Source organism: Gallinula chloropus (genome assembly GCF_964237585.1).
Source record: "Gallinula chloropus genome assembly, chromosome: 1".
Taxonomy (NCBI): domain Eukaryota; kingdom Metazoa; phylum Chordata; class Aves; order Gruiformes; family Rallidae; genus Gallinula; species Gallinula chloropus.
This window is the reverse complement of record NC_140085.1, coordinates 207727233-207988860: the sequence shown is the minus strand read 5'-3', so window position 1 is coordinate 207988860 and position 261628 is coordinate 207727233. Positions and strand designations below refer to the sequence as shown.

Here is a 261628-nt window from a genome sequence, read left to right as displayed (position 1 = left end):
CCGATGTCCCAAGCGGGGTTGAAACTCAGCTCCGGAAGGCAAAGCGGCAGGGTCGCGGGAAGTTTCGGAGCCGGGGTGGGGGGGGCGGGGTGGGGAGGGTGTTCCTTATCGCCCCCACCGCATTTTTTTTCCCTTCTTCACCCCGGCCGGCAGCCGCGGCACTCCTCGCTCTGCCCCTGCGCTGCCGCTGGCGGCCGGACCGCAGCTGGGTGTCGGGGGGAGAAGGGGAGGGGGGGCAGTTTCGGGGATGCTGCCGCGGGACCGGATAGTGCCGGGGCTCCGCTGCCGCCTCCGCAGCCGCCCGGGGCGCTCCGGGGGCGAACGGCGGCTCCCCGCGCCCGGGCTCGGCCCAAGTTTTTAAGAGCGCCGTGGAGAGAAGGGAGAGGTGGGCAGGAGGTGGCATGGGGGTAGGCGGGGGTGCTGATGTTAGGTACGTGTTCCCCCCTATCCCCCCCCCCCCCAAAAAAAAAGTTATTTAAAACCGCCAGGAGAGACACGGCAAAAGGCGGGGGGGGGGGGGGGGGAGAAGAGCATTTCTGTTTCTCCTAGTGATGCCAAGGATTGATGTTACTGTGGCTTTGCCGCGCTCAGATATAGCTGCATTAATTAGCAAAGGGACAGAGAGGTCTCCTGCCTTTGCAGAAGGATTGCCTGGGCAGAGCTCAAGGACCAGGCACAATGCAGAGGCTCACATGAGGGAGAGGACGGCTCCGGCAGCCCCTTGAGTTAAATGCAAAACCTGAAGACAAGACAGGCTCTTTTGGGGGCGGTGAGGAGAGGGTGAGGCATGGAGAACAGAAGAAGAAACTTAATATCTTGGGGGCTGGGGGAGAGATTGCATGGTGTGAATGATGATGTGCACCGCTGAGGTGGCGGGGCCCTGGAAGGTCACTGGTGGAGGCTGGAAAAAGAGCTCTGTGGAAGGAGAATTTTGCAAAGGGGTTAATTAAAAGTAATTGTCACTCTGTATATCCCCCTGCTCAGTGGGCATGCTGTAGAGGGGGCAGGTCTCCTTGCCCCCTCCCCACCACAGAAGCCAGCAGCCCAGTTCTGACTGGTGCAACCTTGCTGCATCCCTCCACTTGCTAATGTGGCTTTAAGACTTCAGAGGAGGGAAAGAGACTTCTAGTTTTCATGCCTAGTGGGGAAACTGCGGCAGGGAAAGGCTGTGTCCTGAATCCCCACAGACCCTTAGGGAACTGACACACTCCATGCCAGTGGTGCATTATCCACCTCCCTTTCATTTGACTCCATCAGTCTTTATTGCTGTTTGAAAGACTGGATGCAGAAGCTTCAGATCTGTGTCCCATTGCTCTAGTTCAATGCAAACCCACAGAAAGAAGAGTCACTGCACATCAGTCCCTTCATTTCAATGTGCAAGAGCAGATGAGCCCCCCCCCCCGCCGCCCCCCAAAGCAGGAAAGTCAGCACTCTCCAGCAAGTAGTTCCTTAGCATTTATCCTGTGTATCGGGTTTAAGGACACTGCTTTCACATGCACACTGGTTCTATCAGCGGGAGCAACTGCAGAATGACTTGGGAAAAACTGTGGAACTCACCATGTCAAAAATCATTATTCTTTATCAACTGTATCATGGCAGTACCCAGAGGCCCCGTTGAGGGCTCACGGTCCCATTGTGTCGGATACTGTATACACATGTAATAAGAGAGATGGTCTATGCCCAAAGAGCTTATGATCTTAACCCATGATGAAAGACAACAGGTGTATACTACAGACCCATGGGGGAAGGATAAGGGAACGGCAGCCTCGAGAATAAAAAGCAACAGGCCTGGCCAATGACAAGTGTTTGGTGTCAGAAGGAAGTTTTAAGGAGATTTGAAGGAGAACAATAAAGGAGCTTTATGGTTATTAACGGGAAGGTTTCTCCATGTGTAATGGCTAACTTGGAAGAGAACGTAAAATTGCTTGTTAGGAAATTGGACTGCTGGAAAGTGAAGGTTTGTGCTACTGGCAAAGCAGAGGGAATACTGCGGAGTGATGTGACTGAAGGGCCTGGTAGCTGGTATGATCTCAGTCAAGAAACAACTGGGGAAAAGGCTCCCAGCTTTAAAATTAACATTTCTAGTCCCAGTGAAGAGTATTACATGGACTTTTAATTTTTTCACTAGTCCAGGCTTCGGTATTTTTTATCTTGTACTTCACACCAGCATAGCTTATGAAAAATATCTGAAGTTAAAGACGAAAGGATCAGTATCATTATTTTTTAAAGGAATTTAAATGAAGGCCCACAGATTATTTGCTATAGGAAGTTTAGTGTTATAAAAGTGTTATCTAAGTTGAGGCTTTGATGTCTGAATTACTCATAAGTATCAAAGCCACACATGAATTATGCAGGACATCCCCAAAATTATACCCATCTGTGAGTAGGTGGTGTTCCAACCCTGTTTCACATAAAATCTATCTGTGATGTGTAATGTCAAACCCCTTACAGAAGTTTGGCTTTACTGATAGCTGGGGCTGTATTAAAATTCTACACTCCTATCCCCAAGACACTGAGGCAGGAACATCCCTAGCTCCCCTCTACTCGAGAGTCACACCCACTTCCCTTATACCCTCCTGGAATTAAAGACTGCATCTGCCACAGTGAGTCATCAAGAGCTTACTCATCAGCTTCATGCGGGATTTTAACTCCTGCGAGCAGAGCTGGTCAGAAAGATCCTGCATTTCTTGAAGAGTTCCTGGCACACATTCTCCTCACACGTACCACACTGATATGACAACTCTGGCAAGCTTTTGGTATGCTGACTTATTTTTTTTTAAACTTTTTCACCTGTACTCTGCCAACCAGTTCAGCTTTACACGGACTTGTCAAATATCAGGTTTTGAGTATCATTTAAAAAAACCCAAAACACAATCATCTTGCCACAAGAAAATATTTGGGGGGGGGGTTGAATTTTTTGTTTGAGGTTGGGGGTTTTTATTCCCCCAGATTGCATAATTTCACCAAAAGTACAGAATCCTATTCTGGAACTACAATATATCCAAGTCATTTATTTCTCAACCTTGCAGATGGAGAAGTGAATACGTGTTATTAAAAAGAGAGGTGCTGTGACTTTCCCCTGAAACACACGACATTTCCCATTGGCTCCATGTCTCGAGTCAGCAAACTTTAAAAGATGCTATTTTATAAATATAATAAAGTAATGCTATTTTCAGTTTTCTTTACAAATTAAAAAAATTTAGGGTACATTGAAGCATGACATACATCTGGATATGATAAGGGTATTAATGCATCTCACCTCACATGAGGCTGCTACAATGGAGACATCAAGATCTAAGCTACTTGTTCTTTGATGCAGAGAAATAGGAGCAATTTTAGGGCACAAATCATGACCTATTCTAGGTGTCTACTTTAGGATGACATGACTCATGCTCTAAAGATGCTTGATTCTTTCTCGTGTATGAAGGGAGCCTGTATTAGATGTAGACTTCTACATGACAGAGGTCTAGATAGGACTGGATGGATCCCACCTGCTGCGCTATACACGTGATTCAGCATTTCCCCAGAATGGCTGGTGAGGGCAGTAAACTATTAATATAGCTGCATAAATTAATCTCCCAAAGAAAACTCATGTCATTTCAGCAACGAAATATTACTGAAAGTCATGATTATGAAACATTAGATTCCCTAGAAATAAGTATGTGTGAAAACCTGTTAGCCATGTGAGTCAGGTTAACTGGATTAACGTAAGAAGTGTCTACAAGTTTAGAAAACTTGAGCTAGAGTAGTGAATTTGCTTTTTTCTTCAGAAACTGTAGAAAAAATAGCGCTATTTATGACCCAAACCAGTTCATAATCTATAGAAATCCCAGAAGACTACATGAAAGGGCCTGTTTCTTAGTTCACCCAATTTTCAGACCAGAGGAGTGTAAGACATGCAGTTTAGACATAGAACTCCAAGAAAGCACCAGCATTAGTGTCACCATACAATGCACAGCTACAGCGGGATGGCTGACACGTATTTAAGGCACCACAGTATTTTGCCACACGCAGGTATTAGTGAATCTACATTAAATAAGAATATGGCAGAATATGATCTTTGTTACTATCTAGGGAGGGAGCTATCAGGTTACATGTTTTAAGATATCTCAAGCACCAAAGTAATAATGCCATTATCGGCCAGATACAGTTGAGTGCATTGACACAGGTGTTGATACAGTCTTTTGGAATGCGTGTCCTTGTGGGTGATGCTTGAAGGTAGACACGGTGATGTGTGGAAGCTGCCAAATATGTTTAAAATTTCTCCCATGCACGTGTTTGTACACGGCATGTATCTGCTGGGTTTAGTAAGTAATGATGTTGCAAGCGCCTCTACTTCAAGAGCCAAAGGGCTGTTGGTTGGAAGGAGGTGAGGGGCAGAAATAAGAGATGCCATGTGCACAGGTGACCGCAAAGGCCTCCGCGTGGCAAGGGATGTTGGTGGCACAGCTCACAAGACTGCTCGCTGTGAGAACAGGTCTGCCACTGCCAACCCTTTGCCTTGTGCACCTTGCTGGCCCCAAGCGTATGTGGTGTCTCATCAAAGAGGTTTCTGCCTTGTCCATGCTCCCATACTGTTGGTGAGGATTTGCAGACTCAGCAGGGCCTGCCAGCAGGCTGCAGTGTGTCCCCGAGGTTCTTCCTTCCTTTGTAGATAGTTCACTATCTGAAAGATGAGGTGGCACCCCTACGCCAAGCAAGGCACATCCCCAGACCATCCACTGGATGCCACTTGCCAGTGCTAGATGGCAGCTGCAGCCAGTGGCCAGCCTTGTCACCTCCCTGGGGGCAGAGAGATGTCTGGGGGCAGGAGCTGGGTGCATGCTCCCACTTACCACTCTGCATGGGCTGCGGCAGGTGCAGCAGCCCCATGTGTCTATACGTCCTGACGGGAAGGAGATCCATGCCAGCGCCATGACGGCTCCACACCCGCGTTCCGGAAAAGCCTCGCTGGCTTTCCCAATGGAAGTGATTACCTCGCCATCTACGGCGTCGTGGCCACCCAGGACATTTCCTCCTGCGCTGCCCTGAGCCCAGGCGAAGGCCTCAGGCCCCTGGCTCTCGCCGCCTCCTGGAGGCTGCGCCGCGGGGTCTCCTGGCCGCCCGCAGCGGTAGCCGTCCCCGGGCGGCTCCCCGCGGGGCCGTGGCGCCGGAACCCCGCGGTGGCAGGAGCGGGGCAGGAGCGGGACTGGGCGAGGCGGGGGCCGAGGGCTGCGGGGCAAGGGCAGCCGCCCCGCCGCGCTTGTGCGGGGCTCTCTTGCCCTCTAGCGGGCAAAGCCAGCGGGGCGGCCCCACTGTGCCCCTCATGGCCTCCGCCGCCGCCCCGGCTCAGCGCTCCCTGTGAGACGCCGGAGCCCGGCGCATGCCGCGGAGCCCCCACTCCTGTACCAGGGGCAGCCCGGCCACCCCTCTCCGGCGAGAGGCCGGTGGCCGAGCCCAGCCCCAGGCTGTCGCGCCGCGGGGGTTGCGTGGCCTTGCTCGGGATCACAGCAAGAGGAGCCCGCGGCCAAGAGCTCCCGTCCAAGCTGCCACACCACCACTCAGGAGAGGGACCCAGCACCCCAACAACTAGCCTGAAGAACTGAAGAGCGAGTCTGCAGTGGGGCAGTTTGAGGCATCATTGGGCTCTGATGGTTACCACACCCACCAAAGATGACCCCCTCCGTTGGCCATGGTCACTGACCATGCTGACAGGCCCTGGGGGGAGCATGGGGTTACATGTCCCCAATGGCTGGGCAGACATCAGATGCCCACAGCTGCTGCTCCTGCTGAGGGAGGGACCAGCTGCAGAGGATGAGGGTGCCTCAGGCATGGCCCTGCCTTACTGGGACCTGGAGACAGCTCTGCAGTGAGCCCATGGCTGAGTGGGGATGGAAATGGAACTGGAGGCTGTGCTTTGGCAAGGGGGGAGACATCCATGCTCCTGTGGGGTGTTCTGGCATACCACAGGAAGACCAGTTAAGTTGTCCAGCTTGTGTTTACTTAAAGTTCTCCTTTATGGCTAATAAATTAGAAAATATTTCAGTATCGCCATCTCCATCCTTCCCAGATTTAAATCAGTAAAAACATTGTCATCTCCCACATTATTTTGTGCACTGTCTCCATCTAACAAAAGATCTTACACCATCACTAGGAATTCTTGCTTTACAAATGTTTTAGAATATTTCCATTTCTTTTTAAACCTGTCAGCAACTGACTTTCTTCCTGTAGTTGTCAGCTTGACTTTATAACCTTTCCCTGTTTTAAAAATAGTCTTTATATTTTTTCTCCCTCCCCATTTTAAAAATTATTTTCAGTATTATGTATTACATTTTTTCTCTGACTGCTGTTGTAACCACTGAACCACAACAGGCTTAAAAGTTACCCTTTTTATGAAATATGTCTTGTTAGGCATCTAACAGAATTCACAATTTGTTTTCTTCCTCTCTAAAGCTTTCCTCTTGTCACTCTGATTTATAATTTCCCATTTTTTGGGAAACCCTGATACCTCTGGGGTGACCGTCCCCTCTCTTTGTGGTTCCTTGAAGTGGGGTAACAATGAGAAAGTCCTCTGTTTGCCATTAGTGAATGTAGCTGGGTCACTTGGAATGTAGTCACTTGGAAACCTCCACCCTCTGCTACAGTTATTATAATCCTTTGTAATATTTTGCATGCCTGTGTCTGTTTCATTCGTTTAAATGCTATCCAATTACTTTGTTGATAACTAACATATTTTGCATGGTTTGGCCCGTTGATTTCCTTAATCATTCTCTTGCTATTTCACCAATAAGTCACCAGTATGTAACTGCACTCCGATTCAGTGATGTGAAGGGAAAGAAAAAGAATATAACTGTTTTCTTCAAGTAATTACCCTGGGTATGTACAAATGTTTTCCTTTTGACTGGCCAAGACAAAAGCATCTCTGACTAGAATCCCAGCCTGTTTCTCCTGAACTTCCTGCTTTTATGGCAAGACCAGAGATCCTTCCCTCTTGGATAGGGAGGCAGGGATCCGCTCTGGAGAAGACAGTAGCTGTGGGGAGCTGAGGGACAGTGAGATCACTAAGCCATTCCCCGTGGAGGACTGCCATCTTCTGTTTAAGCTATTGCTGTTTGCCCAATCTGCACTAGTTTATAAAGGAACTGGGTGAAAGTACGAGAATTAATGCTTTCCTTTTTTGAGAGGGTGGAAGGTCATGGAAAATGTACACTGTCTTTTGGGTTTGATCATTTTGACTGTCCAGTTAACCTAAGAATATAAAGACATGGTTGTAAGAGACCTGGGTACAGCTATTACCATTACTTTCTCTAGGACAGTGGGAAACACCATTTGGGGGTACACATGTACCTGGCCATTTGTGCAGTCAGTTTCCCATGTTCTCTGCCAGCAACCACAATTGTTGGATTAGGGATGTCAGAAGGTACTTGCCTGCATCCTGCCTTTCATACCTCTTGTCCCTGAATGTGCTCACCCCTGCTTTCACCCCACCTCCGCAGTCTCCTATGACAACAAATCTGGATGTTCATTACTGTAAAAAAGAATTTTTTCCCTATCAGTTTCAAACCAATCTCCCACTAGTTTAATTTAATACTTTCTAATCCTTGTGCTGTAACTGTTGAATAACAGGTGAATAACAGTCGCACATTCACCTCATGCATTCCCTTCATGGTTTTGTAAACCTTACTCTGCTCTCAGACTTCTCTTCTCTAAACTGAAGAGTTATGTCGCCTCTCATCAGGCACCCAGGAGGTGCAAGGGTCTTACTCTCCCTTGAGGAGACAATAAACATTATTAACATTACTGGAAACAGGTAAACAAACTCAAGGGATGATAGAAAATGGGCTGAGTGGGCTCATGCGATGTGTGAGGCGCAGCTCACATGAGACATATAACCAAAATAATCTCAGCCAGAAGAGTCCCAAGGACATGCTTTTATTTGCTCACTGTCAGGTCAGTTCTCTAGGAACTGGTCAAGGAACCTGTTTTATGTGCAGTATGTCAAATGTTTTGTGGAACCAGTCAATGCTAAATGCCTTAACAATATCTGCAATGTGACCATCATCAGAGATGACCGTCATCATCAGAGCAGTGGACCTTTCATATCTGGATCTTGCAGAGTACCAGGGAAGTATCCAGGTGTTGACCATTATATAGCTCTGCTGAATGTAGTTTTAACTTTAGCTTATTTCAAGTCTTGATTGCTTGGCTAACTGTGCTAATGCTGTGGATAACTAAAAATCTTTTAAGTTTGACCCCAGTAGAAAATTCAGTGGCAATCAAGATATTAACAGGGTGAAGTGTTAATCCTCAGACAACAGCAACATCACACACCATTAAATGACATTGGTTAGACTTTTATGTTTGATGGTGTTCACCATCTTCAGGCAGTCAGGGCTCTTTCATCTGTGGCCAGACTACAGTCCCACACCACCAACTGTTAGTGAATTACTACACTGACGAGGTGAAGGGGGAGAGAAGGGACTGAGCTGTACAAATCACCATCAGTGTATGTTGTGAGCCACCAAAAGTATTTTATACATTATCCCATGTGTTAGCAAAGAATTGGAAATGTCTGCAACCAAGCAGCTACTAAGGTGTTCAGATAAGGAGTTTTTCTCCTGCAGATCTTTGCCACACACAGCTGCAATCTAAGTTTGATGTTACACAGGGAGTTAACTAATGGTAACAGGGGTGTCTTCTAGGTTTAAAATATGTGAAAACCAGGTTTCCAAGGAGAGGAAAAAGAAACCAACAGCCGTGGGTTTCAGCCTGAGTACCAGGATGTATCTTTATCCCCACCCAGGACACCTCCCTAGGGAGGAGCTGAACAGAAGAGTCTCTACTGCTCTGCCCCCACCTCTCAAAATTCATCCTGCATTTCCACATCCTAGCCTTCATTTCTCAGAAAAATGGGACAAGGAGATTAAGAGCTCTTCACTGACAAGAGTTTGCTTCTCTGCCTTCATAGCTGCTCTTGATAAAAACCAGCTTTCCAACCCTGTTGTCTAGAGATTTTATCCAAGTCTGGGAACCTGAAATCCACCATAGGGATTCCAGTCCCCTCCAAGCAGCTGTTATAGCAAGAAAGCTTAGAAATTCACCAGAGGGTCTGAAAAACACATCAGTACTGGGAATCCACAACTAGGATTTCACACCAGAAATAGATGCTGTCTGAACTGCTTTGCTTTTTCTAGGCATTGCAGTGAAATCCCTGACAGGCAACGGGGGAAGGAGCCGTTCGGGGGTTCCTGTGCTTCCTCCGCTTTAAACGTTGCTCTGGGTTTGAGGAGGAGAATGGCAATTACTGTCAGGGCTTCTCAGGGACTGGTGTTATAGCACAACCCAGCACTGAGGACTCAGTTCTGCAGATACAGACAAATCTGCTCTGACTACCTTGCCCTTACTGCAGTAGCACTGCAGCCAACAGAACTACGCATGCAAATGTTGAGACATCAGGCAGACCTCTAATATTAGGTATCCTGCTTTTTTTTTAATGGGGGACAGGCTTGTGAAGAAACACATGGCAAAACCGAAGGAAAATTATCTTGCCAAGCCTGATGTTAAGCTATTTGTATAAATCTTGATATGAACAAGCAGAAGGAATTTGCTTGAACTTTCTGGAATTCATACCTTGTATTCCTGTAATCATCTGATCGTTCCAGCTCTGTATTTGGGAACCTGGTTCTGCTACCCTGCTGAGGACTGCTAAGGAGAGCTCTGATACACAGGGCTTGTAAGCTTGCTCCTTGTTTTAGAGTACGTGTTTTCTGGATGTGTCTTCCAGTGGGGTAATGGTGATGAGTCTGCAAACTCCGTTCCCCAAAAAACGGAGCAGATTCTCAGCATAGGTAAACTGTCACAGCACCACCCCATTGCTGGAGCTCTGACAACTAGTGTGACAGAAGATAAGCACATCGGGTCTTTGATTTCGTCAGGTAAAAAAACCCAACCAAACCCTCTTTCAGTCCTTCATTGCAGACCCCCAGAATTTATGGGCCCTTCTTGGCCACAGCTTCCATAATTATGGAAAACTGTGGAAGTCACCATAGAAGCATGGGTGAAAGCAAAGCCAAAGTACGCCAAGCACAGGGAAATGGGTAAAAAAATAAATAAATCTAAGAACTGCTGAGATATTTACAGAGTCAGTGAATTTCTGGAAAGGCAATTTGCAGTCCAGCTGCTCAAAACACTTGACTCTCAACTCTCAACTGTAAAGGCCTGAGTCCTTGGTAAATGCTCTTGAATAATCCTCTCTGTAGATCTGACTGTCACTGAGTTTTACCCGAATGCAGATTTTGATCCAGTAGTCCCCATATTTTATTTATAATTTGAGTCATATGCTGCTTTCATAATTTTCTGTCTAGTCATTTTAAAAATCTTTGTACAGTATTCAGACGGCAAGGGTGAATCTCGTAGCTATGACTGTACTTGCAATTTCCCTTGGGTGTAAGCAAAGTCTGTATAACCCAGAGTCTATCAAATATTTCAGATTTATTGCATTCCAAAGCTATTAAAAAGTCAAGGCATTAGAGTTGTCTATTAACAGTGAGAATGAAGATTATTTCTTAGCATTTCTGAAAGGTAAAAATAAATCTGTGAGACACAGGAACGCCACACTTGAAAAACAACAGCATACTGGTAATATGCTTGAAAAGAGTTGGTCATTTATAAGGATGTTTTACAAGTGGAGTGTCTCTTCAGGAACAGAGAACCAAATAACTTCCATTACTGAAATGATTTGAAATAATGCATTTTGTAGGGCCAAGGGCCAATATTAAAAAAACAGAGCCTAAATCGAGACTGAAATGTTAAGATTCTCAGAACTGCTCTTTGGTGTCTCTTTTTGGGCAATCACATTACAAAACTCTGAGGATGGCTTGTATGAGTGGTCAGTAAGTGAACTTCAGAAAGTAGATACAGAAAAGTAGGTCCATTAAGATCTCTTCAATGTCTTTTCACTATTTACTTACCTACATCCTAAGCAAGGATAGGGATTTCAGTGCCTGGTTTTAAGCTCTTGCTGTTTTAAATTCCTGGCCTCATCTTTCTGTAGTGAGATTAGACTTTCATTAATCTGCACGGTTTTTCCACAAGTGAAAATTTAAAATACTTGCTTTATGTCACTTCATACCTCCTTAGCCCTTCTGAAAATTATGTCAACCAAGTCTAAATCACTGAAAGGTTTCCTATTTCACAGGATATACAAGAATCACTAAAGGTTTCTTATTTCATCGGGTATACAGCTATGATCTTTGCTTTAGAGTATTCGGGTAGTCACTGGGGTAGTCCTGCCAGGTTATGGAGAACAGACATGAGCTGCCAAGAAGGCTGATAAGCATGGTACGTTTTTATTCATGGTACTTTCTTGTTCACATAATTCTTCTTAAGTAAACTGAGAAGGAAAACTGGTGCAAGCACTAAGACAGCAACAGGCATTTATGCAACATACACTGTGAGGCAAACTAATACTAAATTCTGCCTTGATTTGCCTTCCAGCCTGACCATACTAGCAGTTCCTTTTGAGTAGTCCTTAGACAAACTCCTTCGGAGTAGAAGGTTGTAAAACTATGGGGTTTTTTTGCATCTTTTGAACAGCATTTAAGCACAGAGATCAAAGTCTTTACTCCTTTCCTTATTAAAGGCAGAGCAATTTACCTCCTCTCCCCTCATTTTAGATGGACAGCATGGGCATAAAGTTCACAGCTATTGCATGTGCAGAGAGACACATCCTGACCACAGTGGAAAGCGGGTGCTTTTGATCCTCAGCACTTCAGCCACCCTTGGCAGCTGCAAATCCACATCCTACTTCTGTCCACTGGGCAAATATTAGGCAGCAACCTCAAACCCTCAAACCTCCTGGAGGGAAGCTCCACACAAGTTGCTCCAGTAGTCAGTGCTCAGTGGTTTAGAACTGCATGAGCTTAACCAATTTCCAGCCATACACCAAGGGGGAATATAAACAGCTCAACTCCAAGTCAGTTACACCTAAATCACAACAAAACATGAGTTCATGGTGAGCTGGAGAAGAATCGTTCCCAACACTGCACTCTTCCTTGAGTATATTCAGAAACACAGGCACCGCTGCTAGCCCTAATGCTGATGTTCAGAACAAATGTAACTCCTGAGAATTAATGTCCATTAGGCTGCGCTTGCAAAAAAAGACTGTTTCAGCTTCTCTGAGGACCAGACTGGGTGTCTATTGACACAAAAGAAGGGAAAAGCTAAAATTCCTATCTAATGAGAGATACACATCCCAGTTCACAAAAGAAACCATCAGTTTGCACTGACAGGCAAGGATTTCTCACATTGCAGAATGCTGTCTCATGCTCTTCTGAGGACATCTGTTCCCAGTCACCACAGCCTAGTTGGTTCCCATCAGTTCCAGCATTTCAATAGTACTAACTGCTGTCACATGGCAATTACTGTTGAGTCTGCAGAAATCCATCCAATCTCTTTCTGCTGACAGCACAAGCTGTAAGATTGCAATGTCATGTGAGCTGTTTTCCCATCTTGTCTTCTGGGGTTTGTTTCTTCCCTCTGATTTCTTACAGTTATTGAAAGGTTCTTACCCCTCTCTGCTTCCTTACCTTTTCAGGAAGGTGCAGTCAACTGAATTCAGTCATCTTTGATTCCATCTCTGGTTCTGCTCTCAGTATGGCATTATCTCATCAGCTTCACATTCCACCACAGCCTTGCCTTTCATCTTAGTCATGCTTTGGCGCAGATGTTTGATGACTGGAGCAAGAAGTAAATACTCATTCATTTACTGAGTCCACAAGCTCTTAATCACTGAGCATTTAGAGCAGAAATTCTAGTATTTGCCCTTAATAATGATACCCAGTGACCTTGCACTGCCTATTATGACATTTAATCTTGCCCCTACCCTTCTATTAAATGTTCATTTAATTCCTCTCATGTAACAATCTGATTCTCTTCCTTTTTCTTATCAAAGTTGTCATCCTCAAACAATGAGATTTCTTAAAGAGCTACATGCATAAAACAGAGCCTAAAATAGCACAGTACCCAGAGCAAGACCCTGTGCCATACCTGTTAAAGCTACCTTGAGCATGAAAGGCTCTGCACTGTAGTGCACATGTCCCCTGAAATGCCAGAGGGAGTTAATGTATCTTCCTCCCCATTCTGATGTGAACATTCTCAGATGTGGAGAGTTAGAGCTGCAGAAGAGCCAGGTGAACACTGGAATCACCCCATCCTGCTGCTGACGTGACATTCACAGAGGCCATCCCTCTGTGTGAAGAGCTCAGTAGGAATGCTCAAGACTCAGACTTTTTCTTTAATTAAGCTTTTCAAAGCCAAGTAAAATTTCCCAGGCCTTTTGGATTTTCTTTTTTCTATTTGTTTGACGATTCTCAGTGTTTGCTAGGTGGCAAAGTACCTTGAGGAAATACTTTATGGTACCCCAGTTCTTTGGAAAACTGCTTTTTTATTCTTGTTTACCCCTTTGCTAGTTTCAGTACAGCCAACATTCTTTAAGAGACAATAAATCAAAGAGAACCACAGCTTCAGATTTTGAATATATCAAAGTCAGTGGAAGTCCCTGGGAAAAACAAAATCTCTGCTTAAGCTTAAATTGTGTACACAACAGCTGGCAGCACCTTTTGACATTAAGAATCTCCACAGTAAAAATGCAACTAATGTGATCACAAAATAACAGGCTACATTAACATGTATCTGTAAATAAAATATGATCTATGTTACAGACTTGGTTAAGGGGGTTGGGAGAGGGAGGCTCAGAGAAGACTAATGTCAGCAACAGGAAAAGACTGCTTTTTGTTGGGCTTTGTTAGTTGTTTTTGAAGAGGCCTTTTATTGAGTCCTTTTGGACATGAAAACCTTGACCCAGAAGCCTTCCAGGCACAAACCTCAACCAGAATTCAGCAGAACTCACAGGATGACACCTGGTACACAGCACACAGTGGCAAGTGCTCATATATGCACATAAACAGCATCTACTTCTCTAGCAGTCATTTAGAGATCTGTAGGCAGAACTGCAGTGCTAGTTTATAAAAGCATACTGTAAGCTACAGGAAAATCTAAAAAGAGGACAGTGGTCTCAACTGAAGCTTTGGGTTGAGGTTCTAGCCTTCATTTCAGCTTGCACAACACGTAAAAGATACAGAGAAAGACAAACAGAATTCCTCTTTCTCTCTTCAACACAACACACTTGATCACAATGTTATCAGACATTTTTCAGGCTGCTAATTTGATGCCCACTGGCAGTCCTGCTTTTTCCTCTTCAAGTACATTTTAATGATATCTCATCTGAAATTCAAGTCTGGTAAATATAATAAATTTGATTGTTACTTAAGATTCCCTAGTTATTAAATTAGCTTCTTCTCAGAAAGAGTGCTGAATCTAGAGGAGAAAAAGCTGTAAATTACACCTGACAGCTTTAATGCTCCTATAACTATCTTAATAAAAGATGTTGTGATTCATCACAGATAATATGTCTTCCAAGGGAAAAAAAAAACCAAAACAAAAAAAGTGAGCTGAGAAAATAATGCTAACAGCTTTGCAAAACTACTTACAATTTAAAATAATTTGGGTGGCGGGGAGAATGTGGCTGAGTCTGAAGACTACAAAGTGTTCTAAAGTACATTACATTTTCTCTTGCAGAATCTCTGTTTTTGTGTAAAAACAATAACAGTAATTTCTGCTTTCATAACTGACTAGGTAATACCAAGTATGGAGCAACCAGGCAAGATACCCTTTGTAAGTAAACATCTCACCATTTTTCTGATTTGCTAGGATGAAAAATGAGGTTGGCAGTGAACCTTTTCTTTGTATTCATAAGCCTAACAGATAATAGTATTACCTATATGACAATGGGGTCATGTATTGTACAGTATCCATATTAAAGCTCCAGGATTCATAGGAGAAAGCAGGGTATATGACATTAATGTCACCTTAGAGGACTCAAAGAAACCAGTGGAAATGTAAAGTACAAATAATGGCATTCTTGTCCTTTAGACTAGAACTTGATCACCTGAACCAAGACCACTTCTGTTTATGGATCTAGGGGAAACAACTTTTTATATATGTCAATTAGACAGAAAGGTTGAGATTAACAAAAAATAAGCTGTATCTAGCATAACACTCCCCCCCCCCAAACAAAACATAATATTATAATCTTCGTAATTCAAGATGCAATTTAAGAAATTAAACTAAAGGCTAGACTCTGCCATCCAGAATTTCCCCATTCCGTTTTCATTGAGGAAGAAATCTTTAGAGATCCATTTTGTATCATTTGCACATCTATGTACAAATTGCACAGAATCACAGAAATTTAGGGCTGAAGTGATCTCAAGAGATCACTTTCTCAAACTACAGCACTGGGTCAGAATGAAATATGTAAAGAGCAGTCATAAGAGTTAGTTACTTATTTTGTCCAGAAAAATAAAATCCCATGAAGGGGATTTTGTAGCCCTTCTATGTAGCTTGTTCCATTGCTCCCCTATATCCATAATGAAAACAATTTTTCTAACCTGGACATTAAACTGATCCTCCTTGCTTTTCCTTAAATGGCCACTGAACAACTGATCACTATTCTTCTTAGGAAAGTCTTCTCCATACAGGGAGAAGTCAGCACTTCCCTCTATTTTCCGCTGCCTAGACTAAACTATATTACAGTTCTACTCCTGTTCTACTCCTGTCTTACACTGTTGCCCTTCACTGAATTCACTTCTATTTTTTAAAGTTTAATATCCAAACTGGATACAGTAAACCAGTTCAGGCCCATGGAAAACATCTCATCTAGGCTTCCTCTCCTGCAAAAGGTTGGACCAGATGATTTTGAGGTCCCTTCAACTTAAGATGTTCTATCATTTGTAGCAGAGTATTCAATCTTCCTTTCTCCTTGACAGTACATAACACACAGGAGAACTGGCTTTAGGTTATATGATTGCAGTTATGGACCTCATCTAGTTTCTGAGTTTATGCAGTCTTCCTGTCCCATCTAGATGAGCTTTTCTTCTGTTTTGCTTTTGTGCAGTTGATTCCTCCATCAATGTGAGAACCTGTGCTTACTGCACATGAGGACTTGAAACCATGTCTGCTACTGCTCCCAAATTCCTAAGCCTATATGAGATGCCATCTCAAATTGACTGCAAGCCACCAGTAACCACTTTTCCAATACAGTATTTTTTGATCAGTTTTGATCTAGGCTGTATTTCTTTAGATACTTACGAAAACCAACAGGGAACACAATCAGAAGCCTTACTAAAATCTGTGTAAGCAATTTTTCCTGCCTCATCTGTATCTACTAAGAAATATATTGAAGAATTAAATGTGTTTGGTTTCACATAGTGTATTCTTGACAGATGTATGTCAGCAAGTTGTTATCATCTTAGCATGTTCTAGGCCTTTAAAAACTGCTTATTTAATAACCTGTTCCAGAATCCAGGGTGGAAGTTAGTTACACTGCTTGGCTGCCTTGAGTTCTCTTCCCTCTTCTTCTAAAAGCTCTTATGTTTCCCCTTTTCAGTCTATTGTCTCCTCTGTCATCCATGATTTTTTTTACAGATATCTGAAATACCTGGAAATGACTCAGTGCTTATTTGACCTAGTTCCTGAATTTCTTCAGAAGGTAAACGCAGATGAATGTATCTTTCTTTCCCAAGTATCCTCTTTTTTTCTTAAAAAATATTTTGTTAAATATCCAGATAGCAGTAACCTTTCTTCTAAAGATTATCTGAAAAATGTTAGAAACTTTGTCTTGTCTGTATGATGGACATGTGGCCATCCAAATTAGCCAGGTATGTGGTACACTGGTTAATGAACAAGTTTACAGCTTTGAAAAAAGTAGGTTACTAAAGCAAATGCTAACTAATGAAAATGTTTAACTAATGAAAATGTTTAACATAACCCTTAAGGGGCAATTGCAACCTAGGAATTTATATTTTTTTTACTGTTAGGGTTTTTTTGTTAGTTTGGGGTCAAAATATGATTCTGATTGTGACAAGATGACACCGTTCCAAGAACAAGGAACAATTCTTTCCCAAGAATAATGGAACATAAAACCAGTTTTACGGGATGCTCAATGTTTGTCCTGGACAAGATATATCTAAGGCTAGAGGGAAAAAAATAAAAGATTATGAATAAGATGGGTTAAATTTTAGGCTATCAAGCGTATGCAGAAGTGCAAAAGGGAAGTTCTGGACTGAAGTCACAAAGTTTTGCCAGTGATTTCAAGTAGACTAAAATCTTAGATTGTCTCAGAGTCTTGGGGAATATAAGGGGCTTTTAAGTTGTGTCATTTCGATACCAAGGGACTAGAATAAGGTGTACTAAGGCATAAAATTAATGGTAGAGCTTCCCACCATGCTTTAGCCATTGTTTTCTTACATCTTCTTGTTACTTGCTTTTATTAGACCATAGTCTGTCCTGTCTTTTCAGAATGCAAGTTAAAACAAATTAGGAACAGTGGAGCTACAGTTAGGAAAATTTAAAAATTACATGGAAGGTAGATGAGGCAGTAGAGTAAGTAGCATAAGACAGACACTGACATCCTTGGATTTAAAATCAAACATGGACCTCAAAAGTTCAGTAATGCACACATTTTATTTTCTTTAATCTGCAATAATTAACCAGAAACCATCCAAATAACGCACTATTTTCAGAAAATATGTTACAAATAGCTTTTGCCTTCAGGGATTATTTCCAAAACTGTCATCACCTTGCTTTAAGATCTTAGATAGGTAATTTCAGACTACTGTGCTTCATGGTACCAAAAGAAGGCAATCAACTTCTTGAAACCATCAACAGATGCTGTAACACCTAGTTCCTGATGAGAAACCCTAACTCTTCAGAGTAGCAGAGCCCCTTGTTATTCTCCCTGCAGGGAGTCTGGTACCACCTAAACCACCAGTGGTAGCTGAGTTTCTGGTGATCAGCAAGTAAACCTATTTGCTGAATACACACTTAATGATTTAAAATAATCTGAGATTAAGAAGCAGAGTAGACTAAAAAGAGAAGAGACACAGATTGCATGGGTGTTAAGTCATTTAGATCCTAGTTAGTCTGTAACAGCAACTGCTAACCTACAATTTATTCAATACAAAAATGCCATACTTATCCTTCAAACTTGCCTTCCACTTTGTCCATGTGGATCTGGTAAGAGGATTGAGCTCTTTTGGGTGTCAGGATGTTATCAGGTGCAAGAGACAGCTGTCATGTGTAGGTTTGAGGTAAGATCCCACCATGGATGGTCCCTGGATTCCAGCAGGTGGCCTATAGTCCTCAGTTCTCCTCTGTTGCCACAGCTTCCTGGAGCTTCTCAGGGTTTATGAGACTCCAGGTTGACCTCGGGTCCTATGAGTGAAAATGGCAGTCTCTCCTGCTGCTGTGGAGAACAATAAACAGCTTGCTTTCATCAGTTGTCCTCTCCCTACTCATAGAGACCCACCCAGCTAAGCTTAGGGGCAGCCTAGCATGGTAAGCTTGGCACTCATAAGTGCCTTCAGCCACCACAGCAAGTAGCAGGTAGTCTGCAACACTGGACCAGATCTGCCTTTGTGAGCTCACTCTGAGGTCTCTCTGTAGCAGATGATCGGAGAGAGATCTGAACCAGCAGAGGATATGCATATTTTTCATACAAGGCAAGACACAAAAGAGTCATAAATGCCAGTGCTCCCAAATACAGATGTTCATAAGCCTAGTGGCAAGTTAGTAATTCGTTATGGTATCATAACTTCTCACATGCAACAGTAGTAAGACATTCTTCCTGCAGCTGCACCTCTGCATTAATGCACCTGTCATACAGGTGGCACCCCATCATTAAACCACGTCCAACTATCTTTGCTGCCAACCCCAACAGCGTATGTGCCCAGCAAGTTTGATATCTAGATCTGCAAGAGTTCCTTTTCAAAAATCTCTGCAGCAACAGTACACAGTAAATAAAACCCATACAGATATTTACCACTGAATCATCTCAGTTCCCCTTACAGCCAGGAAGAGTGAAATGGGTATTTCTTTAGTTGAGATTCATCTGAGCCATTTTAAACTTCTATCTTAGGGTGAGATGAATCATGACACAGAGATGCATACTTCTCCACACTGAGCATGCATAAAGCAATTAATTCAGGTGCAGACACTTCTATGTAGACACTTATTTTTAGCCAGACAAATCCTAGCCATGTCTTACATACCTTTGCTATTCTGCAGAAACCTCTGCTGTACATGGTTTCATCTCACCAGTCCCCTTTCCTCAGAAATTAAGTTACAGCTGATTTGTTGTAGATCTTGACTAATACTGTATGGGTACAGCTCTTGAGCTGCATCAAAGAGAGTGGGACTGAGTTCAAGGACCAGGGCCAGCACCATACAGGTGTCCTGGCTGTGCCCCAGGCTGCTTCAACTAAACTGCTCCAGTATAGACCAGATACAGAGGCCATACCTAAGCTGTGATAACATGAAGACCCATAAATGCCATTAATGCCATGTGAACAGGAGACCCCCTAAGCCTTGTGAACATGAGCCAGTCTCTGTATCATAGAATCACAAAATCATAGAATCATAGAATTGTAGGGGTTGGAAGGGACCTTGAGAGATCATCGGGTCCAACCCCCCTGCCAAAGCAGCTCCCCAGCTCATATTGCACAGACAGGCGTCCAGATGAGGCTGGAATATCTCCAGAGATGGAGACTCCACCACCCCCCTGGGCAGCCTATTCCAGTGCGGAACTTCCTGTGCTCCAACTTGCAGCCATTGCCCCTTGTCCTGTCTCCACAGACCACTGAAAAGGGGCTGCCCATTCCCCCTGCATCCCATACTTAAGATATTCATAAACATTAATAAGGTCCCCCCTTAGTCTTCTTTTCTCCAGGCTGAACTGTCCCAGCTCACTGATCCTTTCCTCATAGGGGAGATGTTCCAGGCCCTTAATCATCTTTGTAGCCTCCTCTGGACTCTCTCCAGGAGATCCCTGTCTTTTTTATACCAGCGAGCCCAGAACTGGACACAACACTCCAGGTGGGGCCTGACCAGGGCAGAGTAGAGAGGGAGGATCACCTCCTTTGACCTGCTGGCCACACTCCTCCTGATACACCCCAGGATCCCATTGGCTCTCTTAGCCACCAGGGCACACTGCTGGCTCTTGACTTTCTGCTCTTGGTATGGCTTATGCCTCCTTGAACACACACAATTCTGATACTGCTGAGTACCAACTCCCTCAGGTTCCCTCAAGACCATTCCCTTTTCTAGAGGAGGGCCCTGTAATGGACTGGATGCCCTCTCTGGGTGCTCTCTGCAAACATCTACTGCCTGAATGCTGCCATTTGGGGATCACTCCCCAAAGAGCAGCTTTAGCCATAGTTTCCTTGGGGATTTTTATTAGTGTCATTATTACAATGGCCTCGTGAGTGGCTCCAACAGTCCCTTTTGATGTAGCTACAGACTAAGGAACTCCTCACTAGCCAATACACCAAGACTGACTGCAATATTTACACAAATAGTATAGATACTTTTCAACTCTGTAAGAGCCAAATGCAGACATCAGTGGAAACAGAAAGACTCTGCTGACCACAATGAACTTCTTATTAGGACTTTCAACCTTTTTGTGAAAGGATTGCAGAACCTTTTATAGTGAAGGTATGTGTCTACCACACACTCATGCTACTAGCTTAGATCAGACCCAATACTAATTTTAGTTACTAAACACACATATTTGTAAAATAATCATGCCTTCCCCTGCTTATACAAAAATAGGTGCAATCAAAGATCATAAATGGTATTCTGAGGAAAAGAAGTAAACACTACTTAAAACAATTGAATATCTTACAGAAAACAGTAATTTAGAGTTTTAGAATTCCTTTCTTTTTCAGAGAAATAATTATACACACTTCACCATCTCCAGCAGTATTAAAGATGTTATAATTTAGGGTAACATTCATTAATAAATCATAGTAATACTACAAAGTGTTATTAATAGTAGCTTTAGACAGTGATCTGGGAAAAGAAACAAGAAAGGAGGCGTACGATGCTTCTTGTACTTCAACATCTCTAGAAAACATATATTTAGAAGATATTTTACAGGTTAAAATACCAGTAATTCTATATTTGTTTCTTTAGTAATACTCTGAAGTAATGTCTATGCCATCTTTATTGTATTTTTTGAACTACATAACAATAATTATTTAAAATTATATCAGACACATTGCATTTAAAAATACAGAGTCCCTAATAAATCCTTCTGGTTTTTCAAGTAACACAGATAAAATTAACTTTGCTAATCTTGACTTGTTTTATTGTACCCTCATGTACAATTTCTATCCCTCTGTCCTTTTAAGTACAAAATCTATACACTGGAAAGTGTTAGGCAACCTTAACTATAGTTATTGCTGCCAACTCTTCCTATAAAACTTAGGGTGAAATACTGGTATAATTAAAGCTCACACTGATGTCAGAGAACAAAAGAAATGAGAAGAAATGCCCTGAAATACAGTAAGGGCCCCTCAAGAAAATTTTATATTTACATAGGAAGTGCTAGCAATGAGATTTTAGGAAATCTAAAATTACTATAGTATAGACAAAATATATACATATGTGTATAAAGATATAGGTAGAAAGTCAAAACGATAGCATTTCGCTTAGATATGGGTCTATCTTTTTAATCAGCACCAGTCATACTACAGGAGAATGTTTGGAAGGGAGGAAAAATAAAGTGCAACTTATTCAGCTGGAGACACGAGGAAAACATTAACCACTAAAGCACATAACGTAATTCCATTACTTAAAATGTTTTCAGGGGATCATGAGACCTCTATTATTGTTGCAAAAGTGCCATGGGATCTTATCATTAAAAGATAAACTAGCAGTTGAACCACAGTTCTCATCTAATAGCAAGCAAGTCCCCAGTCTTCAAAGATTTATGTATACAGTTAGTTTCAAGCAGAAGGAGAAGCCCGGCTTCAGACCATGGAACTTTTCTAAATGCTTAACATCAGACATAATATATGTAACTGTTCACAGAACTGAGACCTAACTTGCAGAGCCATAATGAATATACTTGTCAAATTCAGAGAAACCCATCTTCCTTCACAAGAGAGTATCAGTTTTGACCTGCATTTGTTATTCACACAAAAGCAGCATTTCGACAGCCTGCGTACCATTTATTTTATGAATTAAATATTCATCACAAAAGGGTCACTGCTAACTTAGAAACTGTATTTTAAAATCTTTCCAATCATATTACTAGTATCTTCAATTCTCAAATGTATTTTTCAGAAGTAAGAATTTTGCTTTCATGTTTTGGTTTTTTTTTACCTTGACTTAAAAAAGTAATTCTTCTGAAATGTAAAGGAACTTGTTACATATGCCAGCAAGGTGTTTTTCAGTTAACTGCCTAGGAATAGTGTGGGAACACAGTCAGTGTGTTAGAAAGGTCAATATAAATTAATGCTATGACAGGTATTTGAGGACACCTATTTTTGATAAATTTTAATTCTTTTCCTTTTAAATGGACTCTATCATGATAAACTTTCAAGTAACTCTAGTAAGTTAAAAATACTTGAAGATAAGCTATATTTATGGCCTAGATCCTAAATGCAAAGATTGCTGTGAACTCTTTATTTATGAGCTGAATGGTGTTATCTAGCCACAAAGCATTCACATTTATTTTCAGTCTTACTAGTGGATGAACGTTGACTGTCTGGTAATTGGTTCCATTTCCATCATCTCCAAAGTCTGTAAAAATAACTGGACTTTCTGTAAACTAACAGCATGTTGTCATCCTATGGCTTCTTCATCAGAGGCAGGTATTTCAGCTTCCCCTGAAACTGATCACTCATGTGTTTGATGTTTTTGTCTCTTCTTCTGGCATACAGATACATACAAATTAGGGAAATATTCACAGTCAGGTCAGACAGGGCTCTGAGCAACCTGACCTAGTTGAGGATGTCCCTGCTTACCACAGGGGCATCGGACTAGATGATCTTTAAAGGTCCCTTCCAACCCAAACTATTGTATGATTCTACAATTCTATGAATAAGTCTCTGTAGCACATGAAGGAACTTTGAAAACCCCTGAAGTCAACTCTCAACCTTCACCATAAAAAACTTTGGTACAGGACCTTTAAGACTCTGGGTATAGATCAAGGTAGTTGGTCAACTATAACAACTGTCCAGAAGTATCCAATCACTCTGTAGTTTTAGGATTATTTTATCACATTTAACAAAACTGGTCTTCCTTGTGCTTATATTCTTACATGTTTCAGAGTGTTTTCCTTGTAACCATAGGCAGATTGCTCTCATGTCTGTTAAAGCAAAATGCAAGTGATATGCTTAAGACAACCAATGTAATTTTTGAAGGGGCTAAAGAAAAGCCTGACTTTATAAAAACTTCCATTTCAGTCTTCTGACTGGGCAGAATTTAATCTACGGGTTGGTTCTTCTACAAAACCAAGCAGCGATACTTCCTTTTCTCCTATGAGCTTGTCTGTTCAGTTCCTCCAGGAAAGTATCCAAAATACTGTTAGCACAGTACTTAGCACACTGAAGTCTTACTTTTGGTTGGAGCTTACTGTCAAATGTACACGTTAAGTCAGACCACCCCTGGTGCTATGTCCCGTGAAGTGGGGTCAGGTATATAAAAGGTGGCTTGCCAACCCCTCCCTCAATTCACAACTGGCTGGCTGGTTGTCACCTTCCCCAAACATTTATGCAGCATTTCAGGTCCCAAAAGGCAGACAAGCATGATGGGTGGCCCTCAGACTGGATGACTGAATCCATCTCTCAACTCTTACTCTATCTAAAGTAGTAAGACGGGGTTTAGCTTGAATGTAACAGGAGTTAATTTAAGCTGTTACAAGAGTAAATGAGTGCTGGCACTAAGCCTACTGTTCTCAAGGGGATTGGAGTTCTAGCAGAGTGAAGTGTTGGAACTTGGCCTAACACTCTTAAAAGACACTAAGACATGGAAGTGGACCTTCAGGCACGTGGAGCTGTAGGTTTACTTGGTATTTTTAGTTTTTCCTTTTGACTTTGTAACAGAACTCGGAAGAAATGAAGTTTCTGCCAAACAGAATTTCCTTGAGAATCACAGGAGTTGCAAGGGTTTTATTTCATAGTAGTGTGTTTGTCTTCTGATGTGACTTCACATTAGGCTCATTATGCCTAACAAGAAATGACTGCATTTCAGTATTGTTATGTAACAATTAAGTGGGATATTACATCTTACAGGAAAATGACATTCTTACACATCTAAGAAAATATTTTATTAGGCTTTTCATTTGCTTTTGCAAATTTTCGAGTTCTAAACACCCACAAACATACCAGCCTGGTTGTTGCAACACAGGTATGAACCACATTTGCACAGCAGTAGCTTTGCACTCCTGGACACTGCACACACGAGGTAAATTTACTGTAGGAAGCAAAGGGGTGGCTAAGGACACAACGTCCCCATCCGCATTGCGTGTTTGCATACATATGAGAATAGTTATCCACTCACATTGCAGTTGTATCTGTTCCAGTCAGGAATGTCATCTCAGGAAAGACAAATGACCTACTTACTTGTTCTTACTCAAAAGAAAAACTGAAAATGCCTGGCAGGGTGCTGAACTACACCTGCTTACCTGTGTTGTGGTATGTGCTCAACACCAAGGGGTCAGACATTCAGAACTCGAATCTCTCAGCCATCCTTTAAAATGTTCCTGCAATGTTTCCTGCATTCATATAGTGCTTGTTACTCACTGCCACAGAGAGGGAACGTCCCTGTGCAAAAATTCTGTGTCAAGACTGGAAGACTGGGATGGAAAATATTTTGTCTGTCTGGAGGGCAGTAGAAATAGGGGGCAGGAATTTGCTGCAAGTTTTACATCTCTACAGCACAAGTGGGATTTTTCAGTGTGTGTATAATGATAGAGGGATTTTGCTGCTATGTTTTACAGTATCTGGGGATTACAAAGGATCTTCCTATATGAGTGAGTTTCTAAGTCTCTGGGGATGCAAAAAAGACTTTGCAATGTACATTTGTCTGTGGAGACGTAAACCATTCACCCTGCATGTTGTGCTCTCGAGTGATTTTGCAATGTGCAGTCATTTGTGCCTCCCAGAAAAGGTGTCTTTGAAGGGTTTGTAACCTGCTAAGGACTCAGGTGGCACATTCCTGAAGATGTCCCAAACACTCCACAGAATGACACTCAGCAACATGTACTAATGGAAGGCTGGATAAATTCTGAGATGCCATCAGTTAGATGACCGAAATTACCATCTATGAAACTGAATTAATGATTATTAATTCAAGTCAGGGAAGGAGAGCGAACTAAAATTAGTTTAGTGGCACTGATGCATGGCCATCATTTGTCAGTGGATGAAGGGCAAAAATGTATTTCCATGTGTCAGAGCCTGTACTACAGCATTTGTAATATTGATATCACAGTACTAGCTGTTGCATCAGAAAGAGGTGAAAGATATGGTTTGCTAAAATTAACTTGAGTACTTTCTGAATGCCTTTAACTGAAGACCAAAACAATGGGAAATTGCACAAAGCAGTTCTCTGCCCAGTCTTTTCCCACGGTCACATGGTGAACCATTCTTAAAATATGGATACTGGCACTGCCAACCTACAAATGACACTTAGCTTCTTCTCTGCTTTACTTTGTGTGACCGTACCGTTAATTCCCAGATGGCCCAATGTTTGAATGTGACCGGCTAACTACGTTTGAGTGTGATCAACTAATTTTATCTAATCAAGGCCCAGACAGATTTGTTGAATCTATGGCAGTGGACAAAAAAAGCACCTTGAAGGACCCACAGTGAATAGCTGTCTTTGACACACATTATTACTGCTGGTCAAGGCAATCTGTAACAATTTTCTGTGATGACCTCTGCCATGAAAGTTTCTGTAAACAGTATCTACTGCCATCTGAATTTTATGAGAATCTCTCCTCTTGAAAAGGTCTCGTGCTTTTGTTGTTTCTCACCTGGAACATATGCAGAGCAACAGATCACACCTGAGGTCTCCCATACTTTGGGATGGCTGGTGCCAGGTTAGCCCTGCTAGTGCTCATCGGACCTGCCTCCCTCTGTCCACTGGGATTCCTGATGGGTTTCCAAACCCAGTGCTCTTCACCTACTCATCAGCGGCTTAAAGCTCTGGAAGAAGAGCTGCATAAGTGAATAGCCCTTGGGACTAGAGCACCGTTACACCTCTCGCCGCTTTTCACTCCCTACCGCACAGGTAAGAGCCTTCGGTGGTCCCTTCCCAGCACAAACAAAACGCCTGACCCTGGCCATCACCTCCTCTCTCCACAGGACCCCGCCAGCCGAGCCCGATCCTTGGCCAAGCCCTTTCCCCGTGCCGGGGCAGGGTCAGAGGCAGCTGCAGTCCCGGGGGGCCCGGCCGGGCCGCGCAGGGCCTCTGCCCGCCGCCAGGACGTTCCATTTAACTTGTTCTCAGCGAAGCGCTTGAAGCGGGGGCTCTGCCGCCTCCCCTCGCCCCTGAGGAGACTGTCCGGCCGGGAGCCGGGGGCGTTTCCAAGAGGGGAAGGCGCCGGTGACAGCTGGGAGACCCTACGTTACCTCTCAGCCAGGACCGTCCCCTCCGGTTTGCGGGTAGCTTCCCTCCCGCTCGCGGAGCGGGGCCGGCGCGCTGCGCTCTCGTAGGGAACGATCCCATCCCGACGGGACACAACTCCCACCACCCCCTCCCCGCCAGGCGGGCAGCGGGCTGCCCGACGGCTTCGGGCCCGGCCGGCGCGCATGCGCCCGGCGGCCCGCGGCGGCCGAGGGGCCGGTTCGATGTCGGCGGCGCCACGGCGGCTTCCGGGAAGATGGCGGCGTGGAGAGCGGCGTTAGTGGCTGGTGTCCGCGCTCCGCTGAGGGGGCGGCTGACTGGGCTGCGGCCCCCTCGGAGCCAGCGGCGCCCGCCCAGCTGGAGGGTGGCTGCCGCCGCTGCCCTGATCGGCGGAGGCTCGCTGGCAGCGTGTTACAGCGGGCGGCCGGGCGTGTTCTCGACGGTCCTGGCTCAGGTAAGGCGGCAGCATCCCCGCTCTGGCAGCCTCGTCTCTCCCCCACCCCGCGGGCAGGGCCGGACGGGCCGCGGGCAGGGCCGGGACCTGGCGCCGGAGGCGGGCGTGGGGCCCGGGGGCGGCCGTCGGCGGGCGTGGAGGAGCAGGGTCGGTGGTCGGACCTCGTCTGCCTCAACGCTGAGAGGCGGCGGGAATCTTCCTGGCTCAGGTCATCCAGCAGGTAATGCGCGTCCCCGGCCCCCCTGGCAGCCGCCGGCGTCGGCACAGTGTCACTAAAAGTAATCCTGCCTCGTCTCAGTGACGGGAACGTTGACATTGTCGTCAGGGGAAGAAGGCAGGGGGTTGCCTCAGTACCCAGCGCTACCCGGTCCGCCTGACAGCCCCGGTGGTGCAGCCTCATGAACTCTGTGGTTTGCACAAGCACACGGCCTGTACCGAGCTCCTTGCTGTGCGAGTGACTTTCAGCACTTCTCTTCCTTCCATGGCGTGTGGTCTTCGTATCAGGTGCTGGCAGACAGTCATGCACCTTTCTTCTCCTGAAAGAAGAGTATTTCACAAAAACAGTGCTGTTATAATCTCATACCTTGAAATGCATCACACGTGATGGGGTGATTTCCTCTTAGTATGTTCAAAATGTGAGCTATGGATGATAAAACGTTGCTTGCCCTAGAGTATCAGTGCATGCTCAGGAGGTTGTGTTTGAGGACAGTCGTTATTTACAAAATAATCTTCACAAGTTCCAGAATACAGTGATGCTTCCCAGCTTGATGATGCTCATGAAGGTAGTGAGATTTTTCCCATTCTTCCTTCAGAGAAGAAGTTACTGTCAACTAGAGTTGGTTGGTTCTTTCCAGACTGGAAGACCTAAATGGTTTTTTTAGGCTAGAGGGTTTAGGTGAGACAGATGAAAAAAAAACAGTCTATGCTTGCAGAACCATTCATCTACTTACACCTGGAAATTTTGGAAGTATTCAACAGTTTGTATGCTTCAATGTCTTGTCTCTTAATGGATACTGAGCAGACTGAACTGCAGGCAGATAAATAGCAACTTTTATTCTTCAACCAAGAGCAAAGAATGACAATTTGATTATTTTAAAAATTATATTGCTGTCTTAATTGTGAAGAATTTCTAACATGCACCTTCTCAGGAAACTTAATTTTGTTAAAAAAATAAGCATGTTGCTGAATAGATTAATTCTTAGTCCTTGGACAGCACACGTTAAAACTGACTTTCTATATACAGTTTCTAGTGAGAAGGTATCTGTTATTCCACTAGAAATCCTACTGGGAGTGTATCTCCTTGCTGTAAAAAGCCAACAGAATGTGGTTTCATGTTTACTTACGTGACATTCAGCAGCAGCAATCATAATGTTTAGGAACGTATGTCCTTGAGACCAGTTTTATGTATGTCTGTATATAATTCTTGCCTAAACAGACACGCATGTAGGTATATATAAGAAGTGTCCAATGCAGGAAGTAATCACTTCTAAAGGGTGTGGCATGAAGAAATCTAGATCCGGTGCTGATGTGTTCATAGAGCTTCCATGTAATGCATGGAGAATTCTATAAGTACACTTGTAATTCTCTGGGGGAACTCCAGTAGTCTACAGCTACATTAAATTCCTGGACTTTGCAAATGTTAAGTAGTTAATTCAATTTAAAATTTTAATTTTTCTAGTAAAATGACTGTTGGAGATGCTGTAGTAGGTATAAGTCCTCTGTATGTCTTGTGCTGCTGCAATTAACGTATTGAACATTTTAAAACTACCTAAAAATTGGCCATGCAGAGCATAACACTATGGCCAGTGAACTGAAAGTGGCCCTGGATTGTAAAAGCTATGAACAGAGTAATAGAGTCAAAACAGCATGTCCCGAGTCTTTTAAGCAGTTTGGATACTGCTTGTGGCTTCTTATTGACAGAAATAGGAAATCCTCAAAAGCAAAACAATGTTGAAAGAAGTGTATCACCCATATTTTATGTGTGAAGGTTGTTTTTTTCTGTCAGTTCAGAGCTTGTGCAGTCCTGGAGATGCTTTTCACATTTCCACAGTGGATAACTTTGCCTTCTAATCATTTTTTTTTTTCATTATAATTGATCTTAAGCAGCCTTGCTTGAGCAGGTGCTGGCAAGCAATTCTTAATTATTTCTTCATGTTGCAATTTGTTGTGTAGTAGAAAATTTTGCAGCATAGGTACGTGAAATACAGATTAAGGCAAGTATTCAAAATCAAACAGCATAGTTTTCATTGTCATTGTGGTAATAAAGGACTATCTAGTGAAATGTTTATTCTTCTATATCCTCAACAAGGTCTAGCATTTGCTCTTGAGATCGCAGTGAGGTTATGCTACAGTAATTCCTGGTTTTCCTTGGTAATACAGGCTTTACTGTCGAATCATAAGAATGAATTGCTGCAAAAAGGGTGGTGATTATTTGAAATATTTGACAGAGTGTATCTCCATGTTGTAAAGAGCCAACAGAATATGATTTTAATGATTAGTTATGTGATGCTTTTCAGCAGCATTGCATTATGTTTAAAACCCCCTGTTGTTAAGACCAATTTCATGTATGTCTGGAACTCTGGTGTAAGCATCATTTGAGCCACTGAGTAAGTTCTCATTCTTGTGCTAAGTGACATGTAACAGCCATTAATAGCTTTGCTTCTTCAAAAGAAGTACTTCCTGTTTGTTTAATTTAAGTAGCTGAAGTTGATAACCGTGTTTAGATTTTCAATTGGTCTCAATAAAACTTGTCTCTATCAAACTAGTCAGAATTTTTTCAGCCATACATTTTTCTAGAGAACTTCAGAGGTACAGTTTACTGTTAAAGCTGGAAAACAACACATCAGAGTAAAATTTATGAAAAGTCATTATTTTTTCTTTTTTATTCTAAAGATTTTCATAATTTTAAAATCAGAGACTGATACCTTTGTCACCTAGTTTCTTAAATCTTTCTTTAATTCCAGCCCTCGTGTGCTGCTGCTGCAGTGTATTTAATCCTGCCAGTTGATACTGGTTGTTGGCACTTCTCAGAGTGAATGAAATCCAGCCTGTCTACAAGTCTTTGCAGAACCAAAGGTCCTGCAGGGTCAGTTAAGCTGTTTTCCTTTTGTGAGTTGTATGGATAGTGTCTGGTTTATTTTGTAGTGGCTTATGTTTGGTTACTCTGTTCCAATATAATTGTTGTTTATTCTGGCAAGAAATTTTCAGGTTGTTTGTTTTTTTTTTAAATTTTTTTGGCCTGTTTTTTTTTTTTATCAGCATTTCACTGCCACTCATCTCTTCTGACAGCTTACATTAAGTGGGTAGTGTATTAACAATAAAACTTTCTATATTTAATGTAAGAGTACTTCAGATGCAATCTTTCATACTAACTGTCTCTTTAGAACTTCAGTAAGTGATTTATGAAGTTATTTTCATTCTCTGTATTCATTTGCTGACCTACTGTTAGGAAACGTGCAAGTAACATATATTGGAATAAGTCCTTAGTGCTGATTGTAAATCTCTACTGTATAATTTTTTACAGCAAAATTAACATGCCCTTTTCTAATTTTTTATAGGCACCAAGTTTTAGTTCTATCTGCACTTGTTATTTACCAGTGAAGCTACATTGACAATATCCTAGACTAGGTACAGCCTGTGCTGGGAAAAACTAGATAAGTTTTTAAAAATTAATATGATATATATATTGTATATATATATAGAAAAAATATACAATATATATATTATATATAGCAAGGTTATATAGTGAGGGTGTGTGTATGTGTAGAGGAAGGGAGAGCGTAAGAGCTTTTTTTCTACCCAGTGTAACTTAGAATGTGGATTTATGTTGAACTTCACTGAAAGTGTTTCTTCTGTTGTCCTGACCAACACAGCCAGGTCAAGAATGTACACACTGCACTCCACACTGCAGTGATACTATACAGGCTGCTTCTTTTCTGTAGTAGTGTAATTCACATGATGCAGTGGTACCTAATTTCTAGCCTTGACCAGACTCGTGGTATTGTCTCTGTCTCTTTGTTATCTCAGAGCTTGCAGTTGGTAATACTATTGTGGCATTATATGGCCTAAAGCTGTTGGAATTCTTTGGTTGAAGTCTGCTTTTTGTCACAAATCAGCTTTGTGGTCGGGTAGGTTACCTTTATCAGGGTCAATAATCAAGCATGATTGCCAAAGACTGCAAGTGGATTTGGAATGGCACTCATTGGGAGGCCGTAGCATGTTGTGAGAGGTAATGACTTCTGCCTCCCCACTCCAACTGAATTTGGAATTTGCCAAGGCACTGTCGCATCAGTCTTGTGTGTGTGCAAACTGCAAATGATAAGAAAACTCTGAGAAGCAGCAGGCTGCCAGGGGCAGCATCTCCTGCCCCTGCTGAGTTTTTTATCAATGTGTTTAGGCACTAGCTTCAGAAAGAATAATATAATTTGATTCACCCTTGAAAAGATGCCATCCCTGCAGAGCATCACATTTTGTGCTGAGTCTGAGTCACTGTTTTTGAAATGAGACTGACTGGAGCTGTTACTAGCACTTATATGAAGTTATATTTGTGCAAAGTCTTGTCTGTTTCCTGGGCAAATGAGGTTTTGTTTCAGCATTCATTTTCTTGGGTTGTGGGAGCATTAGTTGGTATTTAAACATTCGACACTGCTTACCCGAAATAGAGGAAAACACAACTTATATTTTTTTGCCTGTTCTTGTTCTGTAATTATTTTCTGTTACATGATTGTAATCTAATTGGTTCTCTTTATTTTACCTTCTCTACTACTGCTTGTGTTGCATCAGCAGTGTGGTACAATTCTTCCAGATTAGGAGAGACTCAATTCCTGTCATACTGAAAATACTGAGATAATGTGTATAACAATGGTAAAGAAGCCATTTATGCCTTCTTGGTTTGGTTTTTTTTTTTCTCATTTAAAAGTTATTTATTGAAACAATCCTCTTCTGGACTGTGTTAAATTTGTTTTTCACTTGAAACTGCACTACATGTTTTGCTGTTTTCCAATGTTAATGATTCTTAAGAGAAGCAAAGATAGCCACACATGGTAGTGGAGACTTTGTGTGTTGCAGTGATATGAAAACTGTTATTCCAAGAAACTAGAGTAAAATACTTCTAATGATTAAAACTATGGCTTAGATTAGTTTTCAGGGCTACGTGTGTAACTACCACAAAAATTTGTGTTGGAATTATCACTGTACACTATTTAAAGAACCCAGAATACTGTAAAGGATTCCTCAAACACCAGTTTGTTCAGGGAAGGCCCCGTTTGTTCAGACACAATGGAAAAGGCAAAAAAAATACTGGAGGACCTGCTTACAAATCCTGTGGAGATCTTGGTGCAACATAGTTCATAAGATAATCTAGGGAGAGTGCTTAAATATAAATTTTCAGTTTCTCAGGAGTTTAGTAGAAGTCTCTGTACTCCAAGACTTCAAAGCTGATAAAAATGGTTAAAGAAAGTTCTGAAACCTTATCTGTGTTTCTTGGTGACGCTTTGAGATGGGCACTTTGTGTTCAAAGACACGAGTGCTGCGGTACAGTGGTGTCAGACAAGTTCTGATGTATTGTGTATGGTTTTCAAGCAGGTGTAATTTCCAACCCGTTTCAGTGGGTGATTGGCAAAATAATGTCTCCTGTAAGCAGATTACCTGTTTAGTGTATTTTCACTGGGTTGGTAACTTCTGGCATACATATGCTTTCAAACCAAATGTATTCAGGTGCAGCATTTTGTTTAAATCACTTGAAGTAATTTTTTAAGAGCAGTGGCAGGAAGAGGTGTGTAGTTCTGGGATTTTGATGGGGTTTTTATATGCCCTTTGTATCCAGGACCACTTTGTGACTTAAATTATGCTTGCACTACTTTTAGCCCACACTTCCTCATTCAATATATTTCTGAATATCTTTCTGTCATAGATGATATTTAGGAAGGTAAACTGCACGTAATAGCTACACTGGAAGGACTTTTAGTCTTTGCAGATAAAGGGTATATATGTGGCATTTTAATTTGGTCACCAAATAGGAAAATACTTATGTCTCTGTAGGAGCCATTGTGTAATCTGTAAGTTATGTGTAAGTGCTTTAAATTGTGAGACAATGGCAGATCTTGTTAGAATGGAATTTTTGTGAGGGTTTCTTTGCAATCTGTTTAAAAGCCTGGTTCATGCTGAGAGAAGAACATTGGTATTAAGATGAGGTGTCTTGATAAATATAGAACACGGGATAAAATTGCATAAGGATTTGTAATGATGTATGGAATCGCCTGGAGGGAGGAATGTGGTTCTAAAATAAAACTAGAAAGAATATGTGCAGTCTAATCTGATAAATATACAGGAAGATTCTTGTGCTTACTCCATCATAAAAAGAAAAAAAATGCCCACTTTTCTTGGATCAAACATCCTAGTATAGATTTTGTCCCCTAAGTAATACTTTAAAGTGTTTATCTTCTGAGTCTTTATTCTATTAGAAATTGAGAGTGTAAATGTAGCAGCACTTACAATAGATTACTAGGATGCTTACAAAATAAAATTAAGTGTGTGTAAAATAAGTCTGCAGTATAATTTTTAAACAGGCTTTTGAAACTTCATGCAAATGTTTTTAATCTGCATCAAACGTGCTGCTCAGTGGTAGCTTGCAGGCCTCAGACAAGCCTCAGATTTTATTTCAGCTGGTGCAAACCTGACCACATGCTCGCAGCATTAACGCTTAAAATCTGTCCATTAAAAAAACCCATGTGAAATCATTAAAATTACCATTGTTGTTGTGGGTTGGACTGTTTTTAAGGAAGGATTATATTTTTTAATTGTTTTTAAAAAATATCTTCCCTGCTTTACCTTGTCCCTTCCATAAAACATTGTCCTGGCTTTTTTTTTTTTGCATTTTGTTTTGCTGCTGACCAGTGTTTTCTCTGTGCAACAGAACATGCTGTGCTGTGTGGAGTGGGCTGGGATGAAGTGTACAGAACTGGGCAGTGGTTACCTGCACAACCTCAGGTTTCTGTTCTGCTTGTAGCTCAGTTGGAAAGGTGTTAAAAGGATTTCTTGCTGCATTTTCAGGTTGGGTCCTTGAACCATCTGTAAGACAGTGCCTTTAAATCCCTCTGAGGAATCTGCAAAACTGACAGCCTTCGGGGAGGCCCAGTTTGATTCAGGAGGCTTTGAAGTCATGATGTCTCTTTACAGCAGTGCCCAGCACTGGAGAGGCTTGGTATTAAGGTGCAGTGAGCTGCAGGCTGTTGTTGGTGTGTGGTAGTGTCCATTTCCTGACTTTGTGGTTTACTTTATACCATATCTTTCCTGCTGTATTTACTGTCTTGATAAATATTATCAAAAAATGTTGTCTTAAGTCATGACAAGGTAGTCAACTCTGTAGGTAAATGCATTAAATGCTGCCTATTTTTGGTAAGGAAAGGTAGTCAATTTTTTATTATACGAGTGAGATGTCAATAATCTATAGCTACAAAAGAGGCAGCTTAACACAATTCATGCCTATGCCTAACTGGTATATTGCCTCAATATGTGCCTATTAAGTTTTTTCTTTACCATGCACCTAGAAGTAAACTGAAGTATTACAATATAATTAGTTGGTTCCATGGGTTTAAATGCCTTGATAACATTGTTACCTCCTAATTAATCTAGAATGATCGAGTTTCAGTTAATAGTCCCAAAGTATTATGAAAATAATATGTGCTCAAAAAAGCATTTTAAAAAATATTCCTCCAATTTTTAAGTGTCAGTGAATCTTCCCTGCAAGAACTTTTAGGAATTAGATTGTGAGCTCAGCCTACCCTGATCTTTTTTTCTTTTCCTTAAATATACTTCAGTCTTTATGAAACTGTGCCTCTTGTGTAGCCAACGAGGGTAACCTTAGCTACCTCTTGTTTAATTCTGTATTTCACTGTTATGGAAATACTGTATATATCAGGTATCCACCAAGCAGTCTAAATCAATAACTGAGATATTAAATATATCACAAACATCATTCTCAGCATTAGTGACATACAGGCACTGTCATGTTATGTCCCTAAAATAGAATGTGGTATAGAGAGTATGGAATCTGTAGGACCATGACGTTATAATTAGTTATAGACTTAAATATTACTTACGGATATACATTTATCTCAACTTTAAATATTTGTTATCCTTTTTGTTTTTTTCAATGTGAGCTATATCCTGAAGTTTTTTGTTTTGAAAAAGTTAACTTTTATTCCCTTCTCTGTGAACAGAGATACTTTGCACAGGTGTCTTCATTGATACTAAAACAACATGATGTCAAATGTAATCTTAGGGGTCGAGGTTAAAATTTAACTACCTTTCATCTGATTTATCACACTTGAATTCACTCTTGCTGTACGACTTCAGTGATTAAATAAGATCTAACTAGCATTCTTTATAGGCACTTTGATACATATGGACAGATGGGATGAGTTAAGCTGCATGGTTTTGTTGTTTCTAGCTACTGTTTTAATTGCAGTGTAATAAAAGGTTAGTGTTTAGTCTTTGTCTATTTATGTTAATGGCCAAACATAAATTAAGAAAATAGCTTTCCTGAAAATAAAAGAAAATACTCTCTTGAATAGAAAGAATTGTACAAAATAATCTGATTTTTAACAAAGATCACAGAGAAGAAACATCTATTTAGTAGGAATATGTGAGTTTTCCTCCAGTAAATACTCTAGATGTTTTCAAAGTAGATAGTCTATTTTTTCTTTATCTGCTTTCAGATAACTCAGAATCTACTCTAATTTGTGCCGTGGATATACTTCTGTAGGCTTCACTGTTAACAATAGCATTATTAGCTCTACTAATTCCATCTCCTGATTTTCTGCATTGGATATTTTTACATCACTAAATTTTGGTACAATTTAATGATGTCTAATTTTCTTTTTACTGTGGTTCTTACCATAAGGTTACTTAACGTAACAAGGCCTAATTCTGCTTGAATATTGTTCCAAAAATACACTAGCCAAAATAATTATCAAAGATAAATGACAGATAAGTCTGTGTGAAATGCTCATTCAAATTATGTGTTGTAGTAGGCTGTATCTCCTTACTTCTGAAGGTTTATGTTACACTGTGAACTGAAAGCCAAGAGAATGGAGTCTTGTCAGTTTTAAACACCAAACAGCATTTCAAGTAGTTCCTCAAGGTTTATGTCAGTTTCAGGGTAGGAGAAATTTCAAGAGTGATTGTCTTGCACTGATGGAGTCTATAAAAAGCAGTTATACCAGATGTAGCAAATAAATACTATCTTATCAGCACTGATACCTTCCCTGCTCCTTTGCCAAATCAGCAGAGAAATTCCTTTGTCTGCCTCCAAAAACTGCAGAGACTAACTCTGGCATCGATGGAAAATTTACAGGAAATTGTGGAAATTGATGCTTCTAGGAATCAGTTTTTTCCTTAATCTTTCTTTTTGAAAAAACAGGCATTTTCTTTCATCATGCCTATTATTGGAGATAGTGCCATATTACATTAATAATCTATTAAAAATTATAATGCAATATTAAAATAAAATACTTTGTACTGCATATAAGGGTATACATTTCTAATGTAAGTTTATACTTTATTAGTAGGTACATAATAGTAAACATATTTATGAAATATAGTTAAAATACAGGCTGTATGGATGCTGTAATAACAAATAAATATAATACTGTATTAATAGTAAAGTTACATAATTTATTTTAGAAGTTTCTAAAACTTCAGAAATTGTCAGATAAACCCAGAATTTAAGGGATGGATTCTGCCTGAAGTTCTATCAAAAGTTCCTTCTGGTGTCCCTGTAAGAGGCAGAGGTCTGTGTGCTGCTGAGCCAGGCTGGGCTTTGAACTTGACCACGGGCACACACTGGTGTGAAATCTTGCCAAGGAGAAAAGTGGGAAGTTCTGTGCTGTTGATGTATCACTCACTGGTGAAATGAAGTTGATAACTGTGTTATATTCCCTCACAAAGTTGCCAAAATTTACTTTATTTTCAGTACAGAGGTCTTAATGGATATGTATTGACCACATATTTGACGGTCTGCTTCTCCTTTTCTGAACTTTGAAAATGAGGACACCAGATCTTAATGCTGTAGCTGACAGAAGAACTGGTTTGTGACTGCAGTACATCTTCTGTACCAGTTTTGTCTAGGTTTGTTCTGCAACTGTAGACTTGTCTGGTAATTTGGTATTTTTTAAGGATATGGAAAATCAAAATGGTACTGAGCATGGAGACTGAGATACTGCTTTTTACCTTACCTTTATAACCTTAAGTTGTTTAAGTGGTCTCAGTAGTCTGGAATTGTCACAAAATGAAATGTTTTTCCCCTGCTCATTTACCTGAGAGAAAGGCATTAAGAGTGTGGCTCTTACTTGTCTTTACTTGCAGTGAGGTTGACTGATGAAACATCTGGTACCCATTTGTATTTTGATTTGATTTTATCATCTTAGGCATACAAGAATACATTAGTATCACTGCTCTATTGGGGAATAAGTAAAATATGTCAGGCTTCTGTTGAAGGTGTGAAACAGCAGCAATAAGCATTGCAATCTCCAGGAAAAAACAAAAACAAAACCAAACAATACAAAACATGCATCAATTTAATATTGGGGTTTCCCAGAGCAGTTTAGACACTTTAATATAAAATCAATGCTTTTTAGTAGGGAACAAATGAGGAGAATTGATACTTAATGTTCACATTAGATGGGCTTCTGGTTCTTAATGCAGAACTGTTTTTCAGGAGATCCTTCTCTGCTTAGGAGTAGCTTTTCTACTTCTTGCAGCATTGTGTCCACGGTGTGTCCATGGTAGAACATCCTGGGGAGTTGTTTGCTTGTTTTGTATTGGGTTTAGTTTTTGTTGGTTTGTTTTTGTTGTTTAAAGGGTTTTGGTACTAGCATGCATAGATCAGAGAAAACATGATTTCAGTGCTTTACACAAAATCTGGTTTGTCTTCCTGAAATATGTTTTTCTCTGAAATTTAGAGGAATTCTTTCTCTGGTTTTCAGTAGTGCAGTTAGCACAGCTACATAGGAAATGCAGACGTGTTTTAGGAAGATTGCAGTAAGAGAAATGTAGTTTTTCTTCCGATTCTACAGAAATTCTGTGGTTAGGCCAAGGATGTTTATAAGCACATGAGAAACAACTGAGTAATGGAAATAGAGCTAATTAAACAATATGCAGACTCCATGTGTGCTTAGTTGGGTGAGCTCCACAGATGCTTTTCTTGTGCTGTGACTTATTTTATCAGAAATTATTTTCTTCTACCCCTCCACCAGATTATTACTAGTGCATTCTGCTATTTGTTCTTTACTTAAGTGACAGTTTTTTAAGGTCTGTGAACCATTTTAGTTTAATGTGGATGTAGCGAGACCTCTCCATATGTAAGCTTCTCCTCAAAATCTTTAAAATATGTTTGGATTAATTTCTAATAGCTACAACTACCTGAAGGGAGGTTGTAGGGAGGTGGGCAATGGCCTCTTCAGCCAGGTGACAGGAGATAGGACAAGGGGAAATGGCATGAAGCTGTGCCAGGGCAGGGACAGATTGGATATTAGAAAAAAAATTTTTACTGAAAGAGTCGTCAGGGCCTGGAACAGGCTGCCCAGGGAGGGGGTTGAGTCACCTTCCTTGGATGTGTTCAAAAAAAGGGTAGATGAGGTACTCAGGGATATGGTTTGGCTTAGGATGGGAACGGTTGGACTTGATGATCTTCAAAGGTCTCTTCCAACCTTGTGATTCTGTGAACATACTCTTTTTTTGTTGTTGTACAGCCAAAATATGTATTTCAATTTGCCATTTAAAATAAATACATTTTTGTGTTATATCAGAGCTGGAGTTTGTTTTTATAGCTTGGTGGCTATTGCGTGTGTGCGTGTGTGTTATTGCTGCAGTATTTCTCCTGGGGAAAAATAATAGTTCATTTTTTCACATAGGGCTGTAGTTAGGCATTTCTGTAAAGAAATTTGTGCTTCTCTTGCTTGAGTTCTCTCCAGGAACTTTCTTGAAAACAGTACTAAAGACCTAAAAGTCATAAGTAACAGCAATTAGGCTGTGAGCTGTGAGAAGGATTCAACGTGGAAAACAAAAATGGCAAAAACTAAAGCAGGACTTCTGGGTTTGGGTTTTTAAAAATAATCCATTAAAAGCATTACATTTTCAACTTAAGTGAAGAACCACCATGGACAATAAACAGTGTAAAGTGTGTATAAGTACTTTTCCTAGAACACAGTGTTTTCCTTTATTCTGAATATGCCTGTTGTATGGAATGTTCCTACTCAGTCTCCCAGAAAAACACCGTAGGAAATTACTGACATACTTTTTTCCCAGCTGCTGTTAAATTTGGAAAACTGACAATGTCATATTGCCAAATGGTGTTGTGTTGTTGTTTAATTGTGATTTACTTCTGTACAGCCTCAAAAGTGGAAAATGTAAAGAAAAATTTGAAGATTTAGGTGCACCAGAAATGTTGTGTGTGTTAATGGAACAGGCTTTTTAAGAAATAAACACTGGATTCTTTGTGAACACCTCTGTAAAAAACAATGTGCTTTCACCGTTAATATGCCATCTGTCTACTGAACATGGGTACCTCATTTTATCACTTGTGATGAAGAGGTGCCTCAATAGTGGTTTGTAGTTGGATTGCTTGATGTAGAAGCCTTACAGTAGTATATAATGTTCCACTACAGATAGCTATTTCTTTGCGGAGTACACTTGTTCTTTGTGGCAGAGGTAGGAGATATCACTTCCAGTACTGCCGGGTGCTCTTAGTGACAACAGGGGACGATTATCCTGAGAGTCATCACATGGCTGAATCTTTTGGGAGAAGGATTTGTGAAACTGCAGTTGTGGGAGTAATGGGGCATCTTTCTTGCTTTTTCATCCCCTAATTGCTTGTTAGTTGGATCTTTGTGAAGGATCTTGGAGTCTTCCTTGCAGGACTCCTTCCTCACAGCAGATGCTGCAGGATGAAGTTTTGCAGGGGGTCCCAGGTCCTCTTTCCTTCATGTAGCCTGCGGGTTGGGTCACCATCCCTCCATCACTTCCAGGACCAGCAGACTCCGTGTGAGGGACTGCTCTGTACTGCCCCTTGCCAGTGAGAAGTGATGCTTGCTTCTACTCCCTCCACTGCTGAAGCAGAGGGACTGGCCTTGGCTCGGCATTGAATACAGAGTTAGAAAGTGGCAGGTAATGGGAGGCAGCCACAGTGGCTCTGGGCCAGGCTGTGTAGGGATTAAATTCTGGATGTAATGTTGATATAATGGAATCAGAGCCTTCTGTATGGTGCAGGAGAGTGTGTTTGATTGTGTATTACTTCAGTAAATTGGTGTCATGTACACCTGCTTCTGGCCATCAGAAATATCCAGCTGATCTGACTAGATGACCACAAGTGGATTTAAAAGTTGCTCACAGTTGATGTGTGTTACATTTCATGCATGCGGCCTTTGTTGTTATCCTGGAGGTTATATCTGGGCTGTTATTTCACTACTTCAGACCAGAGGATTGGCGATTTTCCCATCCTTGCAAGCTTCAGGGACACTTCAAGCCCATTTAGTGCCTCTGTACATGAGTTTGGCAAGAAAAAAAAGCTGATAGAGCCAACATCCCTTATTAGACCAGCTGCTTGTGACTGGGAAGATCACACAAGCTTTTGGTCACCAAGCTATGGAATGTGTCTTCTCTGTCAGTAAACTTGGAATAGACAGCTAACAATTTGCTGATGATGATCAGATTATGTTAAGGTATCCATGAGATGATAGTGATGGGCTTTCGTTTGTGGATAGTGTATTGGTCCTAGAGGTGATACTGTGCAAAGAGAGGAGTCAGAGAATAGTTTCAGGAGAATTTGAAGTTCACATGCTGGCAACAGTCATGCCTACATATCAGATAAATAATTTTTCATATTGAGGTACTTGCTGAATATGAAAAACTTCCTCTGCAGGCAGGTGATGAAAGCAGTTTTGCTTTTGCAGTGAAAACATCCTTTATTCAGTTTTGGTCCTGTAATCTTTCTATTTAATGTAATACTTTTATAGTGGGGGAAGCAGGTGAAGAGAAAGTTAGTCTGCTCATCCAGAGTGTGCTCTACTGTATTTCTGGAACTGGTATATGCACAAGGCACTGAGGAAAGCACCCCGTGTTATTGTAGGTGTCTCAAAAATGGTTATTTTATGCAATATATGCATAGATAATTTTAAATTATTCATAAAGTAAGTGTCCACGAGGTATCTGACATTCAAAGTCATTAAATTGCTGTTATGATTATTTATACACAATTTACCTAACACATAACCAACCTGCTAATGGTAACAAAGTGCTTTGACAAGAGGCTAAATTGAACTTCATCCAGTACTGAATAAGTGTTCGGTCAAGCCTTAAAAATGAACTGTTTGAAAGGGTGTTTTATTTAAGGACATAGGGATTCTTTTAATTGGTTTTGAACTTTCAGGCTTGAAACTTACGCATTATAGGGGCTAGAGGTTTTACAGTGAAAGCTGAGATAATTTCTTAGTATTATGAGCAACAATGTGACTTTAATAATTCCAAATGCTTTACTGGTTTTCATGATGAAACAAAGTGGCAGGATCAATGTGTATGTAGGCTTTGTATAACCTTGACTTGACAATCAAGAGTGGCAAGTGTCTTGATGTTTTCTTTGGTGGCATTTATTAAATCTCAAAACTCAAAAGAGAATCTTTACTGAAGTGCCAAGTTGCACTACTTACCACATTGAAAAACAAGCCTTTAATACTAGAAAAAGGGCTGTAAAACCTAATGACTGTTTTAATCTTGTGGAATTCCTAGTTGGTTATCCATTTCATATCCCATCTCCTTTCCTTATAGTTGAAGTTTGCTCTGTATGCCTTATTTTCTTGACCCTCAAGTTTTTCTGGATGGAAGGGGGGAAAGGATCACTTTCCACACAAAAGAACCTGGGAAAAATTGGTTTTTAAAAATAGGTGGGGAAGGGATAGAAATTTTCATTACATGGAAATAGTTTATTTTGGAAGTATAAACTTGGATTATCTTTGTATCTGTTGTTCTTATACAATGTCTTGTGTGTTGAGATAGTTGCTAATGACAGGGTTCACGTGCACTACAGCAAAACAGATAAAAGCTCATTACCTGAGCCATGAATCCTGGATTGAGTTTTATTGGGAGACCAAAATCTCCCCTCCTCCCCCCCCCCCCCCCCCCATTTTTTTGTGGGAGTGTAGTATTGCAATTTGTGTTTGGTTTTGGGTTGTTTTTTCTCTTTCTTCCTTATCAGTATGAGAATAGCTGTGTTCATAATGCCAGGTTTCGTATGGAGTATAAGCAGCCTTGTGTTACCAGTAACAAGGCTGCAACTGAGTGTAATGATGGTTGTGCTAAGAAGCCCTGGGCATCTGCCTTTGGGTATAGAAAGCCTCAGACTTTTCTGTACTAGTTAGCTGGCTGGAGAATTGGAAGAAGGTTTTTTTCAATTTTATTTTTTTCCACACTGAGAACAAACCAGGTGGTTGTCATCTACAACATAGGAATGTGTCTGTTTTGATGAGATTAGGCAGATTTCTACTGCTTCAGACAAGAATAGAGAGAAGTGATTTTTCATAATAAGCACAGTTTGAAGGTTGGGATATGAAGTATTTAGGTTCAAATCCATGATCTGGATAGAGCACAACACAAAGCTTAGTTTGTATTTTCCATATCACAGGTGTCTTATCAACCAATTTATTAGGTAGTGTAGGATTACTTTTTTTTTTTAAGTTGAATGACCAAAAAAAAATAATTCTCAGGTGTACAGAAACTGGGATCTTCTTTTCCTGCCAGTCCAGATACTTCAGGACTTATATTAAGTATATATAAGGCCAATTTATAAAAAGAAAAAATCTTTCCAGAAAATTGTCTTTTTTGTTTGTATGCTTTAAGTAAAAATACTTATATTCTTATGGTATTGTTTGTCATTTATAAAACTGAGGTGCTCCAGGCCTCTAATCATCTTTGTGGCCCTCCCCTGTACCCATTCCAATAGTTCCATGTCCTCCTTATGTTGGGGACTCCAGAACTGGACACAGTACTCCAGGTGGGGTCTCATGAGAGTGGAGTAGAAGGGCAGAATCACTTCCCTTGACCTGCTGGCCACTCTCCTTTTGCTGCAGCCCAGGATACAACTGGCCTTCTGGGCTGTGAGTGCGCATTGTCAAGTCATGTCGAGCTTCTCATCTACCAGCACCCCTAAGTCCTCTGCAGGGCTGTTCTCTACCACTTCATCTCCCAGCCTGTATTGATGATGGGGATTGTGCCTGAAAGACAGGCACAGAGTTGTGAAGCATGCAATTTCTCCTTTGATGTAACGATATATCAAATACAACTGAAGAAAAAACAAATCAGTTTTGCAGGAAAAGTATCGTGAACTTTTCTCTGTCCTCTCAGTTTACCAATAACTTCTTGAAGAAAGGCTCAGCTTTTTCTGAGACTGAGAGTCAAATTAATTGATATATGAGTCAAAATAGATGTTTTTCTGGAGTATTAAAAAGCTTCACACACAGATAACTTGGAATTCAAAGTACAGTTGGTTTAGTGTAACTCATGTAAGCATCTGTGTGAACTGTATCATTAATTTATCTGTTTTAAAACCGTATTAGATTAGACCTGGAAAGATAATGCAATAATTTACCAAGTGCTAAACTGGGTTTAAAATCCATCTTAATGGTATAGCCTGCAATATGTATCTCAGTTGTGTTAAAGATACTGAAGTTAAAAATAAAGGGGAGGAGGAAAGGCATATCTGTGGTGTCAGCGAGGCATGTGGTAAGCTGATGTATTAAGGGAAGGTAATGGATCTGCTTGGATTCCGGCCAGTGGTGCCGGACGCGGGCATTCTGCCGAGCCACATTCCGGGGCATTAAGTGCAATCCCTTCCCTGAGCATGCTGAGCCCTCTGCATAATTTGTCTTCCCCACGGTCTGTTCTGAGGACTGGGCATACAGCTTAGGGAGTTCCATTACCAGTACAGCTTCTTGGGAGTGGTTTTTTTCAAGTCAGGGCAGTGTTTGCCTTCTGAACACGGGTAGCTCCATTTGAATTTTCTGTGTGGGCACTATCTTTCAACTTGCTGGTACTTTGATTAGGGTATTAGAATCTTGTTTCTGCTCTGTATTTCTGGCTTTAAGCAAATCTTCTTAAGATGATGGCTTTCTAATCTACATTTTTTTAATTTATAAGTGCTGTTGGGGTTAGCATCCAAAATTATGGTGGTGGGATTGCCTTTTAACCTCTGAATGTCGGTAAGTGTTTCTTACACTACAGCTGTTTGCTACCTTACAGCAATGCTGGAGGAAAAAAACATATCCTCCATTTCTGTGAACACAAAGAGCAAGAACAGAAGAAAAGATTTCTTTGTGTGGAAGACACCTGTATATTTCAACAAGTAATCAAGCACTACAATAAACTTAATTTCTTAAAGGTGTTCAAGATAGAAGTTTACATCCTTCAACATTTGAAAAGCATCGTTCCTATTTTCTACCTTTTCCCATTTTCTTGGCCGCTGAAAAGCAAGAGGTGTGCAACTTCCTACTATGTCTTCTAGAGTAAAAACTTTGAAGGCATTCAGAAGTGTTTGCAGGGTTGGCCTCCTGCTCCTTCCTTGTGCTCAGAGGGCCAAGTTACCTTAGATCTCCTGATGACAAGCATACACCGTTTTGTGAAATTAATTCCTCCAAGGTTGTCTTTGCCTACTGGGGTTATTTGGCTACTTGGTTCACTGAATGACCAGAGCGAGCCCAAATGTTTAGACTGTGCTTGGTATGTTTGCATGCAACTCATTTATATAAAATAAATGTTGTAAAAGCTTTAACAAGGTGTTAATGTTTATGGTATCATCACTTTTAATACCAACTTCTTGTGCTAACAGCTATGATTACTTTTCCTTGTTACTGAAATGCTGGATTGTAATGAGAATTTTCAGATAAATATTTAATGTCAAACTGGGCTGAGATTAATCTAAAGATATTAATATGCCCAAGGTAACTGTGACCTGCACTTCGCTGCAAAGATGTGCCTTGAATATATAAAATGACCTGAATTTCTAGCATGAATGTTTATAGTCACTTTTTATAATCCTAATGGCCAAAATCTATATTTGAAATTACTTGTTTTTCTGACATGTTGATTGCAATTAATCCCTATTCAAAGATGTAGTATTACAAGCTAATCCTGGTAAATTAAACTGTTTAATTTTACCTTTCACTCCTGCCGCCACAGAAAACCTTCCTACACTTAAGTGCTGCATAACACTGTTTATAGTTCTGGATGCAAAGAACTGGAAACACTGGACAGTGGAAAGCATGTAGAAGGGGGGTGGCATTTTCCTTCTCAAGCATCGGGAACGTGGTGCGCTGACGTCTGTCCTTCTCCATTCCCACAGCCTTGCTCAAAAAGAAGCCAAGGTCCAAAAACATTCTTTTTAATGTGATGCTGTCATTTAACATTCTCCATGCTTCTGGAACAAAGTTATTTACGCATGTGACCTAAATAGCCATTCACAGCTGCTGCCAGCTAACACCCTGGTGATGCTTATAGCTCCTCACCCTAACGTTGGAGAGACTTCTTTTAATTATAGCTTTTTGATGAACTCTGAGTTTCTTTGTTAAAGCCCTTGTCTAACCTTGGTCACATTTCACACATTTAGGACAACTGACATTAATCCCAACTCTGTTAAATATGGAGAGCCATAAGCACTTGAGGCGACAGAATTTCTAAGAACAGATAGATTTAATTCAGTAAAACTAGTATGAAATTGTATAAAATATGCCTTGCACTAAGTAGTCTGTTGTACAGATAGAAGTCATGCTTCATTTTTGGCATAGTAGGCATGACAGTAGGCATCTTTTGTTATTGTAGTTGAACTAATTTGTGCCAGCTGTTTATGCTTTTCTAGTAACTTTTACTGAGCATTCCCAGGCATTTAGAGTACATTAATTTATCTAAAGGGAAATTAATGTGAAGGTAAACCAAAAGCACTCATGTGTTTGTTGGGAGAGAGTATAAAAAAAAAAGTAACACTAAGAAATAGCTTGTCATCTATTTCTTCACTTTGTTATCAATTAATTCCATAATCCTATCAAACTAAAGATAAGAAAATAAATATCTGAATCTTCTGTTGAGGCTCTTGTATAGGATAGAGTGGGAAAACAGCCCACTGGAATTTCTGACCTTCTGTTCTCCCCAGGTAAGGATTTTCGAATTCTTGTGGTTTACTATTATGTTGCCTTCCTCCTGCCTTTTAAGACCATCCTCAGCCACTTCCTTCCCTCTTTGAACTTCTAGTCATTCACTTTGATTTAAAACAAGCATTTATTTGAGGAAGACTGCAGAGCCTGTTCTGAAATGAAAAAATAACTATGAAAAGTGAGCTAGAGCCAATGGATTCGTGTTTTCCCCACAGAAAATAATATAGTTCAATATCATTTTGAAGAGCCAAAAGCCATGTTTCAAGTTGTCCATCCACAAATACCCAAAGCAAGTCACTTTCTAAAAATTCTTGCAACTAATTTATACAGGTATTGCTCTTGTGACCAAAATCTGGAGTTAGGAGATTTACAGGTTGGAAAGTGTACAGAACCATAAACATTTTATGATAGACTGAATAGTGACCACTTCTGTATCTTAGTAAATAGGTACAGAATGTTAACAATAAATAATGAAAATACACACAAAAAACTAATTAGAAAAGAGTGTTATTTTTTAAGAGTTACTTTGTGTTCACACTGAAAGTAATTATATACATTCTGTTTAGTTGCCTCCTGCAATGCGCTGGGGTTTTTTAGCTACCATATCAAAGATAGCTTGGGCTTCCATCAGTAGAAGCTTTAATGACTAGCTTGAAGCCATTTTCTTTTAAGGAATTAATATTTAGACATAACATTAGCTGTGGGGTTTAGAATAATTAATGAATAAAATTGCAGGGACTGTAATTTGCATTGCCTATTATCAACTTTTAAAGCTTTCTTTAAAGATTTTTGCTAATTAGAAAGCTAAATTGGTTCTATTTCATGAACAGGATACGTGAAAATTCTGCTATAATTTCTGTGTAGGCATTTGACCCTTCATTGAAATCAAGCCTGGATTAATAATTTAATCTTTTCACTGAGCAGATCCTCTAGAGGTTCAAAAAACCTCATTTGTTATTGTTTATTTTAAAACCTCCGAAACTTCATTTTATTTTGTGATTGGATTTGCTTGATTCTATAACAAATACACATTTCACCTTTTAGTGTGTGTTGGTGGAGAGAAGGGGAAGGAGGGAGAGATGGGCTGTTAGATGGGCTTTTGAGTTCAATTTTGTGCCAAAACCAGTTCCTCACAAGGGTGGAAAAAAGCCCTTTAATTGGGCCATCATGTGCTTGCATCATGGTTGGCACACTCCGTTGTTGTTCGAATTGGGCTCAGTTCATAGCATTCATACCTGAGTAAAACTAGAAGCACAACAGATAATGTAAGAATGCACATTGTACCCAACTTTCTGTAGTTTGGTATTCCTCCAAATTCGTAATTGTACTTAGGAAGTTCCCTTCTGGTCTTCCAAATCATTATAAAAAATGGACATTGCTAACTGATGTGGGAGTGGCATCCCAAAGCTTCTGTTCTCTGGTGTTAAATCTTTTGAAGTGGGAAAACTAATAGCTTAGAAAAACTTGGTTGAAGATTACTGCAAGAAAAATGCATTTAATAAATGGTTGTTTAATTGGCATGTGACCTGTACGGTTAGAGATGCCAGAGAACAAAACTACAGTGACAGAGCTGGGCTAAACTTTATTTAAATAATGCCTTCAGATGCTATTATACATACAGATTGCAATTGATGTAACTATCTTATCTAAAGTTTGGGTAGAGACCATAAGAATTGGTACTACGATTATCAGTAAATTGCTCAGGCCACTGCTCAACTGAGCTAATTGCCTTCCTTTCTATTCTTTCTTCTAATCAAAGAGGAAACAAGACTAGGTCCCAGCTTAGGAAGGGACAACATTATGTAGTAGGAGCTATCATGCTCACTGGTGTTTTGCCAGCAAAATGAGTTTTGTGCTACCTGTCTGAGATGCTTTTGGTTCTAAGCCTTGAATGCTGCTGGGTATGGCAGGGCTTTGAGTCATTATTTGGGGATACGTCTTCCCCATCACTAATGCTGTATTGACCATTGGAGTTTGCATCATTTGTAGAATACTTTTCATTTCTGTATATAAATTTAGTAAATTTCCAGGTTGTTGGCTTGTTGGGTTTTTAAAAATCTTTTAAATGCTGTCATACTCCTAAGGAAATGGTGAGATTTTACGGCGTCATTCGTGGGTTTACTTAAAGGATAAACTAAAAGTTCTTGCTTTTCTTGAATTACTGTGCCCATATGTGTCTGTACTCGAATCCTGCATCTGAAAAAGGATAAGGCTTGATGATTGCTAACATTTTATTAGCATTGCTATGCAATGTGATGGCATGTAGCAATTGTGAGAGAAGATACTGTTCTCTGACACTTTAATCCTGTGTTATGCCAGTCCATTCACAGTCCATTCACACAGTCTTCATTGCTTATCATTAATCCTCCATGTCATACTTTCTTCAAATCTGTTGCCTGTGATCATTCCTTACTTGGAGCCCATATTTAAATATACAGATTGTGGAATTTGTGAGTAGTGCAGTGCCCAGAGAGGATTGATACAGCACTCCTGGTTCCTCTTCATCTGGGTTTTTATCTTAAATCAGTTGATTGTTCTTTCAGACCGGACAGTCAAAATCTATAACTGAGTTTTTCATATAAATACACAAATAATTACAGGCTTTCCAGACATAATGTACAAACCTATTTATGAAAGTACCATGGTTCTTACCAGGTTTGTGTGTATTTAAAAAAAACAACAAACAAAACCCCAGAAAAATCCCCCACAAACCTACATTGTTTCTATGATCTCTTGTTCTACTTCACTCTCCTAGCAACAGTTTATGGATTTAATTGGAATCTGTGACTTCTGATTTTTCTAAGCCTGTTCTTCATTTGTGTAGAACCACTAGGAGGTGAAGAAAATGAAAATAATTTGTGCTGATGGTTAAATATGGAAGATTCAACACTTATTATATTGATATATGCATTGTATCATTAATAGTGTAATTCTGAGATGTTCCTTGATCAAGGAACCATGTTAGAAGTCAAGAAATTGTTTTCTCTGTAATATTGCTTTTATGAAAAGATTTTCATTGTACCACATGCCTTTTTCAGTACCTTTAAATAACTGTGTACGTTATTTAGATTACTGTAGATTATTTAGATTACTTAAAATACTAACATCTTAAAAATACTAATATATAGGTTTTTTCATTTTAATTAGGAGTAAAACTAGAATGCTTTAAATTGGTATGGCAGAAAGATGGATCAAGTTGGTGCTGCATATCAGTCTAAAGGACAAGCAGAAGCATTGATGCTGTCGTGTTCTGTGTTCTTGGGAGTTTCTTATGCAGAACATAGAATATCACATAGGGGTTGTACTTGTGTTGTCCTGGTGTGTGGATTGGATTTGTTTTATTGTTTGGGGTTTTTTAATGCAAGGGCTTTTACTCCTAGTTTTACTCTTAGGAAGCAGTTCCTGTCACTCATACCATTTCTTACTGCCAAGAAAGATCTGCACTTGATATGTAACTAAAAATGAGATGCAGAGATTTCAGAGGACTTAACCGAATTGCTTGCCACTGAAGGTGCATTTTATTTTGCCAATAACATTTTTAGGCATTCATAATTTTTGCAGATGTAATGAAATGCTCAGATAATTTAAAAATAAAAATGTTTCCCATTGTATATCCAGAGACCTGTTATTGGTAAAGTACCAATGGTAAATGCCGTTGGTAAGTTCAAAGCTGTGGATCAGACCAAAAAGTAAATGGTATAGATAATAAAATAATAGCAGTCTTGAGGTCTGTAATTCTTTCAGGGATTAGATACATGATATTTTGCTGGCATTAAGTTCAAAAACCTGTTCCTTTACTATTTGCAATTTGACTTCAGTCATGCATAGACTTGTTGACAGCTATTTACTCGAAGTCTACCTTTGCAAGAGACTAGTACCCTGCTGTGGCGCAATAAAGATATCAACATACCAGCTGCAAGAACTGTTTTTCAGCATTAGAAAATGGGAAAGACTTAACACTTTGAGCAGAAGCATGCAAATACACTTAATTTCTGCTCAGTTGCTCGGCTGCTCGATGATGCTGTTTTCATTAGATTGTGCTTTATCCCGTATTTATTAGATGTTGATATTCAAATTACTTTTCCAAGTTACCTACATTTTAAAAAGAAGTTTCTCCCTAACAACTCCCAGGCTATGTTTATAGCCTGTTGTGTATTAAACTCTCCTGTTAGTAACTTGAAAAGACTAGTTCTAGTTTTGTTGTCCATGGAAGTATTGGTGTGTTTGATACAGCACAACTCAGGTTGCATACCAAACAGTGCCATTCTGTAACAGACATTAGCAAAACTCTTGTGTTGTTGTCATCAAATAAATTGAAATCTTTGTTTATAAACTTTGGAAAGCTGTAGTGTCACCAGTAGGAGAAACAGGGCTTTTTTGGTGGTTTTGCTTGATTTTAGTGAGTGAGGTGTGTTTACTCTGAGCATTATGGAATTGTAGAAACAAATGCTAAGTTCTGCACCTACAAAGGAGGGATTCCTTGCAGCAATACTGTTTGAGGAGCAGCTCTATGGAAGGGGATCCAAACAGTGGACGGCAACCTGAACATAAGTTAGCAGTGTGTGCTGGCTGTGAAGAACACGGAGTATCCTGGGCCATATTAACAGTAGCTTACAGGAAGGAACTTAACTGCCTTAACTTGGCGTTCTTTAGACCATATCTAGAAAAACCCCTTCTGGTCTTGGACTCTCCAGTGCAGGAAAGGCATCAGCAAGTTGGAGTGAGTTCAGTCAGAGCCACCAAGATGGTTGGGGGCTGAAACACTTGCTCTGTGAAGAGAGGCTGATGCACCTGGGCTTCTTAAACCTGAAGAGGCAGTTTCAAGAGGACATGGTAGTATCATTCAGTGCCTGGGAGGTCATGGAGATAATAGTTTTTGCAATTGTGAATGGTGGAGAGGACAAGACATAGTGAGCATAAATTGAAATAAAAGAGGATCTAGCTGGATTGTTTTTCTTAAAAAAAGGATAAATGTAACAAGTATGGTAGAGGTGCACAGTGGGATTTTATGGCTTTTGTATTAATGCTAAATTTTTGGCCTATTTAATTCTGAGCTGTTTGATGTGGTAATTCTAACATTCTCTTTCTAAAATAAAAGTAGCATGTACTGGAAAAAGATAGGAATGTTTTGGGCTGCTGCTGCTGTAATTAGATGGTGTTCCCATTCCACAGTGCTTGGGTTAGAATGCTGTACAAATGTACAATCTAATAGTCGTGTTGGACTGTCGCTGGTCCTGTGGTTTTTGGGTTTGGTTTTTGCAACTTATCTCTCTTGATGCAGAGTAATAACATGTAGAATGCTGGAATCCACAGGTAGTCACTAGTTCAGTGTTAATGTTCCAGCTATTCAGAAAACAGATTTAGAAAAAGTTAGGAACACAGGCATGAAATCAAAATTGTAACAGAAAATATGTATAGGTAAAAACAATTCCTTTCAGGCACTTCCAGACTTGCAAAAGTGATGAAAAATATCATTAGATCTCAGTAAGTAACTTGGAGACATCAACTACCAAGGAGCCCTACCTTTATTTGTTGTGGAAAAATCATATAATACTTTATCTTTCATTTAATATAGAAACTTTATCCAGACTATTAGTGAAAACTTGGTGTTGTCTGAACTGTTCTTAACTTGCAGAGGCAGTATGATTTCCTCTGTTGTATCCTCAAACACATTTCTCAATTGGAATTTGGTACTACACGATAAGAGTCTCCTAAGGAAGCTCTTTCAACCTCTGATCATTGTTGCACTAGATGGTAGCTTTCTTTTCTTAAACTTGGAATGAAAAAAATAAGATGGTTTTCACAGTTGTTGTTGGTTACCTTAACAGAAGGCACCTGAACTTCTGTATAGACGTAATCTGATGATTGATAATTTTAAGAGAGTGATTAATATAGATAAAGTGTATCAGGGTTCTTTTATAATTTGTGCTTTGCTCACTGAGCTCACGTTTCTGATTTCACAGTTGAGAAGTGACCCTTTTCTTAAAAACATGAGAACAGCTATACAGGTTCAGCCAAGGAACGACAGAGGAGTTGGGCAAGTGAATATGGCACTTTTTCTAGTAATCTGGCCACTTGTGGTTTGGCAACCTGAAGAGAAACCATCTTTGGCTCAGGATTTACTGGCTTTCAGGGTTGGGTTGGTTGGGGTTTTTTCTTTCCAATGAACATCTCCAGATTTTACTTGAATGCAAAGATTTTTAGTGTCTAAAGTATAAAAATGGCAGCATTTAACAGCTGGTTATGTCATGAACTGTCTCCTACTGGTTTTGAGCATTTTGTATCCCAAGATAGTTACCTCTTGGTAATATTTTGGGTACAAGTCAAAATAGAGGCTAGAAACAGACTTTAATGTTTTATCCAAATTCTGTTGCAGTTGGGTACAGCACAAATAAATCTCAAGGGTATAATTAAGAAGTATAAAGTTAAATTAAAAGCTTCTTTGTCACAGTAATGTTATCTTTCATTATGAATCCTATTTGTAATGGCATTGTTAGTACAGAAATCTTTCAGAAATGTAGTGCAAGTAACAGAAATGTGCAACAGTGGATGTTTATGCAGCATTTCTTTCTGTTTACAAATATACTTGTTCGGTGCAGGTTGGTCAAGGGTAAATGATGTCATCAGTCATTTCATCCTGTCCTCACTGGTTTTCTTACAGCAAGAAGTAATGCAGATTGCCATTGCAAGAAAAGGTTGCTTCTTGTTTTCTTCACACAATGTAGAGAGAATGATGGATTTCTTGAGCTTGATCTGCATTATGATCCCAAAATTACAAACTATAATCAAGAGATGCAGAAGTAACATATCAACTGGCTCACTGGTGGCCCAGAATCCATAGGATGTTTATCACCACAGACTGGTTGGTCTTGCTGAGAACCTTCAGCAAAAGATGTACTGGGGAAATTTGAGTTGTCTTTAATTGCAATTAGCAAATGCAGAAACAGTGGCATTGGATTTAGGGAGTACTGTGTGCTGTGCTGAAAACCTTTTTCTCTATATGCATTAAAGGATCCTGTGTCCCTCTACGTTTTAGGCAGCAGTTGCCAGTTTTAGCTCCAGCCATGAATTTCAAAAGTGTAATAGCCAACATATTCTCATTTTAAAAGCAGGTAATAGCTTCCAGTTAGGCTCTATGCTGCCAGGATTCTGGTACTTTCTAAGCTGTAGCCTCTACTTGTAGGAAAGCAAAAATGATCACTATGTTGTCAGACAATAAAGGATATATTACAGATTTTAATCCTATTTTGAAAATGTGGCCCATGGTCTGCTGCCTTTGTGCATCCATGGGATCTCTTAGGACAGGGACAGCGATGAGCACGCTACACTGAGTGTAGTGATTTACTCTGAAGCTGTGCTGGGCATCAGCTAGTATATTCTTAAGGGTGACATAGAACTTGAGCTTTCTCTGTTGAGTATAATGTTCTTATGTCAATAATGGTTTCGTAATGTTGAATGAATGGTCTTTCTCTGTAAATTCTCTGAGCAGTTTTCTTATTTTAAGACATGGATGTTCTCTAATGTTAAAAGTGATGGTCTGATGCTAAGATTTCCTCATTCCCCCAGTTTTTCACCATCTATATTTTAAAAAAATATATTCATAGGGATCAGGCCACTACTGTGCTAGAACTTTATTGTATTAATGGAAAAAATCCCTGCCTTTAAACAGCTTTTCTTCTGAAAGAACTTACCTATCATTGTCTGTTGACGCATCAATAAACTCACCATTACTGCCATTACTTAAATACCTTAATCAAGCAATCTTAGTTCTTTTGCAGAATGCATTAATTGTTGGTTGGGTTTTTTTGTTTGTTTGGTTGGTTTGGTTTGTTTCTGCAGCTCATGCAGTCTCTTTTTATTTGATGAAACATCTTTTCTGTGTCCTGAAGCATGCTTCTTGCATCACTCCTGTTTCCCCTTTCAGTGGCACTCCTTGGCCTGGCATTTGCTGGTTATCAGTCACATTCCAAGGTGTAACTTGTGAAGGGAAGGAAATACACTCAAGCTTCCCTATCTAGAACTGTGCATGATTCTGTGCAATTTCTTCTTCTATTTTTTGGCTGGATGTTGGTGGTTTTTCGCTTTCTTTTGTCAGCAATATTCAAAACCAGGCTGATGGTCCCACCTTTTTGTTGAATGTCAAAGCTATGAGACTGCTGCTTCTATGCTGCAGTTTGTTTGTTGGTGAGTAAAACCTGAAGCTGTTCAAAACCAGATGCCTTGGGATGATTTGTTTCACCTAGGGGGTCTTTTACCCAGAAGTAGGGAAAGGAATCACAGCTCACTGGGAAGCAATCAGCTCCTGAGGTCTGTATGGCTGTGCTGCAGTAGCCCTGGCCAGTGTCAGAATACCATACTTGTGTGGATCCTGGTTAGTTGGTGGTGTACAAGTTTCACAACGTATCACATCTTCCATAATGTTTTTCATGCACTGATTAAATAGAGGAGTAAGCAACAATAAAAATTCTATCTGTATTAAATTTGTAAGTTAAAATCAGGCCTTGGGTCTGTTGTCTAGCAATTGGTATTATTAGTGACCAGGAGTGAAAATTCTTTCTATTCTTTCAGATCACTTACAATGTCTGTTTCTCTCCTCTTATTTCTGTGTGGGTTTATGAGTGACTTCCATCCTTCCTGGTTAATCTGCATTGAGTTTGTTTTCATTGGAATTCAGCTGTTAGAAGTCTTTTTATTGGTTAGTGTACAGTTAGCCTAATTTGTGGTGCACATTAGAAAACTAATGTGTCTCTAACTCCCTTGTCATTGTTTTTGCCAAAACTATCTGAGTTCAAGAACCTGGCTGAACTGGCATTGCTGGTACAGGTTGTGACCTGTGAGATTTCAGACATTTACATCTCTAGTCCCAGTCTTTAACCATGAATGCCACCCACTACCTACAGTTTCCCTTTTTCTGGTATCCTTCTTGTGCCATACAGTGTTTTCACAGAATCACAGAACATTAGGAGTTGGAAGGGACCTCCAACTATCATCTAGTCCAACCCCCCTGCCAGAGCAGGATCACCTAGACGAAATCACACAGGAACGCATCCAGGTGGGGTTTGAATGTCTCCAGAGAAGGAGGCTCCACAGCCTCTCTGGGTAGCTGTGTTTTTGGTTGCAGTTATGTGTGTTATTTATAATCTAAAACTATTGTGTTTAAAATTTTTTGTGGGAAAATGTGTATCAGTGTTCGTGTATTTGTCTACTAGTTTTCTACATACATAGAATCTTACTGTTCACTTATTCCTATGACTAGCAGTTAACTAATTTTCCCCTTGTATTTCCCTTGGGATCTGTCCTAACATTTCTGAAGATCTGTTCTCATATTTTGGCACATTTTATTCCTCAATTACTTCTAATTTTTCCACTTGTCTTCTCTTTCTAGTATTGTTTGGTCTGATTTACTGCTTTTCTTTATAGCTTTGGGAATTGTTATTGCCCTCATTAATTCTGTGCTCCAGCAGTTCCCACTCAACAATGACAATAGTTTAATCAAATTAGAGTGGATAATGTTAAAATAGATTCACTCCCAGTGTTAGAAGTCAAAGAAAGAAAATACAGTTTAGTGTCTTCATTTAATACTTTATGGCCCTTAAGTACTTTTAATCTGTTGTTACTGTGGTTGCTTTCCAGACCTTCATCTGTTGTGAACAGATGACTCAACAAAAGTAATGTTTCAAACATGTTTCCTTGCACATTTGCTATTTTAAGGCTATGTATCTTTGAAGGAAATGATACGTTAAGTCTGTAGTTTGGGGTGTAACATTTAGCAGTTTTGTAGCAGTTAAAATTGGTAAGTTGCCTGGTCCTACAGTGAAGTGGAGAAGACAATACAGATAAACCTATACAGGGACATCTCCGGGTTAGTGGTTCCTGTGGGGTTGTGTGTTTGCTGGAGCTTGGAGGTTGTGCTGTTGTGAGCTTGAAATAGTCTCGAATACATATTGTCTGGAGTAAGTAATTGCTGGTTCACTTGAACAAAAGAGTGAAAAAATTACCTAGTTTGCTTTTCTGTGTATGCCAAAGCAATATACTTAGAGTCCATTTAAAATGCAAATGAAGTTTTGCTAAATGTCAGTTATGAAGAAGTAGTATCAGTAAAATACAATACAGTAAAATACTCTACAATTTTTATTTCTAATAGAATTTTAATGCTTCGTTTCAAGGGGTAGTTAGAAGGCAAGTAGGTAATTTTAAGTATCAGTTTTTAAAATTTTCCATCATGGGGGAAAACATTTCCTTTCTATTAAAAAAGCTACCCAGAAAAACACTTCACACTGTGTACTTCGTGAGCGGCTTGTTTATACCAGTTATTTCCCAGTTAACGGAATGCTGGGTACAGCTGTTTATTGATTGCTCTCTGTGTAAGTGCTTGTGTTTGTGTCTGTACACACATGAAGAGAAAGGTAACTGTGATTTTTGTGACAGCAAAGGGGAATCATTACATGTTTCTTTACAGCTAACACGTGTGAAATTTTGAATGGAAATTGTGGTGCAGTTTATTCTCATAAGCAGTTCTGACCCCAGGATGAGCCCAGCCTCTTAGTTCCTGAAGTCCCATATGTACAGTATGTTACTAATTTTCACATGTATAAGCAATCATGTCAGATTTGAGAAAACAAAAGCTTCAAAAAGTCTCTCATACACTGTAAGAGGGAGAGGGGCTTACTCCCAGGTGAGGATCATGGCTTATCCAGCTGCCTGGGATGGTTCCAGCTGTGTGTGTATTCAGCCTTTAGGGTCTTGGTGACATAGTGCCCATAACACTGACGTTTATGTATAGTGATCAGCTCGTGTCCACAAAGCTTGATGTTTCAAGCTCCTTGTCCTGGGCAGGTAGCATTAGTCTTCTAGATTTATAGAGACCTTAACCAGTTACAGTGATGGTCTTTTCTAATATTACCTGTCTTAAATTGTTTCTGGACTGGGAGGCATTAAAGAGCAAAGTATATATTATTGCCATCTGAAACACCTTGTCATTTTTTACTTGCTTGTTGTTGGTAAGGCCTGAGAAAGCCATCTTCATGGCTCTTACAGATATTGTCACTTCACCTGTCTACACTCCCTTCCCACTCTGAAACCTGCATCATCTGGTTGTTTAGGCTTGTTACGCCTTTAGATTATACATGTCAAAACAGAGAAGCTTTAATATTTTTCTAGGTAAGAACAACATCAAAATAAATTGCTTTCTGATCTTCTTTTAGATGAGAGAAATAGATTGAGCTTTAGATGTGTTTTACAAGATTGAATCATTCTTGTAGCTCGTCTTTGTACCTTATCTGCTGGTTTCATTTTTTTTCTTAAATGAGTTCCAAAATTGAACTTGATTGTTGTGGTTTCATAACACCCATGTGAAGGCAACTTGGTATCCATACTCCTAGTCAGGATTTTACTTATTTAATTCTTACTGGCAAATAACCTTACATCTATAACGTTCAGTAAAGTATCTGTAATGAGCCCTGAATCAAAACGTCAGATTCTCGCCAGGAAACTTTTCAAAATGAAGAAGTGAATGGATCTAAAACTCAGAATCAGAGCAGGATAGTGTTTGTGCAGAATGAAATAGTACATCTGGACACAAGATGGAAAAAAGTGTTGTACTAGGTTAGGTGGAAGTCTCTTGGTGACACGATGGTGATGCCAAATTTCTGCTGAAGTGATGAAGCAAGTCCAGCACAGATTGTGGACAAGGGTCAGAGGCAGATGTTCTGGTGACTCTCTGTCCTCCTCCTTTATCTTAGAGAAGGAAAGTACGGATGCAAAAAAGCCAGGAAGCCGTTGACAAGATTTGGGGTTCTTTGGTTACGGGAAAGCTGTTGGAGGAACATGACTCTTTGATGGATGTATCCCAGGCAAATGCCTGAGGCAAATTGCTTCAGGGTTCTAAGACAGAAGGTTTGGTATGAGCTAAGAGCAAGGAATAAGTTGCAAGTTTGAGAGAAAGACATAGACATTTCTTTGCCTGGTCTTTGTACCCTGGAGGAGGAAATACAACAAATGAGGATCTATCTGTTAAGGATCAGAGGAGAGTAGGACACAAACTGCAGAAAGCAAGGGAAAATACAGCAGCAGTATGTAGGAAAGATTTACTTCGTGGGCAGACTTTCTCTTCTGTACTAAGCTTGTTGGAAATGTGATCACCTTCAATCATTTTTTCATCATCAGCTGGCAATATCTTTACCCACAGCCAAACTGTGTGAGCCTTCCCCATCCTGCTTCAGGCAAAATTGACTCTATTAGTGCACATCACTGGTGATAAAACAGTAATGAGTGGTGGAAAAGGAAGGAAAATAGCCTCCTGTAGCTGAAACATCTGTTTGCAGAGTGCCTGCCTGTGATCTTAATGAAAGGGCACCGTATCCATTTCAAAAGAAAGATCAGCAATATCCATAGGCCAAAGAAGGAGAGCTACTGCTTCAGGTTAATTTATCTTTTGTGTATGAGACACAGACTGGGGAGAGGGAAAGGGAATGGCAGCCAGAGTAGAACAATTTCAAAAGATCAGTAGATCTTTAAGAACCTATAAGCTAGGTAAGTCCTTTGGGACCTCAAATGCAAAACCGGTCAGTAGCAGGTAAGCATATCATACATAATTCAAGACACACATTGCTCAACCTCCATTTTAACTCATCATGGCTTTGTAGCTTTTGTTTTCCTAATCTTTCAGTCAGAAGACTGTTCCAGAATTTAATTTTGTTTGGGATGTCTAATTTTAAGCTGCCTTTATTTCAGGTCAGTGTGTTGTCCTCATATTAACATTTTTTGAAATTGGAATAATTCTTCTTAATAATTGATACCTTCCCTCACAACTTCATATTTTTATATGGAACAATTTTATCTATTTTAGTTTTGCTAGGTCAGACTAATGCATTTCTCTCTCAATGCATTCTTTGTTCTACTGATCATAGTCATGGCTCACCTATAACATTAGAAACTATGCTTTAGACCCTCAGGGTTTGACTTGAATTTGAATCTCTTTAGAAAGAATCATGACAGAATCATTTTCCCCAGTGATAAACTGGCAAACAAATTACAACAGTATTTGGGTGTAATATCTGCCATATTTTTTTCATGAAATAGCTGTGTGCCTGCAAAGGAATATGCTGATTGTAGACTAAATGTTGGTCATTGAGGACATTGTAGCAGCTTGACTAACAGTTGTTCCTGTCTGAAGGCAGTAAAAAGGTTGGTGTTAGATGTCTAAATGCTGCAGTGAAACACTTAGCTTAAACTGACATGAAAATTTTTGTTTCAATTTTAGGTTAGAAAAAATACAGTAAGATATGATGGAAAATGCAGAAGGTCTCTACAGGTATTAGCACTTTGAAAAGTGGAAGTGAAGTTCAGATCTCAGTATGCTCCTACCAGAATTGTCTGTATCTGAACGGCCCTGGTACCTGTCTGTTGGTTCCTAGTGCTGGAACTTCAGTGGGAAAAGTTGTGCAGGTTGGATTTACCTCCTCAGGTTATGATTTTGGAAGCAACTTCAATGAAAAAAGTCATGAAGGACATGTGAGACAGGTGAGACACATGACAAAACATAAGGAACTTTCTGTGTTTAGATTACTTCAGAGTAATGCAATATTTTTACAGTGTTTTTAACATTTCTCCTTGAAAAGTTATGGCTTGCAAATTCCCTTTCTTGAGATTTTTCCCAGTTGGTGCCTAGGTAGGAAATCTGAAAGGGAGGGATGAAGCTGTATTAGCTCATGTGGGGGCAGTGCTGCCAACATTTGCTACTTGAGTAAACCAGATTGCCTCCCAAGTCAAATAGCAGTCTTATCTTTGAGAAATGGTGCAAGATGGATTTAATACTGGAGGACTGGCAAGAATAAATGTCAAAGAGGGGAGAGGAGTGAAAAGTGAAAGTGCAGTCATCTTAATATTCACACACACACAAGCCCCCTGCCAAAAAGTTTGTCAGGCTGTTTTTATTTACCCACAAGGTAATGAAGAGATGAATAATTGCCTTCATGGGCTTATCAAGAATAAATAATGTCAAACTAGCTTAACTTCTGTGCAAAATTGATTGGAATAGTAATGCTGTTGATTAATTGTCAATGAATTGCTCTAAAAATGAAAAGGTGTACTGAGCAGGTTTTCTTTAAAGGACCTGCCTGGATTCTGGTGGTTCTTTCCTTTTTTTACCTAGTGAACTAAAAGACAAAATAGTGAATAACTGGAGTCATTCTGTAGATGACATAAAACTGGGAAGGGACCGTGCTAGAGGACAAGATCACATGTAGAGTGATCTTACACAACTAGAAAAATAATCTGCAAACCAGTAGCTAAAATTCAGTGGAGATGAGGAGACATTTATTCATGAGGAGAAATCCTTTAGGAAAGTATTTGCAGGGTTTTTTTTATTTGATAGCACTGTACTGTATTAAAAGGTAACCTTTCCATTGGGATGTACAGAGAGAAGTGTAGCCAGTGAGATGAGCAAAGTCATCCTCCTCCGAATTCAGCATTATTGGAGTCTGGTCCAACACTGTATTTTACTCGGGAAGCCACATTCAAGAAGACTTGGACCGCTTACAGTCTGAACAAAGGCATCACAGGTGATCAGAACTGTAGGAAGCCTGCTTTGAGGAAAGAGTCAGCAATTTGCATTTGTTTAACCTGGAAGAGGAGACAGGAGAATGTGGGTTTGTAGTATGGAAAAGGCTGTTGTAGGAGAAATAGAGGAATAATCTCTTGTGTCAGTGATGACCATGATAAGTAAAAAAGGTCAAAACTCAGCCAAGAAGGACTTAAAGGAGGTTTTAGAGAAATCTTTCCAAATGTTAGATTGATTAACTAATAAAGCAGCTTGCATGAGAAGGCTTTATGTTTTTTACCTTGTTAGGCTTTCAAGAGCTAAAGATGTGTAACTAGCTCCAACAGCTTCTGAGCATAAGGTGGAAATGCATTTATTGAAAAAATTGTTTCCTTAACCTGTTGTTGGGGTTTTTTTTGCCCCTAAACATTTCTGCCTGAATGCCTGGAACAGGTGTATTCAAGTTGAGGAAAGATAACATCAGCAGTTAGATTTACATGCCCCTCTGCTTGGATTCACCTTCTTTGAGAAAGAAAGTGAGGAAAAATTTTTATTCATTATAATAGGGGTGGGGGGAAATGCAAAACCCAAAAAACCCAGGGTTTTTTTTTCTCCAAACTGGAAAAAATCTTCTTTCAGAAAGATTCTTATTCCTGTCTGTCAAACTGATAAACTTTTCTCTTGATTCAAACACAATTCAAGAGATGCTGTATTTCAAAATATTTTTAACACTCTAGTAAGAAGTTGAATTCTAGCAGCTGTAACCTTCAGATTTGTCTTAGAGAATGTGTTTTCGTTTGTATAGTCACAGCTTTCAGACAGAAATCTGTGCCTCACCTTTCTCAGATTTGAATTGGAGAGGAATATCTTCAATGTGACTCTCAAGATGTTTTCAGCCTTCTAACGCTAACTTTGCTTTCTCCATTTCTTCAAGGGTGGTCATCTCTCTGCTTTTTTGCTGTAATCTGTATATACAGAAGGAGACCTGGGTAGCTTAATTAAAAATTCATTGCTGGTTTATGTTTGACAAGAAGCTAAACAATGCATTAGACTAAATTGTCCATTACGCTTTTATACAAGGCAGTGTAATTACATGAAAAATAGCCTTAACAGTAAGAATAAAATTTATCATAGGATAGTGCTAATGCATTTATATGCAATGAGAGTAGGTTTAATTATAGTACATTTAAGATTGGTATGCCAAGGGCAATAAACTTTACAACAACATTTGAGAGTTTAATAAGCATGAAACATCATAAGAACAATGTAGACTAAGCCTTCCTTGCATCCGAAAAGCTGAAACGCAAAGAAGTTTTTATTTATGGCCTCAGGTAAAAAAGTCTGTAGAAACAGATAAGTGATGACAAAGCTTTGATGTTAATAAACCCAAATGGAAGTCAAAAATCAAAGTGTGTAAAGGCTAGGTTATAAAAAGAAAGATGACAGAGTTATGCCCTGTAATTAGGTATAATTTGTGCTTTTGGCACAGCTATTTGTCCTGCATGAATGAGAGGTTGTCTTATGTTTTCTTGTCCCTGTATAACAGAATTGCAGTACGGGCACATCCCACTTCAAACCTCCCTAGATTTTTTTTCAAGAAGTATTTGAAAGCAGCATGCATACTGATCCCCTTCTGCACGAACACTGTAGTCTGTTTGCCTTTCCTAGTGCTTGAAGAAAATCCTAAGCTGAGTGTGTATAAAACACATCTAGAAACAAAGGAATAATTTTAGAAAAAAATTCAACCCAGTCACAAAATTTGTTTCTATCTTTGGTGTAAAGCACACATGTCATGCAAGTACATTGCATCAAATCTAGAAAAGTAATAATCCAATTAAATTATTTAATGAGTTGTTCTGTTTAGCAGCTGTATAATTGGCTGTCTCATCTATATTTGAAACTGTTGTAGAACAAATTGCTATTAATTAAATAATTTAATTTAATTGATTCCTGTCTTTGTTTTGTGGTATCTCCGCATGAGATACAGTTTTCAGCACTGAAACCTATTTTACAACTCTTCCTGTGAAAATTTAAAAGAAACCTTTTCTTCTTTCTTTCTGTGTTGCAAAGAAGCAGAAGCAGTCTATTGATTGAATGAAAATTGCAAATTTTGTTAATGCTTATATATCTGTGCAGAGATCCATTTTTAAACTTTCCTGTTTAGGAATAATTACCTGGTTTTCAGACATACTAAATTCTCTGTGACTTTATGGAGTTGCCACAAGGGTTGGTACTGATGTGTGATTTTAATCTCTCCAGTGTGAAGTTCACAACTCTCATTTGGTGGGACGTGAAATACCCTGCCAGAGCGCATCTCTGCATTGCACGTTGAAGGCTGTAAATCCACGATGTGCAGTGTGATAACTGACTGCTCCAGCAGTGCAAAGCCACTTGCTGAAGCTTATCTTTCTCTTTCATGTGAGAAAGCAGGAAGCAAAATGAAATGTGTATGATTCCTTTTTATTTTTAGCTAAATATATTTGTGCTTTGCTTTCAGTGGTTTTTATTTGCAATTTGAGTCTGATGTGGTCAGAACTTCCCAAGTGAGTGCTGCAGAGTGGTTGCATGTCAGTGTTCGCTGGTGGCATGAGGTGGCTTTTTGCTTCCTGTGGATATCCTGTCTTCTGGCACATCCTGGAAGGGGTGTGTGCTTCTACTGCAGTCCATTCATCTGCCCCTTGTTTTCCAGTTGTCTTTCCAGTTCATGAAGCTTTTTTTGTGAATTCTGCCTTGAAGGACAAACTCCCTGGTGCGGAAAAGGCTGTCAGAGGATTCAGACACTTTCCTTCTGTTTGGGTCAGGGGGCTGCCGTTTCCTTTCTGAGGGGGTTGTGCTCATTCAGCATCATTCATCCCAGCGTTACTCCTGACACTGTTCCATGCCTCTCTTCCTCCCAGCATCATACTCCACTCCATAACTGCTATGGGCTATATTGGGGAAAAGGATTTGACAACTCTGTAGCTTCTTCTGGGGTTAAAGGAATAATCTTGTTATAAAACCAGTTATGTAAGTATTTCATTTCAGAGGTCACATTTTGGTAAGCTAAAAAGGTTGGCTAAAACTTCTGGAAGCATATGAGGGCTAAAATTTAAATAATGTGTTTTTTTTTTTAAAAAGCAAATCCTCAGTATTATTTCAGCTTCTGCCCATACTGTCAGTACTTTAAACTATCTTCAGAAGATTTAAGTGAAAAGTAGTCATATTGTATGAATAGGATGCTGCTGAAGTAGCTTCAGTTCTTCAGTGAAGATTGGGTAGGATTCAGTAAATTCCAAACCTCCATGGGCTGTGATGAGAGCAGAACTTCCAATACAGGTTCAATAGATAAATTTTAAACTAGCTTTCCACATCAATATGGGATTTTTGGAGTATTAAGATTTTAAGAAAATGTAGAAACCCCTGTGTGCTGCGTGTATTCAACAAGTGCCAGAGATGCACATTCTTCTACCTTACCTGTATTTAAATGTGTTCTGATCATTATTGGGTTTACCTTGTCTCATAAATGTGATAGAGACACATGGATGAATATTTCTTATATAATCTCTGAAGTTAGAAAACGCTGATCTCCAGGAGGGTTCTGTAACTGTGGTTCATGCTGATCCACTCCTTAAAGACCTTTTGTTTTCCTCTTTTCCTCCCACTGTGATCCACTTTTAAATTCTATCTGTAGCTTTTAAGCTGCCGTTTTCTAACTGCAGTGGAATGAAAAGACGTGACCTGTACTTCTCCCATAAGTCAAGTGGTAGAGCCCTGCTCCACACAGCTTAGGTCATTGTCTTCTGCTAACACTGTGAGGTAAGCTTTCCCAGCCAGACTGGGTTAAATCTGCTGCTTGGGCCCCAGTATCTGCTCACAATTGTTGTTAATCTTGAAGTGCTGGCATTGGTTGAAAATTACTGCAGTTTTGGAACTGCTTGGCACTGTTTGCTCCTAACCAGATGAAAGCTCATGTTTAATTAGTAAAATCAATTCTGAATTTTTGTAAGACCAACCTATAGTCATAAAAGCATACCCTAGATTAGGTTCAGTCTTTCCTTTCTGTTTCTGATCATTTGCTTCCCCTTCCCCCCCAGTTAATTAAACTTTTCTCATGACTCTTGACTTTCCAGATTTGTCAAAATTGAGGTTCTTGCTTGTTCTAGACTATCCCCAGACAGGTTCAGTTTTCACCTGAGTCACACCAGTGTACACATCACCCACACCAGCATATGTGGGTGGGGGTGTGATGAGGGCAGTGCATGGACCTTCTTTGAGTTTCAGCAAAGCCATGACCCCTCCAGTTGTCTGCTGCCACCTTTGTGTCAAGATGGTCTGGTTTGCAGAAAGACAGCAGTGCATGGAGTGTGGCTTCTTAGGCAGGCACTGTGCTCCACAACTTTTCAGATTGAACACAGCAAATCTGTATGACTTTGGAGAAATGACATCATTTATTTGGGACTTCTGTGTAGTCCTACTGTAGAGAATTTGCCTGTTAGTGTTCCAAATTCATTATGTTGTGGGAGAAAAAATTGAAAATTCTTTTTTCTAAGTTTTCTGCCTGTTTGAGATGAATGAGTTTGTGAGATTTCTCTCTGACTTCAGTATATAAAATGAGCAGGTTTGCTTGATTTTCAGCAGAGATGTTTCAATTTGAAGCATAGTTAATTTTGAATTGAGTTGTTTTCTTTCAAAAATAAGGGTGTGGGGTGAGAATTGAGAAACATACTTTAATATGACTTCTGTTGTTTGGAAAAAATGCTACTATATACATCTGAAATGTTGGTATTTGACAGCTGTGAAACTGGTGTATATATACACAGTATAATAGTGATAGTACTCTATTAAAACTGATTCTTTCCATTGTCCCATTACTCTGAGTTGCTGCTACTTGTTGCGAACTAGGAAGATGCCTTAAGGTGAAAGGAGAATTTGGACTCTCTCTCTGTGTAGAGTTGTAGTTTTGCCTAGAAACTTGTTTAGTGTTGTTTTTTAAAAAAATAAATTGTAATATTAATCTAGGTGTGTAGTTAGAAATTTTTTTTAACCATGATTGGAAGATGTATATGTAGATTAAAACTAGAATAATGGATAAATTATCATTTTTCAAATATCCAAGTATAATTATGTTAGATTTATAGATGGGAGAATATTTTCTATGTGTTCTCTCACTAGAGTCTGTATCAGTTCTGGAGTTCTTTGTCTCTTTTTGGTGGTCTGGGTTTTTTGTGAGTCATTAATGTGATGGATGTCAAAGCCTTGCCTTTGTTTAAAGTGTAATAACATCTCTATTTGAGAATGTATGGGGATGTTATCATCTGGAAATGATGAAAGACAGATTTGTGTTCTTTAAAGGACTTTTGTTCCAAATGGTAATGACTTTTATTCTAAATGGGACTTGGAGAGTGCTGTTAGTTAGGTCAGTGGCTGCAATTGTCATAGCAAATCAGTTCCCTCCAAGATTGCTGTAAATCAGACCTGCTTAGGTCATCGTATCAAATGATGGGTACTGCTGTCCCGAGCCCAGCATAAGGAATTAAGTTACTCTGTTGTTTTAGGTCCAAGAACAGAAGGTGTGTACTTGAGGAGACTAGCAGGAGCTCCTGAAGTGTGATTGACTTACTAATTGTGACTTCGTAGTAATTTGTTTATTACTTCAGATAGCTGTGTAAAATCTAATGTCTACTGATTTAATTAAAATATTTGTTAGTATAATTTGATGTGGTTTTTCTTTTCACTTTATCTTTTCTGTAATGCTAGGTGTGCTTTGGCATGACAGTTTTAGTAGTAGAGAAAGGGCAGCTAAAGTTTGAGTAAGAATGCGTTTGATGCTTTTCAAGTTCTAGATATGGAGTTTCACAGTTGAGATACAGTTTAGTTTCTCTTAAGTGTGCTGACTTTAAAAAATACTTGTTATGATAGTTTAAAAAACTATCTAGTAAAGATAATGAATTTTGGGTTAAGTGAAGAATTCCTCACATTTTGCGTTGCAGTTGTAACAATTTTTAATAAAATTAGAGATTTGAAATGAAATCGTCCAAAGCCAAGATGTGATTCACTTCAGAACGTTTGTGCACTAAGGTGTTTGAGTATTATATTAATTTTTGCTGAGCTGTCCATAAACTCACACACACACTTAGGTGTCTGGATATACCTGCCCATGCTTCCACACACAAACCTGCTGAGAAAAAAGGCAAGAAGCTTCCCGTGGCATCTTTGCCTTGTCCCAGTAATGTGCCTGCCACGGAGGGAGCACCGACCTAATTGAGCAGAGATCGGTGCTACTGTCTTATTGCCTGTTTCTGCCTTTGCAGTTGAGAATGCTAACAAAAGGGCTAGGTTTTCTTTGTTTAAATAAAATCCTGTCCTGTTTTAGAAGCAAACTTTTGTATGAAAATTATACCATGTTTTTTTCAGTAGGCTATAACTTAGCTTTCTTGTGCTTTGATGTCAGTGTTTTTTCTCTTCTCAGACTGTGACCCTCAATGCAGTAAAAACATACTGATAATAGTCCCTTCAGAGAACCTTTCATTTGTTTTGGTTATGAGAAATTTTTTTCATTCTTTCAGAAAGAAACCACCTCTGTTCATCTCTGTCATTTCACCTATCCCTGTAATTCTGTAATTTTAATTTCCCGGTGTCTTTGGATAGAATCCTGGTGGTTTCTCCTGAGATTTTTGCATCTGAGGTTATGATATTTAGGTCTTTTTAAAATCACCTTTCAGAATTAGCGTTTTACTGAGTTCCTTGTATCTGCCAGTATTAAGTAGGCCATAAGTATTCTGTTCTGCTTTTAAAAACAATAACAAATTTTGTCTCTCTAAATGGAAGTGAGAACAGCAGTATATAATTGCTGTTGGTTTTAGCTCAAATTTCTGGAGTACACCACAAATAAAATCCTTGCTTTTCTGTGGCCACTGAAAGTGTTGAGGAAAAGGTAATGACCTTGATGATTTCTGACAAACAAATGAGGGTTACTTTTGGCAGCCAGCACTGTTGAATTTGAAGCTATGTTCCAAGCCTGCTTGTAAGTCTTCACAAATCCTATCACAATGGAAGCCATGGAGTAACAAAAATATTGTGAAACAAATGCCTCCTGGGTGGCTAATTATTGGCATTCTTTCCTTTTTACTCAAAGGGAAGCTCTGTATCTTCCCTGTAAAATGCTGTCTGACTCGAACAAGAATGCTTTGGGGTGGGGAGCTGGAGTCTCTTCAGCAGTTTATTTGTGAGGGATTTCTTATTTATGCTTTTATTTTATTGGAAAAAAAAATAGTTCTTAAAATGAACAGCATTAAATCCTTAATGTTACAAAGGACTGTTAATACCTTGGCTTTCTCTATTAAAATATCATGTAAACAATTATTGCATTATTTGTCCTGGTTCATGGATGTTGTTCCAGTTTGAAATAAATGTTGAATTCAGAAGAACAGTTAATACACAATCTTAATTTAACATATTTTGTTTAGATGAACTAATGGAGTGAGAGGGCTTTTCAATTTATTATACTTTCTTTTTAAAGTGAGTGCCAAAGCTTTTCTTCTGATTTGAAGTAAAGACTTATGATTATGTTACTATTTATCATGCACTGTAGAGGTTGCAATTATTTTCTTTCTCTGAGCATTCCTGTATCAGCTTGATTATTAAAAGCTTTAGGTGCTATAACGTTAATTAGAAAATGACAATGGTGTAATTGCATTTTCATCTTGGAAAAGTGGCAGTTCTCAGAGAAGAAAAGAATAAAAAGCCAATATATGTCTTCCTATGTCTGCCTGGAGGTGGTTCTTGTTGTAGAAGCCTTTTGATGAGTGTGCAGAATTAAAAGCCTCAAAGTTGAGGCAAATTTAGAAACATTATAGAAAACAAACTCTCTCTAGGAAGTCTACATCTGAGAGAAGAAAAATAAGTGTCCCCAATTTATGTTACTATATTGGCTATGCAAATCACTAAAGCCTTTTTCATGGAGTTATTTTTAATAGGCCATTGCTTTTATTAATTTCAGTCCTTTAGAGAATCTGGGGAAAGATTGCTGGAAATGTGAACAATAACTGTCTCTGGTGATACCTTCATGGCCTGACCTTCTGTTTTTGGCTTTCTTCAGTTGCGTTATGCTTCCTAGGAGATTAGAAATTCATTATTGTGCATCTGTTCTTCCTTCTTTGTGAAAGCTGTCAGTCCAATATTTTGATTAGGGTTATGATTTGGGGGACGAGGGGATTTATTGTTAAGGAAGAGAGAATCTATTTTCTTCTGAACATGCTGCAAACAGGTTTTGTTACAGGATTTTCCTGTCATCGTTTTCCAACCCTCTTTGGGGAACTAAAGCAATAAAGACCAAGATCCAGCATCTCTGGCGTTAGACATGGGAAGTTTGCCTGTATTTCATGTAGCTTTTTGTACGTCTTCTCAGTTTTCAGGGAGCTTTTAATTGTGTGACTTTTCTGAGTCCTAATGGTGAAGGGTAGGGTTTTTCACTGCATGGTAACAAGTGTTTTTCTTGGTCTCTGAATGTGCAACACTTGTCCTAAATCTGATTTAAACAGGGAAAAGAGGGGGAAAAAAACCCCCCACAAAAACCAAAACCTGAAACCCTCATGTGTTTTGTTAGAAAAACTTAGTGATACTTGTCTGATCACATCACTGGCTTCTTCAAAACTGCGCCAAGGGAAGAGAATTTGGTTGTAACTTCACAGAGTGAAATAGCTAACCTCATTAGCAGAAACCTCATAGAGCAACAGAAACCTAATGCAGACAGCTATGAAAAATCCTAGAATTTCTTATTTCCATATTTTTGGCATTAATGAAGAAAAATATTTATAATTTGGAAGTAATTGAATAGTTTAATCACGGAATATATAACCAAAAAAACCCCTCTTGAATTCAAACAGTAGTTTACACTATTTATTTTTAAATCCACAGTTTATTTACCATGAGTTCATTTTTAAAACTATTAGGATTATTTTTGTCTTCCCTTAGCACTGTGTATCTATGTATATATGTGTGTATCTATACATATATATCTCAAAATGAAAGCATCAGTGCTTCCTCAAATGTCTGTGTTGTGGCTAAGGCTGGTACTCAGTAGTCTGAGTACTACTTCAAAATCAGTCAGACTTGTCATTTTTTCATGCAGTAATAAAAATGAAGTAGACTGTCTGATCTGTAACAGGATAAATCCACTGACTTAATCTGAGGTTTTTTGATTTATATTAGCTTCACCTGGTTTTCTAAAGGAAAAAATCGAGCAGAGACTAAATAGCCAAAAGCGGAAGAAGGCAGGTGAGATATAATGAAAACATCTTACAGTCACTTTGAAGATTAAATATAAAAAAGCAGTAAGTCGAGACGGAAAATTGTGCTCCCTGACCTAACACTGGAATGCAGAATATGGGGAAAATGCAAAAATTGGCCTAGGAATTTCTCTGGGCTATGTCATTTAGAGAGACCGATCTGTGTATACACAGCGCATCATTTTTATACTTTTCAAATGTGGTAAAACAACTCGGCTGAGAAAGTAGGACTAAAGGACTTATGTTTTTCAAATTGTGCTTAATCCCCGTTTGCTTAAGTTCTGGTTAAACTAACTGAGCACAAATATGGTCTAAAGCTCAGCACAGATTTAAATGTTTTTTTGAAATGGAAAGAGATTTAAACAAGTTTTGCTGATCTGCTGTGATACTGAGTACTCACTCCTACCTGTATTCGTGAGTCCAATAAAAACACAGTTTGTTAGGTTAGAGGCATAGGGTCAAAGTAGTATGGCTTTAATGTCTTACGTTCTCTTTGCAATCTGTAGCAGTAGGCTGCCTTTGTAGGCAGAAATGGAAACCTGGCAAAGTGTGTGGTATTCCTATAAACTGCTGCCCTCGACACTTCTCAGCTAAATTGTCATCATCAAACATCAGTATTTACAGAGCTAAGTACAAAATATGTTACTGAGTGAACAATGGAAGAATTTAATATTCATTTTCACCCTCTTTGACATTTAGATCCTTCTCTGAAAGAAAGTGTAAGGAGCTGTGATTGCACACAAGCATTGGAATTGTTGGTGAAGGTTGAGCAAATGGTCCTACTGAATTGCTTGGAGAAATGGGATGAGGGCTAGGCATGTGGTTGGGAGCACATTCACAAGGATCTTGAAAAACTGAAATAATTTGAAATTCAGGTGAACCAGACTATTCCCTCAACTATCGAACTGATAAAATCAATCTAGTTAAAGGTGTCCCTGCTAACAGTGGGGGAGGTTGGACTAGATGACCTTTTAAGATCCTTTCTAACCCAACACATTCTGTGGTAAAATGACAACCTGTACTGGATGTTCCCCTCTCTCTCTCTCTGCATGTATATATTTATATGTAAAAAGCTGATCATATGTAGGAGTGTGTATGTGTGCACCCACTCATCCCCCACCCCATAAAAGTTCCAAACTGGATATATGAGGTTTTTCTTCAACTAATTAAAATTCACCCTTCTGAGTCCGTTACATTTCCTTCTTCCCCTCCCCACCCCCAAGTAGTTTCATACCTCTGTATCACCAAATGAAATGTATCTAGTTCAAGAAAGGGCAAGTGTTGAACCAGTGATGATTGCTTTGCAAAAGTAATGTAACTCCTAACAATATTAATAATTTGTGGAGTGTATCAGTTAGTTAGTTATTTACTTTTGACCTTTGGAAGTAAGAACTGGTGCTTACACTGGAGCAGCATGTCTTTTTAATAGTAGCATTTTCCAGACTCAATAGGAGCAAAAGCTCAGTTAGGAGCAAGACATTTAGACTATTTTAGTAGAAGTAACTGATTCAAGTGCATGGATATTGGAAATGTGGTAATTTCACTGCCTCTGAGTCCTGCTTGTAGCTGCTGTCAATCATTAAAATTTATAACGAATTTCACAGCTGCTGTTGATGAGTTAACTAAGGTAACAGCCTGTGTTAAGCTGTAATTGGACTCTCCCTGTCATCTTCACTTGCAACGCTTTGAATTCTGTTAAATTTTATTAAACTTGTGACACCCTGTGGCAGTGGTGAGCCATTGCATATTATGTACTGCTGAAAAAGGTGTATTTTGGAAACCTTTTTGGGGTAGAGCCTTCACTTTACAAAAATGGAGTGACTGCGGACTACTTTTGGTCTCCCAACACAGACACTCCCCTCAAAGGCAAGAGTAGGAGCCGTGTTTATTTTCAGGATCCTGCATTTTACAAAGAAAATTAGTTGCTGGACCAGGCAAACTCTTTGTGTTTTCACCTTTCTCATTTTGAAAGTGCCTTTTTATCGTTAATGGTTCTGTTTGTATGCACAGAGGTAGGCTGGAAAACAGCAAGGGCGGCAGATGTCACAGTGCCCCCACCACATCCTTGTCTCTGAATTGGAGAGATGTGGATTTGATGGGTGGACCATCCAGTGGATAAGAAACTGATTGACAGAACGTAGACAAAGGGTGGTGGTCAGTGGGTCTATGTCCAAGTGGCCACCGGTGACAAGCGGTGTCCCCCAGGGGTCTGTCTTGGGACCGGTGCTCTTTAACATCTTTATCAATGACATTGATGATGGAGCTGAGTGCACCCTCAGCACGTTTGCGGTTGACACCCTAAAAGGAAAGGAAGCCATCCAGAGGGATCTTGACAGGCTGGGCCTGGGTGAACCTAATGAGGTTCAACACTGCCAAGTGTCAGGTGTTGCACTTGGGCCGGAAGAATCCCAGACATAGATACAGACTGGGAGAAGAGCTTCTTGAGAGTAGCCCTGCTGAGAAGGACTTGGGGATTCTGGTAGATAAGAAACTTCACATGAGCCAGCAGTGTGCTCTTGCAGCTCGCAAGGCCAATGGCATCCTGGGCTCCATCAGAAGAGGGGTGGCAGCAGGGACAGGGAGGGGATTGTCCCTCTCTACTCTGCCCTCGTGAGGCCCCATCTGGAGTCCTGTGTCCAGGTCTGGGGCCCCCAATACAAGAAAGATGTAGAACTGTTGGAGAGGATTCAGAGGAGCCACAAAGATCAGAGGGCTGGAGCACCTCCCCTATGAGGAGAGGCTGAGGGAGCTGGGTTTGTTCAGCCTGGAGAAGAGAAGGCTGTGGGGGGACCTCATTGCAGCCTTCCAGTACCTGAAGGGAACATACAAATAGGAGGGGAATCAACTTTGTAAAAGGGTAGACAATGGCAGGACAAGGGGGAATGAATTAAAACTAGAGGAGGGAAGGTTTAGATTAGATATTGGGGGAAGTTTTTACGGAGAGAGTGGTGTGGTGCTGGAACAGGCTGCCCAGAGAGGTGGTGGATTCCCCGTCCCTGGAGTTGTTCAAGGCCAGGTTGGATGGGTCCCTGGGCAACCTTGTGTAGATCCAGGCCTGAGGTTGGTGGCCCTGCCTGTGGCAGGGGGGTTGGAGCTCTATGATCCTTGGGGTCCCTTCCAACCCAGACCATTCTATGATTCTATGTTTCTGAACTGTGGGGCCTTCGCTGAACTTTCTGTCTTTGTTTTGTCATAAACCACTGAAATTTTGTAAAGTAACTGTTAGCAGTAGTTATTGTATTATTACCCAATCAGGTAAGGTAGCTCAGGCAAGGAGTGTTGTATGGACTTTTAAATCACTGTACTTACAGTTCTCTTTGGGGATTTGTGAAAGAGATTGTTAGTCTCTTGTATCATGTAGGCACAGATGCTGGAGGATGGGTCTGAGTGGATGACTCTTACCACATCCTGAAAGTCCCCATAACATTGGTACCTCTCTGCTACCAAGAAGCATTTCACCACAAAGCCATGTTTTGTTGAAGCAAGTTAGTTTGTGAAAGCATTGTATCCTCATCTGCTGACACTTGTTTACGGGTAATGATTTTGCTTTGTATCACACAGAACAAAAATGGGAATGGGATGCACTTCTAGTGCCTCCATGGTTAAACGCTGGTGTTCTGATGCAACATAGCAAAATACTTGACCTTTTTTTGCCAGTAAATATGTTATTCAGATAGAGGACAGATAAAATGTGAAATTTATGTATCTTCATGTATATGTATATACACATACATGCATGATTTTAGGAGCTCAGGCAACTGTTGTGTCCCACCACTTGTATGAGGCAGCATAAAAGTTACTGGCCTTATGAAGTCATAGATGCTTGCATTTTCCAGGTAGCTTTCCAGTGGCTTTCCTGGTAGGGAAGGTTAGTAAACCTTTTTCTTCACAAGCCTGTTGCAGTTGTACACAAGCATCAGAATGTAGCAACTCACTCTGGAATTCTCTGTGCCAGGAGTCAGCCATAGGCTGATTTTTGTCTTCTGAAAATGTTCAGTGAAGATGAGATGGAGAGTACAGGCACTTTCAGGGAAGTGTCTTAGGTGCAGGAGACAGGAATGGTGCAGACCCAGATTAGGAGGTGGAAGGATAAAACCAGCTGCTGAGGGGGTAGCTTCGGGGTTGGTAAAGGGATTAGTGAAGGGGGAACTGAACAGCTGAAGGAATGGGCAATGGAGATGGAGTAGTAACTGGGGCTGGACAGTCTCTACCGAGTAAGGATTCTGGGAAGTCTGGTCTTGGTATGTTCCTTTGCTGTCTGTAAAATGAGATGTGGGGGTTTGCTCCCCTCACTCAGTCAAGGTAAGATCCTATTTAATCTACCAATTGCTCCTTCTGCTCAAATGGTGGAGGAATATGCTGTGGTGAGAAGTGTAGTTACAAAGTAAAGATGGTCCTATATAGCAGTACTTGGTGGTTTGGGTGTATTTTAGAATACTGAAACACTCTAAAATTGAAAGAACTTTTAGCATCCTATCACTACATTATAGATGCAAGAAGAAAGGGTAATGACTGAACTAGTAGTTACATTTTTGAGTCCTTGATTTTGTGGTTTTAGTGTTCAACAAAGTGGACTGTTTGAAAATAGTGCACTGGAAGGATAAAAGTTACAGTATAAAATGTGCTGAGTAAAAATGTGAAGTAGTCCAGATAAAAGAAATTGAGGGCAAAGCTTGAATTAATTCCATTTTGTTGGTTGGGTTTTTTTGAAATTAAAAAATGCTGAAGAGTTGAGTAGATGACAGTGCTAAACAAAGCATTCAGCACAAGTCATGATCTTAGCTGTCATTTTCCTGGAGGAAAATTGAGCAGTTCTAAATGTAAAAGGATAAAGTCCCCTTTAGAGTGCATCTGTACAGAGAGGGGGGGGGGGAAAAAACCCCAACAAACAAGCAAAAAACACCCAAAGAAGTAGCAAAGGTAGGTGTATTATATGAAAGATGGATCTAGTGGATGACACGTTGATTGAAAATTTGAACAATGAAATTGATAACAAAAGTGCAAAGACTGAAGTAGGGAGTAGAATTTATATTGAAAAAAAATAATAAAAAATAATGAGCTGAGTCTGAGTCGTATCATCTGTGAGAAGATGGGTAGGCATCCAAGAGTGGCTATCAGAGATTGAGACCGAGCTGTGGACTGGCTTAGTCAAGGGTAGTGGCCGAAGGGTAGTTTATGCATCACTGATATGCAGTGATATTTGAAGAGACAGTACACAAAGATCATTTAACTAAAAAAGAGTGGAGGGACATGGTGATTCGGTAGTGGTGGAGAAGTGTCCATCTTGCCTGTATTGGACAGACCTCACCAAGTGGGCTGGAGCAGTAGCCTGCTCACTCACTCCAGCTAACATTGCAGGCAGTACTGGGCAAGGCTTCTCAATCCCTCCATCTCTTCCCAGCTCCCCAACTTGACCTTTGCTTACACACGTAGCTTTTTATCACTTTGTACCTTGTCCACCTATCTTGCTTTGTCAAAAATGTTAATACATCATTGATATGAAAATAATTGTGTGGTGAAAACACTGTTTCGGAACAAAGGCCACTTGACATTAAGATACAATTAAGAATACCTTTTAGCTGGTTGTGTCTCTTTGCTGCGTTTGGGGATATATGATTTGTATCTCCAAAGAGTTCCCAGTCTATTAAACCCCACATTTCTCTTTCAAGAATACTTTGTTATGATAATTACAGTCTGTTTCTAGTTTGGCAGCTTAATGCTTTTTATTGCAGCATCACACTACAAGCCTGTATTTCCATGCATTAGCACACCGTGGTACACAAAAGACAGTATCAGCGTATGTATGTCCAGGTCTTGCATAAGAGAATCTAAATGTTCAAATCAAATGAGAATAGAGACTTCAGTTGTAAAATACTACACTTAAAAACCCTCTGTTCTGTTGTTAGTTGTGTTTGGACCCTACTCCTTCATTTGGTCCTTCCAGTTAAAGACCTGTGACCAACTCCCTTGGCTGTTGATTCTCCTTGTTCCTAAGGCAGACGTAGCAGGTTGGACCTGCTACACTGCAAGAAAACTTTTGGGAGCCTTGTGTTGCTTTTTCATCCCAATTGTAGATTGGTTTATATTTCTTAACTTTTGTCCAATGAGCAGTGGTTAACACAATTGATAACCAGGGTTTTTTTGTTGACAAGTACAAAAAAATGAGAGGATACCATCATTTTGCTTCCAAAACGTGTTTGCCTGTGGTAGTAGGTACTTCTGGGTGCATTAGCTGATGTTATAACGTTTCTCAGATCTGATGAAAAAGAAGGTTGAAGGGAGAGCAATTGCTCTGAATATAACCTTAAAATGTCAGTTATACAAATGAAGATAAAAGGGTAGTTGTTACCTGCAGGGCAGAGGGACACACAGTTGAAGTATTACTGGCCAGCTTTGAACAGAGAAGTAAGCAGTGAGTTACACCTACAGTTAACAGCCATGGATATGTGGAGGACTGTAAGTGTCATAACACCAGTGTTGGTATCAACATTGTTCTATGCACTGTATAGTAAAATTACAAATTTTAGTTTGAAAGCTCACTGTCTGGAAATATTTTGTAAGTTTTATTTGAAGGTCAAGACTGAAAGGTTCTGGTTTGAGGGGTTTTTTTTGTTTTGAGAAATGGTCTGCTGTCAGCTGGCTGTTTCTATTTTCATTTGCATCTGTTCTGCTGTGTATTAGTTAATGGTTATTTTGTGGTCTTCATGAAGTAATTTTTTGCAATCTGGTATGTACTCATATCGTAAATGCAAACTATGAATCTGTCCTGGGAGGCATTCACAGAGATTATTGTGGAGACAACGACAAGGATGGTTAATTCATGCAAGACCTTGTTCCGTTCCACAGACCACTCGAGATTTGCTACCGATAACGAGATAGGTAAGGGTGAAGAAGTCAGAAGAATGGGGTTTGGAAAACAAGCCTTCCATTATACAACCTTTCCCAAGTATATATAACTTTGGGTAAGTTGCAAGACTTCACTTATGTCCAGGATTGCTTTCCAATTAATCAGTATTGAGCAAGATTACAGGCACTGATTCTGCTATTGTATAGTACCAGGGATTAAGTAACCTCTAATGAAGATTTAAATACTGATAGCTGTGAAGCTCACAACAGGTGACCATTGTTAACTGATATTTTACTTTTTTCAGCTATCAAATTGGATTCATGCTTATGGCTTTAGATTAAGTACTGATTTTTTGTTTTAATTACTTTGTAAATAGCTGTTGGAGTTGAGCTTTTTGGAAAGCTTTTGTGAGTAAGATTAATAATCACATAAATATTTAAAATAGCTAGCTGGCTTATTTCTAGCATGCTTTCTTTTGCAGACGGCTTTTGAAAGCACTCTGTATTTAAAGCCCTAGCATGGATTTAGAATGGCTTTGAAATAGTTTTCAAGGTGGCAGAATAGGAGTGTGACATGACTACTTAATCTCTAGCTGGGGCCAAGGGTTCTTTTTACATAATCCCATCATTCTTACAATATGTTAATGCAATGGATGGAGTAACTGACCAACGGTTGCAAAAAGAATTGGCAATAAACCAATCCCCCATAATTCAGGACTGTAGCATACAAGAAGTTGGTTTTGAGGAGCATTGTTATTGGTGAATTTAAATGAATTTGTCCTTTTTTTTGTTTTTTCTTTTTAGTAATTATTTCCTTTTTTAATTACACATGAAAATTAAGATGACATTGTCTTAAAGGTGAAATGTATCTGTAGCATTCATGATCCTTCCACTAGTTTTTACAGCCTGGTAGCATAAACTGAACCATCAACAGGCTATAAAATCAGAGTGTATTTCTTTAAATAGTGCTACATCTGCTCCTCCATCATCTTTTCTATTGTAATTTTAATTTTAAGCTGAAATGTAAAGTATTTAATTTTGCTAATGTGTACATTGGCATTCTCTTTAGTTACATTTCATAAATGTTTGGTGTGGAAGTTTACACCAGGGTTTTTACCCTACCTCAATCTTGACTGACTTCTAATAAAGTTGGTTTTGACACATTATTTCTGTGAATTGTACCTTGAAAATTGTCTAAAGAAAAGAAATCCACCTGAACCTTAAAAATCAATTCTACAAAGGTGACTGAGTTTTTGCTGTTCCTTTAAAGATCAAACTTCCTGTAATAATTCCCATATAATCCCTGTGTAGTTAAATAGCACAGTAGTCATAATATGCTTGAAACGTATGCAAGGCGTCAGCCCAAAAGTTTAACTCTTAATTCCAGAGGGATCAAAGGACTTCACTGACACAATTTTATTTTAAAATAAAACATGATACAGACATAAATGTTAGTCTGAGTCAAAAGCTTTTATAGCATGCTTTGGGGGTACTTTATATTGTAGTTTTAAACCAGTTCTTGTCTCAGCCACAGAAAGAAATCTCACACACATTCGTCATCCTAAAACAAATGTTTCAGTTTGTTCACTGGTTGGTGGATCTGTGCTGGAGAACGATGGTTCTGAGAAAAGAGAGAGATGTGTGACACGTGGCTTCTTTCCCTCCATGCAAGAGTAAAGTGTGCGTGTTTGAAAACTTGCTTTGATGTCTTAAAAATACTCTCAACAGAGGGATCTTGTATGTTTTTAACTTGCCATGTAACTTACAATAATTTAGTAAGTTTCCTTTGAAAGTAACTTTGTTGCTATAGGGAACTGAAAATAAGGGCAGCTACAATATCCCATTAGTAATTTGAATGAATTATAAAGACAGCTCAATGGCTTTTTCTTACCGAAATTTGTCTTTAGAGAGCCAGTTGTGTGGGCTTACACAGTTGGCTTCTGGTCTTTAGATGACTCCTGCTAAGATGAACTAAATCACAAATCTACTTAAAGAATCTGACTTTAACCAGTGCCCTGTTTTGGTTCATTTTAAGTGAGATGCATTCAGAGGAAGTTTGCATCCACTTCTCACAGGCTGTTGTTCCAAAATGTCAAATTACAAAATAGCTTCTGCTGGGTTGAGGTACATTTTGCCCCAATTCTTAGAGATTTAAAATTTCTAGAAGTGTACTGTATTATTTAAATAGACACACTTTCTTTTTCAAGCTAATGCAGTGTCAAGTTTACACTTTAAATACTTCCTATCAAACTTTCAGAAAGGCAACTTTCAATGCTGACTGATTTGTTGGTGTGGAAATTCACCTTACTGTTGATGACAAGCAGAATATTTTTTCCTCAGTTTTACAGAAGAAAACATCACACATGCAGTGTGATTATTTGCCAGGTTGTGTAGTTCAGCACGTTTTTATTCTGCTAGAGCACAGCATATTATTCTTATAAATAGTGGTAGTGTGTAATAACAATTCCCAGGTACAAAATTATTTGCAGAGAAGGGAGGAAAGGATGTGAATGAATATAGTTTCAAAGAAAGAATTCCATGGGTTTTGATACATATAAGGAAACACAATGATGTCTTTCAGACACATAAATGTGATACTTATTTTTTTTTTTCAAGCTGGGTCTTTATTTCCCTGTTAATTTTCCTTTTTTAATGTGTTTGAAAAATAACTACTATTCTTCACTCGTATTTAACTTAGCTTCCTATATTTTTCAGAAGCAGGGTGTCCCTCAACTAATTTTTTTGTATTTTTCTTTTTTTCCTGCTTGCAGGAGATGAGTACATCAGGCTGATTTGGGGGAGGCACTATGCCTGTGAGGCATGCTGCTTCTCAGGCTCCTCTTCTCCCAAGCCCACTTCAGCACACTGCCCCTCTCGCCCACCGTTGGCAGTTACCCTCGCACTTCTGCCTGTCTTCCTTGCCTGTTTCCTGCTAGCTCAGGATTTGGAAAGCCTGAAGATAATTGGGCAAGAGGAGGGACTTTTTCACTTCTTACAGTATCTTTTACTAAAGGGATTAAAGCCTGGATCCTATGATTCTATGATCAGTCAATCCCTGCGAGGTTTTTCTTGGTTTATAAATAAAATGCAAACATTGAAAATTGCAATGCTTGTGAAGTCTGCTGTCCTGCCACAGCTGAAACCACTGCCACAAGAAAGTTGGGGTGAGGTTCGGTTAGTCAGCTAGACAAGCAGGTTTCCACATTTTTGCTGGGTCCATGGAGGTGTGTTGCTCAAAACCAAGCTCTTATTTGCAAGGAACGCCTTCTATACTGTGCCACTATGTATAAAGTCTAGTCTTACTTGAAGATTTTTAAAAAAATAATATTTTTCTTTTAATCTTTCTCTCTCTAGCTGCTTTTCTACTAGTAACTACCTGCTTCAGTTTGAACATAGTGAGTACCTTTCTATAGTATTATGTTGGAATTGGATGTATACTTGCTTTACAGTAAAATCAAGTAGGAATTTGAGATGTAATTCTTTGCAATTTTGGCTTGTGTACTTTGCCAACCCAGGAAACAACTGTTGAGTTGCTGTTTGAATGCTTGTAATGTGTCCTGGTTTTGATAGAGTTAGTTTTCTTCCTAGCTGCTGGTGTAGTGCTGTGTTTTGGATTGAGGATGAGAGCAGTGCTGATAACACACTGGTGTTTTAGTTGTTGCCAAGCAGTCAGGGGCTTTTCAGCTTCTCATATGGCCCCTGCAGTGAGTAGTTTGGGAGGGTGCACAGGCAGGGCAGCTGACCCCAGCTGGCCAAAAGGATATTCTGTACCCTATGACATCGTGCTCTGTATATAACTGGGAGGTTGTCTGGGAAGCAGCTCAGCTCAGAACTAAGCATTGGGTGTGGGTGGTGCATCACTTGTTTTGTATATTGTACTATTATTAATAATAATCATCATTATCATAATCATCTTCCTTTTCTGTCCTTACTGAGCTGTCTTTATCTCAACCCATGAGTTTTACCTTTTTTTTCTTGTCTTGTTAATTCTCTTCCCCATCCTACTGCACGAGTGAGTGAACAGCTGTGTGGTTGGTTGTTAAACTATGATAGTTTCCTTAAAAGGGAAATTGAGACACTTCAACTGTATATGCTCTGTTTAAAAACCTCGCAATGTGAGTTGAATTCTGAGATTCCAAAATATGACACAGATAATGTGTTCTGTAATAGGGAAGTTGAGACAAAACTTTAGAAAAACCCCAGAGAAGCCCTGCATTTAGAAGTCACATAACAGGATAGGTCCCTTCGTTTTCTAAGTGGGAAGATGGATAGAGCAAAGAAAAAACCAGCATAGTGCAGAGTCTGGGCATTGTAAAGGATTGTGCAGATTATGTGTAACATGAAACGGTTTCATTTGTATTCTCAGAGAAATCCAGAGGTAATCAAAACTTCTAACACAATGAGTTTTGTTAAATTTATTAGAAAAAAGAGTAAGAGTCCTTAAGACTGCTTTGAAGTTTTGCTCTCACATAGCATAGTGTCGTGATAGCCATCAGGTGTAATTGGGACAAAAGGGACTTTGATCTTCTTGTCTTTCCAGAGCAGACCACCTTTTGAGAGAGGAACTCGGCTCTTCTAGCTAACAGATGCTCGGAGAAGGGATTAGCTTCAAATTTATTTCCAGATCGTGCTTTCTTATTTCAGACTCTGTGCATTGTAACTACATTGTCGGGTTTGTAATTGAAGACTTAAGTCTAACTTTTATTCCTAACTCTTAACTTTTATTCCTAAAATAAAATTTATGGTTTTCTGCTTCGCTTGCACAACAGTTTAATAAAGAAACTCTTCTTAGAGAAGGATAATATATGACCGATGATGTAGCAGCATCTCTCCCATATAGAAAAGCTAAAATAGCTGTCTGACATGTTGTATGTCTGTTCTCAAAGCACTGTATGCAAAACTCAGCAAAACTGATTTTCACATTCTCAGCACTTGTGCCTGGGGTCGTGTCTATCACAACTGGTCTGCTGTTACCTTTCCTATCACAGAGTGAAATTGCCTTTGTTGAAATGGATGAGAAATGTTTGCTTTCCTTTTTGCTCCATTTATTCAAGTCATTACCTGCCAATGTCTTACAATATATACTCCACTGCATGAAGGGTTCCCAGAATTCATACCAATGAAAACTAGTGGCCTTAGGAGGAATTCCTGGCTTTGCACTACTCTGTGGGACTTGTTACTCCGTTCCATCAGCATCCTGCTCCTCAAAGTGAGGACCACAAACTCACACACCTGTACTCACCCTGATTTGTGGATGGGGTGGTAGCTGCCAGTGTGAAAAAAACTTCACTATGCATCTCAAATGACCCAGCTGCCACTTGTGCTGCACATGGGTCAGGTTGGGCCCTTCAGTACTATGTGGAGTTAATTGCGTTAATTACTCATTTAAACATTCTACCTTGATGCCAACAAGTTCTGAATATACAGCTCACTGTTTATGTTGAATGTCTTGCTCCCCAGCACTGCCATACGTTGTATGTGGATGCAGAGAGGTTTGTCATAGTACCTCTCTCTCTGAAAATGTCCCCTTCTGGTAGCTGATCTTTTTTCCCTCCTCATTATGTTTCCTTTATCCTCATCACTTCTTACAACATGCAGTGTGAGGGTTATCTGAAATTTGTTTTCAAGTGCTGATACCATTAGGGTTTGTAAAGTGTTGTTTACTCCTCCAGATAAAGTTCTTTGAAATAAAGCTTGAAAGTGATAGTGTCGTGGCTTGTAATGTGTTCAAATAGTGAAATGTCTATTACATTTTAAGTAGAGGTTTGTTGCAAAAGATGTGGTATAACACCATCTCTATCTTTCCAGCTGAAGAGTCAGAGCGCCTTTTCCACAGATAACACAGAAACACCATACCATTAATTTCTGTCTCCTATGACTCTGAAGAAAGTCTCCAAATAGAAACATAAGCAACGCTCTGCTTATCTTTCATTTTTCTAGATTTTTTGAAAGCATAAATCTGCAGGAATGATTGGTCTTTTAGTCATTTAAATGAAGTGCTGAATGCTGAAAATGTAAGTGTGGGTGATAACTATGTGGTTGCTGATCAAAGCAACTAGAGAGAGTGCAAGTCCTGTAATGACTCTAGTGGGTTTTTTTGTTACAAAGTCCCCAGGAGCCCTCGGCTCAATCCTACAAGGTAATTGTGCTTTGAACACAGAAACTCACCCTGTGTTGGACAATTTTTAGTTTTTCTTCAGATGCACCTAGTACTTCATGAAAAAGGTAGGCAAAGGATAAGCAAAGGCCTAGACTTTGTGATGGTGGAGGTCCTTTCCAATCTAAGTGCATGATTTTTTTTTCCTATTTCTCTCCACTGTTAATTTTTTCTTCTTTTTCTCGTTTTGCTAGAAATTTTTCAGAAACTAGAATGGAGGTGGCATTCCCCCCTCCCCCCCCCCCCAATATTACCTAACTGTCCTCCTTTGCCTCTTTTTGGTATTTCTAAGACTGAGATGTGTTTATGACACATTTTGCTAAACAAAGAAGGAGTTTCTCTCCAGTTTTTCACCCACTATAAAACAGTAATTTGCTATAGAAAGGAATTTAAACACAATGAGCATGTCAGTTTTGTCCCTTGGGACTTTGGAGAAAGGCACATTTTCTGCAGTATGCACAGTTAGGTTTTAAAATTTGAAAATATGTTGTTATTACAATTACAAAAGATGAGCTAAAAAGCAAAAAAAAAGATTATGCTCTTCATGATAATCATTATGGTGCATCCTAATACATGTTCTTCAGTGAAAGCACACTTATGTAGGGAGTATGCCTTGATGAAGTTGGGTGTACTTTCAGAGGTTTGGTAGAGGCAATGTCCTCCTAAGTGAGGTGTTTCAAAGCCAGCTTTCTGCTTTCACCAGCACCCTGTTTAAAACAGTTGATTCAGTAGCTGGACCTGAAAAATCCCTTAAGCCTGTCATATGTAACGAAATCAGAGTGTGAAACGCAGGGTGCAGCCCAGTGAGTGTCTGCAGTTTGCATGGTTTCTACTGCAGCAAAGACAGGAGTAAGTCCACTTGGACAATGAGGAGTGGTACTACCCTGTGTCAGTGGGTCTAGTCTCTCTTCCTTTCATTGCCCACATCCCTGGGGTGGAAGTACCCAGCAGGTTGCAATTGTCCCATCTTCAAGTTCAGAAGGACAATCATCATCCAAGTATTCTGCTGAGATGTGTTTTTACAGTGGTATAATGGGTCATGTTCATGCTTCCAGCTATGCAGTCAAAACTGAAGCATCTAGCATTTTAGCATCTTGCTTGGAATTGCAGCTGATGGCCAAGATGAAAAGTTGAATAGTGCAAGATAATGAAAATGAAGGCAGCTTTTTAGTCAGGGTATATTTATGATCAGGCAACTGATTTACAAAAGAGCAAATTACCTACTATTTCATTTTAAGCAAAATAATCACTGTGGCCAACATAAAATTCTTAACATATTCATTTTAGACTTTTAGAAAATATAGCATGTGACTTTTAGAAAATACAGTATGTGACCTTAAAAATCATAGTTTAAAAAAAAAAACAAACCCATACCAAAACTTTCAGAAAAATCAAAACTCTGTGGGTTATTTTCCAGATAATGTGTGTGGGAGCTAATGCGGGATTTTCTGGTGTTTTTCTATAACTTTGGGATTAGAAAACTAGAGGTCAACAGTAATTCCTGATACAATTCCTTTGTTTTTTGATCAAATTTAACTATAGTTGAGCAGTTCTTGCTTCTGGGATGCATCCTCAATTCATACTTCCATGGAGAAAAGCAACCCCTACTTTTTAATGTCAGAACAGCCTGGAATAAGCATTCTCATTTTCTCCCCTGCTCACAGAGCTACAGCTGCTGTGATTGCTGTGGCCCGATTGTCAGCTGTTGTCATTCTTTTTCCTGAGTTATGGCAAGAAACTGATAGCAACAAGGGTTTTTATTTTCCTTAACATAGATTTTCTGCCTTTCCCAGGCAGTTGGAGTTATTCATGTGAGCTGTGGCCTATGGATGATTATTCTTGCTGATGTCCATTCCCTGTCTCATTTTACACTATACCTGGTTAGGAAAGAGTGAAGTCAGACACTGATTCATCAGAGGATAAATCAAATTTTAGGTGTCCAGAGGCTTTAAGGGAGTGACACCCATCTTTCTCCACTGAAGCCAGTAAGAATCTAACCAAGTTGTCACTTTTTAGGCTGGATCTGGAATTTGCAGGATCATCCAGACAGTGATCTGTGACAGTGTTCTGGGGACTTTGAGCTAAGGACCTGTCCATCATCCCAGATCTACCTTGCTTAGTTATTGTTTGACATCTAAAGAGAAATCTAATCTAATCTCAAACTGACTCATGTCTCATTATTTGCTGCAGGGGCCAGAAATGACTGACTCTGCCTCCTTTCCTTACACTTCATTTTCTGAGAAGTGAGTTTTATTTGTCTTTCTCTTGTGAGGCTTCTGCCCCGATAGGCTTTCAACTCCTCTCTGGGAATTCTCGCACTTCCATTTAACACCACAAGTAATTTAAAAAGTGGCACTAACATAACACTTCAGTGCCCCTGCCAGAGGAAATGGTCTTTGCAGCTTGTAAACTGAGAGTGAAAAGGAGATGTTAACCAGTCACCTTCTCTGTTCAGTGGTCTTCTCTTTATAATAAGGTGGTTGAACTTCTGTTTGGAGATAACTTATGCTTGGTGGTTTCTGATAAAACATGGAAGTGTTGTCCCTTGTTTTCCTGTGTTTAAAACAACTAACCAAAACCTACTTGAAAGGAAAAAAAAACCCTTCATCTAATGCCAGTCCGTTGACAAGAATTGTAGTCAAATGGCTCAGATTCTGGAGCCTTGATGAATTTCTGGTAGAAGCTAGAAGTAATGAAGTAAAAACCTTAAAGTCAGGAGGAGTGGGGTGGGGTGGGTGGGTGTTCATTCTGTTTAAGCACAGACCACTATTTCAGATTTCTAGAAATAAAAAGCAGAGCACGTTTAATTTGTGAATTGATGATTATACTTCTGTGGCATTGCCATAGTGTGGGTAGAACTAGCATGTTGCCTGATACTGATGCTCCACTGCATGCTGTATTCAAAGCTAAATCATGTCAGCAAATCAGTACTGGTTTGTATTGGGTTTTACATTTAACTAGTATTTGTTCTTTTAAAATAATTTTCTTGTAATGCCACAGGAATGGCATCACAGGCATATCATTTATGGTTCCTTAAAACATGTTCTTAATAGTCTCAAGTGTAAAACTCCAGCAGCAATATTGTTTTATGAAAGAGGAATTAATGGCAGAGAACAGGGATTGGCTAGAAGAAATCACAGAAGCTTGCAAGATCTGTTAAAGCTTTCAACCAGGCTGATAGTGCAGAGAGTAGCAGGTGCTGTAGCCCTAGTAAAAGGTTCCCTGACTTGATAGCCTATAGAGTAGCACGTGCTTCAACTTTGTTATTTCAAAAGTGTGATTATATAGTGATGCTGGAGGCTTTCAGCCTCTAGGTGACTTCAGTTGACTTGCCTATTGAGGTAGAATGTGGTAGAGCATCATTTAAGCTATCAGCTATTACTCCACAAGCTTTGAAAAGGAAATAGTTTTTGTACTAATGCAGTGCAAAATTCTGCATTCAGCTTCCAGAGTTTAAAAATTCATAAGGACTTCTTTAGAGCAGGAGCAAATGTATGTAAAGACCAGGCTATAGGAGTCCTAGCAATTTATGTGATTTATCTGCCCTTCCCACACACCCACACTGAGTTGGTCAATGTTCTGAGTTGCTGTCACTGTGAGATGAGTGACTCCTTTAACGTTACATCAGTGGTATAATTAGGAAGGAAAATGAAATTATTTTAAATATTACTAAAAATTGTCTTACAACACACAGTGTTACTGTTTTAAATTCATGTAATCTGGAAACAGCTGATGGGTGTATGCTTAAATAGGTAGAGTTTCTGGATGTTTGGTGACCCTAGTTCCTACCTCCATCCTTGAGGGTTCACCAGAAGCAATCGTGAATCTCTCACAGATCCCAGACAGAATATCACTGACTATTCAAGTGTGAATGTGATTGAACTTCAGGTAAGTGTGATTTGAAGGGGCAAGTTTACATTTGGGAAAGTAAAAGGGGTTTTTTTTGTGGCAGGTTTTTTTTTCATGGCAGCTGTATGAAACTGCTCAGAAGTGTGGACTGTTCGAAGTAGTCCCAGCAGAGATGGATTATTGGAAAAATGCAAGTGAGGTGGGCAAAGCTGCCCAATAGATTGCAAAACCATATGATAAATTATACTGATCACATGCATATGGCCCCTATATAAGTAACGTATATTTGTGCACAGAGATTTATCCTCCCCACCACCTTTTTTTTTGTAGTAAAATTCAGAGCAGTGAATTAGGAACGATACAATCAGATATAAAAGGATTTAGAACTGTTTAGGTGACTGGGCCAACAGCTGGCAAATGTGGTTCACTGTGGAAAAATGTAAAATAATTAGTCTGGGAGCAAGAAACCAAAGGAAACACAGTGTGTGCTGCAATGGAACAATCATTCAGCACACTGACTAGGAAAAGGATTTGAAGGTTATTGTGGAAAAAATCATTGAAACCATGAGGCTTGTGCACAGCTGCAAGAAAGTCAGTTACTAGGTTGTATCAGAGGGATAAAATACAAAATAAGAGGCGATACGGTTACAGGAGTGTTAGGCTCCATCTGGAATACTGGATAAAGTATTGGTCACCACACCACACAAGGAAGATATTGTCTGGGAAAGAGTGCAAAAGCACTAACAAAGATAAATACTTTAACAAATAGGGAAGATGATCTAGTAAAACAGATCCTTTTCTCTATACAAGATTAAAAATTAGGAATAATCTTAAAAATGAAGGGACAGAAATGGGCAATTTAGAGCTGCATGGTATGCAGGAGATAAAAATTGCATAGACTTAGTGAGGAGAATTAAAGTGAATGACAAACAGTGATAAATCTGAGACTGAGTTTTTAAATTTGAAGACAGACATGTGAAGTTGTTTTCCCTTGCCTCCCCTCTTAAAGGTTCACGACTTGGATGACCACAGTTTTCAGACTTACTACAGCTTGTAATGGGGAGGGAGCACACGGTTTTTAAGTACATTGGGGAACACCCAAATTTTTCATTCTGTAAATTAGGAGTAATGTGTTCGTTCTGCCTGTGCTTTTCTGTATCTCAAAGTCCAGCAACTAGAAGTTAAGGCTGACTGCCTAGTGCCTCTGTAATGCCGCTTCAGGATAACAATGCACTCAGACAGTATGCTACAGGTTTGGAAAAGGGTTTTAGAGTGTTTGCTGTTTTGTCAACCCTGGTTCTTCCATAAAAAAATTGTGGGAGAGAAAGCCAAGAGTATTAAAGAACATGGTATTCAGAGTATATGCAAGTGCTAAAATTATAGTTAAAATGAGAAAATATGCTAAAGTAATTTAACTGTTTTAAGTCATAATACTCCCTTTTTTCAGGATTCAGCACTTGGCTTAGCTCTTTTTTTCTTTCTTTAATACCTTGTTAGCTGTTGCAGGAACCATAAGACAGTGTGTGAATAATATAAAGGATAATTCCACATACTTCAGTTTTGTGAAGAAAATTGCTCCACAGATTTGAGCTTAGCTATCAGCATTTTTGGATCTAAACCAAATTGAGTGAGTCGCTGGACTGATGTGTGAGAAAGCAATTTGTCAAACAGTGTAAATTGTTAATTTCTCCTGGTAGCCTTTTCCATTTTGATACCCTGCTTTGAAAATTTTGGAGTTGGTTGGTCCCAACTGCTGCTTTGCTGTCACATAGCTGCAACAATGATGACAGTTCTGCAACAGTCTGCATTCAATATGCTGTGGCTATTTCTCTCTCAAGACTTCTGTGGAGGTGCACAACAGAGTCCAGCACTCAGAAGGTGATGATGTGATTCTACTTTTTAGGTAGATATTTCTGAGACTGCAGTAGAATACCTCTGACGCAGCTGCCCATATTCCTTATACGTTATATATACATTAAGGTATATAACAATCAAGGGCCTGTGCTGGGACTGGTGCTGTTTAATATCTTTATTAATGATATTGACAGTGGGATTGAGTGCACCCTCAGCAGATTTGCTGATGACACCAAGCTGAGTGGTGAAGTTAATGTTCCGGAGGGATAGGATGCCATCCAGAGGGACCTGAGTAGGCTGGAGAAGTGGGCCCAGGTGAACAAAGCCAAGTGCAGGGTCCTTCACCTGGGTCAGGACAGTCCCTGTTATCCATACAGGTTACGAGATGATGTGCTTGAAAGTAGCCCTGAAGAAAAGGACTTGGGAGTACTTGTGGATGAGAAGCTGGACATGAGCCACCAATGTGCATCTGCAGCCCAGAAGACCAACTGCATCCTGGGCTGTATCAAAAGAAGTGTGGCCAGCAGATCAAGAGAGGCAGTTCTGCCCCTCTACTTGGCTCAGGTGAGACCTCACCTAGAGTACTGAGTCCAGCTTTGGAGCCCTCAACACAAGGAGCACATGGACCTGTTGGAGCACATCCAGAGGAGGGCCACAAAAAAGATCAAAGGGACAGAGTACCTCTCCTAAGAAGACAGGCTGAGAGAGTTGGGCTTGTTCAGCCTGGAGAAGTGAAGGCTCTGGGGGACCTTACAGCAGCGTTACAGTAACTGAAAAGTGCCTGTAAGAAAGCTGTGGAAGAACTCTTTCATGAGGGCGTGAAGCAGTAGGATGAGGGGTAATGGTTTTAAACTAGAAAAGGGGAGATTTAAGTTGGATATTAGGAAAAAATTCTTCAGTGTGAGGATGGTGGATCACTGGAACAGGTTGCCCAGAGAGGTAGTGGAGGCCCCATCCCTGGAGATACTCAAGGTCAGGCTTGCTGGGGCTCTGAGTGACCTGATCTAGTGAAGATGTCCCTGGTTACTGCAGGGAGGTTGGACTAGATGACCTCTAATGATCCCTTTCAACCTTACACTTTCTGTGATTCTATGATTACCAAGGGAGTGCAGGAGCTCAGAAGGGGAGTTATGAAGCCCAGAAGCTTTGTATACAGCAAAATGAAAGCAGTGCCAATGGCAGTAGTGCTTCTGCTGCTAACTGATGATTTAGTGAAAGGTGGAAGGTGTCTCAGTGAAGCAAGGCGCTGCATGCTGGATAGTGTCATACTTGTGTGAAAGGCAGCTGACCCTTTCTTTCCAGCTCCCACTGACTTCCAGCCCACCAAAGAGCCTGCTGTACACGTAGTGCTGACATGCAGCAGTGTGTGTGTGCACATGAACAGAGATCTTGTGGGGTCACGGAGCTGCTTCATTTTGTAGCTCTATGCTACAAGTCCCAGTGTGTATCAGTAAAACTCCGACTGGGTTCTGCTCTCACTGCTGGGGTTTGGCAGTGCCTTTTCACTCATTTCAGTTGGAGTGGAGTGGCACAGGCACAGACACCAATTTGCTTACAGCAAAGCAGATTTAGGTGGTTCCTGGCAGCATGCTGAAACAGAACATGAAGGACTTGAAAAATTAAATAGCAGCCTTGCTGTCTGCAGCATAAAGGTTTCTCTTCAGCTTTTCCCCATAGACTGTGGTTTCTAGACATACTTACTACTCTCAGTTTTATTTCCCTTTCTGCTTCCATCATCTAAGGCACTAATAAAAATATTGGTTAGAACAGGGCTAAGGGCATTTATATGATGTCTCCTAAACTGCCAGTGTTGTCCTTGAAGATAACCCAAGTAACGTTGCCTTTCTGTGCTTAATACTGACTGCTGACACAGACTTCATATATGTCATGAAGGTTCTTTGTGATGTTGTCATCTGTATCATAAGCAAGGTGTCATTTTTGCAGTACAAAGCTGATTTGGACATTCCTGTAGGCTGAGTGGTTTGCTTCCCAGTGTTGTTCCTCTAAAGTGTCAGGAAACCACTTTTAGTCATCTGTCCAGGAACTGTCAGCAGATTAATTTGTTGATGCAGAAATCTTGGTGCTGCATATATAAGACAGTCTCAGCAACCAGATCCTATTTCCAGTAGCTTCATATATGCAAATGTTTGATTTTAGGATTGAGGACAAAGTTAATATAAACTTAATTCCTATTATGTTTATTTCTCTCATTTTAGCAGCTTTTACAATATGGATTCCTAAATGCAGGTACAATCACTTTAAAGCATGTCATTAAAAACTGCTGAAGTTTACCATAAATTGGTACTGCAAGGAGATTCATGCTATTTTGCTCATCTGCATTTGTATACCTTCAGGTGTATAACTGAAGAACCTGATCTTTAAGTCCCTATGCTGAGGATCACTGCAATTGAGATATCAATTTTTTTTCTATTATTAATACCCCTTCTAATTAGTGCTTGAATTCCAGAACAAATGTAAACCAAATATGTCTTTGAAAAATGTTAATCTTTAATAATTAAATTAAAGAAAACCTGGTTTTCAACCACATTGCTTTTGACCCACTTTTGAGAGCAATGTCATTTCAGATTGTTTCCAAGAGAAGAGTGGAGTTCATAATCATTAGGCTGAGGACTGAAGAGCTTCAGATGCTACCTTAAAAACAGCTTGGCAATCATAAAACTGTTGTAGCTGGATCAACGAGATCAGTGAAGTGTGAGAAAATCGATCAGTTTTGAGTAAAACCATGTAGAGTTTAATTCAAAATGTGCAGCTGCAGTTTTGCAGAAAACAAAATATATAGTAGGCACAATGTTTTTATTCAGCCTAAAGTTAAAGCATTTTTTTCCAGCTATCAATTTACAGCTTAAGATAATGGATTTTGGCAGTGTGCAGAGCTATTAAGTAATGTTTATTAAAATGGATAAGAAAGTACTTAAGAGGTGGCCTGCAAAAGAGAATTTTTAAAGGACTGGTTAGTGGAATAAAGAAATAGCATTTTCTGCTATAAGTAAAGTTTTATGTCCCTGGATAGGTCGTTAATGAGAAAGATTGTGGTGATATCATCTTACTATTTAGTACAGTTTGTGAAGTGATATGGAAACTGTACTTACAGATTTATTTTTTTCACCTCTACTGTGAGGCTGAAAAACTTACGTGTGTTAAACCTGGAGAGAGAAATAATCAACTGCATTTAAGTTTGCCTCAGTCACAAAACTAGCATATAAATTGACATGGACTTGACATTCCCAGGGTCTATTATCCATTGTGCAGTTCTTCACAATAGGCAATGGATGTGTGAAACTCTATGCCAAAAGTCATTATAGTCACTAAAAGTTTGCATGGACTCAAGGAGATGTTGGGTAAGTGCCAGAAAGTGATATAACCAAGGGTTGTTAAATACATAGAAACCACATCCAGCTCAGGATGTCCCTGAGCTCAAAATAGATTAATACTGAGAGAGTATTTTTATTCTTTCCTAAGCATTTGCTTATGGCCAGTGCTTGAATTGATGCAGACACGTTGCTATTAGATTTTATGTACGATGTCTGACTCATGGAGATGCTCTAACCTTCCAACCACGGGCCACAAGGAAGGAGAAAGGATGTTCTTCTGACCCAGCTCAGTCATGTCTTCATTCTTCTGAGACTATTTCTGACCAAATTCAGAAATACATTTAGATGTTTTCTAAATACCTTCAAGACAGGGCTAGACATATGCACAAGTTCACCTCTGAGCATGAGCTTAAGCCTTGCAGTGTATGTGGATCTGTTTGTTTTTCTGAATAGAAGTGCTTTTGCAACTGGGATGGCTGCTAACAGGTCACAAAATTGAAATATCCCAACTGGGAAGTCAAGGCTGTGGAGCACTACAAAGCCTTGGACAAAGCAGTGCGAAGGCACCTTTTCTACAGTTAGAAGCAGGGTGTCTGTGGTACTACTTTAAGTCAATATTTTATGGTGGAATAAGCTGTAATGCAATACATACTCCAAAGATTCCCCCATTTAAAAAAAAAAAAATAAAACATCTCGAAGTTTACCAAGGAACTTTTATCTGGGTTGACTTTTTTTAAAACTATTTTAAAAGAGGAATAAAAATATTAAGACACAATGACATTCAAGCTAGTTTGTGCAACCCTGCATGTCAGTTTGCAGTAGGGAATATCCTGGGACCCTGTTCTTCACTGCAGATGTTCCCCAGAGCTCGCCTGATGAAATGCAAGGAGAGTTTGAGCTTGACTGAGCCCATGCCCTAGACACAGTGGAGACTTAAGAAATGCCCGTTTCTCCTTCATACTTTCTTTCAAAATGAAGGTGTTTCCTAAATACAGTGAGAGCAACCCTGTCAATAGTTTCTATCCATCTCATTACTGGGTTCAGTGCTACAAATCCCGAATGAATCTGGGTTTTGTGGATGATGTACTAGCTAGAAACAAACTCATCAATTTGTGCTTTCAAATAGTTAAATTATACTGGTGGTTAGTGAACCTTCCCCAGCAGAGCAGGGGAAAACTGACTTGCATCATTTTTAGTTACTACTGTAAATATTTACAAATAGACAATCTGTCTTTGAAAAATGTAGGCATGCCTGTGGTCTTAGGATGTCTGAGAAATTATTTCTATTAAAAGAAAAAAGGTTGGACAAATACAGCATTACTTTGACTCAATCTGCCTTTTACACAATTTTGTCCTTCTTGAATTAAATGCTGTAGTCAAACTGTTTCACAAAAGAAGTCTGAGATAATCTTAAAAACTTTGGAGAGGAGGAAAAGGGAGAATTGCATCAGATGGAGTTCTGGACCTCCCAGAGAAATGTAATGTTTGTACTAATAGCACAGCCTGCTTCCAAGAATACAGCAGCTTTGATAAATGAAGCAACACTGATAACCACCGAGGTCTTGAACAAGAAAATCAGCAGATGCTTTATGACCTGCTTAAATGGTACCACAACCTCTACAAAAGCCGGTTAAGTTGCAGCCAGGATGACTGAAAACAACTTTATCTCTGGTACAGAGGAATGTAGCACAGACAAATGGATGACCTACCAGGTACAGGTTTCTGCTAGATTCAGATGCTGCAAAGAAAACTGTAGTGCTGCGTTGTGACCTTGCAGTCTTGCTGAAGGTGCAGCAGTGATGGGCTTTGAAGGGAGGATTGAGAAAACATACTTGAACTTTCATTATAGTAGGAAAGTTCAAAATTAGAGGATGGAATTTATAAACACTAGTAAAAAATGAAGGGTCATTATAACTGCTGTAATCAGAAATACACTGGTTTTACACTCTGTAATGGCTCCAATTAAAATAAATATTTGTCAGAGTTACCTTATTCACAGTGGTTTATACTGAATTCATATCAACTCTCAGGATAACTGTTATTGAAAATACTGAATGTAAAAGGGATATTCTGAATGTCTCTGATGTAAATCTAATATCCTGGACAATATCTCTTTCATGCCCAGTTTAGAAGCATTAAGACACTTTCTCATTGCAAATTAAGCATGTGTATAAAATTAATGCATTTAATGAATTCAAGCTTCTGTTGCCTTCTGCTGGTGTTCTTAAGTTTGTCATGATCATTCTTACCAATTTTGTGTGTGATGCATTTTACAATCTATTGAAAACTTTAATTACACAAGTCTCTGATTAATAATGTGTGCTTAGTTCAGAATAGGTATGGTCATCTGGGTAAGCTGAATTCTAGATTTCTGAATTCTTGTTCCCAGAATTATGAATTTATTGTGAATGTTTTAGTTTTAGGAAAGAATGTTGATGGAAATGTTTAAGTAGTAAATGGGAGTACCAGAATTTAGATGAAACTTTTACCATGGTTTCTGTTTTTCTGAACAAGTGGCACAGCAGAACTGTCTTAGCTGTCTGTTGTCTTATAGCCTTTCCATGTGTAATCCCTGTGTCAAATTAAAATGCTTTAGAAGAAAAAATCCACATAGGTAGAAAGTTTAAAAAAATAAGCAACTCCACAAAAAATGTCTGGTCATTGGAAAATATAGTGTGTTTTAAGACATTCAGGTTTTACACGTTACATTGTCAAAAGATCAGCAACTCCTACAGAAAACAAATCATTTGTTTAAAACTGAAGTCAGCAGCTTTATGGAGAAATAAATATAATTTTACAACTTAATTACAGTATAAACATTTCTTGTGGTGGCAGTGACTTTGTTGTTATTGTTGTATTAATCTTACAGGACAAATGGATGTTTGTTTCAGGTCCCTCCTGGGACCTGCTAAATCCTCTGAGCATAACTTTGACCCCTCTTCTAAAGAGCTTAATTTGTGAGCCATTTTTCATCTATGTGACTAAACATTTAATACATTTTTTTTTTAATATGAAAAGAAAGGAAAGCTTTAAAGAGATCCTGTTTTCTTTGTCTTACATGTTGTTATTCTCTGATTAATTTACCACTGTGGAAGTTTTATCTAATGGTGTTAATTCACTGTATTTAAAAGTGAAGAATTTCACACTTCTCAGATGCTGTTGAATGCTTTGGGAGGGTTGATGGTGGTAGTACTTTTCTGCGGCAGCCTAATCAGTTAACTCCCCATCGCTTATGGCACCTTTTTAAGTACCAGGCTCTCTGAGAACTGAGAAAACATGTTGCAACATAGGTAATACTGGGGTTTAAAATCTCCTAGACTTTTTGTAGAGTAGAATCCCAGACTGGTTTGGGTTGGAAAGGACTTCAGAGATCATCTAGTTCCAACCCCCCTGCCAAGAACAGGGACACCCTCCACTAGCCCAGGTCGCCCAAAGCCCCATCCAACCTGGCCTTGAACACTGCCAGGGAGGGGGCAGCCACAGCTTCTCTGAACAACCTGTGCTAGTATCTCATCACCCTCATGGGGAAGAATTTCTTTCTAATATCTAAACTAAATGTCCCCTCCTTCAGTTTAAACCCATTCCCCCTTGTCCTATCACTGCAGGCCCTTGCAAACAGCTTTTTTGTAGGCCTCCTTAGGTACTGGAAGGTTGCTATAAAATCTTCATGGATACTTCTCCAGCCTGATCAAGCCAAACTCTCTCAATTTGTCTTCATAGGAGAGGTAGTCCAGCCCTCTGACCATCGTTGCAGCACTCCAGACTTGCTTCGTGTCCTTCTTGTACTGGGGACCCCAGAGCTGGACACACTATTCCAGGTGGGGCCTCATGAAAGGGGCAGAATGACCTTGTTCAACCTGCTTGTCATGCTTGTCTTTCATGCAGCCCAGGACACAACAGGTCAGTTTTCTGGGCTGCAGATGCACACTGCCAGCTCATGTTGAAACCCCCAAGTCCTTTCCCACAGGGCTGCTCTCAATCTGTTCTCCACCCAGCCTGTAGTTGTGCATGGGATTGTGCTGACCCATGTTCAGGACCTTGCCCTTGGCCTTGTTGAACTTTATAATGTTCACATGGGCCCACCTCTCAATCCTTTCAGAGTCCCTCTGGATGGCATCCCTTCCCTCCAGTGTGTTGACTGCACCACACAGGTTGGTGTTTGTGGCAAATTTGGCTTGAGGGCACGCTTGATCTCTCTATCCATGTCTGTGACAAAGATGTTGAACCTGAATGTCTTAAAACACACTATATTTTCCAATGACCAGACATTTTTTGTGGAGTTGCTTATTTTTTTAAACTTTCTACCTATGTGGATTTTTTCTTCTAAAGCATTTTAATTTAACACAGGGATTACACATAGAAAGGCTAGAAGAAGACAGCACCTCATCCCTCCCCAGGTGGAGCTCCAGCTGCTCACTGACATAGAGGGTGACACCACTTCCTTGTCTCCCTTGCCTGTCCTTCCTACAGAGCCTGTATCTTTCCATCCCAGTGCTCCAGTCCCACTGCATCTCCATGATGCCAGTAAGATCATAGCCCAGCAGGTGTGCACACATTGTTCCCCATGCTGCGTGTGTGGTGTGGTTTTGCATGGCTGGGTTCTGGTGGAGGCGGGGGCTGCAGGGGTGGCTTCTGCAAGAAGCAGCTAGAAGCTTCCCTAGGCCTGACAGAGCAAACACCAGCCAGCTCAAGGCCAGACTCGCTGCTGACCAAGGCTGAGCCCATCAGTGGTGGTCATAGCTCCTCTCTGAATCACATTTAGGAGAAAAAAACCTACACATCAAGGTTTCTTATATATTTGTTCTCAAAGGAATAATTTTTTTTTAGTCTTGCCTACTATTTAAAACACCCTTTAGTTTAAATAGTGACTTTTTTAAAAATTGTTTTCATTTCAGAGTATCTGTAGCAAGCGCTTGTGTAGTCGCATGCCCTCCTCTATTTTGTTGTGGTTTGGGTTTTTTAATTAAAAAACCACAGCAAATTATAGAATTCCCAATTCCTTTACCAGTAAATGTTTCTATGGAGCTTTGCTGTGTAAAGCCATCATAGCAGTGTACAGCTGGTATGTACACTGGTATTGATGCAGGGCGATACTGTTAAATACATGTCTGGATTAAAACAAGAGCCTTAAAGCACCACCTTGGAGATCTTGTGACAAAGGAGATCTCTCTTCCGATGAAGAACGAATTCAGGACTCCGTTCTCAGTTGAGCACCAGCCAACAGAACTTTCTTCCATGATTCACTGCATCTTTGAACTCCCTGGGTTTTCTTTATGTCAAAACCTTGAGAAAGGGAGATGCTGAAATTTGGATAAATTTGTAACAACTACAGGTTTCTTTTACTAAACAGAAGGATTTATGGAGACTGATGACTGCTAGCATACCTGGTGCTTGCATATTTAAGATTGTCATCTTTTTTTCATTCTCTGATAACATAAGAATTTTTAAGGCTTTCACAGGCATCCGTTTTCATTTGAATTGTACTTACTTTTCTGCACAGAAACAATGGTTAGTCTGAAAGGGTGAAATCACAGGATATTTCTGCTTTGGGGATGCTTCTCCTTGGTATTTGTAAGTCAACCGATTCTGCTGCTGCATGTTTGGTTTTGATCAATGATGTGTTAGCCTGGTTGGCAGCTGCACCTTTTGGTGTATTTCTTGAAATGCAATCCCAGTATTGTGATGAAAATTCCCTGGCAGGGCAAGGCCAAAGCACCTAGGTTAAAAATGAACATTTTCATATTTTAATGTGTAATTATATTTGTCGTGCCGCGTGTTTCAGTGATTGCTGAAATCTAAGGCCGTTCTACAGCTACTTTTATGGAAGGCACAGTGCATTTGGGCACTGGCTGAAACATGTTGGATGTGCTAAACAACAGTGCTTAAACAGGGTTGGTATTCTGAAACATGTTCCAAAAACATGAAGCGACAGTCTCCTCTGATGACAGGAAGACAGTTTCTTTCACAGGGTTTCACAGGCACATACATTGTCTGTAAAATACGTGTCAGTGTGATGCCTTTTCAGGAACGCTTTTGGCACACTGTTGCAAACGTAGGCTGTGCAGAGCTATTGGAAGTGTTTGTAACCATTGACGGGCACGTTGAAGTTGTTTTGGAAAGCTTACTAGACCAGTTCTGGTTTATTTCTGGTTTGGTTTTGGTTTTTTACTTTTCATGTTATCACTAAACTCCCTCCTATCTTACTGCCCCTTCCATCGCATTTACTACATGCTCAGCCCTTGCACAGATTGTGGTAGCACAATCCTTCTAGTTTCATTTATTCATACATGGACATGGGTATATTCAAATCAGCAGAACCATGATGGTGCTAACACAACATATCTGTTTAATTACAAAAAAAAAATCTTGAAAATGTAATGACTTTGGGTTTTTAATACGAAACTCTTTTCTGTCTTCTTACATACTGGTACACCAAATCTAGCTCCTTTAGCCTCATCTTTTAATCTCTTCAATTTTCTTTTGAATCTGTATTGCTTACTTTACCTACTGGAAAGTCATCTTCCCTTTCTGTCATCTTCTCTAAGTCTTGGTTTTGGACATACATTCACTCAGGTCAGTCGGCTACATCTACAGTTGGACAGTTTATTTCTCCTGTGAATTCTTACTTGAAGCAGTGAGTCCAGAATTCATTTGGCTTCCGATTGAGAGCAAAAACTTGTCTGGCATTCAGCTGCCTACTATTAAAGCCGTTAACTTTTTTTTCTGTTTGTACAGTTGTTCCAGGACCAAGCAGTATGACAGTAAAAAGCTTTTCAAGCTGTAAAGCATCAGGTAAATGGATAGTACCATGCAGTTGACATGAATTGGACCACAAAATACCCCACAGTTTGAAACTGTACTTCTTATACTCTGACATAGGGAGTCCCATTTAGAAGGGCATACAAGTAAACTGAACCACCATGTAATAAACACATTCTCTTGATGTAGTTCAAAACAGATCAAGTAGAGCTACTATCTGAGTTAACCAAAGTGAGAAGCTATTTGAAAAGTGCATGTGGCTTCCTTCCACAGCACAAGCACATGCAAGAGGTAAAATCCCATTAACATGAAAAGTCCTAAAGGTCTTCCAGCCCAAGGTAAGCAAAAAGTTCAGATGGCCTAGGGCCTCCCTTGGGCTCCTTCTAAGAAAGTGTGCAGACACTCCATACATCATTTGAATTGAGAAGGGGGAGGAAAAATAAAGCTACTATGGCATTTTGGAGCTTAACAGTTAAGCTCCAAAATATTGATTGTATATTTACACATAGCATCTTTGAAAAATATAGCTCTTCTTACCTTTAAAGACAAATGCATTCAAATCTTCACATTTTAACTGCACTTTAACGTGCAGCGATTGACTGAAAAAGATCAGTGAGAAGTTGGATGCAACACATTTTTTGCTTAAATCCACTGACTGTCAAATACAATAGCAGTGTGATGAGCTTTTCCTGGAAAGCTGTATGAACATGTTTCCTGGGCATGTTGCCTTTGGGGTGCCTATGTGGTCCCCCTGCCACTCTGTATGCATTTAGTACTTCTGCACCAGTGTGTTCGAGCGGTGTGTCAGCCTCGGTAGGGGAATGTGTAAGCAGGGCGGTGTGATAACTTGCAAGTTGAGGTGTAAATGTATGGTTTGTTAAATGAACTGGTTCTCTGGCTTGTTAGAGCTTGGGCACCTTATCTGCCTTCATTATATTCTGTTAGGGGAAATGTGTTAGTTTCTGACTTCTTTTTAAGTTTAACGAGCTCTGCGAAGGTTGAAATTTCTGGAATTGAATAGTGAAATCAAAAAAACCTCCTTGTAAACCGAGACTAGTTTCTGTATTATCCTTATATTTGAATTCATTCTCCTTTTGGTATGGATTCTAGTAACAGTGGAAGATTAGCTCTGTGTGGATCTGTTTAGTCTGAACTCTGAAATACAAAGAGTGGGAGAGAAAAACTGAACCCAAAAATGTCAGGGCTTGAGATGCAAATAAACTGTTCAGCTGCTGCTTCAAACATAACCCATCACTAATGAGTACTAGTGCAGCAGGATTGTCTGAGCAGCTATTCAAAAGAAAAAAGGGGAGTGGCACCTGTTAGTGCAAGAAAGGGCTTCATCTAATTTTGGAGTATTTATATACAGCAGTGTTAAGAGTTGCCAGGCACAAGGCTGTTGCGTTCTCATTCTCTGCTTGTCCTTCTTTTAGCAGTCTGGCCTCTATCTCAGAAGTAGCTCCTGAGAAGGTATTTTAATCTGTTGTCCATGTCATATTCAGGGATTTCAGGGCTGTTAGAGCTTTTTCTAACGCAGTTTTTTATTTAGTTTCACATGGCTAAACAGCCATTCAAATGCTTAGAACATATTTTTAAACAGAAATCAGTGCCTTTTTCCCTTCACATTTCTGTCTTGCTTTCTGTTCAGGCTGGCAGCATTGAAAAAAAGTAATACAGATCAGTTCACTTCCTAAGAACATTGTGCTTCTCATGTCTTTAACTTGATGCTGGGTTTTGGTAACTGGTGCATTTGATTGAGACTGCATAATAAACGGCTCACATTCTTTATTGTGAAAGTACCAGCTACTTTCTCACATACTTACACAAGCTTTCTTAAATATTACAATCTGGAGCTTTGTGTAAGTCACCTGTTTCTGTCCAGTGGATTTCTTGTCAGAACTCTTTTTATCTGTCAGTTATGGCATCATGTGAAACTTTCCAAGCTTGAGCTCCAAGCATCATCCTCTGTGCCTTCAGCGTGCATGCTGGGTGTGTTAACATGTGCCACGGGGGTTGAGGTTAAGTTACATTTTCTGTTATTTTGATCATTTCACATTGGATTGAGTTGAAATCGAGATGCAGTAATGACACAAGTTAACTGCAAAGTTTTCATCAGTCTTACAGAAATCTGATACAGAGTTGCTAAATCCATCTGTAGATCTAGTGTGAATTAATGGATCCAAAGCTAAGGCTCCTAGAGAGCCTGCTGGCACCAACTGGATTTTAATTACATCCCACAGATTGGTTTAGTTATCCTTGGAGCAGGTAAAATGAGTGGTGCAAGTTAACTCTTCCAGATCAGGGGAGAAAAGAAAAAGAACGTTGATCCTCTTAGAAGAGGAGGAAAAGAACAGTTTTATAGCGTAATTTGTTTGGGTTTTTTCCACGGGAAAGGGAAGGCAGAAGACATTGCATAGGTGATGGAGGAAAGAAAGCTAATGAAAGGATACAGAGAGGCAAAATGAGTAGATTATGTGGAAAGGAGTAGAGTGAACAAGGGAACAAGTTAAAATTCTGTTGGGAAAATTAGCTGGAAAATGTAGAGTATAAGCAGAAAAAAATTAAGATGGAAATCATACAAAAGGTGCAGGCACATCAAAACACCAAGTTCAGTGCAAACAGAGAAACTGTGCAAACAGAGAAAAAGTAAGATTAACAAAAGTGGAAGACATAATTTTAAATTAAAGGGGGAGAAAAGTGTATACGCTTATTTTGTCTTTTCTGATTCACATTCAGCTGCAAATACTTGAGTTTGTACACAAGTACTTACATTCTGAATGCATGCAGAATTTGATTAGCAGTCTTAACAAAATCACATGATCAGCAGTGTTATGAAAATCACAGGTAAGGGTTATCAAGGTTTTATTTATGTAACCTTTTATTTTTACTTAATTTGTTTTTGAAGTTCAAAGACAGGAGCTGTGTTTTACTTAAGTTCACTATTTTTCATAGGAAAAAAAAAATCAAAGGCAAAAGTTGAACACTATGAATTCTTTATTAGCATCCTAAATTAAGAGACTGATAATCAGATTAATTACGTCAATCTGAAAATTGATTGTAAGAAGTAGTGTTGCCCCTAGGCATTTCTCAGTGCAGAAGCCAAGAAGGAAGCCACAGTCTTTGGTGATGCTTGTAGATGCCAGTGGCAGGGCAGCCACTGATCACATGCCGTGTTGACTGCAAAGGAAAACACTTGCATCATTCTAGAGCCCTTTTTATGTCATTCAATTCTAATTTACCATCAACTCTAATAGCTTTAGCATGGACATTCTCAAATTGGCGTTGAAGGCCACTGAATTCCAAGCTAAAGCTGAAACTCCATTCTTCATTCACTCGGTTGTTGTGCGGGGCTGCTGTGGAGTGTGTGGGAACCAACACCAAGCGTTGGGAGCCCCGGCTGTACCCACACACAATAGAACAAGTTAAGGATGGAATTTCAGCTCGAGCCCTAACTTTAATGCAGCATAGCACTTTGCGGTTTGATTTCTTCTTATATGGCACTCTTAAAGACAAAAATGAGCCCAAGTCAATCTCAGAGTCATTTTAAATTATGCCTACAAGAATCTTGAGCAAGCAATAGTAACAGATTCTCAGTATATTTGAGTTTTTGTATCCTGCTTGCTTTGAGTTTGCACTGTTGGAAACTGCAGAGGTGTTAGATTACAGATACCCTAATATCCAAAGTCCAGCCTTAAATACAAAATTGTTTCCTGCAGTATAGTTGTCTTTACTGGGAACTCATTTTGTGGAATAGAATTAAAGAGGAAAACTGCTTTTTGCTCTGTACATGCATTTTTATGAGCGAAATAAGCTTTGACAGTGTTTTTAGAAATGTCAGGAATGTCAGATCTTTTTTATGTGAAGGACTCCTTGGATGACTCAGGAAAAAGTACTTGGAAATTAGTCAGGACTTAATTGAAGTGGGAAGGTTACTGAATTGTTGACAGAGAGGTTGCTCCCTAATGCATGCTTTCAATTGGCACTTTAAAAGAATATAAATCATAATGTTAAGTTATTGAATCAGCCTTTTCTTCAGAATATAATTTTTCTTCAGTCTTTGGTTAGGCATTTGGAATAGTGATTAGAATAGTTATTGACTCATTTATTCCTTCTCGGATCAAATGAGAGAGATGCTTCTCATCTTTTTTCAAAAATCCATAGGTCTCTACTTCTTCCCACGCATTTCCATCCTTCACCAAATCTCTTCAGTGGGTCCAGCAAAGAGTTTGGTAACTGTGCTCCAGAACACCTTCTGAAATGATTATTTTGATTTGGGGAATAACCATAGTGAAGTGTTACGCTTGTGTTGTTTGTTTAGGTTGTGAGAGTCATTTTATGTGGTGAAATGGAGAACTTGAGGCATTATGAGGGTCGTAGTTGGCAGAGTGGCTGAAAGTGTGATGACCAAAGTATGAGAAAGATGTCACTCAAAGTTTAATCAAATGCTGGCAGTGTGTAAGGAGGAAATCAAGAAGAGTACGAGTAAGATCACCAGTACTGATCTTTACAGGGCAAACATCCAGCTACATTCAATTTAATTAAAATTGCAGAAATAATTGTACTGAATATTTCTGTCAAATTGGAAGTTATATGGCTTACACCAGAAGAGTCACCACTTTTTTCATGTCAACTTGATTGTGAATTTCTAGTCTCTGATGCAGAATGTAGCAGGTTCAAGTCCTTAATTGAAGGACTTGATTAATTTGAACAGTATTATTGTTGGGTTTGCAAAAATGTTTTGAGAAAGGTGGCATTTAAAAGGCCTTAATTCATCACGATGTACTGTTTGAGTATGTGGCCACTGATGCTACCTGCCTTCATTCTGGACAGTAAAAATCTCAGTATTTCTTACATCCTTTCTGGTCTGGCCAAAGCATTTAACACCTCTATCTCCACCTCTTCTCTTCTGAGCTTCTGCTCTCTTGTTATGTTTGCCCAGATTTTCATTCTCTTGGGCAGTAAAATTGTGCCAACTCGTTTGGTGTGAAGGGAAGTGCACGTTTTGTGTGTTGTTCTGTCTCTCCCTACATCTTCTGAACTGTCTGTCCAGGCAGCTAACAAAAGTCACTGTAATTGCACTCCAGAAGTGCCATTCTCACCACTGCTTATAAAGGGAATCTGGATTAAGCACATTTAATGGAGGTGCTGGTGGTGTGGCTCTATGAAGCTACAGTGGAGAGCTCAGCTCAGTCATCTTGCTAATTTCCCTGTAGGCACTGGCAGGTTAATGTTAGGACCCCTGGACCTTTCTCTTCTCCAAATTGAAAAATCCAGTTCCCTCAGGTTCTAGTTGTTCTGTAGTTAAAATTATTTTAATGAAAACTTTCCATATTTTTTATCGATAGGGTTTGTGTAGGTTGCAGAGCCACTTGGGGAAATTTCAGTCTTTATTCTCATAACTGTTGAGTGAAGTAAAACTTATATTTTGAAATATATTGATAGGTTTTTTATTTTGTTTACATGTTTCTCTCACAGATCTTCACTGAGGCCTTTCTTGTACTCTGCAAATTAAACTCCAAAATAATGAGATAAGAGATAATTGCAAACATTTTGCTCTCATATTATACTTCCATACTCCTGACTGTTGCACAGTCTTTTTTTTCCCCTTTAATATTAACATGCTCTCAGTGCTTGTACCTTTTACTGAAGTATTTTAGCAAGTGGTTAATGCTAACACAAAGATGCAATGCATGGGATTATGTGGCATGTTGCAACCTCCTATATAATATTATCATGGAGTCATATCACAAAGTCATAGAATGCTTTGGGTTGGAAGGAACCTTTTAAGATCATCTAGTCCAGCTGCCCTGCAGTAAGCAGGAACATCTTCAACTACATCAGGGTGCTCAGAGCCCCATCCAACCTGACCTTGAATGTTTCCAGAGATTGGCAGATGAGAACCTTAACATGAGCCAGCAGTGGCTCTTGCAGCTCAGGCAGCCAATGGTATCCTGGGCTCCATCAGAAGAGGGGTGGCCAGCAGGGACAGGGAGGGGATTGTCCCTCTCTACTCTGCCCTCGTGAGGCCCCATCTGGAGTCCAGAGGTGGGGTCCCCAATACAAGAAAGATGTGAAACTGTTGGAGAGGGTACAGAGGAGGCCATGAGGTTGATCTGAAGGCTGGAGCACCTCCCCGATGAAGAGAGGCTGGCGGAGCTGCGCTTGTTCAGCCTGGAGAAGAGAAGGCTGTGGAGGAACCTCATTGCAGCCTTCCAGTACCTGAAGGGAACATACAAACAGGAGGGGAATCAACTTTTTAAAAGAGTAGACACTGGCAGGACAAGGGGGAATGGATTGAAGCTAAAGGAGGAAGGTTTATATTAGATATTAGGGGGAAGTTCTTTACAGAGAGAGCAGTGCGGTGCTGGAACAGGCTGCCTGGAGAGGTGGTGGATGCCCTGTCCTTGTGTAGCTCCAGGCCTGAGGTTGGTGGCCCTGCCTGTGGCAGGGGGTTGGAACTCATATGATCCTTGGGGTCCCTTCCAACCCAGACCATTCTATGATTCTATGATTGGGCATCTATAACCTCTTTGGTCAACCTGTTCCTGTGTTTCACCACCCTCATAGTGAAGAATTTCTTCATTATATGTATTCTAAATATACCCTCTTTTAGTTTAAAATCATTACCCCTTGTCCTTATGCAACTCGTAAAAGTCTGTCCCCATCTTTCTTATAAGCCTTCTTTAAGTATTGAAAAGCCACAATAAGGTCTCCTAGAAGCCTTCTCCAGGCTCAACAACCCCAACTCTCTCAGCCTTTCTTCACAGGAGAGGTGTTCCATGCCCCTGGTCATTTTTGTGGCCATACTCTGTCCACTTCAGCAGCTCCATGTATTCCTGGTACAGAGGACACAAGAGTTGGACGCAATACTCCAGGTAGGGTCTCACCAGGGCAGAGTAGAAGCGGAGAATCACCTCCTTCAACCTGCTGGCCACCCTTGATGGTAACAATTTTAGCTGGGCTCTGGCTATATGTTTTCCAGTTGTACCCATTGTCTTGAGACCCCCAAATCCTATGAATATATATGGTCCCCATACCCAGTGAGGGGCCATGATGGGTAGAGAGGAAGGAAACTTAATGACACAGAGTTGAAATGCTCCATCCTCTGATGTCTCACTGTCCACCTAACCGTTTTTTCACACTTTCTTCAATGGAGTGGGTATTGCCCACACCTTGAGGTCCACCCTCCTCGCTTTGCCAGAGTGCTTCACCTCAAAGGAGTTGATCATTACTCTCAGACCACACTGGGTCCCATTATTTGGAGCTGCCCATATCAATAGCAGTCCTCAGTCTCTCTTTTCTCCACCTCATAAGCCTGACACATTATTTTATCTTCAGAGCCCAGTCCAAGAGCTAGAAGCTATCATCCCAAAACAGCTTGTGCGTTCATTGTATCACTGGCTGGCTCCCCAGCTCTCTTTGACGCTTCTTTCCGGAGTCCCGGCATGTTGTCAGCTGGGTGGAGGAAACGTGACTGCTGGCACTTGACTGCAATTGTTCAAACTCTGCAGAGGAAACTGAATTAGCTGTCCTCATCCTGGAGGAATAGCAAGTTAAAACTGAAGTGTCAGAAGTCTTATTGCAGCTTTTAAGTGGTTCAGAGAGGCCCATTCACTTCTCACTTGCCCACTCCCTGGATGTGTGCACAACACACAGTGCCCCATTGCCTGCTATGCTATCTGCTTGTAGCTGTGCATGTTCCTGATTTTCATAACAACCTCCAGTGCTGCTGGGTGCCTGTTACCTTGTGTGTCTCTATAGCCAGTGCTGACTTCAGCAAAACCAAGGGAGGTGTTTCTGTTGGTCTCTCCCCTCCTCTATTCCCAACCTGTTTGCCTGTCTGTGTCCCACAGTCAGCACGGCAGACCCTGTGTTTTAACATCAGCTGGTAAGACCCTCACTGTACCTATAGCTGGTCTGAGTATAACTAGGAGCTGCTTATACTGCCCTGCCTCAGGAGTAACCCAGTTTGCAAAACACAGCATACACCAGCACTATACTGGACTGCTCAAATGCCACACAGTCCATAGGAGGGATCTGGAAACTGAAAACTGCATAAAGGAATAGTGGTCGTTTGCTGGAAGGTGTGATGGAGCACTTCAGCAGGCCATGCCCTAGGCTGTACCTGCTCATCTGCATCACACACCGAGTGATGCCACAGGCACTGACCTAGCTGCAGATCAATTTTGCTGTTTACAAATTTGATTCAAGTATGTTGGAGTTGGGATCTTGGTACTTGGCCTCGGATTTTCTTGATTTCCTTCAGTTTATGACATCTTTGAACGGTGCTAAAATCGAGTGATTCTGCTGATGGTAAAATTGTTCCAGAATTGATATTCAAATACACACAACGTGTTCTGAATTTTAGTGTCTTGTTTTCCTGTTGTCACTATCTCCAAAATCCTGAAATGCAAACATCTGTGTTTCACTGGGTCTGTGTCCTCTCCTGCTGCCAGTAAGTGCTGTTACTGCTCATCAGTGTTGTCAACTTGTATGATTTTGATCACGAGTGTCTGAATGTTTAGGGGTGACATCTTGTAAGCTTTTTGATTGCCTGACTAGAAATCCAGCAAATCTTTGGGTTTGATGATACGATCTGAGACTCTTGTTGGTGTTTTCATTGTTTTCCCCATTTTTCTAAACTTCTCTGAAAAGCATGTCCATGCGTAATCAAGATTGGTTATAGGAGTCTTTCTAATTGTAGAGTTGGTTTACAAATGCAACAACCTTTCTGCATGGATTTTTTTTCTCTGTTTCAGAAAGAAGATGGCATTAATGGGGAAAGGGATGAAAGACTGTTTCTTCGGAAGCATCGCTTCATGCATTTTGCATCATTGGAGTATGAAGGAGAATATTACATGACACCAAGAGATTTCTTGTATTCAGTAATGTTTGATGAAGTTGAACGTAAGTTGTTTTCTCTTCATTGAATTTGTGAAGGAAAAGCAAGTTGCAGGTCCCTTAAAGATGTAATTTGCAAATCACTGGGATAAGAGCCTTTATCTGACATAAATCAGAAGCAGCCAGTTTATAAAGGTTATGCATTAGATCCTCACAGGCACCACCACCATTTACACCAGTGAAGTGTGACTGATGATTTAGAAATCTGGTGACTTGATGATGACATTATGTCTCTGCATAATTTGCATTTCTGATCAGAGTGTAGTTCCTCAATTACTTACATGCCACAGAAAATAGTATGACTGTAATATAATAGTGTTCATACCATTCCTGGCCCCGTTATCTGTCTGTCTGCTTCACCAGTAAGTGCTCTGTGACCTTTTTTCTTAGAAGAGGCGGTGAAGGGAGTGACTTGAATGAGTGTAATAAAGCATTGAGCTCAGCTCTAGGTTCCTGTTTTCAAATCTCCTCTGGTTTATGCAGAACTGAGTTAAGAACAAATCAAAACTGTATGATTTTTTTTTTTAAAAGCACTATTAAAAACACACTTCTGAGGAGCAGGTAGGACTAGCACACATGTAAAAAGTCCATATGTCGTGATTCTCCTTTCTTTCTGGTTTTCTGACCTCATTAACTGCCCCATTCCTTAAGCTTCTTTTATCCATCTTTGTCTCATCTTCTGAAATTTCCATATTAGAGTGATTTTTAGAAACAATGTATGCTTTCTCTCAGAAAAAAATGGCTTTTACAGCTTTCCCTGGAATTTTTTCTTTAGAAAGGTAAAGTTCTCCAAGTTTCTGAGAGCATTACCATTCAGAGGGCAAATAATCTGTTAATACATGTGCTGAAGCAAGAGGGGGGAAATCTGAACTTTAACCATTGCTGCAGTCTGCACACACTGACTAGGGGACCCCAAAAATCTAGCAAAAGCCATAGATAGCCCAGGGTGCTCAGCTCAGCTAGGTGCAAACGCCCAAGTGACTTGGGGATATTGAGCAGGAGATACAGAGGGAATTCAAGGTGATGTGGAAAGGCTTGAGACCTGAACACACCGTGATTTGAGTTTGTAGGAAACTTGGGGCAGAACTGAGTTTGCTGAGCTGCACGTGATCAAAGAATAGGACACAAGACTGTAATGGAAGAAGTTTTCTTGTGTCTGCCAGAAATCTATAGGTGATAGGGATACACGGCTTTGCTGCTGACACACAATTTCTAATATTATACAAAGCTGAATATAAATCCTTAGAAGGACTTTATGACCTTGAGAGGCATGGAGACTCTCAGAATAACTTTTTATTTTTAATATATGGCTAATGGAAAGACTTTGTTCCCCTTCAAAACTTAGGTCAGTAAGTTAAAAACCTAGAAGGGATTTTCTTTTGAGTTTTCCAGCCTGGTACACTGCAAGACAGGGAATACTGAAATTTTCAGTTCTGAAGGTGTGGGTTTCAGACAGTTGTCTGTGAAAGCAAGGTTAGAGAAATACGTGTTTCTCAGTCTTAGCAGTTCATACATATTAATTGGTTACTCCAACTATAATAGTACACGTGCAGATTTTTAATTAAGTGATATGCTGGTAAGATTTATTTGTAATGCAGCCAAGTTAATTTCAGTTACTTTGCTAATACAACTAGGAAACAGCGTTAAGCAGAAAAAATAACAAGAAAAAAACACGTGAACAACAAAAAAAAATCTTTGCACTAACATGTATTTAGCATTTCAAATCGAGGTCAGACTTACAACAGTAGCAGCATGGACAGTTCATAGATGAATGTTAGTACTTGAATCTAATGCTCCTAAATATTTTTTGACCGTCATTGGTGTGGGTTCTTTGGCTAGTACCATAAACACAATGGTACACAGGTCATATCATTTGGGATTTTAGGTTTTCTTACAGACATGGTATTTGTTGGCAGAGAAATATGGTTATTTAAATATTTTAAAGGAAATGATTTGTTCATTGTGTTCAGAAGAGTTTCCTACGAGAAAAATAAACTGACCTATCTGTGCAATATGAGCTGGGGAGCTGCTTTGGCAGGGGGGTTGGACCTGATCGTCTCTTGAGGTCCCTTCCAACCCCTATGATTCTATGATCTATCTGAAGACTATGACTGAGTATATTGAGAGAAGAACAAGATAGTGAACCTCATAGCAAAGCAGCAATTATTTTTTGAAACTTTCTGCTTTTATCATAAAATTAATTCCCTTTCTCCCTGAACAGTGGTTTTAGAAAGGAAAACAGGCTTGTCACCACTAATTCTAAGAAGTCTCTGGCATACTGGGATGGAATTTTAAAATGTGATACTACATACAAATGATGAGTCTTATAATACTGAACTTAAAGCTGTCATGATTTGGGTAATCTCTACCTATTTTTTATTAATGTCTTTAAAAAAAACCCCAACCACCTTCAGAAAAACCTAAAGCATCCTGGCAATACCTGTTCATCTTATTAAACATTTGCTTACAAATGAATGGAGTTTGCCAATTGATCACTGTTTGTAAGAATATGGAAGGCTTAGCTTGCTCCATAGGCTGTTCTGAAGTTTTGTTTCTATTGTCTTTTTTTACATATATAATAGGCAGGTACATATGACCAGCCTCACGGGCAGTTTAGGTGTATACACCAAGAAGATTGATCACAACACTCTATGGTTATATTCCTATTCAGAGAGAAACACTTCCAGAGGGGCCAGAGGCTAGCAAAAGGAGAGGAGAAGCAGTTACAGGCTGGGAATAAGGGTCCTGGTCCAACAGTCTCAGGTTTTTTTTTACTCACAGATGATTTTCATTGGAGAATTACTTTGAAATTTCCTGTTTATTTTTAAACATAATTCAATTTAGAAGGAAGCAAGTGTGGTGTTGTGTAAAGCGGATGAGTAGTTGGGTTGGTGGTGCTAGATCAAAAATGCTGACATTAAAAAATACCGAAATATTTTAGCTATGTCCAGATTGTCAAGTGAATTCCTGTACACAGTTGGGTGGAATTTATTACTGAAGCAAAAATCTTAGGTGTGCCCTTTGACAAGGTTGCAAAACATGCAATAAATTATGATTTATTATAGAACACTTTCCCAGATAAGAAAACAGATGAACTGTAGCGCAAATATATCAACTGTCATCCAACCCAAGTGATCTTGAACCCTGCTTGATAGACCTTAGTTCACTAGTTCTGCCCATTTGCTTCCTGGTGCACGGGTTTCTCTATTACTCATTTTCTTTAAGGTAGGCCAAAAATTGTGAAATCTTGGCATTCCTATTGATTAAATCACACCTGCAAAGTTATTTACTGTCAGGGTGATAATGAAGGAAAATATTTACAGTTCTGCCGTCTAAGGAGAATGAGCTGATAACAAATGCAGTTTCCTGACAGACGTATTTTGTTCTGCATATTGACAAAGCAAAGAACCTTCTGAAGGAAAAAAGGCACCGTCGAAAAAAAACCTGCTTGCTTTTACATGGAGTGTTTCACACTGGATTACCTTGGCAAATATTTGCCTAATTCTATTACCGTTAGTTATTTTATAGAAGGAAGCAGCCACCTCTTTATAGCCAGTGGCAAACAGTAAATGAAATGGGGTAGTGTGGCACAGGATTTGAGCCTGTTACAAAACACCCACGGCAGTGTTTTGTACCAGTTCACCCAGCGCATCCTAAATGTGCTGTTGGGTTTGTTGGATTCTCGGCTGTTTGCCATGTAATCTTGCATTAAAACAATGCTACCACAGGGATGTGTGGCAAACCATTGTAAAACCAGCCAAGTTCTGGGTAATCCTTGGGTTGTTTGTGTAAAACATAGTATCTGATGCAATGATAGTTTGGTGGAAAAGTGGTTTTGTGACTCTCTTTTATCATGAAGTAAAAAGTCCTCGATGTCTAGTCATATCTAATAAAAATATATGAACTTGCTGCGTTGCATCAGAAATTCTAGCATTTTTAAAGATAGCAGGTATAAGAAGCATAAAGCTCAGCTGACTTACACTGCATTTTCATTGCAATGCACAAGCATTTTTAAAAGACCCTTCCAGCTTCATGTAAAACTTGTGTTTTAAACAGTTGTGGATTCATAGGCTCACACTCAAGATATACAGCTGATATTGTGCTAGAGCTTTTCCATGGAAATACCATCTCTGGTGTGCTGTTCTGGTAGAATATATGAGAAAAGCTGTATTCAATTTTGGAAAGGACTGCAGATACAAGAATCCTTCAGAAAATGAATATTCTGCAAGACATGTGGTGATCCTGGCTGGAGGCCAGGTGCTCACCAAAACTGCTCTGTCACTGCCCTCCTCAGCGGGGCAGGAGAGAGAAGATGCAACAAAAGGACAGGGAGAGATCACTCATCAGGCAAAACAGACTCAACTTGGGGATATTTATTTATTGACAATCAAAGCAGAGTAGGATAATGAGAAAATAAACCCAAATTGTAGAACAGTTTCCCTCACCCTTCCCTTCTTCCCAGGGTCAACTTCCCCGCTGGTTTCCCTCCTTCCTCCCCCTGAACAGCACAGAGGGATGGGGAACGGGGGAAGTTTTTTGAGTTGGGTAAATTTTCTATGAAAATGTGGTTGGTGCAAGATTGTGGTGTGTTTGCAGGTTTGGTAAGATATGTGGCTTCTGGCTTCAAGTTGCCACAGCACTGGCATGGTCACAGCTGTGCATGAGGAAAGGATACAGTGTGAGACTGTGATGGCTAGAAAAATTGAGTTCTCCACTGTCCTTAGGCCAGACAGTAGATGGGCACTTCAGAATGAGCTGTCAGTCGTTTGTTTTATTTTTTTTTTCTGGATTTTGAGTTTCTGTTTCTAGTGGAGTTCAGATGCATATACCCCAGTGTCTTCCTTTTGACCTCAGTTTCGTGTCTGATAACTAATCAGACTGATTTGTTTGCTCTCGTTTTTCAGAAAAAAACTTGTTAGGTTCAGAGAAACAGAGGAAGAGATGCTGTGATTAGAATCATAGAATGTGTTAGATTGGAAGGGACCTTTAAAGGTCATCTAGTCCAACCCCCCTGCAGTAAGCGGGGACATCTTCACTAGATCAAACTGCTCAGAGCTTCATCAAGCCTGACCTTGAATGTCTTCAGGGCCTCCTCCAAGCTACCTGTTCCAGTGTCTCACCACCCTCATACTGAAAAACTTCCTAATGTCTAATCTAAACCAACCCTGCTCTAGTTTAAAACCATTACCTGTCGTCCTATCACTCCATGCCCTTATAAACAGTCCTTCCCCAGCTTTCCTGTAGGCCACTTCAGGTACTGGAAGGCCTCTACCAGGTCTCCTCGGAGCCTTCTTCAGGCTGAACAAGCCTTATTCTCTCAGCCTGTCTTCATAGGAGAGGTGCTCCAGCCCTCTGAGCATCCCTGTGGCCCTCCTCTGGACCTGCTCCAAGAAGTCCATGTCCTTCTTGTGCTGAGGACTCTGGCTGGATACAGTATTCCAGATGGGATCTCACAAGAGCAGAGTAGAGGGGCAGAATCACCTCTCTGGCTCTGCAGGTTAGCGCAGAGGTTTTAGGTGAGAGCTGGCTTCCAGCGCTGCAGCAGTGAGGAAGGTGGGGGAACAAGAGGAGGGGCTGAGCAGTGAAGTTTGGAGGAAAAAAAGCAATGGTCAAAATTACTTAAGAAGCTGCACAGAGGGAATGTGTCCTTTTTTCCCCCTGTTCCATTTCCATGTTACAAGACAGCGCCAAAGGTACCAAGGATACATTCCTTGTAAAGTCAACCAGAAAAATGTATTTTTAATCCTTTAAGTTATACTAAGATTGTATTAATTACATATGCATTTTTGTGGTTATGTCAGCATGAGACAACAGTACGGTTATAATAAGCTTGTGGCTTTGCTGTGATTAATTCTTATTTTTTTCCTTTATGGAATTGCTGACTAACTGGAGAATGAGGCAGAATCAGAGTTCTTATCTCAATTGAGTTCAATGTTTACTGAACAGGTAAAAACTTTGGCAAGATGTGACGTTTTGAAAATACATTCCTAGCTATTTAGCTTTGTTAAGGAGAAGATTTATTGCAGCTTCTCAATAAATGAAAGCAATTTTTAAAAACTCAACGTAAAAATAGTGTCAATAATAAAACTGGTGAGGCTTCAGCACAGTTGCAAGCAAGAGGCGAGTGGTCTCAACACACATCTTGAAGGATTTAGTTATTTAAAGTGTGAAAGTTATTGGTTATTTAATGGCATCTGAATGGAAAACAGATTCCTTGAAACGAATGAAAATATATTGTCCACATACAGAATGCTTGTAGTACAAGTAATGGAAAGATCTCGTTATTAATAACAGGAGTCTGCTTGTTGTATAAACATCGGCTGCCTTAGAAGTTCAGAAGTCTTGCAACAGTTTCTGCTTTAGTCAAGTACTCCCGTTCTGTGACATGCTACTGTGATATTTAAAATACTTAACTGAGAAGTCACTTTTTTTTATACCTGTGAGCAGATTTCAAGAACTTGTACAACCACTCTTGGTCTCTAAATGTTTTTCCTATTTGTAAAGATTTCTTCTTTTTGTGGAACACCACGCACTATTTCAGCTACAGTTACGCTGTCATCATCCCACAGAAAATATCTCTGGGATTCTTTCTGCTGTGGGTTCTGAATACTTTTTGTCAGATTACTTCAGCATTATTTTTTTTAATAAATTCAGTGGAATTTAATCAGTTCTGAAGCATCCTGTTTAACTGACAATTAAGTCTTTACAGATGTAGCGTGAAAATCAGACTCAGTGAATTTTTATCACTCTTAAATGTATTTTAATTTCTTGCAACATATGTCCTTAACACGGACAGGTATTGGTTTATAGCGAAGAAGTACAATCTGTTTTTAAAATTCCTTGGGTTGCATTCACATGCTTAGAACTGATGGGGATCTGTTGGACCCTCTGTGAGTGACAGCAGGTGCCAAGAGAGCAGGTCAGGCTCCTGCCAAAATCTAGGATGCATTTTAGCCTCACGTTTTCAGTTGTTTGTAACTCTTTCGATGCTGATGGTTCTGAGCTTTTTCTTAGGCCACCACTGATTTTTTATTACATTAGTCTCATGATTTAAATGTTTATACAGACTGATTTTTTCCGCTGCATGCTCTGATAAGAAATTCAGAGACTCACAGAACTGTAGGGGTTGGAAGGGACCTCCAGAGATCATCGAGTCCAACCCCCTTGGCAAAGCATGTTCCTTAGGACAGGTCACACAAATAGGTGCTAAATGTTACATTATGGCATTTTTTTAAAAAAATCTAAGGTAGAACCACGAAGTGTCAGTCACTTGCCTTCGAAGCAATAATAGGAGGCAAGGTGTGGAGCCTGCTTTGGTAGACAAGAGGAGCTGTCCTTCCTTGCTGAATGGCTGGGGTCTCCAGGGAGACCTTTGAGAAGTCCCATTGCTCCCTGTTAGGAAAACACTGCCGTCATTTTCCTAAGGGAGAAACTACCTGGGTTATGCTCTTTTTCACTCCCCAGCCCTGCATTTGCAGTGGGTTACAGCACAGATTGCACTCAGTAGCGTTTCTCATCTACTGTGAAACAAAAGCAAATACCAAGCTCCAAGATGGTTTTCCATATGTAAAACACACGTTTCTGTTGTTAGAGCCACCTGCTTACATGGCAGTGTCTTCTCTTGGCCTTATCTGCTTCATCACTAAGAGAATACAGGCAAGAACCAACTCTTAGTTATCAAATCAGTCTTCCAACGTTGTCCAATCCATCAGAGAGCTCTGATCCTCACACCACAATCCATAATGCTGGTGAGCACCTGGTCATTCTGCTGGCTACGTCTTTAGTTAAATATCTTTCCTCACAGACCTGGAAAAGGCTTGTGCACCTGAAAGCATAAGGATTTTTCAGCCATAACTAATGAAAGATGTGATGTTTTCCAACAAATCCTGCCGTGGTTCTTACCAGATGGAAGGTAGTTCAGCATTGTTGCTAGATCCAAATGTGCCCTAATTGACCATTGTTGGTTTTTCTAGTTAGCTTACCAGTATATAGGCAATGCCTGTGTCTTTGGACTTTGTTCACCAAGAGCTTAACAAAAATTAAAAAATAGGCTCCTTGTCTGGGATTTGAATATAAAACACCGTTGGACTTTATCCAAATTAGTTCAGTTGTCTTTCAGAAGAGCTGACATTTGAAGTATGAGACAGCTCATTTTCCCAAGTCCTACCCTTCTTTTCAAGCTTTGAATTCGCATCCTTTGTGCCAATACCTCTGGAATTACTGGGACAGTGGAGTCTTGCTGCTTCTTTGGAATAGGCAAGTGGTAAGTCAGTCACGTATCCTACTGGATAAACTGCCAGTTCCAGAAAACAGATTACTTCTGTCTTTTTTTATTTTGTTTTGGTTTGTTGGGGGTCATGTTCTTTTATTGTTTTGTTTTTGTTTTGGTTTTCCTGGAGAAGAGTGAGGTGTGTTTGTTCATAACTGTGGACTGGATCCAAACAGTTGTGAGCCTGCCAGGGCAGATTCTTATAATAGAGAATACTAAAATTAGGCATCTTATCTCAAGTGGATGGACACCTGCTTTTCCATTGGGACTGTATTTATTTACTGTGCCTGACAACTTCTGAGCAGTCACCCACACCCAGCCATAGCAGTTATGATTGATGACAATCTCAATGTGAGCTGGCAGTGTGTGCTAGCAGCTCAGAAGGCCAACTGTGTCCTAAGCTGCATCAAGAACAGCGTGGCCAGCAGGTCGAGGGAGGTGATTCTGCCCCTTGGCTCTGCTCTCATCAGACCCCACCTGGAGTTGTGCGTCCAGCTCTGGGATCCCCAGTACGGGAAAGACATAGAGCTGTTGGAGTGAGTCCAGAGGATGCCTCAAAGAGGATCAAGGGGCTATAGTACCTCTCCTATGAAGAGAGGCAGCAAGAGTTGGGCTTGTTCAGTCTGGAAAAAAGAAGGCTCCAGGGAGACCTAATTACGGCCTAGCAATAATTAAAGGTATCCTACAGGAAAGTGGGATCAAGGCTGTTCATCAGGGAGTGAAGTGATAGGACAAGGGGCAATGGCATCAAGCTGAAAGAGGGGAGATTTAGATTAGACGTTAAGAAGAATTTCTTTATTATGAAGGTGGTGAGGCACTGGAACATGTTGCCCAGAGGTTCCCCTCCCTGGCAGTGTTCAAGGCCAGGTTGGATGAGACTTTGGGCAACCTGGCCTAGTGGAGGGTGTCCCTGCCCGTGTCAGGAGGTTGGAACTAGATGATCTTTGAGGTCACTTTCCTTCCAAAGCATTATATGATTCTATGATTATTTCTTCTCCATGGATTTTTTGCTGACAGAGAATGTGAGAGCTCACTTCTGTTTTGCTGTCACTTTCTTACGAGAAAATGTAAAGCTTAATGTTTAAAAATTTCATCTGCTTCTCTGGCTTTGTTCAAATTGGCAAAAGACAGCAACTATTTAGCAGAAAACAGCAACGTTTTGTGTGATGTGTATGGTGGTAAAGGCAGTCTCTGCTGTTGAGAACCTGAGGGGTTTTTAAACCAGTCTGGCAAATTTAGAAGAACAGTGGGCAACATAAAATGACTTTACTCTTTCACTAAAAGAAAGCCATCTATTGCTTGCTTGTCATTTGCACCCACATTGAGAATTGTAAGAAGTCTACGTAAAATTGGATTGAGATTTCAATTCAGTCTCTTCCCTCCACAGCTACAGTAAGTGCTCTTTTCAGGACAGTCGCTATTCTTTATATCTGTTACTGCTGCAGGGAGAAACAAGGATATCTGCTTAGTTACACCATTGTAAGAACACTTGTATTTATTACCACAGCTCACCTAAGTTAACGTGTAATACTTGTAAAGTGCTTTTTAACATTTCTATCCTCTATGAGTGTGACAAGTAATGGTTTACCACTATTTTTTATCATCTTGTGGTTAAGTATGTCAAAATTTCTCATATAAAGTCTAAAAGTCAGCTTTAGCAGTTTAAAAATGTAAAATACAGACCTTTTATAAATTTTTCATGCTCAATTTAAAATCATTTGTAGCCACTGCTTATATTGGAAAATGGTGACACAGCATCTCCTCTGTTGCTTGAAAACTCTTCTGATATCCAGCCTAAAATTAATGACTATTTAAGCCCACTTGCTCTTGTGCCAACCTTTCCCATTACCTAAAATAGTTTGGGGTTTTTTTCTTTTTGAATCTTAACCCCATGATGCGTTATAGATAATTATATTACCACTCAGTGCTGGTCTTGTTAGGTTAAACAAACCCAAGCTTATTTTTATCTCCTCTGGCTGGGTGAGGCCATCCATTCCACAGCTTCATGTAGGTAGCTTTATTCCATACTTCTCTGAATGTGATTTCTTCCTGTAAAGCCAGCTCCATTCCCTGCCTCACAGCACAATCCCCTAGCAATCGCTGTAGCCTAAGGCATGGAACAAGGATGGAAGTCAGGAGCTTTTAAAATTAATACTGGTGCTGAAACATCATTCAGATGTTTGTCAAACTGCAGCTTCAGTCAAAGAGAAAAATGGTACAAAGCAATGCTCACTGCACCGAAACACTTGAAGTTGTTAAGCCTGTGCTTTACTCCTGGTTGTTACTTGCAGAAGAACAGCTTCCAGCACCATAGGTGCTTTGGTCCATGTGTCTGCTAGGAGGGTAGTACAGTAGAGCAAATTATTATCTCTGTTCATAGGTGAAGAAAGTTTTAATGTAGTCATAAAATTATGATTATGACCCCATTAAAAAAAATAATATATATATATATATATGGCAAAGAGCATTCTTCTTTGCACATTAAGGACTTGATATTCCTGGGTAATGTACAGTATGAGTATGGCATGAAGGAGACAATGCAAGGGTAATTAGAGGCAGTGGACACAGCAGCCAGGCATACTGAAAGCTGCTACAAGCTAAATTTGAAAATGTTAGTAGGAATTTTGATGTACCACTAGTGTACAGGTTATCTTTGCTTCTCTTAGTCTCCAGAGTTGACCCCTTCAGAGCAGAGGAGGTGTTCCAGTTGGTACAAAAGACTTTCTTTTCTACTGGTAGGGAAAACTGATGGACATCATGTCAGTAATTTATTATCAAATGCACTATTGGCATCATTAATTTTTTTCTTACTTGCAAATTAACCAAACCATTGTGGCCACTGCAGTGAGACATGATTAACATCTGGTTTTAAGCTTTTCTATGATTTCTCATTACTTTAGTTCTCTCTGATCTTTAGGGGAGTTCTCAGACTTTTCATGGTCCTGCTCTTCTTTCCATTACCACCTTATCTTCTGAATAAAGATTACGTTTCAAATTAAGTTTATGTAACTTTCTTCATTCTGGTTCTCTCAGAAACCAAAACTAGATTACTCCACTAGTCTTTTGGTGTGGCAAAAATAGAATAAGCCTTTCTTAGCTTAAAATACAGGAGCATTCTGTTATCACTTACATATGCTTGGAGCCCTTGCTGTAGGAAAACTTCCCAAACATCTGTTAATTGCTATGTGACAGATGTTAATGATGTATAAACAAGTCAAACTCAGCAGGGATTGTTACTGGTTTGCTCAGAGCTTCTGTATGCACTAATAACAGAATGAGCTAATCTTAGAAGGAGAAAGAAAGTCCTGGCTAATTTAAAGGTAAAAGCAAGAATGATGTGGGCCATCAACTGAAGGAAAGCAAGGCAGCCACTGAAAGGAACTCTGATTAAGCATGAGAAGGAAGGAAGAAAGAAAAGCTACAGATTGCAATAATGACTGAACCTTGAGAGTTATGGAAATAGCAAAGCAGGACTGTGCAAGATCAGTAAAATGCCCAAAGAGTCTTCTGTAGGAAAATTCCCAAACATGGTCATTAGAATGTCCTTATCTTCTCACGGTGGCAATTGGAAAAAGTAATGTCATCACTGGGGTCATCTGCATTAAAATGGCCTTCCTAAAATTTTAATGTAAGAGTGCACTACAGAGCCTTATAAAGGGAAACAATTCCTTCTGGAAATTCTGACATGACAGGATCAGCTTAATTCAGCTCTGAATAGCAATTCTCTTTATTGCTAGTCATCCCTGTAATCTCCAGGAATCTAAAATATCTGAAGTGCTAGAGTACTCCACCTATGCCAAAAGTCTCTTCCCTAAAATAGCACCACTTCCTTTTTTTTTTTTTTTTTTTTTTTTTTTTTTACTTTCTGATGATTCACTAATCACTAATGGACATTTGCAGCAGTTGTTACAATTCTGCTGGAAAAGGAAGTGATGCATTAGGTTCCACAATAGATACCTGATAATTCATTCTTTCAACAAAACTAATAGCAAATATTTCTTTGGTGAGTGTTCATTTGCCCTTTTATTTCAATGGATGATGTCAGGAGAGTTTGGGAGGATGAGGAATAGATGGTTAATATTACCAATGCAAAAATACAGGTTATTTTGAGTAAAACCATAGAATATTAGTAAGTAGATCCAAAACAATCTTGTGTACTTTCTTTTAGCTAGATTTGTCATGTATTTTAGACATTGCACTTACCAACTATCTACAGAGGTGGCAATTCATTTATTAAAGTATTCCAAATTTCTAGTGGAGAGGGTGATTTCATCCTTTTTTTTTCCTCTCTTATACAAATTTATTTGTTGTTTCTTCAAGAAATGTCTGCAGCAGAGGTGAATAGGAGCTGGAGCTGTAACTAGCCCAGGTCACCCTGTGCAGTAATTGAACACCATCTAGTGGGTGTTCACTTAATCCTTTCATTCCTAAGCAAAATTTATATTCATTATAATTTACAATTTAACTGTTCTGTAAACTCAATAGCAATGCCCTCAGACATCTAATCCTTGTAAATTGCATGTTCCTGAATGGGTCTTTTGTTCTGTAAGATAAGTATAATAAGGTTCTGATAGGTTTTTTTTTTTGGGGGGGTTGTCATTTATCATACTCCAGACAGCAAAACAAAATGTCCCAAGACTGGTTAAACACAGAGCTCTCATTAATGAAAGCAGCAACATAGAATTGTTTCATTTCAATAAAATGCCCAAAATTCACTGTCAAATCCAGTACGTAATGCTCTCATGTCATGACAAATAAGGCCAAAAAGGTGTCTCTTCTTCATAGGTCATCGATGAGAATTGAAGCCAGGATACAGTCTTCAACTGCCTAAGAGGGTTGTTGCCTTTAATACAAGCAAGGGTGGAAAACACTAAAGTTCCATATGAAAGCTACTAACTAGTGCTTGTATTTGGTGTTAGTATAGGTTACACAAACACTGATATTCTCCTATTGTGAAATTGATCTGGTGACTGAATTAAATTAGAGAGGTGTTCATAGCCCATCTAGAAACAAGTGTCTGCAAGCCTATCCAAAACCCAGCCGGACATGGTATTGGGCATCCTTCCCTGATGACCCTGCTTTGACCTTTTTCCAGTTGTCACCATGAGAAGATAAGGACATTCTAATTATCACCATGGTTTCCAGAGCTCCTTTCCAACTTCAGCTTTTCCATTGATGAAGCAATTTTCCTTAACTGTGGAGGAGCCTCACTTCATGGGTCTTCCCACAAGCTTCTCCATCTTTCACAATCACCCAAAAGGTGCTGTTCCACAGAATCACAGAACATTAGGAGTTGGAAGGGACCTCGAAAGATCATCTAGTCCAACCCCCCTGCCAGAGCAGGATCACCTAGACTACATCACACAGGAACGCATCCAGGTGGGTTTTGAATGTCTCCAGAGAAGGAGACTCCGCAACCTCTCTGGGCAGCCTGTCCCGGTGCTCCATCACCCTCACAGGGAAAAAGTTCCTCCTTACATTCACATGGAACTTCCTATGCTCCAGCTTGCACCTGTTGCCCCTTGTCCTATCGCTGGCCATCACTGAGAAGAGCCTGGCTCTGTCCTCCTGACTCTCACCCTTTATATATTTATAGACATTAATAGGGTGACCCTTCAGTCTCCTCCAAGCTAAAGAGGCCCAGCTCCCTCAGCTTCCCTCATAAGGAAGGTGTTCCACTCCCTTAATCATCTTGGTGGCCCTGTGCTGGGCTCTTTCAAGGAGTTCTATGTGCTTCGTTTTGTGTTTGTTCTATATTCCCTGGAATTGTTGTTACTGGTTGGAAATAAGAATAACAAGATATTGAAAAAGATTTGTTTGGTTTAAGGCAGCCCTAAAGGAGTAAGATTTGAGATATTTGATGGAAGGACAAGGCCTTAGGCGAATGAAACAGGAGCAATGGTTGCCATCATTAGAATAGTGACACAATAGAAATTGGGCATCTTGCTGATGAGATTTCCACATTTCACAGTAGCAGTGCAGGAGGACATCAGCCATCTCACTCTTTTAATATCTTTTTTTTTCCTTACAAAGGTCTGAGTAGGGATTGCTGGGATATGATGAAAGAAAGTTCCCCTAACTCATATTTCTAGCAAAATTCCATTGTCCTTTTCCAATCAGCTGTCACCTTTTGGAACATTTTTCTGCATTATTTCTAAGAACTTTTACTGCATGTTGCTGTGGTGGAAGGAAATGAATCATTAAAAGAAAAATACTGTTTTAACAAAAAAGAAAGCATTAATGATGGTGTAAATAATTTTGATATGTGATAGGGTGAAACAGGAAAAAAAGTAAGCTACTATATAAACTGGATCTAAATAGCTTTTCATATTTACTGGACTCTTGAGAACCCTTCAATTTATGTGAAATGTCAGTGCTCCCAGTTACTTACCCACTGCAGTAATTTAAATTGCCTTGATGCACTAATATGTCATCTATTTACTGCTTGGACACAAGTGCTATAAATGCCCTACATCTGAACAGAATTATGGTAACAGAACTGCATTTTTCATGCTGACACCAGGAATAATTTCAATTTTTTTCCACTAAATATTTCCAGTTTTAATTTTTAAATTATCAAGTTACTGCTTTTTTTGGGTTTTTTTCTACTCAGAAGAAGCAGTATCAACAGTACCCTGAACTTTGTATTTGGGAAAGTTTAAGAAAAGGCAAACTATTTTCATAGCAGCTGAATGAACACCACTATTGTCTTTTGAACCCCAGTCATAGAATCATGGAGTCATTTAAGTTGCAAAAGACTTTTAAGGTCGTTGAGTCCTGCTTTTAACCCAGCACTGCCAAGGCCACCACTACACCATGTCCCTCGGCACCACATCTACACATCTTTTAAATACCTCCAGGGATGGTGACTCAACCACTTCCCTGGGCAGCCTGTTGCAGTGCTTGACAACGCTTTCATTGAAGGAATTATTCCTAATATCCGATCTAAGCCTCCCCTGGCACAATTTGAAGCCATTTCCCAGACGACAGTTTAGTGTTAATACTATCTTCTGAATGTGTGAACATGCTTTTGTGTGCACATAAACTGATGAGATAATGTGTGAGCAAAAGTCTGCTGGGAGCAATAGGACAAAGTAGGTGACCCACATGGTTGTTTCTGGCCTTGTTATCTGTAATTCTTGCACGTCGGAGTGTTCGTTACATGTCAAAGTGCAGTAAATAAACCACACAGTTACTTCGTGTAATTTGACATGGTTTAATGTGATTTGCAGTTCCTGGTTAGGGGATAAATTGCATCAAAGCAAGAAGGTGACAAAGATAGTCCTCTCTGACACATGCCCTCTTTCTCTGTATTCCAGGCTCAGTAACGTAGCTTTAAGCTAGTGACAAATTCCCACACAAAGGATGAATTCTTCGTCTGGACCTCAGTTCAATTTGCCAGCAACTGAATCCAATTTGTAATAATTAACAGTCTTTAATGTTCCTGTGCTTACTCTTTAGCTGTATTATATTTTTTTTTTATGTTTTCTAAGATGCATGTGAAAAGTGACGGTTTGTCACTGTAGGGAAGATCTCCAGATAGGTGGAAGAATACAAATCAGAAAGGAAGGGGTTGACTGAGATACAATAGCAGTAGTTGCTACAGTGGTGATGATGGCTGTATACTGAGCACAGAACCTTAAATCAAGTCTTACACAGTGAGGTAAGAGTGTCTGGTGCTGTTAAGGTATTGACCTTTTCTTTCATTTTTATAGTGGGACAATTGATTAGGACACATTTTCATTCTGAATCCAAATTAATCTCTGGTTACAATTAAGATGCAATTTGCTCAAGTTGTGCATGCAGTTAACACTTTTAACTGTGTCATTTCAGTGTTGTTTTTCTTATCCTGCTTTATTTGTTCTTCTCATTTTTGTTATGCTTATCTTCTTTAGCTGTAAAGTAGATTACAGAGCCTTTGGGCCAGAGATCATGACTTTTAACACTGTCTAGTAGAGGAACAGAATTAAACGTTAGTGCTACGGGGTGATCATTGTAGTTTATCTTCACCTGTTGCTAATACTTTATCCTAGCAAGTGCTCCAACACTACAATATTAAAAAAACTAGTCTTTGTTAGCAATGGGAGATGACAACATAAAGCATAGCAATGCTACAGAAATCATCTCCTCTTTATTTCAGGGTAGGATCAAAGTTCATTAATTGAGTCTTCTTGAAGCCTCAGTCTAGCTTATGCTGTTCTTTTTGCTAGATGAGACTGACTAACATCTCACACTTAACAGTAGGAGGTTTTCTTGAGCTGAGGCTCTTCCTGCCTGCTCTTTGTGGAAGGTCCATGCTTTTGTCCAAATTCAGGAGACACCATCCATCCCAAAGGTCTGAACTGCATAAGGTTTTCTGTAGGTTGGCAGGAGTCATTCTCCACCCTCCTGGTCTCAGAAACATGTCTTATGGATACAGCTCCTTCCAGGTAATCTTAATTGTCCTGTATAGTATTTTATTGCTCCAATTACACAGCCACTCTGCCTCTTGAACTGTAGTACACTTTGCCCTTGGATCTGATTAAGTTCTTAATAAAACAGAGGTTAAATGCCCTTAGCACTGCTAACATTGGGCTGATAGGTAGGAGGTTGGAAAAAAAACATTGCAGATGTCACAGATAGGAAAAGCAGTCCGGGGGGTGTGCAGACTGGTTGTGTGCAGAATCATGGAATCATGGACTGTGTTAGGGTGGAAGGGACCTTTGAAGGTCATCTAGTCCAACCTCCCTGCAGTAAGCAGGGACACATTTAACTAGATCAGGTTGCTCAGAGCTTCATCCAGCCTGACCTTGAATATCTCCAGGGATGGGGCCTCCACCACCTCTCTGGGCAACCAGGATTCATCTACTCAGTTTAGACAAGGAGAAGCTGAATGTCGGGTCACAGTGAGTGATTGTAGTATCTTTTTAAAGGTAATGGAAGGAAACAGGTAAGTCCAGGGCCTGTATTAGACCCCCTATCTGAATCAGGAATTAATCGCTCTTTTGCTGTGCCTGTTTCTCTGCTTTGACTATGAAGGGATCCGGGGTCGTTAGTCAGGATGAGGTTTGTAGTCAGAGATAACATCTTTTATTAGACCAGCTGCTGTAAGTTGGAAAATTTAGACGAGCTTTTGGGCATATGAGCTCTTCTTCAGATCTGAAATAGGAGCAACAGATTTCAAAGTTAATTATAAACCCTTTTTTACGTACATCCTTACACCATCATAGTTACAGCGAAGCACCATAGAGATCACTAACTCAGATTTAGGCATCCAATTTTTAGACATCTAAATGAAGCCAGAGGAACCAAGCATGAGGTGCTTATTTGGGAGTTTGGGGAGTTGTGTTTCACATGACGCATTTTTCCTCTGGCTGCTGCCCGCTGTCCTGAGCTCAGAACCACCCCAGAGTGCTGGCGGCCTCTCCTGCCGGGGAGATGCTCATGTACCATTGCACACTCTGCTTTGACTTCCCTGCTGCCTGTGTGTTACACGTGAAGTCTTAACTCACCTCTTATGCTCCTTTTGCAGCCAAGGGCTGCTGTTACACAGCTGATAGACTTTTGGGGTGTTTTGGAAGAAATCACTTTCTGCATGCTGTGCATCATTGCAGTGCAGGTCCTGTGGTAGGCTGGGAAGTTTGAACTTGTTCTCAAGTCACTTGGTTTCCCTGCTCTCCCTGCTATCCCTACAGACTGCTGCTGCCATCCCAAGACAGGACTCAGCTGCTCACGTGCACCGTACCAGAGTCTGCTTTTGCCCTGATACCTGTGGTTATTCTGGAAGTTCTGGCACCGCTGGTGACTTGGTGCCACAGTCTCTGTAACGGGTTTTGAAAACTGGCTTATCGTAATTTTTCAGTCTGTTTGAGTTCCCTAAAAGACTGTGTCATCCTTTGATGTTTTCTCCCTGCATCAGCATCCCACCCTTTTTACCCCGGGCTGCCTTGCTCTCAGAGAAACCTTCCGGTATTGACTGGCTCGGATGCAACTGCTCTTCTGAAGTGGAGATTTGCCAGCGCTGGCTTCGGCCCAGCGCTGTATATTTCTCATTTCCTCAGAGGAACGATTGCTCTAAATAAAGAAGGACAGATGCAAAGCTTGTTTTATAAAGCATTTCAGAAGCTTCTATTATTGCAAATTGCCTTTTCCACTGGGCATACTTTGATTTTAATTCAGGTGATTCAATTCGCTAATTCATGTGATTGAAATTCCTTTTATCAATTATCTTTCAATGGAGCAATACACTGGTTCAGTAAAAGCTTTCTAGCTGAAGTGGATTCTTAATTCATTTAAATGGCATGCTCATTTATTATTCAGATATCTGTTTGCCAGGAACTATCATAGGAATCTGACCACTTGGTTTGTCATGCATTCAAAAAAGCCTTAATTTTTTTTTTTTGCTATCCTTGATTTATCTCCAATATCACCAGTATTTCCAAAGGGGGCCCTAAAGAACTAATTACTGGCTTAAATTTTTGCCCTTTACATTATTGGTTTCATTAGCAGTAAGTACTTTATAAATGCATGGAAGAGCTTTAGAGAGCTGAGAACATAAATAAAGCGAGTAAACAAAGGACACCTTGTTGAGTTAAGGTGCTTGTCTGGTATCATAAAAAATATCTGTGAGAAAGCTGGGAATGAAATACAAGCTATTGAATTTCAGTGAACTTCTATTTTAGGCTAATTTAAGCAAAAATGTTAACAGGATCTCCCCAAGGAAATCACCATACGCAATTCTTATCTAAGCCAGCTCGCTGGGGCGCAGGGGCAGGATTCTCAGAGCCCAGCTTGCCTGAAAGCTGGCAGCTGTCTCAGATGGAGAAACCCGAATTCTTGTCCCATGGCAGGCAAGGCTGCAGGGTGGGCTCGGCTGGAAAGGTTGCAGCATGAGCTGCGCACAGTGGCTTTGGTTTTTAAAACACCCCAGTCCTCAGATTACAACTGTGCTGAAATCCCATCCAGCTTGAAAGGTTCGTTTCACTCATGGTTTTGTGGAACCGGAGTTTGTTTGAATTGTGACATACTTAACGCTATTCTCTTCTTAATTTTTCATAGAAAAACAAATGGTTTCCTAGCACCCCAGTCTGACTTTGAACTTGCCAAGCCTCAGCAAAGGACTAATGATTGCCATCTAAAAAACAGGGAAGCTTAGCTTATTTTTTTACTTGTTTATTGCTGCATCCATCTGAAATAGAGCTAAAGAGAGATCTCAGTCAAACCATCTCAGTGACTTTGCTGATAAAAGGGACAGGAGTTTGTTGTCCTCCTGGGGAAAGATACCTATTTTATACTGTTCCCATTTCTCCACAGAGAAAAGATTGAGTGAAAAATTAATTTTAATTTCCGTATTACAAAAATAGAGCAGTGTCACAGACTTGTAAAATTATGCTTTCTTGCAGATAGTAGTAACTTCTCTACTTTTGTTTTGGCACTTGGTTGTTGTTATTATACTGGCTGATCTTTGTGATTTTGTTCATTCTTTGCCTCTAAATGTCTTTTGTCAGATCTAAGCCTTTCCTTAGCTGTACAGGTGTAAAGGGGTGTTACTGAGTGCAAGTGAGTACTTGTTTAATTCAGCCCTTTCCTAATGCTAATCCTAACATTGATGTCAGGTCCATTCTACACCTTAGTGTTAAAAACTGATAGATGATGGAAACACTTCTATTGTAAGAAATGTGTGTGACAAAATACCCAGATTTGCCGAGGGCAAATTAAGGCTGACGTAGACGCTCTTGGCAGTGTTTTCTTAATTACAGTTGTCAGCTAACTTTCTTGGCTAACCTCACAGAATTTGTGTGATTCTAAGTAGACTTGGTATTCATTCAACTTTAAAAGCTAAAATGGCTTTTTATCCATGAAAGGTCTGTCTGTACCTCATTGTTGTTTCATGGATCCGCTATAGATGGTGAAAAATTAGATGATAACATCTGTAAAGCAGGTAGAGACCTTTGAAAATACTTGCTGTCCTTCAAGCCAGAATTCCATCACAGTCTTGGCAAGACTGTAGGAAAAGTTGTTTCTTCTTATTCATTCAAGTTCAAAACAATTAAAAATACAATTTTCTTTTTCTGATACCAAAGGAAGACAGTCACTACTATGAATAAGTTTCCTAATGTATCATTAATTTACCTATTAGTAAGAATCTATCAAGGTAAGCGAATACATCTATGGAAAAATGCATTGTACAGATCTTTTTACTTGATACACGAAATAGTTGCTAATAAGTATAACCATTGCCTGTATTCCTCAGAGAGAAGCTTAGATTCTGATATATCTGTAGTCATGTCAGAAATGACAGCACCAAGATTTAATTGGTAGAAAGGAAAAGGCGCTTTTTTTTTGTATCCAAACTGGCTAAGAAAACTATTCATACCTTCACAGTGCGTTTTCTGCAAAGAGCAGTTAACCACCTTCTCCTAATTAGTGTAGACAAGGCCTTGTAAGACCTGGTTCCTGTATTTGATATGGTAGTATGAGCTATTTGCAGAGCTTTCCTCATAGGTGTTTAAAGGGATCTCATTGTTCGGAAGTTAATAAACGGACAGTAATCACCAAGAGCTAAATTGGTATTTGAGGAATATTATGAGTGCTACAATAAAGTAGCTGATGTTCCCAAGTGAAAACTTGAGTCTTCACAGATGATTTTATGTGGTGGTGGTACCCATAGAATATTACCACATTTAATTCTTAGAAAATATTACAATAATAATTGGAGAAAATTATTCTACAGTTTAAATTATTATGCTGTTGTGAGATTTTATTCTAATACTTTACACAAGCAGCAATATGAAAAACAACACAAGTGTCCCAAACGTCAGGTTGTTTCAAAAAAATTCCTGGCCTCCCCATGCACATGCTTCCTGACATCTGTATGCCATTTCCATTTGACTAGGTTATTAAATCTTTTGATTTTGAAGCCCACATGAAAAGAGACCATTAAAAGGCTCCGCATTTATTACTCTACTGTATTTACTACTTAGAAAAGTAGAAACGTCTTTGCTTATCTCTCAATCTGTCCCTTTACCTCCTGCCTTTTTTTCCTCTTTTATAGCAGCGGCTGCCCCTTGTGCAGTCAGCCGTGGTAGGGAGCGACTCTTACCCACCTCACTCAGGCCCTCGCCACATCAGGAAGTGTCCTCTTCCTCTTCTGCTGCTCAGCAAAGGCTTCCTCTCCTCCACTAAGATTCCCCGGTCAGGGTAGCCTGAGCACCTCTGTACTGCTGTTGTTACTGTCATTTGATCTCTGAAACAGGTCAGGCAGCATGTAAACATCTTAATACGTCCTCTGGAGGGTGGCCATAGCTGAATGCAAGAGGGCAGGTGTTGATGCCTCCTGCCGCAGCCGTTTGCGTCAGCTCTAGGCGGGTGCAGTTGTGACTGTGGGCTGATAGAATCACAGAATGCTTTGGGTTGGAAGGGACCTCAAAGACCATCTAGTTCCAACCCCCTGCCATGGGCAGGGACACTCTCCACTAGGCCAGGTTGCCCAAATCCCCATCCAACCTGGGCCTTGAACACTGCCAGGGAGGGGGCAGCCACAGCTTCTCTGGGCAGCCTGTGCCATGGCATCACCGCCCTCAGAGTAAATAATTTCTTCCTAACATCTAACCTAAACTCTTTCAGCTTGATGCCATTGTTCCTTGTCCTGACACTACACTTCCAGGTGAACAACCCCTTTCCCACTTTCCTGTTAGGACACCTTTAAGTATTGGTAGGCTGCAATTATGTCTCCCCAGAGCCTTCTCTTCTTCAGGCTGAACAAGCCCAACTCTCACAGCCTGTTTTCATAGGAGAGGTGCTCCAGCCCCTTGATCATCTTCTTGGCTCTCCTCTGAACCCTTGCCAACAATTCTATGTCTTTCCTGTACTGGGGACCCCAGAGCTGGATGCAGTACTCCAGGTGGGGTCTCACGAGAACAGAGCAGAGGGGCAGAATCACCTCCCTCGACCTGCTGGCTATTCTGTTCCTGATGCAGCCCAGGACACAACTGACCTTCAAGAGTCCACATCTCTGCTACAGATTTTCTTTCTTAATTCTTACCATGGTAGGGTAGTTCTTACTGAGCACGTGTTTGCTAAAACCAGGTAGCTGAAGTGTTTCAGAGTTACTGTGCTGAATACAACATGGAGAGAAACACAGACTTAACCACAAGCTTGGCCATCTAGTGTCTCAGCTGTAGATCCCAGTGCTTTCTCTTTACCTTGTATCAGTTATTCATGCCTTTGCTTTTCCAGCATGCAGAGTTCAGCTTGTCTCCATCATCCTCCTCAGTACTGGCAAAAAGCTGCTGCCCAGTATGCTGCTGCTGTAGCAGATGCTGCCCCGGATGTGAATGCTCTTGGGATCACCAGGAGAAAGGAATAAGGGGAGTCACTGTTAACCAAACAAAAGTTGCCTGGCTTCAAAACAGACAGCCATGGAGAGCACTCACAGTGAAAATCTCTGCGGGGTGGTTTTCCCTCTTTCCTTTCAGATGCTGTTTTTCACAGACCTACAGCCTGACTCATTCCCTCTTGCAAGACGTCTCACCATGTGCATCTCCCAGAGCTGAAAGAGCTGCTGTAGTTTAATTCCTCATTGAAATGTGCTGTACAGAGGCGGTGACATTTCAAAGCTGAGATCTGAATCACTTAATTTGCTAAATAGCCATTCATTAAAATGCTCTGCAGCAGTGAGCAGTGTTGAGCTGTGGTGTTGCATCTCAGGACTCAGCCTTGATGGATGTGGGGATATTTACTCCATCTCTCAGGCTGTTACTTGTCTTGACTCCTTTTATCTCAAGTGAAGCAAAATAGAGGATTTCATACTTCCTTTGAGCTAGAAGGTATCTCTCTGTCCATGGAGCTTTATATCTCAGTGTATATGTGTGTAAATGTACATTCACGCACTGCACAAAAAGGTATTCATCCCCAGGAACAGGTGGTGCTGGCAACACCTGTTGCTGGGGTCACTCAACACTCCAGTATTAAAACCCTAATTTTAGTTGCTTATAACTTTTGTCAAACTTAAACATTTGGGTTGCAATGTTATGTGCCAGGTGTCTGCCTTAGGCAGATTTGGGGCAGGGGGGTGGGGAGAGGAATTTATCAGCAAAATTGTTACTGCCAGTTCAGGGAGAAGAGGCCAGGGCACTGGTTTGCCTGTGCTGAAAAAATGAACTATGGCTGGTTGAAATGTTCCAGCAGCTTCCCTTGTCCAAAGCCAAAAGTTGCCAGTGGAAACACACCCCACACCCACCCCACCCTACCCCCACCCCCCAGAGCTGGGCATATCTTTTGCCAGCATTATGAAAATTTGCTGTTCTACTGAGGATGCTCCTCTGCCTGCCTAAGTTCGGGCTCTGTGAAAATGGTTGGTAGAAGTTTGTTGACAGCAGCTCACCCGGCTGCCGTTTCCAAACAGTGATGCTGAGCTGGTGACCCCTTGGATGCAAGATGCCCATGAAGCAGCTGAGCAAAGCAAGCTGCTGCATGCAGGGGTACTGCTCCTCACAGCAAATGCCACCAAGCTCGCCTCATGCTTACACAGCGGGAATAAGGAGGAGGGAATGGCTGGCTGGTATCCAGAGGAGCTGGTGGTGAAGGAAGGGAGCAGTGGGCTGAGTGGTGAGAGTGAAGGACACAGGGGTGTAAGAACTGCATGGGGAGAAATGCTGAGGAGACAGACTGGTGTGATAGGGCGGGTAAGACTGGGAAAGGATGAAGCTCAGCTCCTGCCAGTCCCTGACCATGGGATTTCTGTGGTCCCTGTCTAACCAGCTGAAATGTTCCACTGCAGCTCCTCAGGCGGGTGTTCGACACAGGACTACAACCCATACTGGTGTCAGTGGCTCCCCAATCAAGTTTTTAGACTTGACCCTATTATAAATACTTAGGAGTTTGGGTGGTTTCGTGGTTTCATGCAAACTCCTGCTGTTTCAGGAGGCAGAGCTGTTCAATTTACTTCTGCTTACTTCTCAGAGTTTTAATTCTTTCTTAGAATTTCTTAGCTCTTGCATACTCAACTTGCACTTGAAGGGTTATTACGTGTGTGTGCAAACCTCTTTATAAATACTCGATTTGTTTCTTACTGTGTAATCTTGCTTTGGAATCTGTACTACATTTGTAGCTCACAGTATGCAAAATCACACCAGTAAATCAGTCATAGATACCAGAGTGGTCCATGGTTTCATCTAGGTTGCAAGAACATTTGAACAGACCGCTTATATTATTTTTAAATGTTGTCCTTTCTTGATCGTTGTGGGAATTGGAAACAAACTGCCTCCTGCAAAATACTCTGTTTCATATTAGCATTTTCCCATAAAAATCTGCAGAAATGCCACAGAACCTGATCAAAGTTTGAAGTCGCTTTGTTATTGAATGATGATCATTTTTTTATTATAGGTAAAGCCTCAGCCAAGAAACTGACAAAAAAGGTAAGCAAAATGTTCCTTTCCTTCTTCAAAAGAACTTGCATCCTTTCTATTACTCAACTGAACGGATTTCTCTCTCAAATTGGCTTTATGTTTCCTTGTTTGTGTCTTAAAGGAAGTGGATGCTGCACTGCTGTGTGTTGCCAAAGCTAAACCAGGACCGACCTTTTTTAGAGAGCTCGGGGATAAAGGTAATGAGCACTTTTGATCCTGAAAAATACATCTTGCTTTTGATCTCATTATATGGTGTGAAATGAGTGCATTTGTAAAGAAGGCTTCATGGATTTGACTTCATCCTCATCTAGCCAGTAGCTGCCTCCTTGGCAAATCTCAGTTATGCAAGAGAGAGTAAAGAGGGAAGGAGGACAGGGCATTCTGAGGAGCAGGAGGAGACAGACATGAAAGAAATTGGAAAGCCTACTTGGAGAAGAGAGAGAAAGGGGCTAAAGGATGATTTCTGCACAAAATGGGCTTTTAAGACTTGTTGTTAATAAGCTTCTGTTTCGCTATATAACTTCAATGCCTGGAGACCAAGAGTAAAAATAGAATTTGTATCCAGTTATGTAAAGTGGCATCCCTGATTCCAAGGGCAGTTGAGCTTATTTCTCCCTGTTCAGGAGCTCAGTGGCCCTTCACAGCACTGATGCGCTTTGGTTTCTTTTCACCCAGCATTTCCACTTTGTATCAGGCTACATAAAGAGAAAACTCTGAGAGCTGGAATATTGTTTGTATAACGACAGGGAATTAAAGAACACCAAATAAGCACATCATTAGCATAAATTAATTGAAGGGAGAAAACAAACAAAAGGACCAAGGAAACCAAATAGATGAGCAATTAACCATTGACTGAAATCGCCAAACTAATGAGAAAGGCCAACAGCATCTATTCACAAACTTTCTGTGTCGTAGAGTTCATCCTGAATCCCTTCTCCCGTGGACATTTCTGGAAAATAAAGCTGCCTTTGCGCTGCTGCAGTTCCTTGGCAGGCGCAAGCCATGCTCAGTCCATGCACAGCAGATCTGCAGGCATGGCTGGCAGCTTGTGCCAAGAGAGCAGCCCTCCATCCCAGCATTTCTTCTGCCCTTTGGCCTCATGGTCTCTTCTGACCACCGTTCATTTCTTGCACCCTTGGGCAGACAGAGGGGTCTTCAGCTGGGTGTCATGCTTGTCAGTCCACTCCTGCAAGCCCCAGCATATTCCAGCAGCTCTGAAACATCTCTGAACAGGTTGGACATTTTTTTTCTAATCCCAGGGAAGGCTGGATTTTGTATTGGATAGTCATTCCCTGCCTTTTCAATTTCCTAATCATCATGTGCTTTCCCAGGACTGAATTTAAAGGATTCTGAGTCTTTAATTCTCAGATACTTTTTCTCTGTCCTTGTGTCTTTAGACCCTTTGTTTTTCTACTGGTTGGCACTTGATCCCCAAAGCACTCTGCCTGGGAAAACCAGGAATCCGCCAACAGAAAGTGAAAACAGCAAGTCAGCACAGCCTCCTTTTATTGCACCTCTTCCAGCTGACTGCTTGGCAGAAAGTGGGCTTGGTGATACGCTCAGCCTGACATTCTGGTCAAGGCATTGACTTCCACTTGCTTAGGACTGTAGGTCTGTATTCTCTGTCCTTCGGAGGTCAGGGAGGAGTTTGGGATGATGCAGGAACATTCAGTGTAGTCATCCTTTTGCCTCCACAGCACATGGAGTTTTTACAGTTTTCAGTCACGATGCGTCTTTAGTGACTTTGATGCTTTTGCTTTGAGATGCATTATTATTACATTTTAAAATTTAAATATTTATGTATTAAATGCTGCTCTTACAAATACCAGCATAATGAATCTACACCTGTTCCACTGTTTAGCTGAGATTATTTTAACTACCTTAAATTGTTACTTGAATGTCAAGTAGAGGGAAAACTCTCATCAGTTCAGCTTCTAAAATGTAATGCTAGGGAATTCTGCCTTCTAGTGGGCAGTTTTAAAATCCGTATCATATTTTGTGGCTATGCTTTAAGATTTATTCAGCAATAAGAATATTGTACTGTCAGCATTTGCTATAAAGTTTGAGGATAGAGGTTTCCAGGGAGGGATGGGGAGGTTCATTTAGTGGTGGAACATGACAGCATTTTGCCAATGCTAACTGCAAATACTTGGCAACAAGTATGCTGAGTCATTCAACAGCATGTGAAGCCTTTATCTTTTTAATTTTTTCTTGGATGTGAATGTTGGGGTTTTTTTTAAATTTGTTGCATTGCATCTTTTCCTTTTAGTAGCTTTGTAATTATTGCTGTAGAAATATAAATATTACCAAATTATTTCATTTACTTTATGGATAAGGTAAATTTGCCATTCACTAAAAGTAGTAAAATGGCAATGAAACTAAAAGCAGAATTTTTATGGAAACAAGTCCACAAGTTAAAAAAAAAACTTATCTCATATTATTTTAATATAGTCTGCCAGAAAGTGTAAGGCAGGCTGTGGATTTATATAAGGCACCCAGAAAAGTTTTGAAGAACAATCAAGAAATGTTTTTACACATTTTTGATGTTTACCTTTTTACCTATTTCATTATAGCAAACTTTCAATGAGCTTACAATCAGCTTACAATAAGAAGATGAAAACAGAGTCTGTGTCTTGCCTCTGCCATTCTTTGCAAGGTTCTTCTTTCCAGTCCTCTGCAGTTCGAGTGAACAGAGCGATTGTGCTTCTTCCTTGAGCCAATAAGCAGAATGTTACCTTTAAATTGGTCTTTTCTTTACATCCTACCATCTCCATATACATTTTACAGATTCTCTGCAGACTTTTATAAGGTACAATGTTCCCTGTCTTCCCATATAACTAAAACTCTCCAGGCACTCAGAATTTATATCTCAATTATTATGACAAACATAATCTGCCATGTTAATATCCTTTCAAATGCTTTGATAAAGATGTTTTTCTTACATGGCTCCTTTGAGTGTGTCATCTCTTCTTTTGTATCCCAACACTGGGCCCTCCTTGTTCTGTTTTATCCAGCATAAGCTGCTTGTCTTCACCTTCCAGGTCTTCCCTAGACTATCCCAGTGCAGCACATCTCAAGACAGCCAAGAGGCAGACTCCCGCTTCTCCTTGGCCAGTGATGCTGCCCTTCGTCGCTTGCTGGTTGAATTTTCAGACAGGGGATCTTTGTGCTGATACCATTGCAGTCCACGACTGGGAGGTGTTTTCTATACAGACTTGAGAAGTTACCTCCTTGTCTTCCTTTATTTTCTTCCTTTAAACATTCTTTTGCTGTATCACGCACAAAGCAGAGTTAGGGAGCAGGAATCTTGATCACTGTTCATCACACTGTTTGCTTGATTTCTCTTCCTCATCTATTTGCTTCTATCCATTTTTTTATCTTGTCTTATGCTAAGGTGTAGAAGCTAAAGAAAATTAGAGTAGGAGTTCTTTCTCTGGTTTTGAACTTATAGAAATCCTGGACACTTTGTGTAGGAACACAATTCCAAGTTTTACAGCAATGCAAATAATAATTTACATTCTTGCAATGGCAGTAACCTAAAACTTGTAAACAAAACTAAATCTTTGAAATTAAACGGTTATGGGTTTTTTATTTCTAGTGTATTGTATATCTCTATGGTGCTTGATAGATAATCCGGTGTATGAGGAAAGCTGAGATATGGAACCAGAGTGAGTTGGCAGCAGGATCAGCATTAGACCTGTCTTTAGCTAAGACTCGTTCTTGGATTTTTCAGACTCTCACATTCAGCAATTTAATATTTCTAAACTCTGGTACTTAAAACTTAAAGTGTTAAGTCACTATCTGAGGTCAAATACAAATGCTATTGGCTCTGGATAGTAATTTATCAGAAGTTAATTGTTTATCACTGAAGCTTAAGTGGATTCCTTATCTATCAATTAACTAAGTATAAATTATAAAAAATAGTTTATCTTTGCACAGATAGGCATGTTTGAACTTCATTATTTTAAGCAGCTTCAGCATTATACAATGTTTAGCTCACAAGTTAAAAGTAGCTCAGTTATTTTGAAAAGTGATTTATAAAAAAAGCCCTTTGCATTTTTTTCTCCAAACATTATTGCAGGGCAGATGGTTCAGATTCTGTTGTTTAACCACCCTCGTTATGCGCTCTCTATCTTTAGCTCGTACGCTCTATTTCGACACTATCGCATCTTTGTGTTTGTTCAGGCTTTTCACTTAAGGCGGCATTTCAAAGGAAAACACTGGAATTTTCCTTCAAAAGGGGGGGGGGGGGAAATACTTTCACCTTGTAGAAAGGACATGTTCCTATTTAAAAAAGAAAAGAAAAGGCAAAAAAAAAAAGCAAGAGCGGCTTCTTGGCACTGGGCCCAGCAGTACTATCAGCACAATCTAGCAGCTTGGCAGCTTTGCGTGTTGCCATGTTCCCCTTGAGAATTAGAGGGAAGCTATTCTTCGCCTTCACGAGCCTGCCAAAGGATGGAGGACTTTGATCCTTCGGGGTAACGTTAGAGTTGTTCTCCTCCCAGGTACTAAATGTGACAAAGCACATTTAATTTATTTGCCTTTTATATAAACATTGAATGTTTTCAGTGAGAATCCAAAGATTTAGTGTAGGCCTTTTACTAATACCAACTAAACCTTACGCTCTTGATTAGACGTGAATGTTGATGAATCTCTGGATAGGGAATTTTACCTTCAGAGCACTAAAAACAGAAGTAAAACCTTTATTAAATAATAACGTGGTTTACTTTAATAACCTACTTGAGATGGTGTTAAACTACATTTTTTATATTTATAAGATTTGATCTTTGGAGTTTTGCTGTTAAGTTTTGTGGGGGTTTTTTTGCAAGTCATTCTTTAACTCTTTTGTTTCAGGGTTGATATCTTATGCAGAGTACCTATTTTTGCTGACAATCCTTACAAGTAAGTACAGTATATTTAAAATACATATGCCTAAGTCCTCCATTACTAACAGCTTTCCAGGAACTTTGTCTGATATTTTTTAACTTCCAAATTTCTGTATAATAGTAAAATGTAAAAAACCATTGTATACAGAGTGATAAGGCATTAATATAAATGAATGTAACTTTAGTGGATGGCAACTTAATTCCATAGTGTCTTCATTGGTCCACAGCAGTTCTTTGAAGATCACGATAATCCCTGCACCATGGGATAGGTAAAGTCTTTGAAGAGACTTCGAGAAAGTAGAGACGTTGGTCACAGGACCACATAATACGGGGAAGTTCAGTAATTTGCCTTCTGGATAGGAGTTTTAGTCATTCTGGACAATGAGACATTAACACTGTAGCTCATGCAGTGGTGTAAAATGCTGTTGTGGTGTCTAAAAAATTGTTGCCTGTTATTCATGTGTTCAGCTGTGCAGTGGATAATATACATTAACAGCAGACTTAAGCTTTTTTATTATTTTTTAATCCTTTTTTGTTTTCTTCTGTCCCTTTAGACTTTATTTCTACCAGGCATTTTGCATGTATTTCTGTTCCCTCCTTCTCCTCCTTCCTTTTTCTCTGTCAGACATTTTTTTAAGAATTGTTTTCATGTGGGACTTGTTTTATCTGCAAACAACATGCTTTGTGCCGTGCCCACCACTTCCCTGTGCTTTCCTTATGTAGTGTAGGTGATGCTGGAGATTATCCCTATTTGAGATGTGTGCAAGGAGTAGTACACAGTGAGACCCATAGACTAGGAACAACATCCGTATGCATGTCCATCTAATAGTTCACGTGCAGCCTTGTTTGGCTGACTTACACTGGTGTAACAAGGGACAAACCCAGGCATGTCAGGTCTCTTGGTGTCAGTGGGTGGGGAAAAGAAGGAAGGAAGCATTCGTTCTTGTGCCAGTGGACTGTGAATGCTCATCACTTCCATGGCTGCAAGGAGTATAGCAGGGGCTTAACCAAATGGACAAGTTTCCCTTGCTTTTGAGATACACTCTGTCACAGTGTAGCAAGAACAAGTAGTGCTGGTCTCCAGAGTCCAGTCTTCACAGTCAATAACCCTCGGTACACACCTCTCACACAGTTTAGGTAGAACTTTTACAACTCATGTGATTTCTCAGCAGAACTGCATTACTTCCTACCAGGAACTTCAACTATAACATAGCATTACATAGTATATATAGATTAGTATGACCTATTTACCATACAAATATGCTGTTTCACCAGTAGTGACGGTGCTACATGCAATTTGCACGTGACTTTACACCATTGTTCCTGTGTTTTAAAATCAGAAATGAGTCTAGCCCAGTTAGAAAGATAATCTAAAAATACTTGCTGTAACTCAAAGAAGAGGATTTTTTTTCTAAAAGCACAGCCACATTATAACTTCAGAAGAATACCTTAGTTAAAGTTGCAGAAATAAGTGCCAGAGATTATATTTCTTTAAAAATCTGTGGCAGCCAAAAGTAAATTCATGCTGATTTATTGGCTGAAACAATTAGAAAATTGAAGCAGTATCAGAGCAAGTTGTTCCACTTCTCCAGACAATCAGGTAACATTATTTTTCACAGAATTTATATAGGAATTTATTGAACTGCAAAAACAAAGGCACCTTTTGATGCAGGATAAAAATGCAGTGCTAATGTCCCTGCTTTGGTTACACAGAGCGTTATCATACCCATCAGTTTGAAAGCAAATGTCAGCAAGCGTTAGTTCCTCTGTCTTTGCCTGACAAGTATCCTATGTCAGTCAGCCCTCAGTTATACAACCTGTCTCTCTTGCTGGTGAGAATTTATGCAAACTTTCTCAAAGCAACCATTAATATTTAAATTACTTCCTAAGTCACCAGCAGAGCAATGGTGAAATGGGGAAAGAGTCACCAGGTTTCCAGAGTCCCAGTTCCAGGACAGGGCTGACCAGGTCATGATTCCTATCATACAAGAGCACTATCTGTAACACCACTGGACTTGAAAATGTAGTTTTGCAGCAAAGGCCTTATTTTGTCCCCTGTGTTGCCCTTTGCTGTGTGCCTTGTTTTATTGTTATCTTTTCTCTTCCAGTGCTGTACATTTTTCCTATTTCCCATGTTCAATTTTCAGCAATTGGTTACTGGAAATGCTGGTGAAGGAGCCCAGGAACTGAAATTGTCACCTTGACTCAAAGCTTCGCTTCAGTTAGCCAGTCACACAAGTTGAGAGCCCGGTCAGTGTAGGGACGGTTGCAGGGGAACCCAAGACTAACCTGCACTCACTGCTAAGATGAAGCTCTTCTGTTCAGATTTTGGAATTCTGCCTGATTCTAATTAAATACAAATATATCTGAGGTAGTCTTTGAACTATGCTTATTTTACGAACACATACCTTAGGGGTTACATCATATCAGATAAGTATGTCATCTCTGAACAGTATAAGCAGCTTTAGGTCCTATATTTTCAGTAACAGCTCTCTTATCTGAAAATTGCAATGCAGATGGTATGAATTACTATTATATACATCAATTACTTTTATTCTCTAAATATGTTATAGGATAGACTCTTCTTGCTTTTGTACTAGTAACACAAATCTAGTGTGACTCATTTCCATGGAAAGGAAGCCAGGTTTGATTATTATGACACAGTTGCTGGGGAAGGGCTCTGCTATGCAGATTGCAGTGGTATTTATAAAATATCCCTGCATCACAAGGTTGCTCCACAGAGAGCATTAGTCGGCTGCTGAAGATGTAGTTATTTCCAAAATGTAATAATAGTACTCACTGTAACCATCTTGTTATCTCATTAAAAGAAACAGAATATTTCTTTAATTTGTTCCCTTTGCAGAAATATTCTCAAAAAAAAAAAAAAGGAAGCAAGCTTTGCAGGATGGTGCTGGAATAATATGTTTCCAAAAGAAAAACTCTGAAGGCATTGGAGTTTTTTAGAGATACTGCTTCACTGCCCTCATGAGTCCAACATTGTTCTTGGAAACACGAATATATTCTGGAGACGATTAGTCCGTGGCTTTCACGTTAATGCCTGACTTGACTGGGTTGTGGAATTAATTCACCTGCTCCAGAAATCACTGGGTTACGTTCTTGCTACTGCAGTGAACTGTAACTACATCTCAGCAGCATGCTGCTCCTGTGTGGGCTTGCTAATGAGCAAGGCCACCTCCGGTAAGCAAAGTAAGATCAGGAAATTGTGGGAAGGAGCTCAAAACACACTGTGTTTTTATAGTGCCTGCAAGACTCAGAACTCATTATGGGTTTTTGTGTTGAAAAGAAACATCCACTCAGTGAAGGAAATACAGGGTCAAATTGTATAATATTCCCCAAAAAAAATCAGCTTGATGGGAGTCATACAAAACATACTTTTGTCCAAAAAGGCCAGAAAGAGTGGTTTATTACTTCTCAGTAACATTTGAGTACATTGTTTAGGGAGGGAGGAGAAGGGAAGGAAAAGAAAGCCTGGGGCTACCACAGCGGGAACCGAGAGAGCTGGCCATGGTTGCAAGATCAGGCGGTTTGCTGGGGAATATGCGGGAAGACTCTGGATACTGGGGTACAGTCATGCACACCAGAAGTACCTGAGGGGTACACTACCTCTTTCACGCGGTTTGGGAATAATTGCTACTTTCTCAAGGCACTTTCTAGGTCTTCTCACTTGAGCTCTAATAAACAAGGCAGAGCTAGACTTCAGAAGTGGCATGGGCATATGGAGACATCTGTAGAGAAGATACAGGACCAGGACAATAAGACATTTTCACAGTCATAGGGATCAGATGGACATTCGTGGCTCTACTTAGGCACCACTGGCATTTCTTGCTGTGCCATCACATTAATTACCCCTTGAAATGGTAGTAAAAAGGCGTTTTAAAAGTTTACTTATACTGGAGGAATTACATATGGTTTACTGGAAATAGCATGTACGTGCATAACAGTGGAGAGCTGAACCATAGGCAATATTCCTTGTGCATTAAATATTTAAGTATTAATGTGTGTGTGTGTGTTTACAATAAAGATCTTTGGCAACTCTTTGCAGAACCCCAGACTGGATTTCAGATTGCCTTTAAAATGTTGGATACAGATGGCAATGAACAAGTTGAAAAGAAAGAATTCTTTAAGGTAATTCTATTTATATGTATATTAATTGCAAAGCATTTAAATAGTTCCATGGGTTATAATTGCTAAGTGAAGATTCATTAAAATCTTCAAGCCTATTTTTCAGTCCAATCTGTGATCACACACTTACTAAAATACTGTGTGTGAAAAGAGCATGTACCAAAGCATTGCTATAGAAGCACTTCTTATATTTGAACCCCCTTCTATAAATGTTGCCTTTGACTTGCCTCTCAAAATCTGCTACGGAGAAGGTAGGTGTTGGTGTACGTCCCTTAATCCCATTAGGCAATTCAAATAATCATCTGCAAAAGTCTTTTATTTTCTAAATATTTTGAATAGTTGTGTTAATTCACTGTCATCTCTTGGCTTTTATTAATTTTGTTTGCTGTTGCACAGATTTTTTACCAATTCAGTTTGGAGAGTAGCAGCAGTTTTTCCCATATTTTGTATAAAGCATGGGCAGAAAGGAAGATGCTTAAAAAGTGAAGAAAGTCTTGCTCTGATTTTTTAAAGAAGAATAAGCTTAATTATATAGCTTATTCAACTTTTAAGTATTTAACAGGAGACGGTTAACAAAATACTTCTTGTCCAAAGTTGATTTGGACTAACTGGACTAACTAATTGGAAATTACATCATTTTTAATAGGCTCCCTCAGCTTAATTCATAGAATCATAGAATGGCATGGGTTGGAAGGGACCCCAAGGATCATAGAGCTCCAGGTAGGGCCACCAACCTCCAGGCTTGGATCTACACAAGGTTGCCCAGGGCCCCATCCAACCTGGCCTTGAACACTTTCAGGGATGAATCGTTCATTCCTGTCGGAGGTGACTAGAGAAACAAGCTGAAATGGCTACTACAATACAAATTCCTTTCAGTCACTAGGATAAATATGATTGTTAATGCAACAACTCTAGAGAACCACAGAATCTTCTAAAGATGCACCTGTTGATACAGAAATTACAAAAAAAAATATTTACATGTACTTCCATAGCCTTAAACTCTGAATTACTGATACAATATCTGTTGGCATTTTTTTGCACAGGTAGCAGTTTTTTCAGTGAATTGTCTTTTAGGAAGATTAGAATTGATCAATTGTATTTGAATATATTTTAAAAACTACTTTTTGATTTGGTAGCCCTATTTGAAAACAATACTTGAAATGAGATCGTTCCCCAGGATAACATCCCCAGCAGCCCCTTCCCTGAGCCTGCAGGCGCCTGCAGCAACATTTGTTGCTACACAACATCTTTGAAACTTGAACAGTTTGCTCTGTTAAACTGTTAATTATTCTCTGATTAAAAATAAATCAAATGCTAACCAAAACCTTTATTTTTAACCTACTAAACTTGGTCCCACCCTAGTGAATTGTTATCAGAGCAGCAGTGCCCCCGTCACCAAAATATGTCTGTGTTGGCTGTATTGTTCATGTACAGAACAGTGTGATACAGGGGAAAGTAAGTCCTTAAGCACAAATGAACATGTTCAGCCTATAGTGCCTCTGCACCAAAACGCTGTGGTAGCAGTGCTTCCTTTAAATACCTGTGGTGTCAGCTAAGCAAATGAGAGCACAAGTCTCTTTGGCAGGTGTACAGTATGTCATATATTTAATATCCATTTCAGGTAATTCTAATTGAATCAGCCTGTATGAACAACAGAAAGTCATCAAAAGTAGAGGTGAAAACATTATATAAATCATTAAAAATAATGTGATTCCTATAGAGGCAATCAAATTAAAGGAAATTATTCTAGTCAGACTGTTACTTTGCATTTCCTTTATGGGCTGTTTTGATAAATTAATACAGAGTGGTAAAATAAACCCAGACAAATTGCAGTGTCAGCTCTTAAGAATCATTAAATTCAAAGCAGTCTCACAGAATGCAACCTATTCAAAAGATGAGTTCTCCCACATGACTGTTTATTTAAAATTAAAAGTGGTGACTATTTTAAAGCAAAAGTAGATTTTTATAGGTTGGGGTTAAAAATAAAACCTTTGCTTTGTAAGAATATGGAAAAATGGGTGTGCATTAGTCTCTGTACACTCTAGTTCTGTGTGCATCATAAAAAGCTTCTGTGTATCTAATAAATGAGGAGATTGTGTGGCTACTCTGCCACCTCTCTTGTCCCGCTTGGCTTCTCAGGAAAATATGTCTATTAGTTGTTTCAATATAGTTAGTTCAATATGTCAAAGTAGTTGTTTCAATTGTCAACTTCTATTAGTTGACAGTAATATCAGGAAACATATGTAAGGAAAAGGTACTGGAAAACAGTAGCAAAGAAACAGTGATTAGGAAGCAGTTATTCTAAACAGAATGTGATTAGAAAAAAAATTTCAGTGTTACTTCCTTCTCTTGCTTTTTCATCTCCACTGATTAGACATCTGTGTAGGTCTCTATCATCTTTGACAGGTCTTGGAGAACAGGAGAGGTGCCTGAGGACTGGAGGATAGCCAATGTCACTTCGGTCTTTAAAAAGGGCAGGAAGGAGGATCCCAGCAACTATAGGCCAGTCAGCCTCACATCTGTCCCTGGAAAGGTGATGGAACAGCTTGTTCTGGATGCCATCACCAAGCAATTAGAAGAGAAGAAGGTCATGAGGAGTAGTCAGCAGGGATTCACCAAGGGGAGATTGTGCTCTACCAATCTTACAGCCTTCTATGATCTCATCACTGGCTGGGTGGATGGAGGGAGAGCAGTGGATGTCATCTACCTTGACTTCAGCAAAGCTTTCGATACTGTCTCCCATGACATCCTGATAGCAAAGCTGAGAAAGCATGGGATAGATGAATGGACAGTGAGGTGGGTTGAGAACTGGCTGTCAGACTGAGCTCAGAGGGTGGTGATCAGTGGAGCAGAGTCTGACTGGAGACCTCTGACTAGCGGTGTTCCCCAGGGCTCGGTGTTGGGTCCAGTCCTGTTTAATATCTTCATTGACGACCTTGATGAGGGAATAGCATCCACCCTCAGCAAGTACCCAATGATACAAAGCTGGGAGGAGTGACTGACATACAGGAACACTGCGCTGCCATCCAGAGAGACCTGGACAGGCTGGAGAGCTGGGCAGGGAGAAACCGGATGAAAGCAAGTGTAAAGTCTTGCACCTGGGAAGGAACAACCATTTGTTTCAGTACAGGCTGGAGGCTGATCTACTGGAGAAGAGCTCTATGGAGAAGGACCTGGGGGTCCTGGTTGATGACAGGTTGGCCATGAGCCAGCAGTGTGCCCTGGTGGCTAAGAGAGCCAATGGGATCCTGGGGTGTATCAGGAGGAGTGTGGCCAGCAGGTCGAAGGAGGTGATCCTCCCCCTCTACTCTGCCCTGGTCAGACCCCACCTGGAGTATTGTGTCCAGTTCTGGGCTCCCTGGTATAAAAAAGCCAGGCATCTCCTGAAGAGAGTCCAGAGAAGAGCTACAAAGATGATTAAGGGCCTGGAGCATCTCCTGTATGAGGAAAGGCTGAGTGAGCTGGGACTGTTCAGCCTAGAGAAAAGAAGACTAAGGGGGGACCTTATTAATGTTTATCAATATCTTAAGTATGGGATGCAGGGGGAAATGACCAGCCCCTTTTCAGTGGTCTGTGGAGACAGGACAAGGGGCAGTGGCTGCAAGTTGGAGCATAGGAAGTTCCACACCAATATGCAGAAGAACTTTTACCCAGTGAGGGTGCCAGAGCCCTGGGACAGGCTGCCCAGGGGGGTTGTGGAGTCTCCATCTCTGGAGATATTCCAGCCCCATCTGGACACCTGTCTGTGCAATATGAGCTGGGGAGCTGCTTTGGCACGGGGGTTGGACCTGATGATCTCTTGAGGTCCCTTCCAACCCCTATGATTCTGTGATTCTACATTGTCAATCTAGACTGTAAATTCTTTCAGTTAAGAACTTTGCCTTTTAGTTTGCAAAATGTCCATCATTCTTAGAATTACATATATCTCAACTCTCACATGTTACTGGATAAAGAGACACTGGATGTCTCAAGAATCGTTCAGGAAAGGGAGAAGGGTGACAAGCAGGCTCTACCCAAGACCTTAGTGCCTGCAGCACATGATGGAGATGGGCTCGTCAGACCTCAGTGGCTCAGACACTGAAGCAGTGTGAGATGCAGGGGTTCCCAGTAGATTCACTAACATAAATAAATGTTCAGGAAAGATCTTGAACACAATTCCATGTTTTGAAGGAGAGAGTTTATCTTGTCCTCCAAACTCTTTCCATTTCTACACATTTTGCTCCTTTCCATTAGGAGTTAAAAGTCTGTCCTTTCCTAAGGACAGACTCTTGTTCTCTCTCTGTCCAACTTCTTTGTATTCAATCCAGCCCATTTCTAATTTCTGCTTTATCCATGTTTCAGTGGTAAACAGTCATAGTGTAAGAGACATTTCAGTATGAGGGCCCAGAATCACAGCAATCTCTGTTTTGAAGTGGGCATCCACAAGGATTTGTTGCTTTGCCCTGCAACTTCAGGATGAAGATGTGGTAGAAACAGCATGTTCACAGTCGTTAGTTGCCATCTTTTAATTAGCCCCTGCTAGAGCGCAAAGAATTATTTCTAAGTCACATTATCTGCAGCTTGGTGAGGACAGTAAGATGCTTGTGTGAGCTCTGCACTTATAAGACATTCACACAAGACTTGGTGAGGGGGATTTCCAGACATGTGCATGTAATAACCCATGCACATTAATCTGAGACCTCCCATCAAGAATTAAGGCTACCAGAGATCCCAAAATCCCCAGCAAATGAGGAATTTCCCTAACTCCATCCTGATGAAAGATTTCTAACTAAAATTAATGACAGTTAAAACTATCTTGAATGGAAGTGGGTAGTTCTGACAGCACATGCTGGAGCAATCTGATTTAGACTTTCTAAATAGATTGTCTCGGTGCACTTGTCCTGGACAGCAGATATCACAAAAAAACCCTTTGTAGAGGTTCATATAGTGCTGAATGAACCAGCACCCAACCCAACTGTCAGCAGTTGTGGTGGTTTGGTACAGAACTCCTCTGCTCTCCTAGAACACCCACCAGCACTGACTCCTGTTAAACAACTGGAAAATGCAAAATCACCTTATTTTTTTTCCTTTTTTTAAAGGCTGACACAGCCTTCGTGCCAGCTCTTGTCTTCTTCAATAAAGATTACTTCTTACTATGTCTTTAGTAAAAAGGCATCAGTTGTTCATAATAGGTCTCATTATCTTTGAATTAGTATTTCCCAGTGATGACCAGATGCAAATATTAAATAAAGACAAATGTTATGTGGAGCAGTTGAGTATTAGAGCCCATTTCTCGAGGGCAGAATTCTTCTCCCTCTGTGAGGAGGTGCTGCACTGTGCTGGAAAAAATTCTGCAAACTATTGGAATTAGTTTCAAGCACAGTGTTAAGAAACAATAAACTAAATTTTCCAGAACACTTGTGAAAAAAAAAATAAAAATTATACTGTGTGTCTGCACTCTTTAGTAGTCTCTGCAGATTGTTTTTTTAAGAGTCATTTAAAAATAAAATCCAAAAGAAAAAATTATGTTTTTTCTTGCTTGGAAAGTATTTGCTGTTGTATTTCTTTTGTGTGAGGAAAAGATGGATTTTTCTCAGGTGAGAAAGTGTTTTTATCCAGAGTTTTATATTGCTGTTTTGCTATGAAGAAATTCATAATGCTACTCCATTGCTTTGTAAGTGATCAAAACTAAAAAGAATGTGGAAAAAACTTGGAAGAACTAGCACTGTTTAATTGCCTTGTTGTACAGTGTTTATTTTGATAAATACTATCAAAGCATGCCATTCAAAAAATAATAAGAAGAAAGAACTAACCCAAGGAACTGAAAAAAATGGGGCTATTGAAAAACAGTCAAAATTTGAAAGCCAAGGGGAGACCTTTGGCAAGACAAACAGCAGATTTCTTCCTTCTCACTAATTGTCAGCCCACATTCTGTCTCTGAACAACATAACAGACAAAGCAAAATAAAATAAGGCCCCAAGAAGAGATCTGAACACCCCACAAAATATAGCTAGGCAAACTCTGGTCATGGATATGTTTTTTTCCAGAGTTTTAATGGACAAGGTGAGGAATTACTCAAAAACATTTAGGCAGCAGATCAGCAGCTTTGAAAACCCTGAGTTTTAAAAGTGCCTTTCCTAAAGTCTCCAGATGCAGAGTAAATGGTGTAAGTCTGTACCTATGCCTGAAATGTAATAAATCCCTTGTTCTTTCATTTCTGCTGTCCTTTTGAGGAGTCATGCAAATGTTTGTGAAAGGTAGGTGTACCTTGTGCTGTGTTAAATCACTCATTCTTATGGCCATGTTGACCTCCCCACCTAAAATACAGTCAAAGAAACACATGAGAAGCTGTGAGTTACTGCACTTTCTATATTGCCTTGACACTCTACTTGGGACAGTGAAAGTTATGTTTTTAAATAGGAGTCATCTCAGTGCTTCTAAAAATCTTCCTAGCTAACTAAAACATTCAAGATTTATTTCTGTGTGAGGTGGAGGGGAAAATCAAACCACGTTCTGCTTAATGCCAGTTCTGAAAATGCATTTGCTTATTTAATTGTTACTTGCATAGTACCTCATTTGAACAGGTATGTTTTTCGTGTCTAGATCATGTCTGTAGCAGAACTATGTAAAGCTGTCTAGGAGGACAGCATGAAAATCACAGGATAATTTTTCCTTCCCAAATAATACCTTGATACTATACCCCTGAGTTTCAGAATCTTAGGAGTGAATGCTAAGCTTCTAGTGCAAGAAAATCTCTAAAAAAGAGTTAGCACTCTACACTACAAGAGATAGATTCATATACTGTGCTTGGCTATATTGACTGCAGTAGATAAGACATTCCTGGGCAAAAATGAGTCTGAATAGCAAAATAACCTGAAGCCTGCAAATATTTTCATGTGACTAGAGAACCCTGCAGGAACATAGTGACTTCATCATTCAGAAAAGGTGAAATTAAGGCAAGTATCTGAAAAAGGAGACTCTTGTAAGACCAAATTTGTAACTTCCTTGTGTTTTGTTTTTTCTTTTCATGTTCTAACAAATGCAGCTACAGAGAATCATTGGGAAGGAAGATGATTTGAAAATGGTCGGAGACGAAACAGTATTTCGGGTATGACATAAAGTTACATTTTTCTTTACAAAAGCATTGCCCTATTTCCCATGAACTTGTAATTTTTTTCCAGAGTTTTTAGATAAGTTTATAAGCATTCCTCTTAGTGTCTCAGTTAAAGGAAAGTGGATGATTTTTCAACTGCTGTCTAACTGGAGAAGAAAAATGTCACTTCTGAGTCTCTGATGAAAAGTGTGCAGTTCCATTGGTTACTTTCTGTAAGCCTCTGTTTCAAAGTAACATTGTATGTATGAAAAAAATGGAAAAAAACTGCCATATGAAAAAAGATGGCTTTCTAAACAGAAATTGATAACTTAAATTTACCTAAGAGCGGTGCTGCAGTAATATCAGCTTATTCTGGGTTGGTTTGAAATGTGGTTACTGTCACTGAGATGACAAAAGCAAGGATTACTTTAGTTAGGTCCACATCCAGGAAGAAATGACCTAGATGCAGACCAGAAGAAAGAATTTTAGTATATTATCATAGACTCTGGTTTGGCTTGGAAGGGACCTCAAAGCCCATCCAGTTCCACCCCCCTGCCATGGACAGGGACACCCTCTACTAGCCCAGGTTGCCCAAAGCCCCATCCAACCTGGCCTTGAACACTGCCAGGGAGGGGACAGCTACAGCTTCTCTGAGCAATGATCTTCCAGCCTGGTTAGAAGTTTCACTTGGTTGCAGACCATTAGCAAATGGCAAATACATCTCATCAACAAAAGGGACAGGTAAATTCTTGCTCTCTTCTGGCTGTTTTCCCCTGAATCCTGCCACTGCAGCCCACCTTCTTCCCCAGGTGGAGTCTTAGCCACCTTGTCTCTTCTTCAGCCTGTAGTAAAAACAAAGACAAGATATTCTGTAGCCTGATGAGATTGAATGAGACTGAAAGCAGAGAGGAGGAAATCCTGGGCATACCAAAAACACTTTAGAAGCTGATGAACCAGGGGAAGGAGTGGGAGATTATAGATGGATGATCTCCATCTACTAGTATAAGGTGCTGTCTGTATGAGCAGCACTACTTTTGTTGCATGCTTAAATTAGAAGGATATTTTTCACACTACAAACTTGCTTCCAGTGATAAACTGAAAATGGGTAATTAAGCATAGGGCAGCGGCTGCTCTTGTTGGAAGCATTCAGTAAGAAATCTATACAAAGCTCTGCTTTATAAACCTATTGTACATCAGCTCATGGTCCATCTCATGCTTTTTCACCTTTAATATTTGCTAGGCACAAACAAAAACTGTCTCCTGATGCATAAAGGTTTTGCTCCCTCAATATGCTTCCAGAGTTCAGTTAAAAATTGTTTGACTGACTAAAACTATCTCCTTTTTTGAATCTTTTCATCAATCACCAGATTAAAATAGCTGGGATTAATAGGATTGTCTGCTCCTCAAAACCAATTTCAATTGAGACTTAACTACCATGACAGTGAAAGAAAAAAGGATCTTTATTCTGCATGAATGCACAGATATAGTATAAAATTTCCAGAGAAACTTTGATACAGTTGGACAGATGTAGTTATAAACACATAAGCTTACTGGGAGCTAATTAAATACCTGAGTCTGAATGTCTCTATTTTGCTTCAAATTTGGTCTTCAGAATTCTTCATTGAGGAAAATCTGAAGTTATTGTAACCAGAAAATATTATTTAATACGGTTTCTTAGCAGATTATAAATGGAATTATAGTCTGTTCAAAAGAAGAATTAAATAGCTTTGAGGAGTACAGCTAACTTGAAATTTTTCTGGTCTCTATATTTCTTACTTGACAAAGCCCAAATTATGTGAATATGTTAAATCCTCTAATGTGCAACAGAAATGTGTGTTAGACCATATCATAAAGGATGATGAGTGCTTGCAGGAATCTTGTCCAAGGCTAATATTAATATTCCTCCCCAAAAAGATGGTGTTATTAATCTGGTCACCTCTCAGTTCAGATGGCATAATGCACATTTTTGCTTGACCTGTCTGTCTTCTTCAAGATAAATGCACGCATTTTGGTTCAGCAGATTGACACTGAGTTCTGCTGAAAAGCTGTGAGATACTTTCAGTCAAGGAGCACTGCAGTGTTCCTGCATGCTTTAAAGGAAGCTCTCCAGGCAGGTAAAACCTGCAAAGAACCAAGCTGTGTGGATTCAAAATGTTAAGATACTAAAAAGCTGCAGGGTCATTGTTTTACCTCACAGAGAAGGAAATTATTTCATTCTTCCACGTGATCTGATGACATTATAGCTTCAAGAGAGACAAAGAAACGTGTTTCTTTACATGTTTCTGGGTACCTGCTCTGCAAGGACATTGAATTTGGTTTGGGTAGCGTAAGCCTCCCACAAAGAATTAATCCAGAAACCCATTGTGGTCATAGCAGCATTGCTTTGCACTGCACAGATGTGTGAGACAAGGCTAACAGCTTAGTCTTTGATATTTAACCTCCTCTGAAGCACTTCAGATTCTATAGCTAGAGAAGCCAGGTAATGTTGTGGGTTCCTGGCAGGCCAGGGAAGGCACACAATTTGGCTTTGCACTAACAGTTCTAGTCCTTGATTCAAAAGAGTCTGGTCCTAATCTCTGAAGGCTACCTAGTGCCTTAGCTTGTAAAATTAACTGGGATAAACTGGAAATAGTGCACGTGAACATGCTTAGTTGGCCTTTTGTGATAACTGAAACTTGGGATGGCAGCCTAAGCATGGACTGCCGAGGGACACAGTTGGACAGAGGGGCAGGGGAACTGGTCCCAGGCCATCTGGATCAGTTTTAGTGCCGGGAGCAAGGAGTTTTACACATGCTGAGAATGCTGTGCTCTGCCTTTGAGGCCAAGTCCACAGCAATAAAAAGAATGTGCTTCACTGACAGTCCTACCTCCTGAGGAGAGTCCTCATTTTGGATGCTCTACTTTTGGTGAGAATTAATATTTTTAAAACACAGCATGAGAGGGGGGCAGGGCCTGAATTCTTGTGAGGGACTGTCCCAAAATGTGTAGAGAAGCTGCTGTTCCCAGCTGCCAGCAGTGCATCAGCCAGCCAGCCTCAGGCTTCACAGTACAACAGTGCCGTTCCCTGGCTGCTTGACACAGCAGGATCCGGTCTCTCTGAACCTGTTGGCAACAAGACTAATTTGAACCTGTTCCTATTTTTGGAGTAAAGCATCTCCTACATTTTCTGCTCCCAGATTAGCTTTAGCCCACTTGGCTGGAAACCATTTTTATCCTGTACCTCCTTATGAACTGATGCAGAACTGTGGGTGACACACTGAAAGCTGAGGAAATCCATGAAGCTACATGTCCTTCCTTGCTAAAGGTGCTGACAGTACAGCATAGCGATTCCATGGCATTAGTTACCATAAAAGAACGACTGATCCTCGGCTAATAGGACTGCTGGTTGTTTATTGCTAGAAAATTCTCCATGGGGTTTCTTCTCAGGTACTCTCTGTTATACCTTCTGTAGAAAACAACCATGCCCTTTACCGTGTCTGTGTCAGACACGATGTATTCTTGAATCCTACTTCTTAAGACAGTGCCTTGCAAAACATTAAAAACTTTATTATGGATTTGCATGCTTAAAGCTGATTCATCATAAAATGATATATGTTCATTCTGGCGTCCATTTGAGGCTGCCTGGGCTTTGCCAAAAAAGACTACCTTTGGAGATCTAGATCTCCCAGTCCCACTAGCTTATCTGTTCGCAGTTCTTTTGACTGGCTGTATCTGGCAGGATTAATTTCATGAGGGATACACCTTTTAAACCATCTTCCCAGAACTGAGTTGTAGGAGACTTTAAAAATGACAGAAAGCTGGATGTTCATGAGCAGTGTCTGAGGCTAGGCTGCTTAGATTGAAATCTAGATTGCCTCCAAGGATAGAAGCCTGGCATGATGTATTGACTGATCTAACAGCTGAAAAACAAAGAGCATTTCAGAGAAGTGGACTCAGAAAAATTTGCAAAGATTTAGTCTTCCCTTTGGGAAGATTTGAGACATCACTAGGGAACAGAAACTAAGATAAGTTCCTCTTGATCCTCCTCTATTTTCTGCCCCTATTCTTCACCTATTCACTGTCCTCCTATCGTAACTAAAAAAAAAAAAAAAATCCAAAATATGTATTATTTTTCTAATTTCCATTGAAAAAGGCATTGCATGGCAAATGCCATCTCACAGGAAGCAAGAATGAGAGCAAGGAACATATTACAGATTTTAATCATGATGAATGCTTTCCAGTCATGCCTCAGGCAAATTCTGCAATGAAAGGTGGTAAGAAATCTAGAGACAGTAAGTCTATTAACATTTCAGATGAGTTTGGAAAATCAGTTAGGTACATTATTTGGAAAATCCTGTCTCACTGCATGATAAGTTTCTTCTCAGAGGCACTTGTTGCTACTTGCTGCGGTATCAAGTCCTAAATGTCAGAAGCTCGATGGGGAGCTGCAGGATTAGGTAGGTCTGTGCCCATGACTCAGTGTTTGCAGCATCAGGCTTCTGTGTTAACAGTGTGTGTAATAAGGAATAAATGTTGTGTTATCTGATCTTGCTTAAAAAGGAATAATTGCATAATTCAGCAGTTCGTGGTGGTTTTGAAAAGTGTACGAGGTGTTAATATTACTCTAGGAAAATAAGCCTGGGTTTGTAATATCTACACAGACTTGTGTGGCATCAGAGCTTGGTCTTGGGGATTCCTTGTGATTCAGTGGGCCCTGGAACATGTCTGAATTCCCCAGCTGAGATACGTGGTCCCTGCCCCATCCTGTGCTTGTATCAAGATGAGACTCAGACCATCCCCATCCTTTCTTCACTCTGCGCCTCAGCTTTCTGTAAAGCACACATCCCCAAACATGCTGTGGTGCCCACTTCCAGGGCTGAAGCTACCAAATATACCAGGATACAAACTTTCACTCCAATAGTAGCTCTGCAACTAAAAGTTACCAGTCTTGAACCTTTTTATGGCTCCAGGATTACGTTACCATTTCATTCTCATTGCTGAGAGAGACATTCCAAATCTAAGTTATTCTTTTACCTGAGCTCAGGTGGGTGAGGTGGTGTAAATATTAATAGAGCTCTCATTATCTTCTAACAAAGATTTGCCATGTCGGTGCTAATTTATACAGTTCAGCAGCAAATGCTCCTAATGATTCTGTGGACAAAAAGGAATTATGTACTAACATGTACTTTAATAGCAGTAACCCTAGCAAAAGCAGAGGTTTTTTATTTTACCCTTAAGCTGTAGTCTCTGTGGTCTCCTATTGCATATTCTGTTCAAAAAATGTACTGTTTTGTAGCTTTAAAATACATTTAACTCTCACTAACATAGGGTCTGGACATCTGCCAATTCCACTTCGGAATTTTCAACCGATAAAGAGGGTAGCCCAACAAGTAGGTGCATATTTGTTATAAATCCAGGGATAGGCTTTGTCATCTTAGATAAGATGAGATAGGATTGTTTGTATGTCTTCTTCTAGCTTGTAACTACAGAAACATGAATGAAAGAAAAAACTTTCTATCACTGACTTAATTTTTAAAAGGCTGTATTAGACCTTGGGTTTCAGTTTGTTCTCATACAGCACTGATTTTAATATGGAGTAATAAAATTGGAAGCATTAGATTGCACAGTCATGAGTTCACTTTTTAAAATTACATCAGCAAATTCATTTCTTGCATTTTTCAATTCCCTCTTAAACGTGTAAGCAAAAGCCACAAAAAGCAGATCAGATTCTCACTGCAGTGAAAAATATGTGGATTCTTCTGTGTTTCTTTGTAGAAAGCTCTGCATCCTGACATAAATAGTTTGGGTTTGAATTTCAAATAAGCATGCATGAATGTTTGACTTCTGACTTTTGAAAAAGCATATACCAATGTTTATGCATCAGTCTTCACAGTAATCTGAAGTATTGAAACCTTAGAAGGATGGATCTTGTGGGTATTTAAATATTCTTTGCCTGCAGTTAAATGATAAAAGTTTGATAAGTACAGTTTGCATATAGCTTGAGAAGTTGTGTTTTTTCCTCAGTTCACTCATACGTAACTCGTATCGCCGGCATTTAGAGAATTGTACCTTGCAATAGGAATGAGGAATGTTCCCTCTTTAACTGTGAAATAACTGTGTCACATATGCAATAAGCATGAAACACACAGTGGACTAATGGGACTTGTTATTGACGATGCTGAAAGCTAAATAACCATTAGTATTAAATCTTATGAATAGACTCTTGTCTTTCATCTTACCTCTTCAACCAGATAAAAGACACAGAGGCTATTTAGATGTCATAAGAATAGTTTGTTGAAATCCCTATGGACTTACCCAAAAAAAAAAAAATCAACCCTCTCTTCTTGTTGCTTAGTGTTTTGTTGTGTTCAAAGAAATGCCAGTGTGCTAGTGCTGAAAGAAGAATAGAAAACCAGCATTATGTGTGGTTTTAGGCTTGTTAAAGGTGAAATAATGTGCATCCTTTCCCTGCAAAAATCTCTTCATCAGATTTTTAAAAAATATACAGAAAAATCACTAACATTGGAAATAAGCCTTGTAAGACTGTAGTGTAATCAAGCACCATGAATGTTTGAATGTTTCTATTTTTGTTTCTTAGACTGCCATCAATGTTTTTAAATTGTTCTAACAAATCAGAAATACCTGACTCAAAACTTTCTGACAAAGTTGTCAACTTTATTTAGAGCCTCCGTTCACCTAAGCATGAATGTTTGTAAAGATTTAACTAGCAACCTGCTCAGTTCTAATAACAAAATGCATCAAAGGTTGTTGTAGATTGTACTCATCTTTCACACAGACTGTTTAGAAGCAGAACATGCAATAATGCACTGCTACTGGTTGATGTGGAAGAATTACTCAGCTCTGAGATCCTGTGTAATAGCTTTGGGAACAGTAACTAAATTGCAAGTATCTCTTGTGAAAGTCTAATTCAAATAAATGTTTCTAGATGTGTGGTGAATAGATATTAATAAACATACAATGCATTTAACAATTAATCATAGAGTTTTTTGTTTTATAGGGAGCAGAACTGGAAAGCTCTGATGTTAATACCATGTTGCTGGTACATTTCTTTGGGAAAGAAGGAAAGAACAAGCTTCGCTATTCTCAGTTTTTCAGGTACATTTTTAGCCAGCCAAGCCTAACAGCAACCACCCTACTCCTACCCCTCTACTTTGCACCAACACTGGCATTAATCTGACCTCACACTGAGCTGATTCAGAAAGTTAAGCAGGTAATTCAGCAGGAGATTATTCCTGATTTTGCATGATTACATTTCTGGTTTATCTCCTGGAGTCTGCTGTCTGTAGGAGGAGCTGAGCACCATGATAACTCCAGAGCAGCAATGGGCCTGGAGGCTGTGAGGGTTGAGAATGCCATTCTTGGCAGCTGCATGGTGGCATACCTTGTCAGTATGATTCTTTGCATATTTTTCTTGATCAAATCACAAAAAAGTGACTGCTAATCAATTCAAAAAGCTTTTCTGAGCTGAGACTCTCCCCTCCCTGTTACAACTGTCATGGTAGGCTACAGGCAACTTCTCTGCTTGCTTCAAATTCCAGCTTCTGTTGAAGCGTTACTTGTGCCTTTGTCTTTACCCTTTGAACTAGTCTTGCAGTGGGACTATGCAGATACTTCCTGGCACTTAGATGAGAATTGATCCTGATGGTAAACACCACATCAGGCTGAGACTGCAGTGGAATACCAAGTGGCCATTATTCCTGGAAACATAGTGCTGTAAGCTTTGCAAAATCAGAAGTTAATAGAAAGTTTTAAGACTGGTGTAGGCAGTTTTATGTGTCACATACATGTCAGAAAGATGGTGTAATCCTTGTCTGCATCAGAGCATGAAGTTCTGCCGTGTTTTTCAACTTGAAAACCCAACCAGGTATTAGCTGTTAGTCTTTTGATTGGATGAGATTCTTTCTTCCAATGTGTATTTCAGTCAGTAATGATGACCATCACCTACAAAACTTCATAGCTTAAGTGGTTAAAACTCTCTGTTACTTGGGAGATCAATTTCTCCCATTAGTATGAACTCCAGACACATCTTGCTATGCGAACTTGAGTTCAGAATCCAAATGCACAGTCTGTCGTTGAGATAAATGGAAGTTAAGTGCCTAAATACCTGTGTGAATCTTGACAGGTCTGCTAGCACATCAAGCAAAGATTGTCTACGTCTGTATTACCTTTTGTACAAAAATAACCAGTCATTTACAGACTGCAAAAATAAATTAGGATAATGTGTTTTATTTCAATTTATGTTCAGAAGCAGAGATTCTGTATCAGCCTTCTTAAAAATGAATGTTGTTGCAATCAGGAGAGGTTTCAGGAAAGCCAAAACAGAAAAAGAAGGGTGGACATTTTTCTAACTCTAAGAACTTTTCAGCTCCACTGGCTCTGGCACACACCAGTCTTCAAATAAACAACCTTTCCCTTTTGAAGACCTTGACTCAATAGCAATCTAAGTGAGTAAAGTAAGTTTAAGATACCTCCAGCTCCCTTTTCTATAAATACCATAGATCGTCTCAATGAAACAAAAGGCAGAGAGCACCAGTAAAAGGTTGTGTTTGCATATACAGTGTAAACTGAAAAGCTTCAGGTTTTAGATAAAATCCTACACTGACCCAACGAGGCATGACATTGATGAAACTATGTACCTAGCACATTCAGAACGGGCAGGTTAAAGACCTTTGCCTACCACACAGATAGAGGCCTGTAATCAAAATCAAACTCCCACATCTTGCTCTTAAAATTTGTGGGATAAGTGTAAGGTTTAATGCAGGTAATTTTTCAACAGTGGCAGTTATGTTTCGTAGGGCTGGAATGTGCCTCTTTATCACTGCATAGACACTCCATCTCAGTTGCAACATGACAGTGAAGTTTGTTTAACATGCAGAAAGGTGAATAAAAGGATCACTGTCTTTTTAACCTGTGTGAAGATATCACCTTTCACATGATTTTATTTGCAAGTAAATCAAGCACATCATTTCTAGGTTCCTATTGTTCAGAGAAAATGTGATTTCTATCTGATGGCCTCTCATAACATTTTACCTTACGCGGGAAGCTATTGTTGGCTGTTTGATCAAAGTGCCACGCTGTTTTTACAAGAGATGACTGATGAGCTGTACAGACATAGATCATTGTCAAAAGCAGAAAATAATGATGATAAATGCTTTTATCATTTTCCAAGTTCTTGCCTAGAAAGCTTTTCCATTGATCAGTGTAGTAGCTAGTAGAAAGTAGGGGTGATTAGGTTTGATTAGGACACACTAAAACTTGTCACATTAGTTAAATACACAGATCTTGCTCTGCTGTAGAGACCTTGAAACTAAAAATAAATTAAAACAACCCAAGGCAGGAATTTTTTTTGGTGACATTTCACTGGACTTACATGGGAATTCAGAAAGCTGAGACTAGTGTTCTCACCTCATTACCTACATATATTTTCCTCATGCTTCCTCCTTTTCAGGAGGGAAAAAAAAGGATTAAAAAATCCTTTTGTAAGTGTGCAACCATCTGTATCCACACATACACCAGCCACGTCCAACCCTTTTAGCCTGCAGTCCAAACATTTAGAAAATGTCAGACAGCCACAGTCAATATATCAGGGCCATCAATTTGCCCTGTTCCCCTTCCTTTGCATTCAGATGGCTCACAGAAAATGGAAACTGTCTACATCTCTGGAGGCAACATGGAGCCGATGTAAGCCTTGTGACTCCCTTCCCACTGCCCCAGACACAGGAGGCACACTGAGTGTAGGGAGCGAAGATGGTTAAGCATGCTGTGCTGCCTCTTTCTCCAGCTGCTGCATGATCCTTGGGAAATCATAGGTAGGTGATACACACAGGACAACCTCAGGCTGCTTTTTACCAGGTGTAAAGAATGAGACCATGAAATAGAATATTTGATCACTTTCCAGCCTTTCTTGGGCTGCTGGGAGTGTGGAAGTAATGAAATAACCCTGTCCTTGGTGTTTGGTGACACCAGTGAAGCTCTTTTCTCACTATCCTCCAGAATACAGTCAAAACAGCAACCAAAGCTGCTCCTTTTCATTCTCTGCTGAGCAGCAGCGTTGGGACTCCTGCTTTGTTCAGCAGCTTCTCCTGGGACCGCTTAGAAGGTGTGGAAGCAGACCAGGATCCATGCCATCCTACACTCTTCCTATATTAACAAGGTGGTTTTGGAGATCTTAAGGTAGAAGTCAAGGAACACATGTCCAGCACCACTGTGATACATGATTTCTTGCCAGCTGTATTGTTCTTAACTTAAGGACAATATGATAATTCATAACTTGAAAAGCAACAGCTCCTTTCTTTGGCAATAGTTAGGAAATTTAAATTAAATTATTCTGGAGTATGTTTACATACATCACTAGTAAAGGTGTTGCCTCCTAGCCAGATTCAGATGGAATCATTATCCTGCTGGATCAGTTTAAGAAAATATAAAGCCTAAAGTCATGTAACAAAATTGGGTGGATGTAATCTTCTCAGAAGATCTGAACAAGTTTCTGTTTCAGATGACCACCACTCAGTTTCACACCTCAACAGCAAAGTCTAATACCAGGACCCATCTTAGAGAATGTCAGATTTCAAACCTGAAGCCTGAAGTTCTTTGGGATTCCAGGCTTTTTGTTCTTTTGCATTGGGGTTCCCCTGGTTTTTAAGACATAAGTAATTTTTGATCTTCCAAAAATATTTCACTTGTGCTTTAATTTCCAGGTATATTGTATTTTTATTCTGACTAGAAGACTGTTCTGATTTCTAGGTATAGCAAGTATTTCTTCTTGATAACCCCACTGGGGTTTTTTCCCTGAAAAAAGTCCCTTCCGGCTTTTGTTTAAGTATATCTAGTCCCAAATAAAAGATGAGACAGAAATTCACTCCCTAAACAGTTTACAGCTGCTATTTTTTTTATATAATCTGTCCCCAAGCGAACTTCAATCTCTCACATTCTCTTTAAAGGGGGGGAACAGACAAAAAAAGTGCAGGGAGTTTGGAGAGGATATTAAGAAAACTTTCTGAGTGTTGTATTCTTTCCCTGGGATGACTTACAGAAAAGTGTTTCCCAGGATGGTGAAACACTGGGCATCTTTTAATCATGTAAGGAAAGTGAACTTTTCAGATCCAGTTTCAGGCATTTTCTGACCTGATCTGTTGCTTCCAAATTTCTCATCAGTTAATGGAATTTTGCACCAGAAATACTCTTTAATCATAACTTCTTTTTTATTTTCTGCTGTAGCTTGAAGGTGACAAATTGTATTGCCATCACAAGACGTGCCTTTTCCCTACCTGTCTTGTTTCTTTCCTTTGGTATTTTGAGTGCCTCAGTATGTGTCACTTCAAACCTTCCATATACAAGACTCATGGTCGAGGCTGAACCACACCACGAGTGCTGACGTTTTTCTGGTGCTGTTCTGTGTTTGTGCCAACATATGGGTGCAGAATCTCTTTCAGGCAGCATCGTCAGCCAGGAGTGCTTTTGATGTGATGATTGCTTGTACTTTTTTCAGAGACTTTCATCTAGGGATTTGGAAATAGAGTATGATTGCCTTCTTATTTGTCTCTATACTTACACCTGTATCTGTGTATCTATGTATATAGGGCCCTAACACACTTAGAGATTATGTCTCAAGCAACCAGGATCAGACAGGGAATTGGAGACAAGAACAAAATCTGACTTCGTAATTGCCTATTCCTATCATAACTGGATCTGAGTATTTCCCAAGTACTTAGTAAAGATGTTGAGAAGAATCTTTGTTTCTTTCTTTCCTATATACTATATTTGTTTCTGCAGAATGCTTGTAAATGAAAGTGGGTAGTTTGGGTTGGAAACCCTGAGGACAGTAAATCAAAGGGGGGGTTGCCTGTAATTCTGAAAGTAGTGAGGTCGATGAACTGTCTTATTGCTTGCAAAACTGAATCTGCAAGTGTACATCTAAGTGTTCTCTAAAGGTTAATGGTTAAGCCCTTATTGGATCTTCTATATTTTGTTTTGAAAGTCCGATTGCAAAAAGGCAACTGTGTGGCAGGTTTGCAACAGTCTTTTGGTGCAGACAGGGTTACCAAGTCTTCAGAAGTATCCAAAGAGGACCTGAAGCCGAGTGTGGATGCTGGGGTGGCATATCCACCACTATCATCAAGTTCATTTCCTATAAATCAGTGTGACAAGAACTGGCCAGTTCTTTATTAGTGTTAAAGTTCTGCACAGACTTTCTGTTCATGTCAAGATGTATGGGAAGGAAAACTTTCCCTAAACTTTCCTTCTGTGTTTTATTCTACTTCTTTGGGTGCCATAAGAAATACAATGCTGGCACATCATTGCAACACCTCAGGTTGGAGGGAGAATAGCTGCATTCCTGAGGTCTCCCCATTTTCACTACTATTAAAGCTGAGTTGCCAAAAAGTCTTGAAAGATGCCCTTTTTTATAGTAGAGTACATTACAAAATGAGGGATAAACCCTGATAAGGTTTCTGGATGCTGTTGCAATGCAGTAACAAATTTGGCCATTGGTCTTTCATGTGAGTGTTTTAGAGAACATGGATAAAACAGGCTTAAAGTACTGTCTGTTCCCAGCTTTTTCCCCATCATATAAATTTATTGTTTGCCTTTCCTTCTTGTTATTTGGAAACTTATGGCTTGCTTTTATTTTAAAGCTGCAACAGCAGCTTGAAAATTACACTCCCAATGTACTTTTGAATTGTAGAGCATATCTACCATAAGAATCCTGGCCCTGTAGTTAAATTCTGGCTCCCTGTCCAAGCTTCCACTGGCTTTGGGAGTTTTATTCCTGTGCTTGTATTTTCCTGATATCTGGAGAAATTTTTGGGGAATTTTCATCTGAAACTCATGGCCCTGGGATCCAGAAGATACAAAAGCGAGTATCCCTGGTGGTGTCTTGGCATTTAAGTATTAAGTTTTACTTCCTAACCAGAAAGTTATTTTTAATAACTTTTAATAACTTTCTCTTGGATTAAAAAAAAAAAAGAAAACTCATTAGGATTTTTAATTCTCACATCTGGGAATAAGAGTGACCTAGAATGCTGATGTGATGATTCATAGTATTTTAATTTTTGTAATATGGGAGATCTTAAATTGCTCATTTCAGCTGCTGGCCCAAGTAGCATTTAGTTCAGCAGGAAAGCTTCCCACTCTGGCTTGCCAGGAGCAAGCCCACAAGTTGAAATTAAATTTCTGTCAATTTTTTTGTACCTAAAGAAGTAATACCTGCTCCCCTCCCTAATCTATGTGGTGCAGCAAGATATGTGGCTGTTGTGTCATGGGGAGGATGCAGTGTCACTGCCCCAAAGCAACCAGGGAGGGCAGGGACAGGCAGTGGAAAACCCACAGTGGGGCTGGGGAAACACACCACTGCCTTTGCTGTCTGACTGGAAAAGGGTGCAGAAGCAAGAACACATCCAAAATGCCACAGCCAAACCCTTTGCTTTCCTCTTTCTTTGGCTTCACTGGACCTTTGAGCTGGGTGATGCGTGTAGCTGGCTGGGGCACCCGCTCCTTCCTCAGTGTGTAGAAACGGTCGGTCTCAGCTGTCCTGCCGTTGCTGGGTATGGCTAGAGGGCAGGACACTGAGGGCTTCCTGCTCAAGGACACATGGTACTTAGAAGAGATGGAAGAATATGTCATCACTGTGGCTACAGACCAGTAAAGCAAAGGACTGAAAGTTAAGTCCCCAAGACAAATAACTCGTACCTTCAGTAACAGACCTTAAGTCTGTTGCAAAATGTGTCCACCTTTCATTGGTTAAACGCCAGGAAAACAAAACACATGGTGGCTTGTTCCCTACATCCATGTTCTAGGCATCTATCTGTAAGTGACCTCATTTTCAGCAGCCTCTCCTCCCCTAGACCAGACGTTACATGGGTTGAAAATGATGAAGGTGCAGCTACCAGCCTGCATGGTCTCAGCTGTGACCTCCAGGCAAGCACAAGCTGCACACCCCAGATACCAACCTCCCTGCTCTTGATGGCCACTCCTGAAATGCAGAAAAGTGGCCCTAGTCAGTTTCTGCTGGACTGAGCTCATGCCTGGTCCTTGCTGTCCTCCACCCCTGCAGCTTGACCTGGGCTAGCCAGAGCCAGCTGTCACCTCCTGTGTTCCAAGGACAGGAGCTGTATCTGAGAGTCGAAGAGTGGTTTGCAAGCTGTGCAAGAAAGCTCTCGCTGGTCTGTAAGGTGGGGAGGGGGGAGGTGCTTCCCCTTCACAAGAAGGTCCTTTGGTATTTCATCCCCTTGTGAGAGGGAGAGTCAGGGGGCTTGAAAGTGAGCCAGGTTTTAAGGTGGACTGTGGAGGATTATATCTCAGTGTTTGCCTGTGCTGTGGAAGCATTGTAACCTTCTTCACTGGACCAGAAAAACGCTGATATAATATGTGAGAGTTTATCATACCCCTCCTCAGTATTGCCCTAAAAACGCCAGCCAGAAACTTCAAATGGGTTCCACTGTCAGGCTTTCATGTACCTGTCCTAAGCCAGGCAGGACTTGTCGGCCCAGCTCTGATTGTTAGAGGAAAAAACACAAGAGAGAGCTTGACGCTGCAACAGCAGTCCTCAGCCAACCCCTTATAGACTTCACAGAGCTTCCAGCTACTAATTGTCCGAGTGATCTCATTAAAGAACTAAAGATAACTGTGTGGGCTAAAATGCTGTAATTTCAGGGGAAAGAGCTCAAATCCAGTGAGGCCATGCAAACATGGGTGAGCAAATGAGCCTCTGCTGATCTTTGCTGCATAGACCCTTAGCTGTCCTCTTCTCCAACTAATTGCTTTGTCACCATACAGGAGGATTTCGTTCTCTCCTGACAGTAATTCTTGTAACTCAATAAAGCAGGGCTCTTCTGAAGCACTAAAGGGATTCTGGCAAGTATCCCTGTGTTTTTAGCCTTTATTTATATTTTAAAATTACCACTTGGGTTTGGATCACCCCATATCTCAAGCAGAAATTAGGAAATGGATCTCATGGTGTTGTCTTTGCTTTCTCAAAGTTCCTATCAAGCTGGAAGAAATTGTAATGGCCTCATAGACCAACCTGGGGAAACAGAAAGCTACAGCTCTGTCCACAGTTCTACCTCTGCACTTGCAGCTCATTACTTGTTCCTCGTGCTACTTTTTTTTTTCTTCCTCCTAGAAGACAGGCTGTCTCCAAAAAGCCTTGATGTCCACCTCTCCTTTTTCAGGCAGCTCTCTCTTTAGCTTCCCAAACACCTGCAACATCATTTTCTGTGCTCTTCCGAGCTCCATACATGTCAGTTGTAATCCCCTCTGATCTACCCTCCAGTGAGCACACAGCTGATTTGTCAAGCCCTGCTCTGCAGTTAGAATCTTTGAGGCTTTTAGCCATCTTTTCCTGCAGTGAGTTTCCTCATTTCTTCCACCTTTGTGATCTTTCTAGGCACTCTCCAACCTTGTTATCCTCTCTTATTAACAGGAAATGTCATAAATGATGTGTCAGGCCTTTAGTTACCACGTCCTTTTCAATTTGGTCATCATAATACTGCCACACCAATCATGTTGTCTCATTATCTGCACGGTTTCAAAGCATTCTTAAAAACCCTGTGCCATGGGTGAGTTCTCTCAGGAGCAGCAACCTGCAACTGCAGACTTAGAGAGCACTCTGCTGGTGTCATTACTGAAATGCAGCCGGGGGGGAAGAACTTGCTAACACAGGTAAAATTAAACCAGTGAGGATTTAAAGACCAATGGTGGTGGTATCTGTGATGAAGAGTTAGTGTCAGCTGCTTTCTGTAGCGAAGATAGTAGCAGTGATGCAAATACAAACTGTTGGATAATATCTGTTTTCACTTAGATTCATGGAAAATCTGCAAACAGAAGTCCAAGAAATGGAGTTCATAAAATTTTCAAAGGGTCTGAATGTCATGAGGAAAGAAGACTTTGCAGAGTGGCTCCTGTACTTCACCGATGAGGAAAACAATGAAATTTACTGGCAGAATGTGAAAGACAGAATTGAGGCAGGAGAGGTTGGTACCTAAAGCATGCTTTGCTTCCCTTCCTCTTTCCTATGTACAGGTCTTCATTTGAATGTAAATCTCTCATTACTGGAGCCTTTGGATTTCATGCAAATAAGAACAATGATAATTTGCTAACTGAGAAATGCAAATATTGACAATGAGTAAGCAGTCACACCTAAACACTAGGGCCCACCAGCTTTAGTTAAATATATTTACTGGTGTTTGAGTGTATTCTTCATTATATATCATCTGCTTTATGTGATACTCTAGAATATCAGTTTGGAAGAATTCAAGACTTTTTGCAAGTTTACAAACAACCTGGAAGATTTTTCTATTGCCATGCAGATGTTTACTGTAGCCAATCGTCCTGTTAAACGGGGTAAGTGCTGCACACCTTTTTTTTAAAGAAAAAAATGCATTTTTGTTATGGAATTAATGTAAATAAGCTTTCCCAAAATATCCCAAAGTAGCACCACGAAGTCCAAAAATAGTATGCTGCTCATTACTCTGAATTCATTTTATTTCACGAAGAAATAATGATACAGTTTTTTGCTTGGTAACTTCCAATGTGCTATCATATGCTGAACTGCTCTCAGCAGACTAAACCATAGAATACTTTGGGTTGGAGGAGACCTTTAAAGATCATTGAGTTCGACACCTCCCTGACCCCACTGCCATGGGCAGGGACATCTTTCATTAGTTGCCCAAAGCCCCATCCAACCTGGCTGTGAATGCTGCCAGGGAGGGGGCAGCCACAGCTTTCCTGGGCAGCCTGTGCCAGGGCCTCACCACCCTCATAAGGAGGAATTCCCTCTTAATGTCTAATCGAAATCTACCTTTCTTTAGTTTGAAACCATTTCACTTTGTCCTGTTGCTACAGGCCTTACTGTAAAGTCTCTCCATGTTTTCCCCGTGCTAGCTGCTATGAAGAAAATCATCCCAGCCAAAACCAGAATAGTGGCCTAGAACTGGACACAGTACTCCAGGTGTGAGCCTCCAGGTGAAAGCCCCCAGGTGGGCTCTCAGCAGAGCAGAGCAGAGCAGGGGGGGCAGAACCACTTCACCCTTCATTTGATGCAGCCCAGTTGGCACCTGGGGCTGCAAGCACACATTGCTGGCTTATACCCAATGTTTCATCCACCAGTATCCCCAGGTCCGTCTCTGGAAGGCTGCTCTCAGTCCAGTCTAAACTCTAGATTAGGAAAGTTTTATTGGAACAATGCATTATTTAGTAGCAGTTCATGGTAACAAAGCTTTTTCCTCACCTGAAACTAGTTTTCTGAGGAAACCAAACAATAGAAATCTCTTCTTTTGGAGGGTCTTTAATATCTTGCTGTGTTTTACTTACGTCTCCATACTGCCTTCTCCTTGGGCATAATATGTTATGCAATCATCGTTACAGAAAACAAACAATATTGTAAAGTGGGGTTTGAAATGAAGATTTGGGGGAGGGAAATTGCAGGTTTCCCATTTAGCAGAAATAGATGCAGCGCAACAGAAGTTTCATGGACTTACAAGTGCATTTTGTTGTAATCCTGAGGTTGTTATTTGTGATACTTGAAAGACAGCTCTCATAAGTTACTTGAAAATACTAACATAAAGAAGTTCCTAAGGAAATTTGATCAGACATTAACATTCTCTGAAATAAATATTTGCTAGACTAGTGTGACAAAGCCACGAGAGATGTGAAAAGATAGGAAGAGAATTCAGTATTCGAGAGAGAGAAATGTTCAGATGGGGTTTGAACCAGAGAAGGCCAGAAGTGATGAGGGGCTTTGCAGTTTGTGACTTCCATCACTAGCTAGTCCAGCCATCAGGAAGAGTATCCACAGTCTCTCTGGGCAGCTGTTCTAGAGCTTAACCACTGTCATCATGGAGACTTCTGTGTCAAACCCTTGCTACAACTTAGATTGATGAGTCCTACCTCCATGCACCTTTGAGAAAAATATGGCACTCTCTTCTCTACAACCCCTTTTAGGTAGTTGAAGGCTGCAGAAAGATCTCTTGGTTATCCTTCTGTTCTCCCCAGCTCCCTCACCTGTTCTTCCATCATGTGGTTCAGTTCCCAGCTGGCTTTGTGGCCCTCCTGTCTGGTTTGACAGCATCTTTCTTCTGTGGGGGAGACAGAATTTATTTGCACAACATTTAAAGTGGAAAGAAGATGAATGGTGAAATAACAGCTCGCAGGGCCAATGGTATCCTGGGCTCCATCAGTAGAGGGGTGGCCAGCAGGGACAGGGAGGGGATTGTCCCTCTCTACTCTGCCTTCATGAGGCCCCATCTGGAGTCCTGTGTCCAGATCTGGGGCCCCCAATACAAGAAAGATGTAGAACTGTTGGAGAGGATTCAGAGGAGCCACAAAGATGCTCAGAGGGCTGGAGCACCTCCCCTATGAGGAGAGGCTGAGGGAGCTGGGTTTGTTCAGCCTGGAGAAGAGAAAGCTGCGGGGGGACCTCATTGCAGCCTTCCAGTCCCTGAAGGCAGCTTATAAGCAGGAGGGGATTCGACTTTTTAAAAGGGTAGACAATGGCAGGACAAGGGGAAATGGATTAAAACTAAAGGAGGGAAGGTTTAGATTAGATATTAGGGGGAAGATTTTTACAGAAAGAGTGGTGAGGTGCTGGAACAGGCTGCCCAGAGAAGTAGTGGATGCCCCGTCCCTGGAAGTGTTCAAGGCCAGGTTGGATGGGGCCCTGGGAAGCCTTGTGTAGATCCAGGCCTGGAGGTTGGTGTCCCTGCCTGTGGCAGGGAGGTTGGAGCTCTATGATCCTTGGGGTCCCTTCCAACCCAGACCATTCTATGATTCTGTGATAACAGTTGTAAGTGAGAGATGAGAGTTTAGAATCATAGAATCATCCCTTTTAGCTCACTTCTCTATTAAGTATCACATTTTTAAGTGCCAAAGGATGATGAGGCCAACAGTTGTTGTTGACTCTGGTGAAGTTTCCTTGTAAAAACTCGTTCCTAACCAACAGGCAAGTGTGTCTCTGTTTATGCACTGAACCGTAAGGTGATTGAAAACTGTTGTCTTCAGAGGTAACTCACAGGGGTTACACGTACATGTCTGACCTTTTTCTGAGTCTCACTAAGTTCCTTGCCTTGCTGTTTCCCTGCATGTACATAAGTGTATTCACACACATGAATATATATCCTTTAGTCCTTCCTTTTATTTTTGACTTTTTTCTTCTAAATTAGCAGCTCACCCTTTCTCCCTGGTACAAGGTGGCCCTTCTTGGTTTGAAGATTATTGTGCTCCACTGTTTCAGAAGATCTTTCATCTTCTGTTGCAAAAAGTGCAATACCATCTCTGGTTTTACATTTAGCTTCAGGAGCTGAAACAGATAACATCTTTTTAAAGACAAGATTATGACTTTACTATAAGCATCCCATATTTCATGTCCTTTTAAAATCATGGTATATTCTCTTACGGAAGGTTTTTCAACTTAATTATATTAAAATCAACTGTAAATTAATCAACTGCATTTATACAGGAATTGTTCAAAGAGGCAAAGACGAGAGTTAAGTCATGAGTGCTCTATCCTCTAGTAAGCTTCAGAACTAATCATATTTATAATGCTATTTAAGAGCAGCACTTTTATGAAAGCAGAATCACAGAATCATAGAATTGTAGGGGCTGGAAGGGACCTCGAGAGATCATCAGGTCCAACCCCCCTGCCAAAGCAGCTCCCCAGCTCATATTGCACAGACAGGCGTCCAGACGGGTCTTGAATATCTCCAGAGATGGAGACTCCACCACCTCCCTGGGCAGCCTGTCCCAGGGCTCTGGCACCCTCACTGGGGAAAAGTTCTTCCCCATGTTGGTGTGGAACTTCCTGTGCTCCAACTTGCAGCCTTTGCCCTTTGTCCTGTCTCCACAGACCACTGAAAAGGGGCTGCCCATTCCCCCTGCATCCCATACTTAAGATACTGATAAACATTAATAATGTCCCCCCTTAGTCTTCTCTTCTCTAGGCTGAACAGCCCCAGCTTATTCAGCCACCTCACTGTTGCTCTTCTTTCTTACTTAGTTGGACAGCTTGCTCTGATAATCTACAATATTGCTGTATTTCAATAACTCGCAGTCCCTCCTGGAAATTCACACTTCTATAATGCCATAAAAAATGCACACAATTCATGTGCTGTGATTGCACTTGCTATAATAAACAATAATTTCACTCATACTAGCCGCTGGTTTATGGCAACCCCATAAAAATGGCAGCATTTCCTCATCTTCCTGGAGTCAAAACTCCAAGTTCTTTACACCACAAGACCAAAATGGGGTGTTGCTGTAATGCACACAGAAGTCTAAAGAGAGAAGGCCAAACACCTGAAGAGGAAAGTAGGTCTCCAGAGAGGTGTGACAGCTTTTTCTGCCATAAATCCTCGTAAACTCTTCCATCATAATTTAGGAGAAGGTAGCCTAGTTCTTTAAAAAACCAGAACTACAGGTATATTAAAGCCATGTGCTGTGAGCAGTGTGTTGTGTATTTGATCGTCTGTGTTTCTTCTACAGAGCTGCTGTGGGGATTGTTGGTTGAGGTGGAGCGTATCATAAAATGCTGTTCTTTGAGGAGAAGGGTTTTCTTTCTGAATGAATTGGCATGAAACTGGTTTGAGATAAAATGAGAGTATTTTTTAATGAGACTGTGGTGAGGCAAGCATTTAACCATCCACAGGCACTGGCATCAGCCAGAAGTATGGAAGTTTTTAGCATGCAGTTATTTCTAGCAAAAGTTACCACTCTCATTGGTGCTGAAGAAGTGCATTTCAGAAGTTTATCATACAATTAATAGTGTTATGAAAGATGAAGCAGCCTCAAGAATGCATGAACCAAGTCCTCTTAATAGTTTACTAGTCCACCCATCCCAAATTCTCCAGTTGGGATAGCCATGAGACACTGTAAATTGTCCAGGATCCTGCTATTTATGCGCTTTCCAATTTCTTTACAAGTTCACAGTCACCTGTGATGTAATATTATGTCTTTACTAGCTGAGTTCAAGAGAGCAGTGAAGGTGGCAACAGGACAGGAGCTCTCAGATAATGTTTTGGATACAATCTTCAAGATTTTTGATCTCGATGGAGATGACTGCCTCAGCCACGGCGAGTTTCTTGGAGTCCTGAGGAACCGAATTCATCGAGGTTTGAGGGTAACAAGCTAATTTCATGATTTTTAAATACCACAGAGGATTGCTACAACTATCTTGTTATTGCTGGTAGAAACATAAGTAGAGATAGTGAGTAAGTTGTATTTCAAACTGAAGATCCCCTGCTGCCTATGAATCTGAAAGGAGCGCTGCCACTGGGAACTTCTTATTGTGCCTGTGAACTTCAGGAGCAACAGCATTGCATTACATATTATATGTAGACAGTCTGTGAATAAGGGTCTTTTTTCTGTAAATGCTAAACATACTTAAACTCTATTAACAGGTGCCACAACAGCAAGGCATTCAAGGTTACTGGAAGTGTGTGAAAAGAGAAAGCATTAAAGGAGCCAAAGAAGTGTGGAAGCAAACTGGGAAAAGTCCTTTCTAAAGCAGCCCGTTGTTCTTTTGCTATGAATGTTGTTATTTAGGGGGGTTTGTCTGTTCTGTTTGCATAACAGCTGAATCAAAAACACTTTTTTTTTTTTTTTACTATAGTTAAACTTTAATTAACCCAGTTTCCAATGCAATAATTTTATGTCATTCTCGTGCAATCAGTTTCATTTACAGAACTGTTATCGCTTTTGACCTCCATACGGAAATACGCCAGGGAATAGTGTTGTTTACTCCTCTGTGGAGTCTGACCCTGTGCTGTAGCATACAGGATACACAGGATTTAATAGTGGCCATTGTCAGGAATGTCACAGCAATAGCATCACCTGTTGGAAGAGCGGACATCATCCCAGTTAGCCACAGCAGTTCTCTCTCCCTGGCAAGGATAGAGGTTCAAAAGGCGAAGCCACTTGCACACCCCATGCAAATCAAAAAGGAAAAACCACATCGCTCGCACCCTCAGTGCTGGGAACTGTTCATGTGCCAGCTCCTACCTGGATGATTCCACACTGGATCCTGTGTGGATGTCTGGTTTGTCTACCTTCACGAAGATAATATTCAACTGGAAATATGACACTGTTGATACAGGCTTTAAATGTTTTACATTGATCCATGAATGTGCATTGAGTCTCTCAGACGTCTTCAACAAATAGTATAAATGAGAAGGAAGAATCCTCATTCTGTCATAATCAGGGATAGCTACAATTTGGGTCGTAACTATCTTGCTTTAATTGTATTTCAGAAGGTGAATGTGTAGCAAATAGTTGCTTTATCTTTCTGAAGTTGTGGCAGGGAATACTGCAGTATCTCAGGAATTCAAGGTTGTAGTACACAAGTGTTGGGGTAATAAGTCATGCAATGAAAAAGTATATAAAAATGTTTATTGCTCCAAAATGCAAAATTAGATGCAAGGTCTTGAACAGTAAACCAAGGAACAGATCAAAATTAACATTTAGCTATTCTAGATGAACATTTTTTAGCTATAACATAGTGTGCATCTGTGTATACGCAGGTGTGCATGGTATATGTTTTTCATTTCTTACAACCTTAGGAGCCAGTAGTCCCAGGTCCACATCAGTCTTCCTGGTTGGCTGCTATATGCAGGAGATAGACTTATCTGTAAAGCGCTCAAGGTTCTTCCTCTTTCCCTGTCCCAGTTGCCTGACTTCTCTTGGCTGCGGTGAAAGTGTAACCTTCCAAGGCAGGTGCATGGAAGCACAGAATGGTTTGGGTTCATGATAACTGTCTTGGAAGGTGGAGTGGGGAAGTGTCTCAAGAAAAACAACCACAAAGCCTCACTGCTCTGTGAGGAAGAAGCCATCCATTTTAAGCGTAGCACTGGCTGTGTTATTCTCTAAGTTGTGTATAAACTCAACAGGGGGTGTTTTTTTGTAATTTCTTTGGGGTTTAGTTGGAAGAAGCCTTGAGAAGAGGGGAACCTTCTGTGACAGATACCAGAGCAGATACTTCATTCAGATCAGGAGCATGAGAGGCTGCATTAGGAGATCATAAAGATGCCACCTAGGGAGTACTGAGATGACAGAGGATGTATGTGGTTTGTCAGTAGCCATCAGGCAGGACTGTGCTGAGCAGCAGTCCTCCTGCCTGAGCCTCGGCATGGTGGTCTCTCCTAGGGAAACAGAGTGAGTAGTTAGCAAAGCAGCAGTGTGCACCTGCCTGCTGTGGTTCCCTCCAGGGTCCTCACTTGTCTTAACAAGAAAATGCTCATATTCCTGGCATCTGTGGACGTGCACCCAGAGTCACCCACCAGAACCCACTAGCACACCTCTGTGGGCATCCTGAGACTGCCTGGAAGACCAGGCACCAGTGACCACGAAGGATCCTTTTATTTCCCCAGGAAACCATGAGAATGAAATCAAATGTAGTATATGCCTGGCCCCCCGCCCCCACTGCCTCAGAGAGAACTGATGCACTGCTCTGGGGGCAGCAGGAGCGGAGTTACCTGCTTTACTTAGTGCGTTTGGAAGTTGCTTGTGTCTGCTGGTGGTGGGAGCCATGAGAAAGAGCTGGCTTTGGGAGCGGGGGTGGGCAGCAGGACTGGCATCAAAGTACCACAGCCATTTTTGCATCACCAGCTAGTGGAGGACACAATCGAACGGGACACATCTGTACCACGGGGTGAGTGTGTGTTCACCCAAAGTGTGCTTTGTGCCAGCTCTGGCTTTAAGGCAAGGCTGCCTCGTGCCGCTGCTGCTAATATTTTGGCAAATCATTTTTACTTTGGAGTGGAGATTATTCTTTAACATTTTATTCTGTGGTTTCTTAATAGGTTTAAGGTGTTCTTTATTGCTTTTGTGCTGTTTTTTACTAATTACGTGCTTCCTACAGGCTCTGTAGTTTTCTTTTGGGAAAATGAGTTTGTTTAGCTTTAGTTATCTAGAAGTTTAATTCCTCGTTGCTTGTGTGTGTGTCTTGAGTTCGTGCAATCAGCAGTACCTGCTTTTGGCAGCGAGTTGCTGAAATGGGATTTCATGTTTTATTTTTTAGCAAACGCTTTGGAGTCGAGTTCAGAGGAAAAAGAAAGCAGATATGCTTATTTTTAGATGGACTTTGAGTCTTTAGTAAAAAAGAAATGATTGATTAAGAATTGAAATGCAGTTGCAAAACATTTTCAGAAGGAGTTACCCCCAAAGAACAGGCAGGAAGGAACGTCTTTGAAGGCCAGGGAGCACTTGTCCGTCAGGCTTGAAGAATCAGACTCTGTGTTTAATCTGTAGTCTGGTTTTGTTTCTCTTAACTAAAAGGCTTTATGAAACAGTCTTAAAATAATTTCTTATATTAAATGTCCTAGATTGACAGAGCTGGTTTTGTGTTTAGATTGGCCTTGTCTTTTAAGGAATCCATGGTGGTTTTAGATGTTTTATTTATTTTTAGTAACCTTATGGTATTTGCAACCTGTCTGTCAGCATTACCTAACACAATGTAGTTAAAAGTTTATAGCAGCTGCCAATCAGTCAGTTAGGACTTTTTTAATGTTTGGAACTCTTCCTCTGAACAGAAACATACAGAAAAGCTAAATAAAGTTTCATTTTAAAAAAATCTCCAGTGTTGCATCTGAATGTTATGTGGATGAATATGTTGCACGTTGCAGCAGTCTCAGAAATCGATTCAGAATGCCAGACAGGAGTGAGTACGCAGCATTTACAGCGTGTAACTTATGTCCAGATTTTTAGCTGTATTCCCATAACAGCACTCGTAAAAAGCAACATGTAAAATACTGACAGTGTTTGGCTTGTTTAAGGTAATTGTTAAAGAACATTTATTCTTCATGTGTAAAAGAAGCAAAGGCAAAAATGTGGAACTGAGGGAAACTCATCGGTTGTTTCTGGAAATGGATTTCAGTGCCTCAGTTTATGCAAACCTCCGAAAGAGAAGCTGCCTCTGCAGTCACACCGAGCTGAGGGGTTTAACAAAGCATGCAGCCACGAGGAGCATGTATTCTGCATAGAACATCTGAAAAAGAATGTTTTATTGCTGTAACAAAAGCCAATCTCCGATTTCCTCCAACTCCTCCAGTGAATTTGTTTTCTTTGGGGTTCAGACAGGTTACCGCTGGTCGAGCCTGGAGATGCGCCAGCGCCTGAGCTGAACTCAGGTGTCATCAGGGTGTGTTGGCTTGTCTGCTGAACCAGGTATTACTAAAAGGGTGAACAGTATGTTCATTCCCAGTGTCAGGCTTTCAGAGGAGGATACACAAGGTTTTCGTAATTTCAGGAATTATAGATGTTTTGTCTCTGTACTCTGTAGTGTCTCAGAGCTCGTGGAATTTTGAGTGTAGATATCAGACCATGTCTTGGCTCTGAAGAGTTTACAGATTACACTGGATTTACCTAGAAAGCAGAGATGCGATAGGTGAGATAAACCAGCCAGGGTTGTGGTTTCACAGCACTTCACATATCCAGTGCATTTCATGAAAGGTGGTCGCTGTCCAATAAAGAGCTAGAATGGGAACAAACCCAGGCACTTAGAGCAAGTGTTTTAAAATTGAGTCATATTGACCATACTTTGGCTTAAGCATAGAATTGGATGAATACAGAATGCATCGATACATCAGATTTTTAAAATCGTTTTCTTCTCATGCAAGAGTTCCCATGGGAAAACACTATAATGTCTCATGCCTTCAGATTTAACCTTTCCTATGAATCAGTCACAGCTGGGTCAGGAAACCACTGCAGAAAAAAACATCAGTCCTTCTGAACAGAAAGTAAGTGTCCAAATTATGTCGTGGTCATTATTAGTGAGATCCAAGTCAACCAAGCAACAGCTCTCGTGATACAGCTGGTGTCAAGGGAAGCTTGAAGATGAAAGTGGTGGATGTAGACACACTGTTAACCCCAGCTGACCACAGGAACTCCTCTGAGAGAAACTGGAGATGTCACCCAACAAGAAGGGGAAAGCCCTGCTCAGCACAGGAAACATGAGGCTTGAAAGTGCACAAAATTTCAGCAAACAAGTGCACATCTCTTCACTTTCCTGCTATTTGATGGCTTCCTGCTGGCTTTGTTGATTAAACAATCCCTAGTTGGTTCAATAATATAAAAATCATGCGACATATGTGGAGACAGATTTCCCATTAGGCTGGTATTGGCTTAGTTAATAATGTTTTCAGTTCATTAACTGGAGTGCCCAAGCTCAGAGCTCTGCTCACCATCCTCTGAGCCACGTAGCTGCTCCCGCATACCAGCTTCCATCGGGAAGACACTTCACAGCACACCTACCCATGTGATTTTGGAAATAACACCTTGTGCCCTGCTTTTTCACACCCACATTTCCAATGTGAACCCTGTTCTTTCCTCTCCTGGCCCTGTTCAGGGTGTCCTGGCTCTCCACGCTGAGCCGATGGCAAAAGTACTGCAGAAGGCAGCAGGTTCTGGGGACACAAAGGCTGCACCCCAAAACGTAGGGTGCATATTGGCCCTATTTCAGACACGCAGAGTTGAAAATTTGGGAGGATGGGATACTCTGTAGTGAACATAGAGACTTTGGTGAGTTATTTTGTAGACATTTGTCATTATTTTATCTCATGATTTGGACTCCTGCTCTGGAACACTCCCTGGAGGACTCGTCTTTCTCCATTGATGAGCTTCGCTGCGCTAAACTTGTAGGCTGTGAATGCTGCCTTTCTTCCTTGTCTTTAACAGTCCCTGACTTCAGGTACTTGCATTTGGATGGTGGTTTTGGTTAAATTAGTGCTGGTTTATGTGGAGGGTGAAAACTCTTAGAAAGAAGCTGGTTTAAAACCTTTACAAGTTTGGGCATTAAGGAAGTAAATTTTGAAATTGGACCCACCCAGCGAGCAATTTCCTGGAGAAAGGAAGAGCTACAGGACTGTCACACTGCAGTACTGCATGCCTCGGGGCCACTGCTTCAGGGAAAAACTGTCAGTTTTAATATTACCCCATGGAGCAACTAGTAGCTCTAAATCACACCCCTCCCTAAACCCTACTGTTCTTAAGACTTGTGAAAATAGTGGTTTAAATCCTCTGTTTTGGGGTTTTTTTTAAGATAATGTGGTGTCTTTCTGTGCTTTAATCTCCTTTGAAATGGATGATATTAGAATGAGTGAACATTACTAGAAGCAGTGTGTGCCTCTCACAAATAATGCACAGCACTCCTCGAGCAGCAGTGGCCAAGTCAGCACGGATGATTACCTTCACTGTTGAAAAGAAAGGCTACCAAAACGTGATGCTCTGACCCTCACCTTTAGAAAAGGGGATTTCAAGAGAAAAGGAGACTAAATGGTAGGTCCTAAAGTTAAAAGAATTAAAGTTTTTTTAAATGCTATTAGAAGAAATGATCATTTAGGAGATGCGTCTGTCAGAAGGACACTAGGAGAGCAAGGGATAAATCAATATGGCTGAAAATAAATTTTTCAGGATGCTGTTTGAGCAAAAGCATGTCTTCACAATCTAGGAACTGGATCTAACACAAACAAGGGCAACTAATCACACACAGTTGGTGTATACAAGATTACATGAGCTGTACTGGAATGTGAAGAGTAAGTACTTAACACAATGTCAGTTTGGTTTATGTGTAGATCAGAAACATGAAGCCTCCAAAAATTAATTGGACTGATATAATCATGAGCAATTAGTAAGATACCTAATGAGACATGGTAACATTTTGCATTGGTTTCCATCTAAACAGCTGTTGGGATGCTTCTGCCCAGGGATTGTTCATTCCTGAAATTTAAGATGAGCTACTCTGAGAGGGAGAAATACAGGAGCAAAATGGAGATTAAATTTTTGCGGGTTATGATGTCTAGAAAGTACAGAGAGAAGTTGTGAGAAGCTGGAGCTTGCACTAAGACACCTCGCCCTGAGCAGAGCAAATGTTTGTAGCTGTACTTTATTGAATTTAAAAGTTGAAAGGGATGATACAGTCATTTACAGTGCCATATATTTTGCCACCTGTTCCTGCCAACCTGCACCAGCTATTGCAGATAAACCAACAATAATCTGGAAGTCTGTGTGATATACCCAAACTGGTGCTGAAGCTACAAGGGGAGAAGTTTCACTTCTCTCCTGCAGTCCTTTCTGTGGCTAAAGCGGGTGGGCAGCCAGCAATGGCCGTGTGACATGTGGAAAAGGACTGGGGACACCGTTTTTTTTAGCTCTTTGACAGTTCCAGGATCAGATGTGAGTGAGGTGAGCAGCCATTCCTGTGACATGGCATTCTGAGATGCTGTTTGGCGCCCCAGTGTCATCACATGTCCCTCCCCACATCCGAGGCAGCAGAGTTTGCACAAGCTGCAGTGCAGGGGTTTGAAGCCAAACAGGCACGCAGTGATTTCTAGCAGAGCTTCCTTCCACCCTGCTTGGCTTCTGTTCAAGGAGCTGCTTTCTGCTCAAGAGGTCCTTGTAGAGGAGTCCCAGATGGCTTTGAGAAGTGGAAGCTGTTAGTTCCTGCCAGCTGTGCCAAGGGGCTCCTCATGCAGCCTAACTCCTCGGCCGGGGACTGTCTGGGACACGTAGTTCTTCTGGCACTTCGTAACTTTGACATTGTCCTTGGGTAATTCAGTTTCACTTCAGTTTCTGTCAGCATGGAAACGTTGCACAGAAGTGTTGCTGGACAATAGCTGGTCAAAAATCACCTGTCCTGTCCTAGGTTTATGCAGCTGTCACTGGCTCTCAGTCGTGCTTAACTGACCCACAACAGAAGTACAGGCCAGGTCATGGTGTCCAGCTTTGCCAGCTTCACTCTGCTTCCAAACCACATGTGGTGGCTGTTCCTGCAGCTCGGTACAACACACACATGGCCCCACTGATACTCTCGTGGGTGAAGCTGGAGTCAGCATCTGCAAGGAAGACTGGGAGAGGGATGGTCATGTTAGATCACCTCACGCCTTCCCTAGCAGGGCAAATCGTTTGCAAGTTAAGCCTGTGAGCACAGCCATGATTCTTGGTCTCCACGTGAGGAACTGTGCGTGTTGTGGAGGGTGGTGGGGTTTTGTCAGGGAAGCTGGTGGGAGTGGGGAGGAGCGGAGGGTCGGTGCACAGTAACACCCAGCCACACGCAGCACATTTGGTAAAAGCTGTTTGTAGCTTTACTTCCCAGCTCTGGCACCCTTCCCTTTAGATTGCAAGTGTGAGAGTACACTGCCTAGTCCCTGGAGACACCACTAAGAAAGTCACACAGTGATTAAATGATTAAAAGCACACACAACTGTACAACTAATTATCATTCTTAATACTTGTGGATTGCACCCAATAATACTGCGTTTCAGTCTTCTCCCCACTGCTGAGTGTCTCCTGGTGGGTGGTCCCCCTGTTATTCTTACCTTTCCCCACTTTTTTTTCTGGTTTGCTTGTGTTGCCCTCCCACACACCCACTGGCAGGGAGGTGACACACGTACAACCTTTGCCGTTGCCAAATGCCACCAGAGTTCCCATTCTGCCTCCTCCTCACCAAGGTGTGGTGATGCCCACAGTGCTCCACAGGGTTTGGTACCTGGTGCAGATTGTAGGTGCTGTGAAGTTCCTCACTTCCAACAGTGGCCAGTTAGGCTTAAGGTCTTAGAACACACATGTGTTCCTTTTATAAACCCTGTTGCCACACACGAGGCTTTTGGCAGGCTAATGCAAGGATTTATATCCCACTGATCACGCTCCTCCTTCAATATGTGCCCAAGCCACCATCCCACTGTTGAAGATCCATCCCATTTCCAAGACAAAAATGGGCACCATTCCTCTGGTGCCCTCCTGACAGGAGACTGCTGTATTCCCCATGAGAAAGCAGTTAACGCCTTACAAAAAGCCTCTAGCTGCTGGTTCACTGTTACCAGCAGCTGTGCTTGGTAAAATAAACAGCCAGAGACACTGTTCAGTTGAAGACCTCAGAGGTTTTTTCTGTTAGGTTGGCAGTCCCTTTTGCCTCTCCTGGGTGGTTATTGTTGTTGCTGCATCAGATAACAAATTGCTCTGTATGGGACTGAAAATGCGCCCCTCCACCTCCATCTCCCTGAGTTCAGCTGTGAGCATTTCAACATCAAATGAACTTTGGACTGTTAAATGTCCAAGGTGCCCATACCTTCTGTAGTGTAACCATGGGGTTTGCCAGGTGGTCAGTATGCCAGATGAGTTTTGTTGAGCAGGCAGTACTGAAGAGACACACTCAACGTATGCCAGAGTAACAGATTTCTGACATTCCATATTTCTGACATTCCCAATTTCATCCCATATATTACAGAACCAATACCAGGCTCAGTGTCCCAAACTAACCTGCAGCATATCTAGGTTGATATAACTGCATCCCTCTGGTATTACTCTGGTTGCAAAGGTACCATGCAGACTCCATGCAACTTTGCCTGCCCTGTAGTGTGCTCTGATTCAAAAATCTAATTTATTGATTCTGTTTTGCTCATCCCACAGCCCTCTAAAGCTAAAATCAGTCACTTCTAAAAGGACAAATGTTCATTACTTGGATCCCAAGCATTTAAATCTGTTACCATTGTCTTGAGTTACATCTCCATTGACATCTTGAGGGAAAGCAAAGGCAGCAGCTGTTGCACGGTTTTGCCCTTAAGCAAATGGAATTAAGATTAGAGAAGCTGGAATACTTTAACAATATCCCTGATGTACTAACCAGCACATCAGCCCAAGATATTCCTAGTTCACACGGAGTCCAAACTATTCTGTCTTTGTTAGTAGAAGGTAAGTGACCAGCCCCCATAACCAGGACGCCATCCATGTAACCAGTCACTCCTCCCATGCCTTCCAGCTCTATTGTCCTCTGGCTGTTTCAATTAGAAATGGGCTGGGCAAAGATGTTCCATCAGCTCTCTCCCTCTCCTGTAATCCCTTTCTTTATCAGCCCTTGCATTACTACCTGCAAATTTGTAACCATCTTCCTTACCATCCTGATAATGTAAGTGCTCCCATGTCCTAGCATACCCATACACTTAGAGCTGATTCCAAACCAATCGAGAACAAGTGCCCAATTCTGCTCCTGGGACAAAGTAATGCCAGGCACAAGTATAAATTGGGAGAGGATTTGCCTTGAGAGCAACCCTGCAGAAAGGGGTCTGGGGGTGCTGGCTCAGCATGAGCCAGCAGTGTCCTGGCAGCCTAGAGGGCAACCTCTCCTCTCCCCCCAACACCCAGCACATCTCCCTGCTTCACAGTTCCTCTGCATGTCTCAGCATCTGAGGTGGCTGCTTCCTCCCCCCGCACCAGCACCCGGACACACACACTCATGCACACTGCCACACATTTCACGTTCGCCTGGAGCATCCCCTCTCTACTGCTGTTAGCTCATGGTCTTCTGAATCCCTGAGCACCCATCTTAGCGTTCTTTCCATCACCTCGCCGGCAGGCAAGGCCATAATAAGGCCCGTGCCTTCCGCCAAAGCAACGCTATCGTCATCACCACCCTCACCTCTCCGTACTCCAAAGGACTACGCGGTTCCCAAAGCGCTGGCTCTGCCCACCCACACCGGGCAGCCCCCCTCGCTGTTTTTTTCCAAGCCTTCTCCTGTCGCAGCCCTCTCCCCGTGCCGCACTGCTGGGCTGTTTCAAGCCTGACCCCTCGCCCCGAGGGATTTCATCTTTCCAGCCGCTCCCGGGCCCGGGAGCTCCCGGCCCCGCGGGGATCGGCCTGGCTCAGCCGCGGGCGGCCCCGCCGGCCCCTCCGCCCGCCGCCAGGTGTCGCCGGAGCCCCGCGGGAGCCGCCGCGCTGCCGCCTGAGAGCTGGGCAAGGGCCCCAGCAGCAGTTCCCCTGGGTTTCGGAAAGAAAGGGGGATTCGGCCCCGCCACGGGCCGTGCCAGCCCCGGGATCCCAGGTCATAGCGGTGCCGTGGTAAGGCGGGAAATTTCATGCATTAAGAACGCCCACGCTCGGGGGATGCCTCCCCCGGCGGGCGATGCCTCTCAGGAAGGCGGTGGTGCTGCCCGCGGCGTTCACTGAAGTTCGGGAAGCAACACAGTAACTTATGCATTAACGAGCAGTGCTGGCTGCAGCAAGACATCCGAGCCCTGTAAGCACACGGACTCGGGCAGGCAGAGGAGGCAACAGCCCCGCACGGACCCGGGTTTGGCTTCCCGGACCCGTCCCGGCGCCTTTGTGCCCAGGATAGGCGTCACCCGCCCGCTCAAGACGGCGAAAAGAACAACGCTGAGGCGTAACCGGCCCAGAAACGGCCCCACCGGTGAAGGGTGAAACCTCCACGGCCGACCTCTCTTGTGAGAGGCGGATCCGCTCCCTTCCCTCTGAGACGAGCGAGAGGTGGCGGGAGGAGACTGCGGAGGACGGTGGGACACTGAGGCGTTTCGGCGCCCGCGGGAAGGAGGCGGCGATGGACGCCGGGGCCGCCCCTCTCCCGCCCACTGCGGCCCGCCCAGGACCGGTCTGCCCGCCCGCCCGCTCGGGGCCGGCTCCGCAGCGGCGGCCGTAGCTGCAGCCGCTGCCGCCGCTCGTTGCAGCGCCGGCGCCGATGCCTCCTGCGGCGGCCCGGCAGGGAAGATGGCGCCGTCCCACGTCCTCAAGTGTTGCCAGAAGGTGTTGGCTTGGGTGCCCGTGGTCTTCATCGCCCTGGTCGTGGCCTGGTCTTACTACGCCTACGTGGTGGAGCTGTGTGTGTGTGAGTGGACGGGGAGGGTCGCGGGCGCTGCTAGCCGGGCGGGGAGGACCCCTCAGCACCCGGCTGCTCCGGCGGCCTCCGGCGGGGGTTTCCTTTCCCTTGGCCTGCCTCGGGCTTTCCTTCAGGCGGGCGAGAGGAGACCCCCAGCGCCAGGCTGCGGGGCTGGGCTTACCTGTTGTTCCCTCGCCTCAGGTGCCCTCCCAGGGCCGCGGGCGAAGACGGCAGGAGCCTGCCCTCAGACGCCTCATGGCGGCGGGGACCCGCCGCGGGGTCGCGTATAGAGAAGCGAGGGGTGAGGAAGAGGCGGCCCGGGTGTGGAGGGTCCGGGGCGCTTCGTTTGGGGACAGGCCCCTCAGGGAGGCCGTGAGGGGCAGAGACCCGGGGAGGGGGTTGTCAGAGCCCTCGTGGCATCTCTGCCCCTCATGTCTCCCCGGGAGAAGTTTCCCCTGTCTGTTTTTCCATTGTTCGTCCAGCTTTCTGATAATATCAAATAACTCCTTGACCGCCTTATGGGTGTATTTATTCCCCCCCTTCTAGTAACGTCCGGTGTCATTGAAGCGTAACGAGTCTGAAAACATCCCGCTTAAGCGGGCAAAGGGAAAGGATTTAGGGCTTACGCGGGGTTTTCTCAGGCCGCATCAAGGTTTTCTGGTCGAGGGCTCAGCGTTATGTAAATCTGACTTGCAGGCGGTGTCGGTCAGGATGATATTTAGTCTTATCTGTCTCCAGGAGGAAACTTCAGATCAGGAGGCTGTTGGCTTTCTCCAGGCAGGCAGGGTAGACAGAGCAGCACAGTGATGCACAGTATTTGGCAGGCTTGGTAAAACTTGGAAGGAGTGTAAGAAAACTAAGGAACGTGTCACTGAGTAGTGGGGAGATGAAAAATAGGGGGGGGGGGGGAAATAAAACAAGCCTCAAAGTGTGAAGAGCTATTTTAAGCTAGGTATAGTCTACTAGTGTCTGTAGGTCCTTGCACTGCTTGCTCTTTGTGTAGAATACGTGCTAGCTAGAAATAAAATGCTCCCACGTAGTTTGTATCTGGGCAAACTTGTAAAGATGTCTCTCCATGACAAATAATCAGTTACTCCTTTTTTTTCTACAGGACTTGAATTTTGTGTAACTTTTCTGAATGCCCGTGGCGTTTCACAGCCCTTTGTCTTAGCCTTACGTTTGTGAACTGGAACTTGAACCACAGACAAAAAGTTATTTGGACTTCAAGTAGTATAAGTATAGTTGTAAAATAACACTTACTGAGATACGTGAAATGTTGATGTGTAAGAGTTGAAAATGTGCCACTGTATTCAAACTTGCCAGATTGCTGTGGTTTAGTAGTCTGTTTGTGTGAGTAAATAGTATTTGTTTGGGGGGGAAAATTGTGCTTAAAACTATAAACACTTGGAACCAAATTTTAGGCAGTATTTAATACTGGAGGCCTGGGACATGGGTATTGGTTTCATTAGTCCCAAGAGGGGCTGTGCAAAGTTATAAACTCACGTTTTACAGGTGTGACATGAAGGTTTTCTGTACCTGTTGCAGTCTGACTGGTATGTCAAAAAGCAGATTAGGGTTATGAGTTTCTTCTCTTAGGCAAACACAAAAGCCCCAGAGATTAAGAGATTTACCCAGGGTGGCACAAGTAGTCTCTGGTTGATTCAGAAACAGAATATCGACCTCCCAAATCTCAGCTCCCAAGTCTCACCTTGGTGGGATTGGATGCTGACAAATACTTTCTCGTTCACAAGGCATAGAGAAACCACAGAGAGCCCTTATGAGTTCATTAGGTTTTAATTTCTGTGAAAATTATTGAAAGGATTGGCTCCTGTTTATGTGAGAGCTTTTGCATTTATAAATCTGGGTTCTAGACATCTGGCACTTTTTGCTCACAAATGAGCTCTATTCTTAATGTCTGTACATACAGACTCTTAAGTCTGTACAGACTCTTAAGTCTACATACAGGCTCTTTCTTTTATAAGAAAATTACTGATTTTTATTGCTGTGACTGAATTTTACAGTTAAGTGTCAAAATCATACTTGAGACTAAGGATTTGTGTTTGTCTGTGAGTTTCTGTTGTGCGTTTTGGGGTTTGTTGTGGGTTTGTTGGTTTTTCTTAACATGTTGAATTCTGTTTACACTCCTGATAGAAGGTTATCTCATCAAGGGAGATGAAAAGGGTTTTGTGTTTGGATTTTTTTTTTTTTTGTGGTTTGTTGTGTTGTGTTTTCTGTGCTTTCCTCTTGCTTTGCTATTGAGTTCAAACCAGCATAGAAAATACAAGATTTTCTTTTTCTCTTGGCAGGTATGTTTACTTTCTCCCATTGCTCCTGCACTAGCAGGATCTGGTAGTGCAAACTCTGTGCTGTGAAGAACAAGGACGTACCTTTAGCGCAGTGGTAATGAATGAGGTGACACAGGTCTCTGCGGATGGGTACATGCGGTGGGCGCAGGAGCAGGGCTCAGGCACATGGCTTGTGGCACTTCTGTGGCTTTGGCAAAGGGCACAGACTGCAGCTGATATGTGCCTGGGCAAAGGAAAGGCAGATTAAGGAAGGGAAGCCCTAGAAAAAGGGGAGACACAATGGAAAACTTCAAGTAAATACTGAGTATAAAATTTAAATTTAAATCCCGCAGGCACCAGTGTTTTCTCAAAAGTTATTCTTAAACATTGGGTAATGTTTAAGATGTGACGTTAACAAGGAAACAGGAAGAGAGAAACCCTTCATTCCCCCAACTATTTGTTCCTGTTGTTTGGGGTTTTTTTTCCTCTTTGTAGTCCCTGCTCAAATCTTAAAGGCTAAACATGTATTCAGTTAGTAGATCATGTAGGAAGCCAAGCTGGATGTAGTGTAACAAAGTATTTCTTATAAAGAAGAAGTTGGGGCTGCTTCTTTCATCACATCACCCTTTTCCTTTCAGTTTTCCTTCTCTGTGGTTCTTTCCCCACCCTCTGCTGGGCTGCTCACGTGTTGCTCAATGTCTTGCTTTTGGTGCCTGATGAACTCAGTATTATTCACTGCTCATAAGTACTTGGTTATGCCTCCTCTGTAACCCTAAATTACATTACTTACATACTGGCTGTGAACACTGAGGAGGGCTGGTGTGGGTAAGATGAAAGGCGATTCATGAGCTAGTCTGTTGTTTTCCTCCCGTGGAAACTGCCAGCATTGTTGTATCTCTCTGAAGCACTGATGCTGTATGCTGGTGAACACTGGCTTATTGAAAACACCACTGCTGTGTAGGTGTGAGCTGTCAGGTAAATCAGCTGTTAAGCTAATTGTGACAGTGAAAACAGCCGTCTCTCACCAACTGTCCATTTGAGGGAATATCTGAGGAGCAGAAAGCAAGTATGTGAACTTGTGTAACTGAAGGAACCACAAAAGACTTGAGACAACATCTTGTTCATATTTTCTTTAATGTTTTGAAATAGAAAAATGTGAATGAACACTTTTTTTACTAGATTCTTTTTTCTTTTCACACATAACTTGCCCAGAGTTCTGTTTGCAAGAAAACACACCTAGAAATATGTAAGGCATGCTCCAAAATAGCTTTTCATTAGTTTAAAAAAATTTAGTGTGTTTGTTCTTGTTATCAAAGCATGTTTTGCTTTTAACATTGCTTTTGTAAACAATGGCTGCATTGTGCTGTCAGTGAGTTGAACTGACTGTGTGTGCTCACTGCATCCCTCAGAAGCTCAGAAAGAGTGGAGTGCTTCTCTTGTGGCTTGTTTTCACTTATGGCTGGCTTGTAACTTATTACCTATCCTAAATGTTTTTGTAAGGTGATGGGCTGCAATACAGACTGGCTAGAGGATGGTGAAAAGATGCTGTTTTGACATGTAGTGGGAGTTAGTGGGTGAAGCCAGCCTGTTTCCTACAGGCAACCCTTTTGCTAAAACACGAGCAGGATCTGGTAACACAGTCTGCACTGGGGAAAAGAGAGAGTACTTAACTCTGCCAGAGTTGTCTGCAGATCATAACTAAGGTGTATTGTCTGATTTTATATTAAAAAAAAAATCTTACTCCTGTTAGGGTTTGACTTCTATAGCAAGAGCTACATGTTCTGAAAAGTGCAGTCCTGGCTCTTCTGAGCTGAAGGTAGTAAGGAGAATGGCTTGGTTTATGATTCAATTAGTTTTGTAAATGTGTGAGCATGTTCATGCCTCACACTCTGCAAAGTATGGAAAAATGTGATGTGGAAAGCTGTTGCAGTAACTAGTTTTGTGTTCTTTTCATAGCATCTGCTTGCAGAATGGTTACCTTTTTTTTAATAGTGTTATGTCTCATGTATCTAAAATCCTGAAGTTTGCCATTTAGAACACATAACTTCATGCTAATGGTTCAAATTGAACTCCTTGCTGTTCCAGGAAACCACAGCAGCTCTTTGTCAGGAGGGAGATGGCTGTGATTTCCCCAAAGCACAGTCCGCATGAGGAGCACATGGTGATCTGTTGTAATGATCCCATTTGAAGTGTATTGCATAAACAGAGAGAGGGTAATTCCATCTGCCTCCTCCAGAAGAAATCTCTGCTGAAAATTCTAATGCAGCAGCTATCAAGCGGTGGCAGGGCAGTATTAACAGCAGTGTGTCAGGAACTTCTGATTTCAACTACAGAAAAAGCTGCAGTATCAGCACAGAAGCACAACGTTTGCATGTTAAGCATGCAAAAAGCATTCTCCTAGGAAAAGAGGGTTACCTTTCAAGAAAAGGAACAGCAAATTAAACAGGCTAGATCATTAGTAACAGTTAACTCTGTTTTATGTGCCTCATGCGTGTCAAAGTAAGGAAGTTCAACGCAACTAAGTACATCCAAAGTGGTTCAAGTGTCTCAGCTCAGGCATGCATATTATCATCTTAAATGAGAACTTTTTCTGTTGTTATAAATAAGTAGAATTCCTGTTGAGGTGCTCAGACTGGATACAAATGTATTGGAAAACTAGACACTCAGCTTGAGTAGAAAGATTATCTTATATGGTGCTTTGCTCTGTATTGGTTGTGTTAGTTTATAAGGATGGGTGGGCCTGTGCCCTTTATATGGCATGAAATCTGCTCTCTTGGCAGTCCTCTAATGAAAAAATTGTTACAGGAACAACACAACTAGTCAGCCTAGTTTATTGGGGAGTTGTCTTGTGTCTGTCCTTCCTGCTCTTCTGCTAGTGGAAGGACTTTGTCCCTCTTCTCCCTCCCAGCCCTCTCTCTGCAGTGCCTCCCCCAGACCTCTGTCATCTGTTTTCCCCAGTATCTGCTAAACCATTCTTGACAGCTCTGTGGCAGTTGGCACCCTTCCTTGATCTTAGTTGCCATTTGGTCAAGTGGCCAGTTGGGTGTTGCTTAGCTTGCCTGGGGTAAATAGGAAATGAGCAGCTGTTCCTAACAGGGTGTGTGGGCTTGTCTCTTCTGCCTGTGCAACAGCTTTGGTGAAACTTACTGGCATATACTTTTGAAGCTCTGCCAGGCTTTAAAACTTGGCTGAAACTGGTCCATGGGCAGGATGGCTTTGGGGTAGGGGAGGGAAGATGATTATGGAAAGCAGGGGCCTGAGCACAAGTTTCAGACCTGAAGTAGAAGCTCTGCATGGAGTGTTACCCTCTTGTAGTTGTGGTTTTTCATTGCCATAGCACTTCCTGATCACCTTTCAGATGTGGACGTCTAAAGCTTTTGTTCTTGGTTTGAAAGGGCTTGGACAGGATGAGTATTTAAGATTATGAAATATAACTTATTTCAAATTTTTCTACTATTTTTTTTCCTTTGGTAACAACACTTGGAGCTTTCTATACACCTTTAGAACAATGAACTAAAAATTCACTTTCACTTTTAATCAGGGTGTCTGCATTACTTCATCACACTCTAGTCTCCCGGTTTTCCTAAAAGACACTGAATAAAAGGACCAGAATTTCAAGTGTACCTTTTCAGGAGGCATTACTCTGAGTTCATTGACCCTCTGAGTACTGTGAACTTCAGGTTCTGCTGTCTGTTGAGATTTCAGTAACTATAACTTTGTGCTATAGCAGCTTGTATTTTTATGGGTTAATGTAGATGTGCTTTCCATAATTAAAGAATGTACAGTGTAACAAAGATGAGTATCTGAACTGAGCCCTCGTACACCTGCAGCAGGCATCACACTTGGATGGCACTGTACCTTCTTTTAGTTTTGGAAATGGAAACTGCCTGTGGTAGAAAATGGGAGCAGGAGAAATCCTAGTTGTCTGTCTGAAATTGTGTCTTTAAGTCCTAAGGGTTTGTGAGTTTCATTTTTGAACCACTCAACACATCAGTCCAACTCTTTTTATTCTGTCCTACGACTGGTAAGAGTTCATGTGGGTTTAACGTGTACTGTTCAATCAGTGCCAAACATCAAGTTCCTCCTCTGCAGCATGTCAAGCATCTGCTTTTTCCTTTCTTCCAAAGAGCAACTGTCTCAGTTGTTCCTTATTTGTGTTCCCTTTTGATTATTAAAATTAGCTTACTGTCCTACAAGATTTTTTTCAGAGAGACCTGGATCAGCATCCTTTCCCCTGCAGTTTCTGCAGCGCGGTCTCTGGAGCTATATATGGTGCAGCATTGTCTTAAACCGTTTTAATCGTATGATTTACAGAGAGATCCAGCGAGGGTTCTAGGCAGGGCTTTTTGTTTGTGCTATTTCAGTTGTGTGCCCTGATGGGTCTTTGTCTCCAGAATGGGAATTTATTATGTATTTGTTTTAAGTGTTGAGCAGGGACACAGATGGGGATTTTTTTTTTTTCCCCCTTTTTTGGGGGGGGGAGGGAGCAAAAAAATTTAGAGCTAGAAATACTGATTCATCTGGAATGAGGCAAATTGCCACTGCAGAGAATGAAACAAAATTTAGATTAAATCAGAGTAACCTTTAGAGGAACAGGCATGATTTAAAGCAACCTAAACAGTTATTTTATAGGCTAGCTGGCAGTTATATGTGGTAGACTTAAAAATTTACATGAAGTGCCCCAGCTACTGCCTTGTCATAATGTGAATGCAGAGAACTGTTACTGTATCATTTTACTTGACAAGTAGTTACTGCTTTGGATTTCTCAAGTCTCGATTAAAACAAACAAACAAAACCCCCAAAACCCAAACAACAACAACAACCACAAAACCCAAACAAAAACCCCAGAGAAGTGATGTGTATTTCCTCAGTGTTGGGGAAGGCTGTCACATCTGTGTGTTTGTGACCTGCAGAGTTCCACCAGCATTGCAGAGGAGCCCAAAACAGACCAAACTTTGTTTCTGTTCTGTTTTAAAGTCCTGTGTAACCTGGAGGTCTTTTTTATAGTACACAGTAAAGAATGCAAGTTGTGCATAGGGTTTTTGTGGGGATCTTTTCTCTCTGTGTGTTTTTATCAGTTTAAGCAACTGTTCCTTAAGTTATATACAATTATTAAAAATAAAACATGTGAGAAAAGCTTGACTTCAGACTAGTGATTATATACAGAGATACTACTTGCTGTGTTGCAGGGTATACGCCCATGGAGATAAAACTAAAGCAGCAGCTGGTATAGAGGGTAGGCACAAACTTTTTTAATAATTCATAACTTAGACAATTTATTAATTTAGACAAAGGGAAGCTTAAAGACCATTCAGCACTAGATTCTGTAGGTTTTCTCTGATGTGGGGGTTTTTTTCCACTGATGTTCTCAAATTTGTAAAGCTCCTATGTTTCTCCCTTCTTCCCACATTTCAGAGCCACTTGGGAAACTCTATTGCCAAGGAACTGTTAGGAGTGGAAATGGGAAACTGCGAGCAGAAACAACAGTCGGGGGAGCTGTTAGGGACATAGAGGGCATCCTGAGCTACAGTGTCATGCCTCAGCTGCCTGGTTTTGTTACAGTCTCCTTTCCTACTGTGTGACACTGCTCTCCTCTTGCTTCTTGATTTCTCTGGACTTTTAGTCAAGGGGCTGCACCTCCTGATCGCATCCTGGTTTATGTTTCCGTGTGGCTTCTCAGGAGGCCACAGGGCTAGGGTCTGAGTCACCTCACACTTAGTTGCAGAAGTAATCACTTTTCTGATCTAACTTCCCATAACACTTGGTGGTTCCCGAGTTATTTGTTAAACCAGTAGCAATAATTCCTTGTTCTCCACAAACACTATTTCCCACCAGTGGACCACTTTCCAGTGCTTCACCTACGAATGTAAATATTCTTGCAACTGTATAATGATATGCAATATCTTAGGAAGACGATGGCAAAAGTTACTTATTCTTAGTAGATGTATGCATACATCAAACTCTACTCATTTCTTGCTAGGCAGTTTGCCAGTCCTGCTGTGCTACACGCAGTGCTTTGCCATGGAGCCCTAACGCATCTCCGAAGTGCAGTAGGCAGCACTGTTTCTTACCTTGGCAGGCATTGCATTAGGATTTATAGTATTTCAGCTGACCTTTTTACAGAGTCCTGAGTTAATGCTTTCCAAGAATATGTGATAAATAGTCAGCAGGCAGGTAAGCTCTGAGAATTTTATTTATTTGCTGGGAGCAATGTTTACTGCATGAGAGCTATACGGATGAGAGGCTGTGCTCTTTTGTATGCTTCACTCTGTTTACCCTGGAGTACTTTCTCAATTTTAGTACAGATGATCTGGAGTATCAAAAAATCCCTTTGCAGTGGTTCATGCAGTCTTTGTGGTGTCGCTCTTTCATGTTCTTAAGTGGTAGTTAAATGAGGCCTGATGCAACAAAAATATGTCTTTCTGAGCTTGTCCTCTAGCCAAAACTTTGTCCTGTTATCCCTGATGTTTTTTCCCCTCTGCAGCACCTGGTTCTTCTGTTACATTCCTGGGAAGTTGCTGGTTGTTTCTTCCTTTTTGCAAAGAAACAGTAGAGGAAGTAGGTTTTGCTACAGTCAAGGTTTGTCCTGAGATATTTCAGTCCAAGTAAGGTTTAATGAGTGACATTCTGTTTTGCAAGAACAAGCAGCAAAAAGGTGGCATCAAAAGATGGCAGCATTTGTTATTAACCAACTTGATGAGCCATATATGAACAGATTCTCTACATCACTGTGAAAAGTCTTTGAACCTTTATTTATTCCTTAAATATTTTAACAGTAAAAATAATAAAATGTTAAATTCTTATTAATATTTACAAGTCCAGTGCAGCGATGAAATGAGTTCCCCACCATTGAAACTTTCCCACAACTGAAAGACATGTTTTTAAATCTCATGTTTTTCAAAACAAAACTTCCTTATAGGGTGCTCTTCAAAAGCCAGGTTTATTAATATCCTGATGGGTGTTCATGCAAATTACATTACTGTCTGCTATCTTGTTAATGTGTTGCTGTCAGATCTCATCATAGGTAGTTCCATATTTAATCTCAGGTGGCAAATACTGATCATACCTGACCAATGCTACCAAAAATTTGAGTTTAAAACTTCATTTGAGGAATCCAGTGACCTAATCCATGAGAGGCCAGCTTGCTGGGCAGTTTGATTTCTCCCATTACCCAATGAAATGCTTTGTAGTGACATTTACAAGGAGATTCTTATCCACAGAGCTTTGCAGTGAGATTTTATCCTAGTATTTGAATAAACACCCATTGTAAGCAGGGCCAGTAAGTAAGGAGACAGCTGATTATGGAAGAGTCCGAAGCCAACTTCAGAGAAAGCTGCCTAATTAACAAAGTGGATCCAACTGGGTGTTGGTTCATGTCTGCAGGTCTGCCTTCCTGGCATCGTACCTCTCAGCTGTGTGGAACAGTTAAATAACGACTGTCACTGTCTTTTCATGAGTCTAGAGTAGAAGTAAATGGATTTGCTGGTAGCTATTAAGACACTCAGCTTTGAGTGACCTTAATATTCAAGGCAGGTATTGACTGGCATTTACAGCCCATATACTTGTGAAGAATGTTATTTTCTTGAAAAGAAATTGTAACTCCTTAATCACCTGGAAAAAAAAATCTGTTATAACGATGTTGGGTTGGGTGTGGATTTTTGTTTTGTTTGGGATTTTGCTGTAAATATATTGGTGGTTTCTAGTATTTCCTGCAGAACACCTAATCTCCTGTATGCCATCTCTGTACAACACATGATACTAGCACTCTGCAAACATCAGCTGATTATCCTGTTTGCCTCTCCTGTCTCTTGCAAGTGTCTTGTCTTTGTAGAGCCTTAACTACATAACTACTGGAGTTCCTCCTAACACAAAAGGCCCTTTCACAAATCCACATACTTGAGTGTAGTGTTCATATGGGCTTGATTTGGCCAGCTGGAGTGTAAATACCTCACCTTCCAATGTAAATGTAATTAATTAGTGGTGTGGACATAAGCTAGGGTCCACTAAGATGCTGCTGAGTTTCCACGCCTTTCTGCTGATTCTGTGTTCTCCCATTCCCTGTGTGCCAAAGGGAACACAGCTCATTGACTTGTCCAAGTAAGAGCTTTCTTTGTCTTTCAAGAAGAAACCAGGCTTTCTTTCGTTTGTGTTTGATAGCTTAAAGGCAATATTGGAAACAGCTTATGTGCAGCAGTTCCAAGCTACTGAGTGATAAAGCTGTTATTGTTACGATAAAGGAGAATTTTTGGGAAAGATCTCCATGAAGGAAGTCCAGTGATTCAAGTAAGCAGCTGAGGAAGGTGTACAGAATTAATGCTTGTGTTTAAAATCCATCAAAATGCAAATAGAATGAGTAGTGGTGATAGTGATTAAATAGCTGAAGAAAATCAAGTTGCATTAGGCTTCTCTGAGCAATTATGGTAAATTGAAAGTGAATGGTGCTTCTCAGGGAATAGGGCTTTTCAGGGACACTGAACCTGGTACATTGCTGCAGCTGAATGCTCACTTCATGTGCATAGAAAGCCTTTAGCTATCGGGGCTGATGCATTTCTTCATACATTGTGGGTTTTGGTCTGGACACAAGTGTGGGACTGTGAGATTAGGGCCTGGCAACACATCCTCCTGCATGCTAACCAAATGTAACTCTTAGTTTTGAAATAACTCAAAATGTCGAGGCACCTCAGTGAGAAGACCGTTAATAGACCTTTGGCATAACTTTGAGGAATATTTTGCATAGGCGGAGGCAAGGAGTCATCTGTAGGATTGTGTGGGTCGCAGAAGTCAGCTGCCTTCATAGCTGTGTTTTGGAACTGTGGAAGTGGTAGCAGAGAATGTACTGTTCCCAGAATATATGGCAGGATTTTTTCAGTTGTTATAGCTTAATTCGTCACTAAATGCAACTCAGTACCCAGGGAGCATCTTGCATTGATTATGCTGCTTTTTTGCTGTAGCCCTGTTTGTATTTATACATGTACACTCTGTATTGAGGCTGAAAAGACCTTGGCTAAATAAAAAAACTCCTTTGTTACTGTGGCAAGATAATGTTTTCTGAGCAGCAAGCCCCTAGATGCTCTAAAAGACTCACTATAATCGTGTTAATATTATCCTAACCATACAACAAATCGTAACGATGATTGGTAACATAATAAAGGTCTGCAGTGCAGCTTGAACTGCCCTATTTGAAACACTACTGTGTTTTGTGATAAAGTTTCTTTGAATCCTGCAGCAGTGGGCATGGCAATAGTGATCTTAGAACATTTGGTGGCTGCAAACAACAGAACATTCCCCTTGCAATAAGGTGTCTCTTCCCTCTATGCATTTTCTTCCTCCTTCCTCCTCTCACCCCAGATTTCTCCCTCCACATGCTCCCTGCAGTGCCTTTGGAGGCATCATCTTATGATCATTTGAAGCAGCAGCAAAGCAGCTCACTGGCGTGATGTTGCTGTGCACAGTGTGTATGAGGAGTTTGGGCTCTGGCTTGTGTGCTTGTGCAGCTGTGCTGCTTTAAGGCAGTGGCCCTGGCAAGGTTTCTCTTCCCTTTCCTGACTGTATAACCCAGGACAGCAAGAGGCTGTTCACTGCCATTTTACCCTTCATCACTGCAATTCCTTGCTGTTTGTGGTTAATCAAATTTGCCTTCATTGGTAGCTGAAGTGTCTCACTTTTGCTGTGTCTGTCTGCCACAGAGGACTGGGTAGGTGGTTGAGAAGAGTGACGTCATGCACCCCTGCAGCAAGACTTGTCCACCACATGTCATGCCTCTGAGACAAATGTTGTGTTAGACCTGCACCCATGCTGCAGACCAGCCCCAGGCAGTGCTGCTGCTGGGGCCTGCAATGCAGCATGTGTGCTGCTTTGTGATGGTGTAGCATGGAGGCCTGTGGAGCCACCTCTCTGAAGATGTTACTTTCTGAATGCCTTAGCAGTGCACTATGGGGAAACCTGTGTATGGGACGACTAGAGAGCTGGGGTTAAAAAAAAAAAAATCAATCTAGCACCATGTGAAGATAAAACAGTTCTGGGTTTGTGGGGTTCAAATTTCTGCAGGGGACGTTCATTTCAGCTGGTGCCAAGTCATATGTGCAAATCCTGGGCCCCCATAGCCTTTCGGCAGGGACCTGGCAGCATCTTCCTGCGTTGGCTTTTGGCTACATGATGCTGTCAACTCAGTCGTCTTGAGTCATTTGTCTAAAAACAACTCCCTGCTGCTTCTGGAGGAAAGCACCTAGTGGTGCCTGCCAGTCAGGAAATAAGAAATAGCTCCATGGGGAAAGGTCACAGTTACGTCATTCAGGGAACAGTGGAGAGGTGCTCTGTGGTCTTTGTGCTCTGGCACTGCCCTGTGACAGAAATCAAGTATTTGGTCGAGGGAATTCACTCCTTTGTCTGTCCCACTTGTGTCAGTAAGCAATGCTTCTGCCATATTCCTATGAGTGATTAAGGTCTGCATTTGCAAACAGGAATTATGTTACCACAAATCTAAGTTACACATTCAATTAAATGTCATTCCTGAACAACTGAAAACACTGGGATAATGTCAGCAGTGCTTGCCTTTGCAGATAGGGTAATGCCCGTGGGGAGTTCCTGTTGAGTTTCAGTACTGGTGACTCCTGATATATATATATATATGTGTGTGTGTGTATATATATATTAACCCTTTTCCTTAAAAACTGAGAAAAGTTCTGGCTGTACAGAAGGTGAAGGGATGCAATTGCACGTTTATCACGATTTCTTCCCACCCATGAAAAATGTCAGCCAAAATGTGAATGTTACTCCTGAGATTTGTGGAAAGGGTGTAATACCCAAAGTATGACTCCTGCTAGGAGCCATCGTGGGAGGGGACGGGGGAAATAAACACAGCACATCAGCAACAAGATCGGTTCCTTTTTCTATACTTCTACATTAGTTACAGTTGAATTTCTTGCTTTGCAAGGAGCATATCTGGCTTTGATTGCAATATGTCTTTTATGGGCACTCTTTTCTCAGAACAGAGAGATGGGGTTTTTCCCTATTATGCAGTGATTGCTACACTTTGTAGCAACCCTGAAAGTAAGTCTGAAACTGAAAGCAAACTAGCTCCCTAAACACGCTTGCTCTTTCAAGATGTTCTGGGGGGGTTCCTGGAAGTAGCTTAAAAAAATTCTCTAAATCTTACTGGAATGTGCATCACTGTCAGTTCATACTCCAAGAAGAATGCCTCCAGCAAATGACACTTTTCCTCCAGTCTCATTTGTTATACAACTAGTGATGTCCCTGTGTCTGCAGGATTGTTTCCTGTGATAATCTGTAGACTTCCACCTCTTTCATGCTTGTGACATAGGTGAGACAAGGATAACAATGTAATGAAGAGTATCTAGAAAGAGGTGTAGCAAACAGCCGGGATCAGGAAGGAAAAGGTGTCTCTGCTGCCAGGGGTGATACTAGGTGTCTAAATCAAAACTAAGACAACTTTTTCCTTTGCTGGTGCCAAATCTGGAAATTCTGTTTGGCCTCTAAACTGACCAAGTTAAGGAATAGATTTGTATCCAGCTGGTACTGGGCTGGATAGCAGAGCCTATGGGGCCTGCATGCACCTGCACAAGCTAGAGCAGCGTGAAGTTCCGTGTAAACCCATTTACCTCTCTTCACAGCCCGACTTTACTGAGTTCCTTCCTTAGTCGGGCTGATTTTAGAAACCCTGAGGTAGCCACAGGAGAGCTCTGCACTGTATTCAGACAGGACTTCCTCACTTTGGCTTGCTTGGTGCTGTAATGCTGAGACACTGAATCCTTTTACATTATGAGACCATTGTGGAAACTCGCTGTGCGTGAGCATGCGAGTGCATGCTTCTGAGTGTTTTATAATGAAATGAACCACAGATTTCACTGCCTAGTCATATTTTTATCTTTCCCTAGCAGTATCTTGCTAGAACTTTGCAAATCATCTTGAGAAACCAGAAACTTAAACCAGTCCTAAGAATACTTCTGCTCTTATTTTTCCTTTACTAGCTGAGAAACAGACCGAAAACAAGGATATATTTTAAAATCCTCAAAAGAACAGACTTTTTACAATGCTTCTGTCCCTGAAATATGGACAGGTTTGTGTTGACTGCAGTGCTGAAGGCACTTAGCTTGTGCTGATGCATTTAATTTAGTGCATGATGCTGTTGCATCCTGAGGTTAACATATAAATCGTATGCAGTGCTTATTTTGTTCAAAAAAAAGTACCAGTAAGCAAAAAGGCATCACTGATTTTTTTTTTTTTCCCTGTCCCACCCCCCCAAACAAGAAACTGTGCTTGAGAAATGTTTAAAGAGAGAATTGTATTAGTTGAGCAGAAGCCCATGGCAGTATCTGCCCAGTTTAGAGGCAACAGAGGAGAAAATGATGGAGAGCTAAGCCTGTACTGCAGGCCAGGGCTGGTGGGCCACAATGGTAATGTCTTGTTCTGGGGTCGGTTTGTTTTTCTTCTTGAACCAGAGTTCAAAAGCTAGAATTGATTTCTTGATGGTATAAAGCTGCTTGTTATGTTGCCAGCCTGGCAAATACTTAAAGGTCTGTTTTATGTAAAGATTGAACATTAACTTATTTAAAATAAGGCTTCACTTTGTAGTATAAAGATCCTGTAAAACTGTTCGTTTGCCATTTGCTGAGTGAATTTGGCCGTGTGGGAGGATTGCTGTTCATTTATCTCACAGTAACAACAATGAAAGGGATAGAAACAGAAACACTTAACCTGCCTGTACGTCTGAGGCAGAACTGCCCATCTTTTATCTCATTTGAGGGTGATTAAAAAAAAATAAATCACAAGTGTTTCAGTGGTGGCTTTTACCTCAAACTGCAGAAGTTTGGCAAAGTAAAATTGTTCTGCATGGTCTAATCACTGCATTCTGACCTAAGGGACTGAGGTGCGAAAGAAAATTATCTTCCTGTGAAGCTTTAATTAATTTTTATGAAGTTTACTTAGGGATCTTTATTATGAAGTCTCACAGATTATATAATCTTAAGCCTTTTTTTTTCCCTGTTTTTAAAGACTGTCCATTATTTTGAGTCTTCAAACATTAGATTCATTTTACAATTTTGTAAGAGATTAGAAATGAGGCTACAGATTATAGAATGCTTTAACCAGAATTCCTTAGCAAATAAAAAATGATCTTGTAGTTTTATAGATAATGATGTTCTCCTGTCCCACTAGAGGATAATTAAGATTTTTTTAAATATATTTCTTATCTAAGGAAATACATGTTTGTCCAGCTGTGTGCAAGGTTTTTACTTAAGATATAAGAAGCAAAAGACAAAGCTTAATCTAAAGTATTTTTTAGTATTTTGTTGAGCAAACCCCCTACTCAGCAAGCTTGTTTTAATTTTCACCTTTTAAATGACTTTTCCTTCTCCTTGTGCTGTTGAAAAAACTTTAACTGGAAAATAATGCCTTAGTAAAATTTCAAGCAAAACCACTCATAGGTAATACGGCTTTGGTAGCATGCAGTGGAGGGGTACTGAGGCTGTATCGTGCCACAGCTGGACCTGTTCTTTCTATATACTTACTGTGCAGGTAATCATGTGCTTCAGGTCTGTGTTTCTTTGTGGACTGTCCCTGTTTGAGACAGAAACACGGGAGGATGATGTGAAGGATGCATAACTGATATGAAATGAAGCTGTTCTTTAGGACTGACCTCCTCTAGTTTGAAGCCAACATTGTTCTATTCTGAATGGTAATTTCTTCCTTCTTTAGGTGGAACGAACTAGAGCTTGTATATTCTTAGAGGCTTCTGTGAACCAGATGGAGGGGGATGAGTGGATATGGGGGGGGAAAGGGGAAACAAACCCAAAAAGCATACCTGAACAAAAAGGGGTCATCTATACATGGAGATATCGCCTTGTTATGTCTCCTTTTGTCTGTAGAAGAGACAGTACATTATATAGTTGCAGACCCTTTTACTATAGATACCTGCAGTCAGGTGAGATGCATGCCACCCCTGGCACCAAAAGAACCCTTCAGAAGGAAGTCTGCAATGCAGACTGAAGCCCTGCAGATTTCAGACTGGTGTGCACCAGGAAATAACTCTTTTGAACTGGTACACAGAGTACTGGCTGTAGAAATGTCAGAGAGGAAACAATCTGAAGTGAGGTGAACTGCAGTAGGCAGGGTGTGCTTTGTAACCTTTGTTGTTCATGCTGATGATGAGAAGCTTAAATTTGCTGTATAAAATGAAGAGTTGGGAAAAGATCCTTTCCTCACTGAATTTCAGGAATTCAGTGTCTAAGGAAGAGATCCAGCAAGGGCAGTGGTAGTAACAAAGTGACCCAGTAAGTGCACTAGCTCTTTGTTCAGCATCTTACCTGAACTGATGAATGAAGTGTGAAGGTTTTGGAGAGGCCTGAGGGCAGGAGGATGAAGCAGTATACAAGGTAGATTTGAACAATAGAACTTGCTGTTGGGATGAGAGGAGGCAAGAATGTGGGAGAAAAGGAATTGGAGAGGTTTTTAACTATGCCTGAGGAATTGAGGGCAGGGGTAGAAAGTCAAAAATAGCATGTGACAGCAAGAGAGAAATGGTAGGAAGAAATAAGAGAGGGAAGTGGTTTATGTCTAAGTTTCACAGGGACTTCTGTAAGAACTTCTTTTACTTAATTTTCTGCTTTCCAATGGTACACCTGTTGGCCTAATTTTTGACATGCCTCAGAAAACTTTGCTAGGAGCATATCTGAAGGTGGAACATGCATAAATTATTATCTAATTAGTGCCTGTGAAAAGGAGTGTGCTAAGGAAGAGTGCAGAGAATTGGATCTCTTCAGCTCTTCCACTGACTTGCCAAGCCTCAAGGGCTGGCAGGAGGAATACCAACTCCTTTTTTACCCCAGAGAGGGGTAAGGAGGATCTACTAACATCTAAATTACATTTTGAAAGAAGTCACCTGTTTCATGTATTTCACTTCTAGCCAAACTTTTGGTTCAATATGGATTTACTTAACATATATCTTTTTTTTTCTCTTCCAGTTACTATTTCTTCAACTGCAGAAAAAGGTAATTTTTTTTTTTTAAGATATGAATAGTTTTATTGCAGGGATTTTAATATATACAGAATTTAAATATACTGCTTGATGTGTAAGCTATGTGTAGTGAGTAGATTAGTGCTAAGAAACAAGGTAAATACAAGGTTGACTCTTAGCTTCTAGCATCACAAGCTTGGGATGATGACAAGACCTGTGTGCAATGCAACTGTGATTTAAGTTTACAAATATTTTTTAATGGGTACCTTCTAAGAACAGAAAAAGAAAAGAGAAGGAACTGCAGCAGATCCACAGTGTTCTGTTTATTCCTGAACACACCCTGTGCCCTGGAAGACTTCTGATTGAGGAGGAGTTGTTCTACTGCTTGATATTTTCCAGACAGCTTAACAAACTCCTCAGAACATCATTCTTTATGACTGGTTAGAGCTGCACAAAACACAGCTGTTCCAAAGGTGGCTACACATTATAATTTTAAATTTCCAGGTCAAGTGGTTAAGGCTTTGTTTTGACAAACTTGACTGAAGTCTTCATGTCGGCTTTGGCAAGTATATGCCACAGTGAGTAGTACTTACAGAGATACAAACTGACCAAAAGAATTCTGGCATACTTGCTCTGCTGCTTTTTCAATGGTGAACAAAACACTCTGCACTGGTGAGACCCTACCTGGAGTAATGTGTGCAACTCTGGAGCCCTCAGCACAGGAGAGACATGGACCTCTTGGAGCAAGTCCAGAGGAGAGCCACAAGTGAAAAGGATGAAAGGATTGATTCAATTCCAGAAGTTCAAAACACACTATTTTTAAAACAAAAACTTCTTCTTTCTCTTTTCTTTTTTTTTCCTCCCTTTTTTAAAGAAATACTAATGATGGGATATTTTTTTGGAAGTTCATTTCAGTTTATGGAGAGGACATGAGTGGTAGGTTAAGCATAGACTGGCGTTTTGACTCTCCATGGAGAATTGTCTTCAGAGTGTGAGACCACTCCTCAGAGGGTCTCATCTCATAAATGCTTTTGCAGAAGAGCACAGAATTTGGAGCTAATATAGCAATTTTCTTCCCAACCTCCTGTTGGGATAAAAACACTGTGAAAGAAAGGAACTTTTATGGAATCTGTCCTCTTGTCTTCTAATGAAAAGGTAAGAGTGGAAAAACCTTCAGAATAATCTGTTCAAGATGAGAGCTGTGTTTTACTCTGGATTTTTACATCATATTGCACATCTGGGCTTCACCTAGACTTCACACATCTGCAGATTGTTGCTGTGCTTTACTGTTCACCTGTATAGGGATCAGTATTCAGTTCTAGTTTCTTCCAGAAAAGCAAGATCTGTGCCTTAGTTAAAGAAGTCTGACAGAGCAGTGATGTTGGTGTTGCCAGATCTCTGGCTTTGCTACAAATGTGGTAGTTGTCTGACTGTAGCAGGTGCTCCTAAATCTACCAGAGAAGAAGCATGCTTGTTTAATTTATGAGACTGACAGAATCTTTTGAACCTGCCTGCTAGGCTTATAATAGCTGTCACGTGTAGGCTTTTTGCACCTTCAGTTCTGGAGCATGCTACAGGCATCCTACATGCATGGATTTCTTTACCATGGAGGTAAGATCAACCGTGGAGATTGATCTTAAAATGAGATTCAAAGTCTCTTTTTCATTTGAAATGAAAGCTAACTCTCAGTAGCCAGGAAATGCCAGAAGAATCAAAAGGCCCAAGTACCAGTAACATTGCTGTGTAAATCAATAACATGCAGCTTGGCAAATGTATTTTGCTCCATTTTTCAGTGTACTATGTTCAAATCCTTTTATTCCAGTGCTTAATTGCAATTTTTGATTAAATTAGTGGCAGTTTCTTCACCCCATTAAGGCTAATTGTTTCTTTGTAATTTCATATTCTTGTCTAGATTTATAACTGCTAGGATGGGGGAATTAAGTCGACTCTGAATCTCTCTTAACGATATAATGTACTTCTGTTATATATCATTACCTTTTTGTAATCTGACTCTGTCTTGGAAGTAGTGTTAAAGATGTTAAGGGCAAATCCTTAGGATGGCTTAGCATATTTTAGGGGGGTGCTAAGATCGTGTCTTAAGACATTGTTCTCCTGAGGGCATAAATTACGGTTTAATACGCATCAGTGCCTTTAAAGAAGAAACAGCTTCACTTGATCACAGCATGGCACTAAGAATCCTGAAATCCCTGAGCTTAGCCAGGGCTTCCTTCTGACTCTGAGTCTGGCTAATCTGGCAAATATTGGGGTTTGAGTTCTTTCACACATTTTCCATCTAGCTCATAATTACAGGAACACAAGCTGAATAGTAATGAGGCTGGTTTATATTTGTACTGGAAATTCATGCCAGATGTAGTACTTCAGGGAGTAGTCTGCAGAGGAGATACTGCTACCCTGTGGGTAGAGGGCCTGCTAAAGTAAAGCCAAGCCCTCACAAATGGTAACCCCCCTCCCTCTCATTTCTTGGGGAGCACTGGCAGGACAGATACATGTAATTGTGGTGGGAATGGCAGCACAGGAATGGAATAAGAAGCAAGAATTCATTCAGTGAGGGGCCGGTATGGCCTGCCAATTCCAGGCTTTTTCTCCTCTAGACAGGGTGGTGCCCACTGGCACAGCTGTGAGTTTTACTCTTCCAGGCCCTGGTCTGGCTGCTGAGGACAGGCCCTAGGCTTTTAAAGATGGTGGCACATTGGAAGATCTTGGTTATTGCAACAGCTCAAGAGACCTTCAACAGCTACCTTTTTCTAGTAAATACTGGTGGCACAGGCACAGATCTGTACCCTTGCTGCCATCAGCCTTGCTGCCTGTTACTCTGTGTTCTTGGGGCATTTAGACTTCGAGGTTCTGCTGTTTGAAGTATTTCGCACACAATCTTTCAAAAGAATTTGAATTCTAGGAGTGATTCTTACAGACTGAATGGAACTGTTTACTGTCAAAGTTAGTTTTGCTGTGCCTTGCCCTTCCCTGTATCTCATTTCCTCTTTCCTTCTATTCAGCTCCTCTTTTCCTCCAAAGCTCTGATCTGTGCAGCTGATTCCACTGCAGTGTTCTGGTCATTTCTCTGCTTTTTCCAAACTATTTTCTCCTGGTTTAATTGCTCAACCACGTTCTGTTTGAATGCATATAGTATGTTTTTAATAAAACACAAATTTGTAATTACACAGTGCTTAGTACAGTGATACACAAGTTCTTTCCTATCAGGATGACAATTTCAGGATGGCTTTAGAAAAAGGTTTTGCTTTCTTGCATTTTCAGTCAGCTCCACAGCTGAAAATTTTCCAAATCTGTCTGTAAGGCTGGTGGAGTCTGAGGCAGAGGTAAAAAGCATAATTCCCTGAAAGCTCAGATACTGTTTGCTTGGATTTTTTACTGCAACGAGCAAGGAAAATCCTGAAAGATGATGAATTAAGACCGTGTCTTCTGTGACTCTGCACATGTGTTTTCTAAGCTTTTGGAAGTTCCCCGAAGTTTTGAGCCTGTTCTGTCATCCATGAAGTGTGTCACATGGCTTCTTAAAGGACTCTCTTTACATGCATGGGAAAGTAGGTCAGGTTTCCTTCCTCCTGCAGCTGAAGGTAATAGAAGTGAAGATCCTGTAAATATTTGGGATATCTTCTTTTCTAAAACTTGCTGGTTTGGCATGACCAATCTGTTTCCTCTTGACAAGTGGTAAGAACAGACTGTTAGAGGAAACACAACTGGAAGATGCTTCCTGACCCATAAGATTTGGATCTCTGGCCTTCAAGACAACCATATCACACAGACCCATTCATGAATTGATTGAGCTCCATACTAAAGCCACCTACATTTTGTTGCCACTGTGACTATAATAGCAGGATAGTCATGAGATGATCTGAAAGAAGATAACCAGACAGTTTTTAACTCACAGACAGCTCTGCTCTTAAAATGCAGTACTTTCCAAACCCTTGGTTTAGTGTTTTTACAGTGATTGATGACCAGTGTCTTCTACAATGGCACAGTACTGTGCTGTTTCAATTACAAGTAGAAATTAAATTGAATTCTGTAGGCCAGTTATGAAGTACTTTACTATAATCTAGATGGGAATTGTAGCATCTTCTTTATAAAGGTTATTCACAAGCCACAGGTAAAGTTCAGTTCTGGTTTGTTGTGGGGGTTTGGGGTTGCTGGTTTTTTCTCTTCAATGTCAGTTCCAGATTCATACACAAAACCTTATTATTTCCTTGAGGAATAGCAATCATCACATTTGGTGATTTTATTTATTTTTATTTTCTTTTGAGAGAGCAGTTCTAGAATGCTAAGTCTACCCAGGGAACAGGGTTTAATACAGCTTAATTTATCAGGTGATACCCAGTGTTGTAGTTTAGCCCTTACTGAAGATCAGAGATTTTATTTCATGTTCTTTTTGGCTATATTCACCAAAGTCTTATTTATATTTTATTGCAGTTGTCTACCTTGTGGTTTTTCATCTGTCATTTGTCATGTTTGTGTGGTCCTATTGGAAGACAATTTTCACATCTCCTGCATCCCCCTCTAACGAGGTAAATATAACATTAGAAAAATGTCATGCCTTTTTTATAAATAGCCCAACTGTTTTTAGTGATGAAACTTGTTTGCAGTACTGCATGATTCACCTTTTGCTTCTCAGTATCTAAAATAGAACTGCATGACAGTGTATCATTAATGAAAATTATCAAATTACTCTTAAAATACTGTATACTTTGTGTAATGACATTTCCTTAAATGAAATGTGTGTTTAATCCATCACAGGTTTGTCAGTTACGTACAGTGCTTTGCTATGAAGTAGCTTGCTTGAAACCTGGAGTTTTTAGAACTGGTAAATCAAATACAGTGACAACTGTCTTGTATTTCCATTTTAGGCACTTCTGACCTTTATTTGGGTAGGAAAAAGTGGTAATGCAATGTATACCCATAACCTGGAGGACTGAATCACTATTAAGGGTTAAGGTTTACTGACAACTGAAGAGTAAATACTTGTAGAGCTTTTACAGAATGGTAGAAGAATGTGTGATGACTGTAAGAAATTTTGTTTTGAAAAAGAACAATATTAATTGCAATAAGCCTGAGATGGATTGCTTTGTGTTTTATCTCCTCTCAGGTGTGTGTATGTAAGGATTAAATACTGGCACCAAATTTAAAATGCTCCCCTTTCTTGGTTTTATAAAGCTTTTAAATTGGCTGAACTGTTTGAGGTTTTGGTTGCTCTGTGGGGGCTGAATTTTTATTCTATTTTTGGCAAGACTGACTTTCAGTGCTAATGTCAACCTCAAACATTTTTGAAGAGAGTTAAAACCATGCTTCTAAGGAAAAGCAAACACTGTTCTGCAGTGCTTAATTATGGCTTAGAGATCAGTGTCTTAGAAAGCTACAGGATATAAAGCAAAAAGAGCTAAAGACTATCCTGCTGTTTAGCAAAGCAGAAAGAGCAGTACTGGATTGTTAAACTGAAAAATTCAAAAGGATTTGTCTTCAGGGTGGTTTGTTTCAGCGTTATCTGGGATGGTTCTGCAGCAAAACTATAAAGTTAAAGAGTTTAGCTAATTAAAATGTGGTTGGAACCTTGTCATTCCAGGTTTTGTAAAGCTCTATGAACTAGAGCTTTTCATAAAGCTAATGCCTGGTAACTTTTACTGTCTGCTTGGATTCTTCAGTAATAGAAAACTACTACTGACAGTGCTTTTCCTGTAGTTCCACTAATGCTGTGGCAAGCTTTTCATATTCACTGAGTGAAAGGGATGGTTTGGGCATATGGCACATAATTAATATTTCCTGTATCAAGTGTGGGGGTAGATCAGATTTAAAACTATTTTCTAATGCAGCTAGCTTTAAAAAGAAAAAAAGATTTTAAAAAAATGCACCCACAAAAACCAAGCACACCAGAAAACACACCACCACTTTTCTCTCTCTGGGTAAATCCCTTCTGTTCATGTACCAGTGGGTTTATTTAAGCTGGACTTATTTAAAAACAAACCTGACTTCAGAATCTCCCCATTGTATGAGGGTGTAATGTATATACGTTTAGTCATTCAAATTAGCCATTCTTGCAAAACAAATAGCATCCTGTGATCTTACTATTGAACTAAAAAAAGGTTCTGCAGCTGCTGTTGTTTTAGTGTAATCCCTGTACATTTGTCATAAGAACAAACAATGAACATTATACAAGATCCAGAGAGGAAGGAAACAAAGGGACTCTTTCTGTTTTCAATAAGAACTGCTGGAACCTCATTGGAAATTCTGTTAGCTGTGTGGTAACAGACAACTTTTGATGTCTTTGAACATATCCTGCCATTGTCCAAAGAGACTGTGGTCTCACAGCCCTATTAATTTCTGAAATTAGAACCACAACTATTCTGAAAACCAAAATCCTATCTAGGATTTTTGGAGTAATATTATGACATTACTTGAACAAATTAAAAAGCATTTTAAATCTTGTGATTTAATTCCTTTTCTGTGCACTAATGGTTTGCTGTAGAAATGTCACCTAGAAGTAGTATTTCACATTGAATTCAACCTCTGCTTGGCCACACATCTTGGAGACAGGCATCTGGGCACCTAGCAGACTCACAAGGGCAGTCGGGAGGAAAGCGTATGGCACGGTTGTTTGCTGGCGTGATCCTTCATATCTGTCTTTCACTTTTGATGTAACTCCAGTTTTCATATTTGAGTAAATATCAAGCTTAGAGGGGGATATTAAAAAATGAGATCAAACTCAGTGATGGCTGAAACCTTAAACTTTAATTTCACCCTTCGCACAGATTGATCATAGTTTCTGATTATTTAAAATGGGATTACATTTCATGTTTCACCCTTGAGTGGTGAGTAGGCTCAATAACTGGGGAGGTACTGTCTGTAACAGGAGACTTAACTAGATTCTGTGAGATAGGAAGCAGCTTATTTGCATTCTGGGTTAGGAAATAACACAGAGAAATTGCAGCAATGTCTTACTGCTTCCCCTTTCTGTAAGCGGAGTCTCTTCATTGTTGCTTGCCAACTGTCTGTAATCCAAAAGAGGAAAAAGTACAGGTTGAGAGTAAAATGTAAGCTAATCATATATGTGTTCTTGGTAGGAAAATATGGGCATATTAAACCACCCTAAGCCAATTTTTGTTCCAGTTGCACACGCAGCGTTTTCCACTCACGACCATGAATACTTTGTCTATGTGTGCTTATAAAAAGGGCTCTTGTAGTCCATGAGGGAAGCTCACAGCTTAAAAGTGCTTTGGAACAGAAAAATACCAAAGGAAATAGTGAGCACAGCCCCTACTCTGCAGGGGCTTGTCAGCACACTGGGGTTCATGGTGCTTAATGGGAAAGCTCATCATTTCAGTGGATACCAAGCATTTCATAAGTGAGGAAAAGCTCTTCAGGTTCTTCTGGCAAAGCTTTACATTTCCATGAGGCTTCAACAGGAATGCTTTCCATGCTTTACTTGGACTTGTAATTCTCTCTGAAACTGTACACAAGCTTTGCTGAAGTTACTTTTGATACTGCACATGGATTTTTAGGCTATTGCTGACTACTCCCAAGTAAAAATTCCAGTTAAACTTTCAACTTCTGTGCTGAATCCATAATGCTGCCCCCCCCCCCCCCCTTCTCTCTTCCCCCTCTGGCTTGTACCTTTCTTCAAGTCAGAGAGGAAGTGGGATAAGAAAACTTTAATGCCCTGTAGTAGCAAAGGACTGTTGCACCTTCCTTTTGTTCACAGATCACTTAAATTTACACTCACCAGAAAAATAAGGAAAAGATTGTGCCTTCTTTTAAAACTACACTGATTCTCTGGCTTCCTTTGTATTGAAGGGAAAACACCATAGATAAAGGAACAGAGAGAAGGATTATTTTCTTTTAAAATATGCCCAGAACCATCATGAAGTTTCAAAGATCTCCTGTAATTTCTGTAGCATTCTTCTTCCTGTGGGGTTTTTGGGGTCAGTGGTTGGTGGTTGTTGGAGGATACAAGATTATGATGCTTAGGGTGTTTTCCTTAGAGCTTGGCTAGAACACAAATTAATAATTAATCTTTTCCCTTCATTCCATGTTCTTCCTCCCTTCTAGTTCTGCTTGTCAAAAGCTGATAAAGAACAGTATGAAAAAGAGGAGAGACCAGAATCCCAGCAGGAGATTTTAAGAAAAGCTGCTAAAGACTTGCCTATCTATACAACAACAGCATCGAGAGGTGAGATCTAAAGATAATTCTGTGCTCCTGAAGCTGCTAGCTTAATTCAGTGAAATTCATTTGATTGACAGAAAAAAAAACATCTATTAAGCACATATTGCAAAGGCCATGACCTTGTTTTGTTGTATGTTTGGGCTGTTTTGTTGGGGGTTCTTTTCCTCCCAAGAGAAACTGCAGTCCTTCGTCTGGGGATCTCAACATGTAGCCAGCACTTGGAATTTAAAAAAAAAATAATAATCTTCTAGCAAGTAGATAGATGACAATATTTATCTCTAACTGTGGCTGTAATAATAAGTATAGCAAAGAAATACAGCTAATGCAGCTAGAAACAGAGAAAATTAAAGTTTTTAGTCAAATTTATAATCATTTATATCCCACTTGAAGCCTCTTTTTTTTTTTTTTCTGAGCTGTACCAGTTCAGAAGGAGGAGAAACATCATATTTAAGGCTAGAATTTAAGAACGAATAAATTCCCATCTGTAATTCAGTACAAAGCTAGTTATGGGCTATTTCTGTATTTGCCTTTAATACATATAGGCATTTTTATTCCAACTTGTATATGTGAAGCTGCTGTCTTATACATATGTATATTCTTTAAAAATCTGGCCGTTATGTGTGTAGGTCTATCTGCTTCTCTTTCTTAAAACTAGCAGCACTGTCGAGTTTTCCAAAAATGTAAACTACTCAGACTAACTGTTACCAAAGTTTGCTGTGACTTTCCAAACAAAGTTTAAGGACACCCAGGTTTTTTTTTGAATACAAGCCTCCCTTTAAGGGAATCCTGGTCTTAAGTTCCTTGAGTGGTCTGGGAAGCTGTTGCCAACTCTTAGCAGCTCTGCTTAGCTGTAGGTGTTGGGTTTCCTCCTCCTTTCAAACTGCCTGTGCTGGTGTCTTATTTCCATTGAGAAGAGCCTGAAGGCTTGTATAAAAATATCCAGGAAAGATGAGGAAGAGCTAATTTACTGAAGAGTTTGCTAGATCACTGTTTGCTGAAGAGAGAAAGTTAATGCAGAAAGTTGGGTTGCTTAAAGAATGTAGTTTCACACGAGGATACCCAAGTACCCTGCCCAGAGGTGAAAGAAGTGCCAGAGGATGAAGGATGGCAAGGCAGAAAGCCAAAGAGTAAATGGACTCCATACAGCAGTAATAAATGAAACTGTTTTAAGTATTTCATATGTTACATTTCTTACTACGTGTAAGGAGGCCTTTCACCTACTACATGTGAGTAGTCTTGTGAGAAAAGGTGTGTGGCAGGGGAGGACAAGCAGGTCTTTAAGATTCAATTCATGTCAGAGGGGGAAACCTTTGTAAAATTATGCAAGTACTAATGACTTGACCCTTACTACTTGAATGCAGCAATCAGATACTGTGATCGATGCCAGCTAATCAAACCTGACCGTTGCCACCACTGTTCTGCATGTGACATGTAAGTTTCTGAATCTGAAATGATGGATTTTCACCCTCTTGAGATCATCACTTCAGCATGGTCATGTCTTCAATGTGTCAGTCCTCACACAATTCAGGTTTTTTATACCTGCTGGTAGCTTTGCAAGCCAGTGCTTATATTTAATAAATAAATGAAAATCAGCAGTTGAAACTAAGGAGAAGCAGGTCTGTAATACCAGCAAATACTTATTATAGAACTCTTTTTTTGTATCTTTCTTTTGCAGCCTTGGAACATGTGAGTGCTACTAAGAATGCTAAAAATCTTTATCTCTAAGATTGACAGTGCAATTACATGGCTTAACCATTTCAAAGACATCACTGCTATTCCCTACCCTTGTTCTGAATCATCAGAGAAGTCTGTAAAGGCACTGAAGACTGAAGCTGAGTGAGGCTTCAGTAGGCTGAGCCTGAGGAAATCCAGTTAACTGAAGAATCTAACACAACTGGAGAATCTTTTGGCTAAAATCAAATTTATTAGGGAATGTGCGTCTGAAACGTCTCATATCTGTCTTTGTATTAAAACTATGAAAACAGTACGTGGGGTATTTATACTACCTGCTGTGCTGCTCTTTTCCTCAATTAGCTTTGAAAAAGCAAACAAGCAAACAGTAAACAAACAAAAAAAAGGTAGCAAAAACAGCTCTACAGTGGTCTTAGTTGAAGTGAATGCCAGGCTAACATGCCTTATCTACGCAACTCTTGAGTCCTTTGGATTTGTTTTCTCTCAATGTGCACATAAAACTGATGTGGCTTAACAAAGTATTACATAGTGTTGCTCAGTAATGTCCCCCATGTTAATTTAAGCCACTGTTTGTAACTCTTTGGTCCTCTTGGGTGAAAGGATGGCTGCTATACAGAGAATTGGCATGATTGGGAAGGACTTTAAAAAGATGCAGTGAAGCAAAATACTTTTAGGGAAAAACATAAAAAGCAACCCTTAAACCTGCAGAAGCTAAAAGTATGTGTCTTGGAAAATGTATTTTTGCTTTAACTTGCTGGAAATTATCTCTTTCAGATGTGTACTAAAAATGGACCACCACTGTCCATGGTAAGTTTATAAAAATAAACCCGAAAGATCAGTGTACCAGTGAACTGATGCTGCCTAAAAAATGCAACTTTGAAGTAAACCTTGATTTTTTTCACTTCTGTAAGCTTTAATATGTGAAAATAAAGCTTGCTCCTAATGTGTGATGCCACATCCAGTTGTAGGCCAGGTAGTCCAAATTACAGTTTCACCTTATATAGAGAAAGCCTGGCATTAAAGAGGCCTACACCAAAGGGCATTTCTTTCTTTTGTTTAGCCTGGTATTGTTACCAGGTGAGGAGATGCCTGCTGTGCTGTGAAAATCAGTGCTGGATTCTAGAACATACATGAGAGCCACTCAGTTACTCTTCTGGAGTTCAGGCAGTAAAAAACCTGGGGCCACTGCTATTGGTAGGTGACTTGAAGGTGGTTTTGCAACTGAAGCAACAGCCACTGAAATTGATGGAGGGGCTCCCGTTACCTCCAGTTGATAGTGTGTGAGGCGCTTCCTATACAGACTGTATGTGTCGCACACTTTGACAGCCTGTGTCCTGTCCTGTAGAACTGGGCAAAATTTATGTGAGGGACCTAGATTTGGCCCAAGGAAAGAGACTTCATTCAAAGTAGTGGCTTTAAATGCTTCCAAAACACTGGTGCCAGACTGTTTTGGGCATAGCACTGACATTGTGCACGTTATGCTCTGCAAAAGCTGCATGTATTGGGTTTTATTGTATTTTATTTTACTCTGTTGTATATCATAGTAACCTCTTTCTCTTTCCCCTCCTAGGGTGAATAATTGCGTGGGATTTTCTAACTACAAATTCTTCCTCCTGTTTTTAATGTATTCCTTACTGTACTGTCTGTTTGTTGCCGCTACAGTCTTGCAGTACTTCATCAAGTTTTGGACAGTAAGTTCTAAGTCTTTTTTGGTGGTTGTTGTTGTTGATTTGTTTTATCTTGCATGTGTTACTAGAGGCTGCATCAGCATGTTGTCACTCACCGTTTACTCTGTTCCATAGTTCATTACCATTAACAGCATCAATCAAAGTGACTGAAGCAGAAAAACCTTCCGAATATTAATGAAATGTATTGCACTGCCCAGGATAAGTAATTGGGGGAAGAAGTTGTGATGAGGACACTGCAGTTTCTCTTCTCCATCAAAATAGAGTGGGACAGCTCAGGGTTTCTTGAAACTATTGGATGTGTAAATATAGAAAGAACTGGCTGTATCATACAATTACATGTATATGTGTGTGTGTATATACACACACACTTATATATAAAAATACTGACAAATGTGGAATACAAAGAACTATTTTGTATCTTCCTAGACTTGTTTGTGGATAATCTGCTACCAGATAAGGCAGATGAATTTCTTAGGAACTGACTCAGCTCTGTATTGGAATTCCAACACAAGAACTGTCTGAACTTCATATTGGTGGCTTTTCTCAATCTGATATGAGTAGAATGCTGAGATATGTACAGTGTTAATGATATACACCTTCCTTGCAGCTATTGTCAGTTGTCAAACGATTGATATGCATACATCCATCTTACTAGATGTAATAACGTTTACGTGAAGGGCAAGCATCCTTGTACATCAATCTTAGATTTCTCCTATCAGTTCTGTTCCAGTTATATTCTAGGCTGAACAGAGCGTCTTCTGGTGGTGCTCCCTTTCATCTCCAACACTTTGTACTGTGCCTTCCTGTCTTTAGGCCAAAGAACTAGCATCAAAATTCCCTTAATTTGGCTTCCATTAACTAGCTTGAGAAAAATCACTGTGAGTGGAAGGCTTTCCATCACATCTTTATATGTAAATAACTGTACATATTTCTTTGATGCTAGTTGCTGTCAATAGCTGGTAAAAGCAGACGTTGTGTGCAGCTGCAGAAATTGTCTTTATTGGAGCAAAAAGATGTTGCCATGTCAGGGTAAGAGAGAAGCTCGATCATATATTCAGAATAGCTGTACTTTGAGACAGTTGGCATTAGGCAGGTAAGAGAAGTGGTGCAAAAAGTATGTCTGTTTGTTTTCATCTAAGCCCGTGGTCTGCTCTGCCAAACTAGCTTGTTGTCTTAGTCTGTCAGTTCTGTATCACAGCCTGTCACTGGAGACCAAGGAACTGTGGGAGAATTGAGCTGCTGGTATTACGTGAGATGAAAACCATACATGTATTTCAGTCATAGCTGTGGGCTGACAGATATTTCATATTAAATGATCTGATTCTGCTGTTCAGTCTTGCTTGACTGTAAATAGTTAATGTTTTTTAATTTCTGAATGTGCCACTCCCAGACATCTGCCTGGCTGCTTTCCAGTGCTTTGTATGCAATTTCCAGTGAAATTGTAGGTGCGCTCTTACATACCTGCCAGTCAGTGCTTGAGCAAAGAAAATGAATTTGCTTTGTCACCTCACTTCATGAGTGTTAGTGCAACAGAAGTCTGCAGGACATCTGACCACAAGGAACATTTAATACCAACATTTACAGCAAGCCTCTTCCAAAGCCCATCGGACACAATATTGAAGTGGACCCTTGAGCAGAGGAAGTAAGCTTAAGAGGGTTTTTGGTTGGTAGGGTTTTTTGTAATTATTTAGTTGTTTAAAATGCTTCCTGCAAGAATGGGCTCCTTCTGAAGTATGACAATAGACAGTGTAGTTGTGTGCTTGAACTTGTTGCTTTTGTTTCCGGTTCTTTCCAAGACAGAATCTGGTGATGTCATGATCTTATCATTAGAGTAGGTCTCTGACTCACTTATATTAAATCACTTGTTTCCAAAGCTAAAATTCCTCTGATCTTAAATAGCCTGATTAAAGTAGACTTCCAGAGAGAGGTGGCAGCACCATAATTATGTGTGCTTGCACAATTTAGTATGTCTCTAGTATGTAAGCTTTTAAGCAAGTGCTGTTGCCTGCAGAATAGAGTCGTAGAAGCTTCTCTATACATCTGTCACCAGATGTACTGCTGCCATGTGCTGCCTGTAGACTGCTTCATTATATAGCTAATGCTCAGCTTTGTCTGCTGCAGCATCAGATTACTGTTTTGACAGTTTCTGTTGAGGCTCTGAAGATGTTGTTTTCTGCTCCTCAAAAACTGACTATGAGAAATGTTAATAGCATACCTTCAGAAGGTAGGGTTTCTGGTTTTTGTTTCTTTATAGATGTTTTTCAGAGAAGGTGTACGATAAACTATTGTATATATTCAGTGTTGGAAGAGGGAAATGCTTCTTGGGTAGTGTAACCTTGATCAGTTCAGAACTTGTAGTAATGAGGTGGTGAAGGTGTATGTGCTAACTACACAAATTTTAGCAATCTGTTGTTTTGCTCTGTTGGTAATGCTTGCATAAAGACACAAACACATGTATGCAGATACTTGCATCCCTTGTGAGGTGTGCACACCTACCTACCTACCTACCTTGAAGTTTGAAATCTCTGTGTTTCCCACTTGGACATGCAAGACTACGTAGCGTCTTTCATGCTCTACGCAGAACTGCTGAAGAAAGATCTTGATGCTGTTCATACAGTGCTGGAACAACCACAGTGGCTGTAAATGTTTGACAGTCTCACGTGTTGATGTTGAATGTTAAAATCTTCTGTGGATCAAGGGAATATGAAAGACTTCTTTCTTTATACTCATAACTACTTTTCTTGTGAAAAAAAATTTTGTACCTAGGAAGTTGTTAAAGATGAGCAGATAAAACCTCAGTTGATAAAACCTCAGTTTCACCAAATGTGTTTGACACAAACACCAGCACTGGCTGAACGCCCAGTCCTTGATGCCTTGTTTACACAGTGCATGGTGGTACTGCACTGCACTTCATTCTTGCTGTACTCCCTCCCCCTTGAAACCTGTATGTTTTCCAGCTGTTTTCAGTGTCTTGTTGTCCTCTAAATTATTCTGGCAATCCTGAGCATAGCTAATTCAAGGATGTGATGCGCTGCAGGTAGAGGATACATGCTTCTGCAAAACTTTGGTTGTATTAACAATCATTCCACAGGAGAAGAAAAAAAGAAAAGATACATGCTATACCCTTAGTTAGAGCTCATTCCTCTTGCATATATACATACGGCCATACATTGGATCTGCTGAGTTATTTTCTAAATTTAAACTAGACCTTGCTACTAAAAGATGAGTAATGAGTCAAGCTTTGACAGCACTTTTTTTGTTGGTGGTTTTGTTTGGGGCTTTTGTGACCTGATCTATGCTCAAGGGACTCTGTGCTTGCAAGGGAGTTTATATGGGACTCTAGAATAGTGACGGGCTTCAGTCTCTTACATGTGCACAAATTTTATTGTGCAAATTGCATCCCTTCCTAAACTCTGCAGCTCTCTCACCTGCAAGTCTGCTTCTGTGCTGCCACTGAGCATAATAATTTTAAGTAACTCAGGTCTGAAGCTTCATTCTCTTTTCACATGCTGTGGCATGTGGCCTGCTGCTCAAACCCAACTGTGACTAAACAGTTATATGCAGTCAAAGCCTGCATGCTTCTCTCCAGGAAGGAATTGGCCTTTTTTTGAAAGATGCTTCGCTTCAGCTAGCATTCAAAAACTTAAAACCAGTGGATGAAACTGGGTAGTCAGAAGAGGTAAATGTTCCTTGGGGATCATGCAAATTCATTGTGCATAATTAAAAAAAAAATCTTCTCCAAGTTCCATCTAACAGTAATATATTCAGAAGTCAGAAAGATTTTGTAATTTATAAACCATTGCTTTATGCCTCTGGAGTATTTGAGCTTTTCAGACCTTTATGAATGGTTACATCATAGAGAATGTTCACATAAACCTTACATGTGATGGAAACAACTCACAAAGAATATACCTGGTGTAGTCATGCTGTTGAAGCTGAGGAACCACTCAAAAATGATCCCATCACAACCTGAGTAGCAATAGTTCTGTACTTTGGGAGAAAATTTCATGCCTTGGAAGTTAATAGTATGCTCTTACATACTCTCTTCTTCATTCTCTTGGAGATCGGGGGCTAAGGCTGCTGATGGGCATTGGAACTCGGCACATCCAAGAGCACATGTGCACACCAACCATTTCTTTCTTAACAAAGCCTGTGCTGTTTTCAAACACTTGGTCTTAACATAATGCTAGTGTTTAATAAATTGTCTTTGTTTGCGCAAAGCTTTGCCACAGGAAAGCTGCAGAGAATTGTCCAAAGGTAAAATCCAATATTGCTGTAATTACATTTAAATATTGTTCTACTATAATTTCTCTAATCCAGTCGTTCGTGGTAGCTATTTACACCATCACAGAAGGAAGGAAACTCATAATCTGTTGCCTATGAATATAGGCAGTGTACAGGGATATAGATGTACCTATGTGCACTTGATCTTAATTGAAATGTGGTTTAGTCTAAAAAAAAAAATGCCAGCCTTAGATAAGTGGGTGTACTGAATGAGCTAATGGAAAAAGTAATGGCAATAATGCTAACTGAACAGCTGCGTAAAAATAGCCTCTCTGCTTTCATAGTCCTGTTTAAAGGTCAACTACTTAAAAGTACTGTGATTTTGAGGATATCGAACTGGAATAGTATTGTTACAAATCCCAATGGCCTCTTGAAAGTGCAAGCCTAAAAATAGTTGGGGTGGAATTGACTCTCTAATAGAGGTGGGAGGTTATTTTTTTTATGTGGTGGCTGTACTGGGATAATTTTCTCATTTAGATCTTCTGGTGAATCATTTCTGCCTGGTCAGATGTGGCAAATTTGTTTTGCTAGGTACATGCAGGTTGTTGCCTGAACCTTAGAGATCATCAAAATTTGAAGATCTGTCCCAGGTCTTGTCTGGGAGTTGTTTAGTCAGTGTGACAGCCATTTCCCTTTTACATTCCTTACACAGGTTCAGAAGCAGGTTCGATATTAGCACCTTACTCAGGGCTTGGAGGTTTTTAGGATTTTGGGGGGTTTGTTGGGTTTTGTTTATTCAAAGAAAGTGGTTTTGGACATGTTTTTCCTGGTATTTCTTTGGCTGTGCCTGCACAGTTAACATTTTTTAGTATAGGAAACTTTTTCTTGTTTCCTGCCATGCATTTAAAAACAAGCCTTTGATTATACACAGTGCTATCAAACAGGTGAACACACGCACTTAAGCCACTGACCTCAGGTGGAGGAGGTATCCATCAGCTTTAAATGCTGGTACACACCAGTTTAAGGTGACATGGAAGGAAAGCTGGGCTTGTGCTTTTTCTTTCTTTGTGAAAAGGGAGGTGAAAGGCCTGTAGCAGAATGGGTGTGGCTGGAAATGTTTAGCGATAATACCGCATTAGTTGCTCAGAAGTGTTAATGTATTAATATCTCTCTCTTTCTCCCCAGAATACACACGCAAAATTCCACGTGCTATTCCTTTTCTTTGTGGCAGCCATGTTCTTCATCAGCATACTGTCACTCTTCAGCTACCACTGCTGGCTAGTTGCCAAAAACAGATCAACCATAGGTCAGTTTAACTGGAACATGAACTGTTCCTTGTCCAGAAAACTAACCAGTTGCTGCGCATGTAAAGCCTGCGGGATGTGCCACCACAGACAACCAGCATTTGTTAAATACTGTGTGATAACCAGTGTACTTGGTGAAAGCAGTTAAAGGTGAAACATACAGGAAAACAAAGTGTATGTCAGGGTCCTCTGCTGGAGCCAAGCATGTGGGTTCATGATGAATGTTAATTTCTTGTGTTAGTATTTTTGAGATCTCTGAGGCACTGTGCATTTTTGTTGTGTTTTTATGTAGTGTCAAGTATTTAACAGTTGCTGCTTGCCACTACCCCTGTTCTAATACTTTGAGGAGCTGCATGGCCCCAACCAAGGTGAAGGCTCTGCTTTATGTGAACATACTACATTTTGAACTAGATCCAAAAGAGTACTCTTAAATCCTGTGAAATAAAATGGATCTCACCATTAGGAAGTTAGCAGTGCAATAAAAATGGAAACACTGATTCATGTTTCCTAAATAGTAAAAAAGATTCTCATAATTTCTGTGCTCAAAATGTTCTGAAGTGCATTGACCAGCACAAGCGATTTAAGTGCTTCAGTTAGAATATCTGATGTTCTTGCTAAAGCATTTTTGAAAGTGGGGTTTTTTTGCAGGGTTGGGAGGACAGGGACTGGTGGGTATTTCCACAGCTGAGTAAGTCAAGACCTTACACCTTTCAGTGGAAGTTAAATATCTATCCTCAAAAAAGGTGTGTTGATTGAAAGGGAAATATTTTTTTACTACAATATTTTGGTGGAAGAAATGGATTTTTATTTATTTTAATTGATTGACAGGAGAGGTGTTTGAGTCTTTTCAACATATTTGCAGTTAAGATATGTTAAGACAAGTTAATATATCTACATTCATGGCCTGTTTTTTAGCTTTGAAGAAGATTTTAGCATGTTCCTCACCCAAAAGTCAGTGTTCATAATTGGCAGAACAGGCAGTACTTTATTTGCTTTCTGGATAATGTTTGTAAAAAGGCAAGGTGTTGGTATGGGGAAAGCTAAGAGTATGCTCAGTTGTTGGCCAAGGGTGTAATCAGACTAACCAGAAAAACAGTGGTGGTTGGCTGTAGTTTGTGGTGTGTCCGTGTTTCCAATGTGATAGATCTCACTTCTCTCTGACACCATGGGATACTCTGAACTCAACTTCAGACCTTGGCAGGAATTGAAAAATCTATCCTGTGTGGATTTAGGTCCAGTAGTGCTTATGGTAAATTGCTTCTAGAAAAGGAAGCCACCTGCTCAAAGAAGGCTTCACAGGCTAAACAGTGAGCCATCAATGAATAAGGGGTGTGGTACCTTGTATGCTTATAGCACTTAGCTCTGTCTTAGGCCTTACGTTAAATGTAAAGAGAGAAAGATGACTGTTCTGTTTACAATAGCTTTCTTTCATTTCAATTTTTGTCATTAACCTTTAGTGTCTTTTTAATGCTCTCAGATTACTTGGGGTGACTTTTTTCCCAAAATGCACACCGAGATTGCCTCAGCTGCTCTCCACTGTTTTCACAGTAGACAAGTTAGAGTTGGTTTGTGTTTCTTCCCTGACTGCTCAGCACTTTGGAGCTATCACGTGTGTGTCTCTTCCAGAAACGTTCCGTGCACCCACGTTTCGAAATGGCCCTGATAAAAATGGCTTTTCTCTGGGATGCAGCAAAAACCTGAGGGAGGTTTTTGGAGATGAAAAGAAGTATTGGCTACTCCCGATCTTCACCAGGTATTCAGTCTGCATCAGAACGAATTGGGGCATAAATTTTTTCCATGACTTCTTCATCTTGCTTCCTCTTCTCCTAAAATACAGAGCACAACTGAAAAGCCAACTTCTAAAACCTGCACAGTGAATATTGGTGTAGGCAAAAAGTGCAGGAAAGAACTGAACAAACTCTACACAAGGGTTCAAGGGCCTTCTAAACAAGGAAGCTTGGAAAGCTCTGAGAAGTGTATTCCAAAATTTGCCCTGTAGTAGTCCTTCTGGTGGTAGTCTGATTATAGAGCAGAAATAAAGCAACTTTGAGATCCAGATTCTTGAACTTCAGCTGCACTGAACAACAGCAGTTTAGAAACACTCCCTCTTGCCCCTGAAACCACTTGACAGCATTCCTTTTGCTGTAGATGAGTGTTTCAGTATTAAAAGCTGCTTGAGAAAGGACATAGAAACAAGCAGTGGTGGGGAAAAACTGTGCTATGGTGCAAAGTACTGGTTTTAAAACTTCAGCTGAGTCAGTGTTGGGAAGTTGCAGACAAGTATCAGAGAAGCTTGATGAAGCAAGACTGACCTGCTGCCCACTGCCACCACTCCCAAAAGTCAGCAGAACAAAACAGGAGCCATTTCAATACTGCCTTTGGAGGGTTCTGTATCAGTTTAAAATGGTGAACCGGGGTGTGGAGCTGAGGTCTGGTAGCAAACAGCTGAGGAAATAACTGGATCTTCAGTTGCCTCAGCAACTACCATGACTTTTCATGTGATTAAAGACAGAAGCCATATTGTAGATGGATCAGTGTTTTGCCACTGCTTTTTATCCTGATTAAACTTGCTCTAAAAGAAGGCTGAGCTAACCCAAACATGATGGGCAGAGGGGAAAGCGTGGCTACAGAGCATCACTTATGCTACAATTTCTGGGGCTGTAAATACCAGGTAGTCTGACTAGGTGTGCACGGTGGTTTCAGGGAAGATTAGGGCTACAGTCTACACTGTACACAATGTTTCTGAAATGCAGAGAGTGGTGCTGTGCTCAGCAATCCATACTGAGTGAGAGAGTAGGAACCATTTGAGCTCCAAGATTTAATTAACTGATCATCCGGCTTAGTGGTAGAACAGCTTTGCCAAAGTCTGGAGTTCAACACTGCACTCAAGTACTTGATTCAAGCCTGCAGCATTTGCCTTTTGCATGGGTACAAGTTCAGTTTGTCAGCTACAAACAGTGATTTGAATCTTTTTTTCTGGTTTAGTTTGGGTGACGGGTGTAACTTTCCAACTCGCTTGGTGATTATGGATCCAGAGCAGCTTACTGTCTCAAGCCAAAATGAACCTGTCAAAAGGTAACTACAGCATGTAAGATACTGATTTTGTACTATTCTGTTTCTCCTGGAGAAATTATTTTTTTTTATACTTCTTGCCATGTTCAAATCGAGTTTGTAAGTCTTCAGAGTGAAGGATAGGATGGATCAAGAATAAAAAACTGGTGCTGCTTCATGCATAAAGGCTGTTTCTTGGTTTTGACCTATAACAGAGGGTATGGCTCTAAGGAGACAGTAGTACAGAAAGTAGAGACTTTACTGGCTCTTAACAACAATCAAAAGAAGTCCTGGGAAGATTGAAGAGTCGTCCATGGAAAAAAGTTCAATGTATTTTTTTGAATGAGGAAGGCAAGGTGTATATATTAACTACATTTTACCTCTTCCAGCATGATAAATGAGGGATACTGAGACACAGTTTGCAATAGTAGTAGATCACTGTGGCTATTGCTGATTTTTAGCACTGGAGAGATTTTAGCTCCTTACTTTTAATCCCTCCAGATTTGCATGTGCTGTATCTTTGGTGTATTTGCAGGAAGCCTGCTTTAGATTCAAAGACACGGGAGTATGTGAAGCTTCTGGGGACATTTACACCTGCTAGTTTTGAAGTCTTCTGTTTAGTTTGGTGAATTTGTAGCTAAAGGTTTTCGTCAAGATCAGTTACCTGAGTTGTTAGGCATTAGGGGGGCTCAAAGTCAAGAATGAAAAGAAATTGCTTCCAGTGCAGTGTGACCTGTGGAATTTGCAGAAGTGCAGGACCCTTGTGCAAACAACAGAGTATCCTTTTGCACTAGGGAGATGCTCAGCAGGAGGCCCTAGCTTTTACTGGTGGAATAGAATGGCATTAGCTTGTTCATCCAGATGGTGCTGTTTAGGTTTTCTCTTTAACCGTGTGGCAGTAGCATTGTTGTCAGTCAGTATGCCATTTCTTGTCTATCAATTTGTGCTTTCTTTTTTTTCCCATTAGAACCAAGTCACCTGTGTTGGGTGAAGGTTTAGACTGGTGGCTGGAATAAGCCTGCAGGAGAATATAGGTTAGGGTCGGGGGGCCATTTTTAGTTGGCAGTGTAGGGTTTGGGGGCTTTTGTTTGCTTTGCTCTTAAGTAAATTCACTACTCTAGAAACATCTGAAATAAGCAGGTACTGAGATTATACAATCTATTGACTTTGCTTACCTTTCAGCTCTGGAGCTAATCAGTCCTTTCCCACTCGACCACTCAGTGAATCGCAAAATCGACTGCTAACCAGTGACAGTCAGTGGGTGGAAGGTGGCCCTGAAGAGGAAAATGTTAAACCAGGTAGCTCACAGCCTAACACTTCTGATAATTCTGTGGGTTTGTTTATGGTGTGTTTTGCCATCATCTTTTTTTTTTAAGCCTAAAAAATCCTTCAGAATTGTTTGGAGTCAAGTAGAAAACTTGTTCCATAAAAATCAAATCAGCATGGATGTTAAGGCTAAATTTGTGTCTCATGCTCAGCCCTAAGCTGAGTTATTACACTGAGGTTTCATGCTTTCTTACTTCTTATTCTGAGATTTTTGTATCTTTTGACATTTGATTGGGGGAGGGAAATATTTTTCTAAAATAGGTGCAATAAGATAAACTTGCTTTCTGGTTTGACACCTTTGCTGTATTTTGTGCAAATCTGCAAAAACACATAATTGAGATTCTCTCACCTTTTAGGTGCAAAAAAGCATATTATAGTTTCATTGGAAAGCTGATCTCAGCTTATTACTAACCAACCATCTCAATGAGAAAACAGGTAAGACTAACATAATTCACTGTCATTTCTGTATGTGCATGAGTAAGCTAAAAGAGACATCTTGAAGTCAAAAGTCAGTAGTCACGGAATGCAGAGGAGTCCTCTGATGTTGGATGAGTAATAGGAAAGTCTAAATAAAACTCAGAGGCTGTCCAGAAGACAAGAATGGGAGTAATGCTGTAGCACAGGAAACAGGCGGGCTGGATCTGAGATGAGTCAGACTAATCCTGTAATTTAGATTGAAGCGGGTAGTGCTGGATTTGTTACCTGAGCAGGGAGAAGAATCTAATCTGCTAAACAGGCAATTGCAAGATGCAGTGCTGTCTTGAGGAAGTGCTGTTCTTAAGGCACAGCTCCTGAACTGTCTCTTTCATAATCGTATATTGGTGGGCCGTGCTCTGCTCTTTAAGCAGCTGTGTGCGCACAAGGAAGGGAGGTCAATAGGGCAGTATAGGTGTCTGCAGGCTTGGAATCGACAGTAATGTTTTATGTAAGAGCTCAGTGCACACTTTGCATTCAGGAAGTGCAGTTGAGTGCTGCTGCTGCATATATGAAAACTTCCCTTGGTGTATTTTCAGTGCCTAAATTCGACTTCTCTTATTTGGCTTTGTATTGCAGTGATCTTAAAAGCTCCCACTAAAATTTTCTCTCTGGAAGAGAAACAAATAGTATGTGGACAGTTAGCAAGTGTAGATGCTGAGGGATGAGTCATTTGCTCCCCCCCTCCCCCCTTACATTGTTTTGGGTTTTTTACTTTTGTTTCCCCTTTAAAAAAAGAGACAAAACTTGCAAGGAATTCCCACTGTATTTGCAAAGAAAAGACAATATTTGAGTGTTGTGAGCCCAGTAATTTTGGGATTACTCCCCTTCCCCCCCCCCCCCCCCCCCCAAAAAAAAAAAATCTGAACTGGAATCATTGTTTTGGTGGGGTTTTGTGTGTGTGGTTTGTTTGCAAGGGGAATAAAAAATCTGTGTCAAAGTTCTTTGTGGGGGGTGGTGTGATGTTTGAACTGATACTGGTCAGACTGCGCAGCGTAAACTCATACAAAACCAAAATTTGACTAGTTAGTGGTACTTCTGAAAAAAACCTACTCAATCATGAGAACACACAAGTGATGATTCTTCACTTTGCAACTTTTCTTAAGTCTTTACCTAAATGTGCAAATGAGTGTCCCAAGCAGTAGACACCTTTCAGGCTCTAGCTATATAAAAACTAATCCGACCCGAACAGGTTACTAAGGCTCTTCTATCCTTAATAGAAAGGAATAGATATCTTCTGAGAGCATCATCCCAGTAGCCTTTGATAAGGTATTATAGAAAGGTCTTAATCTTTCTTTCCACTGACCTAGAGAGGGAGCATAAGTAACTGGCTTAAGCTAGACGGTTAACTGGTAATAGTTTGCATTTCCTTCCTATCATCCCTCTCTTCGTAAGTTCAGGTCAAATTTAGTAAAGGAAGATTGGGGACTTTGTGTCACACTTGCCGTGACTGCTGTAGTTTTAAGAGTGGTATAAATAAATAGTGCATTATTGCACTCAATGTAAAAGCACTGTAGTGTTTGTTACCTCAAATGATGGTTAACTGGGTAGCACAATGGTTCAGTCAGTCTGAGCTCAGCTGGATTTGGTCATGGTTTCTTTAGGCCAAGGTGGTTAATTCCAGTCCCCCTGCAGCTGTAAGCAGCTGTGCAATAGCTGTGAGATCCAACCTGTGCTTTTGTGTACTTTGTAATGGACTTACAGTGATGCTTCTCAATTTTATGCCTGTAACATGCAGCAGAAGCAAGGTCATGGCTGACAAGCACAATCCCCAGATGCTCTAGAGGAAAGAGCATGATCTGCAGAAGGCCAGTCCCCCTGCCAACAGTCCCCCAGCCTCGCTCAGGCAAATACCATTTGTGTCCCCACCTCTGTAATTTTAATTCAAAATGAACAAGCAGTTCTTGCCAGTGAGGGATCCAATAGTCTTCAGCCACAGGTCAGTGGTGATGGATTGACGTGCTTATTGCAGGTAATCTTCTAAAACATAAGCGGTTTAAAACAAAAACGAAACAAAAACCCCTACACCTCCCAGAAGGCTAATTATGAATTGACGTTACCTTAACTGCTGTTCTGAATCAGGAGTCTGTAAGTTACAGGTTACCTCGCTGTGTTCTTGTAAAGCATTATGATCTGGGGGGTTTTTGTCAGAGCTAATGGTATAATCCCACTAATTATTTTTTTGTTTGTTTCATTAGGTTTCTGCAACATATTTTGTGCTTGAATATTACTTAATTTTATTTGGAAGAAGTCGATCAGTAGAAAATGGAACATGAACATTTTAGAAAGAGACAAGAAATTCAAGTTTCTGCACAGTACAATGGATTCTTGTAAGCACTATTGCAGAGCAGGGAAGTTAAGACAGATGCCTTAAGATTCTTAATGTGCATTTATGCAACACTGAATTATATACTGCTACCAAAGGGCCAAATCCTGAAGTGCCCTACTTGGATGCACAAGGTCCAGAGTGGGAACTATGCATTTCTGCTATGCTGCAGTGGTGGGGGTAGATTGCAGAGACTCCTACTTCCCCATGGGCAAACTTCACACCTTAGGCACTGCAGAAGTCACTTGCATAGCAGGTCTCCAAGGTACAGAAAGAAAGAAAAAAGGAAAAAGGGAAAAAAAAAAAGAGAGAGAGAGCTTGGGGGTAAAAAAAGAGGGAAGGGGGAGAAAGGTAAATCAACACAGAGCATGGCCAGTGACTCTGAAGTGGGACTGAAGTTCAGACATCGGGTGATGGGGAAGATTGGAATTTTGTCTTCTCCCCTCTTCCTATTAACCAGTCTACTCCCTGATCATAGCTCTCCAAGTCTTTCATGACTGAGGATTCCTTCTACAGGCTGTGCTTTGGAGCAAGGCAATGCCAACAGCATATAAAAGGCTTTTATACTTGGGTGTTGCTTCTTTGCTATAGGATCAAGTTCCCTTGTCATTTTAACTTGATTTATTTAACCATACCAAGCACAGAGCTCAGAGAAGCAAACTCATTTTTTTAATTGAAAAAGCCAGTCCAAAAAGGAATTAGCAATCATTACATTTTGTGTTAATGTTTGCAGTGTTCTGTGGGAGGCAGTAACAAAATGGTAAAGTACCCCTGAGAAAAGCCGTATCGCACTTGTGTGCTGTTAGGAACTGGAAGTGGAAGAGTACTGCTTATTCTGTGGGACTCTTAAAGGTTTATAAATAGTCTTTTATGCTTTTGTTTTATCTTTTTTAATAAAGGCATAAGTTTTTATTGGTTCTAAAGTACCATCTAAACAAATACCAAGTACTTAAGAGAAAATTAGCGTTGGGTCATCCAGCTGTGTTAACACACTGAAAATTTGTATGCTTTAGTCTGCCACTTTCAAGTCCAGTTAAACTGATGCTGAAATTGCTAAAGGCAGAACATGTTTCCTGTGTGAGGAATAAGTGTCCCTCCTAAGCTCAAGACCTACAGCAAACAACATGGGGTTTTCCCCTCCTCCATAGATAAGACTCCTAACTGATCTGTGGGTGAAATTGGAATTTTGCACCAGGAAAAAAGTGACAAATACTGTTTTCCTGGCTGTAACATTTCTGATGCTCAGCAGGTGGTGATTGTTAATACATGCGAGCCCTCTTCCTACAGACTGATGATCTGGACCAAAAGAACCTGTTTAGTTTCACTCCAGACTGATTGCTAGTTAAGTCAGATGTGTTTATGATGGAGGTACTAAGGTATTGAGTATAATGTAAGGTTTAAAACAAGTTTTTTTTTTCTCTTTGGAAAGAATAAATTTTTCTTAAATACTAATGTTCTAGAACAAGAACACTTCAAAATTCTATGAATATGATTTGTTCACTGTTGGATGTTCTTGAGACAGAAGTAACGGTCCAAACTTGCATGTTTTATAAAAGTTGCAGAATGTTTCTTCAAACTAGAACTGTTGCACTTGCTAATTTCAAAATTTAGAAGAACCATTTTAGATGTTAATTGGAAAGGTTTAGCTTTTTCCTTTTCAAATGTCAAGTGAGAAGTGCTCACCTGAATATAAGCTGGCAGCAGTGTTGCTTGGGGAAGAAAAGGGAGATGTAAGACCACAAGTGCGGTACCAACATTTGCAGTCCCAGACACTGGTGACACTAACAGAGGGCCCATGACACCATCTGACTTTCACTGTATCAGTGTATTGCAGCTGAGAGAACACACATGTGCCCAGTCATCGTTCGGCAGAGCTGCATGCAGAATCTGGGTCTCTGATAAGGTAAACAGCACTGATTCAACAATAGGGTCTCTGCTCACCACCACCCCCCAAAGTACTGGCTCCACCCCTGTATTTTGCTTGATTTCTTAAGTCGGGATAGTTAATCTACAGGAAAAACTTGAGTAAACAGAGTGGGCCAACACCATGTGTGTTTTCTCCAGCAAAGTGCTGGTCTTCTGGAACCAGCTTGTTGTGTATCTGATGTACATTTTTGTGTTTTTTCATGAAGAGCTGATGTCAGAAACCCATGCAGATCATGGGTATGTTTTGTCCCAGGTTTTTCTCATGTTTCAGATGAGTGGAAAGCAGTGTGCTTAGGATATGCTTGAGGCCAGAGTTCCTGTGGGTGTAAAAGCAGGCATTGCTGAAAAGTTTGGCAAGTCCCTTTGTCAAATATGAAAGACAGTAAAATTACTCAAATATTCTTCCAAATTCCCTCTCCCCACTCTCCCACCCCCCCAAAAAAAACCCCAACAACTGGGTACTAAGAGAAACCCCAAACTGATACAAAGGAATTAAGTTGTCTAAGAGAATTGTGCTGATGAATTTTAAGGGCCCACCAGTGAAAGGGAGCAGTCGGGGGTGGGGAGGGGACAGAGGATGTCATGTCAAGTTTTCATGGCCAGCCCTGGGTTTCTAAGAGGTATCACATCTAAGGCAGCTGGTTGACATCATCTGCTCTTTCAGAGTTATGCAGTGACAGAAGCAAGAGCTTGATTTTTTTGTATCAAAGACTAGGGCAGGCAAAACAAGAGAGAAAGGCAGGAAAAAAGCTGGTGAGAACTAACAGCTGTTTGGCCTTTGTGTTGCAAGCAGACAGGTATCACTGCCAGCAGAGGCAGGGGGGCTGTGGGGGTGGGTTACTCCAGGAGACTGGTCCCTTTGGGCTAGGCACTGAGGAGCTGAAAGCATCCAGAGAGAAGAGCAGCCCTGCCTGTTCCTGCAAGCCTGAGAAAACAATGGCTTAGGGGGCTGGGTCATGGTGTACATGCTGGATTTGTGCTTTAACCTACTCTGTGTTCAGCAAGTCTTGAAAATACTGAGATAGTCACTAAAAATAATGACTCATGCCTTTTAGATCCATCAAAATAATTACTATTGCAAGCCATAAATAGTATTATAGTTACTGTAGGATAGTTGGCACTGGCTGCAATTAGAAACTCTGCTTTAGTATTTACTGCCTTTTTCTTTAAAAAAAAAAACATACAAGTCTCATGCACACAAAACAACATTAAACTCTATGAGGACAGAAGCACTACACAAGGCAAGATTTCAGTGAGATTTCACCTTGAGATTTTTGTGAAGCACCTCCATAAACCCATCCCTGTGAGATGCGGCAGGGAGACCCATAAATAGAAAATACTTTAAAAAACCCCACAGGTGATCTGGGTTTTTTTTCCTTACGATGATTTATTCACAGACTACAACGTACACATCATTGCTGCTCCTACCACAGGCACTTTATGGGAAGAGAGCAGGAAGAGGAGGTACAGGTTTTTGTCCTATCTCACTTCCTACAGTGTTATCCTGAGATTGCAGTATTGTTAGATGCATTATAAACCTTTGATTTAAAAACTTCCACTTTAAATATTGAGGGCTACTATAGAGGGAGTTTGGCTGCTTGATTTTAGTGAATTGAGTAGAAATTACAATAACATTTTTGTTAAAGCTGCCCCTCAAGTGTGGAATTCCTGGGTACCACCCTACCCTCAGTATGCTGTTCTTTGCCTGTTCTCCAGCAGGCTCAGTGCCGGCCGTTTTCAGGTACTGTGTTTCCATCGTTTGATGCTGTCTTTGTGGCTCTTCAATGTAAATTATCTTTTGGGGTTGGAAGGTTTCAGTTAAGTTCAGTCCCGTTCGATATCACTCGAAGAACCGTCTGAAGAATGTGCCGGTTGTGGCTCACCAGAGCCCCAAGAGGAGGGGAAAATAAAAGCGTCTGTAGCAGCGTTAGTGCCTAGCAGATTTACTAAGACAGGCATTGACTGGCATAAAGTGACAGGCTCTGCCTGGATCTGGAGCACTGACTGACCGTATTTATTAAAAGCCCAACCCACAAAACCAAAACCTTTGAGATCTGAGAACACTGCCCAGAATTGGGGCATTCAGGTGTACGTTTACAGAGGCTCCACGGCAGCCACTTTTAACCGTCAGTGCAGATCAAGAACACATCTCTCACAGTACCTAAACAGTAGCTAGGGATGCAACATCAAGAGGCTCTTCTATCCCTAAACAGCACCAAAGAGCAGCTGCATGTAAAGTGATTTGTTACAATACTGAACACATTTACTACACTCATTTCTATCCATTTATTTTGTATATATATAGACAGCTTTTTATACGCGTTTTTCTTAATTACAGAACTGTCACAAAATGTAATGAAGCTGCAAGTTGTAGTTAGTTTCAATGCTGATTAAAACTGATGTTTGGCTGTTTGTTTTCTGCAGCAATTACTTGAATCTCATTTCCATTAGGTAGTTCTGTCTGATAATGTTTACAGGATTGATTGCTTTGTTTTGGGGGCATTTCCCCATCTTTATTGCCATCCCTGGCCCCAAGAACCAGAGAGCACATGCTCAGCGGTCCAGCAGATGTCTTGGGGATGAAGTATTGGGATCACCTTTATCGGCACCAAAGCATTAATGGTGACAGGCAGGTTCCCTTCCGTTTACATTGCTTAGCGTGTTCCTCCCCAATTTCTCCTCCCCCTTAAGCCGTTGCCATCAGCTTTATTGTGAGAAACTTCAGTCTTTCTTACCAGCAATTTTGAGTTGTAAGAATGCAGCAGAAAGGGGCAGCACTCCTGCTGCTGAGCCTGCTCCTTTCTTACCCTCCCTGGCTTGGCTCTGCAAATATTTTTGTACCTGCAAGCAAGACTCATCTACGTTTGCACTAATCACAGTGTCCCAGCTGTCCTACTTCCATGTAGTCTTTTTTAATTGTGCTGTCTACCCTTGTACTGAGCTGTATTTAAGTTGGAGGTGAAGTGTTAAAGAGATGTAATAATGACACATTGTATTTTTTGTATGTTACAGATAGGACTAGTCCTACGCACAGAGAAAACATGCCATTTATAGTTTAATACTTGAAGTAACTTTTTAAAATGGGCTTTTATAAACGAATTAAATACAAAATCACATTACTTTGCTGGACGTTCCTTCCTGTTTTCCTTGTATCGTGCGATTTCCCCATATGTATACTTTTTCCATACATGTTATTATCTCAAGCCATTTATAACCATTGAAAAGTGCATTCAGGGTTTTGTACATCAGTGTTCAGACCTGTTCGTATTTCTCCGAATTTATCTTTAAATAAAGTTGTACCATTTTAGGCCTCTTTTCCAAAGAGGTAAAATATGAATGGATTTGACACTTGAGTTCATCAGTGAATGCAACATCAACTCAATGCAACATCAACTCAATAAAAGTATGTGGAAGAATCTGAAAATGGCTCAGCTGTAGCATGTTTGTGTGTCATCAGTGATAACTGCCTCCATGGGAAACATTTTGTAACTGTTCCACAGCTTTTACACTCCACCTGCAGTAAACCCAAGTTAACACTTGGTCTTGAAGGAAAAAACAAAACAACTTGTGGCTGACTGTTCCTTCAGGACACTGAACAGGGCCTGGAAATCAGACTGGCACACAGCCAGGAACCAGCTCTCTTAGAGGGCAGTAACACCCAGCACTGTCACCACATGACACTGGTGCTTAAACCCCAGTTCTTTTAACCACAAAGTTAAAAGAAAACCTGGAAGGTGTTACAGTCTTCACGAGTTCCTGCCTCCTACACCTAACTTTGTGACTAGTTCATCCTGGTTGGTGCCAGCACTGCGCAATATGGCCACTTGTGCCTCAAGCACTGATGTATACAGGAGGAGTGACCCACACGAGTTGCTATCTGTGCTAGCAGGTGATCCCTTTCACCAGAGTGGGTGTGTGCTGGCTTGGAAAAGGCAATTAGCAAAGCCAGAAATCTAGTTCAAATTGGCATCATCACGCTTGGTCACACATCCTGTTTTTCTGCAAAGCCCCTGAAGAACAGAGGGCAGGTAGGGAGCCACAGATGGATCTGTTTTGTTAAAGAGACAACATAAGAAAACACACTGCTCTGCAGGGCCACATTTAATGTAACACTTTGCGTACTGTAGCAAAATCTCATTGCTCAGCGACCCTGATTTTGATTTACAAAACTACCATAACAGTTACAGCAGCTGATCCCACAGCACTGCACAACAGACACCAAATATAAATATGCTGTATTATTCAAGATGTCCACTTTTTTGACACGTTTAAGTGGTTTAAATGATCACTGATATATTTATGCTCAGGGAACTTGGCTTTCACCCGGCTTTTGAAAGCTTCCCACTTGGCACGTCTCCCTTCTGTGTTATGCTTGTACTCCTGTGCCCGTGTCAGGTAAGGTCGACTCAGCCAATATTCATTCTCTGCTTCAATTTCCAACCTTTGGATCATCGCTTGCTTCATTGTAAGGGTAACCACTCTTGGTCGCCTGTATTTTCCAATCCACTGTTTCCCAGGAATTCTCTTTCCGAGTAGTACTGTTGTTAAAAACATTATGCCTTAAAATGCAGACAAAGATATAAAATGGTCATTACAGCAGGGGACAAAAATTAAAAATGTAGCAAAAATTAAAATCCGCACACACTCTCCTGCCTTTCTGCTGGCTGGTCTGAAGTTCAGAACACAGTACTCGCAACCAACCTTTAGGTAGATACTGGAAACTTGAGACCAAAAGAGGGGAAACACAACTCCTTATTTAGCTAAAGAGTTTACTCAGTTTTCCTCATGCTGAGATTAAAGCATGTTCTCCATAAATTATTCTGAAAAAACCTCTCTAGGATACTATTAAACAAAGGATACACTTCATTCATTCCTTCTCCATGTAGCAAGCTGCACTGTCAAAATAAGGAGCGTTTCCAAGCCCAACAGGTCTGTCTTTTCCTCACTCTTAAATTTTGAGCTACAGTGTCTCTGTAGGTTTATGAGAATACAGAATATCTTGGTTTTGAACTCAGGAAAATCCATTTTTAGGCCAACTAGCATTAGGTAGAAAGAGTGAATACAGTGTCTGACAATGCACAAGTGTGACAAAGAGGCAGGAAAGGTTAAGCTACTTTAGAGTTGACCCATGGCCTCTTCATTAGGCCTAAACACCCGTAACTCCTGGGTCTCTCCTTCCACTGTACCGCCACCAACTACTAAGTCCGGCAAGCGCTGGAAGCTGGAATAAACCAGCCCTACTGCTGAGAAACGCCAGCCGTACCCGTTCCCACGGTGCAACTGCATGCTGCTGCCCCACTCCCGGGCCCAGTTTAGAAGCGCAGCTGAGGGCTCCGCAGCGGCACCGCTACCTCAGTCTTTGGCTGCCCTCCCCGCAGCCTCGGCAGGGGCCGCAGCCGACGCGCGGTGCGGCCCAGCGGCGCCTCGCAGTGCCACGGGAGCCGCCCGGCGAAGCGCTGCAGCCCATTCCCCAGCAGGATTATTTCCCAGATCAGAGCCAGGCCAGCCCGAGCGAGACCGCGACAAACCCGCAGCGCTCCGAGCCTTTCCCTTGCGCCCTTACTTACCGGCTCCGGTGGCAGCCCCAACCCCCACGGCGGGAAAACAAGATGGCAGCGGCTGCGGGCGGTTTCTCTCGCGAGAGTTCGCGTCAGGCGGGAAGAGGGGGGCAGGGCTTAGGGGCGCCAACCGGGCGCGCGCTGCCTGCCGTTTAAAGCTGGTGGCGGTTGTTCCGCCTCTTTTTGGGAATCGGCTGCTCCCGGCGCACGGCCCGGCTGCCGGGGCAGCCGTTACCGGCCGCTGGCGCGGTCGGGGGCCAGTCAGGCGGGAGGCAGGTGCTCCCGCTCGCCTTCCCCGCGGCGATGGACGTGTCGAACGTCTTCAGTAAGCTGCGCTCCCAGGCCGTCTCGCTGGAGAAGAAGACGCAGCAGCTCAAGCAGGCCCTGCACGGGGAGAGCGCGGGTACGTGACGGCCTCGCGTCGTTCGTGGTGGCGGGTGTCACAGCCGGCTCCGGCTGGCTCAGCCCGGGGCGACGCGGCGCCCCTGCCTGCCTCCAGGCTGCGGGGATGGGCCTTTGGTGGGCCGGTGGCTCCAGGAACGGGCCTGGGAGTAGCTGGGCAAGATGTTGTTTAGGGTCCCGCTCGTATCGTTGTCCCTCCGAGCTTCTTTGTGCCCGTGTGGGGGAAAACAGAGCGGGAATCGCGTTGTTGCGTTTACTCTCCTCAGGGCTTGTTCTCCCCGCGCAGCTAGCTCAGGCAGCTGGCGGGATTTACTGCTGTGCTGTCTCCTCACGTAGCGGGTTCGCTCTTCTACGCTGCTTTGCGTTAACCTGGGCTTTAGAGAAAGAAGTAGTGGCACTCGCGTGTGCGAGCGAGCAGCGCGAACAGCGGCTCACCGGCAAGTCAGGTGGAAGAATTCGGCTTCCTGTTGATGGGTGTTTTTTCAGTGGTGTCTATACTGCTGTCTTTCAACTTTTGTTATTCTTACTTAAAGTTCAAGCTCTTAAGGATAGAAAGCTAGCGTAATTAATCCTTGACAGCCCAGGGACCTACTGTCCTGGTTTTGGTCAGGATGGAGTTAACTTCATTGGTAGCAGCGGATGGAATGCTGTGTTTGGGAGTTAACATGGGAGCAGTGCTGATAACAGCCTGATGTTTCTAGTTGCTGTCAGACAGTCAAGGACGTTCTCAGCTCTTCATGAGAAAGGAGGGGTGAAGCCAGGACAGGTGACCCAAACGGGCCAAAGAGAGTATTCCAAGCCAATTACATCCTGCCCAGGATATCGGGGGGCTGACGGGAGGAGGAGTGGGGGCGGCTCCGGGACGCGCGGTTCTTGGGGGACGGTCGGGTTCCGGGACGGCTCTGGGTGGCACGGCCTGAGCTGTGGGTTCGGTGACAAACTGCATTGGGTATCAACAGCTTCATATATTCTTTGCTCTAAAGTCCTGTTAGCATTGTTATATTTGATCTTTCTGCTGTTTTAGTAAACTACCCTTATCTCAACCCACGGGCCTTTTAGTTTCTTGGTTGTTATTTGCCCCTTTCTTTTCCCTTCCCTTGCCTCACTCCTCCCTCCCTCTTCCCCCCTGCTCTTTTCCTTTAAGGAGCAGGCAGCTGCGTGGATCTAGGCTCTCAGCCGGGGTAAAACCATGACACCTACCTATTGTGCCAATATCTGCCATACGTTTGTTACCAGAGCATTGGCTGCAATAGTAAAATGGAGGCACGTGCAGTTTCTCTCTGTAGTTCAACACACTGTGCAAGGTACCTGATATGAGCTAGTTTCTCTTTGGTTTTCTCTGTATTGACTCTCTTTCTGTAACACTGGACTTCAGTGTCTCTAGTACAGGAGATCACATTCTGATGTCGAATAGACTTGCATGCTGGAATACTAATGCTTCCCCCTTTTCCTTTCCAAATACTTTATGTGAATGTGGGGATCAAAGACTATGAAGACAAGTATCCAACAGAATTTGTCCACGACCTTAATTGTGAAGTCAGTACTCTGAAGGTAATATCTTAACTCATTTCCTTCTTGAAAAGTTGGGACTGGAGGGGTGTTCCATAACCTTATGGTTCTATTTTGGTTGCTAAACCACGATACAACTTTTGTTAGCCAGCAGTTCTGACCCTGACTTTTACTCTTTTACCTTTGAGTCCTCCTAACGGCTGTGGATATTGAGGTAGTGTACAAAAACTTTTGAGCAACTTAAAGTAGATTTAGCACTGTATTTATTAGCTTGCAGTCACTGTGGTCACTCGGATCAGCAGGGGACAAAAGTAAAGGGGAAGTTGTATTTGTGCCAAGGTGTAGGGGAGAAGGATTCAGGAGCAGCAGCAGCTCCCTAGAGAAGAGGCATGCTTGTTTGTGTTCAATGACTAGCACTTAGAATAAAGACATTCACAGAAGCTTCAGTGCCTTCATCCACTTATTAAACCTGTGACAAATGCAGTAGGAGAAATGGGCAGAGAAATGAGCAAGTGTAGGTAGGAGTAATTGAGAGGTAAGCTAGGATACAAACATCTCTGCACTAATTCTTTGTACATAGGGAGTAAGAGTCCAAACTAATTGCTCTAATTGGCTATTTTTATGAAGTAAAAGCGTATAGCTCTGTTTGAGAGGTTACCAGTAAGTTGTTACCATACTGCGAACTATCACCTTAGTAAACTTTTTGTACACTCATACCCTGTATATTCCTGATATTTTATAACCTGGTTTTCAAGTGTGGTTAATACCTAAATTTACTGCTTATCTTAATCAGAATTGAATTTCAAGACTTATTCTCAAAATACTTCATGTGTAAACAAGTGATTTGAAAAACAATCTCTCCTTCTTTTCCCTCTGCCTCCACCCCCGAAGGAAAATATTAACGCCAGTCTTGAAAAGAATTGCTGGGAAAAACAAGCTATTAACAACTTTATAGAGGCAAGTGAAATATTGATGCGAAGAAGCGCAGCAGATATTGAACAAATAAGAGAGCTGTTCCAGAAATATGGATACACAACATGTGTCGAAGAGTGTACAGGTAATATTTCTTGGCAACGCAGTATGTGAAGACAAATGTGACTTTCTGAGATGTTTCTCTTTAGCTATGTATATGTTTCTACCAATTAAGAGATCGAGTACATCTGTGTTATTTGCTTTATGGTAATATCTAAAGGATAAAGGATTCTGTTGTGATTAGTGCCATAAGAATAAAACAAAATACAAAAACTTAGATGTCCTGGCATACTTCTAAGTTAGTGTATGTAGCTTCTTCCTCAAAGTACTGGAGAAAAAACATGCTAGCACACACTTTCATAACCCAGGGAATTAGGCTACTTCAGCATCTAATGGATGACAAACTACTGTAGATACACCTAAATTACTTTGTGTTCTTATGTGATGATTCCATTTACTGAAATCACCACAGAGAAAACATCTTCAACTCGTGTGCTCCATAGCACAAATGGGATGAGAGAAGCACGTACGAGGGTGAGGTGACATGGCAATCTGTGAAGCAGTGGTAGCTTGATCACTGAGGGATGGGGGAGATCCTTAATCCAGTCAGAATGAGCATATGCACCTGTACCACACAAACCCCTTTTGGTATCAAGGGCCAGGTGACCTTCAAGAAGCCCTTGGCAGGGCACACTGTAACCTTTCCCTAAGTGTTATCCAGTCATTATACAAAACGGTGGTCCCTGCTTTTATAGTGTATTTCTTCCTGTCCTCTCTCTGCCTTTAAGGAAGGCTCCAAACAGAACTACAAGGTTAATTTATCTTCAAGATGTATTTTTAGGCTAAGTGTGTCTAAAGACATAAGGCAAATAGTCAAAAAGGTAGTCCACCTGCTGAATTTTTAAATAGTTTCTTCTCCACACACACTTCTTGTATCATGCAGAAATTTATATGTTGTAGCTTTGGGTTCATGTGTTTCATGTAATAATAAATTAATCATTCTGAATTTGAGGGGGGAGAAAGATCCAATATATCTTAAATTCTTAAACCACAAACTTTTGACACCTTTTTTATCATCTTTCTCAAACAGAAGAGGAAGAAACGTCTGTTGAGAACAAATCTGATGAAGAAAAAGCTTGTACTGAGAAGCCACTGGTGCCCAAAGACATGCCGCAAAACCCCCAGCTTTCTGATTTTGGTCTTTCAAAATATGCTTTCTCTGGGCCTTTGAGTGCATCCAAAGGACAGCATGCAACAGATGCCTGGCAAGAAAACTCAAATATCAGGACGCCATTAAAACCAGAGACCCTCAGAATTTTGCCCAAAACGCCAAAATGCATGCTGAAGATGGACGATTATGAATGTGTGACACCAAGGCTTGAACAGTTTGGCATTAGTGAACATACCATCTGTATGAATGAAGATTACACAATGTCACTTCTTCATAAAACTGCTCTGACAAGCAAGGAGTGAGTAGATAACTTAAGTTCAGATAGTTTCTCTACTGACCCTTCTGTAGCTTCCTATTACTATATGAATTTCCTACTGCTATTGCCCTTCTCTTTTTTTCTTCAAGCGGGTGATACATTATCTAGCAGCTGGTTAGTCCTGTGTCATTACTCAGCTATCTGTATGCCTTTCCATGCACCCTTTGCAGTGCCAAACACTGCCATGCAACACTTCTCTGATACTCCTTCCTTTGCACCACAATAAGAATCATCCATACACGGTCTATTAACAGAGGGGAAAAAGCACAGTGTATCTGTGATCTGTTGCTTTCATTAACCTTGGATTTGAGGATGTCAGGAGTTGGACTTGATCGTTATGGGTCCCTTCTAACTTGGGTTATTCTATGACATGTCTTTTCTGGCTTTGTAGTATCTCCTGTAGACAATTTCTAAATTGTTCAGTAAAGTGCCTCATTGTAGAAGCACAGCATATGTCAGGGTAGTTAGACCATGTTTTTATAAATTGTTCAGTATTAGCAAGACAATCAATTTTAAAAGTCACAGTATACAAAAAACTTGCTGTTCTGCAGCTAAGTATTTGGTATGTAGAGAAATTTGTTCAAAAAACAAACCATGTTAAGTTGTAGAATTTAGTAGTTGACTTTTTTTTATTTTAAATCCCGGAGTCGTGGTTTCACCCCAGCTGAGAGCCGAGATCCACGCAGCTGCCTGCTCCTTAAAGGAAAAGAGCAGGGGAAGGGGGGGTGAGAGGCAAGGGGAGGGAAAAGGAAGGGGCAAATAACCCCAAAACCAAGAAACTAAGAGGCCTGTGGGTTGGGATAAGGATAGTTTACTAAAATAGCAGAAAGATAAAATATAACAATGCTAACAGGACTTTAGAGCAAAAATATATGAAAAATATATGAAGCTGTTGATACACAATGCGGTTTGTCACTGAACCCACAGCTCAGGCCGTGCCACCCAGAGCCGTCCCGGAACCCGACCATCCCCCAAAAACCGTGTGTCCTGGAGCCACCCCTCTGCTCCTCCTCCCATCAGCCCCCTTTATACTGGGCAGGACGTAATTGGCATGGGATACTCTCTTTGACCAGTTTGGGTCACCTGTCCTGGCTTTGCCCCTCCTTTCTCATTAATAGAGAAATATGAAGAGCTGAGAAAGTCCTTGACTGTCTGACAGCAACTAAAAACATCAGGGTGTTACCAGCACTGCTTTCATTTTAACTCCCAAACACAGCTACAAATGAAGTTAACTCCATCCTGGCCGAAACCAGGACACCCTGATATCTGCAATATAGACAGGGGTGTAAAGTTCTTCAGAATCATGCCTACTGCAGTGACTTTGTCCCCCAAAGGTCCGATTTACTGCAATGGATAACTTTTGAGTCTCTTGTTTTATAAAAGATTACTGGGGCAAAAAAGTAAATGTTAAAAGATACCTTTTCTTTAAAATCTTTTTTTGGATCTCTCTTTTTCCATAGTTATATAAATACTGTAATGTCTATAAAGCTGTACAGTATTAGAATTGTAATAACAGGAAAAGTTACTGGATCCTCAAAGCTATCAATTCAAAAAAATTTCCCTCTCAAATAATAACTTGAACTTTTCATGTGATTTTCAGATCTCTCTATCTGTAACATTTCTGGGTTTGTGCTGCATTTCTTATTTGTTGAGAACTGTTAATTGTGACCTTCAGCTTTAGTGATGGCTGTGGTTGATAAATGGATATCTGCTATGGATGTCATCTGCAAATGTAGATTTTTCTTTCTGTGGCTTCTCATGACATGATTAGACAGTCTATTAGAGATCCTATGTATAATGCTGTGATTTTTGTGTGTAAGTGATTAGGGTTAAAATGTTGTTTAACTCTCTTCTAGCTTATTTTGCATTATAAAGTTAGAGTTACCTTGTGGTTTGATCAGGGTGAAACAATTAAACAGCTTGTTGACCTCCAAAAAGCACTCACCTTGCCTCTTGGTGAGAAGGATCAGCATGTTAAAGGGGCAAAACACTACACTGGGAAGCTAGAAAACAAACAAATATCTTCTTCACTGCACAGTAGGTAGAATCTCTGCCCTGACAGTCAGATAAGCAGAAACTACTACAACTGAGGTAGACTTTATACCTGTAGTTTCCTGGTACAAAGGCAGGTAATAAAATAATTCTGACTGTCCTGGAGACAGCCCTGCCCTCTCATACCCCTTGCTTGTGCCAGCTGAGCTTTGTACCTAGCTGACATCTGTCTAGCACCTGTGCATTCTGTGAAAACCACTTTAAAAATTCACCTCAGAGCTCTTAAAAATTATGAGTACACCTCAACTCCTCCAACTTTGCTTTTCAGGCTTTCAGTTTTGAAGCAGGTGAAAAGAATATACTTCAGTGCACCTACTACAAAACTGAGACCAAAAGTAATTAAGAAAGGAAAGAAGAAAAAAGTGTCTAAAGAAAAGTTTATTGTTATAATTGTTCTCCATTGTAAAAATCATATGGTTTGGGGTATCTATAATACTTTAAAGGCAAAACCAACTTGAAAATGTCCTTTTTTAACTCAAAACTTGATGTGTTCATACTGCCTCAAGTGGAAATTACTTTTTTAATGCCTTTTGCAGAGAAGCTCTGTATCTGGTTCTTGTAGCTAAAATAACTTTGAACCATTTTAAATCATTTTCTGATAGCCACACTCTTGTGCAGAGTTTAGGTAAGCTCCCACTCTTTGGTGGTGGTTCTTAACTGCCTACACCCTTTCTCCCCTAGTGTATCTTGAATATGAGAAAAGAACTTTAAAAATTCCAGGTTCTGGTTTTGTTAAATTTAGATTAAATGGCTTTTCACTCTGAAGTCAACCAGTGACTAACACAAGTATTCTAATTCAATTCTATTTCTAGTGTTCATAATAATGTTAGTAGCTGAGGAACCAAAAAGTTTCATTTTATGTAGAATTTTGTAGGCAACAGGCAATTCAAAGTAATATACCCCTAACATACAGTTGATCATGTGAGACACAGAAAATTGATCCTACCCTGGATACTCCTCCCTCTGCCCCCCTGCCCGCCCATTTCAGGTGGTGGGCTGTGCCTTGGATTGAAATCCCAGTGTATTTGATAATTTGGACTGCACGTTTTCGTGCTACAAATTGCTGTAGTTGCATCATAGATAAGAAAGCTGAGGGAAAAGTCATCTTTGAGGAAGTGTTTGATTTGCATGTTGATAAACAGATGCTAGAAAAGCGATCAGGTTATTGAGTATTCCTTTGATTGTGATTCCTTCGTAATACTTGAGAGCTAATTGAGGGGCTTGTGTTTCAGGAAGGTTAAGACTGAAGTGAATGTACCAGAACCAACACCCAGGAGAACCATAGTTACTCCTAGGCTTAAAGTGACACCTGAAAGGGGTAAGTTAAACCTGCATGTCTGTTATTTCACATGTGTTTTACGTAATGCATGTGTAAGTGCATTGTAAACACATGGTAAACTTCTAAACTGGTTTTTGTTAAATATGATTGAACCAGGTCATCTCATTGTATGAGTACTGATGTCTAGAAAATGACATGTTGGTGGCTTCTATGGGAAGGTTTTTCACCTCAATATAAATACTTTCCTCATTCTTCCACTCATATCCCTCTATAACTAAACAGAGGGATCCATCATTTTGTAACTGCAACTTATCCTGATTTGAAATAAAAATATGATTTCGCCTACTTAGCCTTTTTTCTGAGAATACCCATTAGATCTGTTTAAAGACAGGAAAGAAAAGGCTTTGAAAGGTGCTAATGAGACAGTATAGATTTATTTTTTTTTCATGAGTAGCGCTAAAACTTTGAGAGGTCTAATATGTTCTCTTAAATATGTGTGAAGATCTTGGGACAAAGAGAGTGACAGTTAAATATATGAGAAGCTAAAGCAATGTTGATTGAAGTTGGGCTTTTTCAATCAGATTCAGTAGTGGGACTGGATTTACCACTTTTGTATTTGCTGGGTTTGTGGAAATCTAATTTGGATGCTTCATACTAAAAATATCAGCTACAATGGTACAGATGGTTTAGAACATGCAATATATGAAATAAAATCTATTAATAGACTTGGGAAACTAAAATGGGGCACCAGGACGAATAATATATATGTCTGTCTGTATGCATATGTTTTTATTTTTCTCCACCCCCTCCCACCCTCCAATCCAGGTGACAGGAGGCAGGACAAGGGGAAATGGCAAGAAGCTGTGCCAGGCCAGGGTCAGATTGGATGTCAGGGAAAACATTTTCACTGAAAGAGTTATCAGGGCCTGGAACAGGCTGCCCTGGGAGGGGGTTGAGTCAACTTCCCTGGATGTGCTTTAATAAAAGGGTAGATGAGGTACTTAAGGATATGGTTTAGCTTAGGATGGGAATGGTTGGACTTGATGATCTTCAAAGGTCTTTTCCAGCCTTGTGATTCTGTGAATTTGCCATTTGAGCAGCTGACTGGATCACTTCCCCTATGGTGCTCACGTTTTGTACACCCGATGTGAAAACCCCCACCAGTGCTACCAGGACAGTGTTACAGAGTGTGCAGGAGACAGATGAGCTGCCTCTTCCCAGTCACACAGAAACACCACAGGTTCCACACTTTGAAGCAAGATGGCTAACAGCAGAAGATAAGGTAGTAAATACCTCTTATGTACATTTTTTTACCATAAGCAGTTTTTCAAATGTCAGTTTGGGGTTCTTTTCCAATACTACTTTTGCTTGTGTCATCATAGAAGATCTTTCTATTGGTAACTTTGTAAGAATATTTAATTAACACTTTACCTAATCAGCTGAAGGTATTTAATACCTCTTTTGCAGGATGTAAAGCAGGGGATAAAGATTGAGTCGGTGACAAAGAATGATGCAACAGATAAACAATGCAGAGAAGATAAGGTTCCTTTTGTTATGAGCTCTGATGAGTATCTTAACCATTTTGGAGATCCTTCTCCTCCTCCTCAAATAAATCATTATGACCAGTTACTCAGTACTCCTCCACCTCCAGAACTAACAAGGATACCAGATGATGTTCTACAGGTTGGCTACTATTATATGTCTCTTTTTTTTTTCCTAAATGGCTTTAATATCAAAATAGTAAAATTAAAAGGGATTGATTCTACCAGATTTTGCTCCTCAAAGAGAGTTCTCTGCCACTTTTAACAGTGTATAAACTGTAATCTTGTTTTGAGCTCTCAAAAATTCTTTTTACTCCCTCTTGATTTCTGCAGATTCTGTCCAAGTACAGTGATGAACCAGACTCTTCTAAAGCCAAGAAAATGGGGACCAAGGCAGGAAGTACTGCAAGATATGAAAATGACTTCGCTGATTACTGTAACAAGGAGAACAGGTATCCTCAAATTTTACAGAATTGGTTAAGTAACTTAATTTGGAGGAACTAAGAAGATGCTTTAACATGATTAGATATTCTTGCAGCTGCTTGTTCTTCAACTACCAAAATAGCTGTTGTTGCTGTGGCTAAATAACTATTCTTTGGCATGGTATCTGACTGCCTCTTTGTAAAGAACAGATATTACAATGGATTGAATCCTCCTACTTTAAAAAAAAAAGTAAATCAGGGCAGAGCAAGTGACATGACCAATTTCATGGTGGTTTTGGCAAATTGAGTTCCTTGAAATGCAAAGCTACAATATGCAAGAAATTAGTCTGCAGGAAGGATGAGTAACCTTTGAGCAATAGAATAATAGCTTTAAAAAGACCTCCTGTTTTGAATAGTTATTGTGACAAGTTGATCAAGTGTACATATTCCTGATTCAGTGTAATGTACATGATACTTGTTGGCTTTGTTAAACCTGAGGTCAGCACAGCTTTAGGTAAGGCACATGTATGGAGTCAATCACAACAGCTCAGATTGAGACTGATAAAAGTAAGTTCCTACTTTAGCTGACCTTTCTTTTCTTGTCAAGATAATTTAAAAAAAGGAAGTTTTACAATGCTTGTGTCTCCTGCTAATTCAAAATATGATTGAGGTAATAAGTTCATGAACTCTTCTGGATATATTTGCAGGGGATATGCTGGATTTTTCAAGCCAAACATCTGAAATCTAGCTGCAGACCATGTCAAGACTGTTCCACATTCATGGATCTTACCAAGGAATCATAACAAGCTCAAAAACCAAAAGAGGGAACTGGTGGGAAGAGAGACACCTAGAAAGGGAAAGCTTTTTTGATAGGGAAAAATTTTATTTAGATGTGGATAAAATTGTTTGACATAAGCACAAGTTGAGCTTTAATTTTTTTATGATGTTATTAGGAAAATCTATTGAGGGTTTTTTAAATGTGTTTATTCTTGGAAAGGGGTTGGGGCTGTGTCTGAGGTAGTGTTTGAGCTGTTTCACCCGATTCTCATGTTTGCTGTGTACACCTGTTTGCAAGAGGCTGCAGAAAAGTGTGGTTGGGTTGCAGTAAAGGGCAAGTCCAGTATATTGGCCCAGCAAGTGGGTATATCTGGTTGGTCTTGTGATGCTCTGTATCTCTTCCAGGCTGAGTTTGAAGTGTACTTCAGCAGTATTTATCTCCAACAGAAACATCTCTTTTTTTTTACTTGGAAGACTAATTCCTGATTTACTGTTTAAAGTGTGTGCTTTTCTGAACTCCCTGAACACAGCTCCACTCTTTAAGTCCGTGGGATATGCAAACACCTAGAGATGCCAGAAGTATTTCTCAAGTTGCTTGACTTGTCCTAGCTTAAGCCTAACTAATAAAGGTGCCTTTTTCCTGCTCTCCCAAGTCATTCTCTAGGATAAGTGTACATTAACTGGAGAACCTGGTTTCCTGCTAGCCCTGGCCTGAGCACACTCATTTTTCTGCACTAGCCTCTGCTTAAAAATGTCTGTGTGAATATGTATCACTCTGAGCTTGATCAACAGCTTTTGAATACTAAATAAGTCTGCTTAAGATGCTTAGTGGCTGTTTGAAAACTAATGAGCTGCTGCTATGAAAATGCTTGTTCTACCCATCTGCATTGGAGTGTGAAGGCCAGACCTGCTTCCAGCCCTTCACAGACTAAACCACTTCATGGGCTGGGTGCTCATCACAGACCTTCATGGTCTTTAAAGGGTACAAGATCTGCTGCAGAGCAAAAACCTCTCAGCTCAGCAGATTTACCAGTGCTAATCAGGGCCTGTTCACAGTCTGCATTCTTCCTCCACAGCACTTAGGGCTACTCTCTTGCCCTGAAACAAGCCAGATGTCTTGGAAGACACTATTTAATATGAAATGGAAGGAGCAGTGCTGCTCCCCTGGCCCTTGTGCTATTTCCTCCGCCTTCAACTAATGAAATTCCCCAGAGGGCTTATAAATGTCTCTTCCCTAAACTTGAGAGCAGCTTTGTGCTCCACTGTCCTTTCCTCTAGGCTGCTGGGATGTGGTGCTGGTGGGACTGTATTTCAGACCTTTAGTGCGTGTGCTTCCGTTACTCACCCTCCCCATGCAGGGATCAAGCCCAAGGCAGCAGGCATGGGGCACAGCAGGCTCTAGGCTGGACAAGGGCTGCAGGACAGTGCACAACCCCTGAGCAGACAGGTGATGAGGGGTGGGGTACAGGACTGCTGTGAGCCTGGTGCTGCTCTCCAACTCCCTACCCAGAGCCCCTGTTGGGGTGCACTCTTCTCCAACACCTGGGGTAGGTGCCTCATGGCTTTCAGCTAGAGGACCTCAGCAGAAGAGTAGAAGGAAAAGGGCCAGCTGTGCTCACTGCTGGCTCTCGCTCTGCAGGAGTGCTGGCAGTTCTCCAGTCTCTGTCAAATGTGCAGAGGATTCAGGGGAGGGAGTATGTGATTCAGACAGCATACACAGCACAGCTGTCTGGGCAGGGGAGTCATGCCTCCCCCAGCACCCAGAGGTGCCCTCAAAGGTGGTGTAGCATTCATTGGATTTTCATGCTGAGTGTTGAAGAGGTGAGCTTTTGGGCTATGCTGTCTCTACTTCATCCTGTCAGGTCTGTGAGACTGGAACTGCCCCAGGAAGGGCCCTGAGCTGCTCCTCATGTCCAGCACCTTAACCCCATATACCTGCCAGGCACCTCCTTACCACAAGCTGGTCTTTGTACCCAGGCACGGTGCCTGCCGAGCAGGACACAGGACAGGGGAACCCCATCCTGTTGGAGGGAATGATGCTTTTTTAAACCCAGCCCATTATCTGTGATGTCTAGAGACAAGGGCTGAGACACCAGCAACTGCTAATTGGATCCCTTTGGTTTTGGCAGGGTGTTACCACAGCTGTGCTGTTACTTTAGACAGGACCAGAGGTCGCTGCTGTCACTCATTTGCTCTGACACATCAGGATTTCTCTCATTTTTCCATGCTTTCCATCACAAGAGTGAGCTGACAACGCCTCATGGTTTCCGGTTACATCACATCTCTTTCTGCTTTTGACCAGCGCTCCAAACATCCACCACTGCTCCAGGTGCTGGACTCTGAGCTGGCCAAAGAGTGGCTGATGCAGCCCAGGCCATTGGCAAAGACCTTGTACGAGCCTTGTCCTCAGTGCCTAACCAGGGCAGGAGTTAACACAGATGCCAGTTCCTCCACCAGCCCAAGGTTTCTCCTTCCAGAGCAGCCATGTTGAGCTGAAGCACTTGCTACTGAAGGCAGTTCTGCACACTCACTGCCCGGTGACTTTGCTTCATGGGCCACCATGTACAACACCAGGAGGTGTTCCTCTTTCCCTGAAGCGTGTGAAGACCTGTCCCAAGCTGGGTGGGAACAAGCTCTCACTGGGTCACATCTCCCATTCCAGCACCAAAGTCAAGCCCCCTCCCAGAACAGCTGAGTCAGACACAGGCTCACTTGCTGCTGTTGCCTTATCTATATTGACTGTGTTTAATTTTGAGAAATGCCCTTAAATGTAATTAAAGCAAATGCCAGGACACAGAAGTGAGGAAATGCCCATTTTCCTGTGCACCTCACAGGGTGGGTCTGTCCAACTCTGTAATTGCACAGTTACTCCAGGGCTCACCTTGCTCATGGCGCAGCACCGATGATGATGATGCCCCCACCCAGCAGTGGCCTTCACTCTTCTCTCTGCCCAGGGCTGCAGGGTGCCAGAAACCAGGCAGCTGATCTGATGGCCACACCCCTGCACACAGACAGCAGGAGTCCTGAGTCTGACCAAACCTGCCCCAGGGTGACAGAAGTCATCAAGCTGTGGTTTGCTGGCTTTCCATCACACCCTTCACGTGTGGTCTCCTCACAGCAGCAGTATGGTGGAAAGCCTCCTGCTCACATTAGAGGTGACTGCCTTCACCTTGGCAAAACATCCCACCTCTTGCCACACCAGACCAGCTCCGCTGCCACTTCCAGGCCCCTGCTCCTTCATAAAGCAGCTTTTATATTGTCTTGAGCGCTCTTTAAAAGCGTGTGGGTAACACTCTTCAACCTCTTCAGTCCTGGGGGAGAAAGGGGCTCTGATGCAGGCAGTTCTGCAACTGAGGGTCATCTATGAAGGCTGAACTCACAGTTCTCCCTTGTCTGGCTTCCAAGTTCAGAACAGAAGAGGATGAACCATGGGCAGAACTGAAAATCCCTCAGGCTGTACTGCACCAAGGGACTACAAGATAAAAGGCGGCTGCATAAATCAAAGCTCATGAAAAACCCCACGCCTTGCCCTCAACACTCAGGAACACCTACTTCAGTCACCTTGGCCACATAAGGCCTCAAGTGAGGAAGGTGAATGCCCTAAGGAGCATCTTCTGCCTTCTACTTCTGCTCTTGCCTTTGTCCCAGCACACAGGCACCACATGCACACAGACTAGCTAGAGGCTCAGGGTCAGCCACCACAGACCAGCCCCACCCAGCCAGCGCCTGCTGCCCGACCAGAGGCACCAGCCTGGCTCAAGATCTCCCCCTGCAGAAACAAAAGGAACTCGCAAGCACTGAGCTGCGGGAAGCCTCAAGGCTCAGCGTCGCTCTGCCTTGCTTCGTGATGGGTCTCCCCTTCCTTCTGCTCCTTAGGAAGGTACCAGGCAGCACCAGCTGCTTCCCAGAGAGCTGCATCCCTCACACAGACCAGCCAGCCAGTTGCCACAGACAACCAAGACCCTTAGCTACCCCTTCCTGCTTTGGAGGTTCTAGAAGTTGGCTACTAGACACCCCCAACAACCTCCAGCTTCATCAGTAACTTTTAACACAGAGCAGCCTCAACCCCTCACAGCTCCTTGGCTTTGCCCTGACACCCAAGGGTTACCACAGCCTGAGAAGTGGTGCTCAGTACAAGCTGCAAGCACCTGTGAAAAGCCACATGGGCTAAGCAAGGAGATTTACCCACCCAGCTCAGACTGGTCCACATAGGGTCCAGCATCCTCCATGTTCATTAAGATAACTTGGGGGAACTACAACATTCACCTTCCTGAGTTCTAGAAGCCACAGCTGGGTGTTGTCATCTTGGTCCACTCGCAGTCCTCTTGGTCCACTGCCTGTGGCAGGGGGGTTGGAGCTCTAAGTTCCTTGGGGTCCCTTCCAACCCAGACCATTCTATAATTCAGAGCACAGGCTGGCTGCCTGTCTCAGCTGCAGGCAGGAGCAGCTCCAGGCAGAGCACCTGCTGTGGTGCCTTCACTGGGGAACAGTTCTGCTCCTTAGCCAGCCTCCACAGGAAAGCTTCTGGCCAGCCTCTCAGGCACTCCCATCTCCTGAGACAGGTCTCCAAAGGGCAACACAACCCAGAGACAAGCCCATCCTCACGTGCGCACACACAAGTGGGGCCAGGAAGACAATTCTTTTTGTACCATTAGTAAAAAGCTATTTCTAAATTGTGTAAGTATTTCACTTCTCTCATCTGGTTTTTAAATGACTATTAGTACAGTAATGAGATTTCTGTCATTTATGAACAATCAATCTGAGAGGCACACACTGAAAGGTTTTACTGATGGGGTGTGCAGTCAAAACCCATTTGGAGACCACTGCTCCAAGAAAACCAAGACCTCCAAAGACAGCTGTCTACCTTCAGTTTTTTAGACAGCCCTGACTCTTCAGTGACATACAAGCGTACAGAACCACATCTTCCTCCAGCAAGGCCAGCAGCAACTCACTATCCCAGGATAGATGGATGCCACTGAGGTCACTCCCAATCCACTGGCATAATCTTGGCACAAGATGGAGCAGCCCCCAAAACCACAGCAGTCTGCCCTCACACCCCCAGGACAGGCAGCCTTACCCACCTCATCCCTGACCTTCAGTGGACCTAGGTCAGCGGGGAGCATAACCTCAAGTTCACCTGCCTTCCATCACACCCTTCCCATGCTTGTCCTCCAAGCTCCAGCCAGCAGTGGTTTATAACATCCTGCTGTACAAGGAAGCCCCATGAGGCCACCTACCTCTGCTCAACAAGCCCAGAAGTCACCAGATGCCAACTTGCACATCTCTCCACGTAAATCCACTTAAAAAAATAATTCAGCCACTAGCAGACTATAAGAAAGAGTAATAACATCGATCTTTATTCCAAACAGGACAGAACTACAGAACACCTGTAATCCTTCCAGCCGCGTTCTATGCAAACCGTGCAACACTGGACACGCTGACTTACTGGTTCAAGCTAGAACAATCAGGGACAGGATGATGGCTCTGCTAAAGGTGTGTCTTCTAAACAAAGAAACTAAAAGTTAAGGTTTAAAAGTTACTTTTCATTCCCGATGCTTAGCTTTGTCTTCAGGTGTTCTTGCTGAGCAACAGAAGCAAAAAAATAAGCCTGCTTTAGAACAGCAAGTAGGAGTGAACGGAAGATGCGATCATAGAAAGAAGCAATAGTTTAGTACGGCCTCATGCGGCTCGAGGGGGGCGGCGCGCGATTGGGAGGAGTAATTGCTATATCCAAGTAGTCTCCTATCTGGAATTTCTGAGACTGCAGCGTCATGGAATCATCTGTGCCCTTTCTGCCCGACATGGTACTGCCGATCTCCTTCACCCTGCGCGCAGGAGATAAAAGGCAAGGTAGTTACCAGAGGCAGGTATCGCTAGGCAGCCGAAACAGGAATGGGACCGGCTCGTGACCGCCCTCCCACACCATCCCCCCCACTGTAATTAGCAATGTGTGAACACAAGATTCTGGGTTTGCCTCTCCACTGCCAACTGCCCCAAGAAAAAACACACTCGGTCTTCTGATGGGGCAGAGGGCTGGGGGAACCTTCTACCCTACCAAGTTAAACACTCAAGAGAAGCCCTTGGCCCTTCCACACAGGCAGAACAAGATCCTGCAGACCAGAGAGCAGGACATACCACCGCCTGCTGACAGCGGTTAGCTCATACAGTTCTGGAAGAACAATACCTGCACCAAGATCGCTGCTAAAACTCCAGTGCAACCTCAGACACAGCCCTACTGCTCCTCCTATCCCCAGGAACAACTCTCCTCTCAAGCTGTAGGTCCATGTTCTGGTTGGTGGCTAAAAGAGCGGCCACAACTTCACACAGACAGGCTCACTGCTTTGGAACACGTTCAGAGTAGCAGTCACCCAGCAGAATTTAGAGTTTGCAGCCATCATCATATGTTATCAAGAACTTTAGGATTTTGTTGTGGGTTCTGAATTTTGAGGTCAGTGCTAATGAAAATTGGTTTAGTGTCTCGGTGCCCAAAGCTGCCTGTTAAGGCGGAGAGGAAGTGTCAGGTACCTATAGCCGGGCCTCTTGAGGTCTGTGAAAACAATGGCGAAGTTGAAGTGCGTGCCCTTCTTGCGCGCTTCCGGGTAGACTTCTTTCACTAGGCTGGTCAGCTCTTTCAGAGTGGCATCCATCCTAGATAAAACAAACAAAGAGTGGTTCAGGTTCTCCAGAGCAACAACAGTAACAAACCCCACCCTTCCCCAAACAGGATTAAGGTGGTTTAAATATATTGCTACAACTTAACTATACGTTTCCTCACCTCCGCCAAGACTTCCAGCCAATACCTGAAGATGAGCAAGATCTTACACAATGCACCATTGCTCTCACCACTACAGGGCACTCCAAACGCCACATTTTAGTCTAGTTATTAAAAACTTGGGAGAAACCACCACTTACTGGACACTGGAGGCAACACGGTCTAATGCAAATGTGGTTCTAGCTGTAGTAGCTTCTCATTTACTACAATATTAGACAAGTCTCTTCACCTCCGTGTATGTTCCAACACCTGCTTTTTCCATGGCTCCCCAAAATTACTATTCAAACTCAGGGATTTATTTCTTTTTAAATGCATTAGCTTATACAATGAAAACTATAAATGTTTCCTCATCTAAGTCAGAGTCTGTGATAAAATAGCTTTTCAAATACCAGATGAAACAAAGAAAAATAAATGATGAATAGTTTTCCATTTCTGCCCTGAGGAACGGCACTCCCCCTTTTCCCAGCCTGCAACCAGCCCTGTGCTGCAGCTAGTTTCCAAAATTCCAAGAACAAAAGGCCTCCATCATCACGGCTGAGGCTGCTGTGGTTACACAGACCAGGCACACTTCAAGCTTCAGGCACCCAAGCCGCAGTGTGTTGACAGACAATGCCCGTGGTGACTGCTGCGGATGGCAATCGGCTCAGGCACCATCAGCAGCCTGGATTGGGTCCGTAACTCCCATGAAGAAGTTAATTAGGACAACACACTTTGCTAGCCACAAAAAAGGATTTACTCAATCGAGTCAGGTTTAAAAAGCAGCGTGAGTCGCGTTCAAAAGTATTCTTCAAAACAATACCAGCAAAAGCACCCGCGCTTGCGATGGGGGTAACGCGGCTCCCCTGGAGCTCCGCTACCTGCCCGGGGAAGGAAACGCGCCAAGGCCGCCTCGACAGGCTCGGGCCGCCCCCGAGAGCCGCCGTTACCGGCACCCCGGGGCCGGGGGGACGAAGTTGAAGCGTCAGAGCAGAACTCGTGCGCCGAACAGGATCACGGCCATGACCAAGCCCACCCCAGCCCCCCCGCCTGACCGTGCGCCCGGCGACGGGGCCGGGGAACCGCGGCAGGCCCGGCATACGCCAGCGCCGCCGGGCCGCGCTCCGGGCCGGTCCCGGCTACGGCCAGACCCCGGCCCCGCGGAGCTGCCCCCCCGCGCCTCCCGCTACAGAGGAGGCCCAACGCCCCGCCCTGCGCGGCTGGGAACCGGGACCGGAGCCGGGCAAGCGCCTGGACACTGCCCCGAGCCCCTCCGCTGGGCCCCGCTCGCTTCCCTGCCCGGCGCCGCGCACTCACCAGGTGTAGATCTGCAGCTCGCTGGAGGGCACGTTGCCGCGGGAGAACTCGTCCATGCGGTGGTGCCGCCCGTTGTTGGTGGTGAAGACGCGGAGCAGCAGCGGACACGTCTGCGGGACGAGGCGGGGTGAGGGGTCGCCGGCCGCGACTCCCCACACGCACCAACACACACGCACCTCCCCCCCCCCCCCCCGCCCACCAGGCCTGGCGGCCCCGCCGCCGCGCCGTGCCGTGCCCGCCTCCCCTCCCCCCTCAGCGCCCGGGAGCGGCGCCAGAGGCTGCACCGTGTCGCCCCGACACCTTTTCCCGGTCAATCGGCTTCTCTGGCTCCTTCTTAATCTCTTCCTGCGTGACGCGCGACTCCACCGCCATCTTCCCCCGCCGCAAACAACCGGCAACCCCGGATGTCCCGACAGCCGCCTCAGATCCCGCGAGAGACGCGAAGAGGCGGGGCGGAGCCTCAGTGGGGCCGGGGAGCACCGCGGGCGGGAGCGGGGCTGGGCCAGCGGCTGCGGGGCGGGGGTTGGCGTTCGGGATGGGAGGGGACGCGGCGGCGGGTCGAGGCCGCGCGGCTTCTCTCACGCAGCGCCGGGGCTTGAGGGGAAGGAAGGGCGGCTGTCCTCGCTCTCCTCCGCGGGAGGAGTGGTTGGTTCTCGGGGTGCTGGCGGCTCGGCTCCGCAGCCTGCCGCGCACCGCTGCCGAGGCGCAGGCTGCGGGGGCAGCGCCGTGCCTGCCCTCCTGTGCGGCCGAGTCCCGCCGCGGCACCCCGCCGCCCCGAGGCTCTGGGTAATGGCCGGGCGGGCCTTGGCGGGGCAGCCCCTGAAGGCTGCGAGCGGCGGGGATGGAGCCGCTGCTCCGAGCAGGGCGCTGCGCGCCGCGGCTCAGCTTGGGCCGGGGTGGGTGGTGCACGGCCGGGGCCGCTCCTGCTCCGCGTTGCCCTCGCACACCCTCTGAATCCCTTGTTTTCCAGTACTCAGGAAAGCTTTCGGTGTCTCTTGACTGCTTCTGCCCGTATGAAGACTGATTTCACCCGCCTGAACGCGAGCCAGCAGTGTGCCCAGGCGGCCAAGAAGGCCAGTGGCATCCTGCCTTGTATCAGGAATAGCATAGCCAGCAGGACCAGGGAGGTGATCATCCCTCTGTGCTCAGCTCTGGTGAGGCCTCACCTCAAATACTGTGCTCAGTTTTGGGCCCCTCACTACAAGAAAGTCATTGAGGCCCTGGAGAGTGTCCAGAGAAGGGCAGTGAAGCTGATGAGGGGTCTGGAACACAAGTCTTGTGAGGAGCGGCTGAGGGAACTGGGACTGTCTAGCCTGGAGAAGAGGAGGCTCAGGAGAGACCTTATTGCTCTCTACAGCTGCCTGAAAGGAGGTTGTGGTGAGCTGCTCACAAATAAGTAGTGATAGGACAAGAGGGAATGGCTGCAAAGTTGCGCCAGGGGAGGTTCAGGTTAGAGATGAGGAGAAATTTCTTCTCAGAAAGAGTGGTTGGGCATTGGAACAGGTGGCCCAGGGAGGTGGTGGAGTCACTGTGCCTTGGGGTGTTGAAGGAAAAGTTGGATGAGGTACTTAGGGACATGGTTTAGTGAGTAATATAGATGGTAGGGGGACAGTTGAACTAGATGATCTTGGAGGTCTTTTTCAACCTTAATGATTCTATGATTTAAACAGATGTCTTACATAGGTAAATAATACAATCAAGCACTGAAAAGTGAGATTAAAATCAATGTGATTTACCCCTTTGTAATTCAGAACTTAGCTTCCCTTGATGTTACATTCATGAAGCATCAAATATATGTGGTTTCCATTTATGGTCTTGCTTTTCCAAAAATAAAATCTTGTGTTATATTAAATTTGAGTCTGCAGTTGTGTCTTGCAAAATTAGCAGGAGAGAGATGTGTGCTTCTGATGCGGTAACTCTTAAGAGCTGTTACTCATATTCGAATCAGTGGCTGTTTATTTGTTTTCACAGAATTTGCATTTATATTATCCCTTCAAGTCCTGTGAATTTCTTTCAAGAGTAAACCAAAACTGAGATTCTGTGAAGTGATGCAGAAATGTACGTGCTCATATTTGCAAAATAAGAGTTGCCAAGGCTGGAAGGGAGCTCAGGAGGAGACTGCTTAGAGCAGGGGCAGCAGGGGCTGCTTGCTCAGGGCCTGGGTGAGTTTTGAGTGTCCCCCAGCATGGGAGATCTTTCTGGGTGACCTGCCCTAATGCTCACTGGCCCCTGCAGTCAAAAAAAAAAGTTTATTTCTTACATTTAAATTTCCTGTGTGTCAGAACGTGCCCACTGCCTCTTCTGCTGTCACTGGGCAGCGCTGGGAAGCCAGCTCTGACTCCTTTACTCCCTCCCATCAGATAAGCGGTGATAGGCACCATCTCTCTCAGCCTGGTCTCGTATGACATGCTCCCGTCCCCTATCCATCCTGTTAAGCTATATTTAATGCTGTATTGCTGTGGTGTTCTGGTGCTGCTCATACGATTTTCTGTTGATGCTTGCAGCAGAGTACAGCACAGAACTACGTGCCACAGAAGCTGCGTCTCCAGGTGCCCATTCTGCAGTGTGCTTCTCTGAGTAAGGAGATGAGAAATTCCAGACATATTTACAGACTGGGAGAAGAGCTCCTTGACAGTAGCCCTGCTGAGCAGGATATGGAGGTTCTGGTGGACAAGAAACTTAACATGAGCCAATAGTGTGCTCTTGCAGCTCGCAAGGTCAATGGTATCCTGGGCTCCATCAGGAGAGGAGTGGCCAGCAGGGACAGGGAGGTGATTGTCCCTCTCTACTCTGCCCTTGTGAGGCCCCATCTGGAGTCCTGTGTCCAGATCTGGGGCCCCCAATACAAGAAGGATGTAGAACTGTTGGAGAGGGTTCAGAGGAGCCACAAAGATGATTAGAGGGCTGGAGCACCTCCCTTATGAGGAGAGGCTGAGGGAGCTGGGCTTGTTCAGCGTGGAGAAGAGAAGGCTGCGGGGGGACCTCATTGCAGCCTTCCAGTACCTGAAGGGAACATACAAACAGGAGGGGAATCAACTTTTTAAAAGGGTAGACACTGGCAGAACAAGGGGGAATGGACTAAAGCTAAAGGAGGGAAGGTTTAGATTAGATATTAGGGGGAAGTTCTGGTGAGGTGCTGGAACAGGCTGCCCAGAGAAGTAGTAGATTACCCGTCCCTGGAGGTGTTCAAGGCCAGGTTGGATGGGTCCCTGGGCAGCCTTGTGTAGATCCAGGCCTGGAGGTTGGTGTCCCTGCCTGTGGCAGGGGGGTTGGAGCTCTATGATACTTGGGGTCCCTTCCAACCCAGACCATTCTATGATTCAATGAATCAGGGTGAATTTACATCTGTGCCAGGTTGCTTTCTCAAGTATAAGTGTAATTTCAGAGAGAAATAAATGCAATGAATTTTGCATCATGGAAAAAGCACATGCTTGTTAAGGCGTTATGGCTGCTGAAATACCTGTGCTCTAAGGGTAGTGATGTGGTTTGATTTATGTTTCCAAACCCTGTGCATGGATCTTTCCAGTCTAATATTTGTTTAAAAAAATATGTAAGGGAGAAAAAAAATAGAAAAATATATTCACCTATGAGGCTTCTGTGTGCATCTTAAAAAAAAAAAAAGGTTATGACTCCATAGTATTTAAAAAAAAATCTCTTGCAGTTCACCTCTAATACAACCACCAGTGTTTAGTTTAAAATGCTGATTTGTGACACACCTAATGCAAGAGAACCAACAACCTATCACAGTTCACCCTCAGCTTTTATTACCTTCCTTTTGTGGCAGCCTGGATAGTGTTGTACATTTTTTTAATCTACATTATGTTATAGCATATCATCATTTTATTACCAAAGGGAATGTCTCAGCCTTTCCACCATTTGCAGGTTTTGATTTCCCAGGCAACGATACAGTTTATTACGCCGCTAAACCCAATTCTGTCTGCCCTGATAATACACGCGTTGGGCTCCGTATGTGAAGCGCCATTTCTAAAACAAAGGAATTTATGGCCAGGATCAGGTATCATAAAGGAGCAGCTGTAACAAATAAAGCACAGTTCTGCTGCGAATCTAAGTAGTTCCTTCTGCTAGAACTTTCTGAGCGCTTTATTTATGTGAAAACTGACCTAGTGTGCTTGAGTTTTAAGTAAATTCAAAGCGTGGCTTAATTTATTATTCATGAGCTGTATTAATAATCACCAATTATTTTCAGTCTGAAATCTTGGATTCTTCTATTATGTATTGGGAAGAGAAAGTTGGAGATTACTTGGCAATGAAAATGCAGGTACGCGATCTGTAACCTGGACTGCGGGACTGGAGATGGTGCTGTCGGGTTAAACAGGGCATGACATGGTAATGTGGATTCCCACCAGTTTAGGCTGAGGTCCTCTGTGTACCAGAGTTAGTGTAACTGCTCACACTTGCCAAAGGAGGGGGGATTTAGCTCCCCACTGCCTGTCCTTACTCCCAAGCTTGTGAGGGCTCTTTCCCACCCTTCTGCCAGGTGTGACCCTCACTAGATGCTTCCAAGAACAGTTAAATTCCCTAAATTAAGATAAAACTCTAGTTGGGGGCTGGTTTTCTGCCTGTTGCATTTGACACTTTGTAAACCAATCCCATAGTTGCAAGACTTAGTGCAAGATGAGTGGTGTAAGTGGGCGCCCAGGAGTAGCTAGAGATGGGGGAAGAGTAGGAACGCAATAGGGCCTGTCCCTTCAGTGGCAGTGAGACAGTTGATGACTTCACCCTCCTTTAGCATCTTCCTAAGTTTTGGGCGGTGAGGGGTCCCTCTGCTTGTCAGGGATGCTGTGTTCTGTGCAAACAGTGTATGTAGGTGTGAAGATGTATATGTAGTGTATGCTATAAAGGAAATGAAAGCTCCTCACAGCAGTAGTGAGGCAGAGGAAGACTATACACAAGCAGGTCTGTAGCCTTTGTTGTTGTAAGGGAGATACCCCTAATACAAATCAAACATTTCCAGCTATGAAGGCCTGTAGAGAACTGGGACTCTGAAGCGTGAATCACCTCTTTAAATGTTAACACACATCCCTATTTAAGTGGTTTTAAATAGGGAACTTTGAATTGTTTGTTGGGGTATCTAGGAAAGGTCTGAAGGAGATGGCAGGTTGGTGCCGTGAGGGTATGGGACTGGGCAGTGTGTAATTTTGGATGACTGTACTTGTATCCAGTCAAGTTTGTTTGATGGAGGATTTGGTCTTTATCTTGATCATGGAAAGTTCAGCTGCCCTGTTCCAGCAGCAGCACAATCAGCTTTCAAACATCTTTACAATCACCAAGTGAGCAAAGTCTCAAATTTGATGGAGCTTCTGCTGGCTGTAGCTGGTGGTGTAGGAACACCGTCGCACTTTCTCTGCAAATATGATGGCTGGTTATTTCCTACATTTTGTGTCACAGTGACATCACAGGTGGGTTTTACATTCTGAGTGCTTTGTGTGCCGTAGTGTTTGTTTCAGTGTTTTAATCCCCTGTATTTTGTACCAAAGTTAGTATAGATTGCACCGTAGTGCTGCTAGAAAACTAGACTGGTTTCGTTTAAACTCCAGTTCTTGTTCATTGTTCTGGACTGAATTGAGATGTTGGGCTTCCATGGGCCTGTTCACCTTGCACATGAGGCAGCCAGGCAGCGAGGCAGCATGGCAAAGGCTGGGAGGCTGTTCATCTGTGATGGATAGATGACTCTGGCACTGCATACATAAAGCATTGGAGACCCTGAGGCAGTCTCCTCGTTCAGGAGCACCAAGACTTGAGCACCGGGGGGGGAATCTATACTTGCCTACAGATTACATTTTCTTCATTCTAAAATCATCAGAAGGACCATGAACTGATAAAAAAATGCTTTGGAGATGATTTACTGCTATAATTATTGCAAACTTGTTATGTAATGGCTAACGTGACAGTAGCAGCAGTCAGCCTGTACAGCCTGGCGTGTGTGTGCTGCAGGGTCCAGGCATCATACGCAAGGCAGAGCCACAGCTGGGCCTTGTTTGCTGCCAAGCTCCTCAGACCTGCCAGTGTAAGGCCCTGTTTGTAGTTGGTGATGCTGCCAGGTGGTTTAGTTCTGTGGGTCGGATAGAACTTTGCTGTATCAGGTGTTTCCTGAAAGAGCATCCTCAGGATGCTGCTTTTTTTTTTCTTTATTTCAGAAAAAAAATGTTTCCAAGAATAATATTTTAGGCAGATGACCATTATCTGTAGCATGTCTGTAATTTTTTGTCCATTTTACATACCTCCAGCAGTTTGTCTGAAAACCTGCAGCATCCACCTACTTCTGAGAAAGGAACACAGTTTGGCAGAAGTGCTGACTCCTGTGTCAGAAGTGTTCTCATACAGCAAATTCATTTGACTGAACTATGGTCTTTTTTTAAAACCATGATTTGTCAGCAGAGGCAAAGTAATACTGGGCAGCTAAATTGTACCTGAGGCACATGGGGGTGCAAGGGATTCAAGATGTCTGCAGTGCGCCTGTGCTCTGCAACAGGCCTGGGCATGGGAACTGGGAACACTGGGCTCTTTGTTTTCTCCCTTAGGGTGCTGCTGCCCACAGTGGGCACAGATAAGGGACTCAGGATGGGACCCTGCCTGCATCCCGAGTGGTGTGAAGGAGGGAGCTGGAGAGCAGATTCACAGGACTTCGGGTCAACTCAGTGCAAAACTGTTTGCAATCTAAACCATCAAAAGAGTATGTGTTATGCAAGAGAGTGCCAGCAAAAAGTTATAGTGGCTGCTTGAATTTCACCTGGAAGAAACAAGAACAAACTGGAACTTGTAATTGTCAGCAGAGGAAGACAGAATTCAGTTTCAGGTAACGAAAAAGTAAGTCCCGGTTTGTCACGTAGAGTTATTTTCTTCTCTGTACAAATAGACACAAAGGTGTGATGGTGAGGTCTACTAAATATTCTATTGATTTTTCCTGGTGGGGTAGTAGACTCAGTTACAAAATATAAAATTAAGGAAGAAATGTTGCCAGAATCCAAACCTGGATTTCATTAAAATGTGTTGTCATTCCTCTATAAAATACATCTGCTACAATGTTCCAGAAATTTTAGACACACAATAGAGTAATAAAGTGCTTTTATAACTTGGGTAATACTCTACCATAGATTCTTGATTTCCCCCCTACTGTTTGTATTAAATTACCTCAGTACAGAAACGTTCGTAGACTGTAAGGAAGGAAGAAGTGGGTTGTCACTGCAATAGTGGAAATTTTTAAAATTGTGTATGGGACGTGTTTTATGGAGAGGACAACCAACATCAGAAGTTTGTCAGCCTGTAATTCACTGCAGATAGTTGGGTTGGCAGCATGGGCCCCTGCCTGCGCTCCCTTGTAGCTCTGTTTCCCTGTTCCCCTTCACTGGGGCAGTTCCACTACTGATAGCAGCAGTGGAAAGCCCAGGGAGACGGTTTCTTTCCTGGCTGGTGCTTTTCCCAGTTGTGGGAGTGGCACCCCCCATCAGCTAGCCAGTTTGCCCTGGGGTCACAGGGCTGCCTGACCTGCAGTCCCTGTGCCAGCTGCTCCAAAGGCAACAGCACTATTTTCTAAACACCTCGCGCGGCAAAGCCAGCGTGTCGCCTTGTGACATCATTGGCTGGAAGAGGTGTCCTTAATATTGTCTCTTACCTTTCCTGTGCAGACAAATCCCTTCTCTGGCTGCTTCCTGGATTAATGTGATCCCAGCTTTGCACACAACACCAAAGTCTGAGAAGGGGATGAGTATCGCCATCGGATACTGCTCAAGCTTTGGTGGGAACATTTCCATGAATAAGCGTTAACAGATTGGGTTGATGGTTATTCCGGTATCTTCCCCCAAATATCTGTTCTTTTCCCTTCCCATGGAAGAATAATCTTAAAAGATCCAAGTTTTTTCTCCTAAAGCAGAAAACCCCAAGGGCTCTGACCAAGGGTACTGAAGCACATCTATTTTATACGCAGCTTCTCTTCCTCTTGCCATACATCTCTAGAGGTTTCCAGTCTTTGGCACACACAGTTCCTACTGAAAATAAGAGATGGATAAAGATGGATCCCACACACTCAGAACAGATACTCACTTCTCTGTTTTCTGCCCCAGGATGATGGGTCTCAGCACAAAGAATCTCACCGTGGCAGAGGCTTTTCACAGCAATTCTTTAATGACAACAGAGCTGTTGATAAATAAATCCTCTCGTCAGCCACAGCGAGTCATGTTTTATTTGGCTTTGTTCTTTTATTTGGCTTTATGAGAGCCCTGCTGTATCCTTCATAACAAAGGTTGATGTCATATAAGTCATTACATGTGTCCTGCATTCAGAAGCATCATCACAGAGTTGAGCAAAACTTGCCTCCAAAGTAAGTAGTTCCATGTGCCTCGTCAAGTAGAAAACAAAGCTTCAGCCCAGCTACATCACAGAAATATCTTTTGTGGCTCAATGTGCGGTCAGGAAACACAATTCTGTAACTTTTTCTTTTGTTTTGGTGTCTCTTTTTTTTTTTTTTTCCCCTCATGAGTGGTCACTTAGGACCAAAATGTTCTGGCTGTGATAAATTACCTGCAATGTTTTCAATAGTGCAATGCAAACCCAAATTCTTTCCTGAATGTTACGTCGTATGTATTGCAGTATCAATTAACTCCATGGTTTTTACAGAAAGGAAATGTCCATCACTGGGTATTTACAATATGTGAAGTTTGAGCCCAGAATGAATTCTGACAGCTCGGTTACCATAAGCTCCTCAGAGACACAGTGCTTAGTGGAAACACTGACATAATCTTAGCGATAGTGGTGGGAATAGTGCCAGTAAAACAGAATGTCCTGTAGGCATAATGCAAGGCAGCATTGGTTTGGCTCCCCAGATCACAATAGCTTTGAGAGAAAAGTTGATAGAAAATTTGTGCACAACTATTCCTTTGACCAAGAAAGAAAAATCTCTGTGTGTACCAGTGGCTGTTGTTACCAGCTGTGTTATGTTCCATTTTGCACATGGCCAAAGGTGCTGGGGAAATTGAATCACAGAATCACAGAATCATAGGGGTTGAAAGGGACCTCGAGAGATCATCGGGTCCAACCCCCCTGCCAAAGCAGCTCCCCAGCTCATATTGCACAGACAGGCGTCCAGACGGGTCTGGAATATCTCCAGAGTGGAGACTCCACCACCTCCCTGGGCAGCCTGTCCCAGGGCTCTGTCACCCTCACTGGGTAAAAGTTCTTCCCCATGTTGGTGTGGAACTTCCTGTGCTCCAACTTGCAGCCCTTGCCCCTTGTCCTGTCTAACTGAAGGGAGATTCTGTTGCAAAGCTCTGAAGTCTTGCTGCAGAGGCGTGTTTAGGTTACAGATGAGCAATTATAAGGGCATGGCCAGCATGCTCACTGCAGCCAGAGTGCCTGTGGGAAGAAGTCACTGCCCAGAGAGGTGTTGGAGGCCTCATCCCTGGAGGTATTCAAGGTCAGCCTTGATGAAACTCTGAGTGACCTGATCTAGTGAAGATGTCCCTGCTTACTGCAGGGGGGTTGGACTAGATGACCTTTAAAGGTCCCTTCCAACCTAATGTGTTCTATGATTCTATGATTTCACATTCCTTGTTCTTCTCTTCTGTTGCTTACCACTTACGGTCTGTCCTTACCATCTCCGTCAGCTCTCTTAGCAGGGCTGCCTATGATGAGCTCTCTGCAGACTTCTTAGAATGAAACATGTTAGCAAAGACTTTGTACTTAAATCATTTGCAACAATCTCATTGCTCTTGCCTGGAACCGGCAAGGAAGAGTTGACGCACATCGCTGTGCTGTCCCGTCAGTGGGCCAGAGGGGATGGTGATAAAGGGCATCCTCTTGCAGCGGTTCAGCTGGAGGCAGAAAATGACATCTGTCCATAAGCTGGTGCTTTCAAATGACAAGCTGTGCAATGTGACATTTTATGTGACAGCGTGACAGACTGTGACATTTAGGTTTGCTGTGAGCTGCGCTCTTTTTTTGTGTGTGCTCACAAGATGTGTAAGAAAGTGCAGCACTCCATAACATAAATAAGTGCCTGGCTGAATTGCTGGGGGGAAATTCTTGCAAATGACAAAAGGGGAAGGGAGGAAAGAAAGAAATTAAAAAGAAATGGATTGGGGAAAAAGAAGACCTTAGGTTTGACACTGCTCCATAGTGCTTTGTTACCCTGTTGCAAAGCTAAGAATAATTCAGATTAATTTCTCTAAAACTCCAGAGCATAGAAGAGCAAGATAAATGGCTCTTTTATACCTCTTAGATTAGATTTGCTCAATATGAAGCAAGATAAAATATGCTCTGATGTTTTCTTTGGGTTTGAGGGATGCAAAGGTATAATAATTAGCAGCTGATACACCAATTTAATGCAGGTGTTCAGATTTTTAAAAGGCTATTATCACTTGATGTTACTTTCAGAAAAGAAATTTCATATTGTTCAATGAACAAATACTAGGAAAAAAGACACTGTTATATATGAAAAAGGAGGCAAACCTCTCAAACACAAGAATTGCAAAAAAATCTGTTACTACAGGTACAGATAGATCAGCTGCCTGTTAGAGGTGAACGATTGGCTAAGCACAGAGGTTTGAAAATGTAAAAGTGACATATTAAGAACACAGTCCACAGTTACTGCTAAATTCTTACGTGCAAACTCTCATGTAAGGGCCGGGTCCAAACATTTGTGTATCTGTGTTATCTTGGCTTGGAGTTCCTCTTTGAACTACAGCCAGTGGATGCAAGTGATTTGTCATATGGAGACATTACACATTTTTCATCATTTTGTGTTTAGATGGCAGATGAACTTTTTGGTCATTCACAGAGAAGGTCTTGCTCCATTTGCACTCAGGGATGACTGGGATGAACACTTTTTCTTAAGTTGGTAGGTTTTGGTGGTGTCAATGGTGAAAGACCATGGAGACTGGGCTGTGAACCTGCTTCAGGGGGCAGTGGGGCTTATTGTCCTCCCACTCTCAGCAGGGCAGGAACTGTACAGCTCCTGCAGCTCTGCACACCCTGGATGCTGACAGTCGAACTGCAGAGGATAAAACAGTTTCTTCAGTCCTGCTTTCCTGCTGGGACTGCAGCCCCATTGTTGCGAGCGGCTTTATCAGGGAGCAGCTGGCAGAGATACCAGAAGGTAAAAGGTACTTGAAAGCAGCTGGCCCTTGGTAGGTTTGAAAAATGTCAGGTGCAAGTGTTGTTGGTCCTACTTGTTTGTCACTGACAGAGCACGAGCAAGGCTATGGGGATGCTGCCAAAATGTAGGAAATTGTACTTTGTGCACTCTGTTTCCTGGCCCAGCCAGGAGTGAAGCCAAAGCTGTGACAAACAGCAGTGCAGCCTTTTTCCACTACTGTAGCTTTTAAAGAAGGACTCCCAGAAAAGATGAATCCTGCTTACATGCCTGGAACAATGCATATTTAGTCCCAAGGTACCTTTTTTTTTTTTCCTTTTTTTTTTTTCTTCAAACTTTAAACAAGCCCTCTGACTTCTTGGGGAGGGGTGTGCAGAACACCAGGCTCTCTGCTTGACAGACGTGCAGCGTAGCACAAGAGGGGTGAGAGGTGCATGGCACAGGGACGTGGCTGTGGCAGGTCCCTGGGGAGTTGCTGAGTGGCACCAAGGTATGTGCCTGTCCTGCCCCACCTGCATGGAACAAATGGGGACAAGCTGCAATGTTAAGCTCCCCTCAGTGAATAAACAGACCGTTCAGCTCCAGCGCTGTCCTCGTTCAAGTAAATAACACATTTCCCCCCTGAAATTATTCTGCCTTTCCCTGAAGGGTTCTTAAAATACCAGAAACAAAAAGTGCAGATGAAAAACTGCTGGAATTTGGTCCTGCTGAGGGTAAGGTAACAATATGAATGCTATGAGGCAAGGTACCATTTCATTGTGCTTTACTAGTGCTTGTAATTTACACCTCATTGCTTTCAAGGCCTCTGCTGGTAATATTTCCTTCTAAGAATAGAGTTTAAAGGTATTTTAAGAATTCTAGTTGTCAGGCAATAAATAGCGTAGCACTTTGTTCTGAGTTAAAAGATTTGCTTGTTTTGAGCAGTAAGAGTATTTTGCATGGAGAAAAAAGGGGAATGGGGAATGTTTTATTGCCAGCACTTTTCCTTACAGGGGGATGAATCACTTACATTCTTGGCAACCGAGCCCAAATTCACAAGAATGCTCAAGTTTGATCAACTTCCTTCAAAACACTAAGCTCAAAGTAAAGAGAAAAAAAAAAAAAGAGAGAAAGAAATTTGGATGGGCTTGGATGCGGAAGACATTACAAGATGGACATCCAAGCAGGAAGACAATAAATCTAGTGTACAAATTGTTTTGCCCAAAGCAAGACGCTGACTTGCTGTTACAGGAGAGTCCAGTCTAAATTAAGAGAATACTGGAAAAACAAAACAAAAAACAGCCAACAAAAAAATCCCCCAAAACCCAAAAAAAACCAAGGAGGAAAAGAGCCAGAGAAAGGAAAGAAAACCCTGCCGATTTGGCAGACATGGCGGATGTTGTGTCAACCATGAGTTTATTTGCTAACTAAACAATATGAATTTTAAAGAAAAATTACCATCCTTCCCTTCGGAAGAAAAATTCCCTTCAGAATGGAAGATTGTGCAGAGAAACAGAATATGAGAATATGGTGGTTTTAAGCATGAGGAAACTGACCATGTTCAGGCTGTGGTTTCACATGACAAAAGCTGAGGGTTGTGAGGGGTCTTCTTTGACAGCAGCATGGGGTGAACCAAGCCATCCCCTGGCTTCTCCTCTCCCCCCGTGCAGTGGACCCTATCAAGGAAGGGATGGCACTGAAAATTGTCCCTTTTGGTTTTGTTCTGGTGGATTGTTTTTCAGCTGGATTGGTTCTCTGGGCCAACTCACCAAACAGCCACCCATGGTACTGTGTGACGTACCCAAGTGGCAGTGGAGAGGATGACAACAGGAAGGGGACATGGCAGAGGGAGAAACGATGAAACTGACCAGGCATCCCTGCTGCTCCTGCACCGCCTTGGCTGCAGCCTTCAGCACAGCACCAGTCTAAGGCACATTGGGCCCTGCTGCTCCCTTCTGCTCAGAGACAGTCAAATGGCACCTTTGGTCAGACCAGCACAACTTGACTGAATTAAAAGTAACCCAAGCA

At 41.4% G+C, this 261628-nt stretch overlaps 5 protein-coding genes across 5 annotated transcripts; 3 read left to right on the top strand and 2 right to left on the bottom strand.

The window, feature by feature from the left end:
• Nucleotides 1–26725: 26725 nt before the first annotated feature.
• Nucleotides 26726–172960, top strand: MICU2 (mitochondrial calcium uptake 2). The gene is made up of 12 exons (XM_084270255.1): nucleotides 26726–26962; nucleotides 107514–107661; nucleotides 132290–132321; nucleotides 132434–132509; nucleotides 137167–137214; nucleotides 141262–141344; nucleotides 148366–148428; nucleotides 155411–155508; nucleotides 164210–164381; nucleotides 164643–164751; nucleotides 169362–169519; nucleotides 169800–172960. The coding sequence occupies exons 1-12, from the start codon at nucleotides 26765–26767 to the stop codon at nucleotides 169902–169904; spliced, it is 1290 nt and encodes a 429-aa protein (XP_084126381.1). The 5' UTR covers nucleotides 26726–26764; the 3' UTR covers nucleotides 169905–172960.
• Nucleotides 172961–180886: 7926 nt separating this feature from the next.
• ZDHHC20 (zDHHC palmitoyltransferase 20) lies at nucleotides 180887–223436 on the top strand (the record flags this gene model as incomplete). Its single annotated transcript, XM_084279496.1, has 13 exons — nucleotides 180887–181004; nucleotides 198259–198285; nucleotides 202698–202792; nucleotides 206325–206445; nucleotides 207801–207870; nucleotides 208906–208938; nucleotides 209702–209822; nucleotides 215229–215349; nucleotides 216974–217100; nucleotides 218333–218422; nucleotides 219581–219696; nucleotides 220081–220159; nucleotides 222397–223436. The coding sequence occupies 12 exons, from the start codon at nucleotides 180887–180889 to the stop codon at nucleotides 220116–220118; spliced, it is 1077 nt and encodes a 358-aa protein (XP_084135622.1). The 3' UTR covers nucleotides 220119–220159; nucleotides 222397–223436.
• A 5102-nt stretch (nucleotides 223437–228538) lies between these two features.
• MRPL57 (mitochondrial ribosomal protein L57) lies at nucleotides 228539–230063 on the bottom strand. The gene is made up of 2 exons (XM_084271251.1): nucleotides 230018–230063; nucleotides 228539–229009 (listed from the first exon to the last, which is right to left on the bottom strand). The coding sequence occupies exon 2, from the start codon at nucleotides 229002–229004 to the stop codon at nucleotides 228693–228695; it is 312 nt and encodes a 103-aa protein (XP_084127377.1). The 5' UTR covers nucleotides 229005–229009; nucleotides 230018–230063; the 3' UTR covers nucleotides 228539–228692.
• Nucleotides 230064–230311: 248 nt separating this feature from the next.
• SKA3 (spindle and kinetochore associated complex subunit 3) lies at nucleotides 230312–240991 on the top strand (the record flags this gene model as incomplete). The annotated part of the gene is made up of 10 exons (XM_084260218.1): nucleotides 230312–230411; nucleotides 230791–230847; nucleotides 231825–231961; nucleotides 232811–232976; nucleotides 233982–234360; nucleotides 237663–237748; nucleotides 238807–238991; nucleotides 239177–239392; nucleotides 239584–239702; nucleotides 240380–240991. 10 exons carry the CDS (start codon nucleotides 230312–230314, stop codon nucleotides 240411–240413), a joined length of 1479 nt encoding a protein of 492 aa, XP_084116344.1. The 3' UTR covers nucleotides 240414–240991.
• A 4792-nt stretch (nucleotides 240992–245783) lies between these two features.
• On the bottom strand, nucleotides 245784–248940 carry SAP18 (Sin3A associated protein 18). The gene is made up of 4 exons (XM_084279060.1): nucleotides 248815–248940; nucleotides 248515–248624; nucleotides 246975–247097; nucleotides 245784–246274 (listed from the first exon to the last, which is right to left on the bottom strand). The coding sequence occupies exons 1-4, from the start codon at nucleotides 248884–248886 to the stop codon at nucleotides 246118–246120; spliced, it is 462 nt and encodes a 153-aa protein (XP_084135186.1). The 5' UTR covers nucleotides 248887–248940; the 3' UTR covers nucleotides 245784–246117.
• Nucleotides 248941–261628: the final 12688 nt, after the last annotated feature.

Excerpts from the sequence above, each read along its gene's own strand:
- MICU2 (XM_084270255.1), top strand. The coding sequence starts at position 26,765 with ATGGCGGCGTGGAGAGCGGCGTTAGTGGCTGGTGTCCGCGCTCCGCTG. Across the intron at positions 148,429-155,410 it reads GAGACGAAACAGTATTTCGG|GGAGCAGAACTGGAAAGCTC; the intron begins GTATGACATAAA and ends TTTGTTTTATAG. Across the intron at positions 164,752-169,361 it reads CAATCGTCCTGTTAAACGGG|CTGAGTTCAAGAGAGCAGTG; the intron begins GTAAGTGCTGCA and ends TGTCTTTACTAG.
- MRPL57 (XM_084271251.1), bottom strand. The coding sequence starts at position 229,004 with ATGTTTTTAACAACAGTACTACTCGGAAAGAGAATTCCTGGGAAACAG.
- SAP18 (XM_084279060.1), bottom strand. The coding sequence starts at position 248,886 with ATGGCGGTGGAGTCGCGCGTCACGCAGGAAGAGATTAAGAAGGAGCCA. Across the intron at positions 248,625-248,814 it reads AGCCGATTGACCGGGAAAAG|ACGTGTCCGCTGCTGCTCCG; the intron begins GTGTCGGGGCGA and ends CTCGTCCCGCAG. Across the intron at positions 247,098-248,514 it reads GAGCTGCAGATCTACACCTG|GATGGATGCCACTCTGAAAG; the intron begins GTGAGTGCGCGG and ends TGTTTTATCTAG.